This window comes from Melozone crissalis, unplaced genomic scaffold (assembly GCF_028551555.1).
Source record: "Melozone crissalis strain CALT ecotype California unplaced genomic scaffold, PUWL_Pcris_2 ptg000018l_1, whole genome shotgun sequence".
Lineage (NCBI taxonomy): Eukaryota > Metazoa > Chordata > Aves > Passeriformes > Passerellidae > Melozone > Melozone crissalis.
Genome location: NW_026535796.1, coordinates 44,753,814 through 44,997,460, shown reverse-complemented (window position 1 = coordinate 44,997,460; position 243,647 = coordinate 44,753,814). Strand labels below are relative to the sequence as shown.

Sequence of the window (243,647 nt, the reverse complement as noted above, 5' to 3'; positions counted from 1 at the left end):
TGGCTAGTTGAAGGGAATGGGAGTTTGTTGGCTGCTTTGTGAAGAGGAAAGAGTCAGTGCTTTGAGGAGATGACCATGAGAAACACCAAGAGGGTATGAAACTTTGGTGATAAGGAAACAACAGTATGGAACCCCTGCAATAAGATGACAACAAAATAGCATCATAGGTGAGACAAAATAGCAGAGGCCTTATTTTCCAGTCTTCTTCCACAGCTCACTCACAGGATTTTACCAAATCCATCCATCCTACAAAGCCTGTCCTCTTTCTGCTCTGCCGCCACCTGCCAGTTCATCCAGTCAGGCTCGCTGAGAAAACGCTCCTTCCTCACTTCCTGCCACAACATGTTGCATTTTCCATCCCACCTGCACTGTGCAATGCTGCACTCACATGCACACCATTAACTCCTGTCCGATTTCTTTTGGAAAAGTCCTTGACTGGAGGGACTGTTCAAACAGCATCGCCCCGCTCCGCCCCCGGGCTGTTTGCACATTGCAGAACAGGAGAGGGTGACAGCAGTGACACCGGTGACGCCAGCAGTGCTGAGCTGGCAGGGCCTGGCCCTTGGCTCCAGTGCTGGGGGTGGGATGGGGGGTGGAACCTCCTGGCTCCAGCTATGTTGTGGATTTTCAAATCAAAGCAGCTCATTGTCCTTTATCTCAGGTACTAAAGGAAAACCAATAATTCCAAGGACTCGAGAACTCACAGCAGGAATCTCACAGCAAAACAAACAGAGGCAGAAAGGAAAGCACTCTGAGCATTGGCAAGTGCATCAGGTATAAATGATATGTGATTTCACCTCTGGAAAGCTGAAATGAGGTTGCAATGTTTCTACACACATTCCCAAAGGGAGGGAAAATACATTTCCAAGACTGAAGATGATCGCAGTAATTTAAGAAGTCACAGATTTTCTGGCTTGGGGCAAGTCATTCCTTCTCCCTACACCTGATCTTCTCACCAGCACAACGGGTGTGTCCACTGCCATGAAGACACTGTGAGGATCCAGACACTTCTCAGAGAGCCACAAGTCTCTGCTCAAGAGGAAATAATGGGAAAAGGTGGAAGTAACAATATTAGCACCCATCCTACACAAACACCCCTGTGAAATTATGTATATATTGAAAATTTAAAGTGTTACATAGATCTTTCCCCAAAATCATAGAATCAGGTTTAGGTTGCAGGGGACTTTAGAGATCATCTAGTTCCAATCTTCATGCTGTGGACAAGGACACCTTACTTTAGAGCAGGTTGATGAGGGCTCCATCCAGCCTGGCCTTGAACACTTCCAAGGATGGGGCAGCCTCAGCTTCTCTGGGCAGTCTGTGCCTCATCATTCTCACAGCAAAGAGCTTCATCCTAATATCTAATCCAAACCTACTCCCTTTCAGTTTGGATCCATTGCCCTGTGACCTGCTGCCACATGTCCTTGTAAGCAGTCCCTCCCCCTCTTTCTTGCAGGCTCCCTTCAGCCCCTGGAAGGCCCTGACTACATCACCCTGAGATGCACAGAAAAAAGGGGAAGTTTGACAGAGCACCACCCCAGCAAGCTCTCAGGAAGGATTTTATACCAGCCTGCATTGCCAGCATTGCAAAAGAACTCCTTGCTGTGATGGAGGGAGGGGGTGTCAGGACTGTTTTGACTTTTTGACTGCTTTTTGAGCTACTGTCCAACCTCTTGCACAATTTCTGCACTTCAATGAACAGAAGATGTAGTCAGTGACTTGGCAGCAGGCTTGGAGAGCCAGGAGCAGAGGGAGGCACTCACCTTCCTGGCCTGCTTTTCCCTGCCACCAAGCCATAAAGAACTCTTTATTTCATGCTGATGTTAATGTGCAAACCTCTACCCTTTCAGCAGAGGCACCTCAGGTGTTAGACAGTAAAACACAGCTCTTGTAGTAGGAACAGAGACAATCCAAATCTATTTATTGATGCTGGTGGTGCACCATCAGTGCTCACTCCAGAGTCTGTGTTCCTGTATCTTCTTTTGCAATATTCCCAAACTGCGTCTCCTTGAGACCTCTGCTTTACACCAATGAAAAATCTATGAGATGCTACATTATTGACTAGCCAATGGTCCTCTTCCTTTATAACTAGCTGATTTTATATGACTTAACAACCTCAGAGCTACTTGGAAATTAGAAAGAAATCCCAGCTCTAGAGCTATAAGGCATTATTGTCTGGGACTTTGAGATCAGCTGCTAAAGTCACATGGGAAAGGGTTACTTAACAGAAAAACCTGGCACCAAAGAGTTCAGAAAAGAGAGCTTTTTCTAAATGCCAGCATTATAATGAGCTTATGTTGAGAGGGTATATCTACAGAGGAATTTTATCTTGCAGAAATAGAAAACAACTGAAAAGCAAAGTCTGTCCCTTAAAATACTGCTACAGATCAAGTTTAATGCTGGAGAAGAACCCCACGTTGTTGGTGGGGGGGTGATGGTGAACAGCCTCTGATACCCATCCTAACTTGATCAATACTAATTCAGGGGTCTCTGCCTGTGTGCACTGTCCTAGTGCAGATATAGACCCATTTCAGCAGCAAGGGTTCAATCCTATGCCTCCAACATTAACCTGACTTTTTCCATTGGCCCAACCAGGCGAAAAATTAAAATCTAAGCCAGAAGTTTCCATAGCTTTTTCAGGAGCACTCTCAGCCTTAACAAAGAATACTCAGACACCAGTACTAGCAGTACCAGGCTCTGGGTATCATAGGAAGTGCACAGAGTCACTTATCACCTGCCTTATTTGTTCAGGAGCCATAGGAGTGTCCACTTGCAGAGTTCATGAGAAGTTTCAGTAGAGGCACAATGGTCATCCTGCCAAGCCTGTTCTTTCAGTTTACAAGAAATGGGTGCCTTTACTATAAGGCTGTTGCAACAACAAGCATTCCACGTAACAGTTGGAAGCCCACAAATGGCCCAGCAGGAAGTAGCCTTGAAGACAGGCCAACATATTGAAAAATGGTCCAGACACAAACCTTAGTGGCTGTGTGCCCACTCTGGTAAATAGCCTAGCATAGATTTAGATTTAGCTGGACACCTAGTCTCCCAGTCCTTGGCTGTGCATGTGAATACAGCTTGTGCCAGAGGATTTCAAGTACGTGATGTTGAAAGTATATTTTTGTACCTGTTTGCAGTGAAAAGCCATTAGCCTCACAGAAAGGTTCCTGTAAGAACAGGGTAACTTAAAAACAAAGCCATGAGGCAGGCAAAGGAGCTTGTTCTCCTAGTTCTGCTTCTTGTTCCCCTGGGCTAAATCAGTATTATCAGCTCTCTTATCTATAAAATAGACATAATTGCACCTTTTTACCTCACAGAAACAGCCTGAGGCTTAGGTTATACTGTCTGCAAATTCAGGCTGGAAAAATGCTATAAAGATGCCAGTTACTGAGCTTTTATCTTCCTGTCCTGAGTGATTTCCCAACAGTTTTTGCTCACTGTCACCAATCACAAGAGTATTTGCTGAGTGACTGAGTAACTTGCAGAGGGGAAAATGGGTAAAGCTGCTGGGCTGTAGAGAGTTATTAGCTCAGGTGACTGCACTCAGTGCCCCCTCTCTTAGCTCAGCATGCCTCTTCGTGGTCCCTGGCATCTTCAAACTGTGATGCTAAACAGCATTTGGGTTCTGCAGGAGACCTGCTCTCAGCATCCCTGGTTGCATGGGCATCCAGAGTCTTCTGGCCTTCCCCAAGGAAAGCCAGCAGCTCAGAAACCTGCTCCACCTGCAGCAAATATAAGAGAACATAGTCCTTGCAATTCTTCAAGTACTTTGGACTCAGGTCCTTGCCCAAATACACATTAAAAAAGAAATTATAATTTCTTAGCCATCCTAGTACTATCACAGCCCAGAGACAAAGATGGAACCTGTGATAAAAGGGGACAAGACTCAGCATGGGCATGTGTAGCCAGCCCTCTTGCAGCCTTCTTGCTGACCATAAAAATGACAGAAAAGGAGAAAACTCATCAGTTTAGTTTAAAAAAACCCCCAAAATATGTATGATGCTTGAAAACAAAGACAATGCCAAGGAAAAGACCTTGGGCTAATGCCTGTAGGCAGCTTTTCCTGCTTTTTTGGTCCGTTCATTTCTCATCTGCTTCTAGGGGAGCACCCAGGGGTTTGCTGTGGTTTTGTATTTCGAACAAAGCACAAACCAACTGACTATGAACAGGGATAGATTCCTCCTCAGAATGAACACAAAAGGTGTGGACTGTTTAGTGTGCAGGTTATGCTTCTTTCTCTTCTCCAACATGCCAGTAACCCAAACTAATCCACATACACGTGTAGCAGAGGCTGAGACACAGCAGAAGGTGCATGTCACAACTTGGCCAATTCTACTTAAACTGGAGAGGGGCAGGCTTTCCAGAAGGTAAGTGTTCCCAGCAATAAAAATGTCTCCATTTTACCAGGATAAAGCATGGAAAGTTGGAGCTAGACTGAACTTTTCAGGGCACCTTACAACTTAGAGCACACTAAGCCACTCCTGTCTCCCAGCACCTCTGCTCCTCACAAGCTCAGCATTTCAGGTATGAGCCAGGTAAGGTAAGCTCAATTTCATGTTTTAGCCAAGGCAGGTGTTTGTCTGCCATGGTTTCCCTGGGAACAGAAGAGGCCTTACATGCTGGGACCCTGACCAGGACATTTTGGGGGATCACAAAGCCTCCAGCCATCAGCAGATCTGTAAGCAAGGCACTCTGTCTCAGCAGCACTCAGCTCCTGTACAGCTGCACCAGTTACATTTCATGCTTTGAAGCTCCAGTCTTATCAAGGGGTTGTATCAGATTGAGGAGTTTCAACATGGCATACAGTACCTTTGAAGCCAGTGGGAAAATGACGTCAGAGAATACCCTAAAGCCACCCAAGGTCATAAAGTTAATGGATAATAAAGGCATCCAGTCCCCTGAGAATAATGCCTTAGCTGCTCTGCCTTCAAGTACAGCTGCATCCAGAGGTTCTGGAGTATCCCACAGATCTGACTCAATAACATAACATTGAGTGGGACAATGCAAACAACAAGGAGGGCAGCAAACACAAGAATGTTTAGGAAAACAAAGGAAATATACCTGGAAAATGGACAAGGAAAATTAATCCACACAAAGGTACCCCGTGAATTCACCTGGAGAAGATTATTCTTCAGACAAAGGTGCTGTTTTCCTATGTACAATGTGCCCCAATGTTTCTCTCATCTCACCACTTGGATTTATTTATCACTGCTTTGGATGCCAGCCATTCTGTAAAGGATTCTGTCATCAAGCCAGGCTGTGCTGGACTGCAGCTTCTGGGAAATGCAAGGTTTTCCTTCAAAGCAGTTTGCTGCTGTAAATGCAATGTTCACATTGCACAGGGTCTGAATGCCATCCACACTCACATGTCATGGGGCACAGAGCTGCTGCCCCCAAAGAGACTTTGAAGAGTGATTCAGGGAGCCAAAGAAGGTGCTAGGGAGGAGTTCAAAATCCAGTCACAGCTCAAAATAGAAACTGCATTTTTCTGGGTAACACAATGACTGCTGAAGCTGTGATGATGCAGCAGTTAACCTCAGAAGTTAAGGAAGGGTCTGAGGGCAGAAGGCTGCATGAAAGAGAATTCCCATCAGGGTAGTCCCAGAGCTGGCCAAGCCTCAGCAAAGCTCTAGGGAGCAAAGAGGAGGCTCCCTCATCCACCACCCTCCTCATTGTAGTGAGATCTTTCTACTGGGATATGGCCAATTGTTGATGCCAAATTCACAAGCAAACAGAAAGATTTTGAAGCATCTGAGTCAACAATGTATATTTTATTGCATGCCACTGCCACCAGAATTTCCACGAGTTCATCACAACTCCACATTTTTATTCCTTTCCTACTTCATTGTGCCCCACTGCTTCATGTTACACTTACCTGCAGTGTTTATTCTGTCACACTGCTTGCTCTCTGCCTTTTTCCTGTTCCATTCCCCACCTCCTGATGCCCTTGAGCAGGTTTCAGTTTGGTGGCACCTTCTCACAGATTTCCCCTCTGTGCCATTGAGGACAGCAGACAGCCAACAGGGTCACTCCTTGCCATAGGAATGAGGAGTAATCCCTCTACCATCTCACCCCACCAGCATCCTCTCCAAAGCCTCTTCCACCTAAAAGACAGAGGGACAAAGGTAGGAGGTTTTTTGAAGGGTTAGATTAAGTTATAACTTTTCTCTCAGACACATGCTGTACATGCTGGTAGACTCTGTATGCTCCCCAAGCTGCTCTGGGCTCTTTCTTTTCTGCCTGCTTTATTTGAGGGCCCACATTTTGCCATGCAATGAGGAAGCTCAGTGCTCCCAAAGAAGAAGAAAGCAGGAAAAGCACAACCCCTCACTCCAGCCCTGCAGGGGATGCATCCCAGTAGTTGCAAGTTTTGTTTGGAAGAGCCTCAGCAGAATGAGAGGGAAGGCAGACACAGCTGAGCCCAGTCCATGGAGCCTGGAGGGCACAAGTGTCCCAACAGGCATCTGAGTCACACTCTGAGCCAGAGGCATTGCACATCACAAAGCAGACACAAGATCAGACACAGCTTCTGAAAAATCTAGGAAAACAGCCTGAAATCTAGAAAAACAGCTCCTGAAAGGAGACTGAAAACAGCCTCCTCTGAAGAGGAGAATGACTGAATCTGTTTTCCTTCTGTGTCAGGTTAGATGTCCTCCCCAAAACCATATCTGTACTGCACACATATGGCCCTGGATGAATATTCAAAATACTTGATCTAAGAAATACTACCCAGCTGTAAGAGCTCTAACACTTCCTTCATTTATCACACAAATACAAGCATCTCTAGTGACTCACTGTCCCACCCGCACACAAGATCAATAAACTCATCCACATTCACACAGTGCTGCCTCACAAGTGTAACTTGAACTGAAAACAAAACAAAACCCCAAGCAAGAAAAAAAGAACAAAGGACAAACTCCCCAGTGGGACAAAGCCATGCTCATGCCTTAGTGAACCAGCCCTGGACATCTCAGACTTCGTACCAAAGAGCCCTTGATGTTCTCTGCACCAGTACATAAAGTGGCCACCACCCCTCTGAAGTGCTCCAGTGGGGTTCAATAGCATCGAATAAAACATTCTGTAAAATGAAATAAAGCTTATTAGGAACAGCTCAAGCATACAGGAACAAGACAGGCCTTGGGAGATTGCAGCAACCTGGGAGGGGCTGCACAAACACCACCAGCAGGATTAGAATTCAAGTGATCTTGACAAACTGGAAATACAATCTGGAAAAAGCAATTTAGCATGAACAGCTAGGAATGACTACAGAAAAAAGCTGCAAGGTCAAGGTAGGGAACATTGAGGCACACAGCTGATCTACCAGAAGGGACCTGGAGCACATCATGTGTCACAGGCTGTCCAGAAGTGAACAATATCATATTGTGTTATGTTATATGTTACATGTTATATATGTGTTATATGTTATATGTTATATTATGTTTTATGTTATGTCTCTTCTGAATATCTGATCTCATATCCAGATACAGGAACAAGAGTGTTGTCTGTAAATACTCAGGGTAATCTCCCAGGACTCACTCAGCAAGGCCTTAGGGCTTGGTTCAAGGAACCATCACATCAGCTGAAGAAAGAGGGACTAAGAAGAATCAGAGATCAGAAGATAATTATTAATATAATTCAGAGAAGAAAAGACTAAGACTGAAACCATCTTTAGATAACCTAGAAGTGCCTACAAAGAGAGAGGAAATGTTTTCCCTGACAACTGTGAGCAAACATTAGAATTACAAAACCACTTCTGGTAGAGAAGGTCATTCCTCTGAGGCAGGCTGCTTGGGAGACCAGAGGATTTGAATAACAGATTAAAAACAGTTTGGCCAGGAACCTTTTAGGCAAAGCTGATCCTTCCAAGTCTTGTGCTACAAGACAGAGACCTATAACATTTGGATTTTCACCTGGAGAAGTCTGCACGTACTTGTAGCTTCCTCCGTGGATCCAGGGTATACAAGAGTCAGAAAATCACTTCCACTTTTACTTGCATACAATGCTTAAGGAAAAATGACTGGTCAGGGATTTCTGTCTGGTCTCAAGTACTGTCTGCAGGTGTGTGAGTTCAGTAAAACCTAAGGCTCCTGTTGGGAGGTGGGTGACAGAGCAGGATGGGCAGCTCCCAAAGCCACTGATGCTGAGTCAGGGGCAGGACCAGCCCATCTATCTGCTCTCTAGTACCAGCTGGTCATCCCCAGGTAGGGCAGGTTTGTGAATGAGGGGACTCAGAGCATCCTAGAGACACCTTGGTGCTTGATTCAATTTGATGGGTTTTAGAGATGAGAAGGAGTCTAAATCAGCATTGGATTGGAAGATATGGGTAATGTCAGGGATTCATTGAATGTTTTACATTTACATCTTGTCTACTTATTAATTGCAATGATAGTCCAAGAGCTCCTTAATGTGGAATAGATTCTCTTTTTTCCTTTTACTAGTAGTTTCAGTCCTCTTTGAAATCATCCTTGTCTTTGTTGATTTGTTTGTGTGCTTTCTTTGCACAGAAGGAAAAAGCTGGATTGATTTTTAATGTGTTATTCCACTGAAAGATCTTACTGATTTTTCATGGAGCTTTTAAACTTAAAAAAATCCCTGCCACACCATGGAAAGCAATTAAAAAAAAAAAGGAATAAAAATCCACCTATCTGCTTTTCCATTCCGCTTCTGGAATTTACCCTCCAAAATTAATTTAGACTGTGCAGGCCTGAAGAAGATCCTGTTACTCTAAGCAAAGCTGGAATAGGCCACTTATTGTTCTAGGCCACTGGTATTCCCCTTTCTCAGACATTGCCTGCAGAAATAACGAGCAGCTTAAACAGGGCTCCCTTTTCAAACTGTCAACAGCTTGAGTTCCCCATTTAAGCACTCTGAAGCCAGGCAATGTTAGCAGAAAGCAGAATTAATGCAGAACAAGAAAAGCCTGCGGGGAGGGAGAGGCCCCTTGTGCAGGGTGAAGCGCAGCAGGGCTGTGCAACACTGAGATCCAGGGCTCTGCAAAGACCCACTCGGCTGTGCCTGTGAGCACCAAAGACAGGGTCTCATTCCCACACTTCCCATTGTGCCATGGGGGCAGCATTTAATGCACAAGGCCCATATCTGCTGGTGCAACCCTTCCTCCCCTCTCTGGGATTATATTCTCTGGGGGAGTCTGGTGATGGAATCATAGAACGATTTGGGTTGGAAGGGACCTCAAAAACCACCCAGTTCCAGCCCCTCTGCCATGGGCAGGGACACACACCTCTCACTAGAACTTGTGGCTTGAAGTGCCATTCCATTTGGCCTTGGACACTTCCAGGGATGGGGCATCCACAGCTCCTCTGACATGTCCCAGCATTGCCAGCAGGTTGAGGGGGGTGATCCTGCCTCTCACTCAGCCCTGGAGCGCTGTGTCCTGCTCTGGGCTGCTCAAGACAGACAAGGAGCTCCAGGAGTGAGTCAGCAAAGGGCAACAGACTTGATCCAGGAACAGGAACATCTCTCAGGCTGATGGAGCTGGGCCTGTTCAGCCTTGAGAAGAAACCATTGAGAAGGGACTCAGTCAATGTCTGTGAGCATCTGAAGGGAGGGTGGCAGGAAGATGGACCCAGGTTCTTATTGGTGGTGCTGAGCAAGAGACAACGGGCAGAAATCGATGCACAGGAGGTTCCACCTGAACATGAAGAACTCCTTTGCTGTGCAGTGACTGCAGACCAGAACAGATTTCCTGGAAATGGTCTGGAGTTTCCCCTCAGTGAAGGTATTCAAGAACCATCTGGATGCAATCGTGTGCCACCTGCTCTGGGATGACCCTGTTTAGGCAGGAAGGCTGGACAAGAACCAACACTGTGGTCCCTTCCAGTTCTGTGAAGGTGTCCCTGGAGCCTTCTCTTTTCCAGGCTGAACAGCCCTGACTCCCCCAGCCTTTCCCTGTAACAGGTCTGGCAGGCATTTCACCCCTGTTAAAAGGGGACATCCCCTCCAAAGTCCTCACACTATCAGCTCCTCAGGCTTTCCAACCACAAGCCTCTCCCAGGAAGCAAGACCCCGCAGGACACCCTCCCCAAAATAACCGAGGTGCCATTGATACATCACAAGAGGGATGCTCTTCCCCCTCCACCCTCCAACCACCGCCTCCCCACCCGCCCAAATTTCTCTCAGCCTTTCCTCCTGACTCAGTGCGCAGCTGCTGCAGAGAGAGCAGTGACAGGTTGAAGGCGGAGGGAGAGGGAGGTGCCGGAGGTGCCGAGGGAAGCGCAGTCTCGGTGCTCCCGGCCTCTCCATCCCGCGGCCGGCCGGGAGCCGCCCCCGCGCGGCCGCCAGCGCAGGGGGCGGCCCGGGGGGAGTTGTCCCTCGGCCCCCGCCCCCGGGGGCGCGGCCCGGGCCTCGCCAGGGTAGAAAGGGCCGGGCCGGGCCGGGCGGGGGGCGCAGCGGCAGAGCCTGGAGCGCAGGGCCCACGCTGCCGGCATGGCTCTGGATTTCCTGGCGGGATGCGTCGGCGGTGAGTGCCGGCCTCTGCGGGAGGGAAAATAATCGTTAAAAATGGTGGGGAAAAAGGGGAAAAGGAAAGAGAGGGAGAAGGGGGTGAGAGAAAAAGAATAATAAAAAAAGGCAGGAAAAAAGGGAAGTAAGGGGGGAAATATGAAAAGGTAGGAAATAGAGAAGAGGCGGAGAAGGGGATAGAGAGAAGTGTTTTTGAAATGCGGAAGGCAGGCAGGTCGGAGGGGAGGGCCGGGCGCGGCGCGGTTATTTTGGGAGCGGAGGATGGTGCGGGGCGGTGAGAGCGGCCGAGCTGCCGCATCGGCGGCCGGGCCCGGGCCGGGGCAGCTCCCGGGGCCACCGAGCCCCCCGAGTGCCGCAGTGCCGGGCTGGGAGGAGCCGGGGATGGGGGTTTGGGGTGTGGGGCGAGCACAGGGGCTGCAGGGCGATCGGAACCCCGACCTGAGCACAGCGACCCCGGGCAGGGCTAAGATGGAGAGGGGCGAACACGGACACGCATCCTGCGCTCCCCCGGCCTGCTGCCTGCTATATTTAGCAGTTGTTAAATTGTGTGCAGGAGTCTTATTCTCGCGTCTTTTCGCGTATTTGCGCTTGCTGCTTTTCTTGCCAACCAGGCAAACATGTTTTAAATTCCTTTTTTCGGCATCTCTCTGGTTTCATCCTAGCGCTCCTTGCCTTGCCAGGGTTCCCTCGGGGTCAGCCGCCCCGCTGGCCTTTCCGTGCCGAACACCGTGCACGTTGCTGCTTTTCTATCTTGGGCCGTGCTGCTGCCGTGCTGGCCCTTCAACAACCTGGGCTGCTCCGTTCTGGGGCAGGCCCTGTGCAGGGAGGGCAGCTCTGCTTATCCTCAGGGATGTGGGAAGGGGCTTCCCTATGCAGGGAGGGCAGCTCTGCTTATCCTCAGGGATGTGGGAAGGGCTGCCCTGTGCAGGGAGGGCAGCTCTCATTCCTCAGGGAGGTGGGAAGGGCTTCCCTGTGCAGGGATGGCAGCTCTGCTCCTCAGGGATGTGGGAGAGGTGAGGATGCTTGTGTAGCTCTCGCTGTTCTCAGCGGTCATTGCAGGGATTGCTGGGTCACAGAGGATTCATTGCTCCAGCCTGTGTGTGCACAATGCCTGTGTTCAGATCGGTGCAACTAATAGGCCTGCATGTGGCTTCTGAAAATTCCTTTGATGCTAGAATAAAGCAAAGGTTCTCAGTAATGTGCGGTCCCTCTGCAGGTGCTGCTGTTGCGGCTGTTCCAGATTCCATTAATGCAGAGAGCATTAATGCTCTGCTGCCTTCAGGCATGTTCACATGTTTCTGTGCCTGCACAGAACAATATGTACATGGGATATTGTGTTTTAGAGGAAACCTGCATTTTCTGCCCGCTCCTTGCCTTGAGCTGAGGCCAGGAGCTGTGGCTGCACACTCCATATGGTGTGGCACAGTCTGTGGGCACAGCTCAACCCCTGCCTGGGGCTCAGAGCCTTCCTGGGAAGTGTAAAGGCACCTGGTGCTGGCCTGAAGGACTGAATTGCAGATCTCTTATCTCCTGGCTTGGTAGGATGCTGTTTGACTGGTTTGCCAACCATGTTGTGCACTCACGCCTCAGGCTGGTGGTCCTGCTGTGGCTCCAGAGCCAGGAAGAAACTTCAGAGTAACAACCATGGCATTTATTTCATTTCAGGTGCTGCTGGTGTGCTGGTGGGACACCCCTTTGACACTGTTAAGGTGAGTTCATTATGGAATGTATTTTCCTCTAAGTAGAAAACTTAGTTTCTCCGAGCAAAAAAGTCCCCAGTCACTGTAGGAGTGTAAATCTGTGTGGGAAAGCTTGGAGCAGCCCTCTGCAGTTACTGGTTTAGATTCTTCAGTCTCCAGCTCTTCAGAAGTGAAAACTTAGTAACATAAACCTTGGCCTTAAACTGCAAGTTCAGTGCAGTAGCAATGTCATATTTGGAAATACAACTTTGCATTGAAGTAAATTTTGCTCTAAGCTTGCTTCTCTGCAGCTGTTCAACACTTAACTGCTGAAACTGCCTCTCCCTGCACTTGTAGCTCAAACACACTTTGGTAGTAAGTTGAAAGGTTGGTGTTTTGTTTTCCCCTCAAGCTCTGCTAGTACTCCTTAATTTGTAGCACTAGGTGAAAATCAATAAAAATCCACAGTATGGAGCTTGTCTGGGGTCTGTTTCCTCCAAGTATTATTATATATTTTTATAACTTTCCAAGTAAAAATTGTTTTTCTCATGGTTAGTTGTGTGTGTTACACATACTTCAGCTATTATAAATACAAAATTTGAGATCTCCTTGGAGGGTCCCTCAGCCAGGGCTCTCAGAAGCCCAAGCCCATTTTCCAGAACAGAATGACAATTTGAGTCATCTTTTGGCAGCCTTCTCCAAAGCCTTGCAGTGCAGAATGGAAGGGATATCAGTGCATTCCCTGCTCAAGAAATCCATCAGGTCACTTGACTGCAGCAGACAGCGTGCCACGTAGTAGCTCTATATTTGGAACACCTGTACCTTGCTGAATTTAGATATGCAAAGGGCTGATAGTGTTACCCAGGACCCCAGCACATTCTGTATTCCAGCACATGGTTAATTCAATACACAATTCCTGACCTGGTGGATACTGATCCTCCTTGCAAGCTGCTCAAGCAGTAAAATCTCTCTTTTTGTTGCTCAGAATGTGGCACATTTGACAGTTAAATAATTCAGCTGAATTCTAGAATGTATTTTCAGGAATAACATCATCCAGACTTGCACAATTTTTATTTTGGTGGTACAGGGCCAGCTGTCTTTTTCTCTCCCACCCTGCCAAGTTTTACATGCTTAACTAAAGGTGATCAATCATATCATTGAATCCAGTAAAACTGCTGAAATTCTATGCTCAGAATAAAGGTAACCATGTGTAGGTTTATTAGTTGATTTGTTTGTTTTGGTTTTTTTTTAAAGTGAAACAGCTTCTATTGCATGAAGCTGAACATTTAACTGTAAAAACCGGGGCCCCCATGCTGGTTTCAGCAGATGTATCATTGCAAAATAGATGTATCAGCCTGGGAAAAAGGCATCTTACTTCACAATAGAGCAAATAATTTGTTTTCAAATGTTTAATGAAATCCAGTGTGACACATTATATTTTCCTATCCTTTGGAAGGTATTTTACGTGTTTATCTCTATTTTGTTAAAACAAATACTAATGTTTGTATTATTAGCTGGCATAGCCACCACTGTATGTGGAAAAACTAACCACCCTTTGAGGGAAAAAAAAAAAGACATTGCATAACTTGTGTATGTATATGTGTTAATTCTTAACTTTTTATTGTTCTGCAGTATTTAAAGGGCTAGCTGCTAGTCACCTTAGACTGTGCATTTTTAATATAACTGAACAAAGCTGCTTAGATAAGCCAAAGTTTTACATCTGCCTTGGCATTTAAGCTCTTTTGGTTTTTTTTGGCTGGTGCTCGTGTTTCACAGGGCTGGGAGGGGGATGGTGGGACACACAGGGAGACATTAAGCTGGTGAAGTCACCCTGCAAAACCTGCAGCTGAGCAGATCTCAGAACTGGCAAACTCTTTGTCCCTGGTTTGTTGATGTAATGTGTAAAATTGCTTTTTTGCTTTTAACTGCCTTTACTTTCTGAGCTAGGGGCTGTCTTCATTAACAGCAAAAGTGTTACTTTGTTGTAGATGACAGATAAGCCTCATCACGGGAGAGTTACCTAGTAAGTATAGCCCAGGTGAACACTTCTGTTTCTCTCAGTCTTAATTTATTCCCAAATGTATTAGTTCAAGTAAAGAACTGAAAGACTTATGAAGCTTTTTCCCTTTTTAATTTTAAACTGATGTGTCCCTCTTCTACAGCTATGGCATGGAGGGAGCGGGGTTTAAATATCCCTTTTTTTTTAAATGTAGTTTTATTCTGAACCTTCTTTCTGCTATGCATTTCTGGCTGTATACACTCCCACACACAGTGCCTCTAAAACCAAATCTCAAGCACACTGCTGCTGAGGTCTTATCCACTACATATTCTTGGATGATGTTTTCATTGCTCAAATACTTCTGAAGTCACTGATTTCCCACATTATTGAATGCTTGGACTGTTTTGAGGATGTAGTGCTTTGGGTTTCTTTATTTAATCTTGAGTGCCTTCATGCAAGTCTTCAGTGATGTGACATTGCTGGGTGTTATTAGTGGAGCTCAAACCTTAGGAACAGTGTTTTCCCAGAAGAAGGAAGCTAAGTTATTGGGCAATGAAGGGAACAGGTGGATAAACTTTGCACATGATTCATCTTTCCTGTAGTTGTACACACACTAAGGAGCTTGTTGAATATGGCATTAACACACATGGAAATGCAAGTTTTATGTGCACTCATTGCCATACCTGGCAGCTTGCTGATATGGGTACCCTTGTGTGACCAGCACTGTGCTCAAGAGAAAGAGGATTTTCATTCTTAGACCTAGAGAATCAGCACTCTAAATATTCTACCCTACAGCAAAGCTTAATTGGTTAATAGTTCAAAAATTATTTAGACAAAAATAGAGGGAGCTGTTAGGAAATTCAGCCCCTAGATTTGGCTAATTCCATAGGAAATTCAGCCCACAGATATGGCTACTTCTAAACTATTGAGCACAAGCAGAAAAGATAAAGTAAGAAGGTTTCTAAGCTGCAAATCCCCCAAAGCCCTTACGTGTGGAAGTCACAGACAAGGTTTGAAACAATGACAGTAAATTCTATATGGAGTAAAACCTTTGTTTGTGCAGTTATGACAGCTTGTTAAGATCTGCCTTTGCCTGTGGACCTGCTTCTATAGGAGTTTTGACAGTCTGCCTACCCCCAAAAGTCACTTGAAGTGACAGAGGATTTATTTTCTTTGAATCCTACTGTAATCCTGCTTTTAATGCTGAGATGTTGCAAGACCCAAGGTGATCTCAGCCTCCCACTATGGCTAGCACACACTAATGCACATACTGAAACAACACTGAAAACTAAAGTTGTGATTTACAAAGCATAAAATAACATGTTGCAGAAAAAACACTGAAACTGTCAATTTCTTTTTGCTTTGAAGAAAGCTAACCTGAATACAGGATTCTGACAAACCACCTCCATAAATCATTTTCTAGACACACAGATGGCAGTCTCATTGCTGTGGTGGTGTTTTTTATTACTTTAGGCAACTATAAAAAAAATTAAGGTCAGGAATCTTTCGCATAGATGTAAATATTTTTCTTTTGCTCAGAATAATAGACTGAAGTTTTTTGCCCTGGAGTTGCAGCAGCAGCATTACAGGGCTGATAAGCTTCTTTTCTGAAGTTCATTGCATCCCTCCATGTAGGAGATCAAACAAAGATTGATAACTTTATCAATCCAGTGAAATCAACTGATTTCATTTCTGACTGTAGAGCTTTATCTGAGCTAGGTAGAACTGAGACTCTTTTAAAGTGTGCTGAGGGCAAATAAGCATGAAAAAAACAGAAGTGAAATTTTCCATTATAGGTTAAAAAGCATCCAGAAAAGGGATCTCCTAAGAGCAGCAGCTACAATAGCATTTATCTCTCCAGCAGAACATATTGTTTCAGTTTTGGAAAAGTTAATTGATTGCTAAAGTTTAAAGGTTTGAAGCAGCTACACCCTCACCAATTGCTTGCATTCAGCAGGCTAAAAAGCTAAACCAGACTGAAATTTAAAAGGACAAATGGCTTTTTACTCCTTCCCTTATGTAAAGACAGACATCCTAGGAGTCACTGCCCAGCTACCCTCTGGAAAAAAAAAAAAATTGGATCTCAATGAATGGGCACAAATGAGACATTTAGAAATACTATGGGTATTGTAGAAAGTTTCCATCCCTTTAAAATTATCCTAATCTCATGCTTGACTTGCAGATGATTTTTAAATTAAATTGTCTCAGGTTTGCAGAAGTATTCCTTAGTGTGAACAGAAGTATTCTTGGCAGGTAAAGAAAGTCCCTATTGCAGCCTGTACTGGAAAGCATCTGTTTGAAATTCTAGATGTCAATGTGCCCTTCCATTACTGGTTTGCTAATAGTTACAGGAAGTTAATGAGCCTCTTCCCCTCATGTTTTCACCCCTAACTTAATTCAAAACACTTACACAAGATTATTCAAATTATTGTGCCACTTGTGGCATTCCAGTGTCCAGCCTGTGCTCTTGCATATGCATTGCTAGAGAAAATCTCCACATAGGTACCAGACAGTAGCTCACCCTTTAGGCTGTTCCTGATGTACAAATTGGTGTCTCACACAACTTTTTATAGGTCCGTCTGCAAGTTCAAAATGTAGAGAAACCTCTCTACCGTGGGACTTTCCATTGCTTTCAGTCCATCATAAAGCAAGAATCTGTAAGTACAAAATTATTGCTTTGTGTATTTTTTTTTTAATCTTTGTGTATTTTGGCTCAGGAGGGTGGGAAAGCTGTTAAAAACAAAGCTGACAAATGTTGAAGATCAAGAGATAAAGCATGTTCTGAACCTCCCATCACCCTAGGGCAGATACTGGAGTCAGAAGTTTGCCAGAAACTTTGGGAAGAAGATCAGTAAGTCAGAAGATGGTCTTTTGAGGCTAACTTCTTTAATAAGATAAGAAGTTATTTAAATAACTAGTTTTCTGAGAATTTAAGCAATGAATGAAGAAATTGGCAAGGTGCTTTTGCTGCTGCTGAAACTGTAGGACCATTGTTTAGAAGTTTGTTTCAGGCTTTAAGTGAGCTACTTTAAAAAAGTATAAAATTTGCCAGAGAACTGATCTCTGGGTGGAGTAAGATTCTTTTCTGAATGTGTTCAATTATATTTTTGTACTGCTAGATTGCTTAGATGTTTGTGTCCTAGGGAGAGATGAAATTCTTATTACAAAACAAGGTGTTTGTGATGGGGTACAAGGGAGAGCCAGAAAGGCTGTGTTCTGCACTTTGAGGAGTTATCCACACCAGTGCTAAAAAGGGGTTTTCCTCCCTCCTTCCATTAGGCTTTTGGACTCTATAAAGGTATTGGGTCACCAATGATGGGACTGACATTCATTAACGCCCTGGTGTTCGGTGTGCAAGGAAACACCCTCCGTGCTCTGGGCAAAGACACTCCTCTGAACCAGTTCATTGCAGGCTCAGCAGCGGGGGCCATCCAGTGTGTCATCTGCTGCCCCATGGAGCTGGCCAAGACAAGGATGCAGCTTCAAGGAACGGGAGAATACAAACTGAAAACGAAGAACTACAAAAATTCTCTGGACTGTTTGATCAAAATCTACCAGAAGGAAGGGCTAAGGGGCATCAACAGGGGCATGGTCTCTACCTTCATCCGAGAAACCCCAAGCTTTGGCTTTTACTTCCTCACCTATGACTGCATGACTCGGTACCTGGGCTGTGAGGCTGAGGACAGCTATGTTATCCCCAAGCTGCTGTTTTCCGGGGGGATGTCGGGAATCGTGTCCTGGCTCTCCACGTACCCCATGGACGTGATCAAGTCGCGGCTGCAGGCCGACGGCGTCGGGGGCGTCACGCAGTACAGCGGCATCCTGGACTGCATCCGCAAGAGCTACCACGAGGAGGGCTGGAGGGTGTTCACCAGGGGCCTCACCTCCACGCTGCTCCGTGCTTTTCCCGTCAATGCAGCCACCTTTGCCACTGTCACTGTGTTCCTGATGTACATGAAGTCAGAGGACAACCTTCCCGAATGTGAGCCGGCTCCGGTGATCCCCCAGCCTTCCAGTCTGTGAACCTTCTCTCCTTGTTCTCCCCATCCAAAGCCCAGCTGGTTGGGTTTTGTGAAACATGAACACTTGGCCCACACAGGTAGTGTAGAGTTATGCTATCTGTATAAAGAATTCCTAAATGTATCAAATTGGGATTTCATCTCACTACTTGTAGAAGCAGCGTCTTGCCTTATTCAGGACTCCACATCTAGTAGTATTCAAGTGAGAGGGGGACCTGCCCTTAGAAAGTTGCTGTTGTGGCTCCAGAAGAGGCTCTGGAGAGTGTTCTAGCACCAGAAATTGAGTTTTCTTTCACTCAGGTTCTGAATGACTGAGTTGAGTTGAATGCAGAAATGCTTTCATGAAAGAAATACTCATTTTGTATGTGACAGGAGCCAGTGTACTCCTCTAAGGTGAAGAAGGGAGAAGAAGTTTAGTGGTGGAGGCATTTTGCAGGTAACCCTGAACTGTAAAGGCATGGACTAGCATTCAGCTAGTCCTGTGTTTTAGTTTTCCTTTGCTTTTATATGTCAATGGTTTTAGTAGCAACTTTGTTCATACTGATTTGTAAAAAACAAACAAGCAAAAAAATTTGTACCTAAGTTACTCCCTGACCTTTCAGCTTTGAATAAATATCTTAAGCACAAAGTTAGCATCTGCACTCAAATGCACTTGTTCCTCAAATCTCAAGGCTTGTAAGGATTTAGGGAAACTCAAATGTAGTAGGACTGGTGTTGTTTGCCCTCACCTCTCTCTCATGTAGTGGGTGCACGGACTGCATTGAGTGGTTCAGTCCAGTGGACTTTGTTCTCTGAAGTTAATGCAACTTTGCACCACTTCTCCCAACATGCCCCATAGCAGCCAGTGATGTACAGAAGTCAAAGTCCTGCCTGTGGTATTGCACAAAATGTTTGTGGGTGCAATGTTAGCTTAGCAGCCTGAAGTATCTTAGAAATATGTAAAATATCTAGGATTGGAGGTTTCATATCTTTCCAGAAAACAGCGGTGTAAGTGTCTGAAATGGCCACTGTTCAATACACTTGCATTATGAATTTGAACAATACTGATTTTTATGTATTAAGTTACAGTGCTACTGGAAAGAAGTCTGAAAAGGGTCTTAGAGAATTTTCTTGTTACATTAATCTGCTGTATTTTTTTTTACCAGTCTGTTCAAGAAGAATTGAATTAGCCAAAGAGCTACAATGAGTTATTTAAGATTTGAGCTAAAAGCTACACATATTTGGCACAAAGAGCCAGGAGGAAGGACTGTATGTGTGTGAGCAATGTTTTCAAACATATCAAACTAGTTCAGTAAGTACAACGTGTTACACTTTTGGTTGGGACAAGTGCAATATGTGTTTAATATATATGAATTTTCTAAAGAAGCATTGTTTCATAGCATTTTGCACTGTAACAAAATATGCTGGAGAAACCTGTACAATTGGTATGTCTTTTTATACCTTGAAGGTATGGTGGATGTTTTAGTGCCTACTTGCACTGAGATTCAAATTGAATGTTAAATCTGTCTACTAAGCTGCATATGCACAACAAATCACAGCAAAGACCATTTACACCTTTGTACAGAAGTATGTCAAGTCTTGTATATATATATTGAGGGAATAAATTTTTTTAAAATTTTGCCTTTGATTGTTTGAAATTTGGGGTTTTTTATGTTTTACTCAGATGCTGCTTTGTGTTAAATCAAGCTTGCGTGAGGATGGGGTTTCTGGTTTAGCCAGGGAAAACTTGCTCTCTATCTGCCTTGTGTGTATCACTGAGAAGGGCAGGGTCTTGCTTTGGCTTAGGCCCCACCAAAGAAAGGAAGTTGCCTGGCCTCACCTCTTTAAACTGACCTTTCCTCTTCTGAAAGAACAATCCTGCTTTGAGAGCCAAAGAGCTGCCCCTGTGCTTAGCCACTTCGTCTTCTGCATTTATTTGGTTCAATCTGTGCTGATCAGCACTAAGGCTGCACAACTGGGGACGACGCGTCCTGGGTCCCTGCAGGGTCACATCCAAATCAAGTACCAATTGTCCTCTCTGGGCAACATGTTCCAGCACCTCGCCACTCTCACAGAAAAGAATCTCTCCCAATACCTAATCTTGACCTACTCTCAGTTTGAAAGTGCAACCCTTTGTAACTCCATGCCCTTGGGAAAAGTCCTTCTCCACATTCCCTGTAAGTCCCTTCAGGTACTGGGAGGTGTCCCCAGAGCCTTCTCCTCTCCAGGCTGAACAGCCCCAGTTCTCTCAGCCTGTGTTCAAAGCTCCAGCCCTCTGACCATCCTTGTGTCCCTGCTCTGGGCTCACTCCAGCAGGTTCCTGTCCTCCTCTTCAGAGGTTATTTCAGGTACTGGCTCCACTGGTTCATCCTAAAGGGCAGCTACACGTGGCTGTCACAAACCCTGTCAAGCATTTCCTGGCTCTGGAAACAGCAAGGCCTCCTCCACTGACCATGGACAGGGTCAGTTCCTGTCAAGCACCTTTTGTTCTCTCAGCAGGAACAACAATTATGTTCAACATTGAACTATGGAACAGAAACAAATACCTGGAATAAGCAAACAGTGTCTCCTTAGAAGACTAATATAATTAAAACAGAAAAGGGCTGTATAATGTTTTACTTGCAGTGCTTACTAAAGCATTCTTTTTAGAAATTCATCCATCTGGAACTTAAACAATCAGTAGCAGACACTGGCTGTTACTCAACAAGCCTGAGAAGAGGCTAAAGTCAGCTTTCAGCCTAGTCTGATGCCTCTTGCTTGAAATCATGTGTGGTCCAGCTAGACCATAGCCTCAGCCTTTTAAATTATGATACAGTTCTTTTTCCTGATAGATTTTTGAGATGTGAGCCAATTCAGACAGAACTACCTGCCCTGCTTCCCAGATCCTCTTTCCACACCATTACCAAGCAGATCCCAAATAACTGAAGGGATTAAGAAGGTAAAAATCACTGAAAATGAAACTCGCTATCAAGTTCCTCTGCCCTGTTCTTTCTTAAACTAGATGAGTCATGCCAGTTTTAAAAGTTACAGCCACAAACATGTCCAGTAAGGAAGAGGGGAAAGAAGTACCCATGTACTTTTGAATGTCAAGCATGTACTACTGCTTGACTAAGTTACTATAGTAGAACAACTAGTGTGAAATCTATTTAAGAGGTCTGTAACATGACAAGATTTTTGTCCTCCCTGCCTTGTTTTTCTCTGCATATCTGCAGTGATGGGACAAGGGGTAATGGCCTTTAGCTGAAAGAGGGCAGGTTGAGATTGGCTAATAGGAAGAAATTCTTCACTGTGAGGGTGCTGAGGCCCTGGCACAGGTTGCCCAGAGAAGCTGTGGGTGCCCCAGCCCTGAAAGTGTCCAAGTCAGGCTGGATGGAGGTCTGAGCAACCTGGTCTAGAGAAAAGTGTCCCTGACCATGACAGGGGGTGCTGGAATTAGATGGAATTCGATGATCTTTAAGGCTCCTTCCAACCCATTCTGTGATAAAGCTTTCCATATCGTTCAGGTAAAGGGGTAGAAAGACATTCAAGGGATGAAAACCTGTCCATTGCAGGTGCAGCACTGGCAGCATGCTGGGAAAAAGACTAAGACACAAATGTAAACGTTGACCTTGCAAAGAAAAGAGGTGTTTGTTCTTTGAAATGAAATATATTTATTATTATGCTGGACAACAGGTGTTAACAGTTTAATGTTAGCTGCTGTTAGCCCCACTTTTAATCCATGGATAGTTAAAGAACAATTTAAAACCCAAAAGTGTGCCAAACACCATTAGATTAGCAGAATGTGCAGTTAAACCCCTCCTCTGCCACAAAAACAGGCAGAGAAAATAGAAGCTCACCCAAGATAACATGCCCTGTCAAACACCACAGCCATGGAGACAGATGAAGGATCTGAGGGACTCTGGGGGCACAGCAGGAGAGCAGGGAAGCAGAGAACTTGCTGGGCCAACCCAAGGGAGACAACCTTTGATATATACCAAGGGGAAGCAAACTGCTGCTTGCCATGTTCAGGAATTTATGCATGTCCAGGGGAGACAAGCAGAGGAAAATGAGCCATTTTCATCTTCCTAGTGCAACTGTTTTGCAATTTTTGTATTAGTGTTGTCCTCAATAATTGCAAAAGTGGTTATCACCAACAGGAAAAAAGTGACATAATATGCACAATACAGTAAAAGCTTTTCTACTTATAATTTATTACTAGTTTTAACTGAGTTGACCTAGAAAGTGATTTTGAGCTGTACAGGTTCATCAATAAATAAACTGAAATCAAGGCAAGGTCTGCAGTGTACACTAATGCCCTATAGATTGATATAAATAGAAGAATGTCAAGTTCTAATGTTCACAAAATATTCTTAGAGGTCTATAAAATGCAACTAACATAGTCCAATTGCTTAGTTATCATTCACTATCATAATTTATTATGACTGTTTTTCTTACTGAAAGAAGCCCACTACATTTTTATTGACAGTAACATAGACTTGTACCATTTTAGCCACATCCATGAGTTAATCAATAAAATACTAAAATCATAATGAAGCCTGACCTCATGGTCTGCACCATTTCCTATAAATATAACAGAAGAGAAAGAAGTGTTCCTCAAGTAATTTGACTTGGCCAGATTAAAGTTGCTACAAAATAAACAGAATATTCTTCTTCTAGGATCTGATCTATTATCTTAAGCAGAGATTTATTGTAGATTAGGAATACTTCAGTGTTGCAATCAACCAGCCCATACACCTTCTTCCTTGTGAACTGGTGTATTTCCACTTAAGAAGAATCTATCAGAGGTGCTTTCAAAACAGGCTGGTAATAAAGTTCAAACTTTTAAACTGCAGTTAAAGGAGGTAAATGCAGTAACTACTTCTACCCTTAAATTAATCCAGGCAGTTTCCTGCTTCCCTGCCAGTTCTTAACTGAGAGACTGGACACATTTTCATTTCACACTCTGGAAAAAAATTGAGATGAAATCCCTGTCCCTAACCTATGCAGGAGGAAAAAATAAAAACTAGCAAACCAAGCAACCACACAAGAGGAAAACCTAAAGATCTCCCATAAGTATTATTCCTTACAATCCATTTGCAAACCATAAACATTTGTATGCCCTTGAAACCTGTGGGAGTCAGTGGATTCATATAAATCCATTGGAGGATCAGTCAAAGCATCAGGTAAGACTGAAAACTGAAGGATCCTACATCAAAAGGCCAAATTTTCTGTTTTGCTTAGAAAAAAATACATGTGTTGAAAAATAAGTCAAAGCAGAAGCTGCATGATGCCCCATGTGTGAGGCAGTCAAAACCTTTGTAAGCCAGAATTGGCATGGGCAAGGTCAGTGAGGTCCTTGGCAAGTCCACCTTGCAACTCTGAAGGACCCCTGACTTTGTTAGCCCTTAAATCAAAACACTAACCAACAGTTTTCCACAGATTTGTCTTGCAATCAGTTCCCAAGATGAGCTTTAGCCAGAGGACATTAGGAGCTATCTAGTCACCAAGACCTTTTGTGTGTGGATTTGCCACTGTTTAACAAGCAGTACACGTTATGCCACAGTCTTCACATGCTCTATCATTTATCTCAAAAATATTGCATATGCACATTCTTCTGAAATACACCTTACTGTGGGGCTGCTCCAGGGAGGAAAACAGGTTAGTTGAGATCTCTGATCCCCCAAAGAGCAGCAATGCAGGACTCCGATGCAACATGGGTCCTGTTGTGCAGTCTCTGCAGTGGCCTTGCACACATTATGAGCAGCGACAGACTGAGGCAAAGGCCCAGACAGCCTCAGAAGAGCTTGGACTTTTCAGGATGCTTCTGCTGGAGAGAAGCAGTGATGTTTTACAGGTCCAGCAGTTAACCAAAACAGCCACTCACAGCTGAAAGCACATTCATTATAACACCATTGATCACTGGATTCCCATATTACTCTCTATTTAATATTTGATGAATGTTTGTACATATGACCCTCACAATTTTTATATTTGACCCATGTCACACTCAACGATTTTTATTTACAGTCTTTTATTTTCAATGCCTTGCTGGTACTTTTAATGAATGCACAAGTAAACTCAGGACTCTCAGAAATCAGCACACAATTGTAATTCTTATTTTCTCAGTGGTGTGTGGGCAATTTACTCTTTGCCACTGGCACACTCCAAGTCTGTCAAGGTCCACTGAAGGCCTCAGGACACTCACTTGACCTGGCAGGGGCACCCTGGCACTGCTGGTCACGCCGAGCAAACAGGCAATTCACTGCCACCTCCTGGCAAAGCGCTACCCGGAGCTCCTGAGCCGAAACAAAGCACTGACACAGCTGAGAGCACAGCGGTTAGAGAGGAACCACACTTAAACCCACAACATCACTTAAAGAGGGGTGGCAAAAGAAGCACCTATAAGTCCTGCAAGGGCACCACAGACTCTCCACCCCTTTCTCTCTCTCCCAAAATTCACCAGCATTTGGACAGAACTTCAGGCTTGCTCCTGAGGAGAGCTCCCAGCAGCCACAGGAACCTGGTGACAACAGCAGCTCACATGAGGGTATCATGTCCACACCATGACACACAACAGAAGCTGTGGCACCCAACCAGCACCCAGGCTTAGAGCTTTTCTCTTGGAAAAAGTAACAGAAGACTTGAAAAAACCCTACAACAGCAGTTGTCTAAAACCCAGTTGCCATAACGAATCTTATTCATTTACCTACAGCAAAACTTCTCGTGACACTTAAGGGGAAACCAGGACCTGAAAAATTCACATTAATTTTTCTACAGAATCTGATGTGCTTGCCCCAAAGGAAATCCAACACTTTCCAGGCCATTTCCAGTGAAAAGGACTGAAAAAAATTCTCAAGTTAAACTGCCTTAATAATATAGGATCATTGAGAGTACGCATAAAATCTGGTTTGCTTTAGGCAAAGAGAATGAAGTTGAGAAAAGAACCACTGATTCAATTACCTCACAAAATGAAACCAGTAGCCACTCAGGTGGCATTTCAGCATTGCTGTAAAGCCATTATCACACTCTTGCAATTGACACTAGACCAATTCATATTATCAAACTGAACGTTGAATATCATCATAGAAGCACATTCAGTCCTGCTCTGGTTCATGTCTGCCTTTACAGACACTGTGCAGATGTTTCTGCTCCTTGTGTTCAGCAGCAGGCTTGCACTCCCTCTGCTCTACTTCACTTTTCCATTCTTTTGCCCTGGGACTCATCCCAAGGAAAGTACTAGTTTTTAAAGTATTCCATTTACACAGCCAGGAACAAGAATACTGAAGTGAACTCTTATTTGTATTCCTGCCTGCAAAATTCACACCCAATATTCAGTTTTGAAATCCACCCCAGGTTCCCCTTGGTAGTTTTAAGTGCTCCAGGAACATGAGTGCAGCAAAGCTCATTGCTGACACAAACATGCTTTACTCCTCTCCTCACACCACGATTACACAGCAGATTTTAGAAGGTGCTGTACAGATGAAAAACTTATTCTGCAATGCCATCATTATAGATGGCACATTATAGACACACATTATATACCAATCAATGCCAGTAGCAGCTGCCACTTGACTGATTAAGACATCCCAGACAGATTTGTCTAGCAGTCCTGATCAAAATTCCAGATTTTCTCAATTTCTTCAAGGTATCAAGGAAACACTTGGAAGAATGATATTCAGCACGTACTGTCCTCAAGTTCACACATCTTAACTGAGTAGAAAAACCAACCAGCCCCAGTTTTTCCAAGGCATAATGACAAAATACCCTGTGAGCTACATGAGCATGTAGAAACACTTGTTATTATCACAGCCATGACTCTTTGAAGGGATTCACTTTCTTCAAACATTTTAAAGCCTCAATATTTTTGCCATTTCTGGTAATTATTGGATCTTCTGCTTTTTACCCACTGTGGAATTATCAGAGAGAAAGGATCTCCATCTGCCCTTAAAGCTACATCATCGACAAAGTGTTGTTAGGATGTGTTTAGTATTGGCTTTGTTGATTGACAACTTGCAGCCACTTCAGGGAAAAGTCAAAATGCACTACCTCAATTCCACAGTGACCCTCTTCAAACAGGAGATAACTAAAATTCAGAGGTCCTGGCATTCTGTTTCACTAAGGATTTATTCTCTTAGCATTTCAAATCTGAATCTGAAGTCCTCCTATAACCTTTTCAAGAAACACTCTCCACAAATAATTAGTATTTGTTTGTTTTGCATTTACTGACAGACCATAAATAGATCAAGTCTGGTCAGTTTTACCTTTAAAGTTGGTCTGAGTTTGTCTCCTTTCATTCTGACAGCAGCAAAATCAAACAAGGTATAGGTACAATCAAATGAACAGAAGAACATGTGGAATGAGTAAGCATGGAAATATTTTGCCAGTTTTAAACCCACATTTCTACCACCCCTCATCTTCTCCTCCCCTTACCTGAACTTGCTCACAAATTGGTGGTGGAATGCAGGAACTCAAGAGCATGCTGGCAATGGTGGTTTCAAAGTCAACTCTGCTGCTATTCTCAAATCCTGTAATTTCTTCACTGAAAAACCTTGAGGAAAACTCTGGAATCAATCAAGCAGGATGTTTTAAGAGCAAGGTGTGCCAATTATACTTCTAAAGCTTAAACAAGTTATAGCAGCTGCTCAGTACTTGTATTTATTCATACCCAGGATGGAATTAGGTACTCACAAAGCAAGACCTTTCAAGCTACTGAGTGTTGCTACTTACACTCAGGAGCATATTGAGTGCTACTGATTTGAGGCCTAGATGGAAATGTCTCTCTGTAATCAGATGCAATACAACCAGAGGCAATAACAGTTACAGTTCCCAGTTGGTCCTCAAACCAATATTTAACATAACTTACTCTCAAAATGTATGTTTAAAGTAACAGCTCAGTCCCTAATGTATGTTCAAGGATGAAGTACTGACACCTTGCAATTCAATAAATGACTTCATGACACAGGAAAGCAAACTTCTGTGTAAGCCTAACACCATCACATATACTGCTTAAGAAAAAATATAAGGTCAATTAGAACTAGACTGAATTAATTTTATTTCCTTCCAAAAAGAATAGACACTAATTTAACTGTATACAGAATTTAATTTAACTATAACTATACAAGTTTCAGTATATTGTCCTGTTCAAAAACTGCTTATATATAAAAGAAAAAATACTGCCAAAATTCTAACGCATACTTTACAATTAAATGTCCCAACTTTCTTTCTACTCTTAATAACCTCAGACTAGAGTTGCAGTGTTCAGGTTAACTTATGTATGGATGAAAATTCCCTTGGTCTTAAGTGCAGTTTCTTTATTACCCATGTTTTTGCCACTACCACCAACACTGGACTCAAAATTAAGTTTTACAGTATTAGCAATGAAAACGTTGATGAACCTTTTAAGAACAGAATTCAGAAAAAGATTAACAACACTTTTTACTGCATTAAAATATGTTACATGCCTCTAAAAAATAACTTATGCATTTCTCTGCAATTTTTTCTGTTTATTAATCTGTCACATTGTACTATAGTATCTGCTAAGTTTTCTTTGAACACTTGAACAAATGAGAAGTAACCACTCTTAGTTAGACCATCAAAACTCAACTCCATCTAGTTCTCTTAGAACTTCTTGTTTTGAAACAAAAGGTGTCCAAAAGGGTTCCAAAAATTTTTATCATTACACTCAAGCAAGTCAGCCAAAAGAAGAAACAGTTTCTTTTTTTTCCTGGTATGATCACCCAAACCCTACCATTCCTCCACTTTCTATTGTTACTGCATTTAAACTGCCAACATTCCTTACCTTGACTAAAAAAAGGCTTCCAGTAAGTTATTTCCTGTTCTGTTTTACCTAGCTGCTGTCCAGGCACACAGAACACTCCCCACTACACTGCCAAGTCTCCAAATCCATCGTTGCAGTTAATGGAAGTCTAGGTCACTCAAAACCAGAATTACAGTCAGCAATTCTGTTTAGGGTATACCACCTGATGTGGTATTGACTGCATCACAAATCACTGTAATTGAATGCAAAGTAAAGGAAACTTGAGTTTATTTAGCTTCCAATTTCTGGGAGGTCAAGAGGAACTAGAACTGCTCTGGACAACAAAAGAAAATTGACTGCGCTTACAGATCATTTTCTGCCAGATTCTTTCTTTAGGACCACTGTTTTATTGTTGCCCTTTCTATTACATGGGGGATGTACATATTATCAGGTGTTAATAAACGGTCAGTGCCTGTACAATACATTCTACAACTGAGCACCACTTTCCGTAACTGAACAGGCAAAGAAATTACACTGAACATCAGCATCTGGCAGTATTTCTCCAAAAAAAGTGACTAAAATGGGTTTAAATTGATTAACACTATTAAATCACATCTAATATTTGATACTACATGATTTCATTACAGCTATACGATACAATTATACAAAATGTGTTAACATCAAAGAATACAACCAAAATTAAGATAGCAAACAAAACCTATATAACTTTTCTTTCTTTACAGGAAAATACTTTTGAAGTATGCATGTAACTGCCCATTCTTTTAAAGAAAATCTACCGCAAGCAAGTTATCAACCTCCAGAAAATCACACATAGCATTACTACGCATATCCCCAAAAAGTGTACAATATGCACACTTGGAAAATACAAAATTAAAAAAAATCGTAAGCAACAGGTGAGCTTCATATTTATAAGAATGTGAAAAGAAGTCCAATTTTAGCACTGTTGTATAAAGAATTGTCTTTTCTGATGCAAGTTCATGAGCTGACCCGTCCTGCTGGGGCCACACTTTACAAAACACCGTGTTCTTGAAACGGGGTTACAGACCAAGGTGGATCATCTTAGCAACGTCACCTTCAAGTTTTCTGTGTGGTTTTTTTTTGCTTTTTATTTACTACTTATCAAAACACGTCCTTTAGTTTTGTAGGGTTCTTTTTAAAATTCTTTCCTAGAAACAATATACAAAGGGGAGGCGTATTTCTTTCCAATTGATTTTCCTGTAAGATGCTTTGAGTTCGAGAACGTTCTCCTCGACTTTCACTGGTTGTTTTTGGCCTTAGCGTGTGTTAAGATGTGAGATTTCAGGTTGGTTGATTGCGCAAACTTCTTATTGCAGCCGTCAAACGGGCAAACGTAGGGCCTGTCGCCAGTGTGAATTCGCACGTGTGTGCGTAAATTGAAGTCCAGTGAAAAACGCTTTCCACAGCCTTCAAATGTACACTGTTGGAAGGAAAAAAACACTCTGTTAGCTAGTGGAACTCAGCTCCATCACTAAGCAGAAAAACAGTCTTCTTTAAATCACTAGACTGCACAAACATGAAGCCAGAGGGTGAAAATTGTTCTGGGTGAAGCTGCGGGGATCCCCTGTGAACTGCACTAAAACCTGCAAGACTTCAGTATATAGGACATATACAATAACATATCTATTTTCAAAGAGGGAGCTAAATGACCTCCAGCATGCAAGCAAAGAACTTCCACTAAAGGCACCTTCTCTGCATGTCAAACTGTACAACAAAACAGAAACAGGATTTCACAACAGAACTTCCCCCTCTGAGTGATGATTCGCAAAGATTTTCTCATTTTACCTGCTTTAGGATGGGCTTTTGTTACCTTTTTTAAGATGGGCTTGATATAAAAAGGACAGCACGTTCAGTGTTAAATACTTCTATTTACCACACAGAATATTCAGTGCATGCATCCAAGCGAATGCCTGAGGATTGTAAATCAAGCTTCTGGAATAATTTGTTTTAGAAAATAATCAACAACAAAAAGCCCTACGTATCTTAAGTGTGTTCTGGGGAACACATATGTGTTCAAGACTAAGAATAACTTTAAAGATTTACAGGGAGTATCATATGAAGAGGGCAGGGGACCTCTGGTGGCAGAAGCCCACATCACTCAGTATAAATGGAAAGAGATTCACTGACTCCATTGTTTTGTTGAAAACTGATTAATAAACCCTACTGAAAATTAGTACCCTGAGGTAACTAACTGAGCAAGCGGCCTCAAGTCTCAGTTACCCACAAGCACTAAGCTGTAAAGATGATGAGGAGAAAGAGACATTTTCTTATTTCTCTAGCAACTGCAGACCTCATTTTTAAAGAGGGCAACTTTACATTGTATTTTGAAAGGTATCTCCCACGTACATCCACTAAGAGAAGTCCATGTAAATAATCAAATGATAGCCTAATTAACTCAAGGGGACTCTCAGTTTTTCAGGTGCCTCATCTGATTTTCTAGAGCCCTAAGCATGCCCAAGCCCTGTGGAAGCCAGGTTACAGCTGGAGTGTCCATGCTGCCAGGGGAGTGTGGCACTCTGCCTGCAGTGAGCAGTACCTGAAAGGGTTTCTCTCCGGTGTGAACCAGCTGATGCCGCTTTAGCTTCGAGCTCTCCACAAAGGCCTTGCCACACTCTGCACAGACGTGTACTCGAGGGCCATGAGTGTGCAGGTGCTTCCTCATGGCAGAGTTGTCCCTGAACATCTTTGTGCAGCCCTTAAAAGGAACAGTGAAACTCAATTAGTAGATAAGCTAGTTCTCATAAAGAAGGTTTTATCTGCTATAGTACAAGCATTTAAAATGCTTTTATATCCTGAATACTTTCTTAATAGTTGGCCCTGAAAAGAACATCCCTTACATTTACTTCTTAAAAAGCAATATAAGAAAAACTAATCATTTGAAAAGCTGATAAAATAAAACCTAAACCCAATCTCAAACAAAAAGATCCCAAACCCTTTCCTCACTCATTATTGTGAGCCATGTGTAGTCAAATGAATAATAACAGGACAGTCTTATGGAGAAGATGCAGATTCTGACAGAAGCAAATGAATAAACTGAACAAAAGCATTTAACAGGTTTCAGAGGAAAAAAAAAGCAAACACAAAACAAAAATCCAACCAAAAAAAAACAAAAGACAGAAAGAGAGTTCATGGATACCTATGGTGTACTCTTCAAAGGGCTATATTCTGAGAACTATAGTACTACAATTTATGAGTCTTTAATATACCACAGGTTATTCCCTAGTACCAAGTGGTATGTGCACCATCTCCCAACATTCTGTTCTCTTCCTTCTCTGTCCTGCCCATTTCTGAGAACAAATGGAGCAAGAGGGTTTCCAGCACGTAACAACTTACAGGAACTACCTTGTCCAAACTGGCAGCAGCAGCGTGATCACTACCACCCTGGGACAGAGAGTGCCACTGCTACTGCAGATTGAACCTACAAAGTGATACTGGGCAGCAGAATACAGCATGAGTTAGTCCCAGCTCAATCCAAATGCAGAAGACATTAATTCAGGTTCAGCATCAAAAGTCTTAACCTGGAAGTCAACCCTGCATTGACACAGGAATACCACTTTTGATTCCAGAGTATGCTTAAGCCAGCAGTAACTTGGGGCTCTTATTACCTAATCTTTCTACATTTTTTTCACTTCTTAGTGACAACCAACAGATATCTATCATATGTTTTATAAATGTCTCCCTCAAGGCTCAAAATCCCTCATAAAATCCTATTAATAATCATAAATCCTATCTGTACTACTAGTGATACTGTTTAAACTTAAATAACACTAGTCTGCCAACACCACTGTGTTATGAGGCATAAAATTTAACAGTACCTAAAAGACTGGTAAACTGCTAATCTTAAATTCTGCAGGCCCTTTTTTTTTTCCTAAATACATTTAAATAAGATTTGTTTCTTACAAAAAGGGGCAAAATGTCACTTTCAGGAGTTCTCTCTTCAGGCACTAGAACCACTTTGGCTAATTTTGAAGCACTGTGCCATCATTCATGGCACATAGCAGAATTGGGTGGGGCAAAGCAGTGCCAAAATAAACAGATCATCAACTTTTTTTTGCATTTATTTCCAAGTCCCTTCTTGACTCTGAGACAAGCAGGTACAGCTACAATATTTTTCTTTTGTTAAACTGAATTCATGAATGCACAAAGCCTACAAACACTACAAGATAGAAAATGGAAGGACAGAACATTGTTTTTTCCCCTCTGTTTAAATGAAGTTGAGGCTATGAAAAAGTAAATTAAAGAAATGAAGGTAACATTCCTTGGTATAGTAAAAAATAACTGTTCCTGTATCTCTGCATACTGTATTACAAAAAAACATGACACTTTTAGAATGTGGAGAATTGGAAATCAATATAAGCACAAAGAGGAATTCAGAAAATTCCTTACACCATGGCTGTCAAAAGTAGCCTTCTATTCATGCTCTCTAATGGATAACTCTAATAGCTATCTGCCCTGATTATTTGCTTAGGCTCACACTTATCTAGACCAGAAGTCAGCAAGATTGTGTTTATCTCTTTTAGTCACGGACTAAATCAGCTAAAAGAAGCACTACAAAAGCTGGATAATGCAGGAAAGCCACAGGCTACCAATCTAGGTGACTGGCAACATTTATTCAAGACAGAAGCTTCCTTGCTACCAGTGGATCAGAATCACATCTCAAGGATGCCTGCCTCTCTCTCTCATGATGATGCACTTTCCAGCTCTGTGGAATGCAATTCTGAGTCTTCCAATAAAGCTGACTTTGGCATCTGCACCATAAATTGCTGATTCCTGATCTAGACTCCAAATCTGTCATAGTTTCCGAGCAGAGGATATATAGATCTTAGGAACGTACTTTGAACAGCTTTCAGAACATTCTTTCAAGTATGTATTCTTGGGTGTCGGGAAATCACAACAGTAAAAGCAGCATGTTAGGGACTGTGCATCATGGTTACCAGAAGATTAGGGATGCACTAACCTTAAGACAAGGAATGGGAATAATATATTATTCAGTGAAAGGTTTTAAAGGAAGCCTCTAGAGAATGACAACTAAAATACATTTAACTGAGTGTATACTATTAACAGTAAGATATTTTAGTTATTCATTCTCAAGAGAAAACATCAATACAAAAGTCTGATCTACAAATTACTATCTACTCAGAATCTGAGCACTTACTTTGTGAGGACAAGCTATCGTTCGTGGAGCATCATCTTCTTTAATTTTTCTTGGTTTCATTCTTAAAGATAAAAAAAACAGTACAAAATATTAGTAGAAACACATTAGTAGACTGCTCTTCTCCCCTGAGTGCCTACATAACGAGCACATTTTATCCCCCAGTATTACATGTGTCAATGGTATCCACTTTAACATTTTCAAAACCTTCATAAAAATATTACCAGTATAATTCAGCATTTGAAATGCTCTGCTTTCCAGAAGGACCTCTCAAATACAGAATAAGACATTTAATACAATCTTCTTAATCCTCTGAATATGTGGAAATTGAGATTCTTTTTCCCTGACATATGCTAATTGCAATTAGGAGGTTTTGTTTGAAAACTCCATTTGTGCTGTGCCAGTACCCATGTGGCCTATTTAGCTTCACTTCCTCTCCATCCATGCAGCAGGACATGAAGGAGTATAGGTTCAATCATTCTGCAGTATTTTCATCACACCAGACTTCTAGAGAAAACCCTATAGAAGCAGGGAAAGCAGAATCAGGCAGGTTGTGGAATCTATACAGATCACATAGGCATCCATTTCAACCACAGAAATAGTAATTATTCTCACTTTAAGGTATTGTGCACACAGATTCCACTCTTGGCACCTGACAAGCAATCACCAATTTACCCCTGGTCACTGAGAGGGATCTTCATTATTTTATGGGTGCCACTAACCTCCACTGCTACATAAGGAGCCCAGGAAACTCTTGCTTGTATGTGTTAGATCTATTACCTACAGTAAGACTCTGTACAAAACAATCTTGAATAGTGTTATAACAACTACCTATCAGAAAGTCAAAAGAGCCAGATGTGATTCTGGGGAACTGCACTGCACTTTCAGCTGTCTTTATTTCTCAAACCTGTGGCGCTGTCTTCAAAAAATTAAAAAGAAAATGTTTATCCCCATCTAACTATAGCAGTAGGTGGGTACAAATAAATAGACCCCCATACAGCTGAGATTCCCTTAGGTAAGCAATGAGATTTTGCACATTCCCAAACCTTGCTGTGGAAGCAGAGCCAGTGTGCTCATGTGGGTTTACTGAACTGCTTTTCCTGGCAATACAGCACAGTTCTGTGTCACAAGGTGCCTACATATCATACCTCCAAGTTAATCCACAGGTTTGGTGCTATTCCCTAGTCTCAAACTGAATAAGGAGCTTGAAATTAACAACATAATTTGATTTATCAGAATTCCAATTCTGGTACACACTCAATGTTCAGAAAGAAAAGTGTCTGTTGCTATCCATGACAGTTTTAATCAGCATGAGTTCTGTTTCTGGAAACTGATACTGAAGAACGAGGTTCGGGGAAGAGATTTCCAATGCATATATGTACTTTTTTACATCTCTTTTAATTAATTTCTATGAAAATACCTAAACAGCAACTCTTAAACACTCAAAAACTTCTCAAGAGCTGTAGGGAAAATAAACTAAAATGCCTCCATTCTGACCACAAAAGCATTTTGTTTCTGCAAGCTGAGTCCAGACTTCTTTGCTACTGTCACTCTCTTGAGGCTGAACTCTGCTTTCACCTGTTTCCTTCACATGGACTGCTGAGAGAAGAAGGTGAATTAAGGCAAGAGCAGTGAAAAATCTCCCTCAGAAGTCCTGAAGATCCAGGAAAATCATCTCACAACTCCCAGTGGAGCAATATGCGATGGACAAGTCTCCCATGGCTCTGTGTCAGCTATCACTGGTCCCTGACTCTGAGCCCTTTCAGCACTGCAGATGTGGCACAGTTCAAGTGATCACCTACAGACTAAAGCACTTGACAGCCCCTTCACAGACAGCACTAAATCCCAAGGATTTAGAGGTTTATTTTGCTCTTTTCTCTAAGTGGGCACATGGGAAACTCCTGCTTGCCTCAGCATCTCCAGACTACACTTGGCAGGTACAGAGGGATGCTGAAGAACACTACAGTCTCCTGCAGGTTACAAACACATTTACAGACATTAACAGTGGCTTGTGAATGGGTGTAAAGTATCTGTGCTGACAAAGCTCCTCTTGTGCACCACAACCAGCAGTACAACTAAGATTTCATCAACTTAAGGGCAGAAACATTCTGAATACAGCCAACTACATCTGTTGCTGTACAGCAGTCTTCTCATTATCTTAATTTTCATGGTAACTACCTTTTCCAAGACTACAGACCAACTCAGTTGACCTTATTGATTAAACTTAATCTATATAATCCAATTGGAATACAGAATGGCTGTGCTGTTTTCAGTTTACAAAGTCTCTCTGAGTAAAATAGTAAAATATCTGACTCCAAACAAGTGATTGGGATTGACTGCACTCTCCAGTGAGGTTCCAGACTCAATAGTACTACAGGTATTGAGGCTGTAGGAAAACACACACACACACACAAAAGCTGTCTTTTACAGTACCCCTATAGAAAGCTTTCAGTTACTTTTAACATGGGATTCTCCTTATTATGTCTCTGTGATATTAAAAAACAGGAAAAGGGACAGAAATGAGTAATTGTTAAAATGGTCACAGAAGAATGATTTGGCAAGATGGGACATGAGAGAACAGTGTGTCATGATTTAATTCCATTACAGAACAAACATCCTTAGGAGACAAAGCTGGTGCCAAAACCACCTCCTTTTAATTCAATCAACCTGTTAAATCTTGGCTGAGTCATCCCCCCCAAAAAATGAAGCAAAAAAACTTTCCTAGGTCTGAGATCTGTGTCCCTGACAGGATCAGAATGTGTAAAACCACGATTGTTCCAAAGTCTTAACTGGTCACCTGTAAAGGGAGTGACTAGACCAAGAGAATTGCTAACAACAGATGTGGCAAATAGCTCCAGTGGGCAGTGCCTGCATTTTCAAGCTTTGTGTTAAATCCTCTTCCTGACTCTTGTCTCTTACCTCTGGTATTGAGTCAATCTTCGAGAAAGAAACACTGCAACAGTGTCATCCCTAACAGGCTGTTGAGGTAGAGTGAGGAGGAAAATACCTGGGCCAGTGCAGGAAGGAAGCTTGAGGAACCGATTGCAGGTGGACTGGATGGTCAGACATGGGACAGACTGCAGCACCAACATACACCTTACATTTTTCAGTTCAGTGTCTGAGCAGGCATAGAACATGAGTGTTCATCCAGGTCTTTTTAATGTTCAGGCTTTGTTTATAAATTAAGCAGTATCAGCCCAGTAGTATACTTGAACATTTGGACACAAATGACAAAAGGCTTCAGTTTAAAAATGAGTAATTTTACATCTTCTCATTTTTCATGGAAGCACAGCAAGTTAAGCCTAAAATGTGGAACAAGACTGTACAGCAGCAGACAATGCAAAAGAAGAGATGGCAAACAGTGTCCAGGCTGTATCTCAGTGCCACAGGCAGGAGGAAGCTGCTGGGTCCTTTGTACACCTGGATTAGAGGCACAAGGGCATGAACACCACAGGCACAGCTACAGTAGGTCATTGTGTCAAAAAATGTCATCCTGCTCACAAAGCTGCAGAAGCCATATGGACAATCCCTCAGAGAAGAATGTAAAGACTTACATATTCAATGTATTAGAAAAAAGGTTTTGGTCTTACTTTAAAATTAACTTTCTGCAAAAGGAGACCAGACTAGAATCCGTGCTGTTGATCTTAATTACACTGGTGCAGGTAGCTCTTGCTGGTGGTGGTTAGACTTTTGGCTCCCACCCAGTAGAGCATCTCTACCAGCACCATCCAAGTTTTCTTAGCCTGAAATATTAATCAAAAACAGAACTCTAACAAATATCACTATTTAACACAACTACAGACACACACATTAATACTGGGGTGGAACTTCAGAAACAGTTGCCTTTGCAGAAAGTCAATTTACACAGCAAGACCAAAATTTTCATTTCTGCAGTGAGTTTACTTTCATTGCACTGAGCAGAGGCAACTGCACATCAATTAACTGTGACAATCTGAGGGGTACCTTGTACCTTTGGCATCAAGTCACTGGGACACTGCAATTAAAGGCTAGGTCTTAACTTGCACTGGGGGAGTGGAGGGAGGGAGTGGGCGACGGCAGAGGAAGCAGGAATGTGTGCAACCCAATAGCTTTACAGATGAGCTGCACAAAAGCACACTCCCTTATCACGCATAAGGAAGACTGAGTGAAATCACACATATTAAATCACTCAGGTTCTCAAAACAAAGAGAACAATACTGTGCTCTATCTGAAAGTTAAACCTAACTACCTCCTTCCATGTACACAGCTGAACTGAGAGTACTTCAACCTAAGAGAACCTTAATCCCCACCCCAAATCCCTGTCCAACTCCTCAACCTATAGGCTTGTCAATTGATGCAATTTTAAAAGTCAGCCATAGAAATGGTGTTAAAGCTGGGAAGAAAGGCAATACAATTCAAATAACAGTAGAGAATTTTCCCTTTGCTCCATAATCTCCTTTTTTGCCACTGCTAAGGAGTTTTGTGTTCTCAGGTCCTTTCTGCTCCCTCTGTACATAAAGCTAATCTTAATAGCTTTACTCTCTCTCTCTCAGGCAGCTCCTTTAACACATCCTAGAGGTCTCTGATGACCAGCAATGATGTTCACCTGTGCTGAGGGCCACCTCCCCTCCACCTCCCCAGGAACAGTCAGAGGTGGAGGAAATGATTCTCTCTCACCAGTGTTAATGGCACTGCTGGTGTGCTCCCCTCATTCTGCCATTCCCCTTGCACTGCCCTGCTGAGCAGAACCAACTTGAGTGTCACAGCCCTGTGTTACTGCAAGAGTTTATTTGTGCTGAACAACTCCTGGAACTGGCTAGACTGGCTTTTGGACAAACAAGATGAAAGGGGAGTGGCACAAGGCGTCCTAGGAATCTCTCTATGTACAACCCAAGAACAGTCAGTGTCTTACTTGTTTCAGTCACAGTTAGGAAGAAAACTGTTATAAGAAGTTCTCTCACTCCGTGATTCTACTACTAGGTTTGTCCCAGTTATGAGGAATATCATATGTGCAAACAGGGACACTGACCTGTGCAGTGGGGCAGAGCAGGAGGTGTCCCCTCCCCTAGAAGAGTACTGGGTAAAGCAATTGTCACTTTACTGTCCTTTAAGCTTCTCTGTAACAAGAACCATACAAAAGCACACATCTTATAAAGAGGCCTAAGTCATAAATCTGGATGACCAGAAGGCTTTGTCACTTCTAAAAAGGGTGTCTTATTTCAAACTCTAATGCAGTTTCCTCTCCTTTGTTTTCCATAGGTTTGGAAAGGGGATAGAAAGGAAGGCAGTTCTCACAATGGCTCTCCTTCAGAAAAGATACCAAGATCAGCAGAAAATAAAACCACAAACAAAGTTTTTACCACCAGGACCCATTACTGTGCCAATTTCCCAGCTACAGGATATTCCTTCTTATTTCTTTGTTTTACTGATGTCTGTGTTCTGTCTTCAGCCAGTTCAGTTGTGTACTTGGAGAGCAAGAGGGAGGGAGGGGGGCAACTAGGGATATCATTTTTAGTGGCTTCCTTTGAGGGAATTTGCCATATGCACATTCTAGAAATACCCCTGCTACCTTCCTAAGTTTTCACTACCAAGCAGCTATGATTTCTTCACAGCTAACTACTGAGCTGACATCAATTTAGATTTGAATGAAGCATTTTACTCCACTTGAAGGGATTTCCAGTTTCCCAGTCAAAGGTATCAAATGAAAACATGGTAATTTATTAGGTTCTGTCCTTCTGAGCAATCATTCACAATTAACATTTCACATTTTGATATGATTGCAAGAGAATTCCACCTTTTTGGTTTTTATTGTGTTTTCAGAGCATGCTAAAGAAAACTCAAGACTCCTAAAACAGAATAAGTAACCAGTAAAAAGTGATAAACTGCCCACCAGGTGTAACTTTTCGCCATCCATCTATGCATTACTGAACACGTCGATGTTCTGACAGAGCCTATTTATTCACACTGTTTTCAATGGAATCATAGAATGCATAAAAGCTTTTCCAGGAAAAACTGTCAGAGTTCCAGTTAAAGGATTCAGATTCCTGCTACATGACTCAATGACATATGCTCTAAACCAGGCAGTGAGAGACAACTGCATCACAGGAGACACCACAACCGCTCACCCTGCGAGAGCCACCGAGCTCTGGGCACTGGGGGCCACTGCAGCTGCTCAATTACCACAGCTCTGAATTTTTGTTTTGAAGGGCTGCAGAGCTACAAACAACTTCAAACATCAGGTTTGTCCCTGCATTACCTTTCACTAACTAGATCATGGTCAGAATACCAGAACCTTGTTCAAAATCGACGACCACTAGAATTCAAACTTCTTCTGTTTAAGCTTAGCCTCAGAACATTGTTCCTAATCATCAATGCGAATATTTAAAATCAATTTATCCTTAATCAAAATAAGCTGCATTTGTCATAAACAGTGGCTCTAGCCTGGTTCAGAGGAGGTAATTTCTACAAATGTATGGTGAGAGTCCTTCCTACTTTAATGAAAACCCAAAAGCAACCCTACGTAACTTTCTCTCAACTGCACACAATGCATTTACCATACAATTTTACTAGCCAGTTCACACTTCCTTAGATGTGGACAGTCACAATTGTTTTTCCAAGTAATCTAAATACAAATTTGTAATTCAAAACCTTACAGCACGTGAAGCTACTTAAGTTTTAGAAGAATTTTCAACTTCATGAGCTGCTAAAAGTTTTCACAATACAGTTACTAAAAGTTTTGAGCTTCTGAACTGTAAAGCAATGAGCAAATGTTTGGCAATTTCACAGAGCTTTATACTAAACAAACACATTCTTTTAGCATGAAAAACTTTACTCCTTGAACTTCCAAAGCCAATTCCAGCCATGGGAACCCACTTTGCTCTTCCAGCTTGCCATGCAAAGTTCCTACTGATAGTGCACACAGCAAGGTCAATAAGACAATTGAACAGTATTCTGCAGATAGCAGTACTTGAATCCATCTCATTAGCTAAGGAGTCCCTTCAACACACTTCTTAGCAGGAGGACAAGACCTTAACAAGAAATATTCAATTTCTAACACACACATACTCTTCAGTCTCAGAAGAATAAACAAACACAATAATTTAAGACATAACATACAACTGCAAGGCAAGAATAAAAGTTTGACAGTCATCGATTCTGACCAAGAAACCAAATAACCTTTCTTAGAAAATGCATTAAATTTTCATGTATCTACAATAAAGCTAAGAGAACAATTTTTCCCAGGTTTTGAGCAATCTGGAGATATTCCTAAAGGTGATATCCAAGCAAGGTGCTTCCTCTACCATCACACATTTGTCCTCTGACTGAAATGGATTACATTTTATCTGCTGTGAGAAAAGAGGCTGTACACATAAAACTGAATCTTTCCACTACATGCTACAAATTCCAGCTCTGGAACTTCCTAGAACATTCTGAAATATTATAAATATAGAAAAGTAGTAATTTTGAAATATTGCCAGCAGCCACTGTTTTCTCAATAGAAACCTAGCTAAAACATTCCACAATATTCAGAAATCTGCAGACACATCTGACAGAAGCAGCCTGCTCATTTCAAAAAGCCCAAATCCTGACAACCATTTCAAGTATTCAACTCAATCTCAAGACAAAATTTTCAGTATTTGCATGGAGAATACCCTGCAAGAAACTATTTCTGCTTCCTAACAAAATACAGCTATTCAGCAATTCAGTGTCCAGTAGAAGCAGAGTAAAGTTTCAGCATGCTTTACAGTAATGGAGAACACCATAGTAGTAGAAATATGTAAGTAACAGTTTAGAATTGGAACACTATGTACACTCAAGTGTATCACTTAAACATCTGCTTTCAAAAAAATTGTATGACCTCAAAAGGTCCCAGAGAGCATTACAGTAACTTTGATAAATGATAGCAAAACACAAAAGAAGAGTATCAATAGCTAGAACCACCCATCACTTCAGACAGAATCCTGTTTTCAGCTGTTTGTAATGTGCTTTTATACATTTTCAAATCAGACATTCTGAAGCAGGAAGAAAGCCCTACAGAACTATTTTACTAGGAGCCTTCAAAACTCACAGTTCAATGGCTTTAGTGAAAGTAATTGTGAGATGAGGCTGTGCTGTTATTCCTCCAGCACAAACACACTACACAGTAACAGTACAAAACTTGTAAAAAGCAGCAAGATCAAAAAGGTGAAACAGGAATAAATGTACACACTGAACACCAAGATCCAGCTAATCAAGAAGCCAGACTACTTAGCAACTACCTGGAACAAGGTACACTGTCTCTCTCTACTGGGTAGTAAGGATAACAACATGCAACTGTCCATCTGCTCTGAGCAGAACTGTGCACCCAAGCTCTGAAGAACAGCCAGCTGCTACAAAAATGAATGTAGCTTTACACATGTTTTGCTTTCAGGAAATATACTAGGAAATATAGACAAAGGTTAATTGAAAGTATTGATGATAAGTGATTTGGATAATGTAGGAATATATGGTTTAATTATTTAATGAAAAAAAAAAAAGTCAAGATAAAAAAATCAATGCATAAAATAGGATTTAAATATTAGTTCCTGGTAAATGCTAAAATAATTACTATGTCCGACAACCATTACACTATCTGTTGTCTAGAGGCAGATAGAACGCCTTTCATGAATGGGGTCCAAATGAACGTGGCTTTACACACGTTGTGCTTCCGGCCTGGGGAAATGGGCAGCAGTGCCAGAGCCAGCAGCAGCCGTGCTCAGACACAGCACTGGCGCTGTCCCGCACCCAGAGGGACGCGGGACGGGCCCCGCGCAGCGCAGCCAGCCCAGGGCGGCGGCCCCGCGGGTGCCCTCTGGCGGCCACGGGCGCTGTCACCGCCCCGCCCGCAAGGAAAAGTCACCTTGGCACTCGGGTCAGCCCATTGACACGTAAACGAGCCACAGTTCTGACTCACCAGAGAAAATCCAACTGCAATTACCAGCGGCACTTGAAAGCGCGCGACACGTGATTTAAGATCTTCAGTTTGAGAAGCAGGGGAAAAAGAGCAGAAGTGGCGTTCCCAGCTAAATCCTGCAGCCTTACTGGTTTGTACTGAACAACCCCAATGCAGCACTGCACTCACTGGATCCTTTGGTGTTCAGGAATTTAAGGCTGCTCACATTAAAGCAATATTCTGTCGTGTAAAATCACAGAATTGTTGGACTTGGAAGGGACCTCTAGAGACCATCTAGTCCAGTCCCAAGGCAGGGTTACCTGGAGCAATGAGTGATGCAGTCTATCAATGAATCTATTTAGGTCCAGTCTTACCTAATGGAACTGGAGACTGGAAGACACTGAAGAATTCACTGCTGATTATAAAACACTGTTATTTTAGTTCAGAACAGAGTAGCTGATGCTGTGTTAAATCCCTTGTTTTAGAAGATAATGAAATGGAATTATAAACCATACTAAATATACAATTTTGCCTAACAGTTTCATAACTAAACCAGTGAAAAGAACACAATTTTAAACCTCCTTTCTTCCTACTTACCTAGCAAATTCAGCCAGTTGCTTGGGGTCTGAGAGGTCAATGCCAGGTATTCCACCAGGAGGAAGTTTCTTCCCTGTCATGTACTCTGAGTAATCTGGAGGAGAATTCTCTCCAATGATCTGCTCTTCCACCACTGTTTCATGGTCAATATCCTTTTTATCATCTGAAATACACAAAATACCGAATTCAATACATACTAAAAATCAAAACAGCATACAATTTCTTAGGCTACATCTCAATACAAATTCACTATTGCTGCACATTTAAAAGAATACACTGCATTTCCACACTAATTGTGAAGAGCAAAAAGACACCCATACAGTTACAGCCTGAAGAACACACAAAGAATACAGTGAGTGAGGGAAAAAAGCAGAAATTGCCTATCTACTTTAAGCACAAACAAATACAGAAATTAGTAGAACAATCCTATAAATGTTGGCTTCACTTGAAAGATAATGTACTTTTCCTGAAACAATGCCTAAATATTGATTTCCCTTAACCTCTTCAGGACTAATCTCCACTATACCCACGGTGACTCTCAGCAGCAGTCCCTAACGTTGGAAGCCTATCAGAAGAGCAGCAGACACTCACCCTAAGATGTCAGGACTACTGATCTTTACTTCAGAGTCTCCAGACTTCCCTGACCTCCAACAGAAGTGTCACAGAGACAAGAAATTTAAAAATAACTGCTGATGGGCTTTCAGCACCTGCCTGTAAAATTATGCTTTTCTCACACTTGCAGACAGATCTTAAAGAAAGCAACTCAAATCATGTCTCTCTCCCAAGGGGGCTTCTTCCTCCTGTGGCAAAGGCCAGCCTGAACTCCTTCCCACTCCACTATGTAAACAGCAGACTGGGATTATTCAAAGCTTTGATGTGCAAGCCAGTTAAGATACTCTTGTTTGCTCTAGAGCTCCTCCTATGAATTTGTGCTCAAGGACTGCAGTGAAATCAGGAGGAAGACCTGCTGTTGCTGTCTACTCACATTCATACCTTAGAAAACATTGTACCATGCATTCTATCTCCTCTTGCTTTTTTATAATAGAAACTGGGAGACACAAAAATGAGAGAACAGAAACATCCATCTATGTTCCTCACTGCAGTGTTCACAGCAGCAGAAAGGAAGAGCCAGCACCTACCCTGTTTTCCACCCTCAAATACACTTGGGACAACAGATGTATATATGGCTGTAACTACTCAGCTCTGTGTAATGCAACTTGACAGTACTTCTCCTACTATGTGTATGGGGAGAAGATTCTGGAAATTGTTTTATACACAAGAGGCTACACAAAAATAACAGGAAGTTTTATTTTACAGATATTGTTTAAGCAGTGGAAACACAAGGTGGTAGGACAGAAATAGTATTTCACCAAATTAAAAAAGATAGGAAAACATAAGGCAGAAAACAAAAGACAAAATGTTTCGGGATTTTTCCCCTAAACAGAAACACAGGAAATAACATTAGTCATTACTCAGTTACTTAGGCTAGGGAAGAGAGAAGAAGACAAGCAAATAAAAGAAAGATACCAGAGACAAATTTCTATTCAATTTGTAATGCCTGCTTTTAATGTTTGCCACCAAGCTATTTCTAGAAATGTTACTGCTAGTTTGAGGCTTAATCTGATCTACCAGATCAAATAGCAGTTCATGTATATTCCATGGTGAAAGAGGAAAACAGACTCCAACGCTGCAAAGACAGAAGTGTAAATAAGAAAACACTATCTGCAGCATTAAACTCAAAGTAAACTACAAAACTGACTACTGACCTTTTTAGGTGTCCACTCACTACCACACTACCTTTCAGTCCCTACCAATGCTTTAAAAAGGCAATTGAATTTGCCTTCAGCAGGGATTATATGTCAGGTTTTACAGCAATTGAAGGAGTTACAAATTCAAGTCCATAAGCCTCTAGTTTGGCAACAATTTGTTCTTTCTAACAGAAGCTTGAAAAAAGACTGGCAGCTCAGAATGGCACAAAATTGCTGCAAAGCTAAAGGTGACACCTTCTCTGTGGCGCAGACTGGGATGAGATCAGCTGCCCTCAACGTGGCCATTTCAACAGCAACCTACAACGTGCAGTTTGACTATTTGATGGCATTCATAACACAGACAAGCCTTCATTTCCTGCCTCACATCAGATGAGTCAACTAGGAAATTCTGTATACATTCTTTAAGATGTTCTTTCCTTCCCTAGCACAAAGGTTTGCTATTCCACAGTGCTTTCTTGCTATTTGAGGACCAAACTGAAAGCCAGCCTTCAGTGGCTTTACTTCCCAAAAGCCTGCCAACAGAAGTCAATTCCACAGCTATATAATTCCACAGACTACTGGAGCAAAACACAAAAAGCCTATAAACATATTGCTTGGATAGAATAAAAGATAAGAGAAATTACAGCTTAGTATCTTAACAGTTATATGAAAATAAAAAAAAAAAAACCCACCACATTTTCCTATAACAAAAAACTGCATCTCTACAGCAGCACACTTCCAAATACAAATTTAAACCAAAACAATAAAATGCAAAACAGTTACCTTGAAGTGTAATTTTTGGCTAAAAGTAGCAGCAGACTTCAGTACCTCTTTAGTATCATGACCATCCTGTGACATTATCAGGTCATTGGGAAAACAAAACAACACCACAGCACTCAAGAGGAGCACAGGGGGACAGGGACAGCACAGCTGAGCCAACCCCAGGGGTTTCTTTTGAGAAACCTCCCCACTTTTTTGGGGGAAGTCTGGAAATGGAAACATTTTACCAATGTCCTCTATGCACAAATTTACTTTATTTGTGATGGCCTATCAACCTGGACTAGGCAGCTCAAAGTCTGGAGGGTAAAGTGCAAGCAAACTTTCACTCAGGCTGAACTGATCATCCTCACTGCTAACTGGGCAAGTTAACTGTTTGCTGGTTTTTGCGTTCAAGCAAGTCCTGATGGCCACTACAGGCAAATTACCTCCCCCTTTTCCTCTCATGAAGCATCACAGAATCAAATATACTGCATCCAAAGCAGAGCAAAACACACACAACCCTGAAATTACAGTGACATCTCTGGATGCCCCCCATGTGAGTTATATACAGACAGAGCCATGGAGCCAGTCAGGTAAAGGAAATGAACTACCATATATGTTGTCTGATCTACTTTGTTTTGTCCCTTAAAACAACCTGAGAGTAGAGCACACTCAAATATAAGGCATTTGGCTGAAGCACTATTCTTACAGATCCAATGCAGCTTTCTGTAATGAACTTGGAACACAATTTTAATGGCCTCCCCCTACATCCTCCATGCCAACTTGCATTAAGGTCTTGCATTACACACTTGGTCTAAACTGGGTTGTTCTATGCACCTTTTTAGGACAAACCCTAACACACCTTCATGTTCAGTGTCCTTCCATCTCCATGACTCTCACTGCCCCCTAAATATGGGCAATACACACATTGAACTGGATCCACTTAGGCCCTCCAAAGCAAGTATGTCAAACATTCTGCTAACATCAGCGAAAGTTCAGGGTTTAGCCAGTTGTGTCTTTTCACCACTGGAGAAACAACCTGAAGTTTTCAGAGAACCAAGCCCAAGTACTGAATGAAGCAGGAAGAACCAAGATTACTGGAATAAAACTAGTAGCTCCATGCAACAAATCAATAACAAATCATGGTAGAATCTGCTTCCCAATAATTTATTGATCACATCTTGCTCCTATTACCACAATTTCTCCATCTCTTACAGCCTTTCTATTACACAGAAAAATCCACCCACCTTGGAATCCCATTATTTTGTGCATTTCTTGAGTCGCAGCTGACAACTCTGGAACTCCCCAGCTTACTAAGATGACCCTCTTAACTCTCAACCCAAGAAGCTCTGTCATTATTTTTTCTGCAATTTTATTCTTGATTTTCCTTGTTATTATTGATTTTATCTAAATTGCAAAATCTCTAGCCATCCTCCTCCTGTATTACTGAGCAGGGAGAACACATTGTTGTTCAATGAGTTTTCATCTGAGGAAAACAGGGTGCAAAAGAGAACTTTTGAGATACACCTGGTAGCAAAGCAATGACACCTGATCCTACAGCTTTTTCCTCAAGGCACCAAATTAAAACACATTCTACTTAGCCACTAAAAGGATGAACATTTAAGCTTAAAATATGATCACACAGTTAAACACATTTGCTTTTAGGAACAGCTGAGAAGCAATTACAGGATAAAGGATGCATTCGGCAGCTGTGCAGTACCAAGGCACTGTGGTAACAGCTTGGTTATTGCTACCACATTGCAATCTCCTCAGGCAAATTAGTTCATTGGTCATGTTTGGAAGCAAAGAACTGTAATTAGCTTGTTAAATAATACAGTTATTTAGCAGACACTTCTGAATGTTAAAATTCCATTTTGCACAGTATGTCATTTTTTAACCTAAACGGCTGCTAGGTTACTTTCCTTCTGACGTGCCTTGCACACAGATGGAGAACAGGTTCTTCTTTCCCTGTGTCACCCATCTCTTATTTCACACCACTGAGACGTGAACTGACAAAACCAGTGCATATATCAACAGTCATCATCTGACTTCAGCACTTATGGGACTGCGCTGCAGCGCTGTGACCTTCTGAATGGTCAGCACAGGAGTGACTCGAGTGCCCCAGGGAAGGCTCCAACACCAAGTCAGTTAATTTGCTGCCCAGCCCACCTTCAGACTACAATCCTCTGAGTCATTTCAGATGGTGATCCACATTCGTGTATTTCATTTTCAAAACTGAAAATGCATTTAAAACAAACACAGAGAACAGTCTACCTTATCACTGGAAAAAATGTCAGGGCAGAATCAATGCTTACAGCAGAAGCTTGTATCATTGTCTTAATCAGAGCCAGAAACAGATTGTCATCTTAATATTTTAAACCAGAGAATCACTTTCTGCCTCCATTATAACAAACTTTGTAAGAAGCTCATTACCTATCTGTCATTGCAAAGCATTTTGGCCATCCTTGATACAGCCCCACAACTGAACTGACTCATTTATCATTTATACTACATAAGACAACTGGTCAGACAGCAGATGGTTATTTTTCTCACCCCTGCAATCTGATCAAGTAAAATGAAAACCTTTCTATTTTTTGAGTCATTGAAAGTTTAACAGATTTTGAAGAACCTTCTAGAAACCCAATATGAACTCCCAAACTTCCAAATAAGGATCCACAGCACAGGCTTCCTGTATTATCAAAAATAATTTCCAAACCATACATGTGACTTCTGTGTCTTTGTCTTTCCCATCTAGGGATGGGACACTTGAGCAGTTTAACATCTGTGGGCAATATTTGGTTGTGCTACTTCAGTTTGCAGACTATGCTTACAAATAACAGTTTAAGCCAACACCTATTTCAGGTTTGGAAGCTCGACAGAGGCATTACCTAGAAGATGCAGTTACACTAATCCATTTTTTCCCCTTTGAATTTAAGCCCCAATTGCTTGAAATCTCCAGCATTTGGTGCAACCAGCATTTAAGCACCACCTTCCCAAATGTTCCTGCATGCAAGAATCAACTCTGCAAGCACCATCTGACAAAGTGATTTCTCACGATCCTTCCCCTCCCCCATCACTATTGTGCACCCAACCTGGAAAAAAATCACTAAAGACAATGATTCAAGCTTAATGCAGCAAAGATACAAATAAATTCCACTTGATAAGAACAATTTTTCTAGTTCAAACTGGGGTGTCTCACTTGGATTACATGCAATTGAACTATATGCAATTTTCTGACTAATCTATTTGATATAAAGTAAACACACTACAGGAATATGACTGAACTATCCACCATATGCCCTCTTCAACCCTTTCAGAAATACACCTTCATTCACTTCTTACTTTCATGAACACATGAAGAAAGACAAATAATTGTATTCTTAAGAACTGAAAAGCTGATCTGAACTAGAACAAGGCACTCATGTTTCAAACTAAACACTTTAATCATGGGTCACAAGTTTGATATCACCATAGATACCAAGGTGATAAGAGAAGTTATGCTAAGTCTAAATTGTTGCCAACAACAGTGCTGCAATTTCTAAGAAACCACATAACAAGACAAGGATTCAGTAGTCCCCTTTAGTCACATTGCTATATATTTCACAGATTATTTCTACACATTTCAAGAGGAGCTACAAGACATGTTGTACACATTTATAGAAAAAGATTTATGATTGGTTAATTTTAGTACCACCCCTGTACAAGCCAATGTAGTAGCACCAGCAAACAGTAACAAGGAATTAATTCACATTGTCTTCCCACACTGTAGTGAGCAGTGTGTCCTTCTTCCCAGTTCAAAATCCCATGCACAGCAATATAGGGCTCACTGTTTTATCCTGATGCATGGCCTATTTATCACTTGTCTTTTGATTAACTTCCCATTTAGCTTTTAAAACAGTCAACTGAATCAGCAGGCAAGCAAATCTTTAATTATATCAAAACACAGATTCAAACCTACTATATTTCTTCAAAATAAAGTCGTTTGATTCTTTAGGGAAACTTTAGAACTACCCTTTTGCAAGCCAGTGAGTCTAGGTTTTTTTGGCCTTTATTAATTTTGAGGTTTTTGGGGGGAGGGTAGTGAGGTTGGGTTTTTGGTTTTTTTTTTTGTTTGGATGTATATCCTCTGCCTCAAGTTTTTTCTTTTTTGATTTCTCTGGCAACAATTCAGCCTCTGATGTTTCAGGAAAAAAGAGGCAATTTTTTCTTAAGAGAGGAAAAAAAAATCCCCAGGATTTGACCACATCAGACCGCTTTAAATAAATAAGCTGCATATGAGGTGTAAGAGCCTGTCCAATATTCTCAGTAAAACTTCACAACACTCTCAGCTGAGCAGGTTATTACCAAGGCTGTTTGAAGCTGGAGGGTGGAGCCTGCATACACAAAGAGAAGGGAGGTCAAACTTTTCCCCTATGTATTTGATTTTGCTTTTGGAAGGGCATTTTTTGGCCAAGTCAAATCAGACTAGGTGTTCTTTATTGTTCTGCATCATGGATATAATTGAGTTAAATGTAGCAATGCAATTCAATGTCCAGTAAATTATAAGTGGGTATCATTCCTACTGAGCTCCATGGTCATGCTCCTAAACAAGAAAATCACCAAAATCAATAAGGCTACCCCAATATAAAAGCTGTGTATGTGGGAAGAGAAGCAAATTTATTGATCATACACATGCTTCACTTTGGCCAAGTAATAATTAGCATGCAGTCCTAAGGAAGCATCCTAGCAGGCTCTCTGAATTTGCGAGTGCAAATGCACGCTAGAAATTGTCAATTGATCTCAGCGAGGTCCTGGATCCTGCCAGCTCATGAGTCATACAGCCACTTGCATTCAGCTACCTCCAGCAGCTTCCACAAGCCAGCACACTATATTAGTTTCTATTATCTTTTATCTTTCTTGGATGGTCAGTTCTAATGAAACTACTAGCAAGGGAATTTATTCTGTTTCATTCAGTGATACAGAAGCACACAGAACACCATCCTAACTAAACAGTATACAGAAAACACTTCATCAAGAAGAAAAGAACTTCAATCAAACTCACTGGGTTGTCAACTGACATGCCAATAGTGTCAGGTAACTCTGTGAAACTTGCTAAAGTAGTCACCTGTATTTTAAAAGGGAGCAAAAATCCATTGCACTGTGCTTTCCATCTTTTCAGGCAGGAAAACTCAGCTGTCCAATACACCTTTCCTTCCACACTGCCCTTTCTAACAACTTCTAGTCATTTGCAAGCATCACAGAGTACAAACATTTTCGACTACATCAAAAGCTTCAAGAGCTTCAATCTTTCCAGACACCTTCTAAAAACTCGAAAGAGCATAAAAATTATAATATGCAAGAAGGATTACCAACTTACTATTCAATAAACACCCACCAATTTAAATATTACATGAACCGTATTATTCGACCTCTTTTTTTCACATTTACGTAACATATGGACAGAACCCTGATTACAGAGCATTGCTGTCGGCAATACATTTTTCTAAAAATTAAAAAAAGAAATAAAGTGGGCAGGGCAGGTGCATGTCAGCTTTACTCCAAGCCCCACAGATACTTAACATCTTCACAAAATTTTACTGCCTTTAAAAGACACTCCTACACACACACACAAAAAAAAATCCTCAAAAAACACAATCTCCCACGACAAGGTCTCCCTGTGCCTACTCAAAAAGCTTATTTAAAGCTCCAGACCTAGCCGAGGAAAAGCCCGACGGTTTCCGAGCGCCAGGCAGGCATTACCCCGTTGCTGCCCGCGGCTCCCGGGGCCGGAGGTCAGCCCGGGGCCGCCCCTCCCGGCCGTCACCCCCGGCCCCCTCGGGCTCCCAAGGGCCGCTCGTTTGCGGCCGCCCCCTCGGCGGCGGCGGGAGGCGCGGGCACCCCGCGGGGCCGAGGAGCCGCTTCCCCCCGCCGGCACGGCGGGCTCCGGCCGGGGAGGCCCCACCCACCGCGGCGGGCCGGGGCCGGCGGCCCCCGGGCGAGCTGTACACGGTATTTCGGGCTTCGCCGTCCCCGGGCCGGGGAGCCGCGGGGTCGGGGCGGGCGAGTTCTCGCTCGCACATCGCGGTCACGGCCCGGCGCACACGCCTCAGCCGCGGCGGACGGGAGCGGAACGGCAGGCGGGGAGCCGGGGAGGGGCGGCGGGACGGGACACGGGGGAGAAGGAGGACAGAGGGCGGCGGCGGCCGGGGGGAGGGGAGGGAGTGCGAGGGGCAGGCGCGGAGCGGGCCCCGCGGGGAGCGGCGGCGGGGCGGGGACGGGGGGAGCGCGGGGAGGTTCGCCCCGCACCCCGCCTCCCCCTGCTGCAGAAACTACGCCATTGCGGCCTGGCCCGGGAGCCGGCGGCGCTGCCGCCCGCCCGCGCACCCCCCGCCGCCGCCATCTTGGCGGCCGCCGCCATGTTTGCCTCCTTCCCCCCGCCGCGGCCGGGCAGGAGCGGCGGCGGCAGCGCAGACCCCGCCATCTTTTCGGGGAGCCGCCATACTTGCCCTGGCGATGAACATGGCGGCGCCCATCGCACACATCAAAACATGGCCTCCCTTCAAAACAAAACTGTCCCGGCCGCACCGCGCGGCCGCCGGCGGGGCCCGCGGCCCAGGGAGGGAGGGGTCCGGCGCGCACTTACCCGAGGCCCACATGGTGACCGAGAACTCCCCCTCCAGGGTCTTGATCTGCACCTGTTTCTGCTCCCATTTCCTGCCGCCGCCGCCCTCGGCCCCGCCGCCGCCTCCCCCGCTCAGGTAACTCTTCTTGCTGCTCTTCTTGCCGCTGCCGCCCTTCTTAACGCGGCCTCCTCCGCCGGCCGAGGAGGAACCGCCGCCTCCGCTCTTGCTGCCGGCGGCGGCCACAGTGACCAGGGTCTGCTCGATGTACTCGTCCTCCCCGGCGGGGGCCGGCACGGGGATGAGGATCTGATCCTCGAACCCGTCGTCGGCCCGCAGTCCGTCCGAGTCGTCTCCCCCCACCACCTCCTCGCGGGTCTGCACCAGGATCACCTCCTGGTGGTGGTGGTGCAGGTGGAGCTGCCCCCCGCCGCCGCCGGCCGCGCCGCCGCCCGCCCCGCTGGGGTCCCCGTCCGACACCAGCGGCTGCAGCGCGATCATGGGCTGGTGGTGGTGGTAGTGATGGGGCGGGTGGTGCGGGCCGCACTCCTCGCAGCACTCATCCTCCTCCTCCTCTTCCTCGTCCTCCTCGCCGCCCACCACGGTGGTCTCGATGGTCTCCACCGGGATGGTCTCCACCTCGATCTCGTGCAGCTCCACGATCTCGGCCGGCATCTCTGAGCCGTCCGTGGCGATGTACAGGGTGTCTCCCGAGGCCATGGCGGGGCGAGGGGAGGGAAAGAGAGCTCCGCGGGCGGCGAGGGGGCTCCGGTCCGCTCCCCTCGGCGGATGGTGGGGCTCGGGCTCCTTTCGCCTGCCCTCCTTCTCCTCCTCCTCCCCCTTCCACACAAACACCAGCGCCTCGCAGCCAGCGACAGGCAGGGAGGGAGGAGGGAGGAGGGAGGGAGGCAGCACCGCCAAATCCCGGCCGCGCTCCCTCGCGAGACTTCCGCCGCTGCCGCCGAGACGGACCCCAGCCCCGGAGGCCGCTGCCGCCGGACTCGCCCCCCCGCCGCCCGCCGGCCAATGGCAGCGCCCGCCGCGCCCAGGCGAGAGAAGCGGCCAACGGGGGCGCGCCGTGCCGCAGCGCCCCGCCCCCCCTGCCCCTCCTCGCCCTATCGCGGAGCGCTGCGAACGCGGGGCGCACCTCCCGGCGCGGAGCAGCCAATTGGCTCGCGGCGCCGTCTCCGCCCCGCCCCGCGCGGAAGCGCCGCCCCGGCCCCGCCGCCCGCGCGGGCCCCGCAGCTCCGTGAGCGCTCGCGGGGGTGGCCGGGTTGGCGCCGCCAGGGGGCGCCGGGGCCGCGCGGCCGTTAACGGGCGGGGCCGGGCCGGCTCCGCCGGCGGGCGCGCGCTGCGCCCGGGGGGCCCCGCGGGGAGCGGCGGGGCCGTTTCCCCACCCGAGCTGAGGGACGGATGGACGGGCGAGCGCCGAGCTGCGGCTGAGCCTTGGGACGTGGGCAGGGTCGGCGCGTTTGAGTGTTTCGGTTGAGCTGTTATCGGCACGTGGGAACCTTTCCCTCTCCTCCCTTTATTCCTTTGGGAAGCCCTTTGGAGGGCGGTGTGTTCCCCGCAGCCGTGCACGGAGGTGCGCACGGACACTCCGGGGCTTGCGGAGCGCCCGCTCCCGGTGCCGCCGGCAGCCCGGCCCGAAGGCACGGCCGGGGGGCGATCAGCGGCCGGGCGCATGAGCTCGCTTACCGAGAAACAGCGTTTCAAATACGTGAAGCGTTGCAGTTCAATCACCGCACGAAATTCCAGTGCGTGAAGCGATCCCCTCATTTAAACTACCAAGTGTAGGTATCTGCCTTAGTTATTAACACACCTCTCCGTCCCCGAACTCTGGTGCTCCCCAGAACCTTTCCAACAGCCACACAGCAGTTCGTGGCCTGCAAACGCAGCTGCTCCGCGCTCCAGTCACGCTCCACTTCCTTCCCCTTCTGCCAACTGCTGCAGGACATCCCTTCCTTACCCCATCAGGGAACCGCAGCGTGCAGAGGTGCCGAGGGAAAAGTGGCACTCGTGAGCGTGTTTGCTTTTTGACTTTGCAGGGGGTCTGGAGCAGAATTTGCAAAGAAGCAGCTGCCTGTCTTGATGTGAACGAGCAGATATCATGGGTAGGAGATGTGGATTGAGTAATTGTAAAATGTTCTCTACAGGCGGCCAGAAGTTCTTCAAAGGGACTGTGTTATCTTCAGTCAGACGTTAACGTGCTGGTGGCTCTACATGTTCATCTTTTAAAAAAGGAAGTCTTGGATTATACAAAGTAAATTAGTACCACCGAAAGTGAGGGTTCTAAAACAAGTCTCACTGGCCTTTTGTACTCAGGGCAAGATTATCTCCTCTTCCTTATTCCTCCTTTTTTTCCAGCTGTTATATCACTTTTTCTTCCCCTTTTCCCCTCTGCACTACAATTGCAGATTTGGCTCATATGTATTTCCAAGGCTGCTGCAAGTATACATTCCATTTTAACCTTCACTCTCAGTACACCATTGCTTTGTTTGCTCATATCCCAAGTTGCCACAATATAAAAACTGATAAAAGGTTCCTGCAAATACTTTCTTTTTCTAACTCATCATCAAGTACTTTTTTCTTCTACCTCCTCATCAAGTGTTCTCCAAGTTATTCCAGTCCAAGTCTCAAGACACCAGTACTGAGCTTTGCCCTACTGATGAGATTAGGAAATACTTTCCTAGTAACTATTAGAAATAGCAACAAATTTACTTGCAGAGATGTGGAATTTCCTTCTCTCCAGTCATGCTCAGCACTCCCATTTTAACAAACTACAAGATGTAGTTTATCATGGCAAAATTCTCACAAACTGAAAGGCTGTTTTTAGATCCTGTAAAGAGATTTCCAGAACTCTGCATATAAATTTTGCCTCTCTGTTTATAGCTGGAAGGACAAGTGTACCAGCGTGGGAAAAATGGTTCTGTAGCTTTTAAGAACTAGATTTCAAAATTAGAATGAAGTCTCTGTAGTCCCTTCATAAAAGTTACATGTAATAAAAAAAAATAGTGAGTCATTATGGTGTACTTTTCTATTTTTTTAGGAGAAATACATCACTCAGTTATACTTTATATTCTAAGCCTGCATAGAGAAAATAATCATGTCACCTACATGTTAGACATGCACTCAGTCCTGCTCTTGAATTCCCATCAGAGCTGACATTGGCATCAGAGCACCTGAGACTGGGCCTGAGTGGATTATTTTGAGTGAAGGGTTTTTTTTGGTTAGTGTAAAATGAGCTTTGTCAAATACAAGAACAAAGTCACAAGTCTCTCTTGTTTATTGAGATAAAATTTTTGGTTCAGGTCAGCGATAATAGTTAAATAATCTTGCACAACCTTGTTTCATTTTTGTGGTTTCCTTTTTTCCTCACTGCAAGCAATTATATAATTTCAGAAAAGGCATTTTCAAGTTTGTAAGTATCACAACCACCACATTTTAATTGTGTTCTCTTTATCCTGAATGAGATGGTGTGCTTAACTTACATTATTTTCCATTAACAGCTTGACTAGAAAATACAGCAACAAGGAAAAATAAAGACCTGAAAGCTGCCAAGTGAAAAGGTGTTTAAAAGAAAACTTTGTCCCCTATCCAAATACCAGCAGAATTTATCCCCTTATTAATCTCTTATCTTCTTGCCCTATGCTCCCCATTTTTCTCCCCATACTCAGAACTCGTTTGTTTCCTAGACACATTTAAAAAGCAAGGCATAAAAAAGTTTGATTTAAAAAATGTAAACCATCCATTTGAAATAAAAATTATTTTTAAGCATCTCTAACAAGTGTTTAGGAGTATATATTCTTATATTCTATTATTGTATTCTGTAAGCTCTGGATTTAGCTGTTTTATTGTGGGGGGGGGGGGGAGAGGGTGAGGGTGTTTTTCCCTGGTTTCTTCCCTGAAATCTGCTGCAGGAAACTGTATTCCACCATCAGTCTGCAGAAACCAGATTTCCACTTTTCACATGCACACACCCACCAGCACTATTTTATCTCCACTCTCTGTTCTTGCCACTGCAGAATTCCTGGTAGTAGTTTCAGGTGCCAAGCACACCTGACTGAGAGAACAAAATGTCATGGGTTTTCTCCTGACAAACCCAGCTTCTGCTCTCCTCACAGCCTTCCTTTCTTTTGGATTGAACTGACTCACATACCTGCTTTTCTTAGCACTGCAATGTGCAGGGAAAACCTCGGGATTCAAAGAGATGGCAACTTCAAAGCCAGCACAAACAGTGTAGTAGTTCTGTACAGAAATCATTTGGACAAGTTAGAAAGCTACAGGTTACTGAAAAGAGGAGAAGTCACCTCTGTTCCTTTTGCTGCAATGCTGTAAAAAAAGTAGTGCCATCCACATTTACCTGAACCAGTACCATGCACAGGAAAAGGAAGGCAGGAGAAGAAAGGAGAGGAAGGAAAAAGAAAAGATTCATGCTCTCAAAGACATTTCTTACACCTCTGAACTTCCTTCAGCTTTTAACTTTTACATGTACTTGGCATGAAGTACTACAGAAGATTGTATCTGCTGGGTTCTCATTTTGGGGTGAAGAGGTACATCTGTGTAAGGAGTAGAAATTTCTGCAGGCAGGTTATGCCACCATGTGCACTGATGGCATACAAGGACAATTTGAAAAATCACATTTTGTTTCAATTAACCCCAGAGAATTCTGAGCTGAATGAGAGACATTGACTTTCTCAGTTTCACAGGATCACAGAACAGCAGAGCTGAGATTGCAAGGGATTTCTAGATAAATTCTAGTCCAAGCCCCAGCTCAAAAGTGGGGTCAAATGGAGCAAATTGTTCCGAGTTGTGTTCAGCCAAGATTTTAGTATCTCCAAAAATGGTGACTCCACAGCCTCTCTGGCCAATTTGTTCCCGTGTTTGAAAGAAACTCTTCTCTTATGTTTGATGAAAACTGTCTGGATTGCCAATTTGTGCCTGTAGCCTAATGTCCTTTCACTGGGCACCACTAGAACATGGCTAATTTTTTCTTTTTAACTTTAAATTTTATTTATAATTTTATTTTGCAATTCCTGGAGTGCTTAAAGCATTTGTTAAATGCAGAACTACCTGCAGAGAAATCAGCAGTGTTGCTCATAGCACAAGAAGATATAGGGTGCTTGGGGCATTGCAGCTCCCTGGTTTGGGAGAACCCTTTTGAGCCATCTCTCAGACTCTCAGATATGCTCAGTATAAGTTATCTCCATATATATATATATATATATATATATATATAAATAAATAAATAAATATATATACATATATATAAAATACGCCATATATGTGATCAGCAGATAATGGTCAGTACTCAACATCATTAGCCACTCATATGCTTTTACTCTTGTGCATTTTTTTCTTGTGGCAAACTCATTGTTTGCAGCTTCCAGAACTACAGCTGCCACTGCTGTACAGTCCAACTTTGTGTATAGTATCTGGTTGTGTGATGTTTATTTGAAGAGCTGTTTCTTGTTTCATACTACAGAACTAATTGTCCTGACCCTTATCTCAGCTGCACCTAGCCCAAACTAGGTAGCTCTTCTTTTGAAAATAATTACTTGGCAAATACAGAAGTCTGCTGTATTTTAAGAAAAGGAAGGTCACACAAACCAAGTTAATCTTTCACAAAGTACAAGTGAGTTAACAAAATGATCAATGCTTGTTTTCTAAATATTGGAGTAATTTTTGTGGTGTTTTTTTTTTTTTTTTACTGTTATTCCTACGGTCCTCATTTTATACCAAAACAAAGGGAGCACATTTAAAGTGTGAAACTTGTGAAATAAGTGAGGTTTTCATAGCCAGCATCTACAACCTTCTCTCTTGCCTCTAGCCAGGTTAACACACCCTTTTCCTGATTTGTTTCACCCAGCCTTTCAAATTCAATGATTTGGAAAATTCTGATATCCTATTTTTCCTTCTCTTTCTCACACAAGCTATTTGCCTAATGTTTAAGAAAAAGAGAAAGATTAGCCCTCCTACTGTAAGCCAACACCAATCACTAAACTGATAATACTTACATATCTAGTTAAATACCTGGCATGGACAGCTTTTAAGATATTTCTTGCTCTTGTGTAAAGACCAGATAGAAAGTCACTCACTGGAGGAAAAGAAAATGAGTAGTTGGTAATAAAAGGTACTCTTGTTAACACTTGTTAATGACTTATCTAGGACTAATGACTAAGTCCTGCCAATTCAAGATAGCAGGTTTTCCTTGTTATCTTCATCTAGAATGGCCTATTAATCAATGAAAGCAGGAGAAGTCTTGAAGGAAAAAAAATAAAAAAAACCAAAACCTAACTCAGGAGGAAATTTAAACTGAAGTTTACAATGCCATTAAAATAATTCACTAAGTAAAATGCTAATCAGCTGTGCCATCTTTCCAGAGTCCTTCTCCTAGCTCTTCACAGCTCTGCAGGAAATGTGGTTTTAACTTTACCTCTATAGTCCTTCATAATGTAGCCTCCTTCATAATTTAGCTTCCTCATCTCCAGCTGATCTGATATTAGTGTCACCATGCCTGGCTTTATGGCCCACTAGATTCTGTTACAAATGTCATTGTCCTCTCTCCTCAGATTGCTAATTAGACATGAGGGAAATCCCTGATCCCAATTTGTGTATGGACTCCTAAAAAACACCTGTAAAGCTTCATTATGAGCATAAGGTTCTGCTTGCTAACCCTGACTAGAAACAAGCAGTGAACTCTGTGTTCACTTCTTTTCTCTGTTTCTGGTATTTTTAATAATTATTGTTTTCTTTGCTGTATCACATCCTACTACAGATTCCCCTCTTAGTAGCAAACTAAGCAGCCAACAAAGCTACACCAATTAATTTACTGAGATTTATAGTGCTCTTCTACATTTCTGCTTGTGTTTTTGAGGCTGAGCACAGTGAGGAAGGATTTTCTCTCATCAGTCATCTTGCAGAGTGATGGAGAGAGAGTTTGGAATGCCACCTTTCCAAACTAATTTCGAAGTTATGGTCATTAATCACCCCAGTTTCGTTAAACACGTTTTTGTTGTAAGGACAAGATCGTATAATTAAGTTTTTCTTCCCATATGAAAGGATACATGAATCAGTGGGACTAATCCTCACTCCAGAAACATTTAGTCCTTTAATTATGAATGAAAAATACAAGTAATTTTTATTGACTTTTAAACCTGAATAATAAATGAAGTTTTTGTCCTCCATTTCTGATTTCATGGCTGAGGGTATGAAGCTACCCTTCTAAAAGTCCTCAGTCTTCACGAAGAAGTCATATTACACCAACATAGGACATGGGTGGGCATATGAATAGTCTGTGTCTCACAAATTGTAGACAACACAAAAAGCAGAAATTTCTGGGCAATGAATACCTGTTAGTTGAGCCAGCATGGGAGGATTTCACACCTGCCAGCACAGGCAATGTATGTGAATGCGTGTCCTACCTGCTCACACTGCTCCCTGGGGCCAGAGAGCAAATCTGCAGCTCCTGTGGATGCTGATTGTCCTGCAAATAGCTGAGCTTCCTATCTCTTCTCCTGCATATGCATCCCCCTGGGTTACAGACCTGGTGCTGCAAAGTGTCAGCCCTCGGCTTCTACTGAAGTCCTCAGACAGATTCCAGTAGCACTAAGGAAGATGTAGCCCTGGAGTTAATATTACATTTTAAACGGAAAATAGGTTGAAATTAACAAGGCTAAATAAAAATAAATAAGGTATAACATGCTACAAGGAAAGCCCAAGAGTAGCTCTTTTTTTTGTTGTTTTGTTTTTTGTTTTGTTAAACCAACTTAGCTAGGTTTCCATGAGGAAATAGATATTGTGACTCAACTGACAGTTTGCTAAACTATGAGCAAAACCTTATATTCTTTAGGTATGGGCAAAGCTGATCAATGTTTTTTCTGCTGTGCTTCTACTAGAAGGATTTGTAACTCATCAGAAGAAAGATTGTCATTTTACTTTGAGAATTTATAGTCAAACCCTAGTCCATCTTGGAGGGTCTATATATGTTGCTACAATATAAATGGGAACTAAAAATATTTCTTAAAAATAAAAATAGACTGTATGACATAATCTTGGGCATTCAGTGCAGTTTGTTATCAAAGTTGTTCTCCAACTGTTCCCTGCAGAGTCAATTCTTCCTACACATCCACCCTACATAACACACACAGCGAGACATTTTCAAGTGGCTTTTTTCTTCCTCTACTCAAAGTTCAGTCTCCGACTTCAAGAGGCTGAACAAGTACCCCTCTTAACCCCGTGTCACGCCTATTGTCAGAAGCGAGCTCAGCAGCACTGAGATGAAAGGTTTGTAGTGCATCAGGTTGAGACCTGAGTATCGGGAATTACGTTTGGGAAAGTAGATCTGCGAGGGGGAGCTGCAGTCCAGCGAGCACCGCCAGACAGAGCAGAGACTCAGTGGGGTGAGCTTTCACAGGAGAGCGGCATCGATGGTTACAGGGGAAGAGGAGAGGTTTTCTTCAAGGAACCACGTTGTCTTAGTAATTCTTGCAACTTGTCCACAGCGAACCCCTTAAGTTCTCATATTTGGATAGGAGATTACAAACGTTGTTGTTACTTTTTGTGTTTTAAATTTTTGCTGTAGAATAGAAGCCTGGTTCCCACACTGCACTCAGGAGTTTGTGCAGGATGTAAAGCTTCCTGAAATGCCCGGGATTGCAGGGATGGTGGCATAAGCCACCACTTACAGAGTGTAACAGCAAATATGTCTTGTGAGAGAAAGCAATTGCAAATCCTTTGGACAGCATAAACCACTCCGTAGAATAAATTACTTTGTAGAAAGATTATGATTTTTTAGAAAAGCAAAAAAATGTATCACGAGAATAAATTATTTATCTAGAAGAGGAAATTGTTTCCATGTGAATTCTGCAGGAGCGAGCTGTCTGTGTTATGTACTGGATCACAGTGGTATCGTTAGTTACAGCAGTCCCGCATTTGCTAACCTCCAGGCAAAACATTTTTAACTTCCTTAAGGACGTATTTCTAAAGGAAGCGAGAACGCTCGAGCGCTACCAAACCAGGTCCGTCTCTCTTGCTTAGTGAGCCCTTCCTCAGGCACCCTTCCGGTGACCTCCGTTACCCTGGAGGGGCGGTGGGGCTTGGGGAAGAACGAAAGCGTGAACGAAGGAGGCAGAGCGGGGCGGGGCGGGGCGGGCGCGGAGCAGAGCGGGACGGGCGCGGAGCGGAGCAGAGCGGGACAGGCGCGGAGCAGAGCGGGACGGGCGCGGAGCGGAGCGGAGCGGGACGGGCGCGGAGCGGAGAGGAGCGGAGCGGAGCGGGGCGGAGCGGGCGCGGAGCGGAGCGGGACGGACGCGGTCCGTGCCCGCACTGGCGGCGCGCCGGCGGAAGGGGGCGCGCTGCGCTCGCGGCCGGGGCTCGGGGGGCACCGGGGCGATCCCGGCTCCGCTCCCCGCCACGGGCGGGCCGGGATCGCTGCGGGCTCCGTGCCCTGGCTGCCGCGGAACTCTCCTTGGAGCCCTTCGATCCGCAGCCGCCCCCCGCCCCAGCTCCTCCTACGGCTCCCGCCCCAGCTCCTCAGCACCCTGGTTTGGTCAGCTCAACTCCAGCATAGCGTTAACCCAATGGAAAGAGAGGTCCAGGGTGACCCCGGGAAGGGTCAGCACAGTGAGATGGGAAAACAAACGAGGTCCTATAGGCAAATTGTTCCTCTTGAGCTTACTTCAATGTGGGCGTGTGCTGGCATGGCTCATCTACAAACTATGCTGCCTATGAAAATTTGACTTTGTTCAATGAAGTACGTCACATTGTAAATGTTGACAGTAGTTACATCAGGTTAGAGAGCGATACCCAATTCAAAATGACAGCAAAATCTTCAAGAAAAAGGCAAATATTATAGCTATGTTTTCTTCTGGTAATGAAAGAAGGTCCACTTTATGCAGACAGAGAAGAAAGTAGGTAATGCAGTAACTGAAAGTACAAGTCTGTCATGGGACACGGAGCTTTTACTTCAGAGGAGAAACCAATTTATTTAGAGAAAAAAATCCCAGACGACTTTATTTTAGTTCCAGAACAACAATCTTAACCAAGATTAGTTGTTGGCAACCACAACAAGAAGAGGTAAGACCTGCGCACCAGGGCAGCATTAATATACCTTAAACTCCCAAGTCTGGCAGTAGTCACTAGGAGATGTATGCGGGTCTTCCTGCTGAATTTACTCTGTCACCTGCCCTTTCCATGGGCAGAAGAAAGTAACTGGGTTGCATAGCAGAAATGCATTCATGTTGGGAAGCCAGCTGATGGAGAAGCACCTTTGGGTGAGGAAGGGTGAGTCTGCCTGGGTGTGTGGAGCTGTGGACCAGTATGTCTTGCTTCAGAGCTGTACATTGTACACCATGTCCACAGTGGAGCAAAGGATTTTTGTCTTTTTTACCCCGGGATGCTGGAGATTACTGTGATGTGTGCTTAAAACTATGTAAATTAGATATTTTGATGGTACCTTGCACAGAGTCACCAATTGTGCTCTTCCTCCTGAGTGTGTTAGGCATTTCCCTCAACTAGACTTCTCAATAGTTCCCAGAAATCCCAGACAAGTATGGGAAATTAAATGAGAAAGGGGAGGCTACAGCTGAGAGAACCCAGCCTGTGAAGCACATTTGAACTGTGTAAAGTGTAGTGACTTTGTGAATCTGTAGAGTTCACAGCCATTATGCTATTCATGAAAAAGGCTATTATTGCTAGGTGCCATTAACACCCCTCCCTCCCTTTTCCATTGTGAATGATTTTACTAGGATGCTGTAAAACTAAGAATGCCAAGTGGTCAGAACTGGGTAATACTTTTGCTAATTCTAGAAGACGATCTAAAGCTGGTGTTTCTTGTTTGTCTGGCGTCCACAATTACTCTTGAATTAGTATTATTTGTTTGGCTTTTTATAGAAATATAAAGCATGAAGTTGTGTTCTCAAAACCAGATGCCAACTCACTGGAGACAGAAAAGTTTTCTGTTCTTCTTATGTGGTCAGGTTGAGTCCGCAGTAATGAGCTACATGAAGGAGATGCTGTTTGCCTTCAAAGGAGATATTAAGTTTCCATGTGTAACTTACCATAATGCAATAGCACTGTCCTATTGGACAAGCCTTGGGGTGAAGTCATATTTGTTTTCTTTGTAACAGCTTGGACTGCCTTACTAATTTCTTTTTTAGTCACCTTCAGCACCCATGAGCAGGAAATGACAGAAGGGTTTCATCACATTTAGTGTCTGGCTTCTCCACGGGTGCTGCCAACACACCAAAACATTTGAGCCAATTAAAGGTCTAGTCTGAGATACCCATGCATCTGCTCTCTGAACAATCAATTTATTCTGGAAACACGTAATAACCTTAACTTGGATTAACAGTCCCTTAGTTCCTTAACTGGGTTGGACCCTGCAACTTCATGGGCAAGCACCAAACTTGTGCTGGAGCAATAGTGAAGAAACCATTGTACTGAGAGAGAGGTGAGCTGAAACAGCAAAATGGTTAAACTCCTGCTCCTGCTGCAGCTAAAACTGTTTCCCTTTACACCATAGTCCTTCCACTCAAACTGCTCTGCACCTTTCATCATTCAAGGGTTTACATTTTAAGCTAGAAGAGAGCATCCAAAGGAGGGCAACAAAAACAGTGGAGACCCTTGAGGGGAAGCTGTGTGAGGAGCTGCTGAGATCCCTTGGTCTGTTCAGCCTGGAGGACACTGAGGGGAGACCTCACTGCAGTTACAGCTTCCTCTTGAGGGAAAGAGGAGGGGCAGGCACTGATGTCTTCTCTGTGGTGACAGTGACAGGACCCGAGGGAATGACCTCAATTTGTGTCAAGGGAGGTTTAGGTTGGATGTTAGAAAAAGATTCTTCTCCCAGAGTGTGGTTGGGCTGGAACAGCTCCCCAGGGCAGTGGTCAAAACACCAAGCCTGGCAGAGTTGAGAAAGTGTTTGGACAATGCTCTTAAACGCATCATGAGACTCTTGTGGATGGTCCTGTGCAGGGCCAGGAGCTGGAGTCAATGGTCCTTGTTTGTCCCTTCCAACTCAGCTTCTGTGATTTAGATAGGGAAAAAAAACCTAACTAAAAAAAGCCTCCTAAAGTTTCCTAGCAGTCAAGTCAGGGTTTTGGGTTCGTGGGTTGTTTCATTGATGGTGGTTTTTAGCCTTTGGTGTCACTGTTCTACCAAGACATCTTAAATAGTTCCACTAGGCTAATATAAGAGGTGATAGTGTTGCCAGTGTTTGTAGGCAAAAATTCCTCCTGAAAAATATTTACACCTCATATTTTCAAGGCTGCTTTTTTGTCCCTTTTAAGTTCCATCTGTAACAGGGATTTTTAAGGGTAGGATGGAATAGGGAATTCTAGAGACTTTCATATTGAAACAGAATAAAACAAAATTGGAGCTGATCCGCATGTGATGTTGTTGTTGGAAGGACTCATGATAGGGATAGGTATAATGAGTGAAGATGGACAGGAGGTCAGGTATGGACTTGCAAAAGAACATAGTAGAAACAAGGGCAGCACTTTAATTTTGGGTTTTGTGTGTAGAAACATCACTGTGTAATGTGGAACTCTGTGAATCAGAGAGGCTAGAGAGGTACATAAGGTTACCTTAATTTTCAGGTTAGCAAGCCCTTTGCCTGGCTTTGTTACCAAGGTAGCAGCGAGATTTCCTGCTGCTCCAGCAGGGACAGTACCTGGGAAATGGGCCGCAGACTACCAGGAGTGAAGTGTTCTGCAGCCGAGGGCTGGATTCTGCCGGGACAGCTCACGGAGATTGTCAGAGCGCCAAGGAAATGTATGTCAATCGTTGGTCGCCTTTGCACTGTTCTAGGTCTTCCACCCCGGGGAGGAGCTCGCTCAGCTGGGTTTTGCCCTAATCCGCGGGTGTGCTTAGGGCTCTGCCTCTGGATTTATGGCGTTTGGAGTACCTTTGCTTTCCAAAAGCTGTGTCTGGAAGCGCCCGGGGTCCTGCAGCGCCGGAGTTCCCCTTGTGCTCTGGATCCGCCCGAGGCAGCGATGGATGCGGTGGCTGTGCCGGGGATCCCCCTGCCCTGCCCTGCCCTGCCCACCGCTCACACTCTCCTGGCTGCCGCCTGCAGCACGGCGAGCCTCGGCCGCCCGGCCCGTGTCCCGAGCCAGCCCCGGGACACCCTCTTCCCGCCGGACTGCCCCGGACATCCCGGAGGGCTCCGCAGCTCTCCCGGCTGCTGCCACCGAGCGAAGCCGCGGGGCTGTCCCGGTGCGGCGGGGCGGGGGCGGGCGGAGGAGCCGCCCCTCCGCGGGCGCGGAGCTATAAGGGCAGCGTGGAGCTATAGGGACAGTGTAAGGACAGCGCGGAGCTATAGGGACAGTGTAAGGGCAGCGCGGAGCGGGGCGCAGCAGGCGCCATGGGGAACCGGGTCACCCGCGAGGATTTCGAGTGGGTCTACACGGAGCAGCCCCACACGCAGCGCAGGAAGGAGATCCTGGGTACGGCGGGGAGCCCGGGAGCGGCCGCGGCGGCTCGGGCAGCCGGGCTGGGCTGCGCTGCTGGACGGGAGGGGACGGGCGGAGCGGGGCGGGGGTCCGCGCCGGTAGCGCCGGTGTCGGTGCGGCTCGGGCTGGCGTCCAGGCTGCGGAGGGCGAGTGCCGCAGCCCGGTGGGATGTTGGGTGTGCACCCCGAGGAGCGCAGCGCTCCCAGCACTCTGCCTTGGGGAAGCAGTGGCGGGGATGCCGCGGCCGAATCGAGCCCGGCTGTGCCGAGCCGGGTCAGGGGTGGAAGCGGGGACGGGGCGGCACGGGCTGTGCCCAGCGCCCGCCTGCCCGCACCGAGCCCCGGGTCAGGAGTGGCAGGGGTGGCAGGGTCTGTGCCCAGCGCCCGCCTGCCCGCTCCGAGCCGGGTCAGGGCTGGCAGGGGTGGCAGGGTCTGTGCCCAGCGCCCGCCTGCCCGCTCCGAGCCGGGTCAGGGCTGGCAGGGGTGGCAGGGTCTGTGCCCAGCGCCCGCCTGCCCGCTCCGAGCCGGGTCAGGGCTGGCAGGGGTGGCAGGGTCTGTGCCCAGCGCCCGCCTGCCCGCTCCGAGCCGGGTCAGGGCTGGCAGGGGTGGCAGGGTCTGTGCCCAGCGCCCCTGCCCGCACCGAGCCGGATCAGGGCTGGCAGGGGTGGCAGGGTCTGTGCCCAGCGCCCGCCTGCCCGCACCGAGCCGGGTCAGGGCTGGCAGGGGTGGCAGGGTCTGTGCCCAGCGCCCCTGCCCGCACCGAGCCGGGTCAGGGGTGGCAGGGGTGGCAGGAGCCGTGCCCAGCGCCCGCCTGCCCGCACCGAGCCGGGTCAGGGGTGGCAGGGGCCGTGCCCAGCGCCCGCCTGCCCGCACCGAGCCCCGGCAGCGGCCGCTGCCCTCGGTCGGGGGTGCGGCGGCCCCGCCGGGTGTGCCCCGGGCGCAGGCTGGGAGCGCTCCTGCGGGCACGTGTTCCCTCCCGGTGCCTGGGTACGGCATGGAAGTAAACCCGCCATGGTGTGCGGGTCCGATCTGCTGGAGAACAATAGCAAATCCCGCTGCTTGTCGGGGACAAGGTACACTCCTGCACTTTCGTGCTGTACACGCAGCGCTTATCTGCGCTCAGGAGTGTGGTGGGTCGGCAGGCTTGTTTTTGTGGGGGGGTTTGGGCTATTCTGAAGATCGTTTTGGAGAATAACTGATAATTCAGAATTGTCACAGAGTACTGTTGCGTATCTCTTAAAAATACATTTTCAACTTTTTATTAATAAAAAAGATTTTGATTTCCCTCCCTCTTTTCATTTGGGTGGCTTGGTCGTTTTGTTTTCTTCCCTCTTATGAGTAGGATGAAGTTTAGAAAGAACTTTTATAAAAAGGCAGTAGAACTTCTGTCTCAGTTGCTGCACAGGGTATATAGTAACTAGATGCAGTTCTTTCACTCCCCCACAATCTTACAGATTAATCCAGGATTAATCTAAATTACAAAAACATTTCTGGTATAGTTGCAGTGGTGGAATATCCACGTCCAGGTTTAAATGGCATCCAAGAATAATTATTTTACTGTGTAATCATGATAGTCAAATTACATCAGTATAGCAAATGATGCTTCTTGCTGTTGTGCTTCTCATCCCTTCAGTCAAGGGACTACATTTTGGTGAGCTAAGGGTGGGAGGGTGTATGGAGAGTTGCCGCTTGCTTGTGTTTTTGGTTGTGCTATAGAATGGAGAGTGCAAACCATGATGAAGCTGTAAGGAGGTCCTTGGCGTCCCTTGTTGCAGCAAACTCTTTTCAGGACTCTTCAGCAGCACACTTGCAGAGGTTTTGCCCACTCCCTCTTTGAGTTAAGAACAAGCAGTTGGAATCAAGGTCCATCTCCTGCTTTACAGCTTCCCCCGTCCCAGCTGTGGGAGTGGAAGGAAGGGCAGAGAGAGATACAACATGGAAAGAGAGATATGAGTGATCTGTGTCTGATAAGGCAGAATGGACTTTAAATGTCTGTAATGATCCTCACTCTGTTATTCAAAGCATAAAGTCACCTACTATTGAGAGTATATAGTTACCAAAGTGTTTAGTGTCTGCTAAGCTGGAGTACACACTAAGAGTCTTAAATGCATATGTACAAATATCTATAAAAATCCATGTATTTTACATTTTTGTGTACAACAATGCCTTGGGGACAGCATTCCATGCTGGGAAAGGAACTATTTCCTTCCCAATAGGTTAATGATTTAGTTGCTAAGCACTGAAACTTGATTGTTCTCTGGGCTGCAGCTTTTTAAAATGTTGGTCTCTCTCAGGCATGGCTACTTGGATTTAAATACAAATGGAAATTATCTGTTAGGAAAAAAAAAAGGGCCAACTGACAAACACATAAGGCAGTTTCTTTCTACATAAGTGGTGTTTCCTGGTCTGTTGTCCCAATATGTTCCTATAGAGCATCTGTCAAGTAAAAAAAGTTCATCACAAATTTGTTTGTCCTGGTTTAAGAGTTCATAGCCCAGGTGTCTGTAAGGCTTTTGTAGTCAGTGACTGTGCGTGAATGAGAGCTCCCTGAGTCCAGTCTCCCTGCCATGGGCAGGGACATCCTCTGCTAGCTCAGAGCCCCATCCAACCTGTCCTTGAGCACTTCCAGGGATGGGCCATCCCAGCTTCTCTGGGCAGCCAGTTCCAGTTAGCCACAGAGCTGTGAGCAGTGTTTGTCACCTGGGCTGGCTGGAAATTGGCTTCGTGGCAGGACACTGCTGCACTAGCTGAGGGTTGCCATTCCTAAAGTCTGTAATTATACCAGCAAATAGACCAACATTTTGCACAAGGGAGAGGAGATATTGTCTCTCTTATCTCTTTGTTGTCTCTCGGTATTAAAATGTAGCTTGTGCTTAGTACTGTCTGTGTGCAGCTGCTTCTGACTTAGAGTGGAGGAGATCTCTTGCCAAGCTGGCACTTGGACCCTGATCACGTTATACATGTTCCTGAACACGTTATTCACGCTTTGCAGTTTATGAAATGGAATGGTTTCATTGCTATTCTCTCCCTGTCTTGTTTATGAAAAGCCTGTTACTGCCTTGTGTCAGGACTGGGATTTGTGTAATGCTGCAGTAAGCTCTGTTAGGGAAAGATCTGGTTAAAAACTTCCTGATGGAAAAGTTTGTTCATCTAGATCTGCTTAGCCTTTCTGTATAGTTACAAAAATGCAATTAGATATAACCAAGAGAGGGCATCTAGTAGAAATAGGATTTCTACTTTTTGCCAGTAAGGATTTCTTGGACTGAAAGACTTGGAGAAACTTTGCTCTTGCTCAGGGGGAAGTGTTGATGTCTTTTCACTCTTGACAGATGAAAAAATCATTGCTTAAATGCAGGTAACACCATAATCATACAATGTCTGGTCATTTCACCTGCAAACAGTTTCCCAAATGCAAGCAATGAGCAATATGTTGCGACATGGGAAGAGTGAGATCATATTTATGCCATGGGCTGGATCTAACTTTTTATAAAATTACTCTAAGACAGAAAATGTCTTGCCTCACAGGATCCTTAGAGAAGCATTTGTTTGCTGCTGAGGATGAGAGCTGAATCAGTGTTGCTCGGGATAGACCAGGAACATCTGAATATGATCTACCATACAAGAATGCTTAATAGTTATGTAATTAGTTTTTGGCAAGTTATTTTGGAGTGGAGATGGTGCAAGTGTTTTATGTGTACTTTATCCTGTAGGAAGGCTGAGATGTTAGCTCATGGGGATAAGTGGAACAAAATAAAAAAGCCAAAATCCATTTTATTTTAGCATTTAGCTGATCTGAGTATAGTTTCCAGCTCTGCTCTCTTATTTAGAGATTAATCTGCTATTTCTTCCAGTTGTTGCTTTTTAAATCTCACTTTATGAAAATTCTGATAAGTTGTACCTACTGAAATATGCAATATATTATGTCCCTAGCTTAAATCACAGCTCTGAAGTACATGTGCTTCTGGTGAAGAAACGATGTTTGCCCTCTATGCTGCAGTGTGGGGCACAGTGCTGCCCCTGACTGTGAGCACCCAGGAGAGCTGCTGTCCCAGTGCTCCTGCCAGTCCCCTGTGGGCATCACCTTTGAAATAAATCACATGGGCAGAAAATGACTGATTTCAGCATTTGTGGTCTTCCATGGGAAATGCATTAAGTACAACCTAAGGATCCAGCTTAGTCCATATTGCAGATTTTTGTTTCAGAAGGAGCTGGAAGCCCTCCTTCTAGCATTCCTACATCCTTTTGCTCTGCACTAATAAACAAATGTAAGCAAGCAGGTTACAGCTGCTGGCATAGTGATGTGCTGACATCATCCACCTCTGTTGACACCAGCAGAGTGGCACCACTGCTTTCTCTCCACTTTTCCACTACTTTCCCTCTGGTGGTGGCCACTGCTGGGTGGCCCACTGCCCTTGGACCAGCTAGCACTAAGGTATTTAGAAGCTCGTGGGTGACAAAGACACTTGGCCTTTCACAGTGGACATATAAAACTTCAGTGTAATGAGCTGGGCCAAAAATGTTTCTTATTTTGTGTAGCAGAGGGGCTTTTTCACAGGAGACTCTGAAAAAACCAGAAGGTGTTGTCATGTATATTGTCCTCTGTGTATCCTACCTGTGTCTTGACTAATACATTTTTTGAATTAATAAAGGAATTAATAATAGGGTCATATAATATATTGAGTACCAGGTACATCATCAACTAGATCAGGTTGTTCAGAGCCCCAGCCAACCTGCCCTTGAACGTTTCCAGGGATGAGGCATCTGCAACCTCTCTGGGCAACCTGTGATAGTGTTTTACCACCCTCATTGTAAAAAATCTTTTCCTTATGTCTAGATTAAATGTCTCCTCTTTTAGCTTGGAATTGTTACTCCTTGACCTATCACAACAAGCCCTACTAAACAGTCAGTTAGTCTTCATTCCTGTAAACCCCCATTAGATGTTGAAAGGCAGTAAATTGTTCCTAAAGCCTTTTCCTCTCCAGGCTGAACAGCCTGCATTCTCAACTGTCAGCCTTTCCTTACTGGAGGGATGCTCCAGCCCTCTGACAATTTTCAGCCCTCCTCTGGACTGGCTCCAACTCAGCCATGCCATTCTCTGGGGATTTCGGTGTGCTGTGCTTTTATAAGCAGGTTTTTGAGCTGAACTGCTACAAGGCAAAACACTATGATGCTAGTAAACTCTCTTCCTTTGTTTTGTGTATTTATTTAGTACAAATACCAGCTCCAGCGTAGGACATGGAGCAGTAAAGCTTACATCCTGTGCCTGGTGTCTCTTTTATCTGTTGTGGCAGGGACTCATAATCAATACAATGCAGTCCAGGACAGCAGTATCACAGATTTTTTTTTTTCCTACTTCCCTTTAATGAACCTTCTAAGTGACTTATGCTGAGGAGTGTGTCCACTTTGACTGGATCAGTATGCTGCAAGGAAAAGGAAGGAAAATTAAGAAATGAAATTTCTTCACTTTTTACTATTAGTTTCTCATGGATGTGGGCAAGGCTGCTGCTTCTTTAAACCTCCATCACCACTGTCTCTGTGGGCAGCTCCTGCTCTTGTTCACTTTCAAATCCCATGTGCACCAAAATATCCAAGTGTGAAGTGTGTGGTGTCACATCAATGAGAAATTGTGTCTGGTGCCATCACTGGGTTATCTCAGGGACAGGATCAGTAGGACAGAGGATGAGTAAGAGCTCAGAACAAGGTATTCGCTGTCTCCTGAGGAGGAGGAACAGCAAGATTTGGCAGCCAATGGCCTGTCCAGGAACAATTGCTCCAGCCCTAACTGAGGATCACTGTAGGGCCATGGTGAGTGCTCTTGGATCTCCAGAGAGAAGCATCAATGGAACAAAATTAGTCAGATTAATTTGTCAGTTTAGGCACTTGGTGAGTGAGACCTCCCTCTCAAAAGATGTGTAGAACAGTGGAGTCATCTCTGTGAAAAGTTAATTCAGTAAATGGGTTGTTTCAGAATTGTGAACCCGTCTGAAAATACACTTGCAGCATTTGTTCTCTCTAGACTTGTAAGAGTGGGGAATGCTGTCTCATCATCATGGAGCAGAGAGACCTTGTGCACTGCTGTACATCTACACCATCTACCCTCTCAGCAGGACAGTGGCTCAGTCTGGACAGGAACTCAGACTAGAAGCAGCATACATGGGTAACCTCTCTGCTGGCCTGAGCTAACAGACTTCCTCAGTGAGCTGGAGGCTGGAAGATGTGCTGTGCAGACACCAGAGCAGCTGGGTCTCTCCTGTTCTCATTTGACTGCAAAGGACAAAACTTGGTCCCCTTGCAGTCACATGGCTGCAGGTGTTGTGTCCTGTCCTGTCTTGTGTGTCCATGCCTTCATCCACCCCCTGCCCAAGCCATGTTTCTCTGCGAGGAGAAACCTGAATTTTTCCACGCCATGGTTTCATGCCTTTATCAGTATTAATGATAAACAGCCACAGTATTGTGGTTTGACTAGTATGCAAAAATTTACTGTTGGAGTTAATCATGTGTTGAATTTAATATTAAACCCTGGCAAGTTACTTAATAGCTGTCACCTGTGATAAGTGCAACCTGCCTGCATTGCTGCTTGCACACACCTGCTCTGGAACCTTTCAAATGGAATCTGCAGGCCTTGTTGGCTGCCAGAGAAAGAAATAGGTCAAAACCTTCCATTATTTTCAAATGACAGTATGAAGCATGTCTAAGCAATTTTCACATCCCATTAAAATTTCTTTTTTGGTTTTTTTTTTGAGGAGGTGTCATTGTGGCCTCAATTTGAGCAGGCTGAGGAGCAGATTTGGTTGTTTTACATTTCGTCTCTTCTGGTGACTGAAGTAACTTACCTCTACCAGCCACATCATCTGACAACATTTGAGGTGGCTTGGCTTATTAAAGCATTTTCTGGCTTTTGGACAGATGCCCCTAAGAATGAGATTAAGCTACATAAAACTGCATGCCTGGAACAGTCTTTCTGCATAGGCTGTTATATCCTTGTACTTTAGAGTAAACTTTGCATAAGCAGCACTCTGTGTAAAACTAAAGTACCTATTCAGGTACTAAAGAATAACTTTTGGCATGTTAACTTTATTGGTGTGAAAAATATAATTTCAAGAATGGTGAAAACCGCAACAAAAAACAAAACAGCAAAACAAAAAAATCCCTGGAGTTTCTGGAGATTTTTGTCAAAATATTTGTCTGACTTTAGAAAGAGATGAACTTTCACTACAGCTTTCCCAGAACTTAGGAAATCTCTCTCTTGCCTGAATATTCCTCATGGTGACCTTGGCCTCCTTATCCTCAGAAGATATGAGTATATCTCCTTTGTCCTCATCTTCCACAGCACTTTTCTAATCTTTGTAATCTCTAATTTCTGTCAAGATGAGCTGAAGTTGGCCAAGAGGCTCAAGGTTGGAATGGTTGCAGAGCATGACCACATTAACATGCTTCTTTAAGTAGCACTTCATCTTTTTGACTTTCTGTAAACTTCTCAGGGTTCACTTCTACAAAAACCTTCTCTGCATCCAGCACTCAATATCTGCCACTGCTTTCAAGGTCACATAAATTACATGTATTGTCTCCAGCCTCTGTTTATAGTAGACACAGCTGCATAGATGCAGATCATTGTAATCTTGATTTTATTGTATTGGTATTATCCTGGGACAGTCTTGTGATGTTTACTTTACTATTCATAAAATGGGCCCATGAAATTCACAGGGACACTGTGTAACCTCAGGGTTCAGAATGAGTGACTTCTTTATGCACTTATCTGTGTAAGCTGCAATTACTGAGAAATGCAAAGTATGAGTTAAAGGAAGGAGGTCAGTACGTGGCTAGAAGCCATAAGGCAGCAGAAAGAATCATGTGCAAGTTAATACTGGAAGTGAGAAGTGTGGGTTTGTAGAGAGGAGATGTGAATCAGTGAACAGCACCTAGATGATCAGCTGTACTCTGTATTTTAGTTTACTTTTAAAGGACAGATGGATGGCTGGTGGGACTGGAGATCAATAAGCTGGTCTTGGCCTGACATGAATCAGACTTGCAGGCCTAGCCCAGGTCTCTGCTGTACTGCAGTATTTGTGAAGCCTCATGAAGCTGTTGTGTGATAATCTGTGTGGCTTTTATGCCTGCTTTTGGTATGTGACATGGAAACAGAGAAAAATTTGCCGTGCCATACAAAATCCTGATAATATTACTGACTTTACTGTGATGTTACTATGTGTGAAGAGTTGTACCTGTTGTGAGCACTGGTAAACACTCAAACAATTAGGAATTTTTTTTTAAATGCTGTGTTTGTCATCTAACCACAGAGCAAGACCTGGCGAGCCTGTTGCTCAGCTCTCTTCTCTGCTTGTGTGTTTGAAACAGCAGTGTGAAAAGGGCTACAGAGAAAGCAGTTGTATTCCTTTAGTGGAAAATAACATCTGAGCAAAACACAAAAGGACATAAAAAAACTTAAAAACATGACAGAAGGTATTTCTTAGAGCTTAAGTCCTGTGGGATTTGTCATATTACTCCTCATCACTGTGAAACAACATTCATTGTGGGAAAGGCACATTATGCCACAGAGTGACCATCAGGGTATTTTTTTAACATGTCTATGTATATCAATATCAATCAGAACTGGACATGATGCTGGAACTAGCAAAACTTTCACCATAGTGGCAACCCTACTTTGGAATTAACATTTTATAAAACCAGGGCCTCAAACATAGTGTGATAAAACCAGAAATCACAGTGGTGATTGTGTTAGCCTAATCATGTCTAACCAAGTTTTTCTCTGCATTTTTCCCTTTAGCAAAGTATCCAGAGATCAAGACTCTGATGGGACCAGATCCACATTTAAAGTGGATTGTATCTGGAATGGTTTTCACGCAGCTTCTGGCGTGCTACCTGGTGAAAGACTTATCTTGGAAATGGATTTTCTTCTGGGCTTATGCTTTTGGGGGTTGCATCAACCACTCGCTGACCCTGGCCATCCATGACATTTCCCACAACGTGGCCTTTGGGAACAAGCAGGCCCGGTGGAACCGATGGTTCGCAATCTTCGCCAACTTGCCCATCGGCGTCCCCTACTCTGCCTCCTTCAAGAAATACCACATTGACCATCACCGCTACCTGGGAGGGGACAGCCTGGACGTGGACATTCCCACAGACTTCGAGGGCTGGTTTTTCTGCACCCCGCTCCGGAAGCTGCTGTGGCTGTTCCTGCAGCCTCTGTTCTACAGCCTGAGGCCGCTCTATGTGAACCCCAAAGCAATCACACGGATGGAAATCCTCAACGCTCTCGTCCAGTTTTCTATAGACCTCATCATTTACTACCTGTGGGGGCTCAAACCTGTTATTTACCTAATAGCAGGTACTATTCTTTGCTTGGGTCTTCATCCCATTTCTGGGCACTTCATAGCAGAACACTACATGTTCCTGAAAGGGTATGAGACATACTCTTATTATGGACCTCTGAACTGGCTCACCTTCAATGTAGGCTACCACATGGAGCACCATGACTTCCCCAGCATTCCTGGATGCAGACTGCCCATGGTAAGTATAGTATGAGATGAGTGAGTTGGATTTTTATTGAAGCTGCTAAACTGTGTCAAAGAAAACCCTTCAAATCATAGCAATTGATGAATTTAAGAAAAAAAGGGGGGAGATTGAGAAAATGGCTTTTCTGGATTTGTTTCTAATTTTAAGCCCGAGATTGAGAGAAACAGCTGTCAAACTGCTGTAATACTTAGTTTATTTGATGCAAACTAGAACATCTGATCCTCAGAGGGCTTGAGGAATACCTTTTGCATGATAAAATCCTCCAACAAGGCTTTAAATGTCTTGATTTACATCCCTCAGCCACTAAGTTTCGACTCTGAAAGTTTAAAGACCCATCTAAAGGGAGGCAGGTGGCAATGGCTACTTTAAATTTGTCTAATGATCAATCTGCTAACTATATTGCTTGATTAACATCAAAGAAAATTTTTCTGGTTTTGAGATGACATAATTTTTGGGGCATGTTCCAGCCTGACACTGGAAAATAAAGCCGCACTCTCTGAGACTCCTTTCAGCTCTCCTGCCCCACCCACAGAAACTGAGGCCTGGCCTGTCCTTGGGAAAGCATTGTGGCTTTCCTCCTTTGAAAGGCAAACCCCTTTTTGTTTATGTTTTATCAGCTGTGGGAATCAAATTTGCAAAGCCCAGGTGTCTAGGAATGGTTTTCCATCTCCCTCCAGGTGCAGAGCTGCTCTTGTGTGTTTTGTGCAAGGGCTGCCCAGCAGGTGCTCGGTGTTGGAGGTACGTGACTCCAAGGATTACTCCTGCACACGAGTTCTCTGACGTAACAGGAAGGAAAGACCTTTGTGTGGCCTGATGCAAAGTGTGGAATTGCTGCTCAATATCCACATGAGCTGGAGGGAGAGCCTGAGGCTCAGGAGCTGTGACCTCCCCACCACTACTGATGCCATGTGCAACTTCTGTGATGGCTTACCTGGGCAAACCCTGCTGTGTGGGCTCATGTTCTCCATCACAGAAACACTCCCTGGGAGGAGATTCAAATCAACAGGAGATTTTCTTGTGCAGAAGGGTGTGGGAAGCCTCTATATAGCCTGCAATTGTGTTTCATTCACTCCTGTGCTGCTGGAGGTCTGTCCTGGAGATGCTGCCTGCTCCTGGTGAGGCCCAGAGGAGCTGGTGCAGCAGCCCACACTTGGATGTGAAGCTCTCCTGTGAGGCACTCCCATCCCTGATACACCTGAAAGCTCAGTGGGGAAGTGCATGTGCTTGGCTCTAGTTTCAAATGTTCAAACTTGTTAGATGGGCTTAGATACTTAGATTACCAAAGTGAAAATAGAAGGAGGTTAGCTCAGTATCCTGCACAAGGGAGGTGAGTGACTAATTGAACTTGCTGGGACTGTTGCTCCAGCCCTGACTGAGACCTGAAAAGCTCTTCTCCACCCACACCACAAATAGTTCAGCCTAGTTCCTTGAGGCAGTGCAGCAGCTGGAAGTGTCTGCCCTCCTCCATAAAGAGGATGGAGTTATTAGCTGAATTTCATGGGCTTGTGTTCATGTGTGTTTTGCTCTTTGGCAACTGAGACTTGCCCTGCTGGTGGAGGAGAGAGCAGGCTTGTCCATCACTGCTGCCTGACAGAGCTATATGGAACACTTGGAGTCTGATGAGAGATCAATTACAAGTAAAAATTCTATTAAAAAGAATTCTATTTTAAAAATTTCTATTTTCTTTGGCAAAACAGTTCCTGTAGAAAATCCTTTGACCATTAAAACAAATTGGTTACTCTTTTCTGCAAAATGAGAAAAAAATCTCTGCTGCTCTGATGAAAAGAGATAAGGAAAACAGATTCTCTCTGATTAACTTTAAATCTTGAACTTCCTAGCAGGTAAGAAACCTCACCTTGCTCTACTTTGCTTAACCTCCTGGCAAATTCCTCACTCAGCAAAGATTTTTTTTTTTTTTCAGATTTAGTCTCTTAGACACTTGAACTTCTAATAGTTGCATTGTGTAGTATGGATAATCTCTCAGCAAGACTATTTTTATTTTTAATTATTGGCAAGTAGAAAGTGGAGTAAAGATCTCTATTTTTAAAGGTCTATCCTGCATGATTGAGATCAGGGGAGAAATGGGATTTGAGAATAACTGGATCTTAATCTTGGAAAGTAACTAGCTTTTCAGCTTGCTTATCAGGAAAGTAAATTCAGCGTTTTCCTTTGTAACAGGTGAGTCATTCAGAACGTTCTGAGTAATGTGTTTGCCACTAGAAAGACCTTTCCCCTATGACTGTGACAAATTTGAAAGAGGAAGAATTAGGCTGTGCTCATAAGCTTATGGATATTAAAGATCAGTGACATGGGTGTGCAGTAAGCACTTGTCCCACTAGTATAATGAGAGATTGCACAAGAGACCATGAAATGTAACTGTGCAATGAAGGCCCTGCTCTAAGAAAAACCCCTGTAGACTTGAGAATAGATTAGTCTTTGAATGAAGTCTTACAACTATAAAATATTGCAATGTTTACCAAATGAGTAAAGAGATCCATTCTTCATTGTCTGAATTGTCAGAGTATGCTCATGGAGAAAGGAGATTGGAGAAGGAGGAGGAACTCTATTAGAAGCTGCAATAAAAGCAGCAGTGTTACCAGGGGCAAACTAGTTACTCATTAAGCTTGTGGGAAAAGGAAAAGACATGGTATGAAACCAGATTTATTAGACAGAAAAGACTGGAAAACATGGTAGATGTGCTGGTTTTGAATTGCAGATTTCATTAACCCTATGATGGCCAGGAGGGCTAGTTCCAGTACTCACCATCCTGTGGTGGGGATGTAGGACTATAAAAGGAACTTCTTGTAATAAGCCTTGAAGCATTCTAAATGTAATTTTGAGCTTTGTGTCACAAGGATCTCTAGCTTCTGTACAGCCCCAGGACAAGGAGTGTGTAACAGGCATGCTGAAATACTAGGCTGCATTTAACTTTTGTACTTATCAGATATGAAGAGTATGAGTAGGGTCCTGTCACTGTGCTCTACAATCACAGAACCAGAACAAAAGTTCCAGTCCAAAAGATGTGATTTCTTGCCCTGCCACCTTGACCTACTTGAAGAAAAGCCTCAATATACCATGTGCCAAGTGCCTAGTAATTGTCCTGACTGACATTGTCTGTCCTAACAGAATCACAGAATGGGTGAGGCTCAGCCTCCCTGCTCAAACAGGGTCATTCTGAAGCACATGGCACAGGATTGTGTCCAGATGGTTCTTGAACATCCCCACTGAGGGAGGCTCTGCACTCTCTCTGGGCAGCCTGTTCCTGTGCTCAGTTACTGCACAGTAAAGAAGTTTTTCCTCACGTTCAGGTGGAACTTCCTGTGCATCAGTTTCTGCCTGTTGTACCTTGTCCTATTGCTTGGTAGCACTGAGAAGAGTCTGGATCCATTCTCTTGACACCCACCCTCCAGATACTTAAAGATATTGATGAGGTTCCCTCTCAGTTGTCTTTTCTTAAGTCTGAACAGGCCCAGCTCCTTCAGCCTTTTCTCATTAGAGAGATGCTCCAGTCCCTCAATCAACTTTGTCACCCTGCACTGGACTCGCTCCAGGAGCTCCATGTCCCTCTTGTACTGTGGAGCCCAGAACTGGGCACAGCACTCCAGATGTGCCTCAATTTTCATTTACAAACCAGCAATGAGTTAAGACTTACAGCTGAGATTTGTAAGGAAGAAGGCAGGGAGGAGTTGAAGAAAATGGATCACCTACAATGCAATATATGGAGAGCTTGAGGAGCAGGATTTTGGGATACTTAATTACAGTGCCATCCTCTTTGAGACAATCTATGATCTGGCCACAAAACTTGCTACCTGGAAACTGCATCTACAGGGTTTGTACTGTAACATAGAGCTGACTCTTCTAGCCTCAACCATACTAATAGATATAGAATCATTAAGGCTGGAAAAGACCTCCAAGATCATTGAGCCCAAACTTTGATCTGATACCACCATATCAACTAAATCGTAGGATGAAGTGCCATGTTGAGTCATTTCTGGAATACTTCCAGGAGTGGTGACTCCACCACTTCCTTGAGCAGCTGTTCTGATGTTTGACAAGTCTCAGTGAAGAAATTCTTTCTGGTGTCCAAACTTCCCCCTTGATGCAGCTTGAGCCTTTTTTCTCTTGTGCTGCTTGTTGCTTGGGAGAAGAGGCTGAGCCCCACCTGGTTACACCCTCCTTTCAGAGTTGTAGAGTGATAAGGTCTCCTCCAAGCCTCCTTTTCTGCAGGCTAAACAACCCCAGCTCCCTCAGCCACTCCTCCTATGATGTTGCATTTAAAAGGGAGTCTGTATTAAAACCCCAATTACTGCCCTCCCACTATCCAGTTTTTCTGGTGGATAAGGTGATAATTCTGTTTTATGTATGGAGATACTGAAAGAAAGAATGAAAAATGAGATGGTTTTGCTGGAAAACTTTTGCATAGATCTATTATAAAAGAGAAACATATTTTAAAATTCTTTCCTGCCATGTACTAGCAAGGTGGGAACATGTACCTACCAAATTTCCTTCTTTTCCATAAGATCTTTCAGAAGTCCTCCTCTAACTGCATTCATTATATTTTTTTATTTTCTCCATTTCTTATTGCAGTTTCACCTTCCCTCTCCATATTTTCTGTGCATCTCATACAGTTGAGCTGCCCAGAGACCTTGCAGTGGTGCAAGTGGTGCCTGCCTTCCTGCACCAGGTGCTGCTCATGTTTGCAGAAGCTATTGGGCTGAACATAGGCAGGCTGCTTATTGGCCTCTTCTCTGGGCCATTTTTAACTACTTTGTCACCACTACTTTTCCTTTGGAGCCTTTGGAGCCAGAGGACACAGCCTGAGCTTCCTTGGAGCTGAATTGGTTTCTGTGAATCTCCAGCCTTCTACTTCCATATACAAGGGGCAATAGAGGAAAACTCCCTGAAGCTCTTGTTGTGGTCCAAATATAACATGGTCAAGAGCTCTGCAGGGTAATGTAACTACTTAAGAAAGCATGGTCTGGTTCAGAGAGCAAGAAGTACATGGGGCTCTGGGGAAGAGGGGAATGGTAGACTTGCCATATGAACTTGGGTAGTGTAGATGAGGGCTAAACTACAGTTGAAAGGCAGAATTTCTAAAATGGAGGCAGGAAGGAAGGTCTAAACAATTGTGTGCTAGGAAATGACCATGTCAGAGCTAGAGTGAAGCTTTTGAAGCTGGGTGTCTGAGCCACCCTTTGTGTTTGCATCAGGCCTCATGAGTGACCTCCATTCAAGGGAGCTTACTGTAGAAATAGTCCTCCCTCTCATCCTCTGGCTATTTCAATTACCCAGCTGGGAAAAGGGAGGATACAATACCCAGATTAAATTATTTCTGACTGGGATTACAGAAGGAGCACAGAGAACCAAATCTGCTTCTCCAGAGATCTTGGAAACCTGGAAATCACCTCTCTTCCTGCCATTAACAAATATCTCTAAGGAGAAATCCTGATATTGTCTGAATATAATTGAAAATTAACCATTGAAAATTAACGACTTTGAAGTACAAACCAATGCTTTAAAGCAGGATAGAGAAAATGATTATGAAGTTGGAGGTATTCAGTGAAAGACAGAATACAGTCAGACCTGAACTGAATCTTCCACCTCTAGCACATCACTACATGCCAGGAGCACCAGGAGTGTGTAAGGGACAGAGGTACAGAGGTAAAACATTTTAAAGACTCTTGTACATTATCCAACCTATTTCACAGAGAAGTGTCTGCTAGGAAGCTGAATTAATGAGGTGATTAGCAGGGAGCCATGCCAGTTTATAATTTAACTTTCACTGGAATTCTTACCTTTTCACAAGCAGTTAAATGCTGTGTTAAGGTTTCCCCATTACACTCAGTGGTGATGAGACCCTCTTCCTGCATGGTGATTTCTGTGTAACCCTTTCTCTCTTCACTGGAAGTCTGCTCTGTGCTCAGTGTAGCTGGCTTTAGAATTCTGCAGGGTTTTAAAGAGAGAAGTCATGCTCTCCAGCAAGACAAACTGCTCTATTCTAGAGCTTTGTTTGTCTAAGAGGTGGAGCTGCAATAAAACCATGCCCAAGCAGTTCTGTGCAAGCGTACTACAGTTAACAGATTCTGCTGCTTCATAAATGTGTTCAAAAAGCAAAGCATCTAGTTGGAGCAGGAATAATAACTGATAACTTGGGAATCCTCACAGTCCCCTGAACCTGCCAGCTTTGAAGCCTCTTTGTCCTCTGGTTCTGGCCTAACTCCCACTACAAGTATCACCCCAATGATGCACAGTGCTTCTCTGATGGCAACAGTCTTTAGACTTTGGGAATTGTAGCAGAGATGAAATTTTATTAAACTTGTGACCTAATAATGAATCTCACAGTATTTTTAATATCAGACTGAGGAGAACAGACCACCCCTGCAATTTTCTTTGCCTGCTGGAGGAACCTATCTCTTGGATTTGCATCACGGTAACAGAATGCAGGGTAGAAAACAAAGGCTGTGTCTGTCATTTTCTCAGTTGTTAATTCTCTCTTACCCAGAACTCTCAACAGAAGAATATTACAAGTGGCAAACAGGGCTTTAAATATAGTGTGCTGGAGCCTTGGCAATTGATAAAGTGGATAAAGTATCTCTCATTGTGGAGATCCCACCACCTCTGAAATGACACAAAATAGTTCTGACTGAAGGCAGCAATCCACTGCCTTTCAAATTATGACACTGTGAGGCAAAACTTACATCAGAAATCTGTTAAGAAGTATCTAAATGCATTTAAGTACGTCTCATTTGGCTGAACTTCAGAAGCTCACAGGCAATAACAAGTAACTTCAGGTAATGGCTGTGCTATCAGATCTGAGTGTGAAGGTTGAAACACACCTGACTCTGTGCAGCCCAACACTCATTCTCTCTCTTCTTCTTCCAGGTGAAGAAGATTGCAGCAGAATATTATGATAACCTCCCACATCACCAGTCCTGGATTCGAGTTCTGTGGGACTTTGTTTTTGATGACACTCTTGGTCCTTATTCAAGGGTTAAGAGACTGTGCAAGCTGGCAAAGGAAAGCTAACAGGGCAGCTCCTCCTGCTTCAGTGGTGTGTGTGTTTGTTCATTCCCATGACTTCAGTTTTCTGCAGAAATAGAAGGATCTTTGTGTGTTCTGAATTGAAGTTGGTGCATGCTGCTTATGCCAAGAGGATGGGTGTGAAAATGAAGCAATTTTAGACAACCGATATTTTTAATAAAGGATATTTGTATATGCAACCCTCAGAACTTAGATGAGAGTGAACTGCGATTAGGTGAACCTTTGGTCTAGGCTTAGAATTAACTTCCTGGGACTCATGTGCCTAAGCCTGAGTTTTAGCTTTGTCTGTGAGGGGAACGTTTGTTGTGTGTTATGTGTGAGCATGTGTGTGTGTGTGTGTAGTTCAGGACTGGTTTCTCTTGGTGCCAATTGGAGTAGATGCTCTGTGTGCACAGGACTGTGGAAGCAGGGAAGACTGGCACACAGAAGTAAATGATACTCCCTGGAAACACAAGGGTGCTTTTATCTCAATGTCTTGTCTAATCTAATATCTTCTGATAATTGCTAATAGCAGAAATTTTATATAAGCAATGGAATATGTTTATATTTTTGTACATCTGCAACATTATTTCAATATGCTGTTTGATCTTTATTCCAGAGCTTTCTCTAAACCTTTTTTTAAATGAATTGCCATTCTTGGGATATAATACTATTGCTAACTGAACTGTGGCAAGGAAAAATCCTTTTTTTAGTGTTCCACCTACTTCCTGATCAGCAGCATGGATGTGCCTCTGAGGAACTGGGTGGTCCTTTCTCACTCACCTTTTCAAGAGTATTCATAACTTCATGTATCTCACCCTTTTCCCTACTGTAAGTCCTCTGGGGAAAGGAGAAGTTCTAGTTTTAATTTTTCCTTGCCAAAGCTATTAGCATTCCTGGTCACCTTTCTTGGTCTCCTCTATATTACACCCCTTTCTGTGCATGGGATTTAGGGTACATGTCAGTGGAGACATGGAGGTGTCTTCATCTTTGTGGTGGTATTTGTTCCTAGCTGCTTTCAGAATAATGGGAATTCTTTTCCTCTGTCATTCAAGGGGCACAACTTGACATTTGGGAAGCACATGATACTCCAGCTATGCAAAATTGCCTCTGGTGGTGTTAAGGGGATGTACCTGGAACATGGAGATGGGGACATTTCTCTCTCTGCATCTCTTTCTTGGTGCTATTGACATTAACCTTCATCTCTCATTTCCACCCACTGGCATACTAAAATCTTCCTGCTTGTTCTCTCCAATTATAAACTCCTGGCTATCCTCAAGAATTCTGTATCATCCAAAACCTTAATCAACATAGCCTTTCTACAAGCAGCACAATATCTTGGGAGTGAGGAATTCAAATGCCATCTAGTAAATTTCCTCTACCATGGAAAGCTGGCAAATTATTTCTGTCCTTACAAAGTGGTTAAAAGAGAGAAATTATAATTTATATATAATTTATATATAATTGCCCTGTAGCCCTCTAACAGTTTGGGTTTTTTCTTCTGGAAATCTGTGGCTCTAACAAGGAAAAGATTATTGTGCAGCCTCATTGGTCCCTCAGAGTATTAGACCTGGCAAGCCTGATTTCCTCACTGAACACGATTTTGTTCCTTCCTTCAGCAGCACTGGATCCAGGGAGCCAGTCTGTCTGTTCACTAGCCAGCTGAGCTAACCTGCAGCCATTTGGGTTCCTCCTTCATTTCCCCATTCTCCATTTTTCTCACCCATGTGATTTTGGCAGTTGGGTCAATAAATACCCAGGCTTGCTCAGCAGATCCTTTGTAACACAGGGGCTGAACAGCAGTTTATTCACCAACACTGTTTTGTGCTTTTGGATAAGAAGAGCAAGAATGAGGCTTCTCCCAGCACTTCTGCCTTTACTGATGCCTCAGTGATGAACATACTTAAGACATTATATCTGAATTATTAAAGCTGCTTTTCTCCCAAAGGAAGAGGTGCTGCTGCATCAGTGCTCATGTCAGGGAATTTCAGATTTTTATTAATTTACTTCAGAGTTGCTGGCACTCTGATCACATATTCAATTTCCTGTGTCTTTAGCAGTTGTTCCTCAACTCTCTTGTCCAACTTAATAAGTTAATATAAAAACCACAATAAAGATTATGCTGACTTCCTCAATATGACTGCTGTCCTTATCCTCTTTTATGAGTGACCTTGTGCTGTAGTTCCCTTACTCAGCTTTCATGATCTGGTCACCCATTTGCTGTGGACTACTACCCTAGCCTGACACAAAGGCTCTGGTGTAAGTGAGCCAACCAAAACTGTCAGCTGCTTCTTCACCTGCCTCCCATCAGTGTTTCCATCATGGTCCCAGCTTGCTTGGCCTGGGCAGCCCCACATTCCTCCTTCTCAGCACTGTCCATCCCAGCAGGAATTGGCTGGAAGGCTGCAGTGCCTGCAGGTGTGCAGTGTGAGCTGAGTTCCAGGATTTGGGATGCTGCTGGAGAAGGCTGTGATCCTGTCCTCTCCATGGGCACTTGTCTTTGCTACTGCCAGTAATGTTGGCAGGAGGGGTTTTTAATAACCACAGGGCATATGGGTCTGAGTTAAAAGTGTGTTAGAGCTATGTAAAGTTTTATTCCTTTTGCTTGAAAATTGATCCAGATCTCCATCATTGTTTGGGCACACTAAGGCTCTGGCAGGTGCTGTGTGATAGGAAGCATTGGAGAGTGATGTCCCCTTAGATTTCTGCTGTGTAAGATGCCTGTGGCCTGTCCTGTTGCAGTGGCTCCACAAGCCCAGGATGAAAGAACACCCTTTTCTGCAGAGACAGCTGGCAAACTGAATTACTGGCTGGGAGGAGAGAATCCTCTGGTAGTGCCACTACTGGAAATAATGCCACCTTGCACATCCTTGTCACTGGAGCTGAAGGCTGGGAACTGGCACAGTGATGCCAGGACTGCTCATCTGCCAAGCTCCACCTTCCACCCCACACACTTTGCCCCCAGTATTAAGTGTCCCTGTTCAACTTCAGCTCATTATGTTGTAATTATATGAGGCCTGCAAAGGTAATTGAAGAAAGTAAGAAAATCCCATTTACAGCAGCTGGCTGATGTTAACACAGGGGCATGCCATATCCAGGCTGTACAACATGGTTATTCCTGACCTTAGGCAGAACACCACATTCCAAGGAAAAACATGAACCATGCCAAGCACCAACCTCCAGAACCTTAATCAGGATCATGGGACAGTTTCCCAAAACAGATGTGATCTTGAAAAGCAGCAGTTTTGAAGAGTACTTGCCATTATCAGGTATGCCATTAAATGGGTTTATAATTAGGAAATGCATGAGCTACTGTAAGAGATTTATGCAACAGAGCATTCTAATCTCTGCTGTTACTGATGCTTGTCTGGGTTGCTCATACTGGGATGGCTCCTTCTTGTGGTCCTGGGGTGTTGCAATGTGGTGCACATCAGTGTCTGCTTGCTTTAGTTCCCATTTGGAAATCTTTATCTTGCTATTTAACCTCTCTCTTGCCTTCAGCTGGCATTAAACAGCTGGCATTAAACATCAGTCTCAGTCTGGAGCTCACTGTTGCATTAAACTCATATTTCTCCCATATTTAATCTACAGTATAACTAGACTCTGAAAAAGACTCATTTGTAAAAGGCATTTGGGTTGCTTTGAAGAGTGCTGAAGAACACCCCAAAACAAAACAGGTAACATTTTACAGCTGACTGCCAAACAGGACCCATGCTGCCTCCTCTGCTGGATCTTCTGCAGCAGGCTGGCTGTCCCTCCTGCCTCCTCCACCAGCAATGGGACAATCACAGGCAATCCTGGGCTGCTGCATCAGGCTCTGCTCCCAAAACCAATCCTCGGGGCCTGGCTTTTAAAATAAAATCTCTATGGAAGCCTGAAGAAATGAAGGGAACTTGGAAAATACTTGACAGATTTCAATAGTGGAACTCCAATCCCTTGGCTTTTGCACAGGGTTACCAGAATATGGTATCAAGACAACTGCCATGCAAAGCTTGCACCAGACTAAGTCAAGCAGAAATCCCCAAGATTGCTCTTAATGCCTCAGGTTTTAGCTTTTATATTTTTCAGATTCTGTACTGCTTTAGTGTGTAGTTCTGAGCTTTGTATTAAGGGATAGTAAGCTCTCTTTACAGAGTAGGTAGACAAAACAATTCCTTCTCTAGCTGGGGACCAAGGAGAACCAATCCAAATTTCAGGCCCAAGAGCATAAACAACGTGGACTGAAGAGAGAAAAACAAGAAGGATGGGACTTCATAACCTAAAGCTCTAACTGGACAATTAAGTCCACTATGCAAATGGACCAGAACTTATAAAAGTGAGAGACCTCACGACCAATCATCATTTTTGGGACCATTTTGGGTTCATCTTGGGTGTAGCCCTGGCTGGGCTCTTGTATTGCTCAAGGTGTATCCATTGAGGCCTTTTAATAAATATCTACTTTATTATTTAACTCTGTTTAGCCTCTGTTCTAGGTCAGCCTTGACAAGGCATCACTCTGGTGGGGAGAATGGCTGTAAAGGAAACAATTTCATGGCCCGGATGATATGACTGGCTATGCACTGTTAAGTGTTCAGTGTCCTGTACCAGTAAAGCACAAGACCTGCACACCATTAACAAATTACTCCCCTTAAGTCCCTAGTCAGCAGTGCTGTGCCTGGGATTTCAGTTTGCATCCACCCAATACCTTTGGTAGCCTTGTTCTGCATGAACAAACACTTCCCTTTTATTACTGCAAATCTGCAGGAGCACAGATGATGGGACCTGTGTATTTTTCAGTGACAGCAGGAGATGTGGTGGCCTGAGAAGAGCCTCAAGCCACTGTCCTTCACTTGCTTTGGCAAAACATTGCTGAGGTGGGGGCAGCCTGCCTGCAGGACATGGTGCTCACCACACAGGTGAGGGCCTGTCTGCCTGTGGGAGAAGGCATCAGCCACAGGAGACAGAGCTGCCACCCCACAGTGAGTCTCAATATCCTTCCTTTTACCACCAAGTGACACAGAAGTGCAGGAACTGAAGGGACAAATGAAACAAAGAAAGGCAGGGCCGTGTGGACAATAAACAGTTTATTACCAATATGAACACAGATACTGTGATGCACTGACGTACCATTTTTTAATATTGTGATAACTCTGAGACAAAGAACTTGTTGGCTGACAACTAAACATGTCTCTTTCTTCTGGTGATGCCTCAATACATTTCTGTTGGCAAAGGATCTTCATTTACATTGCAGACTACTAGTAAAATTACTTTGAAGTCATCTATCAAAAGCAAATGGTTCACGTGTGTTCTTATCTACTACTAAAAAGAAAGGTAATACATTTAAATAAGCAAATACAAAATACAAAAAAGGCTGACAAATTCAATGTGCAGTGTCAGATGAAATCTAAAAAATCCAGAAATTTAAAATTTAATAATCTTTAGATTAAGACTTGTAAAATGAAGCGAATCCAAGGCAGCAGCAAGCTTCAAAGTGTGCTGAGTCTGCTAATAAAAAGTGTGTAAGAACAAAGACAGTGCCGGTGTCCTCTCCCACCATCTTGCATGACCTTGGTACACTTAGAAATGATCCAATCTTCCTAGCATTCTTAGTACCGTCCAAATGCTTTGCAATCATTATGTTGTACTGATTCTACTCAACTCCTGCCGTATGGCTGGAAAACCAAAGCAGAGAGTTAGTGCACAGTGGTACAGCCAGCGGGATGGACATCGCTCAGTGCAGAGGCTGCAGAAAGTACGCGCCGCTAAAAGGATGAGTGGAGGGTAAAAGGATGAGTAAGGGTAAGCAGTCAGCTGCTGGCTTGCAAACTGCAGTACTACAGTGAGAAGGTGCATCTGTGGTGTATGTGGATGCCTTGTTTTGCACTGGAATGAGCTAGGGAGGCTCTGAGGGCCAAGCTGCTGGGACAGTAGCGTATGGACAAGGGGCTCTCCAACTGCAAACTGCCTCGGAGCTTTGTGAGCACACACATCTAGGGCAAGGGCACAGGGAATGGATTTTAGCTGTTTTAAAGTCTCCTCTTTCTCCCCTTCCCTGTGAAGCTAAGGTGGGGAGTGCAGGGTGTGGACATGCATCTTCCTATGCCCTAATGTGGCCCTCAAATGGGAATTTTGCTGCGCATTTTAATAATGGCCCTGAAAAATACCTTCAGTTGTAAACTGCAGAGCAATTTATAAAAAAGTACTGAGACATTTGGTACAGCTCCTTCAATGTATTATAACAATATGTGGCTATTTGGAAAGCTGTAATCGAGTGAAGGTCTGAAATAACTCTTCAAGCATAGGAAACTACAGAAGATTTTTGGGAAGGATTTTCAGTTAGTTTCCTTTGTCCTCTCCTCATCCTGGACCTGTGTGGCCAGCAAGTTACAAGTGAATTTCACGCTTGCTGATTGTGATAAATTGGTGTGCCATGGGCTACAGGCAGGCCCTTTCTCACCCTCCCAACCTGTGAGAAACGCCAGCCAGCAAATTTCTCATAGGGTGGTGGCAAAAATGCTCATCAACAGCATAATAAAGGATGTAAGTGCAGTGTTATGGTCAGAGCTCAGATAAGGTGGATGCTTGTTCTTCAAATGTGTGTACAAATCAGAGCTGTTCAGAGAAGTCTGAAAACACCAGGGAACTCTCTGCAGTTCCTATCATCTTATCTATGGAAAATTAGTCATAAAGATGAGAAAAATAATAATTTTTCTCTTTCTTACCATCAATTATCTCCTCTTTCACTTTGTGTAACTCTCTTACAACTTCCTCCAATATTTCCTGATGAGACAAAACACAAGTCAGCTGCTCAGAATTTCCTTCTAACTGGTGGAAGAAAATGCAAGTTTAACATGGTTGTGCTTGTCCCCCACCTCCATTGCTGCTCAGAGCCTAGCACTGCTAACAGCTACGTCTGCACTCCCAGGCACGGATGCAGAGGATGCTGGCATATTTACTTGCACATTTCTGTGCAGGCATAAGGATGGAATAGCAGTGAGATTGTGCTCTCTTGCTGCTCACCAGCTAGCCCTTCCCTAGGCACCTAAGTTGTAGAGGAAATCAGAAGACTGAACAGCCGTTTTGCTCGTACAGCGCATGCATGGGGGAAAATGGGTAGCTTGCCAAACCTCTAAAAGTGCCAATGACATCTTCACTCACCTGTTTCATCCGATCAAAATCTAAGGCATCCATAGCCACATCATTGCTGCTGCTCACTGGCTTCATCCTTGAGAAATGGAAGAAAAGCATAAAAAAGCCAGTCAGTTTCTTGCAGTGTGTGCTAAGCTGCACCCACCTGATGGTGTGGATGAAATCCACCCCAGAGCAGGAGCACCTGTGTTCAAGTGCTGCTCAGGAATATTTGGCAGCCAGAGAGCAGCACTGCTCCTGTATGCACAACCTGACCCTCAAAGATGCTGTGATTTTTTTTTTTTTTTTTTTTTTTGTGTTGGAAATCTCAGTGATTTCAGATTAGAAAATGCTGAGGGGATAAAGCCCATTGAACACTGTGTTTTATTACAGCATTTGCAATTTGCAAGCTACATGTCTGGTTTTCCCTCATAGTCCCTTTTCTGTACAGCAGCTCTGTCCTGGCAACCTAGGCTTTCACTGGGTGCTAAAGTAATAGTAGGTTACAGCTTAGAAAAATATTATTGGGAAAATAATAACCCACTAATCCTTTCCTTGGAAGACTTCAGTGAGTCAAGTGTGGTTTGTTGATAGTGTCATGTATCGCAGCCATTTTTTATTGACTCAGAAACAAAACCAGTCTGGCCTTAATGGCTAGTGCACCTGAGTGTTATCAGTCTTTCTGCATGGTATTAGTCAGTGGGCTGAGCCATGATGACATCTGATAAAATAAATTAAGGAAGTAGAAGCCATTTGCCTTTCTCTTTTAATCAGTAACTCTAAAACGTTTAAAAAACTAACTATGCTCTACAACGGCTTCAAATAACTTTGCCATCATCTTTAAGCCCAGACTGGGGGCTGGCGGAGATGCTGCTGCTCCTGAGGGATGTTTGGTCTCGTAACCCTTCCTTGGGAAATCTTGACATGTATCCTATCATCTCACAGCTAAGGGAGTTGAGAAAGATCCAAATGCCTTCAAATTGATGAGGAATGGAAACAGGTCACCATGGAGAGCTTTAGAAACCTGCCCTGCTTCCCCCACAGAAGTCTTTCAAGCAAGCACTACTACTACTGAGCACTACTCCAGGTGCTAAATTAGGAAACCATTTTTCCCCACTGAACTCCTCCTCCTGGGATGCAATGCAATTACAAAAGATAGCTACTGAAATGTGATGGCTGCTTTAAATAGCCCATGTTTCATTCCCATTTCCAAGGAGGAAGAATGGTCTTTTTCCATCTATTTGAAGCTCATGTATTTCCTCGAACCAACATGTTTCCGTGGTTTTAGGAGAGCTGGCAAATCTATATTTTGCTATAGTAACACTGATGCATCCCTCTGAATGTTTGGGCAGAACATGTTACAGCATTTTAAACAAAGCAGCAAATATGTGCTGATAGTTGCCATTGGCAACTTGCCTCTCTCCAGACTATCAGCACTGCCGTATGCCTAACAATGTAAAATAAGTGACATCTCTTTGCAGTAAATACTGAACATTTGTAAGCCTGTGTTCTACCTCCTTACTCAGCTTATCCATCCATCTCAGTGTCCAGTAACACTGGGTGCTCCTGGACCAGCAAGGGAAGCAAGCCTCTCTAGCTGTCCAACATCAAACCTAATCTCTGTGATTAAAAACATGGGTGCTGATCCTGAAGCTTGGCCATTCAAACTATTAGGTTTCTTGGCTTTTAACACCTGCTGGTTTCTGTACCCCATGTGCCTGAAAGATCTGTCTGTGGTGGGGCCTTTTTACATCTCGATTTTATTACCAAGTTTCACTCTCCTTTCTTATGCACCCACTGCGGTTGCATGGGTAGAAGAATAACTTCCCTTATCCCAGCTGCAAGCTCTTCAGATCATTTCTGCTTTTGCTTTTTAATTTCTGCAGAGGTTGAGCAATGAAAGCTTCACCTATTGGCAGGGTCACCATGAACCTGCTGTAGAGAGATGGTCCAAAATGTGATTTCCACACGGCACAGCACTGCCAGACCCGAGTCCCTGACTCACACACACACATGGATGGTTTAAGTGCTGGTTCCAGCATGATTAACATCTATAATGCCCAAGGGAGCAGGGGGCTGCTTCCATGGAACAAAGCTCTGCCATGACACCTTCACACTTGATGCAGAGACAGACAAAGCAGATTGCAAGAGAATGAGCAAAAGACGCGGCAGAGGACGAACACTAGTGCTGAATGATGGGATGAGCCAAAGGACAAGCCAAGACAGTAAGAAGCCAGGCAGTTAGCCAGTACCTAGAAGACACGTGGGATTGTGTGGGGCTCTTAGCTTCACAGCTCTTCACCACTGATGGATTTCTACAGCAATGGAATGAAACGAGACATGAGTCGTGCGCGTGCCACGGGGACAGCGTGAGCATCCCGCCTGGGACACCCCACGCAGCTCACCTAGAAAGTAATGAAGATACAGGCTTCTCAACAGAATTGCTCCTTTCCCATGGCTTCTTCCCAGAGTCTGAAAAACAAACATGAAAAGGTGGTTTATTATTTTTGCTCTAAAAATAAAAATATCCTGAAGTGGATTGTCTTATGCCGTTGCTTTCTTTCAGTGAGGATGAGGGACTTAGGAGAAGAACCAGGAAAATGAGACTGCTGAATGAGGGCATTTGCCTACATTATTGGGAAAGCATTAGCAAAAATCTGCTTAGTGATCCCTTTAATTAGGGACCACATAGTTAAACAATACTAAAAAGAAATGGAACTGGAACAGCAGGAGGAAAAGCATAAATAATTTCTATTAGGAAATACAGGCTAATTGCTGCAAGGCTTACTTTATTCAGTACAATATTTATTTATATTTTATATTAAGAAGTCTTAGGTTTTCTGTCTGCATAGTTGGCAGAAAATGTGGGTGTATGTAAAAAAACAGCAGTTAGAGCCCACTATGCAAATCTCCACAGAGAATTTATTTAATGTTGTGTGCACTTCTAACACACAGAACATTCCCAAAAAGCTGTACTACGTAACACTTGTTGCTGAAAGCACTTCATATCATCCCAGTCTCCTAAAATAAACTGTTGAAGAGATTTGACAACTTTATATACAAGAATTTGCTCCTCTGCGAGGTCCTGAAAAGATTACAGGCACTCCCAGGAAATCTCTAGATCTCATTTACATACACCTTTCTCCTGGCTTCCTCCCCTTCCCTTGCAAAGCACACAGGTCATGGCTTTGTTCCAAAAGGAAGCTGGAATGGTTAAATAGTCATTCCCCTGGGAGAGATTCTCAGTATGCATGAAAGCCAAGACTGATGCAGGGATGAATGTGAGTGCTTGCAGCTCATCTACTCAGATACAGTTATTTTAATTAATTTTAGGAAAACCAATTTAATCTGGGAACTCTCAGGATCAGCCTTATTGCAGCAAACTAAATAGCAGTTTGACATCTGAACCCCACCTGTACAGATCAGGATATCTACACTTCAAAAAGTAAAATAATACAGCTTTTTTCTCTTAAAAGGTTTAGGTGTGTAATGTTGAAGACACAGATCCTCAGCTACATGTCTAACTAAATTGTCTTGCAATTTTCTTGACTGTGAAGCATATAAAAGTCATAATTTCTTGCTGAATACAGTTTTTAAAACCACAGGTTTTTTGGGAATTTTTCTGTTAGTTACTGTTAGTTTCTGTTAGTTTCTGCACTCAGAAGTAGGACAATGAATCCAGAGGCTAGAGGTAGTGGAGAAGACTAGATTAAGAAGACAACTACAATGCCAGTAGTTCAACTTAATTAATACCTGATGAATTTTGCTGCTGCTGGGCAGAGCCTCGTGTACTGGTTGAAGGAGAGGTGCTAGCATCATCCTACAAAGAGAAAAACAGGACATTACTGAGCTTTAGGGATGAAGTGCAGAGTCCTCTTCTACTCTGGAGGCAGCTGCAGCACATGTGGTACAAAAGCAAGTTTCCTCCCTGTCCAACAGGCACTGTTGCCAAATTATGGGCTCAAGGCCATTTAAACTTTAACTTTCTCACACTGGATGGAAAAATACATCCTTTTTTATTTTAGTTAATGTGAATACCTTTTCGTGATTACACTCAACCACTCTTATCTCTATATACCAAATCAGGTGAAACCACTCTAAAGTGCTGTTGCCTAAATACAAACCATCCACTTCCCAAATTTAGAAACTCTCTGAGATGTGGAAACTGAGCCACCTAAAGGAGCTGTTGCTACATCCCAGTCTGTCACCTCAAGACAGCCAGCAGTACCAGAGAGTGGAAGTCAGGTACTAACAGAATGTAACTAAATCAATTAGTACTCCTCTTAAGTAGAAGACTAAACACTTCATCAGAGATTTGGACTCTTTTATCTTGGATTTATGTGTGACAGATCATAAACCATTCATCCATATATTTGGCATGACAATATTATCTAGCAACCCTCAAAACATACTCAGGTAAAGCATCAGCTCTGCACTGTAAAATGGAATTGCACCCAGTCTGAAAGAACATGAAATGTACTCAAGACACAAATTAAACAGATGCTCTCTAAAACACTTTTCTAAACAGATTGGTGCTATTGAAAAGTTTGATTTGGGATATAAACTAATGTAGACTTTCAGCAAGAGAGAATAAGGGACAGAAAGCAGAGGCTGGCAGGTTAGAAGCTAAATGGTGCCTTTCACCTCCAAGTGCATGGTTCAAAACCAGCTTTGGGGCAAGATTAAGAGTAGTGGTTGCATAGGGGTTCAACAGGCAAATTCAGTGCTTGAAGATGCCTTGGACAACATGCAGAGAACAGCTGCTTTTCTCCCTGAACAGTGAAAAGTGCTTATCCCTGCTCTTCCCACAAACCTTTTGGCTTGGGGCAAGACCTAGATTGTTTTAATGGACTTCCTATTGAGCAGCTTTGTCTTTGGAAAGAACACCTCTACGCAGGCAACACGAGGCACACCGAATGCTCTGACCTTGCAGCTGTGGCAGAAAGCCTTCACAAGGCTACTGGCTAGCAACAGCAATTCTGAGTGAGCAGCAGCCTGGAAAAGCACCACACTGGAAAGGACACAGTGCAAGTCCTGCCCTCTCCTAAAACAGAAAAGATCTTCCACACTTTACCAGTTCAACAGGTAGAAAAGTGTTTTCATCTGCATGTTGGACTCAGAGTTGTTGCATCAAGTTCAGTCTACAGACTGAGTCAAATAAAACCACTTGCGTAATTGCTTTTGTGGAAGAGAAATGTTCCACTTTGTGGGAATCAAAGTTTCCCAAAGCTGTCCAAGGTCTATCTCAGTTTAGTGTACCTATCATGGTCACATATTTTGACCATGATCTAATGGTTAATACATCATTTTCCCTTCTTCCACCAGGCATGTTCTCTGTGCACTCTGAGGTCTGAAGGGAGCTGATTCTTGCTTTGCATGGAGGCTGGCAGCCTAAATTTAGATGCAGGGCTGATGGTCTACTTCAGCTTAGCTCAAGCCTCAAATATAAAATAAGAAACATGAACTTTATCTCAAGTTAACTTGCCAGAAGGTTCACTGCACCTTCTTACAGGGCAATAACCTTTTTCTCCCTACAACACTGGGATTAGACCATGAAATAGAGCTCATTAACCTGGTTTAGACAGTGAATGAAATACTAATAAAACAGCTGCTCTTGTTTGTAGGGTGCTGTTCCCAGGAAAGGTGGGAGCAGTTACATTTGGCTTTGGATTGAATGTGCACATCTATCCCTGGATCAGCACTGCAGTTATTGCCTGCCAGACAGTGAATGAACACAGGGCTTTGGCTTACAAGGGATCTGCAAGAGCACAGCAGGGAGGAGTGTCTCACTTACATTTTGGCTTTCCTCTTCCTTCTTGTCAGCTGGCTTGTCTGACTGTGACGCTGCTTTCCTCCTTTGCAAAGAAAAGGAGATAGGACACAGTCAACCCTCTAGAAACAACCCTCACAGGACAACAAGATTCAGGCTTGGGTGGAAGTTACTTCTTCTTTAGCTCATCCCAGGGAACATAACAATGGCTGGATGTGTTTGGTTGTGTAGGGCTGGGGTGGAGGTGAAGAATTCAGATCCCAGTGATACAGTTCAGGCAGAGGGGCAAAATTATGAGGTGGTGTTTAAGAGAGGAATGCAGGGTGTGGAGCATAAAGAAACGTGATGAAACAGAGGGAGGAAGCAAAGCTGGGTATGAAACTGGGTGAGAAAAGGATGGCATCTCTCAAGGATTCAGGCAGTCCTGGGTCCTATGCAGGAGGAACAACTCACTCCTTTTCAGGGGCTTCTGAGGACCAGCCCTGCCACAGCAGGAGGCTCAGGTGGGTATGGCAGCGATGACACTGTTGGCAGCCAGCTCTAGTGTCACTTTGTCACCTGTCCTACATCCCACATCCCTGATCCTGCACAGAGAAAGGGCTCGAGCAGTGCTCCCACATGAAGGGAAAACTGTCCAAAAAGCCCTTCAAGCTTTTTCAGGTTCACTTTCACTGGGAGAGATTGGGCACCATTTATCCTCAGCCAAGACCCCTTCTTCCCTCCAGGGTGGGAAAGCTCTGGCTGAGACCAGGAATCAGGAAACCGGCCCATCCACCTGGTTTCCAAGTGCTTTTGGTGACCAACAGGAGATTATTTTTGTCTAGAAATCACTTCAAAGGCAGCAGAACTCCTGAGCCCTGTAGTCCAGGACCAGCAGTGTTGGTGCTGCCTGCAAAGCTGAGTGAGGACCTGAGAACCACACTCATTTCTGCTTCCCGAGGAGGGCCAAAACTCTCTGAGGAGTAAGTGGCAAAGAGCTGCAATTCATCCACTAGGGAAACTGGACATGACAGTAAACAAAGATGTTGGTTGTTTATTTTAGAAAAATACATGATAAAACTTCTTAGGTACTAGACAAACTGGATGATGAAAACCAAATTCTTGATTTTTAAGCTCTATTTAAGCCATTAAATAAACATTACTCCAATGGGCCAGGTGCTGAGGCCCTAGAAATCCAATTTCCCATTTTAGACCATTAAGGGAACTGCAGCTCAAGTCTCCACGTGGACTTTGGTTGTGCTGAACTTTACCCTTATCCACCTGTGAACACTTCCCTTAGCAAATGCTTTTTAAACACCAATCTGACAGGTTTTTCATTTAGTCTTGGTTCTGAAGTGAACAAAATTCAACTCAGGAAAAAAAATATCTCAGGAAGCACTAAGAAAGGCCTCACTGGATACACAACTTGGAGGATTTGATTAAAATTTGACAAAAAACTGAACAAACTGAGCAGTATGTATCTGTAGGATATAGTGCTCGGAGGGAATTATTTTCATACATTTAATTGCATTAATAATTTCACTAAATCAGTAATATTTTTTAGTCTTTCTCTAATATTTACTTGATTTTTCTAACAAAAAGAAGTTGTAATTATTATAAATCTAAGTGAGGGAAATATTTGCCAGGGTGAGAGACCAGTGTTAGATTTATGTCCTGCAACAAACTTAACTGGGCTGGGAGTGACAGTGGTCTGTGGGTTCATTATTCTGTTTGCACTTTAGTCTTGAAGCAAAGGGCTGCTCTCACAGGGCCCACTGAATCTAGAGAGTGGTGTTTTATAGCATCTGAGCTCCCAGAAATGTTTTCCTCCATTACTTACTGAGCATTAGACATATTCCCTGTTTCTGAGCATGGGGTTTACTGCTCAGAAAAGGGCCCCTGAGATCCCATGCTCATAACTCTGATTTCTGTACTGAACATGCTAAATTTAAAACCAAACTAATATTTTTTTTTACCTTCTGGTAATAGTAGGCAATCTGAAACACAGTGCCAGGTTCTTCCTTTCCCTATGTCATCACACATAAAAAGGAATTTGCAGCCAAAGGAAATCCTCTCAGTATCAGCTGAACAGCACGTGCCCATACTGCACCCTTGAATGGCACTTGTGTATTTCCAGGTACCTCCATGGCTTTGTGAAGCAAAATTTAGGGGATAACTCTGTTGCTATCACGTCCCTGGGAAAGGATTTGAAGCTCAGTTATTTTCAGAGTAGTGGTAGCACAATGCTTATGGCAGTGCAAGTGCTTTTGTCAAGATACCAGGGGAATTCCACTCTAAATACCTGAAGACACAAGATCCTACTGCCAAAAGCCATACTGGAGTATACTTTAGACTAGAACCACACCAGTGTGCTGAAATTCTATGTCCAAACATAAGATGTCCATTCAGGTTGCTTCCTTGAACAGAGCTAGTTACCCCAGCATCACCAAACCTGACTTTGCCTGTAGACAACTTCCAGTTAGTGAAGGTCATTCTTGATATAGAGCAGGCCAAGAACCCCTAAAATCTATTAAGAGCTGTCAAGCCATTTTAGTTCTGAAAAGAAAGAAAATTATCTATTTGCTATTTTATACTGCAGGGAACTTTTTAGTGCTGTGTATTTATTTACTACTTTTCAAAGGATTTAACAAGGATTTTCAAAGAATCCACAGCCCATGTTCAGAACTGCTTGGAAATGAACAGGACATGGAGGAAAGTTGAAATCAGACCTTTTGAGCTGAGAACTGTCTTTATACTAAGACAACATTATTTAAAAGCTCCATCTCTGTGCACCCTATAGCTTCACCTACCCTTCATGATTTTATTCATCCTTTTCCTTCACTATTTGCAAGTTTTGCACTATTTAAAAAACTTAGATCTAAAAATATAGCATCTAACACTTGGGAAAGGCAGCCTATTTTCCAATGCAACACCTTTCGCATTAAAAGTTGGGCAATACTGGTGACCAACATCTGCAGGACCTGTCAAATCGCAAGGAAACACCCACTGCTAACCACAAAAATGACAGTGCCTCGTTCCACAATTTGCTGCAGATCTCATGGGGCTTACTAGAGGTGTAAGTACAAACCTTTTTGCCAGTAATTTATTCATTTCTTCCATTAGTCCTCCTCCGCCTCCTCCGCTACTTGTTCGATTGGCATCGCTCTTAGAGACCCCACTGGGGCTGGACCCTCCTGAACCATCTTCTGGCTTAAGAGAGAAATCAAGATTTGAATTAATGAAAGGCTTGCTTTACAACCACACCCTTAATGATTAGTTTTCCCAAGTGTTAGGAACAGCAATCACAATCACAGCCTGAAACCAGAGATAGGATGTGTTCTGCCTTGGGAGGAAGACCCACAGGAATATTACTGAAACCAAGGCAGATCTGGGTGATGCAAATATATGGGCAAATTATTAAAAAACCCACAGTGCTGCTTGTTCATAATTATTTTTATGCATGGTTAAGCAACCCTTACCTAAGTAGATAGCTACTGACCAGATCTCAACAGGCTACACTGTTTTTTTCTGTAAGTATAGTGTAGTTTTAACCACTTAAAATAAGTGAAAACACTAATGCATAGTACAATGGTGGACTATGTGAAGTAGTGAAACCCTGGCAATGTGAAAAGTCGCAGCCATTTGCTAACTCCTATGTTCTGAAGAGAGTAAACTCTACCCAACATTTCCTGCTCAGCCTCATTTGCACTGCAAAATCCCATTTAAAGGTTCACCCAAAGGGTGGCTGAAGCATGTTCCACCATGTCTCACTGTGGGTTTGCAGACCATGACACCAAGCTGTGCCAGGCTGTCCTGCAGCAGAGCAGAGCCCATTGGGGGGTCCCAGTGGCACCTCCTTACCCGCTGGACTCTCCTCAGTTTGGCACCAGCCAGAGCTGCTGCGAGCCCTGACACTGACCCATCCTCAGCGCCGGCGCCCTGGCCCGCGCCCGCCGGCAGCGGCGGCGGAGGCGGCGGCGCAGCTCCCATGGGCGGCGGAGGGACCGGGGGCGGTGGCGGAGGTGGGGGCCCCCCAGATGAAGCAGGGATCACAGCAGCACCACTGGGGTGGCCAGGAGGAAGTGCTGGGCCTGAAATGCAGAGAACAAGAATTAGATGTGAAGCACGATCCCCTCCAGCCCACAGACAAGGTCATGTCCCACTCCCAATGCCATGGCCTGACTCCAGGACAAGGGGCTGATGCAAGGGAGCACCCAGCATGTGAAGAGGTGCTTGTATCAATGGTCAGCCAGCTACAGTCGTGTGCTCCTGAGAGACCCTGTCACTGGCAGTCTTCTCCCTCCTCTTCTCCCTGGCTGGGCTAGTGTTTCATTCTGTGTCAGAATCAGAACACAGACAACGCTTCCCAGTTCATAAGTGGCACATTCTTCCCCTTCTCCCACAGCTTTCTTTATGGAGATAATAAACTCCACGGACTTTGGTTGACACCAGCATTCAGGAGAGTTGTGGGCTACAGTGACACATCCTCCCTTCTGTCATGCAGAAGGCGTGTGGCCTCAGCCAGTTGCAGACTCCAGCTCCAAGTACCCTGAGCTTCTGAAAATCTCCTCTCAGCAGGAGCCCGTTGGATGGGCTGATGGTGGTAACTCCATTGCAGTGTTTCACCTGTCTGTAACAGGTCAGCTGAAAAAATAACACCTCCCTAAGGGTATTTCCCCGTGTACACTGTCAGAACAGGCTGCTCTAGGTATGTATTCACAGCTTCAGCTGTTCAGTGTTACTTTGAAAGACAGGTGGGTTTTGTCTGAGAAATATTTGGAAACCATATTTAACATTAACAGCTTGTTTTTCCTCTTATCTAGGTTTTCTTATAATATTGCCTGATTTCTGTGGTTACTTCTGCCATTATTTCACACTCCCAATTCCATTCTTGAAATGAACCATAGCTGCTGTTAGAAATACTTTAAACATTTCAAGCCCTCTTTCGTTCATGAACATAATAGTTAGTAATTCATTGTGGGTACATTTAATTGTAATTGCAAAACTACACCCACCTAATTAGAGGGCAGCCTCAGGCAAAAATTGAACTGAGTCAAAATAATGGAGTGATGTGAGTTTAAAATAACTGTATTGAACTAAGTGGATTTCAAGGACTTGCATTAGCTGAAGGACTGAGCCTCCAGTGGTTACAGTAATACTTTTAGCAGAAAGTAAAAGGAAATGTCTTAGTTTTCTCCCTTTTCCAGGCACACCACTTTAGCATTATGTGTGGTTATAAATCTAAATAGATCCAAGTCACAAAACATATGCTCTGAATTGCAAATAGGCATTCCTTGCAAATTGTCCTCACTCCACAGGCTTCATTTTAGATAGGCATGAGAAATCAAAACCATATTCAAAGTGGCCAAACCCAAAGCCCAGCCCTTGATCTGCCTTCAATGAGAAAGGTTTGCTGGAATAGTTACAGTGACAAGCCCACAACTATACATGCAGTGAATACCAGGAACAGAGTTTCCTGAATTAAATAAATTGCACAACTACAGGGAATTCTGGGTATCTTAAACAAAATCCATGTTCTGTGTTTCACTTGTTACAGAAATACCACTTAACAAAAAGAGTAAAAATCCCAACCTTTACTAATATCCTACACAGACAAGAAACCTATTGCAGACCTGGCCTCCAGCTTCAGAAGAGACCATCTGCTATGTTTGGCCCAGCTGAAAATAGGTTCTATATGAAGGTCTTTGAAACAATTTGACTCTGCTGAATGACAAGAATCTCAGTCTGGGATAATACAGTAGGAATATGCATTGCAACAACCCAGCTACAGGGTCCTGGTTCTGTAATTCTTACTTTTTGCCTGGTCCCTGGACTAGTCTGGAGTGATTTTGGTATTCTTCCACCCCAGTTTCAGAAATCACATGCAGTAGCAGCAGCTTTGGGTCTCTCAGCCCTTGTTCTACTGGTCAGGGGCAGTGCCAACCAGGCTATTTGAACAGGTGACACAGGTCACAACTCATTCAAAGTCAGTACTTACTCAAGAGGGCAATGGCTGATGATGTCATGTAAGGAGGGGTCCTCCTGGGCAAAGCCACCTCAGACACAGCAGCGTGAGGGGGAGGCAATGGAAGACAGTGTGACACGGGCTGGCACCACGGCTGGGCAGGACAAGATGGCAAATGGGGGGATGGGGAGGGAGCCTGGCCGGAGGAGCTGGGGGAGCTGGCGATGGTGGGCAGCGGGGAGCAGGGTGCGGCTCCTAGCTGTGGGAACAAGCACCCATCCACACTTTTCACCTGGGCTCCAGGGGGGCCTAAAGCAATTTGTTCCTCAGGATGGCCGTTCAGGGGTGCATTTGCTGAGGTCTCCCATCCTGCTTTATCTGTGGGTGCCTTGACCCTGTCAGGGGGGACAGGAATCACGGGCAGGATGGTGGGACCACGAGGCTGCGGGACATCACCCCTGTGCAGAGATGGTGCATTTGTGGCAGAGGGAGAAGACTGAGGAGAGCAGGAAAGAGAAGAGCCCCTGAGAGGCTGGTGAGAGGGAAAGGGAGGAGGATGGAGAGGCGGTGGAGACAGCGAGGTTCTCCGGATGCCTGGCATGACAGCCCTGCCATTTGGGCAGGGAGGAGGGGAGGAGCCTGGGGCTGCTGGCAGCTCGGAGGCCGAGTGCCTGTGCAGGAACTGCGGGGGCTCTCTGGCTCTCCCCTGGGCCAGGAACGGGGACTGAGCAGCAGCGGGCTCGGGGACAGCGGGTGCTGAAGAGACAGCGCTGGCCTGAGCTAGGGGCGGCAGCACAACACCAGGGGCAGGAGCAGCGCAGGGACCAGAGGCAGGAGGAGGAGACTGGGGATGAGAGGGGGAAGAGCACAGGCTTGGTTGGAGGGTGGAAACTAAAAGAACAGAGAAGACAAAAGAATAAGGTGGGTACGCAGGAAGGAACGAAACCAAGGCAAAGTGGAACGGAGGAAAAGGAACCGTGAAGTAAACGCAAACAGAAACTCAAACAAAGCCAACAGGAGATGGTGCAGGCACCAGCTTGGGGATTTCCAGCCCTCAGCAGAACTGGAGGGGTGTGCAGAGCAGAACCCTGGCAGCTCGGGATGGGCTGCATGCTCTGGTGCCAGCGAGGCTCCTCCAAACCCCACGTGAATCTGAGTCAGGATCACGAGCATCACCTCTGCACCAGGGACAGGTGCAAGGGACAGGCTGAACACAGAGGTGGCCACCCTGCAGGCACAGAGGGAACAGCCAGCAGCCCCCGTGTCCCATTCCTTGTGGATGCCAAGGCAGGATTTTGCCTAAGTTCCCTGTACAGAACAGCACACTAACCTCTGCTGAAACAAGAGTCCAACTCTTTCTGTCACCAAAGACGTGTATGTGTGTCTGAGCTGGTTTCTAGTCAAAAGGTTTAACAGCTGAGGAAAAACATTTCCCTTATGTGGCCAGATTAACTGAAAAAACTTGCCCAAATCCAAAGCCCAAACACAAGATGGCCATGTTGGCTTGCTCTGCCTCCTTTCAAAGAGGCAAAGCCATACTTCATAGCTATAAACTATTCCTGCCATCTCTTCTCTCAGTTTAGTGCAACTTAATATGCTATAGAAGATTTTTGTAAGCTCATTAAATATATATATTTTTTCCATTAAGTTCACAGAAGACTTCATGATCACAAAATCCCCTGTGAAGAGCATCTAGAGCTGCATTTTCCTCTGTGCTGTAATTTGTTTTGTGCTGCAGAGCAGTGGGGAGTGCCTAAGCACATGCAGCACATCAACCCCTTTGTGCTGACATCCTCTGGAAACACAGAGTCACTCTTGTGCTGGCTGGGGTTTCTGCTCTCCTCAGGGTGTGGAAGAAGCATGGCCAGGCCCCCTTGGTACACCCAAAATGCCCCTCAGCTGTACAAGTTTTGCCAAGTGCAAAACCTGCCCATCTCCACCTGCACGCCTCAGACCTGAGCCCCTGCCCAACAACACAACCATGCCCAAATGCATGTATGTCTCTAGCTGGAAATCTAATCTTTAAAATGTAACTGTAACTATAACCCCTTTCAGCAGTCTAGCTTTTGTACAGCACCCCACAAACCCCACCAGCAGCAAGAGGAGACATTCAGGGAGAGCAGACTGTGTCTGCTTGGTTTGATACGTGCCTGTGGTAGAGGTTCTTCTTTCCAGGGATTCCTGGCGCTGTTGCTGTTGCTCCATCACTTGTCTAAAACAGCAAGGAAAAAACCCCTGATCATTACGTATTCCTTATAATTTCGAGAAAAAGCTTTATAGCCTGAGAAGCACTGTGTGTCTGGGGAGACAGCTGACCCCATGAGATGGAGCTGGGCCTGATTTCACTCGCCCTGGCCACAGCAGTGCCAGTTCACACACTGGGAAACACCCAGGACATGGCCCTGCATGCACTGGACACTGCAGGGGCTGGTTGATCCATTTAAAATAACTCCTCAGGGCTCTGCACAAGGAATGGGCAGTGCCCAATGCACAGGAGAGCACAGCAAATGTGCATGCTCTTAACCTGAAGTGTGTGAGCATTGCAAGGAAAGAGTAAGGGGCATCCCACATAAAATCATAGAATCACACATTGGATAAGGTTGGAAGGGAGGACTGGAGGCCATCTGGTCAAACCTCCCTGCTCAAGAAGGATCCCCTGGAGGACACAATCCCCAGGATTCTGTCCAGACAGCTTTTGAACATCTCCAGAGAAGGAAATATTCAAAATGACACAGTCCAGAATCTTTGATGGATCAGGAGCCCAAAGCACTTGTAGAATATTAGCATATCAGAATGAAAACAATAGCAAAGCTTCATCTGTGTCCTGGTGCTGACTGCACAAAGCCTCTGCTGTCCAGGTGCACATCCAAGCCTGTTTTGGCACTGCCAGTCCAGCTGGCAGCCCCAGCACCGCTGTCCCTGCGGCTCCAGCAGCACCAGCAGCGCTGTGCTCCCTCTGCAAACCCCATCCCAGTTCGGCACTGCTGCTCCAGCCCCGTGTGGAGCCTCCCCGGCAGGGAGGGCTGGGACAGCTCTGCAGGGATGTGCAGTTCCAAGGGCCCATCAGCAGAGTCTGCTCTTGCTCGCTGCACTGCTCCTGCAGGGAGGGATGGCCCTGACCCTGCCACAAACCCACCCTCCCTGCGCTCCTCCAAAAACCTGACAGCTGAAAACCAGCCTGCCTGCCAGGCTCCTCGGCAAGTGCAGGGATATGAACTAAAAATCTCAACAATATTAAAACACAACTCTGAATTCAGCCTGCCATAGCATTTGGTAATAAAGTTTATTACTATTTTCCTCCACAGTTTCTAGGTTGAATTGCCCCTAATTAATTTCATTTATCTTTAGACCAGTCTTCACTGTGCAGTTTTCTCTTTTCTCAACTTGCTTTACTTTGTACAGTAAAGCAAGCTCAGCTCTAAGCAGCATTTCTATTTTGACTCCTTGCACAGTATTTTAAGACACCTCCCTGTTACATCTTTACTTGTACTTTCCAGAGTCTGCAATGCTGAGCTATTCTGTCTTATTTATATACCAATAGGAGCTTTTAAAGTAAAAAATAGTCCAATGTGGAAAATAAAGACTCTTTTAATTTGCAAAACAAATTTGCTGTGTTTCATACCTAGTTCAATATATGGTAAAGGAAAATACATTATTTTACTGTGCAGGGATAAATCCTAAAGTGGTTTAATGTTCAGAACATGCAATCCATGCAGTTTCTAGAATATTGCAGGTTTCTGAGAAAATGATCATGCGTGCAAAGGTAAATGACTTTTGAGAAAGTCTTAGTTGGTTGATTCAACTGATATCATTTAAGCTATGACACTTTAAAGCAAATAAATAGAAATCTTTACTTCAATACATACCCTAACTCTTTCTTGATTGTTATAGCTTGTTAACACATGTAGTAAGAATTTCCTGAGCGTACTGTCCCCTACCTTAGCTTGGCATTTATTAGCAAAATTTGATTATGAAGAACAACTTGAACACACATTTTCCTGATTAAACCTGGGGGAAATTCTAGGTTTATCTAGAGAACCAACCTGGAATATTCCAGTCTGATAGAGCAGGAAAGAAATATGGGTAAAACAGCCCCAAATCATCAGAGCTGCTGCAGAACAGATTGAGTTGCAGGGTGCAGAAATCCAAAGCAGGTTTAGCCACTGCCACTGGAGTCACTGATGCTCATACCAGCCCTTTCTGCCCTTGGTCAGAAGCAGTTTACATGTGCCAAATGCACCCTCCCACACATGCTAAAAGGAGAAGTTCTTAAAGTCTTAGGAAGTCAAATTTATTCCACTTGAACTAAATAAAGCCTGGGATTGGCACAAGGTTACTTAAGGAGTATGCAAGGAGAAAAGTACAAGAGAGGACAAATTACACTCTGACTAAAAAGCATATTCTTTAAACATTTGTGTAAAGATCTCTAAAAAAACCTTTTAAACAGACAAATTTGCAGGGTAGAAACCATAACTTAATTTCCTTCCTGCTTATTAAAAAACCCCTAGGCTTAAAATTGGGCTGCTCTGTGCTTAAAGAATGCATCAGCATAATTAAAGCTGAAAGTCCTCCAGTGCAGATGCTGTAATATCTAACTGCATCTACTGGCACATCTCATTCCACTCCAGTGGAGCAAAAGGAGCTTTCCTAGGGCCATGTGCCCTGTAGCAGGCAAATAATACCTACCCAAAGGGCTTTTACCTCTCTAAACAAAAAAGAATATTTTTTTAATTCTAACATAGTTAAGCAGCTCACATTTTAAATGTACAGAATATACATCCAAACTGGAGGCCTGAATTGCATATGCAGAATGAGACTTCCACTGGTTAAGGGAAGAGTTGGATCAGGTTTTTCAGGAAGGCAGTGGGAGAGGCAATATCTCCTGCCCTGTGTGATATCTGACACAGGCTCTCTGACCTTTGTGATATCTCTGCTATCCCAAAGTAAATCTCAGGTGAAATATCCTCACTGCTGACCAATCATGGGTAAATCCCTACTAAATCTCAGGTCCTTCTCAGCTATCCATAAAGGTGCAGGAAATGAGTTTCCCTACACTTTCCTTATAGTTTTTGGAGGCAGGAAGACTCCTGAGCACCTACCTAGCAAAGAGTTTACCTAGAGTGTGAACTCTGGTTCATTTAACAGTCATTATAGAATCATTAACAATAATTGGAAAACATTCAGAACCAGCTTAAAATATGTACAAGTGAAAAGAGCAGTGCTTACTGGTGAACAAGGACTGCATGTTCATGCAAGTTAAAACCAGGACTGTGCCACAGCTGATTAACTCACCTTCTCTGTGCTTCCATCTCATCTGGGGATGGACCATTCTGGATCTGGCGCTGGGCAGCTGGACCTACAGACAAAAATGAGAAGATGCTATTAAGAAAGCAAGTAAATGTGTCTGACTTTGAAAAAACAGTGCCACTCAGATTGTTCCTCCACCTTAGTATGACAGATAAACCTCAAACATTATTGTCTTCTCGTTGCTTATTTTTTTAGCTCTTTTTTTTTTTCATATTAGACAAATCATGGGCTCCTGTACATTGGGAGAATCCAGGGGCTCAATGTGGGAGCAGATTTGTCCAGAAGCTTGGCACCATGGTTTCTGTAGATTACACACGAATCCCTGGGTGATGTGAAGGCCTTCAGTGTTGCAAAGCTGTCCTACAGAAGGACAGCCCACTGCACTGGGATGCATTTTAGGCTTTGACATGGTTCAGCTCCATCCTCCAGGTATTACAGAAATTCAACTGCCTCGCTGAGTCTGGGAGCACACATTGTGCTAACTTGTGCTAACTCTGATGCTGAGCTGGCATCAAAGCTGCCTGATGGAAGGTGCGAAGAGATGCAAAATTAAACAAGGGTTTTACAAAGGTGACTTTTCTTTTTTCAATGCTGTGGTCTTCTGTTTCTGGGGGATCCACATCAAGCTGAGCTTTCACTGGCATCCACCAAAAAACGCTGACTATGCATGTGACCATTTAAGTCACATCTCCTCTCTTGATTGGTCATTTAATCTCTGTTCTCAGACATTTAATCAAGGACACTGACCCTACATGCCATTTTCAGAAAGAAACAATTATTTTGAAAATAAAAATAACTGTTGGTAACATAAGTGGTCTTGCATTTATTACAAGGATTGTTCCATTCATTTGAGGAGGTGGGGTTCACTGTGATTAAACAGATAAGACTTCTACTAAATCCAACAGCAGTTTTCCTGATAAACTGGGAAGAAGATCAATTGGGCAAGAAATTTTTATGCCTACCTTATTTTTTCATTTTCAAATATAAAACTTCTCGCTTTTAAAAGTTATCCAACAAGAGCAAATCAGAATTAAATACTTACAAACCTAAATATGTCACTCTCAAATTGTTAAGCATATTTATCCCTGTATTCTTTATATACTACTACCATGCTGAATGCTATCTGAAAATCAATTAAGAAAATGTGAAAACAGGAAAGATGGCACAAATGCATCGTAGTCAGAAATTCCAGAGCATTGACTGATCCTGAGGAAATCGTGCATATTTCTGAAATGTGATTAAGGACTAACATTTGAAGTAAGGGTACGCAGAACTTTCTGAAAACCAGGCCTGTGTATTCTAATTTTGGGTCTCCCAAAAATGAAGCCAGTGACAACCACTAAGCCAAAAGCTCTGACATTTAAAAATATCCTATGATTGGGCATGAAGTGAAGACAGTTCACTTTAATGACTCACGACTTACAATTTAGTGCTGTTTATCATAGGTCTTTGGCAAACTATTTAGACAGAAATGCCACATTTTGTAAAGATCACACGCAATAATGAACGTGGGGAAGCGGGTGATTGTTTTGGGAAGAAAGCCTCAGGGAAAACCTTAGCAAATATTTGGGACCCACCCAGCAGGAGGCTCTGTGAAAGGAGTTTAAGGTGCTGCAAGGAGCTCAGAAACCCCAGGTGAGGATGCCAGGGACAGCTCACAGCCTGGCCAGCCCCAGCTCACGGCCAGGAGGGCAGGGATTAATTCCATGCTCCACTCTGCACATGCATGCTCTGCTGTGCACGTACAGCAGGCAGCTGCGAGGCTCAGGGGCTTCACTCCAACTGGATTTCTAGGCTTAATTCCCCTCCACGTTTTTCGGTATTTCTCAGACAGAAGCAGCCGTGAACAGTGAGTGCTCTTGGTGATGCCACCCTCCTTAGAAGATGCTTCTCTGGCTGCCCATGAGCTGCCTCTGACCCTGCCAGCCTTTGGGAGCAGCCTCACAGAGAAGAGTTCTTCTCAGCACAGTGACCAGGAGAAAGAGTTTTGCTGCTGACCCGTTTGCAGCTCCACAGCTGCTGCGAGCCACATTTTTAGCAACTAATTAAGGCAGGAGATACTCTGCGAATGTCTGTGTTTCCTCGCTTCGCTGCTTTGCAATAATTAACCACGCTTTTATAGAAGCATCTTGTGATTCAGCTGAAGGCAGATTTTGGGAGCACACAGATGTTTTCCGTGTTTATTTTTTCTCCTCCTACTCAACCACCCCAGCAGCCACCCTGCCCTTGCCCAGCTGTCCCTGCAGACAGCGAGGGGAACTCCTGGCACAGGGCACTGCTTTGTGCGGGTGTGGAGATTTCCATGTGCTCCTGCATGCTGCACAGAGATGTCCACGTCTGGAACCAGCCAAAAAAAACCAGCCAAACACCAGGAACAAAGCTGTCCCTGAAGGAAAACCCATGCTCTGGCTTCCAATAGTGCCAGGGAGGCACGGACTAACGGGAACAAGGCCATCCCTTCTCTCCTGCTGGACGAGCTCCAAGCAATGTTTCTGTTCCCTCTTTTACCTTGGCTACAATTGCAAGCAATGCCGACTGCACACCCTTAGAAAAAAGTATCAAACTCGTTTATTTCTCTGAGCAGCCGGTATTTTGTGCTTCTTCCACAGCAGGTCCAATCTACTAACACACTTTCATTCATTACACAGAATGGGAGCAGCCCCTGCTTGGGGTTTTTGCAGCTCCTACAGCTCCATGGTGCTTAGGGACCAGTGTGGTGACAGCGGTGGGCTAAGGAAAGGCTCCAGAGTCAGAGCTGAATTGGAAATACACACGGGATTTCAATTCATGATAATGAAGATTTTTGTTTTACATATGAGAAAAACATGATTTTGTGCAAAAAAAATACAAAACCCCCAAACCACAAACAAACACACACAATCCCCCAGCAGATGTCTGGGGGAAAAGAGGTGTCAGAGAGACAGACAGCTCTCCCTCATTGTTTGATGATTCCACAACACTTGGATTATGGGAGACTCTGGTTCAGCCATCAGGTCTGATCTGTCATCGTTTATACTCTGACAATGTGACACAAACTCCTGCTTATCCTGACAAGAACAGAGGAAATCTTTCCAGATTACAAGTTTCTGCAAAGCTTTTCTTTCCAACAGCAATATCTTTCAAATAAATTGGCATTTTCTGTTATAAAACCCCAACATATCAGTTGTTGGAAGCATTTCTGACTGATGCTAATCCCATGGTCCCTGTTCAGCTACAGCCTGGGCCGGTGTGCAAACCCATGCTGGGACTCAGCTGGGCAGGGCAATTTTGGGGTTCACCATGACTGAGGTGTGACATCCATGGGTGGCTGTGACATCCGTGGCTGCTGAAATAAACACGGGCAGGAGACCTTTCTCCTTTTTAATGCTTTTATTAAAATTGATCAGCTCTGGTGGGAGAATCAACGGGTCTGCGCTCATGCCACCACTGCTTCCACGAGTGACTTGGAAGAGGAGGAGGAAGAGTGCAGCTTTGTGCAGCTTTGTCCACTGGTCTGTGGGCAGAGCTGGGGGTTCCATCCTCATGAGAGCATCAGGAAATCCCTTGTTCCCTTTTTTGTTTTGACCTTCAGGGCTCTGGCTCTAGGCCGAGGGGCAAAGAAGGGTCTCAGCGTCTCTGCAGGCTCTGGACTTTGTTCCTCACGTCCAGACGTCACTTTGATCTCTTAATTCTGCATTGGCTCGTTGTTTTTGGGGTCTTTTCGGTAAGTTTGGTGGGGTGGCTTTCCCATGGCATGCTGGCTGCGAGGTCATTTACTTGCCCTCCGATGTCCCCTCCTTTCACTGTCCAGAGGGGTCATCCACCTGGCAGCAGGCAGGGTGGTACTGACAAAAAGGGGAATTTTCAACAATGGGGAGTCAATGACCGACTCTTAACAGGTGACTACAACATGAAGTTAACAAAGAATTCTCCTCTGCCAGCAACCAGCCCGACTTGGAACTCCGCAGCCTTTTAAAAAAGTGGGTAACCTTTTTTTTACTCATAACACCTGGCTGCTGTGACATCCGTGGGGCTGTGACATCGGTGGCTGCTGTCCCCGCTCCAGGCAGAGCGGGAAGCGCTGTGTGTCCCCCTCCACCGCCACTTCCCCATTCACAGCCTGTCTGCAATTTTAGCTCTCTCGCCGCTGTTGGGCAATCCCGCTGCTGCTGCCGAGGCTCTGTCGGCGCTTCAGCACCTGCCCCTGCCCCGAGGAGCTCAGCCTGGTGGGCACTGCCCGTGCTGGAGCTGTCCCGGCACAGCCACACTGGAGCGGGAACAGCAGTGCTGGTGACCGGCTGTGCTGCTGACACTCATTAGCAGAGACAATTATCCTGGACAAAGCACCCATCTAATTAGCCTAGATAGAGCCCGTAGATAAAGCAGGGTGCCCACACTCGGGCTGGGTGACCCGGCAGGTCGGGCTGACCTGACTTTCCATGGCGAGCTGCAGGACTGAGAGGAGGGATAATGGATCCCCGCTCCCTGCAGCTGGGCAGAGCCACACTGCCACCATGGCACTCCTGTCACACCGGGCAGGGATCCACACCTCCTGCGCCTACCTTGTTTGTTATGAGTAGAAGAGTTGCCCATTTTTAAAAAGGTTGCAGAGTTCACAGGTTGGGCTAGCTGCTGCCAGTGTGGAGCTCTAACTGTTTATTGTAACCACCTGTCGTATTCGTTAACTACCTGTTGTTGACGGTTAAGAATTCCCCCTTCTGTCGAGTGTCCCCCTGCTGCTTTCTGGAGGATGGCACCCAGAGATGAAGACGAAGGGACATCGGGGCTGGCATGCAAATGAAGAAACCCTTCACCAAACCTAGCAAAACCCCCTAAAAACAACGAGCCAACACGGAATTGACAGATCAAAGTGATGTCTAGACGTGAGGAACAGAATCTAGTATCCGCTAAGACCCTTTTTACCCCTCACCCTAACCTAAAAGATGTTGGCTGGACAGAGGACCTCGAATGTCAAACCAAAAAATGGGGAATCTCCTGATGCTCTCTTAGGACAACCTCCAGCTCTGCCCACAGAGCAGTGGACAAATCTGAAATTTTCCTCCTCTGTGCCACTTCTGGAAGCAGCGGCGGTGTGAGCACAGATCCGTTGGTTCTTCCCACCCGAGCTGATCACCTTTAATAAAGGCATTAAAAAGGAGAAAGATCTCCTGCCCTATTTATTTAATTGTTTGGTCTGATGAGCAGCAGCACCCCACGAAGGGAGCACAGTGTCACAGAGAATGCTTTCAGGCAGTTTGCCTCGCCCCTATTAAACATTAACTGGAAATAGAGTTTCAGAGAGTGTTACTCACAGGCTGGGTGCCTCAGCAGTGTTTTAACAGAGTACATTAAATACCTTCTATGACATCATTTACACATGGACCAAACTTCTCCTCTGAGAACTGCAAAGAACTTTATCAGCCTTAATTAAGCCATGAGGCAGAAGCGACTTGATTACACCCAGGTGGTGTCTGCGCAAATAAAATTTGGTTGCATCAATTTACCTACAGGTGAGATTTGGTACTGACACAGTCAAAACCATGTAAAAGGTCACCTAAGGCATTCTTATTCTGATGCAGACCAAATTTGGTTTGACCTGAGGCAAGCAGAGTGCAGGGAAAGGAGCATTTCCAACTCTGTGCCAGAAAACCTTCTCTACTTCCCTTCCTTGTTCCTTGGTGACCAACAGTGCTGTAAGTCTGTGGCAGAGCAAAGTAAAACACATCCTCTTAAAATCATCCCCAGCAATGCTTTACATAACCTGAATTTACTTTATATCACACTGGACAAGGAACAGTGCCTATCAGGTACCAACTCTCAGCTGGATTCTAGAAATTCCTGTCTTAGAAGCTATTAAAAGCACCATTCCCAGGATTGCAACTGCTTTGCTTTTATCTTTTACCTCGAGATTACTTTAATCTAACATGAAAAAGGTGCTGCCTAAAGTAAAATAAGGGTGTGAGCACAGGGGGTCTGTATAAAGTCTGTTCATTTGAACTAAAAACTGATTTAACATTCAATGCTGAACTTTCTGATGCAGATAAGATTTAAGGACAGTGACAGAGCTGGAAAAACAAGCCTTGTATTTAACATGGGAATGCCCTGCCCTTGCTTACACCTCTTCAAGGACTTATGCACAGGTGCTTATGATGTGCACAGTCCTTTTCTTCCTGTTTTTTTTTTTTAGGAAAAATCAACAGAGGGAATTGCAAGGGTCCCCACATGCAGAACCACACAGCTGTGCTTGTGCACTGGACAGGATGGAAGACATGAGAGCCAGAGGGGAGTTACCAAACAAAAAGGCTGTGCAAAGATCCAGTGCTGGAAGATGATGAGAAAGAAACTATCTTCAATTCACCAGAAGGTGCTACTGACACACCAACATGAAACTTTTAACTCAAACGCTAAAGCTGGTAATTCCATTATTTTGCATAAAATATGAAGGCATTTATTTGATCCTGACTATTCATTCATCATGGCACTGGCACAGCATTTGGCAGTTTTCCACGCTTGTGTCTTGGTTGAGCTGGTGGAGGAAACTTGTTTTTTCCTCCTGCATGCAATACAGATGAGACAGTGCTAAAGCAGCTCCTGCTGCAAACAACTCCACTCTGACAGCAGGGGTCACAGTAAATATGTGAAGGACATGGCTTGGCTGCATTTATCTCAGCTCAGCAGCACAGCTTGGGTTACCTCTCAGATGAGAAACAGCACAACCAGCTTTAAACAAAATTTAAAAATACACATAGGTGACTGTGCAAACAGGAAACCTTTCCCAGTGAGGTGGCTCCATGGCCATTTGGGGCAGCATCTCCCCCAAAATGCAGCCTGGAGTGGTGGGACTGCATCCCCATAGTTCGGACAACCAACAGGGATGGGAGCCCATGTGTTCAGGTATGGGACTCCCTGCATTTTATCTGACCAACATAAAATATAGGAACTGTGTGAGAACTGGAAATTATTTTCCTCCCAGCAGCTCAGCTCTGACAGGAAGCCCAAAACACACACTGATCTAGAATAGCATGAGGGTTTTGGGGTGGGAGAAGGTGAGCAAGGAAAGCTGCAGTTCTGCCTGGGCAGGGGAAGTGGCTGAACCTTGGTTCCCCACTTCCAGAGGAAGGGCTTTGAGCACCTGGCCGTGAGGATGGCAGCCCCAGGCAAGGAGGTGGCTGCACACCCACCTGGCTCAGGCCCCAGCGCCAGGACCTGTGCAGTGCTGGCTCTCCAACACACAGAGAGAAATTCTGGCAAGGTGAATTGTCACATTCACATTTTCTGAAAAATCCCTTTGCTCAGGATTTTTCTCCTGGGAAGCTGAGAAGCCTCAGAGAAAAAGGAAAACAATATTATCTCATTTGCTTCTCCTGTGTTTTGCTCATGTGAAATGTGTTTGGCGATTGTTTATCCAACAGGTGATTGTTTCATTGCTTTTTAGTGTGAGTGTTTTCACTCACTGGCCAATCAATGCCAAGCTGTGTCAGGACTCTGGAGAGAGTCATGAGTTTTCATTATTATCTTTTTAGCATTCTGCAAGTATCCTTTCTGTTTTCTTTAGTATCATTTAGTATTCTTTAATATAATATAGTATCATAAAATAATAAATTAGCCTTCTGAGAACATGGAGTCAGATTCATCTTTCCTTCCTTCCTGCCATGGGGGTCCCAGCAAATACAACACTGAATGCAGGAAACCTCCATGCAGGACAGAAAAAGATGGAACTCGAGCATCCCAGGGGGGCTCTGTTTACTGAGCTGAGCTCTGAGCAAAAGGGAACTCATTCAGTGATGGCTCAATTATGCATTGCTGAGGTCGAGGTGGGTGAGGCAGCACCTGCCAGGCAGCTCCAGGTGGGATTGCTCCCACCTCCCTCCTTGGCAGGGCTGGGGCAGGGGCTCTGATGCATTTACAGCCTTGTTTCCACAGGCAGTTTCATGATAAGTAGGCATCCAATTAATTGATGACTGCTGCTTTTGTTAGGGGAGCTGCCTCTGACTCTGAGAAAAATGTTATGTGCATAGAAAAGTATAGGAAGAGTAATTTTACTTTTTTATCATTACCAAAAGGAAATAAAAAAGAAGACATCATTGAATTTCTAAGGGTGTAATTTCAATATTGGTGGCTTTATAAACACACTCAGGAAAGATGATGGGAGATGTCATCAATCAGTGTCAGAAGTAAAAAAGTAATCTATAAAATTCAGGACGATGAGATTAGCTTAAAAAAACAAAATAAAGTGAATTAACCCCACAATAATCAGTAGCAAGTAAACAAACCCCCAAGCACTTATGTTCCCTCCTCTTCTTGATTGTTTTTCAGAATGTGCATCAAGCCTGTTTTCTTGAACATCCAGGATTGAAACTTTTCAATAAAGGTGAAGATTAGCTCATAATCTTGTGCCTCTAGGCAGTGCTGGAGCTTTAAGAAAAACACCAAATACCATCAGAATCTCATTAAAATCAAGAGCACAGACCATCCTGAGAAGCTGGCACCTCACCACTGCATGGGCATTCAGACAGCTGATGCTCCAAAGAAGCTGAGAGTGGAAATCAAAACACAACAACTAAAGATATGGTTTATATTGCAAAGACATTTTCCTGAATTTGGTTTTAATGAGGACATGAATTGTTTCACTCCAGTACCAGTTTGCCAGGTGCTGTCCCAGCAGAGACAGGGGCACTGCAATGCTGGCCTCGTGCCCTGCAGTAGGAGTGCTGCTGAGCTCAGAAAACACTTTCCCTTGAATGTCTCAAAGAGACATCCACACATCTGTTCTGTGAAACTGAAGCTATCTGCTTGTAGCTCAGTGATACTCTGTGTATTTCTGCACCCAAGTAAGTGCATATACCTGTTTATACCCACTTCACACTTACATTTCTTTACATCAAATAAAAAGCAGGAATTTGATTTTTTTTTTTTGAGAAATTGAATTTTTGAAAATTTCTGAAGTCACAGGGGAAAAGAACCCAGCCACTAGCGTGGACAGCAGTTCAATCAGCTGATATTTACACACATTGCTGGTCAAAAATCATCTCTGGTTTTGCTTAACTATAGGATTTATGACACATTAGATCAGAAATGTGTATATATATATATATATATATATATATATACACACACATACACACACACACTGTAGCCTGGTGCAGCACCCAAGGCACCAAGAGCAGCGTGGTCTATTCTTGGCCTATCTCCACATACAACCTCGCAAGGCAAGGCTCTCTATTTTCAAGCATCTCCTTCCCGTTTCCCTACTGATAGGACAGTAAACCCCTCAGGGCATGCTTTTCCAGCAGGTGGAGAACAGCAGGGCCCCTACATGCATTGAACACCATGCACACATAGAAAGCACCATATTATAAACACACAGTTTGCACCTGGGTTAATGGTCAAGATCCAGACAAGATCCATTTTACCAAGATTTAACTCCCGCCACTGCTCTAAGGCAACTATGATGGGTACCTGGGTAAGAGTACTGGACAGAAGAAGACTTTTCTACAAAACACAACTAAATGGAGATATATTTTAGGATTTTTGAAAAAAAAAAGAACCTAACCCAACAAACCACATGAAAAAATATTATGAGAAATAGGCAGGGTTCCTTTATAATTAAGTCATAGTCTTAAATTCAAGAGATAAAATGTTCAAATACAGCATCTGATCGCATTCACAAAAGAATAAAAAAAAGCAAAAATCCCACTAACTAGGAAGGCCCAGAGTAAACCCACTCATCTCTGCAAATCCTCATTTACAGAAGAGCTAACAGGAATTGACAGTCACAGGTAGGTCATTGTGGAGGAAAAAATAGGCAAATATCCCATTAATTACAGCAGGTATAAGATGCTGCCCTTTTTAATATCTGTTTTTTAAAGCCATTATCTATCCCATGAGTACAGATGCTATTCCCTAGCAAGCAAGAGCAGCAGCAATACAACACATTGACTCAGAAGTCACCATCCCACATTCTTGCTGTAATGACCTCTCCTGATTTAACAGCCCTGACTAATGCCCGCATCTCCCCGGCCTAATGCCTCATTTCTCACAAATATTATCTCAGCCTCCTACTGCCTGAATTAAAAGTAAATTAAAGACAAACCATCCATCAACCAGCTACAACTGTAAGTGTTGTCCCAGCACAACAAGGTGGCGGCACAGACCATCTCCATGCGAAGCCCATCTCCATGCAAAAACGAGCATCCCTTCCCCCTTCCCGCGGGAGCCCGGCACGCAGGGCAGCGGGGAGGCTTCCATCACCTACAGGACATGCGGCACAGGACGGTGCAGTCACAGTGGCAGAGGCAGAAGCAGTGCCAGATCCACTCCCTGCTGACCATAGCGCGGCCGCAGCCTGCGCAGCGCGCTCCCCGCATGCCCGCCCCAGACCGGCTTCCACCAGGTGTAATCAATCCCCTGCTGCAGCAGCACCGTGGGCACGGCCACTTCAATATTTAATGGGACCCCTGTCCTCACCTATCACAACACTTGGGTGCCTGACGACAGGCTTCATTGTCTGGGCTTGCACGTAATGCTGTGGAAGAAAGAAAGTGCGCTTTCTGCCTCCTGCCCCAATCAGAACTCCCTGTGTTCACCTACATGCAAGCAATTACAATAAAAGTGAAGTGTGAATAAACAGAAAGTTCAGTTGTTTTGGGGGGAAAATGGCTGCTGTTGAACACACAGGATCAAGTTCAGTGGTAGCTTCTGAAGTCAAAGGGGTTCAGTGATAAATGTTGAGCACTGGTCTTAAAATATAACTGTGAATAAGATGGCTTCAGAGATATGTATATATGGCTTAAAATCCCCATCTACTATTAAATGTTTTCTTCATCATCCCATCATACCTGATCTCCTCTGATCCCAACACTTCACTCTTTTTACTTTGCCTGCTAATCATTTTCCTCTTCTATATTTAACTGTGGCAGGTCTTCCAGAGGCAATCCAGTTGAAGTTAATGGAGAGTTTGTATGAGGAGACTAAACAGAATATTTATTCACTCTCTACCTCTGCATTATCACCTTTAATCCATTTCTTTCCTTTCTCCTTGCCTTTGCATTATTCTGTCTGCCAAGGACTTCACATACCCTAATGCTCTACTCCTCAAGCAAATCCATAGCTGGTTTAGGGGATGTATCTCCATAACTCCAGTGACACTACTCTGATGTAGATCAATTGGTATTTTGACCCACTGAACTCAGCAGCTGAGTCTTTTATCTCATATCTGACTTTTAGAATATGCTGAATAAAAATTCCAAGTTTTTATAAGTTACCTATGGTATCAGAACCACTCCCATCCTTCTCAGACAATACTTACTCATCGTAACTGAGTAGTTGCTCACTCCCTGTACCTGCCTCCCACAACATTCTCAGAAAGACTGATATGTAGATACTCTAATAGCAAAGCTGCTTATCATATGTTTTCTAATGTTTGCTGCTATGAATTATTGATGTCCCATTTTAAGTCTACAATATCAATACCTCTCAGGTATTGCCCACTATCAGATGGAGCACAACAAGCATTAACCAATCAATATCTGAGACAGCAAAAAAAACTCTGTTAAAAGCAAACTATCTTTTTCACTATGGCGCACAGATGGTGTGAACTCTACCTGTACATGCTCATTGTTTCCTGCTTGCTGGGTTATAAAGCCAATAGAGGCACACCAGAAACAGGAGTATTAAATTCAAACCTGAGTGTAAATTCAGGTCTCACAGCCATAAATGACAATGGTTTTATGTAATTACATTCTGAGAATGTAAGAAGATTCAGGAATATATTTAAATGAACAAAAATGACATTAAAATTGTAAAATTGTAGGCCATGTTTTCTATCCAGGACTCCAGTTTTCCTAGAGTACATGGCATCATCAAACCATTTCATTCTCAGTTTTGAGGGCACTTCAAATCCTTTTTGTTCTCCTGCATCTCACACTGAAGGACTGAAGGGGAGCATCCGGCTGATGTAAAATATCAGCTAAACTCTTCAAAGTGCTCTCTTATCCTGTAATACCATTGGAATCACCTGCTCTCAAAAGAAAACTATTACACAAATGTAGGCAATTTAAAACATTGTATCAAACTAATGACAGAATCTGTAAACCCAGAGATGTACAACTTAATTCTGTCCTAAGGATGCATCTAACTCTTTCAGTCACTTATTTAGCTGAGACTATGTTACCCCATATTTTCTTTATTATTTATTTTCTTACACAGTGAGATTGTGGTTTCTACAGGGTTAAATATGGTCATGGCAAATAAAAAGCTAAGAAACATCCTTCAAGTCCAAACAGCATCTCAGAGACTCTCAAACTGACCTAACAGAGATTAACAAATTCCTACAGATCCTTGGGCAGACTTACCACCTGCACAGCAAACTCCCTGCCAACAGTGTGCCATGGAGCCAGAAAAGCAGTGAGTGGGTGTGACAACTCTGCTTCCACCCCAGCCCCACCCTCCTCCCTAAAACTGACACAGGATTTCTCAATAGCTCATTCAAACACAACAAGGGCCACGATGTGCTGAGTAAATGGCAGAGCAGGAGCTCATATGGGTTGGGAACAGGCTCTCTCAGAGGCTCCACCACCTCTTCTGATTCTGAAATAAAGACTGGTCTCCACAATCCCACCAGCAAGACTCCTTTTAAATGGAAACAGTAGCATGGCCCACAGGAAAAAATAATTAAAGACCCTGAGAAGGCAGTTGCCCCAGCCAGTACAACTTGAGCCACCCCTTCTGCTTCTACTCTGGATAAACAAAGTTATGACTTGCTGGACACCATCAGTGTTGGTCCAAGTTTGAGGGAGAAAAATCTGATGTGGCCACACACATTGTGAAAATACTTTTATTACACCTGCACTGGGATTCCTAAATTGTGGTACAGGTGCCACCAGCTGCATGCAAGTCATTTTAAAGAGTACTCTGTCATGCAGCACTGGGCATAACCCTGCCTCCCAAAAATCCAGTAATTTCTTACTAGCATTACTTGGCCTTCACAAAGGTTACAGCCCAGCTTGCCTGTGGCAGCACAGATGAGTTCCTGAAAGAGGAGCACTTGCAGAGTCTGTGCACCTGAAGAGATTTTAAGTAGCAATTCAATTGACCACCTCTTACTCCTGTATATAAAAACCCTTGACCTCAATTTGAGCATGAAGCAATACCAGCTGGCTGGAAGGCAAGCATTCCCCAAACAAACTGCTCCTCTAATCCTTGCTACAGGAAATCAGTTGTGAAAATTGCATTTTGACAAATATAAATCATTACTGACAAAAAGGCTGACAAATCCCTCTTGATGTCCAGCACTTACCTGGTGCAGCAGCCTGCTGGAAGATGTGCTAGAAAAATGCTTCTTTTTTAAACAGAAGTTGGAAAACACTAATTCCACAATCTGCAGCAGTGAAAATAAAGGAGAGCTCTGATCCTTCAAGTGGTAGCAGGCAGGCAGGTGACTCTCCTACATGAAGCCTTTTGCAGGAAGGCTGTAATTATCTGGTTGAGCACCTACTGATTATATCTGGAGACTGTGCACGTACGAGCCAATATGCAGCTGATACAACTCATGTCATTTTACTTTCCGTACATTTTGTCCTTAATTGAAAAGGTTGCTTTCCTTTTCTATTCCTAATATCTATTATCCATGCTTGAGAAGGCACTTAACAGCACATTAGACGGCTAAGAACCCAGAGGCTGTGCCAAAACTGAAATAACACTATGAAATGAATCAAGTGCTTGGTTTCACTTTAGTAGTGTCTTTATCAATTGGCACCATGAGAAGGTTTGTACTTTAGAGAATTCTGGAAAACACTCAAGAAGGAGAACAATGAGCTTTTAAGTTCCTCAGCCAGACAAAATATATTAAAAAAGCCATTCTCGTGCCACTGACCATATCTTTGTTGTTCTTAAGATGGAAACTCATTTCTGTTGTTAAGGGTAAGTGTCAGATGTTTTGTTAAACCTGTAGAAGGTGTTTATACTGAACCAGCCTTAATTTTTTATATTGCCCTTCTCTGCTCTCAACCTCCATTCCCACCATCAGTTCCTAAGGACTCCTGGGTACTGTGCCAAGGAGAGCAGATGTGTTTTCCAGTAGCACAGGATGCTTTTGGGGTGGCTACTATTCCACAGGCAAAGCAGCCACACACCTTAGCAATTAGGCTGGGCTATGACTGTATGGAGCAGATTTAAGACCTGGGAGAAATCAGCCTGCTCATCTCCACACTTTGGAGCTGCTCCCTGCACAGAGGCTGGGCTCAGTCCATGCTAAGCCAGGACACTTGAGCTGATGGATCCTCTCCCAAATTTCAGGAGCTGCAGTTCAGGCACAACTCAGCGAGACCAACCCAGGAATAGAGGATGGAACCTTCAGTTCTTGCATGGCCAGCCCACACTCAGGTGCCTCAATCAAGACTCACCCATGGGAGTGAGAAGACTCAGCTGGCACAGCACCAATTTCAGAACTAGCCCCTAACACATATTTCCAGTTAAAAACCATTTTAAATGGGATGCAAGACTGAAAGTTTCTGCCAAGAAACAGAGAGCAAGAAGCATTCCTGGCAACTGCACGTCTCACAGACTAAGCCCAGAAAAACCCTGTCAACTCAAGTAAAAATTACAGTTACCAGAAAATTACCTGCATTGGAGCATCCTATACTGATGCCATTCTATAGTAATATGCTCTGATTAAATCATGTCAGTGTTTGTAGTACTACATTAAACAATATTTAAAAGACATGCTTACACTTTGCTAATCTTTTCTTTGCAGGGCACTGCTAAGAGCAAAACAGCTGCACAGATGAAGGAAAGATGAAGGCTGGTAAGCCATTTCTCATGACAGTTGCCCCACTTATAAGTTATTTAAGCTGCTGTCTGCCAGTAGCCTGTAGTATGGTAACAATTAAATAGTCACTAGCAACATACCTATATTACAGAATATTGCTTTCTAAATTGCCTTCTGCAAAAAAAAAATCAATAAATTTAACTGATGGGGAAATTTGAAGTCTGCTACACTGCTGTTAGAATAATTTGGTATAAAGGAAGCGCAGGCATGCATTTGATACTTCTCAGAGGGCTTGACTTTAATTAATTTATACTTTCAAATTGACTGTGATTCACTTGAAAATGCATTCTGCTGCCTGAGAGTAGGAACAGGCACTTCTTGGGAAACCATGACGAACTTCTCTGATGCAGAAATCCTGAGACCCAAGAAAAAGCCCCAAATTCCTGTGAACAGGCTAACAGGCACAACTCAAACTACTTCAGCTTTGCAAACTTCCAGCTGCAACACCACCCTCCTCAGTTATCAGCACCAGTCTAGGGGAGGGATGAATCCTCCCTGGCCTCAGTGTGGTCTCTCCACTGATTACAGGAGAAGCCTGGCTGAGACTCAGTGCTATAAATACAGCTGGGATGAGTCCAATCCCAAGAGGCTGAGCCATAAACTCTACCAACTTACCCACAGACTCAGGGAGGGTTTGGAAAACCCAACGCTGCTGCAGCTTGGCTCAGCACTCTGCTCACGGCTGTGACTCACCTTGGGTGTGCCAGGAAAGCCTTGCAGGGGCACAGTGGGCAAATGCTCCTTGCAGTGACAGACACCTGTCAGGCTCTGCCTTGCCTCCCAGAATGGGGCCTCCCCTGATAAACCAGACAGGCCTTCCCCCTCCCTGTTCATCCCCCAGAATGAGGAGTGGAGGTTTGTTCATCACTGAGTTTGCTGACCAGCTTTCTGCCCGGTTATCTGTCTCATTATTGGAAGGAGGCTGGTGAGGTAAGTGTGGTTGTGAGACAACTGTGACACAGAGCACGTATCTTTTCTCCCACTATAGAGAAAAAGGACTTCCTAGAATGAGAGTTAAAAATAGCTGGTTTGCCTTAGAGGGTGTACTCACTTTGAAACACAGAAAACAAGTCTAAGCTGCCACCTCTAATATGACTGGCACCTTTAGCAGCCTGCTCTCTGCCAAAGTACCTAAATCCCTGCTCTTTCTTCTCCTTAATTTTTTTTAGCATTTCAAATTGTAGATGCTTTTCAGAATGTTTTGAGAAGCTTTGGTGGAGAGAGGGCAGATGCAACCTTCTAAGTTGCATTAAAACCAGCCTTTTTTCAGACCAAAAAGTATCTTCAAGGTTGTTTCTTAAAATCTACTGCAGTCCTGCCTTTATCCCCACATTTCTTATACCAGTGGTGTTTCAGCTCCCCAGCATCCTCCTTTAGCCCTGCTCAGTGCCTGTGTCCCAGGTGGATTGGAGGCTGGTCCCATTGCACCCAGGGCTGAGATGACTGCACAGTCTGGTTTGGGTATCAGCATCAGCAAGGCAGCTTGATGCCTTCAGAGAAAGCTGTATCCTTTCAAACACAGTATTTTATTTTTTTTTGCCAGGGATGGTAATGAGCCAGTTGGGCAAACCTACCTGGGGAAGTGGTAGATTCTCTGTCACATGAAGTTATTACCTCAAGACAGTGGCTTTCTAAAGTAAGCCTTCACTTGGTAAAGGGTTTGTGTTCAGAATCCCAAAGCTTTGAACACAGAGGGTACAGTGGATGGCTTTAATGATCTCTTCCGGCTCTAAAGTTCTGGGAATCCAACATAATTGTTTATGGGCTTCTTTATACCAAAGATCTGCTTGACTCTTCTGGGAATACATTAAAGCTTAAAAGCTTGCCAAGCTGAGAAAATAACCATGATATTTCTAGCTGCTTTCCCCAGAATGTTACACTAATCCTTCTCCTAGCCCTGAGCAAGCCTTGCAACTTTTATTTCGAGCAGCTTGACAAAGGAGCACAATTGGACTGCTCCTCTTTATGGCTCTGTAAGGGCTCCCCTCTCCCCATAGGTTTCCTCTCAGGTATTGCCAAGCCACTAAGGATTTAGGAAGATTTCCTTGCTGTTCCCTGACACAGGTATAAGCATTTCTTCCCAGTCTGGAAGCCAGCCCCACAATTCACACTGATGACCAAGCAGAGCCTGCCAGCAGATTGAAGTGATGGCCTAAATAAGAACCACTCGGAACGCCATTCATCACAAAGCTGAAAATCTAGCAATGTTCCACACTTCTCCTGCATGCTGAAGTGACAGACAGGAGCCAGGGCTTGCTGTCTGGCTGCCGAGGGTGGGACCTGGCTGAACACCCCCTCTCCACCCCCAGAACAAGCCCACCTGGGCACCCCAGAAACGTGAGCAATTCTGCGCCGTGCTGCTGAAGTTCTTAAGTGTCACCCAAGCTGAACTGCAGACCACGGCTGCCTGCCCTAGTTATCAAATGACCTGAAATTCAGCACGATCATCTGCCAGAACAGCTGCTTCCCTGACAATGAGAGAAACTCCTGCCTGGCTGCTGAAGCCCAGCCAGCAGCAGGAGCCAGCACACACAGCCTCCCACACCGAGGTGCTGCTCCCATCCCCCTGCACGGCACGGTCTCAAAATGTCTCGTGTTCCTCGAATTCCGCACGCTGACTCCTTCCTCTGCTGATTTATTTTGCTTCTGTATCATTAAAAAGAGATTTCAGAGACCTGGTACTTCAAAGAGGGGGAAAATAGTGAAACATCTTTCCCAAGGAATTAAAATGAAGGTAAGGTTGGATGTTGTCAGTTTTCTTTCTTTCTACTTAGGGTGCTGCATAAATAATACACAGCACCAGCAAATTTACTTCTTTTTGCAGCAGCAACCTATATAGGAACCAAACATGAAAATGATTTTATGAGTAAGGCTTAAGTGCTCAACACAGGCAAAGTTAGGGAGCTAAATAACTTTGACAGATGTTATAAAGATTTTTCTAGAAATGACTTATGCTCAAACACTCATACTATTTGAAGCTATTTTGATGTACACCAAAATATAATTTTCTATTTACCTGTAAAATAATCATACGTATATATTAATAAAATTTTAGTTTTATTAATGTGAAAGTAAATATTAATGGTATTTACTACTCCTTAATAATGAAATAAGCAGAACTAAATGTTTATAGTATATATTAAGATAGTTGCTTCTGTACTTCTTCCCCAATTAGAAATGAAGAGTGAAAGCTGTTATTGAAGACCAGCCCCTCAGCTGGAACCTAAATGTTACTCCATTGAACCCAATAGACATAATTTCCTGCTAAATTGGATCTAGAAGATTATGTTTTCTGTGTGGATCTGTCCTCCTGGCTAAATACATTTTCCCATTCCCTAGCTGAAATGGGAAATGAGGACTGCACATGTTCATGGTGTTCTGTGTCTCAGTCCTAGAAGCCCAACAGGTTCACACTGCTAATGTTGTGCCTAAGAAGCATCTGTCTGATTTTCACACATGTAACTGGTTCTAGCTGTTGCTAGAGCTCTTATGTGCATGAGCAGGAACAAAGTTTGGACTGAACATATACCTTATTCCCTGTGTTTACTTCAAGGTAGGTTCAGAATCCTCTCTGTAAGTGTGAATACCACCATGAATATTTGATTAGGGACACACAGAAAGAATCTGAAATCGTATGGCACCAAGGCTGTAGCTGAAGTATGCACGAACAAGCAAAGTAGATAATATTAAATGTATGCTTCTCTTTTCCTTGCTCTGCAGCCTTGTCTGCACATCAATGTGAATTAAACAAATTGAAAACCCACATTGAGCAGCATCAGATCTAATTGCAGCGCAAAATGTTTCCCTAATGAATTTCAGTTTTCATATTTTCTCTCACAAGTTGTGTTACCATGCTATTGAATAAAAGCAGTTTACTAATATATATGGATATATGTGGGTCTATAGGGCTAATTAATATTAAGCCAGTTATTTTGGCTAATTTATGAGATAAGATTATAAAAATAAACATTTTTATCTGTATTAATTTTACTTGTGGGATACTGTGAATAATGCCTTGATTCTGTTTTTTGTTGCTGTTTGCCAAGTGCTGACAAATGCACGAATGGAGTTACTACCAGTCCTGGACAGATGCTAATCTAGGCAAGTAACTCTCAATCTCCTAATGATGGGAGTCCCTTGCGAGGCAGGGACACCCTCCAGCCTTACTCCACCAGCTGAGACCCCCATCAGCCAGATGGGGAGGAAGAGGAGCACTGCTAACCCCGAGCCCTGCAGTGTCCTGAGCCTTCATCTGTGAGACAGACGCACAAAACATACCACGGATGGCTCAGTGAAAACAAAAACCCACTAGCACTGGCTGAGTGCTTTTGCAACCAGAGCAGAATTCCTGTCTCTACCAAAATCTTCGCTTTTATCTCATGGAAGAATGCAGTGGTTGACACACCTTGTTTAATAGCCATGTGGCTGCCTGATTTGGGGTGACAGGCTTCAAGTGGCAGGTGGACCCAATTCTGCAAAGTGCTGAGCTCTGCACAAGAGCTGCCAGCTCGCTGCCTCTCCTGGCATTGCAAAGAGCCAGGAGCACATTCCTGATGTGTGTTCAAGGCAGCACCTCCTCTATCAGTTCCACCACACGTCCTCCTTGCCATGCAGCTTAATTCCAGCTGGAATGTTTTTAATACCTGGAGGATGCTCCTCAAGAGCCTTTTCTTAAGCCCCTCTTTCATTCATGAGCTGCACCACAGCAGGGGCAGGACAATTGATATTGGACAATTTAAAGTATCCTGAAGGTTTATATTACATTTGCACCTTCTTGGGCCATTTCCTAGACCCTTTCTTTCATAGATGAAGCCAAATCAGCATAATTTTGCCTTAGGAAATTTCAAAAAAGGCTTTTTTTAGGCTGGCAATAATAATACCAGTAAGTTTATCATAAAGCTTCTTGCAGCAAAATCTTACTCAGCCACATACAATCTTAAAAGTGTTGCTCTGAGAACTAGAGACAGAATTCTTGGGAAATGCCAGAGGAGGTGTTTGCCTTTCAGCTCTAATGCAACAGACAGCTAATTAAATGCTTTGCTAATAATAGTATCCTGTGCATGAGGAGATAAGCTCAATTACTTACTGAATTTAAGCAGAGTTTGCAGACATGTTGGCATATTCCTGGTAGCTAAACCAACTTTTTTTAGCAATACAATTCACTCTCCTTTCTATTTCTCTAGTTTAGATGTATCATTAATGAATAGAAAATGTCAATGATGAAAGAAATAAACAAATCTGACATTTCTTAGCTAAAGCTCCATTGCTACATAAAAAAATAACCATCAACTCAATACAATAATATCAGACACTTATCACAAAAAAAAACTCAAGAGAAGTCAATGCAAATCCTCTACTGACTTAAGGTGAAATTAGACAAAATCTAGGATTGTTGTCATAAAAATACCTTTGCAGTCTGCACGTAATCCATGAACCACACAATGCTGTGAAATTCAGTACTTTCAGCACATAATCATCAACACTTTTACAGTGAGCAGGGAAAATGGAATGCTCTTTGCTTCCCAGATTCTGTGGGAAATACACAGTTTTCCCAATGTCTTTTCTTAGATTAAGACACTGGACTTTTTACTCTTCACACTCCACACTCTCAGCACAGCAGTGATTGGGAGCTAGAGTACACAGCTGAAATTAAAAGAAAAGTTATTGTTCATGGAGCAATAATTCCATTTGTTTCATCTCCTTACGGCATGCCTACCCAATTCAGCAAGAAAACTACTGACACAGTGCCATGATCAAGGGAGAGGATTCCTCCCCTCTACTCTGCCCTTGTGAGATTGCACCTGGAGTACTGTGCCAGCCCTGGAGCCCTCAGCACATGGAAAACATGGACCTGTTGGGGTGGGAGCAGAGGAAGGCCCCAAAGATGATCAGAAATACACTTTGAGAGAGTTGGGGCTGTTTAGCCTGGGGAAGAGAAGACTCTGGGGAGACTTTATAGCACCTCCTAAAATGAGCCTGCAAGAAGGAGGGACTTTTTATAAGGGCATGTAGTGATAGGACAAGGGGAAGGGCTTTAAGGTGAAGGTTTAGATTAGATATTAGGAGGACATTCTCTACTGTGAGGGTGGTGAGGCACTGGCACAGGTTGCCCAGAGAAGTTGTGGATGCTCCATCCCTGGAAGTGTTCAAGGCCAAGCTGGATGGGCTCCAAGCCACCTGCTCCAGTGGAAGGTGTCCCAGCCCGTGACAGGAGGGTTGGAACTGGATGATCTTTAAAGTCTGCTTCAACCCAAACCATTTCATGATTCTGTGATTCAGTGATTCTGTGATCCACTAGAGGGGGATGAAGATGACTGGAGGCTGCAAATAGCACATGAGGAAGGGGCTGGGGAAGTCATCTTGTTTGGCTCAGAGAAAGGAAGGCTGAGGACAAATCCCACTGTGGCACCAACATCCAACTGGTTCATGATGGGAAAGGAACAAGGGTCTGGTCACGTGGGGAGGTTTCCGTCCTTGGTGATTCTCAAGGCTCACTGGATCAAGGCACTGAGGAACCTGACAAATTTTGAATTTAGCCCTGCTTTAAATAGGTGCTTGGACTAGATGTTCTCCACAGATCCCTAAATAACTCTGCCTGAAGACACTGGGGAAATTAGGGAAGCAGGTATCACTGTCCACGGCATATGGAGAGCAAATAAAGGAACTTCATCTGGCCATGGTTTTTATTGCAAAATGACTTCTCTATTAATGGCTTGGGGTCCACTACACAGCTTCTAAGTCTTAATTAAGGTTGTTATTTCAAAGATAACTCACATTTAATACCTAAGTATACTTAATAATCTCCTAAGTGCTTATCTGAATTTCAGCTCTGCTGTAACAGATGACCTTGTATGAAACAAGGAACCAAAAAGCAGAAGTAGGATGCTGACTTAGTATTAAAATTCCCCACAGCACCAAGCCTCCAAAAGACACAATGCTATTCTACACGCTACAGCAAAATAGTCCAAGCCAGAAGATTTATGTTCATTTAACAATAAATAATTTCATGAGATTGTGAGAACTCAAGAACTTTGGTCTTGAACACTGCAGACTTCAAAATTTTCAAGTGAGGTTAAGTGAGTTAAATGATGACAACTCCTCCAGTGCTACTCTACTTGTTCTGTGTCAAGGAAGAGTTGTTCTACGTTGTGATTTCTCTTGTAATTAAAAGGGCAGGTTTGATACAGACAAGGGCCTGAGTTTCAAAACAACACTTGTATTTGGAAAGGAAAAGAAAAATGCAGAGCTAAAATGGATGGTGGTAAGAAAAGGAAAGGAGAGTGAAAAACCAAAACAGCCAGTGGCTTAATGAAACTTGACTTTGAGCTGCATAAATAAACAGAGCTACAGCTTCTTGCAGAATTTAGGAAAATGCCCTGAGCACATGAAATGCGATGGTTACCATAGAAATTTACATACAGTCACACGTCAGACAAATCCTGAAACTCTTTTCCAGTATAAACTCCCAACTGAAAACAGGATCAGGCACAAAGAACAAACCTGTCATCCACTCTGGCTGAGACATTATTCACATCACTCCACAGGGGTCAGCTCATGCTCTGTGAGGAGTGACCACCCTCCACAGCACAGGGCTTTAACTCTGGGAGCAGCTGGCTGCTCCACACCTGTTTTACCTGTTGAAAATGTGTGTGCTATGGGGAGTAGCAGAGAGCAAACCTCCTTCCTCTAAGGGAAGCATCTCATGGCATGGGCTGCCATGCTTTGAGTTTGCATCCAAAACAGTGATGCTTAAGACACCAAAGTGTGTTATACTCCTTTCCAATCCCCCAAATTAGGAAAGATGAGGGAAAACTAGGAATATCAGGAAAAGGGCAGAAGCTGGGAAGCAGCTGCCAGGGTGAAAAGGTAGAAGGACCTTCTTGCCCTGCACCACTCCCCTTGCAGGTCCTCCCAGCTGACTGTGGGTAGCATTGCTGCCTGTTTGGAGGTGATCTGAGGATGAGGTAAGCACGTGCCTGCTCATGGAAGGGACACAGGCTCTAGGGCTAAGACTGGTGACAGCAAAGGCAGCAGGCATCCACCACCTCCACGAGCAGGTGATGATGCTGCACTGATTTGGGCTGCCTGGGAGCTGCCTGGATGTGTCACTGGCATTGCTGGAGCCCAGCCCTGAACCCCCCAAACAGCCCTGCAAGAGCTCAGAGAGGGTTCGTGAGAAAGACTTTGACTCAGGGACAACAAAAGAAGAAAGAGTCAATACATCTGGACATGTAGGATGAAAATGCAAGAAAAAAAAAGATGTTGTTCTCAGGTTTATGGCCAGAGGAAAAGTAAGGAGCAAAGTGGTGACTGAGTCATGGCTGTCAGTTGCCAGAGCCATTAACAGAGGGAGACAACAGCATGGGTGAGGGGTTGCACAGGGGACAGAGCCTGGGTGCTGCAGATGGGAACTGTGGCTGCACCCAGCTCTCTCTCAAGGGCATCCCTCCTGGAGGCCTTCCCTCCTCGTGGATAAACACGCTGCACAGAGCTGTCATGCTGGAGCCTGACATCCTGAAGAATAAACAAAGGTGCCTTTGACTGGAGATGGGAATGACAAGGAATATTGAACGACAAGGAAAGGCAGGATCAGAAGTTCCCCTGATGATAAAGATCTCTCCCTGTCAGAGATCACACTCTCCTCAGCAACAGCCACAACTGCTGAGGCTACAATTTCACTTTCAATAAAACACTTCCATAAACTACCTCTTACCTATGATAATGCAACTGTGACCCGAATGGCACAGCCCATGGCAGGTGTGTGCTGGACAGACCTGCTGTGAACAAGGCTTGTCTCCTTCCTGCCCTGGGGGTTCAGGGAATTTGGGACAGAAATTGGCACCTCAGTGAGTCCTCTCCAGCCTCCTGATGCCAGCACTTTGTCCTTCTGCACTGCAGTACTGCAATGCCACTTGGGATCCCAGCTGGACAAGCACATGCTCAAACATAAACTCTGAGCCATCACTTCTGACAGCTGGACTGGCCATGGCCAAGCACCATCACTGCAGGCTGAGCCTGGGCTGCAGTGGACACACAGAACTGGTGCATTGTGGCAGCAGACCTGCAGGAATCATTATATTGTGTTCCCACTGTAACAGTTGAAAATAATTAATTTTTAGAATATGGATATGTGAAAGACTTTATGCTGTTTCTGTGCCAATGCACAAGGTGTTCTGTCAGACTTTCTCCACCTGCCATCTCTTAGTGTCCTAAAAAAGGATGAAATGAAAACAGGAATTTTTTTTTCCATCAGGATCTTTACAGTTCACAAGGAATTTTCTAGTACCACTTAGCAAATTAATTTATGCTTCCTTCCCCCCCAAGCCCTTCTGCAAGTGTGAATTTTAATTCAAATAAATCTTGGCAGAGTAATAAACCAATTTAAATGTTGTATTTTTTTCTGAAATATCTAGTGTTTCGTGCAGTGCTTTTAGGAGGATTGAACTGAAAGACTGGAAACCAAAACCTATCCTTTCCTCATTGAAAAGGTTTGATGTGGACCAGCTGTACACATTTCTGGTTCCTGACTAGCTGATGTACTTCGCTTACCTTTTCCACAACAAATAAAAAAATAAAAATCAATTGCAACAGAGAGAAATCAGGACAACCCACAGGCAGGCACTTTGGTTTCCTTCTGAGACCAACAGAGACAGATTTTTGGATGCACACTCTGGACCAGCCAGGGGCAGACAGAGAGCCAGCACTCACAGGCTGTAAAAAGGGCAGACAGGTTTTGAAGGACATGGAACACTTTTCACTCCCCGAGGCAGCACAAAGTGCTGAGCTGCTCAGGCCTTCTCAAATGGCTGCACAGCCATCACCTGCTCACTGCTGGATGGACTTCTGTCCAACTGGAATGAGAACAAGTGTCAGAATTCAGGACATCCCTCTGGCTGTCCTGGACTGCCCAGACCCCTGCCAGGGGGCTCAGAGACCCTGGCACAGAGCCCAGGATGCCCCTGTGGTTTTGATTATGACCCCTGGAGCAAGTTACCAACCTTAGATGAAGATCTACAGGCCACAACAGTTAAGTAGAATGATAGTGAATTTATCAAGGGGTGAAAAATAGAATTTGGGGTTTTTAGAATGGGGGTTCAGGGGGCAAGATGGAGGGATCTGGCCATGTCCAGCCTTTCTCCTTCTTCTTCTTGGCCTCCATCTTCTGCTGTGATGTTGGCACTTTTAGATTGGTTTAGAGTAGAAGCTCACTGTCTAACATAGGTGATAGGTATTTGGAAGCGATTGTAAACATTGTATATGTAATTTTTAGTATAAAAAGATAACACCACTCAGAGGTGGGCAGAGTGCCTCTGAGTGTCGTGCTGAGCTGACCTCAGCACGACAGGAGAAAGAATTTTATAGATAAGATACAATAAATAACCTTGAGACCAAGAAATGAAGAGCCCTGACTCTTTCTTCGACCGCCGGGCTGGGAAAAGAGACTTTAACTTATCTCGGGGTCACTCTGAGCAGCTAGAGACCCCGAGAAACAAGGACACAAAGGACAAAAAATGTAAGGAAAGTGCCCCATCCTCCTGCTAGTCCTGTCAGCAGCTTGTCACTCCATCCCATAAAACCTGACACACACTTAACCAATACTCTACACATACATGACCGAGCTTGCTTTACATGGTTCCATGGACTAAAGATCCCCACTTCTCCAGAAAGCACCACAAAATTCTGCTGGAGCCACAGCAGCTCTGCTGCCCGCTTGCTACTAAAATATAGTATCCTAATAAGCCAATTATCAAATCCAACTTGCCCCATTAAACTTGCAATATACACTTGTTCTAAGATGGCACAACAAACCACCACCCATCCTCTTTGCTGAAATATACCATCCCTTTGTCTGGATCTTCTCAGGAGAAAAAAAGAAGAGAAATAAGCATAAATCCCACACTTTACAACTGGAAAATAAAACAAAATATACGTGTAATTGCACACCTGCCTTCTTGTATGCTGAAATTCATTTTCCAATGGCTCTATGAATCTCTTCATGTAGCTCAACTGCCAGAGAAATGTGGAGGTGACCAGACAAGTCAGCTGAGTTAGCAAGAGGAGAAAGCCTCTCATGCAAGAAGCTATAACACAGGTCATTTAGAGGAAGAACTTGCATGCTACGATCATCTCACATCCTACTCTCACTCTTCAGTAGGAATAAATTGCATTTTATAAACATCTCAACAGACTGGGCTTCCACCAAAAGTGTAAATCAGAGGTGACTGCACAAAGTCAGTGCATTGTGCCAAGGCCATGTAAGAGGAGCAGACCTGTGAGAGTTATAATAAACAGGAACTGAGATTCACACATGAAAAAAAATGCAATTTTATTTATGGCTACAGTGCAACTACTCAGAATTAACATTAACTAACTTCTTCTCGATGTACAAATATTTTATTCCACTGGGGTCTCTTCCAACCTTATCCATTCTGTGGTTCTGTCCTTCTGTGATTCCCTCTTTAAATCCACCCAGTTAAAGTACTAATACCTGCTTTAGCAGCCATGTAGCTGTCCAATTAATAGTTATCATTAGAACATTTAAAAAATAATAGTTTAAAGACATATAATAGTTTAAAGATATAAGCAGCAGAGGGCTACATGCAGTTATTTTTATTTTGAAGAAGTGGCACTGAGAAACCCAGACCAGCTGTTCAAGGCAGGGCTTGGTAGCACTGAGGGCTTTGTAAGCACCATTATTCACATGATTGTTTTACTTCCAGTGAGTACTTGGGCTGATAGCAGCCCGGATCAATCCTTCCAGAAGATGCAGCTGAGCCAGAAATTTTTTAAATGGACCATCTTTTGCAATCTTGGCATGAACAATTCTGTGGAGGCTTAAATTTATGTTATATTATATAAACTGGAATTTTATAAACTGGTATTTTATAAAAAGCTTCCTAAGGGGAACATGAAGAGAGACATTGACTTAAGCAGTCAGGCACAGTGTTCAAATGAGATGCTGGGGAAAAGCTGGCACCCAGACACAGAGCCAGTGAATCCCAGTGTGACCAGGGACATCCCATGGCATGAAGAACACCCTGGGTAAAGAGTGAGATCTCACCTCAAATCTGTCACAAAACTTCACATCTCCTGAGGCTGGTTTGCATCTCAGCTCACACAGCAGCAATGCACCAAGCTCCCCACAAATCCAGGGGTCAGGCAGGTCCCAGCCTGAGGCAGGAGATGGCTTTACCCACAGCCATGTCACCCATCTCCCTGGCACCACGGTGTGAATCACACCTGTCTGCTGTCAAAGATTTGCTAAGCAGAGCTTGAAATACCAATGTGACACATAAAACTTCTCAGTTTTAGTGTTAAATACCACTTTGCAGGGGGTAGTGCCTCTTGAAAGTCAGGAAAGTGCCCATCCCAAATGTGGAATGGGCATAGGGGTATGGCAAAGAGTGTGGGGTCCCACAGGAGCAGCTACACCAAAACCAGAACACAGAGGCTCTTCTGAACCTCTCACTCAGGTCAGATGTCCTCTGCAGCAATACTTGCTTAGCTGATGAGATGTGAAAGGTTTATTAACTCTTCACCCATTTTAGCAAAGCAGTTCTGAGGTGTGGAGATGTCTCTGAACGTTCACATCACAAAGAGAGAGGAGATTGTAATGTGTAGTACTAAAAAATTGTAATAGAACCCTTTTAAACCTAGGGGCACCAAATATTCACACCTTCTGTAGTAACATGACATATTATTAAAATACATTGTTAGAGACAAGCACTACCTTGTATTTAATAACTGGTTTGCTTTTTCCACCATATTCTAATACATAAATACAAAGGCACAGGCTGAGCAGCTTTTGTAAAAACTTGTTTGCTTTTGGAGGTGATCCCTTAAAAGAAATTTGTAAAATGGACCATCTTTTGCAATCTTGGAATGAACAATTCTGTATTAGTTTAAATTTATATTATATTATATTATATTATATTATATTATATTGTATTGTATTATATTATATTATATTATATTATATTATATTATATTATATTATATTATATATAATTCCAGATATATGCTGGGTTACACTGGAAGAGAATAATTATGAAAAGGTTTCTTCTCTGTATGTTCAGGCTTACCAGCTCACTGTTACTTTTCCTCAACATCTGGTGAAGGCTTCCTTGCTATATCTCTCTCACAAATATTGGTGGCAGCAGCACACCTCCTCCCAGGATCAAATATATATATATAGCAAGGGTAGGAGATCAGGCAAGAGCAATTCAGTGGAAGAATTGAGCCATGGAATACCTTTAAGACACTTGTTCTATTTTTAATCAATCATCTTAGCCGAGATGAAAAACTGTGAAAGCAGCCATGAATAACACCTCAAGGAAATTTGGGGGAACAGACTCACAATATTATGAAAAAGTGATACACTGACACTTTAAATAGAGATGTTATGAAGTAGCAGGGTCACAGCAGTCACTTACTATCATCAGTCACAACCAAAACAGCCCTGACCGTGTTCATAAATCCTACAGTAACTCACATTTGGTGATAGGAGAGCATTTTATCTCCTTCTTTAACTAGCACAGTTTCCTGGTGAGAGCTAACCTCTCACTGAAATACCATGAAGCCCATTTCACACCATCAGCACATCCCATTACCCTCTGGCTGAACATTATTTTCACATTTTTATAATTCTTCTCGATGGGATGTCCAACAACTGAAAACCAACTTCCTTCACAGAAATTTTCTGTCCTTACCAAAGTACTGCATGAAATAGCTTTTCCCTCAAAATGCTTCCTCAGAAAATCCTCCTGCAGAAGAGGAGGAGGCTGAACTGGGCACAGAGCAGGAGAGGGTCTCAATCCTGCAAAGCAGCTCCTGTACCTGGCACTGAGCACTCAGGGCTCCCATTAATGCTGGAATCGGATACCTGGAAGGGCTGTGGATGCCCCATCATGGGAAGTGTTCAAGTCAGGCTGAATGGTGCTTGAGGAAACTGAGCTAGGGAAAGGTCACAGAGTCACAGAAACATTTAGGTTGGAAAAGACCCTGTTGTGGCTTCAGTTGGGATAATTTTCTCCCTAGTAGCTGGTGCAGTGCTGTGTTTTGGATTCAGTATGAGAATAATGTGGGTAACACAGATGTTTTGGCTGTTGCTGAGCAGTGCTCACCCTAAGTCAAGGACTTTCCAGTTCCCTGTGCTCTGCGAGTGAGAAGATGCACAAGAAGCCAGGAGGGAGCACAGCCAGGCCAGCTGATCCAGACTGGCCAGAGGGATATTCCTCTGCAGCATAGTGTGTTGTGATCAGTACATAAACTGCTGGAGTTGGACTGGGAGGGGCTGACTGCTGCTAGGGGATGATTTCCCAAAGTCCCTTCACACCCAAGCTCTGATTCTATGAATAAAATCAGTGTATGTGTATGTTTGTATATTGTGTTGGTGTTCTGCAGATTTTTAGGAAGAAATACACCAACGTTTTCTGCACTCCTGGTGTGGCTGCTCACTTTGCAGAAGGCTGCTGTGCTGCTCCCAGCTGCAGTCCAGGTAACTTTCTTCCCAGCAGTTAGTATGGGGCTGTATTTCAGATTTGTGCTGGAAATGGTGTTGATAACACAGGAGTGTTTTAGCTGCTGCTGAGCAGTGCTCACACAAAGCCTCTCACCCCAGCAGTGAGCAGCTGGGGGTGACCAGGGAGCTGGGAGGGGACACAGCTGGCACAGCTGGCACAGCTGACCCAAGGGGTGTTCCACACCTCCTGCTGTCATGCCCACCAACAAAATCAGGGGGAAGGTTGGCCAGGGGCTGCTGCTGGAGCACTGGCTGGGTATCACCCCACTGTTTTAATTTTTATCACTCTTTATTTAGTTTTATTTCTCTCTCTGTTTCATATTTCCCTTCATTACCTATTTCTTTTTTGGACAGACAGCTCTGATGGTGACTGCAGTGATGGGGTGGCATGGGAAGCTGGATTCACACACATCCCTGAGACAGGGGACATGAAGCACCGTTCCCTGAGGGCACCAGTGACATTAAAGGACAGGCAGCTCTGCTTTGTTTTACCAATTGTAAACTTTATTCCTTATGGAGTCAGAATGACCTTTAATTTCTTTGAAATAAAAATCTGTGCAAATATGGTGACTAATTTGCATACACAATGTGATATCTATTTATATATCCATTCCAAATACGAAAGGATATTAATGTATTGGAGTGGGCACTTCCATCTGATAAGATAAAACTTCACTGCAATTCAGCATAGAAATCCATCAGAAAATCTCATAACTATCAAAACTGCTATCTGTATTTAATTCACACAGGGCACAGCATAAAGCCTTAATGTGCCATGCAAATGAACATAAATCCCTGCATAATACTCTCTCTACACAATCACCATTGTAAATGTGCCCTCATCTTTACCACCCCAAAATAAAGATCTATTCTGACAGGACAAAGCCCTGCTGATAACTTCTGGGAGTCAGTTAATGAAAGACTTTAATGAAAGTCAGGGTCATGACAAAGGGCTCCTCTCCCTCTGCAAGGCATTTCAAGCCCACAAGGTGCAGCTGTTACCTCTCTTCTAGAGACAGTTTCATGCCAAGGATTCCTGGCTATTAGACTGGCCACATTCCTCTAATTTTGAGGATTTAATTCTTATCCCATGTCCTACATGCCCTGTACATGGAGCCCTATAAAAACACCACCTGATTGGTTCCCAAAGCATCTCCTTTCAGAACTGTATCTCCTGTGAAAATGCACCATCCCAAAACAGCTGGTTTGGAGGGGGGAGGACTCGGTTCCTGTTCTTGTTGGTTTGGTTTAGTTTTTGTTTGGTTGGTTGGTTTGGGTTTTTTTTGTTTTGTTTTGGGGTTTTCTTTGTGCTGTGCACAAAGAAGCCAGCACAGACATTATGCTTCACCCTATTAGCAGGTGAAATTTTGGGTTTGCTCTTTTTTGAATTATAACTCATTGATAACATGACCAGATCACTTAAGTAAAAGCTCTGGAAGACCAACCACTACTGACAGGGAGAGAAAAAAAAAATTCATTTAAATTTGCTCCAGCCAATCTTCCCTGTTGATAAACCCATTGCAGAGGACAAACCCTGAACAATTTGGGCCATGGAGGAAGGAACCCCAGAGACAACCAGAGCTCATCCTTGAGTGCTCTCATATCAACAGGAACTCGTAGGAGGGGAAAACATCCTTCAGCTGAAAAAATGAAAGAAACTAAGATTTAACTGTAACTTCTGTAGGCACTGAGCTCAGTGAGAAGGCTGAAATGTGGTGATGAAACCTCAGTGAAAAACATTTCAAAATCTCCAAGCAATATTAAACTAGAAGAAATAAAACCACCTAATTTAAAGGCACATATGTGTAGAAGACACAATCACTTTCTGAGTGTTGTAGAACAATTAAAATAAAACCCCAAAATCAGCTGATTAGCACAAGAGATACTTTCAGAATCATGTGATATGGCAAAAACCCCAAATATCCTACTGTAACTATTTCTCATGTAATATGAGAAAATACCAGTTTAATTTATGTAGTGTGAAAGCTGACAATATGTTCTGCAGTTTTGTTTAAATAGCTAATGTTCTCACATTAGCTGTAAATTAATTTTGACACTAAAAATAAATGTAATAAAAATAATGTGAAATCAAGTAATTCAAGATGCTGCTGACCAGGATTCATTGCTGCCTTACTGTTCCTAGTGCAGCCATGAAAAACAAAATTTTGGTAGAATTTTGGGGCTTAATTTTAAAATGCAGTTTAAAAACAATGTTTGAATTTGCACAGAAATATATGAAGATTTGATTCTCATTAAAAAATATTCCTTTTCTTTAAAAATATCATAATGTTTCCTCTCATCTTTAAAAATAAAATGTGTCTTTTTAGTTTTGTAATTTGCCATGCATTTGAGTTTCAAAATGGAAATACAAAAAATGTTTAGCTTGAATTTCTCTTTATTTTGGATCAGAAAGCTGGGGCTTTCTCATTGCCTTCAAAATAACCAAATATGGTAATTTACATGATGTGCATTTGAAAACCAAAAGCGAAGCAAAATGTAATTTCAGAACAAAAGATACGTACTTCATCTTTTAAGGAAGGTTGAAAGTTCAATTTTGATTTTAGTAAAATAAAAACTACAACCGAATGTAACCCATTTCTGGGGAAAAAATTTGGTTCCCATTAAGAGAACCTTGACAACCCTTGGTGTGGACCTCTCAGCGAGCTCCCCAGGCTGGAGGCACTTTAGAGGAAAAGCCCAGTTGGTGAGTCTGGTCTGAAATTTGACTTGAGAAGCTGCAGAGGCACTCCAGGGGATGAAGCCAAGGCAGTGAAAGGTGTGAGCAGTCCTGCCTGCAGAGCAGAGCAGCCCCTGCACCCTCAGCCCCACTGATGCCCCCAGCCCTGTCACACACATCTTTTCATAAAAATCCTTTCTTTAGGATTTTTTCCCCTTCTGGGAAGCTGAGGCCCCAGAAGGGGAATGTAAACAATGGTTATCTGCTGCTGTGAAATGCAACAGGTGCATCTGTGATTGGCCCATGTTGCTTGTGTACAATTAAGGGCCGATCAAAGACTGAGCTCTCTCTGGGACACAATCAGAGAGAGCTCCTTTGTTTATTCATTCCTATTCTATTCTTAGCATAGCAAGCTTCTGAACTTTTCTCTCTATTCCTTTTAGTATAGTCTTAATGTAATATATATCATAAAATTAATAAATCCAGCCTTCTGATCATGGAGTCAAGATTCTCATCTATCTCTCCATTCCTGCAACCCTTGCAAGCCCGGCAACCTCGCCCCGACCTCTGCAGCCCCACCAGGACACAGCTCTGCACACTGAGGTTTCTGCAATGGTTTCTCACTGTAAAATAGCTTTCCTGTGTTTTACAGCCTGCTGACCAAAGCTCCTGCCCCCAGCTCACTTTGGGGGCTGTCTGCCTCTACAGCGTTCTGCACCATTTGCAGCGTCAGGGAAAACATTATTTAAAAATATAGCGGCGCTGAAAGACCTGACTGCAATGTAATGTGGTGCAAGACAAGAAGTACATCAGCATGACCCTTGTTGGGCAATTTCTGGACACACCAGTAAACTCTGACAAGCAAAAAGAGGTGATTTGGGGGTGCACTCACAGGCTGATGAGATAATGTAAAGCCAGCCAGGGGCAATTTTGCCTGTGAGAAAATCATTGCAATAGCTTTAAAAAACCCACAGTTACTCTGTACTCTCACAGGAATGTTACAGGAATGCATAAGAAATCAAATGCCAGCTCATCTGAAGAGCCAAATATCTATTTTCAAGCTTTAGCTCTGAAGCCGAAATATCATATTTAGAGTAATCAGAAAGGTCAGAGAGATGAGAAATAAAACAATCAGCAGGAAGCATAAGGCACATTTCCCTTTGCATCCTCACCTCTCTTACACTTTTCAAATCCCTCTTCCTTCCACAAACTAGGGATAAATTACTCATTTATCTGAGTCAGGAGTTTTCCTGCTGACTCTGCCAGAACCAAGCTTTCTCTTGGTGCCTTCTGCCTCCACTGCAGATGTAGAAACTTGTCCACACTCTTGGGCCATGCATCTCCAGAGCCTCTGGCTCCCTGCATCCCTCCACCTCTCCATCCCTGATCCTGTGGTGCCCCTCCTGCTGCACTGTGCATGGTAACTCTTGCCAGCTTTCGCATTAGATGTGCCACCCTTGTTGGTCATCACCAGCACTTAGTGCTTTGGCAGGCTCCAGAGGACACTGAAAAGCTCTTTCTTTTTGTCCAAGTTCAGTTAGCCTTGCTGTTTTGCTGATTCAAAGTGTTTTCTTTTGCATTTAGCAAGGATCCTGTAAGATCTGCAGGCAAAGCATCTTGAGAAGTGAAACTGCAATGTGTGTGTTTGTAAATGATGCAAGGGAACCTGGGGACCCAGATTCAAATGTGCAGAGTCATTTCTATTATGGATGCCAGTGGTAAGCCAAAAAAAGAAAAAGCAAATGCTCCATAATCTAAAATGCCTTAGAAGGGATATCCATTAAATTGCAGGACAATCCATATTCAAAAGGATTTCTGACAATGGATTTGTGATCCAACCTTCAGAACGTCCTCCTGCTCTTGTCTGCAAAGCACCAGAGCAGCACACAGGTGCCTCCAGCCCTGCTCCTCAGCTTGCCACGCTGCAGGAAATGCACTATTTCTTGACAAGAAGGAGCAATGCACACCTAGCAAGTTCAAGAAGGCAGAAGAGGTGATAACCTCAGCGACTTTGACCCCATGTTTATTTTTAAAAGTGTGAAAAAAGCCAAAATACCCTTCGGTTCACCTCTCCCAGCGTGCTGGATGGCAGAGCTGAGGCTCACACTTCCCAGGTGCTGCTCGAACCAGCAGAGGGAGTCCCTGGAAACCAGCACTGGAGGAAGCAGGGTTAAAATTCATGTTTTCTACTCAGATCTCCGGAATACTAATCAAGACCAACAGATAAAGCAATCCATGCAAATCTGATTGACGGTGATTGCTTGGCAGGGTTTGGATTTTTTTGTCAGCAGAGGTGGAGCAGAATTTCAAAGGCGCCATCAGGACCTGAATCACGCTGTGGGCTCCTCAGCTGTGCAGCTGAGCATGTACAAGGGCAAGGGCTGGATGCTTGGAGGCCTAAAATCACCTCTTAGGAGATGACTTCCTCCCTGAGCTGCAGGACAGCTCCACACTGCTCCATTCTATCACTCACTTTGCTCCCTGCTGTGTGGCAGGGACTGTGCAGCCACCAGCCAGCAGCACAGGACTGCAGCCACTCACCTCCCTGCCCCAAAATGCACAATTATTGTAAACTAGCTGCCTAGCATTTAAATGGCTGCAGTTCAGTTTAATGAATCCCATTTTCAGCTGTGTTGCTTCACTGGAATTAACAGGAGTCATTGCCACAGGGCTCTGAGATTCTGCCTGCAGAAGGCAACACCACCCAGAGCTTTCCACTCCCTGACTTGGTGAAAAATGAGATGCTGGATGGCCACAGAGAGTCACCTAAGAAGGCCATGGCAGACTTTGTGCGAGCTGCCCAGGGATTACCAGACAGCAGGAGAAGCTGCTGTGCATGCTCTGCAGGCAGCAGCATATGGGGATTCACTGGAATTAAGCAGACTTTCCCTCAGCTGAGCCTGCTGCCCAAGAGGGCTCCAGAGTGCTGCCCCACCTCCCCAGCTGCACCACTGGCTGTCCCTGCACAGTCCCCTGGTCCTAACACTGTTTTTTGACCAGGAACACCTTTCTAGTGAGTGCTGTTTGCACACTGAACTATCACATAATGGCAGCATAGTTTAAAAAAGAAATTCAAAATACTACCAATTTTATCAGTGAAAAATCCTCTTAGCCCAGCAACTTATTCCTGACTTCAATCTAATATATGTGTGAATATCTTCCTAAATTCACTTCTGGTATAAAATAAAAAAAGATTGCATGCAAAAAGCCCATCTGTTTTCAGAGCTCAGGCAGGCAGAAAAGTGAAAATCTGATGTGCACTGCTCATGTGAACACACATATGGACATGCACAACACACATGTATTCCTGGGAGTTGTCATTGACTGTCCCAAGGAAATCCATGGAGCATCACTAAAAATAAACCTTATGCACATTAGTTTTCAGGTCTGTAATTTATTATTGTTAAACCAGAGTTTTAATTATCATTATAGTTACTAATTAATTACACCATAATTAGAAATCATTATTTCATTAATAAGAAAGTAAGAAGATGATAGTAAAATTGTCAGGGACCAAAGAAAGGTTCTTAGCATCAATCCTGTGCAGCCAGTGATGAGAAAGAGAGGGAGAATGGGATGAATTTTGCCTTTAGGGACATCTAATGCATAACTGACTGTACCAAGAGCCTCTGTTACTGTTTCTTGACCACACAGACATCCCAGCTCAGGTACAAAATGCAGTGCTACAGATGCTGATAGTGAAAAATATACTTCCATTGACAGGAAAATCATGGTCACACAATTACTACCTGCTAGGAGTGGGATCACAGCTAGGGGAGTTACTGTGCAGAGACAAACTATTATAGAGTCTGGCTCTTAGCTGAGAATACAGAAAGTCTATTGAATAAAAAGAAGCAACCAAAGCCAGGCTGGATGGGGATTTGAGCAACTTGATCTAGAGGAAATTGTCCCTGCCTGTGGTAGGGGGCTGGAACTAGGTGATCTTTAAGGTCCCTTCCAACCCAAACAATTCTATAAATGGTCTCCAAATGAACACTTGCCAAAATCTGGCCCATACTGCTTGCAGATAAATTACCAAACTTGTTAAATTTTGATAATTATTTTTTTCCCTAAGCTAATACATTCTTCTGCCACTGACTATACCCTAGTGAAAAAACCACAGTGAATCTTCTATCACTGAGCTCTGGGAACTTCGCCAGCTTGCAGCACACTCAGAAAAACAGGGGTTTGAAGGCAATGGTGCAAGGGAATCTTGCTAGCACAAATCGACGTGTGCAAGTGTCTCTTAAATCTCTCAACAATTTTGTTTCCCACACACAGTTTCCTTCCTGAAGTGGTTTTGATTTAGTGCAGAGGAGTTCAGCACAGCAAAAAGCCTCAGCAAGAGACTCAAGAGCCTTTGGGTTTATAGTGCTTTTCAAAGAGCAGAGGCACCTTTTGTTGCTGCAGACGTTGGACAGCAGCTCTGGCTCTGAGCAGGGTTCAATGGAGTCCTGCAGGAAAGGGCTGAGAGGCACAGGCAGCATGTCATGGGTCTGTATTTGCATAACACTGTGAGAAAACTTTCTGCTCTGGATCCCTACCATCCAGGGAACTGAAAAACTGAGCTGCTTCTATATGCCTGCTTCTATAGAGCAGAATAATTAAATAACGGTTTGATACTTCCTGACAGATGAATAATGGCAATGATATTTACAGTTCTAGCACTGAAAGGAGTCTGTAATCCCAGTTTATCTGTTCACTAGCCAATCAATTCACCTCCTGGGCTCCAGTCAGCTGAAGCCAAGCTAATACAGAAGATTAACCAGTTTTACTCACTCCTTCTCCTGGCTGGGCCAACTTCTTCCAGTTCTGGTTTTAAACATGATTCTCTTAATGTGAAGTGTACCCATGCTCCTAGAAGTTGGTTAGAGCCTAATGCTAATAATGCAAGAGTTGTGGGTTCCATCCCTGTACGGGCATTCACTTCAAAGTTGGACTCGGTGATCCTTGTGAGTCCTTTCCAACTCAGTCCTTTCCACCTTTGATCCTGTGGAATGTCATATATCCAGTTAGGAAGCCCAGATTAACCTGAGAAGAGGGCACCTGAGCAGTCTGGCAGGCAGGGGAAGCCTGCAAGCAAGTGCCTATTATTCCAGGAGAAGTTTGGTTATTTTGGAAAGATGGGCAGAGGCTTGTACAGGGACTGTCATCCCCCCAGAACAGGAAGAAGAAGTTTTGGGAATTAAACAAAATGAGTGGTCCTGTGGTTGTCCTAATATTTTACAGCTGGGGTCACAAGGGACTCCTGCCCTCATAGCCTTTCACTGGCTGCTGCAGGAAAATAAATTCCCACCTGGTTTTCTGGGTAGCAGCTCATCCCTGTCCAACTGGCAAAGGAAGGAATTTATTTCTAGAGTAAGCAATATTCTAAAAGATTCTGCATGTCACGTGGACTTTTCTGGAACAGTTTCAGTGATAAAGCAATGCAGCAGATGAAAGGAAAAAGCTCATCATCTTATTTGAATTTTCCCTCCCTCTTCATTGACTTACAAAGCACAGCAATTTAGATCAGAAACCCCCCTATCTGCAGAACATTTCTGAGTGACTAAAGCTGATACTGAAACTGGTGTAGGCACGAGTCTGGAAACATTGTGAAATTTATTTCTCTAAGCCTTTTTCTGGTGTCTTTGAAAGATGTCAGTCAGAAAACAGTTATTCCCCTGGGAAAACTTTTGTGTTTTTAAGAAGCAGATATTTTTTGTTTTTCACATGCACCCAATTAACCACTGCCTGCAGGCTGCTAGTTTGGCTAGCCTGAGGTGTCTGACCACATGGATCATATTTACACCAGTGAGTCCAAAAGTTTGTTGTTTACAAGTTCTCTATGCCTAGATTATAAACAGGAACAATGTCTGGAATGACTTGATTCAAAGACTTGCAGCAGAATGCATGCTTATGGTTCTGCAATGTCTGTGCCAGCTGAAGTTATACACATCCTTCAGTGTTATTAGCACTGTGAAAAATTACATTTGCACAGAGTACACCATCTCAGGGCTTTAAAATCTGCACCAACACACCTGATAGTGTGGGAAATGAGTCCACAGTGCAGCATGCAAAGCACCTTGCATGGAGCACAGATCTCTTTACCCCAGCACAGTTTTGGAACCAGCTGGCTGCAAGTGAGCATTGTGTTCTGTGGTGGGTCCCTTTCATTACTGATGAGCTATTTTATGTATTATGCAGTGCTGCAATGAAGATGAAGTATTTTGTCTTCCCACACTGTGTCCTCTATGGTGCTGGGAAGTCTTGGGGCAGTATTATCAAATAAAACAGACACTGCTTTGTAGAAGATTAATTCAGATGACTAAATTTCCCAGAAGTTACACTTTACTGTCACTGAAAAACTGAGGGATGCAGGACTAGCTGTCAAAATGTTAATGAAGAAATACTGAGCTGAATATAATATTGGAAAAAAATATAAAAAACCCTGTTTACACTTTTGTCTGAAATCCAGTGCACCATAATCTTCACACACATTCTTCACTGACAGAAACCTTGCAAATACTTAGGGCATCTAACTAGGAGTGAGAAGGTATGGTATATCCTGCCAGTTTATCTGCTATTTGATGAATCAAAGCTTTTTTCTTTTATTTCTCCAAAGTGTTTTTCAAGGAACTTCCAGCAATGGAGACATGTCGTCACTTCTGAAAGGATACGAGCAGAATGACTGAAGGAATGGAAAAAGATCTCAGAGTCCCAAGAACTTAATAAAATCAAGGAGAAATAATCCACAGTGGTGGAAAAGGCAGCAGATCTTCTAACCAGAGGAAGAGGAGTGAGGAGCAATCCTTCTACAAAAACATCCTCCCTGCAGAGGCAAGGCAGGGTCTGAAGCTGAAGGCACAGGGCTGAACTCTGCACCCTCCATGACCTATGTCTGTATTGTGTGGTCTGTAAGACACTTAGAACAAGAAAATGGCTTTCTTACAAGGCATAAATAAAGAAATAAATCACTATTAATCTTCTTCAAACCTCTCTCCTGTTTCAAGCTTTCCTCCAAATTCTCTGTTCTTGGTCAGATAAGGCAGCTGACCTCTAACTATGATTAACTCTGCACCGAGCTCCCTGCACAAGGCATTTCAGCATGTGGTGTTTACATTTAGAAATGGAATTTTCATACATTGTAAGTCAGCAATAACTATCTAAGTCCCCAGGGCACAGACATCAAAAGAAAAGCAGAAGTTCACAGTACATTATATTCACTATGTCACAGGCAGCATTTACCAGCAGCACAAATCAGTCTTAATTCTTCTCTGAGAGGTTCCAAATCTTTAAGCCATGGAAGGCCAAGGTGCCCTTAGAGCTGGTCATGCCAAGCCACAAAGCTGAACCACTTCCCCTGATGTGACATGGGAACATGCAGGTGTAGCCAGCAACCAGCTGGGACTCAATGACTGAAGGGAGCAAATAAAGAAAGAAAAAGATGAAGAATCCCTTTGCCCATCCCCAGAAAACTGGGGAACAAGAAAGGAGAAAGAATAGTCCCATTCCCTCTCTCCTGGAAGTGTAAGCTCCATGGGAGAAGCACAGAGAGCACAGGCTCCATTGAGCCCTGCAGAGAGTTACCTTCATTACAGGCACCACTGCCTTTCCTACCCAATTCTGGCAGGGAAGAACTTGCCCATTTTAGCTTACTAATGTTCTCATGTTATGTCCTGCTCCAATGACCATGCTGCCCTGCCACCAGCCATTGCACTTGGCAAATCTAAGAGGATCTAAGCCCTGAAAAACATGAAACATCAAACAGCCTAGTGGGCAGGACCTGTGCACAATTCTTCCACAGCCTCCTGGGGCAGGAAGGGGTGATGCTCTGCCCCAGTGAAACCTGGCTGCAGATGACAAAGTAAGCTGGTGACACACTACCTTGTACCAGGTAATTTATACCAGCAAAAGGTCTGACTTCTCAAAGTGGACACCCATTAAAGAAAAACAATTAAATGGCAAGTTGTCTGTCATATTAATGGTCTTACTATATGACACCATTAAAGCACTGTAAGCAAGAGATTGGTAATGAGCAAGTCAATGTTATCGTTTGCTCTCATTTTGCAGGCTGGCTCAGAACCAACATTTCTCCTTTTGTTTGTAAGGAAGAACAGATTAAAGAGATGTAAAAGGAAATCAAATTAATTAGGCACATAAATAAGCTAGCAGGTAAAAAATCTGTGATTCAGTGAGGCAGCTGTCAACCTCTAAAGGAAAGATGGTGCATATTTGTAATATTTCGGTTTTAGTCCCATTTTTTCTGATTTTGGATTACACCTGACCTAACCATCAGCATCCTTACAAAGCACAAGAATGAGCCATGTCTGTGTTCACCTCTTTCAAGTCTTGCTTTGCCCACCCTGGGGATGTGCACTGGGAGGGGCTCCCAGCACAGCGCTGAGAACAGGAACACCTGCAAGGTGGCCAGCCATCCCCATGGGTAAGAGTATGGGTACATCCACTGCAGAAACACAACCAGACAGAGTTCAGGCTATGGCTTTTCTCCCAACTTTTGCAAACTCTGGGGTGTCACAGTCCTGGGAAGACACCTGCCCTAACACTGAAATGTAACCTGGGTAAACACAGTCTGGCTGTAGGATCTGATTTAGCCCATTTAACCTTTGGCATTTAACAAAGCACTTGGTTTAGTTTTCACTCATGTCCCATGCAGTCAGAACAGAGATCAGTGCTTGTGGTTGTTCTTGGGCAATGCAGTCAGAACAGAGAGATCAGTGCTTGTGGTTGTTTTTTCTCACTTGAAGAAGAGGGACAGTACAGTAATTCTCACCACTAGCTCATAACTGTGTGTTCATTTGAAGTGACCCAGTCATTTGAAAGCCATCACTACCTAAAAATTATTTCCAACTCCCCTAAACATAGACTGCTACCAATTTTTCAACTAATTCAGATTAATGCACCATTCAAAACCTCACACCATTACTTTGTGCCAAGACCAGTTATTTTCAAAAATGTAAAAGTACCCTGACTCCACAACTGCTGAAGATATGATGCAGTCTCACATCTACTGCTGTAGTCTACCATGATTAATTTTAGTTTATGGAAGTGGGTGGTAGAATGAAGGGAGAAGCAGCCATGGAAGCCAGAATCTATTCAACTATGGGAGGATCAGCAGTATCAAATGTAATAATGTCTCAGTGGGGAATGTGGGGAAAAACTAAACATTAGAAATAGCATGTGCCAAGTAGTGCACACAGCATATTCCAATTTCAGAACAGCAGATAGGGTTTGCTGCCCTGTGAATGGGGCAGAGGGAGCCTCTGTTTCACCCTGTGGTTTTGGTTGAGCTTTTTATGAGTGTATGAGCAGTTCTGGGCATACAAATGAGCCCCTTAAAGCTGCCATCCATCTGCATAAGCACATGGGCACCTTTAAAACATGGATGCATAGATATAATAAATACATTTTTTTCCTAATGATTTTTCCATATGAAAAAAGCAGACCCTAATGCAGCATGCAGGCAGCAGAAGGGATGGAGTATGCAGGCAGTGGCAGTGCCTGAAAAGATATATGGATATGTGTGCTTGTGTGAATTCCTATCACATTAATTCATGCCCACAAAGGGGCCCTAGAAGCCTGGAAGAGCAGATATGAAAAAACATTTCATACCTTATATCCATTATGTACTTTTGCTGTCAATTCGCATGCTGAGATCACTGCAGTAATGGGAAAACTTATGATGATATAAAAAGCTTCATTCTAATCCATTACCAATGTGTAGCTAATATTAAAGAGAAATACCTCTGCAAATAAATTCCATCTTTTAAAAAAAATGAAAAATGAGGGTTTCTGGAATTTGTTTCATACAATCAGAGGGTTTTTTTAAAAAAAAACCTGAAATTCCCTTTAATCAAAATGTCAGTTTTTGACAAGTTCAGCTGTAAAGAATGGGACAACTGGCAATCTTTGAAACTTCTAACACTTTATCTATGAGACAAAAAGGGTTGCTGAAGACTGAATGTTTACCAGACCATTCCTTTTTGTCCAGAAAATAAAGTTTTTTATCTGTGGCCCAATTCATGTCTTTGAATGTGACAACTACAATCTCTAAATTCAAACTCTTAAGCATGGACTGGATTTTAAACCTGTACAGCATCTAAAGCACACATTTGTGTGCTAAGGAAATGAATTAATAATTACAAAAAAAATCAAAATGTGAATTATTGCTGGCTATATATGCATAAACTTCTCAGAAATTTAATAGGCTTTTCAAGTGCTCAAAAATACTTTCTTAAAAATACCTGTTGCCCATTGCTAGGTGTTGCTAACATAATTTAAGACAGTTTCTTGTATTCTTACCCTGAGAATTGTGTTTCCACAAGGAACCTCCCTGAAGCAAACTCAAAATCCTGCAAAAACCTCACTCCCTTTGACAGGAAGAGACAGATGGGAAAAAAACCCAACCCAAATTTAAGGGCTTTTGGAGGAAAGGCAGACTCATCACAAACATTAAACCAATCTCTACACACAACCATAGTCAAAGTACCCAAATTTGGAGGTCTAAAAGGGGTGGGCACATCTGAGCAGCCAAAGAGTTCTGTGCTCTTCAGACTTTAGTGAGTTTAGGACTGGTGAATCTGGGCCAGATTTCCTCATGAAGGCTCCTGCTGTGGCACAACTACAGCTGAAAATGTTCAAGATGAAGAAAGCAGAATTAAGTACCCAGTACTTCTAAATATAGATAAGAATTTGAAATATGTCTTGAGTTTTGATGAGTTTTGCATTTGCCAGCTTATAGCAATAAAAAAAAATCTGAACTCTTCCATTACAAGTACACCTTTCAGTAAGATATTTGTGTATTGAAGGTTGTCAGGGGACAATCTCCCTCTGAAGAGCTGCTGTCCATCCCCAGTGAACACTGCAGGGAAACCTGGATGGCAGCACGTGATGCAAACCTTGACCCATCATGTTTGCAAAAGGAAAATAAGGCTGTGGTGTGTGTTTCTGCAGGAACAAACAAAAAGAAAGACACCACACAAGGACTGCTCTGTTCCCAGCCCAGGAGCTGCAGAGAGGTCATAAACGTGTAACTGAGGGCAGTGCTTCATCCAGATACCACAAACCAGAAACTGGTTTCCACTGAGAAACCAGGACTTTATTTTGGCCCCAGTTCAAGCTAATGCAATGACAAATTCACAGAACAGCAAACTTCAACACAAAGTTCTTTTACAGTCAATATAGTATTCAATAACCAAGGTGCCTCACACTCCTCTTTTGGAAAGCTGACCCACAAGAGCCAAAGGCTGAAGCTGGCCCAACATACTGGAAATAATAGGTCTGAGTCCTATCCTGTCAGATTTTGCTCATTTTAGTTCAGATTTAGCTTCTGATTTACTTAAAGTTTTTAGCTTCTGGTTTTTTTTCTGTTTTTTTACTTCAGATTTTAGCTTCTGTTTACTTAAAGTTTTATTCTGCCATCTCATATGTAAAACAACACATATGCAGATCCACATAAATCAGTGGGGCTACCTGCCTGCTGAGGCATTCCCAAATAACTATTGATTTCCTATGGTGAGTTAAGGCATCATGAAAAATGAGCAGGAAGGGAAATAAAATCTGAAAATGTGCAATTCATACCACAGCAAACGCTGATCTAAAGGCTGAGGTTTTTTATTATCATGTGCGTTATAATGGCATAATATCCAATACAAGTGCACTAGGTGATTGGTAACGAGCATGTTAAAATGTCACAGACTAACAGAGATTAATTTACCTCCATCTTGTGAGTTCATGATGTTCAGAGCAAACAGCATTGCATTGGAGAACGTGGTGGCCTCTTCTTTGCTTGCAAAATTCAAGCCATAGACCTGCCGTGCGTCGCGCCATTGATGAAAGGTAGGAGTTGCTTGATTGTACTTCAGTCCTTTCACAATGGAGTAATTAATCACTACCTGGGATTTGAAACAGGAGTAAGGATTAACAATAGCTCTGTTTTCAGTGGGAAACAACCCACCCAACCCTTGTGTGAAGGTTGCCTAAATGGGTAGAGGCAGCTCCTAGGGCAGCTCCTACATGGCTGCACAGTAAGGCAGTGTTTGTTTCAGTGTCAGAAAATTCACATCTGGGGGTGAGATTTACAACGGTTCAGTTCAGCCTCGGGGACTTGCAAGCCAGTTTTGCAAAATCTATTACCTGCTCCTGCTTTTTACAGCACCTCCACAGGATGCAGCTATGCAGATGTTGCAAACAGCTGTCAGGAGCCAGGGCCAGCAGCTGTTTCCATCTTTTGGAGGATGATCATGCACAATTGTTAGAAAAAGAGCCAGACAGAGCTCTTGGCACTAAACTTGCCTTATAGCACATATACGTTTCACTCATTGCACCAGTTTTGCTTTCCTTCTCCCATGTGTCTGATCACCACCAGCTTCTTGTGCTTAGATTTTTTTTTCTTTAGAATCAGGCAATGACAAACCCAGACAACCATTCCTTTCTCACTTTCTCCCCTGCTGTACATGTGGTGTTTTCGCAGCAGAAGGTTGTTTTTTTGAAACTTAATCTGCTAAATACAATGCCCTGTTTATCCTTGGGCAGGGCACTGGGACACCCAGCTACACAGTACAGCTGGGATCCAGACAGAAACCTCCACTGCTAAAGTGTAAGCTGTGCTAGCTAAGGGTGGGGAAGCAGGAATGTCCACTGCACCACTTTGTACACAGAATTTATGTTAGAGGTGGACCCCACATACCAGAAAACCCACCTTTTTTTTTTTTTTAACAGTCTGACCAGACTTTTGGAAAGTTTTCCGTTAACACCATGATTGCAGCTAAAAAGCTTCAGTGTATGTAATTAGTCCAACAATATTTTTGGTAGATGTCTGAGAATTCTTAATTGTACGGGCAGACTTTAAAAACTAATTTCAAAGATTAACAACTCCTAGCTCTGAGTTTGGAATTTTCAGTGGATTGCCAGTTTAGACTGGCACAGAAACATTAGATGAGCACCTAACAAGGAACAAATTGTTTTACCCACATTAGTATTTTTGAAGGATAACAGTGTCTCATTGATAAAGTTAACAGATGTCTTGTAACTTTATTGTATTAATATACAAAAATTTTTGGAAACCAACAAAGAGGCCATTAGACCCCAAGATGATTACAGATATACTCTTATTTTTAGGATTCATTTACTTACAGAGTAAGCATTAGAGAGTGATGTAGAAGATAGTCTTTGAATCCTTGGTCTAGCTTTAGGCACAAATATGATGGTCCAGCTGTTGCACCCAAACCAGTATCATTACTGAGGCTCCATGAAAATGCAGTGAGAAGCAATCAGACCTACACTGGGTTTTTTGGACACATTTCATTGAGAACCTGTGAGCCAAAGGAAGATGCAGCCCTCCACTGGGTGTGCAGGCTTCCAAGAATTAGTCCCCTGGAATTGGGAACTGCATCATCAACGTGCTGCAGGGGGAGACACCCACACCAACCAGAATGAAGTGGAAACTGGTCACAGCAGAGGCAATGAACTTCCTCTTGTATCTGACAGCTTGGATAGCCTTTTCTCCTTGAAAAATGAGAACATCACCCATTCTTCTACTGAGCATTGGGAGAGCCTGTACCAATGTTGCTCACACTCAAAGAGTCTCTTGAGCATCAAGTAGACTCATGCCTGGATTTCTACACCAATATTTTTACATGGACCAATTTTTAAGTCTTCTAACCATTTCTGAGCAGACCAAGCAAGGGAAGGCTTAGGCAGTATCTTTGAGGAAAAGTTTAGAAAGATTGTGAGCTTCTACCAGGCTTTCAAAGTGAGTCTCTCACATACAAACAGAAACCTCTGTTTCAAAGGACACCCCTATCAAAGCCCAAAGAGCACCAGAGGGTGCAGTGCAGCTGTATAATAAAGGCAGAAATTGTAAAAACCTATGCCAAAAGTTGTTTAATGGAAGTCAGGTAAACTGTTCAAAACCTGCTTCCAATGAACTCCAAGGATCTGCATTGTTCTGAGGGTTAGATCCTTTTAATTGAATAAAGACAGAACGTGAATGTTGACCTTCAGTAATCATCAGGATGCCCACACATGTAATACCGTGTCTTCAAACTCAAATCAGTTTACTGAGAAATGAACCAGTGGAAAATGAAACTTAAAATAGCCAGACTTTCATTTTTATCTCCTTTGGCTTGTGTTTATAGAAAATGGAAAAAAAGAGGAGGGGATCTCCTGCTGTTGTTAAGAATGAGTGCACAAAGGTGTCTTGTACAGATGGTGTGGAGACTCTACAAGGCACATGATCATAATGAAGTGCTTCAGAGCAGTAATTAAAATAAAGAAGGTTTCCCTGTTTGAAGCATAGTGGTTTGTTACAGGTGCTTCTAAGGGATCTTTACTCTAAAGCTTCATATGTCAGTGAGAGAGCAGATCTGCCAGGCTGAGCAGACCAAGAGTTCATCTTTTAATCTTCAGTTGCTGTCTACAATAGGTGAACTGGAGGAGCTTTCACTGGAAGTCTTGAAGAAATAAATCATGTATTTGTCCATAGCATACAGTTCTTCCTGTAACTCTTCCCTTAGAATTTGACATAGAAGCTGAAACATGACATTTTATATGCCACTTTTTTTCCTTTTCAACCCTCTTTTAGTATTTTATACCCCAAAACAGTGTAGTCTTACTCTTATATCTTACTGATATAAAGGCCTATGTTGTTTTGAAGCCTGTTAAATTCTGTATTTCAATGATCTTATGTGGCAAGGAGTTCCACAGACCAGTCATGCATATCATTATGTTGACATGTTTAAATATTCCCATCGCTGTAATGTTTAAAACAAAAAGATTTGCTTCACTTCTACCTAGTGCTCTCCTTCACTCTTTCACCTCAGTTTCAGGTGTAGGCTCCCTGGGAGCAACAGGGAATTTTAGAATCTGTAAAAAAGCTCAAAAGCAAGAAGAATTTCCTTTTGATTGTGGAGCTGTGAGCAGTGATGATGGTGGTGGCTGATGGGACTCACAGGAATGGGGCTGGAGGGGACAGGGTGGGCTACAGGGCAGCACCTGGGTGTAACACACAGCCAGAATCATGGGAAGGGTTCCCACACAAGCCTCACTGCCAATACTCCTGCTTATGGAACCAGGACAGGACAATTGCTTGTTTCTGCAGAGCATGAAATGGTTCAGCAGCTTGGGCCCTGCCATGCTGCCAGTGCTCAGGCTCATCTCTCAGGGAGCTGCCATGACTGCTAAAACAGCAAGGATATAAACACTGCTACAGCTGAGGCCAGATTCTTTACTTCTCTAGGCAGGCCCAAACCTGATGAAGTTCTAATAAGTTACAACAATGATTAATTGGTCCTTTCTTTTCAAATGCCGTGGTTAGCTAATATCACAAGAATCCTGTCCCTCTTTCAGTTTTGGCTTGGGTTCACATGTAAATGTCTCACCTTGCCCAAGGCCCTGAATTCACTTCTCAGCCACATGAGCACAGCAGGCCCTCAGGAGATGTGATTCACTTTTGAGTTGCACCCTCCTCCCTGCCTGTTTGTTCAGCTCGTGCCTTTGAGTGATGAGATCATGCTGATCAGACATCACTTGATGTAAAGTCCTAATTTTAAACTCTCTTGATCAGGACTCTGGAATGGGGAGCTACTGCTTGTAAGCTTTGTGAACTTGGAAGTTCACACGTGTCACCTTTACAACAGGCCAGGTAACAACAACACCTGGCAAGCTGCAACATGGGTGTAAAAAACATGATTGCCACTGCTGACTTCAAGAATCACAGAATCATAGAATTACTGAGGTTGGAAAAGACCTCACTGAACATCAAGTCCAAAATGAAGGCCTCAAGGAAACATCAAACTCATGACGTTGAGTGATTGTAACACTGATCTGGCCTTAGCTTCAAACCAGTTCTGGCCCCTGTGGCGACTTCAAAGCTCCAGGACAGCACCTGGGGGTTTCTGAAGGCTCCTGCTCAGGCCAGCACGAGCCTGTGCAAGGCTGCACCTTGTGCAGAGCAGGGAGGGAGCTCAGGTACCGCTGCTCTGTAACCCAGCACCGCCACCACACGCGGTGAGCACCTCCCAGACACACACAGGGAACAGAGCTGTGGCCACTTCCTGAGACAGAATGATGCTCCAGCTCTGCTGCTCTACCAATCACACTCATCTGTGGTGAACTCTACAGACACCATCAGCTAGAGAGGGAGATAAGGTGATGAGGAGATAAGGTAAGCAGAACACAAATAGAGGAATAGAGCATCATGAGCTACAGCACATGCACCAAAAAAGGGATGGAAAAGAGAAAGACAGCTAGACAGAGAAAAGACAAGTAGTCTACATAAGAGAATATGTGGAAAATGAGAAAGAGGATGAAAATTAAAGAGAGATATTATTAGAGGTGTAATATAAAACAACAGAATTAAAAGGGAAATAAAGTCAGGCAGGGATGAAGCCACGATTACTCCAGTCTGTGCCTTGACAAACAGTTTGTAAAAAAAGTTTAAATTGTTCCTCCATGGTATTGCTGTATGACATATTTTAAACTAGCTTCTCAACTCTTCAAAAATCTGTGTAGCTTCATTAACTTCATCATATACCAAATCACATTTTAGCTGAAAATTGGTCCTTTTCAGATAAATATGTCTTTTCTGGCAGACCAACAGACTCACTAAAGCCTCAATTTCAGTGAGATTTAACAGAACCTGAGAGCAAGCATGAAATGGCTTGAACAGAGAATTATTTTAACTGAAATTAATTTCTATTCTCTTTAAATGCAAATACTTAGCAAGCCTAGCAAGCTTATGATTCCACACAGGACTCATAAAATATATTAAATTCTGAATCTTGAGACTTTCAGAGTGTTCCTCTGAATACTACTCTGCTGTCTTGATTTTATTGATAATACTGGATTTTTATAATCATATTTAAAGGGAACACTTTGTTTAAGGGCAGTTTTAGGTGACTAAGGTAAGCAACTATACTTTCTGTTTATTTAAAAGAGGATTTTTAGTCTTTAAACTCTGGAGAAATATATTCTTCTACCTGTTTCCTTCTGAACTGAGATGATTTTTAGATAGCATGCAGCATCTTCATAAGTTGGAACATTTGCAAGCAAATAAAATACTACAGTTAATGCAAAGCATGTTCAAAAAGCAGCTTAAGGTTTGACTTTTTATTATGTCCTACTCTTTAAACTGCATAGTCTGATTAAGACAGACCTCTGGTACTTAGTCTCTCTTACATACATACATATTGAATTTTTGACTTCTGCTTCTTTTACACCAGCTATTCAGTTCCCTCTTAGATTGCAGTCACATGAAAATCATCATTTACATTCACCAGCTGGCTATGTAAAATAAAGAACTAGCATGGCCTGGGACAGAGCAGTACTGGCCTTCATAACTGACTAAGAAAACAGTGTATTTCATTTAGTTTTGAAAATATTTTCTATTTCTGAATGGAAGTGCTTTCATATAATGCCTTTGTTCTACAGAAAAAAATAAAAGCAGTCACAAAACTTTTGGCAGATGTTTCAAAAGTGCACTGCAAGGAGCTGAAAACCAGCGTGCTCAAAACCCACCTATTTTTGTTCTGCTTTTCTTTTTCAGAATGATTACTCTGCATAGGCATGGTGTAGCAAAGTCACTGTCACCTCCAGTAAGCAACCTGAGTAACTTTTCCAGCTGGCCCAAGCACCTTTACAGCTGTCAGCTGAGGATCACCAGCATTCCCACAAGCAGATCAATCCATTCAACACTGGTGGCAGCTGAGAGGTGGTGGTGCCCTGGCTCCTGCTCTCTGGGTTGCCTGACCTGGCTCAGCTTGGCTGGATTTGCCCTGCCCCTGCCAATGTCACAGCAGCAGCAGTGCTTGCCTCACCTTCCCAGGAGGCAAATTCCCACTTTTTCCTGATCCCTGTGCCATGCAGAAGGCCCAAGGGGAGCACAAGAGGGGGGCAGGCTGCTGGAGCCATGCTGTGGCAGCCCTGGGCTGAGCACCGTGCTCTGGTGACCAACAGGGGTCTGATCCCAATTCTGATAATCTAAATCCCATATTATTCCTTTAATACTCAAGGAGGGCCTGCAAAATTAGTCTGCTGTAAATCAGATCACAGTGTGCACCTAGGATTTTAAAGTGCATTACAAGGAACTAATTGCTTATCACAGCAATGTAACAACCACTCTTTGTGGGACAGCAGTGCAGAACAATTGATTTTTATTTCTATTTTTAATATAGTACTAAGAACAAGTAAAAGTAATTTGGGAGGAGCTGAGAGCAAAACCTGCAGAGTGAATAAGACTCATTTAACAAGAAAAAATTATGGGGGGGAAGAAATAACATTTAAATCTTTTTGGCATCTACCAAACATTCTTTTTTCAAATATGCAGTAATAATTTATGATATATTGTGTGTGCAAAAAAATTATACAAAACCTGAATCGCTGGAGTATAAACAGACTAATAGACACCTTGCAGGGAGCAGGAAATGTTGCATTAAGTACAGAACTGAGCTTACCAAATGAGATCAAAGGTTAATTTACAGGAAACTTGGTGTAGTTACTCACTTGTTGATCCTGCAGTTTAACTCCAACTACCCTGAAGGTGTTTGTGGCCGTGTTGTGGTAGATGTTGATTCTGCTGAATCCCTGCTGGCCAGGTTTGATTGGCACCCATTTCTTACTGGTATCGTCATAGACCATAACTGAAGCTCGGGCTTGGCAAATACTCTGTTCACTGAGGAGAAAAACAAAAAAATCAGGAATTAAAAGAGTGAATTTACTGCTTATTGCTTATTACTTAAACCTCTAAAGGAAAAAAAAAAAACCCAACAGAAACTATCAGTGCTACTTTCAACATATGTTTTATAAGAGATCTGCTAATCCTTTGAATGCGCTCTGTTAAATTAAAGCTGACACATTATGTATTCACAGACTTAAAAAACCTCCTGTATGCTGCTGTTTTGAACCAATAATCTATTTTATATAAAACATTAAGCCCTGAGAAATAACCTGCATCACATAAACATTATGAAAACTGTCCAACAGCATGGATGCTCTATTTATTTTATGTATCCATTGGCAAGCAAAGCCTTTTACATTTGTATGAAAACCTAGCAATATTTTACAGCTTGCTGACAAAACAAACGTGACACCCACAGCTGAGTTATACATTTCAAACTGGAAGCAAGCAGACCTTGGAGCAAAAGCCATGTTAGGTAAACTGAAGAAATCAATTAAGTTAATCCAGCTGACGCCTAATTCCCAGACCTACTGACGCACTTGGAAGTCCCAGAATACCCGAAGCAAAACACACAGGAACTCTTTTCTCCTTCATCCTCATAGCAAGGAAAGTGGGGAAGGGGAATCCACAAACCTGGATGCATGCCAGCATTAAAGTATATAACCACTGTTTTGTATAGTATAAATAACTATTTTTCTCCTTTACAGTCAAAGAAATTCCTCAGTACATTAGCTCTTGTTTGTTAGTCATATCCTGAGTAATATACATACAGAGAATCATAATAAAACACACTCATCAAGGGCAATAAATGCCACTGGCAAATGCTGTGACATGTCAATACAGGTCAGAATTTCAGTTCCACTCTCCTGATCTCCCAGCCAGTTTTCTTATACCAGAGGAAATACAAGTTGAAGAAAAAATTAAACCTGCAAATTTTGGAGCTTTGAGGTCTTTAAATGTAACAGGGATTTTCAACAATCAAATAGTGCACCTTATGATGCATTTATGATTCAGTTAGTGCATCTAAATGAAACTGTTGAGATCTATGTCCTGCAAAAACTTTAAGTTCATGACTGTCCTGTTAACTTTAGATCAATATATAGGTATATACATACCTCCCTTCCTCAGCCCAGGCCATATTAAATAATTGTCGACAATGCAACAGCAAGTGGTTAATCTGCTTTGCACACAAATCCCTCTCCTCCCTCTTGGTTTGAGTTTGCCTCCCTAGCACACACACACACACACACACACACACACACACACACAGAGGAGAAGCTCTTGGGTGATGCCAAACCAGGTTGCTGCACTGCCACTGTGCCAAATTACACCACTTGTAAATTTTACCAACTGCTGCACACCCAAACCTGCCTGACCCCATCACTGCCATCATTTTAATGAAAGGGAGCACGTTACTTCAAGTATTAAGAGGATCTGGGTTGATTACAGCAGCAATTTTCAATCTTTTCTGACCTGTGGGTCTCAAAAAAATTTCCAAGGCAGATGTATCCCCATGGTAGACTAAAGCCTACTGACTCTGGCTTGTTTTGTCAATCACTTTGCACAGCCTCCAGGTAGCCCATAGGCCTCCTCCAGGCTGTGAGCAAAAGCCTGGAAAGTCCTCACAGCATTTATAGAGGGGGCAATGATGCCAGCAGACATCTCTATAAAGAACAAGGTAGGAAAATTCAGAATAAATTGTATTTTTATTATGTATCATAGAAACAGCTAAATTCTGTTACCAGAGCAATATATTCAGATCCGAAGGACAAAACATGATTTTATTTATATTGTTCAGAATTCATAAAATCCAACTCATCCACCAGTTGCTATCGCTTTGTGAGATACCTGGAGAACAGCTGCACCTTTGCTGATGCACTTACCCAGCAAACACCTCTCCCCCCTGTTTTTTAAGGTAAGCTAATGTCTTGTGGCAGCTCCTCCATATCTGACACGAGCAGCTGAGGGATTTGAGCTCCTTCCAGCCTGCCGAATCCTCCAGCTGCTGCAGGAGCTGCAGCCTGGCAGCAGTGGCAGCATTGCCTGCATCCTCCAGACCTGCTTTGTCTAGCAGGTGCCTTGCCACCTCCAGCTCCAGAGGAGGGGGAGCATCAGCTGCCAGGGCACAGCAATGCCCTGCCCAGGAGCCAGGGACTCCAGGAAAATGTTGTTCCTGGGAGAGTCACACTCAGCCAATGTGACACCACATCCTTCTCCTCAAGCCTTGCCAAGCTCTACAAGTCCTGCTGTACACTGAAGTAAGCAAGAGCACATCACTGCCTTCAAGAACAATACTGTCTCCATTTCAGATGAATTTGGGAATCCACAATTACCACGAGCTGCTAAATTAGTCAAAATTCATTAAATTATCCTTACTTCCAACAGACACTACACCTAACCATCCAGACATGGGTGCCTGAACATGGCATTGCTCGCTGTGCCATTCCCAGCAGATACAGCAACTTTGCCTCCAGGCTTTGCTGCCACCAAAATCAGCAGCAAAGGAGCTGCTGCTGCCCTGTGGCTGAAACACAGACCTCAGGAGCAGGGTTTGATGCATGACAGCCAATTGCTCCTGTGACATGAAGCAACAGCACACCAAGCTCCATCGCTGCTCTCCTGCAGTCAATGGAAGTTTTTCATCATTCATTTAAACGGAAACAGGATTGAGCCTGTTATCTGGCCCCCAGTGAAATAACAGAAAGGAACATAAAACAGCACACCAGGGGAATCCTTTCCTGCAAAGCACTTCATCAATCTTTCAGCATCCAAAATGCCTCCAGGGACCCATTGCTAGCTTGCTGTCTCCCTCTAAATGGAGTGAGACAACTCCAAGAGTTTAGTAACTCTTTATCTTGAAGACTTTCTACTCTTCCTATGCATAAAAGGCACAACTGTCCCACTCCTGCTTTAAGAGGCTTCTCTAAAAACAGCAAGAAAATATTCCCTTTATAAACCTCACTGAGAATCTCTGTATTACTCTCTGTACATTATTTTAAACACAAATCAAGCACCAGTGATTTCATGAAGGTCTAGCAAAATTTTTGGTTACTTTTAGGACCATACATCACTGATGTCAGCTACATGTGACAGGTAATAAATGTGCTTAGTGACACAATTCTGAGTAGCCACATTCCTTCTCCATGATAAGAGTTTGTTATATATTAGTATTTACATGCAAAATTATGTTTGCACACTTTCAGAACTTACTTTATTTTCCTAATACACAAAAGTTACTGAAAATTTGGTATGTGATGGAGGTCCATCAAATTTCACACATGTCAAAAATTAGGAATTCTACTACTGATATTTTATTTTACATTAAAATGCAGTCAGACTCATCCACCTGAGTTCCCACCATAGGTAATTGCATATAAAAATATATAAAAATTGAATCATAGAGAGGTCTTAATTACAAAATTGTTCAGGTTTGTGCACAACATCTGCTCCAATTTGCAACACTTTACTATGGGGCAGATTAAAGTAATCTTATTTAAATGCGGAGGGGAGGGGGTTCTTCCTAGGGACATCAAATCCTAATATTCACCCCTGTTTATTCTGAAAGCATCACATCTGTGGGAAGGCAAACCTCTGCACTAGTACCATTTGCTTGCCTCAAGTTAAAGAAAGTCTGCTTAGTTTTGTTCACAGGTGATATCTAAAATCGAGTGCTCATAGTTGAGATTTATAGAATATTGTTTCAACACTACAAAACTGTAAATTAAGAAAAAAATTTTGCAGATAATACTGTTTGCTTCATTCTGTGTGATACATTTTGACCCACTCTCATCCATCTCTTCTGTGTAAGATTAATCTTAAAAAATCAGCGGATTGGTTAAATTAGATTGAACCCTGCTTGAAAGGGTCAGCATTGACCTTTCTTGCCCAGCACTTTGAGACAGTGCTGCAGGGAAGGTGCCTTTGTCCTGGAATAACACTCCTCTCCTCTTCCATCTGTTCAGAATCTGAAAAACACAGTCCTTTCTTCCTGGCTTCTAGTAAGCATAAGATTACCAAGATCTATAGCCAAAAAAGAGCCACAAATGGAATAGATAACACCAGGATTCCTGGGAAAATACCTGTATTTTTTGTGAATTGTCACATGACAAGCAGTGGCCTGGCACTACCTGGCCCAGTGGGTAATCCAAATATACAAGCAAACAGCTCAGGCTGGAAGCACAAAAGACCTGTACCAGAGAATAAACAGGAAAAAGAGAGCAAACCATAATGTTTGGAGGAGATTCTGGCTCTGAAGGGTCTCTAAGGCTTTTCCCTCTCGTTCCAGACCGAGTGGCCAAGCTGCACTGTGCTCCTTCACTGACCTGTTTTCTCTACTTACCCTGTTATCCTCTTAGGAGTAAAACTTTTGCAGAGCTTGGTACTGAGTGCCTGAGCCCGCTCTGAGGAGCAGCCCGTGCAGAGGCTGCATGGCACAGGGTTATCCCAGCCCTAGCCTGGAGCCCTGTCCAGCCCCAAACCACCAGAGTCACACCTCTGGGGCAGTGGGAGGGGGTTCAAATGCTGTCTCATGGAGCCAGGACAAGGTCACACAGCTTTTGGGGGGTCACCAAATCGTGCTCACAAAAGGAGTAACAAATATCCACGACCAGCTAACATTGGGATCAAACACTCAATTCTGTGGGCTTTACTCCAGCATGCCAGGTGCACCTGGACACTTCCACTCTCCTTATTTACAGACACAACTGTGTCCTTGGGACAGACACTCCTTAGCAAAAGCTTTTTCCCTCTGAAAGCCCCCTGACAGAAATCAAGATCTCATGCTTTGAACCAATTACAGATCTACCTTGTATCAAGCTGGTCATGATTCTTTGACCTTTAAAGATACCCTTTTTCTTGTATTCATAGAAAAGATAAATAGCTATTTATACAAGCATTTACTTTATTCTTAATTTTCAGCCCCCATATGTCCCCCCTCAATATTTTTATTATTAATAAAGTTATTTTAGACTGATCTAATCACACTTATTAGTGTGAGAAATTGTTGACATTACTTAGCCCTAGGCTTGCCTTACTTGAGAATGAAACCTCAGCCCAGAAAATGTGGGGGATAAGGAACAAGTCATTTAGCACATCTTACTCTACTTGTACACTAGGGCTGCCACAGGAAGTCACATTTGTGTGGTTAAACGTGACATGCAAGAAATTGCTGATGCTGATTTTAGAAGCTGACAAAATACTCTCAATGTCAGCTAAAACAGCTAATGTACATCCAAAATCCTGAATACAGAGATGTGCAATCTGTGCAGTACAGGTCTGTATAACTTCAGAATTAGCAAGCTACAAGTCATGTTCCTGCAGCATTTTAAAGTATACTTCAAACACTAATATACTAATTTGCTAAACATTTTAACAGCTTTCACTTTGATAAATATAATAATGACTGGGATTATTATATAAACACAGGGGAAGTGTTTCAGTAGTAAGCTGAAACAATGGACATTTCTCTCTGGCCACTGGATTTAGAGAACAAAAAACCTGAGAGACCCTCTGGACACAAGACAAGTCATATGGGCTTCTATAGAGACCACAGCTGAGATCAGAGTTTGTTAGAGATAAAGTTGCTGTAATGCAATGACTCTCCAGCCCTCCCACCAGAGATTCACCACCAGCTCTGCTCATGGCCCCACTTCTTCTTGGGAGCCTCGTTTCTCCAGCACAGTGTCAGTCCCACTTGTGACTCCTGGGACCCCCTGTTTCAGAGTCTACTTCCCTCTGCAAGCAAAGTTGCAGCACAGCCGGTGTCACCATCGTTCACCTTTGTCCCAGAGCCCTGAAGAAACTTCCTCAAGCAATGCAGAAACACCTCATAGTGAAAACACAGCATTTAGCTCTTGATCACACCAAAGGGCAGCCCCATGGGGGCTTTGTAGCTAGAGAGGCGCTTTCAGTCCTCAGTGACATGCAAATGCTTGACTATTTTATAGATATTTAAATAGCAGCAGTCACACTCTCACATATACTATGGAGGTGCCACAATGACTGCCTCCAGTTGTTTTCTGAGCTCCATTTCCTGGCATTCCCTGAAAAACCAACCCGTGGACCCAGTGGTCAGAAGTTCTCCATTTGCACTCGCTCCTGGTTGCCTGCCTGTGCACAGGGACCTACCCAACAGTGCTGCCCTTGCTCCAGCCAGCCTGAAGGGGAGGTCCCAGAGAAGCTGCTGGTTTTTGGTGTCCTGCTCAGGTCTGCACATTCACCTTGCAGATCTTTTGGTGCTGGAGTTTGTCTGCACTGCCAGTGGGAGATGAGCCTTTTGCACCCAGCATCTGCTGAAGGTGCCTGGCCATCACCTTTCTCCACTGTTAAACTCTAGCATCTGAACTGTTTAATATTAAATAATTACAAGAAAATAGTAAAAACATGAAGAATCCTTCATAAGCAGCTCTCAAAAGGACAGACACTGTTAAATAAAGTCATGACACACCTGCAAGACAAATACATATTTTACAGAGCAGGAAGTGGAAATACTGGTACTTATAGGGCCATTAAGAGTAAGATGAACACTGATTCACCTCCATAAGGAAGAATATGCAAAAGTTACTTTCTGTTAGGAATAAGACATTAATTTTGAATTCTCCCTTACTACATTGGCATACCCAGTGGGAACTGCCTTGTCCAGTATCTGCTGCAGATACCCACAGCAGACACATCAGCTGGAAACCAGGGAAGGGACAGTTTATGAGGCACCCAGGTTGTACACTAAGCCAGGACTTTGGCAGATGAGTTGCTAAATTTGGGAACACACACACACAATCCTGGCATGACCAGAGAAACTTGCATAACCTTCTGTCACCCCTCATTGCTCTTGAGCATGGGAAAAGTGAGAAAAAATACAAAAAATTATACAGTATGCAAAACATGACTGCAGAGGAACAGATACTTCACGTGGGTCTGACTGTCAGCCCAGAAGAGTTCAGTCCTCAGCACTGCCAGCCAAGGTCTGTGAGAGCCCTGACCTCTCAGTGTCTGCCACAGCTCTTAAATAGCACATCTGCCAATCAGGGCAGATTTGGGGCCAGCAGAGAGGCCACAGACTGATGCCCTTGTAAGCCAGCACATCTGCTTAGTTTGTGTTGCTGAGATTTTAAACCATGCAGTGCTGTTAATTTTAACCCATCCCTCTTCTGGTAGGTTTTGTGAACTGAAGCATGAGAATTCAAATGACTCTCAGGGGAACTCCAGTTATCAGCATCTCAACTCAGCATGTTAAGAAACGCTTACAGAGATCTGCTTTGCACAAGGCACTTCACTGGGGAAGTGGTGTGATTAAGCTAAGTGCCATTGCTGCCAAGCCATGCTCCAGGAAACTTTTCCTTCCAAGTTCCAACAACTGACTGCTAATGGGGACTCCTAATGGAGGAACTTCACTGCTCCATTAATGCTTTGAAACATGCAAAGTTTCTTTCTGTGAAGTGGGGCTCACTTCCAGATTTTATACACCACCTTGAAGGTACACTTTGGGAATTGCTAAAAGTAAATATCAAGTAAATGCTTAAAAGTTCCTAAAAATGAGTCAAGTAAATGGCCTGGAGAAACACGAGGAATTCAATTAGACAAAAACAGTAAAAAAGCAACTCGACTGGATCAGGTTGCTATCAATATACACTACTTCCCTTCCCCCTTAAATTACAGAAATAAAAGTGAGAAGTACCTAATCTGGTAAAATATGAATTATGCAAAACAGAACTGTCAAGTGAAAATACATGACTGAGGGCTCTCACTCATGGGCCAACCATATCTGTATTTCAGGAGAATGATACCTTAAAAAAAGGCTTTGAAAGATCATAATCACAACTAATGACCAGGAAAGGCAGACTCCAAAGTGAATGGAGGAAATCAACATAAAGATCTTTCATTAAAGCTGGCATCACTTTGCCTTGGCTCCCTTCAATCCCAGAAGAAATGTAAATAAACCTGTGACAATTCCCCTCCAGCTGATGGAGGCAGATCAGGAATGAAGAAACCCTCGCTTCATCAAGTCAGCTTCTCCCTCACTACCAGGGGATGCATATTAATGTAGCATTGCCATAAAAGCTTAATTACCATTTTACACAATTATAAATGATCCTACCAGGCTACAACCAAAACACCAACCTTCTGTGTTTATCACAATACGCGCCCTCCTTCCCATCCAGCCACACTAATTCTGGTCACCAGAGTCCCTGCCAAGAGTCACAGTCCCCAGGTACTTACGTGCCTGCCATGGAGGAGGACCTGGTCAGGCAGTCCCACAGAGGTGTACGCTCAGAGCTGGCACGTGTGCTCAATAACAAACAGTCTGTTTCACCTGAGCAGAAGACAGGTTTGGCAGAGACACAAGCCAAGAGTCTCTATGAAGGCTTATAACCAAAACAGGAAAGGGAAGCTCTATTGAGAGAGCAGGAGGGCAGGAAGTAACATACAGCAGGGGCGGGGAAGGCACTTTAAAGAAGAAATGTTATTATTTCTTATAGCTGCTTTGCTGAGCAAAAGTACAAACAATATAGATTTAGATTAGATGCGCCGTTGTTGCCTCATTGGAGGCGTGGATATTAAAAAGTTTTCACGCATTTTCTTGAGGCACAGGTTCACAGTCCAAGAAAAAGCAAAAGCAAATAAAGCTCAGACCCAGAAAAAAACCTGCTGTTATTCATTTATGGCACGGGTGTTTGCACAGCGCAGAACCAAACCCAGGGGCCCTGGTGGCACCGAGGGCCCTGCACTGCCTGGCAGCCAACCTGGCATCCTGCTGAGGGCCAGCTCCAGCCCAGAGCTTTACCTGGCACAGCACAGTGCTAATTTTATCTCCTCACCTACTCAGATGCCTTTTGCACATCTGCTCAAGTTGACCTGGAGCAAAGGATGCAGGGTGCAGACACCAGGTAAATTCCCAAAGCACCCAAAAAACTGCAGAGCTTCTCAGCTCTGGAAGAACTGCTGGAAACACAGTCAGAAGCCATGGTTTTACCATGGAGGCACACAGACTTCTCTGGGAGTCAGCATCAGAGGCCCTGAAGTCTCTGCTAATGAGAGCAAAACCTGCAGAGCCCTGAGGAGACCGGTCCTCAGGAGATCACACGATTCCTGACATCCTTGCCGTGCTTTCAGAGTGTAACAGGCATTTGTAGAACCTTAGATCCCTATTTAATACAGCAAAAAGAGAGATGTGTAAGAAATAAGCTGAATTTGACACAAACCCTTCAGTGCAGTTTCTGCTGGGCATCAAGGGCTGCAAACACTGGTGCACCTAAGCAGGGGAGCAGAGCTCCTTCCACCTTCACTGTTTTTCCTGTTACAAGAGATTACTTTCATGGTCCAACTGAAAGACCTACAGAAACTATTGCTGAAATGGCACCTAGTGAACACATGGGTGTCAAAATCTGGCTGCTCTCACAGCTGGGGGTACATCGCCTGCTCAGTTGCTGCTTCCAGTTCCTCTGCAGAAAATCTCTGTATGACTGAAGAGTTTCAGTTTTCTGATGGGGGGAATTTAAAAGCCAACAAGAACTGAACTTCTCACTGACATTTAAGCACAGCTTTTTCTGTAGTGCTTTTGTTTTTCTCTCTTTTTATTTCTTTCTGTTTAATAAAGCAATTTATTAATGCTTGGGATTTCAATTTGGCTGCATTTTTCTGCTACGATATCCTTCTGCTTTGAGATCTGTGTGGATGTTGGGCACTACCTTTTTTCATTCAAAAAAAATCCTGCTTTTCATGAATTTAAAATTTTCAAGTGGCAGTTCCTCTGTATAGCTCACACATTGCCTAGACAATAATTGTAGAGTTAGTCAGTGCAAACAGTACTTTACTGCATGTATCAGAAAAGGACATAACTTGAAAAATGCATCTCCAAGTAAGTATGGACACAAATGACTAATGGCTCAGATCAGCCATGCTGGCTCCACTGTTCTAGGCAGAAGGATGCAGGAAGATGAACTTAGGTGAACTTAGGAGGATGAAGATAAGCAAAGATCTGAGGAGCCTTTTTATTCCTCTGATGTGTCTGAGATAGATATGGTCACTGATTTGGGGGAAAGGACACGGCACTTATGAGGTATGATAATTTCCCTGTTAAATCAAGCAGATATTACCCTCCTTACACACAAATATCAGTTGCAACAATATCAGCTAGAAAACTCTGGTTTTAAATTTTTGGTTCTCCTGAACAAACAGCTTTGAGCACACCTGGAAACTCCCAGCCTCCCCTCTCCTGCTAGCACCGTGCATGCTGAAGGTACAGCAAAGAGCGGGTCACTACTGACACATCCAATGTCACCCTAGGAAACAGTGACAGTGAGTAGGACAAAGCCCAGGGCTGCCTTTCCATGCCCCTGTCATAAGCCAAATTAATTTCACTAAGCACCATACATTCCAGCAGAAGTGCCTCTAATCACCTCTTTGCATTGCTAAAATGCCTCCATGGCCCTGCCCTAGAAAGGGAGCACTTAGAAGGACACAGCACTCTGTGACAAATGACACATAAGACCGAGTAGCTGACTTCTATCCATTCCTCACAAAGAACCATATGCTGGATAAACAGATTATTTCAGTCATGTGCTGAGATCTGTGTGAGCAGATCAGGATTCCTAAACACAGAAGCGAGGCTTTACTTGCAATTAAGTGAATATTCCCATAGGTTTGCAAGCAGCACGTCTGCTGGCCATGCACTCAGCTTTCATGTTCCAAACACTCCCAAGTCTTGGATTTGCTTTCTTTTGGAGAGTTTCATTACCAGATAGATTGTGATTTGTATATGACAATAATGTTATGTATTTTCAATCCTTAGAGCTATAGGCTGAGCTAGAAAGGTGAGTGCCTCAGCCTCAAAATGACTCATCTCCAAGCATAAAACCCAGGATATTTTTAAGAATGAAGTGAAACACTGTAGAATGTGTTGCTCATACTATTAAAAAAATTTGAATCACAATCATAGTATAAAACTGTACCCACCTACGAGTTAATTGAAGTGATTAAAATATTTTTTTCTTAACAAGCATGTTTCAGACTTTCCAAATAACTATTTATACTTATATATCTGCTGGGTTTAGTTCTGTGTTATCCTCAAAAGGCAACATGTATATTGCACAAATTTCAAAATTTGCATATGGCAAGTCTTTCATTTAACGATTTCATGATTAAGAAATCTGGAAGTTCCCACTGAAATGTTACACTCAAATTTCACAAACTACAAGACAGTTTCATGAATATATGCACAAATGATATGCAACAGCATATAAAATATGCATTTATATATTCAGATTTGTAAATCTAATTTCACAGCTGTTAATAGTCTTTGAATGTAAGACATTTCCTCATACACTGAGATTTGCAACTGTTAAACATGCTGATGAGGCAAAAAAAAATCCTTGTCCTCAGAAAGTTTAACCCTGTATGTTAATATATGCTTTTGCTCTCTCAAATAACTTTTTTCCATGCTCCCCATTCATTTGAAAGGAGCATGAGAGAAACCAGACAGGAGCGTAAAATATACTTATTTACTATTAGAAGAGTTAAAAATGTGCAGTGAGGTGAGGTGTCAGGTGCCACTTCAACAGCAAAACAATTGATCCTGCACTGAGCATATTTTACAAATCAGTCTTTTTGGGGATATTAATTTAGGATGCAACTCCATCACTGCTGAGGTGCAAGGAAGCCTTTCCATGGACTTAAGAGGGACAAGATTTAGCCTTTTGTATAGATCCATTCAAGTAGTGATAAATAAACATATGGCAGGAAAAAAAATAGTTTTAAAGGCCACGTGTTATGCAGGATTTGGGAAGCCCTATTTTTTCCTTCTGGGAAGCCCCTGGCTCTCAAGTCATGCAGTGCCCTCTGATAAGATGATTTTATCTCACCCTCACTCTGCAGAGGGAACAGCCAGGACTCACCTGCTTCCAGGGGGATGTTTTGGCTGATGCAAACAGCTTAGGTATTGCCTGAAGGAAATAACTGTATTGCAAAGAATTAACTCCGTGGCTGCCTTCAATTTTCCTCTCTATAAAGTGTGATGAGCAGTGGGCAGTGAGCCCAGACCCCACGGTAAGCAGCATGGAACAAGTTCCAGACCATATGGAGAGAAATAAACTGCCACTTCATACACAGGGCATCTATACTGCTTTTGTGCTTGAGTCAGCTAATTGCACATCCGCAAATCAGCACATTTATAACAAATGGAGCGTTATGATATCATGGGGAATCTATTTAACATGATCAAAGTCTGCCAGGAAAAGTTCCCCTGAAATTATGAAAGTACTTAAGAGTCCTGAGTGCCGGGGACATTTTACAGTCCTTGTTAAACAAACATTTTCCCATTGTTTCATGGCACCTGGTGGTACCAAGGGCTGTATCTTCCAAGGCTCCATGCCAGCAGTCTCACTGCAGCCACCAGCATGGGCATCTCTGTACCTGGAGTTAAAACCAGCCCCACCACCCAGACCTGCTCCAGAGCAGGCAAAGAACAGCTGTCACAGACATCTTTTATGAAAAACCCTTTCCTTAGGATTTTTCCTCCTGAGAAGCTGAGAGGCCTCAGGAAAAACATGTAAACAATGGTTATCTGCTGCTGTGGAATGCAACAGGTGGTTCTGTGATTGGCCCATGTTGGTTGTTTCTAATTAATGGCCAATCACAGTCAGCTGGCTTGGACTTTCTGTCCGAGACACAAGCCTTTGTTATCATTCTTTCTTTTTCTATTCTTAGCTAGCCTTCTGATGAAATCCTTTCTTCTATTATTTTATTATAGCTTTAATATAATATATATAATGAAATAATAAATCAAGCCTTTTGAAGCATAGAGTCAGATCCTCATCTCTTCCTTCATTCTCGGGCTCCTGTGAACTCATTCACAAACAGCTGCTGTTCCCAGCAGCACCTCAGCTCAGGCATACCATCTCCTTTCTTTTCCAGAAGATGAGATTTACAGTGTTGCAAACCTCCTTCTGTACTACAGATTTTAAAGGGTGAACTTAGCTTTTCCACATAACTTTTTTTAAAGTTAAAGTTTAGCAATGCCCTTGATCTAAAGAGCCATTAGACATGGTCTAAGTGTAAATATAAACTCACTTGGGGTATCAGCTGGAAAACATTCTCATATTTATATCACCAAGCATATGCTGTCCCCCAACATTGCTCCACAGCTGATGTATTTTCACCTTCAGCTTGCATTTTTCCTTAAATTTAGTAAACATGATGAGTGGTTTTGGCAACTGTTGGCAGAGGTCCTTTCAACTGCCCACATTACTTTTTTGTAGCTCTTGATTTATGGGGTGGTCATGTAAATTTCTGGGGTTTGTATGTGAAACAAGAAATACCAACTTCACAATAGTCCCAAAGGAAGACCAGGAGCTTCTCACTCAGAACTAGCACTGCCTCAATTCTGGTACTTACCTTAGCTATTTAATGCAATCCACCACTAAGAAATGCATTTCAAGCATCATGTTTTGCTGAACAGATCAGATATTTGTATCATGAGACAGCCCTATCACATGTGGTTGGCACCATAAGCCTGTGGAAGGGTTTCTATCACAAACCTTTCATGGGTGGGTGAGGTGCAGCCCAGCAGGTGTGAACTTAAGGAGAGGTTTTCTGATGTATGAGATGCTGGAGTAAAGAAAAACCGTATAAACACAGCTCAAGAGCCTGGAGGGGAAGCAGCTGACCAAAAAACCATCAGAAATCACACATAACTGTATTTTTATCAGTTCTCTAAAGGCACATACCTGTCTGATGTTCAGGTCATATAATGTGATATTCATTGGGAAAGCACTTTTCAAGACAGCAACCCCATCCCTAAAAAGTGAGGGCTCAAGGTGGAGGTTGTGCAGGCTCTACAAGGCTGGGTTCACATCAAGATGAAGAATGCCTGGCCTTGTTTCTGATATTTATGTTTCTTGAAAAGGACAGGTTGGAAATAATTGCTGACTTTTAGGCACGGGGAAACTTCAACTTGCGGAAGGATCCCTGAAGGTGGAATGGGTACAGTGAGCAGTTTGTCATGTCAGCTTTCACTGCCATGGAACACAACGAGGTGCACACATGCAGGGAAGCTCTCCTTTAAAAGCATCCATATTCCTTCCACGCTTTTTCATGTCTTAGAATAATCCCTTGTAGCATTTCACAGGATACTGAGGTAGTTTTGCATGAATCAATACTTGCTTTATCCTTGCTGAAGTTGGTGGCAAAATTCCTATTAGCAATTAGCCATTCCAGCTGCAGCAGCAATTTATCTTTTATATCATCTGTGCCATCAGTTAGGCAGTAGAACAAGGTAAATTATACTGGTCTGTTGAAGCCCCATCCTAAATCCAGTGCTTGCAACGATGGACAATGAATGTGGCCCTGATATTTGCAGATTTACTTTGGCTGGGAAAAATAACAAATCATTGCTGGGCCCAAACAAGCCGCATGATTGAGTCACAGTGTTGATTTAGATTAAGTATCTTTAGTCTGTTTAAAAGTGAACATTGCAGATCTGACTGTTTGTAGTGTTCCATCATGGAAAAGGTGAAACCCTCTTCAAGGTGGGCATAAAACAGCACCAAATGTCAATAAACTTGACTCAAAAATCCATATTAATTGTGGCAATCAGGAAAGTGGGAGGATGTCTCTTAAATTTCACAAGAAGAATAATTTTCAGATTATTTTAGTAAAAATAAACACAAGGACAGCTAGCAAATGGAGATGTGTAGTATGCAAATCCTTCATCCAAAACTACTGACAATACTCATTAAAACAAAAATTATCCCGGCAGCCCCTTCTTTTCCCCCTTTCCCTCCTTCGATTATTTATTGGCAAAGATTTTTCCCACTGCCTGGCAGATAAAAAGATTTTCTGAGTGCCAAAACTGAAATAAGATCCCTGAGCACATTTGTGCACCAGACTTGTTTGTGCACGATATTTGTCAAATAATTGCAGAAGTATTCTTGCTTTACCATGATTTTTGTCCTGGCAACATTCCCCCCCCTCCCCTTATCTTGTCCAAAATTATTTTCTTGACTGTGTTGTGTCCTCTGTGACTTTCCCATCACCATGCAGGGACACCACAAAGTGCCATTTCTCAGGAGTTGCGCATTTACTGAACAGGTGCAAGTTGGCAGTGAATTGCTGGTGAACCTGACTGTGTCCTGCCCTCACCTCACACACAACACCAGACTGAATCTCTCTCCTCTCCATCCACTTGCTGAGTGTCAGAAACCTGTGACTTTCATTCCTCTGTCAAACTCGGCTGACACTTCTGAATCTGCTGGTCAGCTTCTGGGAAGGTGATAGAGAGAAGGAAGAGACGGGCAGATGTCGGGACCTCTAGCTTATCAGAGTGACCCAGAAAAAAGTTTGAAAGTCTCTTTTCCCAGCCCGACACTTGAAGAAGGAGTCAGGGCTCTTCATTTCTTGGTCTCAAGGTTGTTTCTTGTATCTTATCTATAAAAAATGTTCTCCTGCCCTGCTGAGGTCTGTCCAGCAGGACTGTTCCAGGCACTCTGCCTGCCCCCGGGGCGGTGGTATGTCTTTTTATACTAAAAACTCCATGTACAATATTTACAATTACTTTCCAATACCTATCACCTATGTTAGACAGTGACCTCCCACTCTAAACCAATCTAAAAGTGCCAACATCACAGCAGAAGATGGAGGCCAAGAAGAAGAAGGAGAAAAGCTGGACACGCCCAGATCCCTCCGTCTTGCCTCCTGAACCCCCACACCAGAACCCCCAAAATCTACTTTTTCACCCCATGATAACTTCACTATTATTCTATTTAAACTGTTGTGGCTTGCTGATCTTCATACAAGGTTGGTAACTTGCTCCACGGGTCATAATCAAACCCACAGGTGTTTTGGGCTTCGTGCCAGGGCTTCTGAGCCCCTTGGCAGGGTGTTGGCCATCCTGGACAGCCAGAGGGATGTTCTGGGTTCCCACATGCAGAGAGGTAAAGCAACTGCATAAACCTTATTTTCTTAGAAGAGCAAACCAAAGTCCCATTGGTAGGGAGGGTCTCCCAAAGAATTGCTGCTCACCTCCACTGGTACCCTCACCAGTTTGTCCATCTGATGACCACCAAACCCTCCACAATGGCATGCACAGTTCCTTTCAAAACCAGCATTAGAATTACAGACTTTTCCCAAAAGTATAACTTTCTAGTCATCTGGCATTTTTTTCACTGTCTAAAAACCTGTAGGGGTTTTGTCAGCACTTCAGACTTGTCAAAAGATAACCCTTCCATCCAAAGATAAAGCTTCATTCACATAAAAGCTTAGCCCTTGAGCCATTACACAGAGTGGGAGCACTCAACAGCCTCTGTCTGTGTCAAGACGTGCTTTTCATAACAATACCCTGGGTTTATTATAACAGGACTGAAATCTTTCAAATTGTCCTTTTGCATTGCTGATACAATGTTTGGGGGAAAAAATTAAAAAGAGAAATTAAAATCACTCACAAGTCAACACATTTACAGAAAGGTCAGGTAAGAGAAAGGATACAGAGAATGGGGAAAGTTTCAGTAGTAACTCAGCTCGCTGCTCCTTCTAATGGCTTTCTGAACCTTCTACAGCTCCACCATCTCCCAAGATCACAAATCTAGGTCACGGGGGATTTCTAGGGAGTAAGATAACAGCTGCAGGGCATCTTCCTTTGGGCCAGTGTTAAGGCAGCCGAGCCTCAACAGTAATGCTAACAACCACAGAAAGTGGGATCAAAAGGCAAATTCAAGTAACATCAACCATTATTTCTCAGCCCCAACAAGATTATGGAAAGCAGCATTCAAAGCCACATTATGATCAAATTTTTAATTTAAAAAAACCCAAATCAACACAAGAATTTTGAAAGATTTAATAAATTACCATAGCCTTGGAAGTCTTGCCCTGGTTTCTCTGTAGGCCCCAAAGGGCTCATCAAAATCACGAGCAACACATAACCCTTCAGTCAATTCACAGCAAGATCCCTCACAGTGAACTTTATAACTGGTGTGTTATCAGCTGAGCAGTGTTACAGCATTATTTGGTTGGCTGAAACCAACTCCCCAAAGTGCAAACAGAACAGAAAACAGGCAAAGCTCTCAATTGTCTCTTGGGCTGCACACTCAGTTTAGGCAGCTGCAGCTTGGTGGATAAAGCACTGACCTCCAAGAGCCCCAGTCAAATCCAGCTCATGTTCCCATGAAGGGCACTAGAACTGGGTTAGGGAGCACAAGCTTCAAAGAACCATTTTCCTTACAACTGACTGCATTTTTTGCCGTGAACCTTTCTTCTCCAATATTTCTGCTTTTGTTGCCCATCTCTTTCTGCTTAGGCTAACTGGCTGCTAACACCAAGACCATGGTCTTTATTCACTTGGTAATACAATCACAGCTGGAAATCAGACCCTGGATTTGGGGAACACTCCCCTGAAAGACATCAAAAGTGAAAACAGGACTTGTCTCCATGCCTCACTCTGCCTGCACAGGGAATGGTTTCCAGCTCCCAGCTTGGTGTTACATAGCTAGTGGACTCTTTATCATTTGCCTGGTTTTTTCCATCCCTTCCCATATCTTTTCTGGATAGAGTTGTTTCGCTCTTCAGTACTCATCTCACTTGCCCCAGAATAAGAGAAAAGGGAAAATAGAATAAAACAAGAGCTATGAATTGGTGTGCCAGCAGAGCCAGATACCTCGTTCTTCTTGGTTTTTCACTTCCACTGACACTTAGAGTAAGGTTCACACCATTTTAAAATGAGAATAAGAATAAAACATGCTGATAAAGAGGTTTTCTATATTTTACTTTCTATGCAGGATCTCTTGGTCTGTGCCATGCCTGAGGCACTCTGCACACTGTTGCCATTCTCAGTGCCCAGCTCTGATTTTGGAGTCTCAAGGCACTGCAGTTTTTAATGGAGCCCCTCCAGAAAACAGGCAGAATACTTCTCACCCAGCAGCATGCACATCCACACTCACCAGGCTGGCTCTGGGACCCAACACTCCCTGCTACATCAGTACCACTCTTGCTTTGTTAGCGGCTGCTGGGTCAACTAAATAGCCTCTGGATGAGCATAAGGTTCAGAAAAGATAGGGGCTTGTTGCAAATTCCATTTTACTGGTGTATTTCATTCTATTCTATTCTATTCTATTCTATTCCATTCCATTCCATTCCATTCCATTCCATTCCATTCCATTCTTTGCACCCATTCAAGGCAGTTTTGGGCATCAGTCTTTTCAAATTTAGCATCACCACCAGGTGATCTCAGTCACATGCTAGAAAGGAGACTCATGCTTACATGTGTGTTTGTCTTAGGCCTCAGACATTATGCAAGATGGAGTTCAGTGGATGGAGACCCCTTGCCCTGGGCAGCAGGAACCATGTGCAGAGCTCTGCTTATGGCTGGAAGCAGTGTGGTACCTTCCTTGACACAGCAGAACTGTGGTCCAAAGAGGGGAGGCAGACCACTATTTTATCAGAAGCAATTCATAGTGGCATCTTGATTTAGTTGGTTGCATAAATGTACAAAGGAAAAGGGAGTGTGATGCAGACCCTTGGAGGGCTCTTGGGAGCCTCCTCTGCTGGAATGGAAACTTTCTGGAACCAGAGGATGAGGGCAGAGTCCCTCTCCACAGCCATGACACCAAAGAGCAGGAGGCAGAGGGCTGGCTGAATGACTGGAGACAGGGTTGATTCTGGAATGAATGAGAAGGGGTTTGAAGACTTAGATTAGATTTTCCTTCACTTTTTCATCTGTACATTTTATAAACACTTGCAATTCTCTCATCCACTCCAGTTGTTACAAATAAGTACCCTCACTTACATTTTCACATAGCCCAGCTTGAGACAAGGTTGGTTTCCAGGTGCCACACTGATATTACAGCGCTCCTCCAGCTAAATTACAGCTCTGTTTATAACTGTGAAGCTTTAATGAGCACCCAGCTCATTATATTAAGGCATAACACAGCGGGCAATGAAGTGTGCCTTCAGAGACACGGCGTGGAGCTGTGTGAGAGCCAGCACTGCAGGGTGAGGACAGAGAGGAATGCTTCCTGCTGAGCAGGGCTACCAGCAAACACCAGGGCACAGCCAGCGAGGCTAACAGGGCATCTTCAGTGTGAAACCTGGGGAGATTCAGGTTTCCAAAACAGCAGAGCTCCCCAGCTCATTCCTAAAGCTACTGGCCAACTTTGCAGCCATCTGTGACCTTCTCTGTGCCTCCTTTGTTCTAACACCAAGACCATGGTGTTAGAAGGAACAGAGAGCATCAATTTGACCAAGAGTCAGGAGAGCCCTCAGGAAATACTTGTACAGAGTCAATAGGAGCCAAACTGTTATGCAAACTAAGAAATATATTTATGTATGATCTCCATATTAAACTGTTTTATGCACACACAACAATCAAAATTATTTCATGCTTTTCATCTGCAAAGTTATGGTGCACATGTAAGGACATTCTTGTTCTGGAGAAGAAAAGAGGAAATAGTATGCCTTAGTCTTTCAGTTTATATTTAATATGAAGTGGAAAAATGAATTGAAAGTCAGTAATTCATAGGTCTGTGATGCAGTAATGAAAACAAATTAAGCCCAAGTCTGTTATTTCAGTTTCATTTGGTTTTCAGCAATAAGATTGGTATTGCTAAAAATATGTTAGGTAACACTCTAAAATCCAACAGAGACTTGGCACCTGGTATCTTGTATCTGAGCTTCATTATGGGAGCAGTGTTTATGTTGGATGTGTGTTGGATGGTTTAATTCCAGCCTACTGAAGAGCAGCCTCCAGGTCATAGATCTGCTGCAGCTAATTTGGCAGAAGCAGCACTGTCTCTTCAGAGAAGGGCAACATAAATCTGCAAACACAGCTTCTGTCTGGGGTAATGAGCAGCTTTAATTTTCTGCAGAATGACAGTCACTGAGCAGATGTAAAAAACCCCAAACCAACCAAACAAACAACAACAACAAAAAAATCAACCCAAAGAGCCATGGTAGTAAAGATCCTCCAACACAAAATCTCCAGAGCTTCAGCTCCCCTGAGATGTCAGCACTGTGCTGGGGCACAGCAGAGAGAAGAGGCTTTTCTCTCTGCAACACTGCAAGCACTTTCAGCCATTTCAGGTTTCCACCTACCAACTGAATGTGATGAACCTTCCCATCTCTAGTTAAAATCCTGTTTCAGCACCTTGCAGGGGTGTTCAGCAGGTGGTTTCCTTTCCCAGACAACCCTGGGAGAGGCAGAGCATTTGAGCAGTGCTCTTGGCAGGCAGAGTGGGAAGGCAGCAGGCAGAGCCCCCCACACCATTCTCTTGTGCAGGAAGCAGAATATCCCAGCCCATAGCCCAGGGACCAATTACAGGCAATTCCTTGGACAGGGCAGCCCCAGACACACAAGAGATGCCCACCAGTGCCCACCAGTGCCCAAGGCTTTGGGCATGCTGTGTGTCAGGGTGGGTTTGAGGAGGGAGGGTGGAACACTGTCCTTTGTGCTCTCCATGTCCTTCAGGTTTGCCAGGGGGCAGAGGGAAATGAATATTTCATCTGTAAAGAGTCACTCACACCACCCTGGTCTGTGGGGTGGCACATGGCATTGTAGGGAAATGGGCAGGAGAAAGGAAGCACAAGTGGCCATGCCAAATGCTAATGAGAACAAAGGACACAGAAACAATACCCAAAGCATTTCCTGTCCATCTTTGCTTGGCACTGCTCTTCAACATGCTTGTCTCTGAGGAGGAAAGATTGCTGTGATCTCCTCTCCACTGCTGGCACTCTGCTTCCAGAGAAACAACTAAAGCACATACAGCAGCTCATGCCAGTGTAGCCTATTTGACTATTAATTACTCTAAGGAAAAATCCTGCTGTTCTGAAATCTGAGAATTTCCACTGGAGACTCACCAACTACTTACCCACTAAAACCCAAGATCACAGAGACAAAAAAAATGTTATATAACAAATCAGTTTATTAAATATACATTTAAATAAAATTTTAAATATTTTTTAAAACATTAAAAAAAATTAAGCCCATAGTCTATTTAAAAATATTTTTCTATGTATTTCCATAAGGGAATTTCAGTTTTGTGAGATGCATATTGCCTTGGAAGAGATGCAGTCAAAGACATCAGAAAAACAAATGGGATGATCTGTAAGTACCAATCATATTTTTTGGGTAGTCAAGACAAACAGTATTTTCTTGATCTAAAATGGAAGATTTATCATTATGCTAAAATTATGCTAAATCCTAATTAAAAACAGATCAGAAAAGGTAAAACTGAACAGGTGCCTCCAGCAGAGAACCCAAACATGGATGATGGCAATTTTTCTTTGCATCAGTTTTAAGGGATAACACCTATTCCTCTACTTTTATAACCCTCTACAACTTAAAGTACTATTATGATTTAAACTCCCTGGAAGCCCACAGTTCTTGTGTTTGAATAAAACCAAAGCGATGCACTCTGCCACACCGGCCAGACCTGCAGCCAGCTGGGACTGCTGGGGCAGGTTTGCTTTGCAGCTCAGGCCAGGCTGGATCAGTGGAGGGACAATCCCTTCTGTGTGTTTCCCTTTCTGCAGTCAGCAAAAGTGCCCCACTCTGAAAACAGCATTTGTAGCTTGCCACAGGATAAAACAAACCTCAGAAACATAAATCAAGCTTAACAAAGGAGCTTCTTCTTAACATGGCTAATGGCTCGGGCTCCTCCACAGACAAAGACTCTGTTTGACCTACTGCTCTAATTAGAGGAGTAGTGATGTTGACATTTGTGTTGTATAAAGCAGACATGGTAACAGCCAGAGGGAAAGCTGTCAGTGCCTCTAAAGATCACAGCATTCATGGCAATGCACGATTCAGCCTTTAAATATTCAAATAATCAATTCAATGCTTAAATTCTTTTACTGATAGTAAGAAACAACTCCCAAATTAGAAAAAGACAAACCAAACCAAAACCCACCAAAAACCAACCCCAGCTTCAATCAGTGTTAATCATGAAAGATTAACAGGCAATACATGAATAAGTTTTATTCTGCCGAGTATAGTGTTTCCTTTCAGGTTTATATAATCCAGTTTTGTCATGAAGAAACACAAGCAATTTATACTCTCTGGGCTTTTCACTTACTATTAAAATTATACCAACCATCAGAGACTGAGGTTTGTACATTCATATGTGTCAGGTTCACCAAAGCAGAAAAACAGATACAACTGCTCATTTATAAATACATGAAATGTGTTTTAATTTAACTCTGATCTATTGCATCCCATTCCCTTGACATGAGATGCACCATTGCAACAGACAGGCAGTTCATGTCTTACAGAGCAGAATCCCTGCAGTAAATCTCTCTGTGGAGAGCACCCAAACTCCCCAGAATGACAGCGAGCCCTTAGTGCTGCAGCTCAATTAGCTCCAAACCCCTCCCAGATTTTTTTCCCCCAAGATGATGTTGATGCTCCCAAGCCCACTTTTACTCAGGTGAAGCTGAACACAAAGCATGACAGACTGACAGAAGGTTTTGTATTGCAGCCCAAGACCAAAGTTTTCCACTCTCACCACCTCTCCCAAGGAAAGGAGTCTGCAGGCTCAGAGATGGAGAGAGGCTCAGCATCATCCATCACATCCCACAACATGACACTGGCTTGACAGAACCCATCCTGGACACTTTTAGAGCCTGTTTTGTAATTAATTTCTGTAAGTGGATAATTGACTCATTAAGCTGAATTAGAGCAATATGAAAATGCACAAACCAAAAATGCAACTATTATTTATCTTGCTGTTCAGTCCAGCCTTCAAAGCCACTTCGATACAATTGCTACTGCCAATGGCTTCTGAAGGAAACAATTTAACATGGCAGGCATCATGCTGTCCAACCTATAAAAAAGTTAATAAAAAATACATTTATAATTGTATACATTTTGTTTATATGTAGACTGCACAAAATGCTTCCCATTCCTTTCTCAATGCTTTTTAATTTTTTTCCCAGCTTTTTAAGACTGTTCCACTTTCCTTTGCATGACATCCCACATGGCCAGTATTGCTGTAAGGGAAGGCACATGTGATCATCCCTCTTCCTCACACAGCTCCAAACCCAGCACAAGGACATTTATATATCTCTGTGTGTGTGAAAGGTAACAAGATGAACTTAAAATGCATTATGGTGAAGGGATCTGTGAGCCTCCAAATGTGTTTGGAGGGAGGATTGTGAGGACACACACCTCTGATTCAGTACGGTAAAATCTATAGCTTCTCTTTTGATAATCAAGAAAAATCAAGCTTGAAATGACTCTTGTATAAAGAAGATAAGGAAACAAGGCCACAGTTCAGTATCCATCCCAGCAGGGGAGGCAAAGTTAACTTGATGTCATTCACTCTTCACTGCACAAGTGCTGCTGCTCCCCATCGATCCCCACAGTAATTGTGAGCAGCCACAGAAAGCCATTTCCAGTGCCAGGACAGGGCTTACCAGAAGCAATTATTCTTTTTACAACACTTTAGGGGAAAAGATGAAGGCATGAAGAGGAAGGAAAGAGATTCTTCCCCCTCAAGTTTATTTTATACTGACAGAAATCCGTTGATTTTGTAGGAGGTTTTTTTCCTTATTTGCAAGGACAAATTTCACTCCACTCCATGAAATTCCCTGCTTCAATAATCAGACTACTTAAGACTACTTATTTTGGGGCTCTAGAGGGAGATTGAACAAACACCGGGGCATAGGGTAGACATAAACATGACAGCAACAGGACATGAGGCCACAGCAGAGGGTTTGCACCTGGCTGGGCAAGCAAACAGAGCCAAGGTGGGTGACACAGCAGGTACATCAGCACTAAAGTGACCCACATGGGTGAGGTCAGAAATGCAAAACTCCTGCTGTCCATGGAGTGACTCCTCTGCTCTCAGAGAAAGGTCTCCCAAAGAACAGAGCTGAGACCATATCTCTGGAGAAGGGGAAAAAAGTAACAATCACTTTAGAGCCAACAGAGAGAACATTTGGGTTGAAAGCTGTAGATGAACACTGCAGTAGAGAATTTAAGTACAATGATAACACCTTCCCTGAACATTTTCAGGAATCAGCCCATGTAATGCTCCCATGCACAGCTCACTTAGGACATTTAGACAACATTATAGTGGTGTCTGAGACCCATCTGGCACATATCACCAGTCAGATCTCTTATAACCACAGCAGGCTCAGCACCAGCAAGGAAAGAAACGAGCCATAGTTATCCTGGAACATTTGCAGCTCCCGTGGATCTAGAACCCACTATGGTGAAAGGAAATAAACATTGTTCCAGCACTGCAGTTAGCACTTGCACAACTAAGAGTTATAGTTACAACACCTGATGTGACAGCGCTCTACACATCCCTGAAGGGACAAACCACCACCTGGAGGAATACAGGGAGGAATCAGCCTCCTTTTCAATAGGAGCTCCAACAGAATGACACCTTAGTGAGAAAGCTTTGGGGATTCATTGAACAAATCTGTACTCTCTGCTGTTTATCTGCCTAGCATGTGACTGGCACACAATTTACAGGCATTACTATAAAGCAATTCATTTCTCTAGACAATGGCAGGGAGCAGTGGGTTTCTCCAGAGCCAATACTGCTCCTGCTTTCAGGCTTGGCTAAATGCAGCCCGTGCAGACTGTGGCAGCTGGCAGGCTCAGCCAGAAACCCTGCTGTGAATTACTGCTAGCAAACACATTTGGGTTTATTAAGCCTTTCTTCCTCCTCCAAGTGTTACAGTCATGGTTCTTGAGCAATCACAGGCATTGTTCAGAAGCATTTGGGGAATGAGTATTTGAAAAGCCCTTGCAAGGTTCAGCTCAGAGCTGCTCAGATAAGGCGTCCACCAGAGATGTACCTGCAGCCTGTGGGGTCTGACACTTAGGAGGGATCAGCCCCAACTCCACAGCCCCCAGCTGCCTCCTCCAGGGTGTTCCTTTCCCTGTCAGGATGCCCACCCATCCTCTCTGCCCTGGCAAAGCTCTTCCCTGACAGAAATGGATGTTCAGATTCAGATTGAAGTGCAGCAGCTCCTGCTGTGTGTGCCTGCAGACCAGCTCAGCTGTGAAATGGAGACCCCAAGCCTGCAGCCAAGTGGGAACGGGTGGAGGAATTCACAGGAAGGGTCATAGGGGAGGAGGAGGGACCAGTGCTGCTGGATGGGGTGCAGGATAACAGCAACATGGCTGTGAGCCTACTGCCCTGCAAATGGATCTGCTCTTCCTATTGTCCTGAAATTCCAAGCACTGTTCAGGTGTTTAATTAAGGTTTGAAGCTTTCTCTTTTTTCCCCAAAACCAGTGTTGAACAACAATGCTTCTGATTAGCCAGCAAAAGAGATAACTGTGCTATTGGATTGAAAGCCATAAGGCATCTGTAAAGGCTCAAAAGGTACCAGTCTGGGCACCAATCTGATGTAGTAAAGGAAAATATGCAATTTCAGGCTTATATATTATAGAGCCAAAGCAAATTACCTGCTGCTGATGTCTTTTTATAGCATTGATGGTGGGGGTGGAGTAATGGTTGCCAAAAGAAAACCTACTTAGCCTTGGCAATCAACTGGTGTTCCTAAAGCCAGGAATCATGTTGTTGATGCTCACAGAAAATGGAAATTGATGACTGCAATCTCCATGAGGAGCATGGTGGCTGCTCCAAGGCACCCCTGCTCCCCCCACCGTGAGGCATGGCCATCAATCTGATGATGTGTGTTGTTAGCTCTGCAAGGTTGCAGACCATTGCTGGCAATGGAAATAAAAAGTCACAATGAGCAATTGCTGAGAGAAGCAGAGAGAGGATGGCCATTTTTGTCAGTTCACTGGATGAAGATGTGACCCTTGAGCAGTTCTGAAGGTAACACCTGGGTATGGGAGGTTCACAAGGACGTTTCTGTTCCTACAGCTACACAGTGTGGTTGTCTGTGTGGCCACAGCCCCAGTGCAGCTGCTCTCACAATTGCTCAGTGAAGGGGGAAGAGCCATGGTGGAGATGATCTTTAGTGTGGCACCAAAGGCATACTTCAAAGCGCTGCATTTCCACTCAAACCCAGCCCAGCTGTCGCAGACATCTTTTATGGAAAATCCTTTCCTTAGGATTTTTCCTCCTGAGAAGCTGAGAGGCCTCAGGAACAAAATGTAAACAATGGTTATCTGCTGCTGTGGAATGCAACAGGTGGATCTGTGATTGGGCTCATGTGGTTGTTTCTAATTAATGGCCAATCACAGTCAGCTGGCTTAGACTCTCTCTCTGAGACAGAAGGTTTTGTTATCATTCTTTGCTATTTCTATTCTCAGCTAGCCTTCTGATGAAACCTTTTCTTCTATTCTTTTAGTGTAATATAGATCATAAAATAATAAATCAAGCCTTCTGAAACATGGAGTCAGATCCTCGTCTCTTCCCCAATCTGAAAACCCCTGTGCACACGGTCACACTCAGCTGACTGTAGGATGGGCTCTGTGAGAGCCTGGCACTCTGGGGGCTGGCTGGGGCTGGCAGGGGGTGCCCTGAGCCCTGTCCATCTGCAGAGCACCCGAGCACGCCCACGTGCCCCACAGTCAGCACTGCACCGGGGCCGCCTCCGCTCCCTGACTTTCTGGAAAAGACAGAATCAGGCCAGCTAACTTTTCTCCATGTGCTGTGTTTGCTGCCAGCAGATTTTCTAGCATGTGCACAGGCACAGCAGCAGCCAGATTTTGCTCATCCCCCCCTCACCCCTATATTTCCGTGGATAAATAACACAGCATACATCAAGATAAATTTATCTTGGGTGTAACCCCTGGAATGTCACTGTAGTAAAAACAGAATTATGTGGGCCATAGAACAGATGAATCCTTGTCACTGGAGAAAATAATTTCAGATGCATTTCTCTCATAATTAATAGCCACTAACTTTTTCAGTGGGAAGAAGTGTTGAGAAGATTTTGCTAAATGCAAGCTTAAGAGAAAATAGCACATTGATTTTAGAGAATAATTTTCAAATGCTTGTAATGATATGATGTTCTTCTGATACGTAGTTCACAAAACAACCCCAGGCCAGAGTAGGTGGAGACTAACATATTAATTTCATTGAAGCGGACAGAGTATGCATCCATTTGAAAGCTGGCCTTACCCTTTCACTTTTTTTCACTCAGTAGCAGAATGGCATAACAGGAAAGCTTTTCTAAAAATATCCACTGTGGCTGATCTAGCTGAAAATATGTTCTGAAACAGCTCAGATCACATAGAGAGCGATGGAAACACTCAGAAGCCCCAAATAAGACACACAGTTAGGTTGTGTTCTTTCATGTTGGTGTTGGTAGACACTGCTGCAGTGGAAATCCTTGTCACAAAACGATGGTTTGTCTCTCCCCCCAAGTCTAGCAGCAGTGGCACATTCTGCTTCCAACAAATGGTCCTGAAAGGCTGCTTTGCTCTTAAAAAAGAATATGAAATGACTGGAGAAGACCAAATCAGCTTATCCTGAGCATCGTTTTGTAGTGAAAATTTGCTCTCCAATTGCATTGAGATTCTGTGGTTGAACCTTTTCCAGTGTCATCCTGCACACAGTGGTCCCACTGCCAGGGCTGACTGACCTTGCTTTCCATGTCCAGAGCCAGGTACAGCATCAAGCCCAATGCATTATTCAGCTGCCAGATCTCAGTGCAGATCTGGCAGCTTGCTAAGGCACAAAGGTTATTCAGCACACATTATTGCCTAGGGATCAGCTGCCTATTCATAGCATGCCGTTTACATTTCCTGGAGTTTTTTAGCAAGGCTGTTCTGTGGATAGTAGATAGTATAATATAACATCAAATGCATATAAAAAACTCATCAGCTCTTGTTTTAATTTTGCAGATTAGAGGGTACATTTCAGGACAGCATGAAGCAGATGTGTAATTTTTTATCCCTTGTAGTGGTCTCAATCAAAGGGCGAGCGGCCATTCTTTAAACCTAATGGCAAACTCTATCCAGCAACAAAGACATCCCTCCTGCATCAGAGGCACTTCTGAGGATGTTGCAAGATATCCCCATCTATGCCTTTTTACACCCAGCTCTTCTCCTCAGAGATCCTTTTGCCCATCTCATACATTCATTTTGCATCCACCTCACACATCCACACCGAGTTCAGTGTCTGAACTTGCATCTCAATCACTCTGCAGTCAATAGAAGGGCTCTCCCCCTCTCCAAAACTAAGGCTGATTGATATATTCATCAAGCTAAATTTGTTTCAAGTGGAAATTTTAGATATAAAGCCACAAATAAGAAGTCCAGAAAGAAAATCACAGCAGTATAGCATCATTGTGAGGTCTGCAGAATAGCCCTAAGTGCAAAAACTGTTGTACAGGTCATGAGTCCTTTTTACAAAGTAGAAAGTAAAGAGTTTGCACAATCCTACAAAAAATCCAGTCCCTCCTGTGAAATCTTAAGTCTTTCAATGTATGCTATCCTCTCTGTGTCGATTCCTCTGCCTCAGTGTATGAGTTTATTGCTGACTCAAATGCCACCAGAGCATCCCATGTCTCCTATGGAGCAGGACAAACAACTTTTCAAGGTGTGAAACATGTCCAAGTACCTGATGGTCTGGAGTTATTCCTTTGGAGCCAGCTAGAGTAAAAAAACACTTCTGCCACGTGCAGCCTCCATTTTTCAATTTTGTTGAAATTAATCTGGGACCAGCCTACAACACTCTTATAGATATTTCCAGAAACAGGGAAGGGAACAGAGAAGAGAATCCTTCCCCCACTCCTGAATGCAGGACCATCCATCAAACAGGACTCCTCACTGTCGACACCTCTCAAGGACATAGTTTGGAAATGCTTTTAATTATTTGCCTCTTGGCTGATGTGCTACAGTCTTTGCTTGGGAGGAGCAGGTAAAGAAGCATGTGTGTGGTTTGTGGCAGATCTTGGCATGGTGGTTTTACTCAGGGTTGTTTTGGTTTTTTGTTTTGTATCATTTTAATGAGTCTCTTCTCCCTTGCTGTCAGCTCTGAAGGAAGTCTTCCTGCACCGAAAGCCTAAATTTTCCATTGCACAGAGACAGGAGACTACACCACCCAGGCCTAAATGCCACATGTGGTTATTTCCAGCTAGTGATGTTGGGAAACTCACCCAAAGCCACTGCAGGGGTGAGTGGTGAAGCCAGAGTCTGACAGGAGCTGCAGACCCGATCACAGCACAGTGTAATTATTATTACAGTATATACAGCACAGTGTAATTATTATAACTATAATCCTCCCCTGCTCACCCTCTGCAGTCAAACCACTCTGTCTGTGTCTCAGCCCAAGCCCAAGACAGCTACACATGGCAGAAGGAGAAGGGGAAAAGAGAAATACAAGTTCTAACAGGTGACAACTACAATGTGTGAACTTTTACTGTCTGCCTGCTGTAATTCTTAACAAGGTTCCTCCATAAAAAGAAAAGCCTTTTTAATGATTACAAGGATTAAACCCCAGTGAAACCTGACAAAGAAAAGCTTATTCAGAAACTCTGATTTACTTCTTGGGGATTAATGACACTTGAAAGCAGAACAAACCATCACACCACAATAAACAAGCATAAAGAGAAATCAGCACATCATGGTGATTTATTTCTCTGTACAGAAAACAGAAAAATTGAACTATTACAGATTAATCAAATGAAAACCATCATTTTTGGCTATAAAAAACCCTTTTATTTCAAATTAATGTAGCAACTAAGCATTGCATTCCAATTTGGGATACTTTAAAACCTTTCTAATAGAAGCAAAGGCCAGTTTCAGAGGGGGACTGCAGAGTGTGATTTCACAACCACTGTGGAAGCTGCCTTGGGTCTGTGCTGCTTGGCTCTGTCCTGGCCAGCCCTCTCCTCTGGGAGTGACAAAGTCACACAGAGGTGCAGGGAGCTGGGGTGCCGCAGCCTGGGGCTCCACTCCCTGCCCAGGCTCCTCCCCACCTTCATTTCCAAGCGGGCCCACAAGTTCTCACAAAAGCACTAAGTACTAATTTTGGTGTAAATCAGTAAAATTAATTAAAACAGGGTGTCCTGCACTATTGCCATTTTGGTTCCCATTTGTGCTTTTAAGTTGTTTTCCCAAAGGAAACTCTTAATGGTTGGAAAAAACTTGGTGCATCCTTAGGACTGATCAGCAGAATACATGGTTCAGTATTAAAACTCAATAAAAAATCACACAGGTACATTTGTATTCAGAATTTTTAATTTTTTAATTAACTTAGGCAGAGAATGAATGACACATATTTTGCATTTCACAGGGGCTTTTTTTCTGGTTTTGTCACACTGTGTAGCAACGGAAATTTGAATTTTAATTCATAGCACACAGGAATAAGTTACATAACTCCCTGAGCTCCATCTAAAAATTAACTTTAAAATATTGCAAAATAAATATAAAATATCATCTGCCAAACATTGAGCTGACAGACTTTAAGCTTGGTCTCCTCCACAGCTTTAATGCTACCAGGTTGACTTTTAATTCATAATTAGAACATGTAGGGGGAGAGAAAACAAACTCCAAAACTTTATGTTCATTCTATTCAATCTGCAAATTTTGAATTCACATTATTCAGCCAATGCAGGAGAACTAGCAGGAGTCAATGCAGTCCTCTCAATACTTCTGCAGGAAGAGGCTTTGGTGGTTCAACACCTAAACACAAACTACTTTCTAACTTCCACCTCTTCTCTAAGTAGACATTCTTTTTAACTTCAAGAGCCAGCATGGAGAACTTACTAAAATATTCTTAATTGAAGGCAGATTTTAACAATTCTTTTTTAAAGATATAAAACCAGCAGAGAAAAACCTTCATCCATAATTCACAGTTAATGAAGATACTGATTTCTGATTTCATCCATGATTTTCCACCTGATGCTGCTTCTAACCAAGTAGAGCTTTCTCCCAGTCTCTGAAGGCTGCTCAGCCATACATTAACATGTAGCTATAGAAGTATCTCAGCAAGACTTCAAGGATAAATCTCTCACATCTCCCACCTTTTCTAAGCAGTGCTCAGAATAATGATCAGGTATTCAGATCCATTGAAGGCAGAAAATAGTCTATTAATGACTTCCTTGGCCTCCAATTTTTCCAACATCTGTTTTTCCTGCTCTGTTTCATAATTCAAACCCTTTTTTTTAAAAAAAAAAGTCCTCATTTTAACCACACCTTCTGAGCATGTCATTAATAACGTCCCACTAACAGAGACACCAGGATAAATACAAATCATTTAATTCACACTATTCAAGATCAATTTTTAATCTCGTTAACTCCATTAACTTTTCTGTTTCCCATTTGTCTTCTTTAACTGTCTGCTCATTTTTTTAATCCAATCATAATAAACCCTGAAAATAAAGATTTTTCTTTTTATTTCTTAACACAGTCAATGCTAGACAGGTGATACCCTCCCATCTAAGCAGACTCAAATACTCTTGCTGGACATGCAAGATTGTTCAGTCCCCTCTAGCAATAACCACCTGGAATAACTCCAAGGGATTCTTCAGTAGGATTTGAAGATGGAGTTTCACCACCAAAAGGCAATGCCCAGCTAGCATGCAGTGCAGGAATGAGACCTGGCAATGTGCTGCACCAGGGTCTTGTGCTTTCCAAGCTCTTCCCAGTGTCACAAGCTGGGGGATCCTGAATCACAGGCTCACTCCCACAGTGCCACCCCAACACTTCCAAACAACTGACTGGTGCCAGCACACTGTCACTGTCACATTTTCTGGAAAAATCCCTTCGCCAGGATTTCTTCTCCTGGGAAGCTGAGAAGCCTCAGAAAAAAATGAAAACAATAATTATCTGATTGCTTCTCCTGTGTTTTGCTGCTTTGGAATGTGGTTGGAGATTGTTTATCCAACATGTGAATTGTTTTAACTTAATGACCAATCACAGTTAGGCTGTGTCGGAACTCTGGAAGAGGTCACAAATTTTTCATTAGTATCTTGTTAAACCTTCTGTAAGTATCCTTTCTCTATTCTTTAGTATAGTTTTAGCATAGCATTCTTTAATATAATATAGACCATAAAATAATAAATTAGCCTTCTAAGAACATGGAGTCAGATCCTCAATTCCTCCTTCATCCTGGGGACCCAGCAAATACCACAGCACAGTGCTGCTGTCCCTGTGTGCCACAGGAGTTCACCTGCCTCTTGCAAGGTCCCCACCAGTCTTTTTCAAAAACAAAGGCAGCATTTGCTTCCTGGAATATCTAAGACATTTCCATATCTAAAATTGTGGCAAGAAGGCAAATTGTTCTGGGGTTACTCCAGACTAGCAAATGGTGTGTTTGTACTTCTGATCCTTGTGGCAGGAGGAAGGAGGGAAAAAATCAGAAAAAGAAAGTTGGGGAAAGATGAGGGGACAGATTGCTGAGAGACAGAAGAGAAGGGGACATGGCTGGTTAGAAAGAAAACAAGTGGTGTTTTTTTGGTGTTGTGTTAATCTAGTTGTCCTGGGTGAAATCCAGTGGAGGCTGGCCAGCTTCCATCAGCTAAGCAGCCAGCCCACTGCATGTTCTGCTTGGGGATTGTTGTCTCATCTCTAGAGGCCTTCAAGACACCTGCTAGGGCTCTCTGCTGCCATGGCCAAGCATTGCACACCACCAAAATATGCTTTGTTTATTCAAAAGGAGCTGTAGTAGGCTGAGGAGCTGGTGGGCTGCTGTCAACAGCAGTGAATCTGTTTACCCAGAAAACAGGTGCAATGCAAGCAAGGGCTCTGCACTCCCTCAGCACATAGCAGGACACTGGCAGTAGAGGGAAAGGGGAAAACCCACAGGATGAGAGAAGTCTGAAGGATCAATAAGGCCAAGATGGAGATATTTCAATCTTCCCTCCCCAGCCCCTTTTTATCTCAGAGGATAAGATCCCACATTCACTCCTGACTGTGAGATAAGATGATGCTCTTTGGCACTAAGATCTTGCTAAAAATGTTATATTTTTAGGACATTTTCCAGTGCAGTATTCTCCTTCTGGACCATATCCCAGTATTTTTCCTGCTCCACAGCCCCACACTCCAGCCATGCTGGATGACTGGTCACACATCAGCTGCAACTGTGGGATCCCAAGCTGTGAGAAGCCTGTAACATGCTGTCCAGGGCATGAGTCACTTGTTCCCCATGCAGGCTGCACACAAGGGGACAGGCCAGCCCTTGTTCTTCTCTTTAACCACTGCATTCACCCACTTGGTTTGGAGCTGGCCACCTCTTCCACAGGCAGCAGCACACCTCTCTCTGAGATAACGCCTGCTGGCACACAGATGATGTGTTTGGGGGGAAGGAGCAAGAAATCTCATCTTGCAAAGAAGATTTTGTGACTTAAGTTCATTCCTCCAACATAAGCTATTGGAGAGAAACACAAGTCCAGAGATTCCACGTCTGGTCCTCTTTAGACAAAAAGCCAAAGAGATCCCAGGAGCAAAGTGCCATAGAATCAGAACAAAAGTACCAGGAAGAAAGAAGAAAGGCCTCTTGTGTGTCCCCACAATTCCAAATATAATACCCACAGGACTCCAAAACATGCTAGAACAAGAGTATTAATGGATGTTTAAATAGACTGTTGTCATCTAGTACATCTAACAAATCTAATCAGAAGTAACAAATGCTGCTAAAAGCTTGTTGCAGTGGCATCAGATGGAGCATTTAGGAGTCAATTTACAAACACCATCAGTTTCCTTCTTCCTTTTTGGATGTGTTCTGTTGATATTTCGTATCAGGTTCTGCTCCTGTCCCATTCCCTGTTGACTTCAGTTTGTGACCATAAAAACACCTCTCTGTCAGATCCCCTGCTTCCCAAGGGCAAAAGGGTGAGATTCAAATACACATCCAGTGGATGGAGTGTGAAATCACAAAAATTAACAGTAAACAGGACAATTTCCTGGCAAGTCAAGAAATCTTTATTTAAACTGCTGCTGTGCCTCATGAGAGCATTTGCAGGCAGAACACTGTAGTGGTAACAATCACTTTCAAGCACAAAGATGCACAGGAAATGTCAGGCACACATTTGAATGTGTGATAGTTAAGGATGTGACACAAAGCCTGCTGAAGCCAGTGGGTCTTAGAGCCGTCTTAGAAACCAAAATTAAGTACTTTGTAGGAAAAAAAGGGAGAAAAAAGATAGATGTGTTTGTGATCCATGACTGAATACAGCTAAATACAGCTAAAGAGAATGGCTTTTCCTAATTATATTTATCAGGAGAATCTTTTTGATTTAAACACTTGCATAGCTGTAACAATGTTATCTAATTTTGGCAGAGTGGAATGGAGTAGACTGACTAAAATTAGGTTTGCAAACATGCACTAAGAGACACAAGGCTTCACATGACTCATCCACATCTCTACTAACTGCCTTCCTGAGAGACTAATGGAGGGATCCTCAGCAAGGATGATAATTTTCTCAATAAAAGCAGGAGATTTAAAGTAACCATGTTATGAGCAATAAGAAGATACTCATTTGAGGCAGAATATTCATTTTGAGCAATAGAAAACCTCTTATGTGGAGAAGGTACTTCTAAATATTTTCCTGAAAAGGTAGTTAAATCTGAATGAATGTGTTAAAGCCTAGATATCCTCACCTCCTGCCACAGACTGGGAAGTCACATTATAAAACAGTGTGACATGGAAATACAAATATAACTTTGTCCAGGAGGGGTCATTGAAAGGAAAAACACCTGAGTAGAAGCTGTTTCCAAAAGAAGAGTGTTGCAACCTTAGTAGCTTTATCTTCCAGGAGTCTACCTATCCCCATTTTTTAGACAGTGAATCTTTTTGCCCAGAACATTCCAGTGTTAGCACAAGCCTAGGGAGAAACCCAGGTGTTCCCAGGCCCTGCTCCCAATCCATCCACCACATCCCACCAACTTTCTGAAGCCCATCCTAACTCTGGGTCTCTGTAACAGAGCTGGGAATGAGAATAAATCTGACAGTGTTCTGCACTGAAATGGTGAAGCTGCTGAGCTCAATACTTTCTAACTTCACCCTCCCAGCTCAGAGAAGAGCTCCTGCATGCCACACATGCCTCATGTCCTCTTAAGGCTGGGAAGACACAACACTGCTACAACAAGGCTCTCCTTATCAGTGCCTCCAAACCATGCAAGCAGGAAGGAGGTTCCAGCACTCTGAGACACAGGAGGTCCCTGTGATGATGAATTCCAGAAAATGTAAGCAGTTAATCAACACAGCACTGGGTGACGCGTGTTGGTACAGGAAAGACAAATTGTTTCACGGACAAGGATGGCAGAAGGACAAACACCACTCCCTTCCTGCAAACAAGAAATGTGACTTCCAGTTCTGTGAGTACAACTCAGCCAAAATTATCATGGCAGTAATGAACTGGCATCATGCCATCACAGACACGAGGCTCAGCTTGGTCAGGTGCTATCTGAGCAGGTGAGTTTCACAGTCTCTGCACCAGCCCTGCTGCCAGAAGCATCAGACAACAGCGTAATGAAACACAGGCAACCACTGCCAGACCCCTGACAGCTGCAGGTCTGACTAACACTTCAAGTGAATGACAGAGAGCTGATGGGCACAGAAGGGAGGCAGAAATTACAACCCTGGGGCTAAAACTGTTGAACAGCTGGAGTAAGGGAAGGATATGAAATGTTCTTTCAGTCATAGACTAAAGTTTTTATATCACTTACCCACCTTCATTCTATTCCAGGCTAGACTACTGCAGCTTTATTCCAGTAATGGCTCCAAATTGGGCAGACAGGAGAGGGAATAAGAAAATACCTGATCCTCCCTCTCCCCTCAGGCTCTTGGGTGTCTTCTGTGATGAGCTCCCACCTTGGAAACTGGGCAATGCAGAACTGCCCTGGTCTTTGCCTGACCAGGGTGGGCTGTGAAGAGCTTCTGGTGCTGGAGGCTGCACTAGAGAACAGGCCTGTGTAAAGCGGCGCCCTTGGGATAATGAGCAAAGTTACTATGTAATTGATTTAATTGGTGTAATTGAAGGCACCATGCCTCATTTTATTGCAGGAAAATGAAATAGTCACATCTCATTCTGTCTCCCACCTTATACCCAGAAATATAATGGCACCAAGATTTGGCTGACTGGGAATAGCTCCATTTTCTCTGCAAGCAAAAAGTCAAGGAACTTTGGATTTTTTAAAATGAAAACTGAGATTAGACCTGACATTTAGAAGCTTCCAAAACTGGCAGGCCCTAGGGCCAGGGACTTTGCAGTCCCGAGAGGGCAGCTGTGCAAATTCAAAGAAATGAAGTGCAAGGAAATTGCATAAGTTGACCTCCTCCTCTGCAGCAGGGAGAGAAAGACCAACACTCCCATGCTTCACTGGGCAGGCATTCACAGAGATGAGTAAAATATTATGATCAAAATGCCTCCACAAGGAAACTCACTGAGGCAGCTGCTCTCCATCCAGCTTAAAAATTTAACTCTGCTGGTCCCTGTAGAGGAGCAGGACCCTGACACAAGCATCTTACCTGCAGCTTTCCTTTCTTATATGGCTTCACAACACTTGTGTCTGTAAATGAGTGAAACCTCTTTGCACAGCCACTGTCATTTCTCTTGCAGACTCAGGCAGCAAACTCACAGAGTGGAATTGAGTCCAGCAAATCAGTGAATGCATTTTTTCTGTCTTAAGGAACTGCAACACAGCACTTTCTGCACAAAGAAGGCTCGGGTGTTCAGCACCTTTTGAACATGCTTCCAAGATGAAAAATATCTGCCACTATAATTAAGGGTAGGGTGCTTAACTAAATATTTCTTTTGTCCGCCATTCATTTTAAAATGCGAGTTTGTTGCCACATTATGCCATTTCAATATTGGATTGCCCTCAACCAGAACATCTGTGTACTTCACCAGCTGCTTTAAACAACTGCCTTCTTTAAAACTAAGTGAAACAGATTATCTGTTTTATTATAGTCAGATTTCACTGTGAAGTTCATTGTCTCATGTGACACAGTTGGCAAGAAGAGAATTATCAATTCACTGCCAAGTTAAACAAAAAACCAAAACTCAAACCTCTCTTACTAAAGGAACAGCAACTGCCACCTCATAATTGCGATAAAGATATTATCACTGGAAGATTTAACATTATTTATATATTCATCTGCTTAATATTTGCTAAGACATTTAGAAGCATGCCCCAGGAAACCCACAGGTTCAGTCACTCCACAGCTGGCAATAGCAGGGAAGAAGGGATCAGCTCCTGGGCCATGCAGATAATTGTAGCCTTCAGTTCAACATAGGCTTGGTTGGAATAACTGTTAGCTCAGACATTCATGGGCACTTTTCAGTGTACAGCAGTATCTCTCAGAGCAATGAGATGCAAAAGCTTAGTCAGGGGTAAGAAAGGATATGGGATTTCTTGTCCCAGAGCTCAGCTTTTAAAACAGAAAGTCATCAGTTATTCTTGTGACAAAGGATTTAAAATTGGATACAATGGGCACATCTGCCCAAGTTTTCAGAAAGCACGAACCATGTTTAAGGTCCATCCTAATTTCTTGTTATTTCAATGGTTAATGAATTATAAGCCAGATTTAATGCAGGAATAAAGTAGTACTGCACGGAGAACATCCCCAGCTACTCTACAAAAAGCACAACAGTTTGAGGCTTTGACAACATCATGTAAACAGGAGCACAGGGATTATTTCTTGAAGGGAATTTCCTTTTTAGTGTTTGCAAACTACTGCACCAGTGAAAGCAGGCTGGTCTAGGATGACATTTAAAACAAAGCACTTCATAAAAACAAGGCAAATGTCAGCTATCCCAGCTTCATTAGCTAATTGATTCAAAGCATAAAGATAGTAACAACCAAATGAGATGACAAAAGTTACACTGCCACTGTAAGTCACAGACCAGGAGAAGATCAGATACACTTTGACATATCTGCTTTTGTGTTTCAGGTATTTAATACACCAGGAACCTTTTGAAATCCCCTGCAATTCTTTCCACAACTTCTCCAGCATCCCAAAGGGCAGAATAGGTAGAACATGAAGGAAGCTACTCTCAGTTTTCCTCATCTGGATGGGTTTTACTATCCAGGAACAGAAGTCTTTGGACTTCTAAATACATCTTTCCCTTGAAAAGCTTCATGACAGCACAAAATTTCAGTGGTTTCAGTGCTATTATATATACATAATCAAGCCAAAGCACAACAAAATCACAGGGCACATCATACACCTTAACACAGAGAGAGGGATTTTATAGACAGCCTAGGTGGATAGACAGGAGCACATTAACCTAAAGATACTGATGCAGTAGTGCTTTGGGTACCCCTTTAGAAGTGGTCTTCAGATGGCTGTGTAAGCATCACAGGCACTGCATTCCAAATATATTTCAAGGAGAATTTAAAGTAAACTGAAAGAAAAAGGACATCTCAGGGGATATGGTAAGAATCAGGATAACAATGAACTGAACCTCTAAAATGCTCCCTATAAGAGGGCAATAGGTGATATTGTTGGAAGAGGTGCTTGTACCCCAATCAGGAGTCAAGTTCTGTCTTGACTGACATCATGTTTTACAAGGGAGTTTATTTGCTCCATTTCCTGAAATAAAGAGATGCATTCGAGCACTAAACCAAATTCATAGCTGTGGTCTCACCCAAGTCAGTAAGACAGCACCTGGGTGATTCCCATGTTTGTAGTCCAAAACTGCAATTAAATCTAATGGACATTAAAACATGGGCCAGAAGCTGGAGTAAAGCAGATAAACTGAAAAGTGACACATGCAAAACCCCAGTATAAAAAAGATAAACTCCTAAAGGTAACCCACAGTTTGAGCCAGACAAAATATCAGAGCCTCTTACACTCAGTTCTGAGTTCTGCTTCATCTTGTCCAGTCCAGACAAACTCTAATTGTCAGCTCTTCATTTGGACTCCCTTAAAATCAGAAGAAATAAAAGTGTTTCGAGAGCATGCTTCATCTACTCCCAAAGTAGGTGGCTAAAACAGGTCAGATGAATCACGTTAGCAGCAGTTCTTTCTCTCCATTGATTACACAAGGAGCCCACAGGGACCAGCCTGGATGGAGACATTCAGAGTTAGGAGAAATGAAGCTCATCCCAGACATCTGCACAACTGCATCCACAGCACTACCAATCCTCTCATGGCTCAAAGTGGGACTAATTTCCACTGCAGAAAAAAGACAAAAGTAGAAGACAACCAGCTTTCTGAAGAGTGATCTCAAATGTGAATTCCCAACATGGCAAGGTCTTTCCATTTCAAACATTTGAATTAAGCCCATGGGTTGAAAGAGTCTGAGCCTGTTCCCTATTCCCAGCACCACATTAATCTGGAATCTGACCTTTGGCATTTTATTTAACCTTATTTTTCCTACAAACAGCAAAGTAGGGATAATTTTAACATCTCTGCCAGAACACTGAGTTACTTGATGAACATCTTTAAAGTGTTCTGGGATTTCTGTGCTCCCCATCAAAACAGTGATACTATTAACTATTATATGAACACTATTGTGATTACCATTACAAAGACAGCATTTTTCTGATATTTACCTTTAAAACAGCTGTTATTAATTTTCATGGGCTTTTCTTTGAACAGTCCTTCTCAGTCATATTCCCATGCCTATTTCTCTGGGATTTGTATCTTCTGATCTGACACTTTGCAGGTTTATCACCAAATTCCCTTTTCCTATTGCCTGTTAAAAACATGTACTAATGAAAAAAAAATCATTCATTGCTTTCTGCCTAAATTTGTCTGTATATAAATAGCTCTCTCCCATATAAAAGCCCACACATTCTGTCATTAAGTGTAGCAGACAAATAGATTTGAACTGCAGTAGTGTAAATAAACATGCAGCCTTTTCCCAAATCTAATGGATAGATATAAATAAGTCCTGTCTAGAAGCCACACTTGAATCACTGTACACAGTAATTTGGGCTAGAAATCAAAACAAAGTGTCATTGTCTCCATCCTCTGTGCTCACAAACCCAGCAGGGAAATTTCAAGGAAATTGCTCACATAATACAAACTTTAATTTACAGAACAAATAGAAATACACATACAAAACTATCTCAGTGTGTTAATGTATACATATATATATATATACATACAGAAATGTTTCAGAGGGAAGGCATCCTTGGATGAGGGACAGCCATAGAGCAGGGCTTGGATCTCACTCATCAGTGCCACTCCCACAATTTAGGACACTGTACCTCAATTTCTCTGCCTTTAACAACTGGTGTGGGGACAGCCCCCCAAGTACATGGGCACAGAGGCACCATGCCTGGCAGCATCTGCACTAAATCCCAGCATTAAAGAAAAATCCTCAGCTCTACAGCACAACTGCCCTGTCAGATTTATCTCCCCTTGAATTTACAGTGATTTGGGACTCCAGACTAGAGTCTGCATGCTGGACACCAGCTAAGGAAGCCCAGCTGACTCCTCCAGCCCAAATCCTGGATGGATGGCTTCCTGTGATGCACATTTCAGGGGATTGCAGTGAGAGGTGCAGTTCCAGCTGCCTCAGTGCACCTGCACTGCCCCCCTTCCCCAGCAGCTCTGTCCCCACTTACCTCGGCTCGCCTGAACATCCAAGTAAAATAAAAGCTGACAAGCAACACCTGTCCCCACAGCTATTTTCCACACCCATCTACATCTAGGCTTGCTTCACTGCCTTCTTTAAAGTTTAATAAAGGTTTCAGTGAGCAGTCTTAGTCAAGTTGCTGACTCTTTTTCTTAATGCTTCCACGACTGAGCTCAGACATCTGAAGGAATCTGGGTTTAAGTAATATGCTCACAAAGAAAGCCCTGGAAATATGCTTTCTGCTCATCATCACCTTAAACCACAAGTGCAAATCTGCAGCACAGTGCATTTTTCCTATGTAGAAACACAAGGGCATTGTTTTCTTCCCCTGCACTGGATTTTCTCAACAGCTCCTCTCCCAGATGGACTCTATAAATCAGGATATATAACTCAAAATGCATTCTTAAAATTCAACTTCCTATTCATGGTACCCACCAAAAGGCTTGGTATCATCCTTTTGGAGTACAGAGAAACAACTACAAGATGTAGCAGTTTGTAGATTAGTTGTTTTATTTAAACACGCGTAATTTACAAGCATGCAAATTGTATTTTGTATTTAAAGATTTGAAAACCTCAGAAATTCTGAGAAAGCACCAGAAACTTTAATTTGGTGAAGCATGGCCAGTTGAGTGCTGTACTTGGATCACAACACATGCTGGGGAAGGTGATGGGCCGAAGCCCCAAGAAGTAAGATGGTATCAGGCTCTTGGGGTTTGGTGGGACCCCAAAGGCATCAATCCCTGTGTGTGATACCAAGGCAGAGCTCAGGCTCCCATCCTCAGCATTGCCAGGCCAGACAGACCAACCTCAGATACTTTAGACAGAATAAACCAAAAAAAGCAAAGGAAAACACATTCCAGATCTCAAGAGCCAAATTCTGCATCTACAGGGAAACCAGTCCATGTCTGACCCCTTGCCTTCCCCCACCCACACACAGGAGCAGCCAGCTGAAATCCCCAGCATTTGGCAGCCGAGGTTATCCTGATGCAGACCCAGAGCACACAAGTGGGCCTGGAGCTCAGGAGGAGTGTGGGAAGCTGCAGGACTGAGCTCACACCCACACCCAATGCCTGTGCACTTGCAGGCACAGATGTGGCCCTTTCTGGGGAGAGAAAATTGTATCTGAAAGGAGCAGAACTGCAGTGGGAACTGAGGTGACGCCAAGCGTACTGTGTCCCTCTGAACAAACCTTCCTAAGGCTTGATGCTAGCAAATCACATTGTATTTCAGGATTGATTTTTCTCTTACTTCGACCTTCAAAAGCAGGATATTGTTTCATCTTGGTCAGCAATGTCAGGATTTTCTGCAGTAAATCAGACATCGTTTTCATGTCAAATTACAGAGATACCTTACATGGGCTGTACCCTCTGGGTACTTCATTTTCACCTTTTCTTTAATAACACGTTTTCTTTCTTCTCCCTTACACACTGAACTTTATAAATAGTTTAAATAAATGCCTATCTCTGTTTAATGAGCTTGTGCTGTCTGAGTGAGCTTCGAAAATGCCATTGGTTATATGGAGTAGTTAAAAATTACCATAGGGGAGCTACTGGCATGAGAGCATTACCTCTTATTAGTACTAATAATCTTGCCTAACAAGCCAGTACAGCCTTTGAAGTCTCATCCTCAAGCTTTGAGATTGATCCTTTTCCAAAAGTGGTGGTGGTGGGTTTTCCCCCATCCTTTATATTACTAGTACTTAGGACTCCTAGATCCTTTGCTGCTTCTCTTGCACCAAAATTGTCCCAGTACCACAACAGGACCAGTCCAGCTGCACCATTCAGCTGTGTTAGGGCCAAAATGCCTGCTCCCCTCATTCTGCAATACACACAGGCAAACTTAGAATCACATTTTCCACACTCTTCATCACTGAAAAACAAGCAGAAACTTTCAAATAATTCAAACACTCCACATCTATGTGAGCCCTTAAAGACAAAGGCCAATTTTCTACGTAAATAGCATCCAGCTGGTCCTCCTCCCTGCAATAATCAGAGCCAATACATGCTCTTGTGAAAATCTGATCCGTGTAAAATGCATTTTTCTTCATTTTTGAAATATGGTTCTTAGATTTCCATTCCCCAATTAAAACAAGAATGTGACTTTGATCTCAAATAATTTGCAATGCATGTCAAAAAGAGTCTTATCTGTTACTTCCATTTTAACATCACTTTATAAGAAACAGCTCCTTGGCAAACAGCTGCTTAGCTGTGATGGCTGGGCAGAACAGTGTTAACAACATGAAATGGCATCAAAAAGTGCTGTCTCATGAAGCAAAGACAGTCTGTGGAGGAAAAGCAGGCAGGAATACTTCTTTTATTATAAACATTTTTAGAGTCTGAAGAAAGAACGTGCCTTTTGATATAAAACCCTCCTTCAGTCTGAAAAAAAAGTTTCAATCATCTCTTTCCCTAAATTTTTACCTGTCTTTTTCTCCATTTATTTCTTTTCAGCCTGTTCTTTTCCCTGTCTCTTTCCCTCCCATGGACAAATTTAATGGGAAGTTAGTCTGAGGCGTCACACCACAAGGATTAAAATGGATCATAGGAAGAAGCCCTCATATCCTGTACCTACCTCATGAATAGCAGAAATAACAAAAAGAGCAATTTTATCCATTTGGCCTTGTTGCACAAGAAAAGGCAATTTGGATATCCATGCTGGCCTGTAGCTGAAAATATGGACAGGGACAGAGATAATGAGCATCTCTGGGAGACACCAGGATGTTGAAACCAAGCATCCACCCCCATGAACAGGCACTGCAGGTAGGAAGCAGTGGGCAGCAGCTGTTTTCCATGAAAGTTCAGCTGAAATACTTCAAATCTTTATAGACTTCATATTTAGGCTTAGAAAACACAGGACTGAGAATGACTTGCTCTAATGGATGCCCATAGGTGGATTTAAAAATTATCATAAATTCTGTTATTTGAAGAAGCCATCTGTACTCGTGTTTGTTTTAATTTTAAAGATTGACATCAATTTCCATGTGCCTTGATAACTACCTTCAGTTCTGAAAAGTGTGTCTGGATCCTCATTAAACAACAGCAGACACTTCTTGTTTGTAAATATTGCCACAAGGTTGGTTTAAAAAAGGAGGGGGGGCTAAACACGTTTTGGAGATGAGAGTTAAAAAAGGGGAGAAGGGGATAAACATGTTTTGGAGATGAGAGAGACAAGGCAAAAATGCAAAAACAGGTTATCATGCCTAGGAGGCAAAGGGAAGAGTGAGGAAATTCCTTGGGTTTGGAAATGAATTGCACTGCAGATCTCAGGTAGCTGAACCAGGCCTTTGGCACCAGAGAGACTCTGTAGGGTTTGCAGTCCAACAGGAGAAAAGAAGGGAACACTTCCATAGACTGCCCCTGTTTAAGGCACTAAATACACACACCACAGACAATTTACACTGATTTAACTGTGACTGGAAATTACCTCCTACATAGACAGTGGAGCTCCTCCAATCCAATGAATATCCTGGGATAAGTCTCCTTTCATATTTATATTTGAGATAAGATTATATGCCCAAGCATCAGAATTTTTGCCCCTTAAAATCTGGCCAAACCTGACTCCACCACCTCTAACAGAGTCTCTACCTATTTTCCTCTTCAGTAGAAATATTTCAACATAGCCACTATGAGAATAGTGTGTGCTTATCTTCATTTCCAGCAACAGCATTCTCACATTACTTTCTTAGAAGCATTTCTCTCCTTCTCTTCAAATGCCTCTGTGCTAAACCACTGAAATATGTGGCAACTGCAGTGTCAGTTGTCACAGGGAAAAATATGTCAGCAAAAACATTTGATTCAATCTGCTGTTTAAGGAAGCAACATTTCCTCAGGGTATGTGCCTTGTGTGGATAAATAACAACTGTCCAAAAGCCAAGGATCTAAAATCAATTGCCAATATCAAAGAGCAGATTTGAGGCAATCACCTCAGCAAAAGAAAAATGCAAAACTAGTTCCTTTTCCTCCTTTTTTAAATTTAGTGCAAGTTTGTTTTGGAAAAAAATTTAGTCTCTCAGTCACAAAATGAAGGGTGAAGGATTATGTAAAGGGTATATAGATCTCATTGGGACCATAATTTGCCACCCAGGCTTCTACATTTTCTCTGATGAGATGCATCATATGGAATATTCACATTTGAATATTGAACCACTAGACTTGCCAATTCCTGCAGATAATCAAAAACTTCTGTCTCAACAATGCGTTTTCAGCAAATTTCACGTTCAGCTCTGAGGCTCCCAGCATAAGAAGGACATCAGACTCTTGGGAGAGTCCAGAGGAGGCCGTGGAGATCATTCAAGAGTTGGAGCACCTCTCCTGCAAAGACAGGCTGAGAGAATTGGGGTTGCTCAGCCTGGAGAGGAGAAGTCTCTGGGGAAACCTTACAGCACCTTCCAGAACCTAAAGGGGCTGCAAGGAGCAGGGAGAGGGTCTTTCTACAGGGCCATGGAGTGATAGGACAAGGGGGAAGGGCTTCAGACCAAAAGAGGGGATGTTTGGATCAGGTATCAGGAAGAAATTCTGTACTGTGAGGGTGGTGAGGCCCTGGCACAGGCTGCCCAGAGAAGCTGTAGCTGCCCCATCCCTGGAAGTGCTCAGCGCCAGGTTGGATGTTGTTTTAAGTAATCTGGTCTAGAGGGAGGTGTCCCTGCCCATGGCTGGGGGTTGGAACTAGTTGGTCTTTAAGGTCCCTTGAGCCCAAACCATTCCATGATTCTGTGTTTGTGTGTCTCCATGTGAGGACAGAAGGGAGGAACATGAGCAGCTGGTGGTTCACTGGTGGACACTCTGTGGCAGAGAAAGCACTGAGCAAGCAGAGACTTGGCCAGCCAGCAGCTTCCAGGCTCACATATTTGTGGTTATTTATTAAGCACCTACAGGATATTTTGAAGATGATATACAATTGGAGAGTTCAGCTATGCAGGTCAGAAAATCCTGCAACTAATTATGGTCTGCCAAGATCCCATCCTTGAATTTTCTCCTTTTTAAACCTGCTTTCTCCCTTTCATTTAACACACTTTGAACTCAGAAACAATTACTCCTCACATTTTTCCCCTCTTGTCAGAAAATATTAACTCCACCATTTGGTGTGTTTTTCACTAGCTGCTCCATCTAACCTGGAGGGTCAGAGTCACCAACTTGGAACAACAATGTGTTCCACTTTCCTGTAGTGCTGCAATCCCATTACACATCTATAACACGGGTAGCAACTTCTAATAGTCTTTTGGCAACTCTTCTGATGCTTCTTACTCATCAATAGTATCATTTTTTGCAGCAAGGAACAGGAATCCTTTTCTACTGTCATAGAGTCATAGAATGGTTTCTGTTGGATGGGACCTTAAAGATCATCTAGTTCCAATCTCCCTGCCATGGACACCTTCCATATTATTGGGAGTGCCCTGAACCAGGAGTAGGACCAGCATTTGGCCTTGCTGATCTTTGTGAGGTCCACATGGACCCAGTTCTCGAGTTTGTCAAGGTCCCTTCCCTCCAGTGTGCTGTCTGCACCACACAGCTTGGTGTCACTGGCAAACCCTCTGAGGGTGTGCTCAATCCCACTGCCCATGCTGCCAACAAATGTGGAACAGTGCCAATTCCAACACTAGCCCCTGAGAGCACCACACATCACTCAGCACTGGTGTCCACTCTCACATCAAGCTGCTGACCACAGCTCTTTGAGTGTCACCATCCAGCCAGTTTCTCAACCCTCGAGTTGTCCATCTCTCAGTTGTCTCTCCAGTTTAGAGTCAAGGGTGTTGTGCAGGACGGTGTCAAACACTTGGCACAAATCCAGGCAGATGATGACAGTCACTCCTCCCTTATCCACCAACACTGTAACCTCACAGGAGAAGGTTTCCATATTTGTCAGGGACAATTCACCCTCAGTGAAGCCATGATGGTTGGCACCTCACCTACAGCATCCTAAAGCTGCTTGGCTATCCAAACTTCATTATTCAGTGTCACTTCTGAAAATTTGGATGATTTAAAAGGCCTCTTTCTTAGGAATTTTCAGCAGGAAAAGCTACTGGAGACAGGCCTGCATCCCTTCATAACACCAGCCTTTCGTCCCTTTGACAAATCATCTTACTGCTTGTTGGGGAAGGGAAAGTCACATGCCTTTTACTGTAATACCCATCTTTACAAAATGCTCGTGCTTGTCCTTTATACAGTTCTTTAATAAATATGCCAGGTACCCTGGAGATACCTAAACTGTCAGCAGTGAAATTACAGAATCATAGAACATCTCATGTTAGAAGGGAACCATAAATATCACTGAGCCAAATTTCCTACTCCTTGCAGGACTACCAAAAACTAAACCATATGACTAAGAGCATTGTCCAGGCACTCCTTGAACTCTGACAGGTTTGGTGCTGTGACCACTTCCCTGGGGAACTGTTCCAGTGACCCACCACCCTCTCAGTGGAGAATGTTTTCTTAAAATCCAGTGTGAACTTCCCCTGATGCAGCTCCACTCCATTTCCTTGTGTCCTTTTGTTGGTCACCAGAGAGAGGAGAATACTGCACTCAAAGTCAGACCAGGCAATTGGTGAGCACCTGCCACCAGAATTCACTTTTGCAGAATCATGTTAAAACCAAAATTCTTCACTAATTTGGCTTATTCAGTTTTTTTTGCTTGGCAGCAGTAAATGCAGCTTAAACATTGCAATTCCTGTGTGCTGATCCAATTGTGCAGCTAAACTCAGCCACGAAATGCTTGTGGGTACAATAAACTCAGTGCCTTCATCTCCCATCAGGGATCACCTGCTCCCAGAGGACATCTACTGCTGCTGTGGTTTGGGGTCAGCAGGTAAGAGGCTCCCCATGCACCCAAATTCTCTACGTTCACTCTGAGCTCTGCTTTCTATTCATCGGTGGGTTTCAGTTCCTCTGCTCAGAGCCAGCTCTCTCTTTAGAGAGACTCATCTTCCTTCCTGTAGCATTCTCAGTTGTGCTCTTTGGATGGGGGAATAGGAGATGTAGTTAAAAATACTGCGATGCTGTGGTGGGCGGTGTAGCAGAAATAGACAGACACCAGCTCGCTGCGAAGAATACCAAGTAACATCCCAGAAAGATAAAGGCATAGCAACAAAAGAAAAGAAAATGCATTTGTGTTCTGCCACTAGAGAGCTAAATCTGGGTGGAAGATACCAAATGAGGAGTGCTGCTCGTGGCCTGGTGCACCATCCTCCTGATGGCTTCACATGCAAAGTCATCTTACAGCAGCGTGGTCATAAAAGCACAGCTTACAGACAATCCTGCCTCCAGTTATAGCCCAAATGTGTGTGAGCTTTGGGGTTTTATGAAGACAGTGCAAGAATCAGCAGTAAAATGGGCCCAACACATAGCTCACAGAAACCAGAAGCCCATATGGACTGAGAAGAGGCTTAGCTCCATTAACCCTGCTTTAAAAGCAAAGTTTTTCAGGGGATATTAGGTTCTTTCCAAGAGGAAGATAAACCAAGCTTGGCTGATACAAGAAGCTGTGAGATTATTCTATGGATTTACTCCCTATTTTTCAGAGGCTTAAGTCTCTCTTTATCCAGCCAGTAACCACACAGGAAAGATTTCATCCCAAAGGGCTTTACAAGTAAGTTTTTCACAAACAATACACCAGAGTCACTTACAGTCTAAGTGAGACGACTCTTTAGAGAGGTCCAGCAGCTGCTTAACACTTCACAAAAATAACCTGGCACCATTTCACTAGGGAAGTGAAGATGGCTGCATCAAAATGAAATCAGGGGGGAGCTTGGGTGGCCTGATTGCAGGGATGCCTCTTGGCATAGGCTCAGGGTGCCACAGCCCGCACCACCCTGCTGGGGAGTCCTGCAGGTCTGGAAGGGCCAGTGTGGAGACAGACAAAAAAGAGCAGAGTAACACAGAGAGATGTCATGGTTGGGTGTGCATGAGCAGGCACTGCTGGGATCAACGGGATGTGTGTGCATGAGCAGGAACTGCTGGGATCAGCAGGATGTGTGTGCATGAGCAGGCAGTGATGGGATCCCCAGGACAGGTCTGCATGAGCAGGCAGTGATGGGATCCCGAGGATGGGTGTGCAGGAGACGGCAGTGCTGGGATCACTGGGATGGGTGTGCATGAGCAGGCAGTGCTGGGATCACTGGGATGGGTGTGCATGAGCAGACAGTGATGGGATCAGCAGGATGGGAGCAGGCAGTGATGGGATCAGCAGGATGGGTGTGCAGGAGCAGGCAGTGATGGGATCTCCAGGATGGAGATGGGATCACTGGGATGGGTGTGCATGAGCAGGCAGTGATGGGATCCCCAGGATGGGTGTGCAGGAGCAGGCAACTGCTGGGATCTCCCATTCTGGGGACACTTTATTGGGTGCTCAAGGCCTGTGGGTGCACTGGAGGATGGAACAGCCCTGCTGCAGCACACACACACACGAGCATCCACTTGAGGTGAAAGCCAAGGTGGGAGATGAGTGCAAGCCCGTGTTTTGTGCACATGGAGGACAGGGACTTTTAGAAGAGAGCGGGGCAACCCTGGAGCTGGGGCCCTTGGGGCAGAGTGCCCTCTGCTGCTACAGCCACTCTGCTTCCAGGAGCCCATGGCAGGGAGGCTCCCACCCCACTGCTCACCTAGACCTCTTTCTAATCTTTATCTTGCAAGATTTGTTTTGATGCCATCAAAATCTAAAATAGCCACAGGCACGAGAATAATCACACCATTAAAAAAACCCGTCAACATGTAGATGCAACCTCAACCAAACTCCATGGAAATTCCTAATAAAATAAATGTAATTTAAATGCTGCTATACAGAAAAACCAACCCTACCCAGTGCAAAATTTAAAAGAAAATGCCTAGCAGTCTGCACATCAAATGTTAATACTATTTTCAAATCAAGTCTAAGAGAGGATGACACATAATTTAATAAGCCTAATGGGTGTGTAATCAGCATTTGGCCATTCCTGCCATAAAACTAGGTGTCTCTCTGGCCCAAGATGTCTAGGAAAGCCACTGAAAGACAGCTAAGGCTTTAAAACCAGAATTTTAAAAATATCCTTTTTTTTTTTTCCTCACTGTAGATTGATTGAGAATTTCACTCAATTAAGAATAGGACCCAACGAACTGGCAGAAATACAAACAACTCTGTGGGCACAGTAAGTGGCACAGCAAGTGGCACAGCAAGTTTGGGGCCCATTTGCACCTTAATTTGCTGCCAACAATCAGCAATGTCAAGATTCCAAGCATCTCCTGACAGCCCTGACAACAGCAGTTACACAGCATTATCTAGTCTTCCAGTAAAATCTTTCCCCTCAGACAGCATTCATGCTGCATTTCACAACAGGAGGAATACACACAGCCAGCCTGGATCTCCTCAGCCCTTGCAGCTGGAATCAGAACATTTTGGGGAGTGGGGGTGTCCTGTACCTGCTTTTGCCACCACTCACACACAGAACTGAGCAGCAAGCCACAAAATAGTAGGAATTGCCAATATATTTGCCTAACAAAAGGCAGAAATAATGTTAAAAATATCTAATCTGAGGGTAGAAAGTTTAATAATAAGGTATTTGATAAAGAATGCTCATTGTGTATAGAAAGAGAATCCATCATTTCCTCTAGTTACATACTTAGTCAAACAATCAATTTTTTGACTCAAAAAGAAAGATATTTTAAAGATACATTATAATAATTATAATAACAATATGCAGACAAACATATCACAGGGTGATGCCTAGTGCTGTTTCAACATTGTCACCATTTTATCTGGACAATTGTATAACACAAGTTACAACAACTGAACACATTAAGCCAAAAAATTTTTGACAAAAAGTGAGACACTCCCTACCCCACAAGTACTGACCAGAATTTTTTCAAGTCCTAAACTGCATAGGAAAATAATTGTCTGTTAGTGAGGGTAGAAATTCTGTTTCATGTCTTCAATTATCTGTTGGGGTTTTAATAGACCTCAATACTTGCATAAGGATGGAGTTATACTGGGGGTGGGGATGGAGAAGAAGAGGGGGCAGAGGCAACACTGAGCAGAACCAATATCAAATAAAAAGTGCTAATTTTATATTCTAACAATCACAGTTGTTCAAATGTTTGCAAGCTACAAACCAACCCCTACAAAAGAAACAATATTCTTATTTTAAATATAATTCATAAGGAATTCTGCAGCTACAAGGTTATGAAAAAGACATGTACACTCTGCAGCAGCATAAAATATAATCCTATGTACAATCCAAGCATCAATTTTCTCTTCTCTATCACCATCAGTATTTTATCTTCAAGGAGCATCTGTCAGATTCTCCAGAACTAAAAATAGCAAAGACCCTTTCAAAGAGAACAGTCTCTGGTTTATATTTATAACTACCCTGCACTCGCTGTCTCTGGCTGCATGGCCATGAAATTTGTGCAAGATATAATCAATTACCCAGCTTTGCACTCCATCATGCAGTTAAGCTCCCGTTACCTGCAACGAACCCTCCAAGCACTTCTCCCCATGCACAGGGCAGAGATTATAAAACACAATAAAAATCTGCACATTGAAGAGCTAACTGTAGAGTTGACTGACATTACACAGCAAAAACCTTGTGAGAACAAAAACCGAGCACACTGATGTATAAAACAGAGAGCCTACCTGAATTCTTCAAATGCATACATGGCCTAGCAACTACACAAATGCTCTGAAATGGAAAATAATCTTCTTAACGTGCAGAGGACCATTTAGTTTGTCAAACTGCAGCAAAATGCATAATGACGAGGGAGTATATTTGGAATATTCTGAGGAGAAAGGGTATGCAGATACTGGCCTGCAGCCTACAGCTCAGCCAGCTGCTGACAAGCAGCAGCTAACAGGAAAAGGCGATAGAGTACCATGTGATCATTCCTGCAAGTCTGATTAATGCAGTATACTCCAAGAATACAGGCTGATATCTTCATTATTCGAGCCAAATAAGTCAAATACGGTACACGACAGGCTTCACAGCTAAATTATCATTCACATGCTACACCGAAATCAGCAAGCGCAAGCGGAGGATAATAAAAAACTAAATATGTATTGTAACCAAAGAGAATAATTAGGCCCATTCAAGCTGGTTTTCTTACCTTGTAGTGATATTTTAGTCTGTTTTTATTCATCTAAACCATCAGTGATGGAACAAAAGACTGCATCCACAAACCTCCCCTTCCATGAATGCCAGAACATTTAAAGTAGTTTATCTGCTAGAAATCATTTCCTCTGTAGTCTATTCCCAACCACTTTAACTCCTTCAGCCCTGGACTCATTGCCACAAACCCCATTTGCAGGGCCACGCGGGCTTTCTAGGGTTTACAGGGTTAACACCAAGAAATCGCAGCAGTGCCACTGAACGAGGTGGGCTAAGAGCCAAAGGAGTCATGTCTGCGAGATCACAGAAGGGAGACAGGAATGAGGAAAGTTGAGCATTTCGTGGCATTGCAGTGTGCAGGCGAGGATGCTTCAGCTGCCTAGCAACAGCGCACGCAGTCTCCATGGCAACAGCGCAGCCAGCGCAGGGGCAGAGCATCCTCTGCGCACCCCAGGGGCGACACACGGGGACACCTCGGTGGCACGGCCACAGCACCCTGTGCCGGGGGCACCGGGGCGCGGCGGGCTCGGGGCTGCAGCCTCGCCCCCTCCGCGGGAGCCCCGGGGCTGCGGCTGCGGGGAGAGCCCGGCCACGCTCCGGGAAGGGCTCGGCCAGGGACGGCACTGCTGCTGCTGCTGCTGCTGCTGGAAATAACACGGCAGCCAGCCGTGCTGAGGCTCAGAGTGCTGGGGAACACACCCCAAACTGCAGGAGCCGGAGCTCGCCATCCCTTGGAAATTTTGGACATGCAGGAATCACACTCCCATCACCAGTTTGCTTAGGGGTTGTTTGGGTGTTAGCCATGAGAGTGCAGAGATTTTGCCCAGGCAGCCAAACTCAGCAGTGGGATGGGGAGACGTTTAACCCTAAGGCTGAGCACCCTGCATCGGCCTCAGTATCAGCCACCACAGCGTGGGGACACCCATGGGTGCCAGCACAGGCCAAAGAAGGACAGGCTCTGCTGGCTAGAGAGCAGCTGAAAGGTGGGGATTGCTGGAAATGAGGAAGATTCAAATCTGGGAAATCAACCCCAGCCCTGGGAAAGAGAGAGAATGGGGCAGTGGGAGAACATGGTGCCTGGGAAAGTCACAGGGAGACAGCAAATTCAAAGTTACCTCTGGGCTGCTCCCCTCCTTGCCTCTTTCACTGCTAGGGCTGGTTTCTAGCACAAGGAAATGCATGGAGGTTTTTGGCTGCAGTCTGAAATATCCAAACCCAACTACAGCTCCTGAGGCCACAGGGCAATGGCTGCCCCACTGAGCTGTGGGATTTGAAGGCTGGAAAAGCATCCAAAGGGTACAGACTGCCACGTCTCCTAGACACAGGGATTGGGGACAGGCCATGGTAACTGTGGCATCTGATCTCACGGATCTGAGAAATACAGAGAAAAAGGGCTGGAATGAAAAGAAAAGGCACTCATGGCAAAAAAACCCAGCACTGGGAATACCCAGCCCCCCCAAAAAAAAAAATCCACATTTATTTGAGACATGGTGTTTTTAATGTAGTAGTGACCTTGGGTTTCCTTGGGTTTCATTTTATTTCCTTTAAACAAATGTGATAGTGTAAAGTGACAATAAAGGCACGCTGTAGGAACACTAAAACACATGCAGTCACACCATCTGACAGAAATTAATTCTTCCACAGGCATCCAGCAAGAGAAGGACTGCAAGGTAGGTGATTCTGGCTACAGCCTAATAAAAGATTAAAACTGGCAGAGAGGAGAACAACACAGCCATCCAAAGAAGCCTCCTGCCATATTTAGGCTGAGCCTCAGCACAGTGTGCTCACTGCACACAGCACCCCAGCAGCTGGGCACAGCACAGGAACCCCTTGCAAGCAACTGCTCTGCTCCTGACCTTGCAGACAATGGATTTATACCTCCAGAGATCCAGAGATAGCCAAGATCCCTCATGGGGGAAGGACAGAATTCTGAACTTCTGTTTTCCTGCTCACCACAATCTTCCTCTGACTTGAACCAAGTGGAAGAGGGATGGTGCTTCTTTTTCATGCTGTTTATCTAAAACAAAACCATTCTATAGAATAAAGGGCAAACACTGCTTCCCCTAAGCATTTTTCTTGAAACAAAGTTGACAGAACCACTGTCTGCTCTTCCAATTTCTGCAGTTTCTCAACAGCCACAATGCAAATAAATAGTTAACTGTTCAAGTCAAGGCTTCTGTCATCAATGAGTTCACTGTGAAGGACTAGAAAAGCAAACATCCCCCACAAAGTTTTCATATACAGCAGAGGTCAGCTGTTGAAAGGTTTCATTAGGATAACATTTTAACTTTTTTTTTTTTTTCTTGGCCAGCACTTCCACAACAGCTGACAGCATTACACACAGAAACAGCAGGACTTCTGTCATGTGAGACAACCAATAGTCTCAATTCTGGTTAATTAATCACTAGGATTCCCATATTCAATAGTGAGATCTGAGATCATGTCCTACTGTAGACATGAATGTGGCTCAGCATGAAATTTTACCAAACAGAACCCACAGGAGCTTCAGAAAGTCACATGAACACATGCAGTGGCCAAATTCATAAATAAATGCAGGACTATAATACCTCCTTGTAAAGTTTTACCAAAGATTGCAACTCCCTGTGCCCTGAGCCAGACTGAAGGCCTTGAGGAGCAGACAGAAATTATGTCAGAAACCACAATCATCAATGAAAATTTTCACAAGAAGTTGTTTGTTCCCTTCCTGGCAGTGTAACCAGTCCAGACATTTGATGACAAATGTGCCTCATTTTAACAAAAATTGAAATTATGTCACACGAAATAAAAATTTACTAAAGGTTGGGTGGGACAATTTATGTAATGAGAACTGTGGGAGCCAGAACCCACCTTCTGATCAGAGGCCAGAAAAGATGTGACATTGAGACACTGAAGACAAGCAGCAGTTTTTTGGGAAACACTTTGGAGTTTTAATGCTGGGCTCTAGCAAACAAGTGAGACTGTAACAAGTGGTTATCCTTGATGAAAGCTTGTCTGAAAAGCAAAGGATGCACAAAAAGCCTGGAAGCATGACAAACCAGAACAAGGCAGAGGATACTGGTGAAATTTCTGGCTTTATTTAGAATTTCACTGCCATCCAAGGGCCTCATGCTGATACTCTGCTAAGAGCCCATTTCCTCAAGTGTAACATTTGCATTATTGTTATTAAGTATATCAGTGTATCAGCATTTGTCCTCGTGACCTGAAATTCCACCAAAGCCTTTGCCAGATGCTTGGCGACATTATCTGATCACAAACAGACTGAGACATTTTAATGAAGTTATTCCCTTATTCCGTTGCTCAAGAAAGGAAAGGAAGAAAGGCACTGACACAGTGGACTTCTGTCATTGAGCCTGCATTATCATTGTGCTGAAGTGATATTCAGACCACTCTAAAAAAAACCTTGCAACTGTGCTGAAAAATTCAGCATTCACTTCAATTCATGAGGAAGAAAACAAAAAGAAGGGAAATGAGCCAACGAGAGCATATCTAATGAGTGTTCATTCACTGCATCTCCAAAATTTCTGCACTTTGGAGAATGTGGCAATCACAGGCAGCATCCCAGAATATGCTGAAAAGTCCCCTTTGACAGGATTGACTCTGAGTTCAAATGTCTTTTGTGGGCTTAAGAAAATAAGATTTAAAATGTTTATTGAAATAGAAAAGGAGTGGCTATCTTTGTTTGTTCAGGTATGGGGAAATTGTAACAATAATTACAGTGCTCTTAAGTTTACAGAACAAGGATGCATTCAGTATTGGAGTATGGACTCAAAGCTTCAGCTCTTAAAGAGGAGGATGGGGGGGGCAAAAATGAACAAAAATGAACTTTTTTTTTTCCTCCTTTTATTAATGGTATTTCTATTATGTATTGCCTTAACATACAATGTGAATTTTGAGGCACAAGGATAATCCAACATATTTTAGGCTTCTCCTTTCATTCTCAGGTTTCCAGGTTGACCATGAAAGTTTGATTTCCCGATGTCAACCTTCACCAAAAAATCCTACCTCATTTATATATCTTGGAATTATCACAGCCCATGAATATTTGCACAGAAAAAAATCAATTTTTTCCCCTCTCAACTTTGGCCCAAGCATGCTTCATGCTTTGCAAATCTCAGGGCTTGAGATTCCTGACCACAGGATGGCTGATGCCTTCCCCACAGCTTTACCCTTATCATTCTGGGAGTCTCACATACCATTTTCAGGAGCAGGCCCTGTACCAGGTGCAGCCCAGCACACAGGGCTCAAAGGGGATGTTTTCCCACATCCAGCCTCATCTGCCTCGTTCCAGTGCTTTAGGGAAGATGCACTGGAGTGAACCAGAGAGAATGGGGCTCTCACTGATTTTCTATCAGCCCTTGGGGACAGCACCAAGTCCCAGCTAGCAATCCAACAGAACTCAGCCAGTCAGGGTGAAAACTAAAAGCTCCACACAGATTATTAAGTTATCGATCACTGCAACAGTGCCTGAAATATCCAGTCAAGTGTAGGACTGTGTGGTGCTGACCACCACAGAAAGCTGAAAATGGAAAAGCAGTTTACATAAACAACAGACAAGGATATATGAGATAAATTCAAATTAGTAAAAGAAGGAATACAGACAAGCCACTAAACATCTAAAAACTAAGATTCAGTCTGTGTAGGTTGCAAATGTTAGTTGATATGGCCAGGATTTGGGTATTGCTTCCTGTTTATGGGAAATTATTTAAAATCATACAAAATGTAGTGGCAGGGCAAGAGACAACTGCTTCAATCTGAAAGGCCAGTTAAGAACAGGTATTAGGAGGAAATTCTTTCCTGTGAGGGTGGCAAGGCACAGCAACAGAGAAGCTGTGGACACCCCATCCCTGGAATTGTTCCAGGCCAGGCTGGGTGAGGCTCTGAGCAGCCTGGCCTGGGGGAAGCTGTCCCTGCCCATGGCAGGGGGGTGGGAGCTAAATCCCATCCAGATTAAGGTCCCTTCCCACCCAAACCATTCTATGACCCCACTGATAAAAACCCAAAAATCCCTTCCAAGGAAAGGCTGTACAGACTTGAAGTGCAAGGTAATAATGTATTCTTTTTCCTAGATAAACAATTATCAACTTTTTTTTTCAGTTCAGCACAGATAAATTTGAGTCATGCTGCAGACAGAAGTCTGCTTTGCAATAATAAATTACACTACCTCAATATTCACCTGACAGCCACAGTATCTTACAGCAGCTACATTTTTGCTGATTTGTATCTGTACAAACACAGAGCAGAACACAGAAGACACCATCAGGGAAAATAGAAAGAAATGTTGTAAACTTCCTTAAAGCTAGCTGAAATTAGTCAATTTGACTTTTTCCAAGTTGTGAGGGATTAAGTGGGGGGAAAAGGGAAGTTAGAGGTTACAACTTGACCAGCATCATCACCACTATCAATGAAATGTCAGTGGAACTGGAAATAGAGTCTGAATTAACCATGGTCATCCACTAAAGGGAACTTCCCAATAAAACATTTGGGCACTTCTGTGGGGTGTACACCTCATACCTCACCAAACAAACACCTGTGTGCTTCAGACATGGATATAAATGCACATACGACCACAAACACCCTGGCTTCTTGGCATCTCCAAGCAAGCCACTGGCCTGGATCTTGTGTTTCACCTGTCCAGTGGCAGGCTTACAGGCAGGAGTAGCAGCCACCATAAACCAAACAAACTCCCCCACACAACTGGGCACATCATTGCTGAATTTGTGACTCATTATCAGGTAGACTGGCAAGACAGAACTTATTCTGCATGGAAAATGCCAGTGTCTGCTAGACATTTTCTCTGGTAAACATTAGAAGAGTGTTCCTAGTAACAACTGGGTCTTCTTATTGTGAGAGACTGAAACACTTAATGGATTAAACATTTCTAAATCCATAGAAGGGCTTTTGCCCACTGGAGCAAACTGCAGAGAAGCAGGTGCCCACCTGCAACCATCCCTGAAGCCCACACTCCCCAGACATGCCTATCAGCTGGAATTTGGACATGAGATAAGATAATGGGGATAGTATTGTTTAATGGTCCCAGCTCTGGGGAGAGGAATGTATCCCCAAGGGGGCTGGAATGCTGCTGGCTCAGGCACTGGGGAAGCTGCTGCAGTGCAGAGTGGGGTGAGCCCAGCCCTCGGGGCTCAGCTGGTGTTGAGAGAGGTCAGGACAGGCAGGTCCCGTCACCCCAGCCTCACTCCAGTGAGCCCAGCTGTGACAACTCCCCTGCCAGGCGGTACCAGGACAGTCACACATGGCCTGATGGTTTTTACCTCTGCTGATGCGCCATAATGAGCCACAACAGCCTCAACTGCACTGATGTAACACTGATGTAGCAGCTGTGACATGTTCAGTGGTGTCAAAGACTCCCACAGCATCATCCAGCTTAAAGTCCCTGCCCCAAGGGAGGCACCTGGGTGCTCCCACCTGAACCTGACTGAATATAAACCCAACAGATGCTGTGGTCTGGCCATTTTTCTCCACTGCCTCTTTAGGATTGCCACCACTACCACCTCCTCATGGAATCAGTCTGCAACCATCACTTTGACCAACAAACATCAAAAAAAAACCAACCAAGCCTCACTGTGAGGCCCATGGGTGGTGAGATCTTTCTACTCTTATCCTTTCTCTTTCTTATACATTTCCTTAAATGATACTTCAATCCTTTCACATTGTCATGCTGCTGTAGATAACAACAGCCAAAATGGGTACCTATCTGTTTTCTTGTGCAACCAAATTGTTCTGCAATGAATCCTACATGTGTATATTCACAGACACTGAGCATTCAGTGTTGTTTCCCTCTATTCTGCCCCAAGGGATCCATTAACAAAACCTGGGTTACCTTTGCCTTCTGGGGTGGTTGTAACACTTGCGCCTCTCCACTGTCCAGTTAGATGGCAGGATGTAGGCAAGAGAAAAATGAAGGTTAAGTTTTACAGCTCTGCTCCTTGGCCAAAAGTAACCTCACTGCAGCTGATAAAAGTCCATGGCTAAACTATCTGTAAAGCAAGCTCTCTGCAGCACAAGATCACAGCACCCAGCCTTAGGAGATATAGGCTTCTGGGGATTTTACATACACATAATGTGAAAGCTCAGACTGGATCAATGCCTGGAATTTCACCTGGAACAAAGACTTATAGAATGGTTTGGGTTGGAAGGGACCTTCAATACCATCTCATTCCAGCCTGTGCAATCGATGGGGACATTTTCCACTAGACCAGGTTGTTCCAAGCTCCATCCAGCCTGGCCTTGGACACTTCCAGGGATGGGGCAGCCACAGCCTCTCTGGGCAATCCATGCCAGTGCCTCACCATGCTTGCAGTGAAGAATTTCTTCCTGATATCTAATCTAAACATCCCCTGTTTCAATTTGAAGCCATTCCCCCTTGGCCTATCATTATAAGCCCTTACAAAAAGCCCCTCTCCAGATCTCCTTTAGGTGCTGGAAAGCTGCTGCATGTGGGGGTTATTCAGTATAAGGTCCTGTTGATAGAGAATCTGACAAAACTGAGCTGCTTTGCTATCACATTAGAATGTGTTCTCCCCCTTCTTCCTACAAAAAAACCGGGAAAAAAAACCCCACATATTTTCTTTCCCTTGCATCTGATGCAAAAGACATTAGAATAAACATGTGCAGGAATTATTCACACACACTGTGGAATTCTTTGTTCAGAAACAGCTCCTGACAGCCGCACCAGACCTGAGCTGTGGCAACTTCAGAACAGCATTTCCTCACTCCCATGAGAGCACACAAAGTTCTGATTCCTCCAAGGCTTCATTACATCCCAGCACTCATCAGCACTTTCACACACTGTCCCAAATGGCCTTGCTGGCAGGAGAGACTTGGCAGTGTGTGGTGCCACTGGAGCTGTGCTTCTGGCCAGGGGAGGTGACACCACTGTCACCCTGGCCAGGTTCTGGCCTGCTCTGCATGAACAGGTCTTGCCTCCAGTAAGGCTTTTGACATCTCTTCATTATAGACACATTCATTGTGTAAAAATGCACAATGGGGGAGTAAAGAAGGCAGTCAGACTCTTCTCAGAGGTGACAGGACAAGAGGCAATAGGTACAAATTTTAAAATACAGGAAATCCAATTCAGAAATAAGAAAAAACTTCTCTACCATGAGTGCTCAAACATTGACACAGGTTGCCTAAAAAGGTTGCCATCAGCATCCTGGGAGACGTTCAGAACTGCTTAGGACAAGGTCATGAACAAGGGTTGGACTCAAGGATCTCCAGCTGTCCTTGCCAGCCTCCACAGCTCTCTGGCTCTGTGAGCAGGACCTTCCCATCCCCTGGGCACAGAGCAGCTTGCTCCTGAAGTGTGTCTGGCTGCTACAGCAGATGTTCCACAGGCAGCACCAGGCCATTCCCACAGCCTCTCCCCTTGGTGACAGCTCCCGTGGAATTTCCTTGCTGACCACGCCTGCTCCCCAAGGAAAGCACAGCCACGGGAGGGGGATTGAACATCATCCTTAACCAGAGCCACTGACACAGAGAGGCCACAGTGCTGAGAATTCACACTGCCTTCCTCCTTTAAGGCTGGAGGAAAGCTAGGGGTGGCCACAAGAATATCCTAGAACCCAGGAGAACCCCATGGGGAGCTTTCTCTGAGCTGCACGTGGCCTGGCCACACTGCAGAGGGTCAATGGATTTGTGCCAACTTTACCAATCTCTTGGCAGAGCATCACTAAGACCCAATGTTTCTGAGTCAGACTTAGCAAGGAGAAATGTTTTATGATATTCTATGGCAAATCAAAACCAAAGCAGGAAGCTTATGTTGCAAAGTATTGTTGTGAATATTGTGTTTCTATCCCTCATTTGTTCTTCACATAAAAAAAAGAAAAAAAAAAGAAGATTGAAAATTTGTGGGGTTTTGGTTTGTTTTTGTTTAAGAAACTGAGAAATATCACAGCTCCCGGGTTTTTGCTGTTTTTTTTTTTTTTTCTGCTTCTGCTGGACTCATTGAAGGGGGTCCACTGGCTTTTTCAATAAAACAGAATTAGGTCTGACACTTTAATTAGAGGATGTGCCAAAATGAACAGAAAAATATCTTTGTAACATAAGCTGCATGTTACCCTTCAGAGTCAAATGCATGAAAATTACAAAAACTGCATCACAGCAAAAGTCTTTGTGCAGTCCATGAACCCAAGCAGCATTTGGGACCCCACATCATCTGAACATCATCAGCTCTCCAGTTTCCGTTGGTAGTAGGGATGAGATTCAATTTCCTAACAAAAGGACAAGCACTAAAATTCATAAAAGCAAAACACTAACAGAGACGCCATGTTTGGGGGAGTTTGCTTTGCATTCTATAACCAGAATTTTCCATGCATCTCCTAATCTTCTTGTATCTTCTCTAATAAAAACAGGATTTCTAAGGTGGTGGCTTGAATAGCAAAGCCCCACTGTTTCCTTCAGGACTGTGTAGCATAGTTACTGATGAAGTCTGAATTCTCATTTTGGCTCTGCCAGCCCCCAGACCTCTGCTCTATGCACAGTCTGAACCAGTGTTCAACAAATCAAACCATTCCTGTGACCTGTCCCAACAGCCCTAAGCCCTGGCCAGCCACCCCTCCTGCTCCAGACCCAGCCAGGAGAAAGCAGGAGAGCCTGGGAGGAGGAGCAGAGCAGGAGGCCACACACACAGACAGACAGACACACACACACAGACAGACAGACACGCACAGACGGACGGACACTACTTGCCCAGCTATAATTGCATGGCTTATCATTTCTCAACTGAATGATCCCCTTTTCTCACTCTGTCTTTAAAAAAACTGCCCACTTAGCCTACACAACCATGATTAACTACCTATGGTGGAGCTGATAGCATTTTTACAGCCAAGTAAGGAGCAGTAGCACAAACTGCCTTGCACTACCATGAATCCAGCTTAGTACAACACCAATTCCCTCCCTACCTGTGCTCAGAGAGCCCTTCGCATCCCTTAGGCTAGACTAAGAGGCAAGCCACACAGAGCACATCCAGTCTGTCCCACAATCAGGTCACAACCTTTTTTCCATACACTTCTGTCCATCCCAAAACTGCACAAAAGGGGCATCCAAGACCAGGCAAGGACAGAAGGGGAAATCAGGAGTGGGTTTTGCAATCACAGTGGTCTGGCTCTAGTTCCACTGACTCATATTTGTACACCAAACCCCACGGCAAACTGCAGCAAACAAAAGCTTTTCCCTCCCAGCAGTGCCCACAGCTGAAGCATTGCCTATTCCCACTGCCGTCCTGCCTGGCAGTGCTTGGGGTTCAAATCCAGGGGTCCCAGCAGGTGTGCAGGGTCTGCCATCCAGCTGGGCTCTGGTCATGGCCATCAGCCCCACATCCAGCACTTGGACACTCCAGGCCATCTGAGATGGAGCTGGGCACCAATTCAGTTCAGACAACTGGCTCAAATCTTCAAGTATTAAGTATTTGTTCATGAGTCAAATCCTGCTTCCCTCATCTTTGGAGGGAAAGAGAGGTGAGCATGACCTGTCCTTTAACATGAGATACATTTGTCTTTTCAAGTATGAATGACTTCCTGAAGCAAATGGTTCAGGTCATCCCAGATTAACATCCTAGTCAAATCCCAGCTTAGCTAATTTCTAATGAATGAAGTACACAGCAACCAGTGCATGACCTTGAAAGGGAGGACAGAAATAGCAAGGCTCTGGAAATCAATTCACAAGACTTATAAAATGGGGAATGATCACAAACCATCAAATACTATCCAAAAATTATTCCCCTTTCTCCTGAAATTCCTCCTAAGTTTCCAGCCACAGATAAGGATCCCTATTCCTCAACACTTTAAACTCCCATTTCTCTCTCAGAGCACAGCCCACCAGCCACATGCTCCTTCCAGCCTCACATTCCTAGATGCATTCCCCACATTGACTGCAAATAGCTCAAGCTCTCTCAAGTTTCACAAACCTTCCCTTCCCATCCACTGCCATGGGCACTGCCCCTTTTGCCACCTCAGCCTGGTACCAATGCACAATATTAAATTACATTGGTACTGTGCTGGGCCCTAGGGTTGCTCCTGCCCCAGGTTCTCTGCCCTATCTCCCTGACCTTATCTAAACATTCCCTCTGTCTCTGCAGTGCAGGGCTGGGACAGAGCCCAGCCTGGGCCTCCCCAGCTCCTCAGGAGCAGAAAGGTGCTGGGCAGAGCAGAGGGGAGCTGAAATGTGGGCTGGGGCACTACAGCACAGCAATGGCAACAACAGGCCAAGGGAAACACAAGGATGCTGGAGAACAGGATTCAATGTCCTGGGCAGAAGGGTATTTTGAAGGGAGCAAAATCAGAAGGACAGATACCAGTCCCACAGCCAGACTGTGCTGACCTCACCCTCTTCCCCCAAAACTATAATGATTTAAGAGTATTGTTGATGCTTGAGGGTGTCCTTTCTGGTATCCATGTTGTAACAGGTCCACACGGCATTGCCCACCACAGTGCCCCAGGTCTCCAACACCAGTGTGGCCTGAGGGCCCTTCTCCCCTCAGAACTCACTAAATTGTACAGCTTAAGTCTCTGAAGTAATTTGATATTCCACCTCTATATCACATAGACAGGGGATTCAGAAACAGCCACAGAGATTTTCAGGTTATAATCACACCTTTCTTCTCTAATTCCCCTTTCTCTTTCAACTACCTTCTCTGAAACCCTTTCAAAATGATGCTGAGATAATCTCTCTCCTCTCTCTTTCTCCCCAAACAACTTCAAGTCTAAAATGCTTCTGTGTTCTGACACTCTCCCTTCAGTTTATTATTTATCCTTATCATGCAGGCTCTTTTATCCCACCACAGCTCACAGGGTGTTAGGGACATAAAGGAAATGTTCCCAAGGAGTGTAAGGATCACAAGTGTGATGTCAGATCAGATTATTCCTAAACAATTCCACACTTACATAAACAGAAGGCAACAATCAACAAATAAGTAGTGAGAAATAAAAAGGGTATAGAGAAGTAATTATGATAAAAACATGTGAGTTTGCTCAGGAATACTGAAATACCAGGAATTTTTAATTTTGTCTTTGAAAACCTGCCTTTTCTCTATATCCTTTGGACAAGAGAGGTCAATTGGGGTCTTTGGCCTCCTTTGACCAACATATTGGCATCTCCTCAAGCAAATATTCCTGGGAAGGAGTAAAAAAGACACACAACACTTGCAAACTACCACGGCACAAACCCAGGAGACTCCTCACTGAAGAACCATATAAAAGAAAACTGTCACAGAGTCAAAATATTCTCCTGTGACAGCCAAGCTTCTTGCAAGTTCCCAAATAAGACCACGACTTTAAAGAGTGTGTCTTCTCAAAGCCTCATTGATTTCCATTGCCTGGTGAAGAGGCACATTGTTCACATGCCTGGGTGTACTGATATTTCAGCAGGATGAGATGGGCACAGCTCTTCAAAGCCTGGTTTGCACAGAAAATGAACCAGATAATCACAGGAAGCTCCCAAAGGCTGACAGCCCTCCTCTGGCCACTATCTGGGAGTGATTGCTGGGACAAACTCAACTAGAAGGTGTGAAGATGCCAGCAGGAACAGCCAGCATCTCCTAGCACTCTGGGGATAGACCTCAAGTGAATTTTGAGGCACAATATTATTTGAGGCAAAATATTATGTTCCATCTCACTTTCCAAAGTTCAGAGGCTTTTGCATCAAAGTTAGGGTTCTTGTTAAAGTTCAGGACATGGTTTGGAGAATTTCTCTGTTCTTCAAATACCAGATTAGTTCTATTCAGAGAAATAAATAAATAAAGAAAAAAAAAAACCCCAAGCTTTGGAATTGTATAATCTTTGCTGCATCTAGTTCATATTTACCATCCACTCTTCTCAATGCTCTCCTGTATTTTCAACATAGCAAATTCTTGAAAATGATCAGGTGCTTCAGTTCAAGTTTTGCACTTGAATCACAGCACTGTTTCAGACAATTATTTGAAAACAAACTCCATCCTTATAAAAAACCCTTCACAAAGACTTGGGGGGCTCAGCCATTCCAGTTCATCTTCACAGTTTTGGTGTGTCCATTGCCTTAATAATGCCACAGCAAAAAATATACTCACAGAAGTTCAAGGCCACCAAGAGAAAAGGAAGCAAAGCAGTCAGAAAGTGTGCCAGTAGAGCCTGTGTGTATTGAGGGCATCAGCTACTCAGGTGATGCTGCTCTGTAGTACTACTGAGGCACAGAGGAGACAAAAAGCCAGAGGGAAAGAGTACAAGCCAAAGCCAAGCAACACATCCCAGCTATACCTAAACACCAAGAAAATCAAAATTGGTGGTATGTGACTTTAAGGAACTCTCACAAAGCTCATTTCTTCTGTCCATGTGCTGTGCAGCCCGACAGTGTGGATGGAAGCAGGGGGGTCTCTTGCTCAAAGGGCTGACCTGAAGGGAGTTCCCACCCTCTCCCTCTTGATCACACATTCACACTCCTGTCTTCACCTGCGGAGCACCATGCAGCCACAAATCAGGTGAAAAGGTGACTAAGCCAACAGAAAACTTGCTGTCATCATATTGCAAAGGTCTAATACCTTCTCAGTGATTTCTCACGGACAACTCCTTGCAGTACTGACCCCTTGGGCACAGCCAACAAACTCTCACCTCACCCAGCTCACCCACTCTTTTGTAGCACTCGTATTTTTATTGGACACAGCTGTGGCCTATTAAGGGCAGGCCTGCTCCTAATCTTTGGTGATCAGTGCAGCTGCAACTCCTCAGGTGTGAGACTGCTTTCTGCACTATCTTTATTTTCTTACATTCTATCCCTCCACAAAAACTGATGAATTTCCTTTGCCTGGATTAACAAATTAACAAAACATCCCACAACAAAATGAACTCATGAACTACAACAGGAGGAGAGCAGTGGGGAAGTCCTTCTAGAGCCAAGGGGCAATAAATACATAATTACACTAGTTTAGGCCTAACTAATAAACTGTCCTGTAAGGTTTATCTGCATGAGAAAACTCTAGAAAGGTAATCTGAATTAACATTTCTGTAATGAATGAAACCACATTAGATCCCTGCAGACACACTCATTATTAATTAAATCAACCCCATTTCATATTTGGTATCATTCACTGTGATGTGAATTAAGCTTAATCAAATTAGGGTCACTTGAATGCTGAATCAGACAATATATACAATGGTTTAATTTAGTTTACCTTATTTACTTTACATTCACATTTTTGGTGACTTGGATTAGTTTTCCTTCAAATCCTTGCTCAGGAATAGAGAGAGACAGCAAAAAAACCTGAGGAGATGCTGCAAAAATTCTCCCCATAATCAGCAGTTTTGAGCTGCCAATGAATTCACTCCTAAGGAGAGGGGTACTCAAAGCTGTGCATCCCACTGAGGACACACCGCCAGGGCTGCTGCATGCTCAATATCCATAAAGGTTCTGTCTCCACTAAATTCCCTGTCCTCACTAAAGTTCCTCTGGTGCCCAGAGGCTGCAGAGAAAATCAGACCCTGGAAGTCTTCACTTCATCCTCCTGCACTGCAAGGGCTGAGCAGATGTTGATGGGCCATGAGAAATGCATGTCCTGAAGGAAAATGCGACAATCCTCAAGGAAGCTGAAGCATTTGATGTGGTTATTTTTTAAATAGCAGGTCACAAAAATATTTGACATGTTTTTTACTGTGTTGGGAAAACGCAGCAGTTATCAAAGTTCTTGTTTGTAAGGAAATAACAAAAAATCATAAAAGCCTGCTTCTTTAGGCAGACATGTTAAATTGAGTTGCCATGTTTATTCACAGTTTTAAGGTCTTCTCATTTTCCTTACCCTGCTCCAACACATAAAATGTCACCACTGAGTCTTGTAGCAAACTCCTTTCACATTCCTCTTATGTGACTATGCTTTTTACCATTAAAAAGATTTTTCTGTCCACACAGATGTGTAGACAAATGCACTCTGTCGTATTTAGGGCACCAGTCATCTAATATTTTCTGTGATGCAGGTACCATCTGTGAAACTGAGCTGCAGTTCAGGCCTATCATACTGAGATGGGTGCTGGGAAATCAGAGATGGAAATTGATATTAGATTATAATCCTACTGCATTCAAATAGAAGTCAAGGGCTCTAGCAAGGTCAGGCTTAACCTTTAATACCCAGGCATACCTTTAAATATTTTTTCAGGGAACCTTCAGCTGTGTTGTTTGTTTTTCAGTGTTCTCTCAGGATTATCATCTTTTAAGGGTCACAAAAGGTGTCCAAACCTCTGAAGCACAAGGATGATGAGGAGGCCCTGATAGCAACAACAGATGACAGCTGGCATCAGGGTGCAACTAAGGTTGCAGTGACAGACTTTGACCAAAGTGACAAAGAGATCAGAGACTGGAGACCACAGAAAGCATTCCTGGGTGAGGAAAAAGTCTATTCTTTGAGCAATTTAGCATGGAAGTCCTTAGCAAACTACTGGGTTAATCAGACCATGCAGCGATGTAAATGTGAGCTCTTGCAAGGATGGAATCAGCACTGTGAGGAGGGTCAGACACGGAGCATCATTTCCACTTGGGCTGTCCTGCTGCCTTGTGGGGCAGCACAGCCTTCTCTGCCTCTCCCTCTGGTGCTGACAGACATTCACACAGCTCCTTGGAGAACTGATTCAGGAGACTGGGCCAGCTGGAAAGTGGGAGAACTGACTAAACCAGGCCTGCACCCGCACTCAGGGCAGCAGTAACATCTAAGTGCTCACGCAAGGCATTCACCCTGCACACCTCTGAACACATTCATGGCCTGAGAAATGTCCTTGTGTGCCTTCATTGCTCTTACAAACTTGTTTCCACATTCCCTAGCTTGCTGGCTCAGTGTCCCCTCTGCTATTTCTGTAACACTCTCATATTTAATACCATGAAATTTTAAAATAGTATGCTGGCTCAGGCTTTTTGAGCTCCTGCATAGAGTTGCAGTCATGCAGTTCCAGCGCTATTTTTATTTAGCAAGCCAGGACAGAGGAGGCAAGCAGACCCTTGCAGCTCACCCCTGGGTCACATCTTGAGGAATATAAAATGAGGAGGCATTCCCTGGGGTCAACACACCAAGCCCTGAGGGAACCCCCAGTAAGACACACACATTCCTCAGCTACACTAAACACACTGCACTGACCACCTTTCCTTCTTATTTCCACTTTTATTCCCTTCTCATTTCCACTTTTGCTTGTGAACCCCTGAAAGGGAGGGACCCACCTCACTTGCCTCATTATATTCCTATTTGTACACGTTAAAGGTGAGGACTTCCATACACAGGACAGGAATAACTTTGGTCTCCCCTCCAAAAAGCTCCAAATTTCCCCTCCTGAGTTCTGCCCTAAATGAAGAAGAGAGCCTTGACAGCTCCATCAGAGTCCAAGCCCTTCAACACGTGCACATACACTCAAATTGATCACGGTCAGTGGTCCCAGCACAATGGCCATTAGGTTCCCAAACCCCCAGGATGCTGTGCCCAGTAATTAGGTCAGGAATGTGTACAAGTCCTTTCAAGATTAAGGCCTTAATGCTGTAGCATCAGCCAGCTTTCTCCCTGCCTCCAGCATCACATGTGGGCAGCTGAAACCCCCAAGGATGGAGGCTGATGGCTCCAGGCTGACCTGCAGGTACAGGAAAGTGCCTCTGGCCTGCTCCTGGGTGTGTGATCAACCAGACATCCCTGGGCATCATCCAGGGATGAGCAGAAAAGTTGTCCATTTTTTTTAAAAGGTTGCAGAGTTCACAAGTTAAACCAATTGCTGCCAAGTTGGAGTTCTAACTATTTGTTGTTAATAATTTCACGTTGTAATCCCCTGTTGTCAATAGTTTTTCTTTAATTACCTGTTCTTGATGGTTAGAAATCCCCCTTTGTCGAGTATGCCCCTGCTGCTTCCTGGAGGATGGCACCCAGGACTGTGAGGAGGAGGTGACATTGGAGTTGGCATGCAAATGAGGAAACCCCTCACCAAATCTAGCAGGAAAAACCCTAAAAACAAGTCACCATGGAATTAAGAGATTGAAGTGATGTCTAGACATGAGGAACAGAATCCAGTGTTTGCTAAGACCCTTTTTACCCCTCACCCTAACCTAAAAAGATGTCGGCTAGACAGAGGACCTCAAATGTCAAACTGAAAAACCAGGAATCTCCTGATGCTCTCATGAGGACAGAAGCCCCAGCTCTGCCCACAGAGCAGTGGACACAGCTGCACTCTTCCTCCTCCTCCATGTCACTCCTGGGAGCAGCGGTGGCATGAGTGCGACCCATCAGTTCTTCCCACCCGAGCTGATTTTTCATAAAGGCATTAAAAAGGAGAAAGATCTCCTGCCCTATTTATTTCAACCCCTCACCATGTCAGCCTTGGAGACATCTGTGTGTGGTTCTGGACGCTGTGAGCTAACATCTGACAGTTCAGCACCAATTAAAACAAATAAACACAAAGCCAGGAGGCGGCAGGTCAGGCTCTGGGAGGATCCATCACAGCGCCGGGCCACCAGTGGAACCTGAGCTGGTGCTGGGAGCTGTGGATCACTTTGGTGACAGCTGACAAAGCAGCACCTCCAATGGACAATACTGCACGTGCCAAAGTGTGATGAAGGGATGTAACTCCTTGTTCCACCTACTCAAAGGTGGTTCCTACTACCAGACAAGCAAGACAACAAACAGGGACAGATAAAGGACATTGTATTAAGCACACAGGTAAAATGAATGTGTAACTCCATGTTTTTGCTCTTCTACTTACTAAATAGTCAAAGAAGCTAATTGCCTGAGAAGGCTGCTTTATTTGGATGATACAACCCTCTCTTCTCAACATAACAGCTGTGGCATCAAAAACAGTCTTACATTCACCTAGGTAATGTATTTCATTAATGAAAAGAAAGATTAGCATGCAAATATATTGCAGTACTCAACACTAATTCATGATGAAGTCATAATATTAAAGCTACCTCATTCTGTCAAAATATACTCGTCCAGCACTTCTTTCATTTTAAATCAAAAATCCTTTTCAAAAAGAAATTCACAGATTATCTCAAATCCCACTACCGTTTGGCAGGTGGGAGCTAGAATGACAGACGAAACAGCCATGTAATAAAATAATTTTAGTATCAAAAGTATTTCAACTGGGTAATAAGAACAGTAAGGAGCTAACAGGAATAGGTATACACACAAACTGCATGAAATATGTGCACATGGGGATGATTTTAACCTGCCTTGTTTCTGATTTTTAAAATTTTTGCAGACATTTTTTAATATCTCTTTTGATGTTCTCTGGACCACAAACCATGAATTGCGCAGTGCTAGCCTGTTCTGCTGAAGACATATTCCTACATGTAACAGACATTTCCAACTGCAGCTTTTACACTTGAATTTACCAATTTCAGCTGTCCTTTCATCCTGAGCACTCAGCAGCCCTGGGTGTGTTTGCTGTTCCTGCAGCATGCAGGCACACACCCGCGGAGCATCGCTGCAGCCGAGCTCCTGAACCGTGTGCAGCTGGGGAAAGAAAAGCAGTCAGCATGCAATTAAAGGGATTATGGTGGCCATGGCCCTGCTTCTTGTTAATGCCATTTCACTGCATTTTCTAGATCTCCTCATTACTGAGGGAGTGGCTTACTGACAAGGGATAAAGGCAGGAAGCTACACACATGCTGCCTGAGGAGCAGCGAATGATGGGAATGGGAAAAGAAGAAAGGGGAGGAAGGAATGAATGAATGGATGGCAATACATAATGAACTTTCCTGTAATGCTTAGCATTTGCTAAAGAGATGGTTGTCATCCTCAGAAATGCTTTTTGAACAGGAAACTCCAATACAGCAGAGCAAGGACTTCAACAGGACCAAACTTAAGCCTTAAATCCAGTGCTAGACTGAGACCCGGCTACTTAATCATCTTAATTCCCTCTCAGGTAAGAATTGTCATCCTCCAGCAGATAAAGCAATGATGCCAAGAAGGCTAAGGGATTTAGCAGCTGCAGACCAGCCCAGGAAGAACAGCATGCCTGCACCATGGAGCTCACCCCACCAACAGGGCTGGGGCTGGCCAGCCTTGCTGCAGCAACACAAACTGCTGGAGCACCTCCCTGCGCCTGCACCCGTGGCACACTGTGAGTCACAGCACTACACAGCTTGCTTTGCCTTTTTTTTTTATCTTTTACTCTCTTTTCACAGAAAAAGATGTCTATCCATCCTGACACCTATGTGAAGCTGAAGAAAGACAGAAATACAACTGTGAGATCTCAAGTTGCAGGAATGACACCTACTGCCTGGGAAATGAACTGCTCACCTAACCGAGATGGAACTCAGTGGTGAGGAGCTTCCACAGAACAAACCAGCACATGGACACGAGCCAGCAAAGTGTGCTCACAGCCCAGAAAGAAAAAAATTGAATCCTGGGCTGCATCAAGAAAGGGTTGGCCAGCAGGTAGAGGGAGGCGATTCTGCCTCTCTCTTTCATTGTGTGAGAGACCACCTGCAGCCCTGCACCCAGCTCTGGGGTCCCCAGCATCACAGAATCACAGAATGGTGGTTCTACAAAACAGGTCTAGCCCCAGTTCTGGCCGTGACGGTGATCACATGAAAGCCCACAGAAAATTCAGTCAGGGAGGGAGGTTCAGTGATTTAAAAATGGTGTTTAATTTTCCTGAGAAACATTATATAGAACTCAGGGCAGGTAAAAACACCTCCATCATAAATTCAGGTGAAAAATGCATTTTTTGGACAGGGAACATGATTGGTAGTTTAAAAATGCCAATCCATACCAACAGCTAGGCTACACAGTTTGTACCTCAAAGCACCAGGGAGCCTGCAGTGGAAGGGTCTGCAGAGCACAAGAGAAAGAACAGGAGCAGCATCCCAGCAATAGAAATATTTTAATTTGTAGTAATAGCATTCCCTGAAGAAATGGTTCCTTGAGCATTTCTGGTGTCAGGGAACACTGCCACAACCTAACTTCTATATACACCCTTTGCATTTGGAAAGTGAATTTTCTTTTCTTTTGCCTTTCTATGTAAAGACTTCACGACCCAGCTCATCCTACCAAACCACAAGTGGCTAAATCAGCACAGCTGAGGGGAACAAGAATGGCAACTCAGGAGAAATGTATAAACCAACACTGAACATGAAATAAATGTAATACTTGAATGCTTGCATCAGGAAAGAAAGTGAAAAGTTTCTGGTGGCCACATGTCCCTGCAACTTCAGGACTATGGAATATCCAGTGAAATGTAATGCTGCACTGCTTGTTGTTGTATTACAGAATGGCACTCTGGATAATCAGAAATGTGGAAGTTTCCAGGCTCAAATGTTTGGTAAGGACTTGCCCACTCTCTCTCATCTCACTAATAAAGATAATTATCCTTGATGCTCGTATGATGAATAGTTTTGGCAAGACTGTCAATAATATTCCAAGCATTTGCCCAATGCAAAAATGCAAAGTCTCACAGGAAGAAGCATTCTGCAGTGCTAAATACACCAGAAATGTGGGGAAAAAATAATTAAACTGTTTCCAGTTCCACAGGGTCACAACCTGGACTGAAACACGCTTTGAGTGTTACTGGGTGATGAGCACACACACCCCCATGAACCCGGAGCTGTCACAGGGAAACGTGCCAGGTGAACCGTGAGGTTCCTGCAGCCCAGACCCTGGGAACAGCCTGCCCTTACCCTGCAAAGCTAACAGGAGCAAGGTGGATGAACCCAGGCTGGTGCTGCCATGGCGTGCACCCTGGCTGGAGGTCTGGTGTCTGCTCCCTGGGCTGCCCTGGGACGGGGACAAGGGCTTTAGGGTGCGCTGATGGAGTGTGCCGTGCTGGTTTTCGGTCCTTCCCCCTCATTAAGGCACATCAGATCAAACAGCAGATGAAATGGAAGTCTCGGGGAGGTGACTGCACACAAAATCTGCCCGAGGGCCAACAACAGGCCCGGACAAGGAGCAGTGCATAGCTCCTCCACCTCTCCTCCCTGCCCCTGAGAAACTGAGCCCAGGCCACAAGGCTGAGGAAAAGAGAAAGGAGGAGAAGCACTGTGGGTCCCTTGAGTTCTGCCAAATGATGACTATGAACAAAACAAAAATATATAGGAGCAATACCAATGTACAGCTGGGGCAGTTTTTGCTGCTTACCAACTACGGTGAAAGTCAATACCAAAAATCAGTGAGATTTTCTTAAATATAAATAAAGAGTGGATGAGATAATTCTATGGTTCTGATTCAGCAAAAAAACCCTGAAATATTTATCACGACCTTCTCAAAAAAAGAAAACCTGCAAATCATTCAACTTATTTTATTTCAACTTATTCTATTTCAATTCTGTAATTATTAGGGTTAAAAATTAGCTATAATTAATTTCACTTTGGCATCAGTTTTAGAAACATTTTCTGAAGAGGTTCCCTACTGCTCCTTACACAGTGCTCAGAACTGAGCAAAGCTATGAACATAACAAGAAAAAGGAAAGAAATCATGAAACTTGCACGATACAGGGAATTATTTGAAATTGAATTGTGTTTGCACTTTGGAAAGATTTGTATGATTTCTTACAAGAAATACAAATATTTAAGTAAAATACTTCAAAAGAGAGAAGTATTGCCCAAAGAAGTAGCCAGCTATGTGCAGACAGACCATGCAGACATCTTTAATTGTGACACACTTTATTGGAGCTGTTTGTATCACTGTATCTGTTGTTTAATATGGTCTGAGTGACCCAGGAACAGACAGAAGGGACACACCACACAAACCCACAACACTGAGTTAAACAGACCTGTGCACATTTGTATCTTCAGCCTCAGTCACACCACTACAAAATACAAGACAAAGTACCCCAAAAAAAGAGGAAATGCACAAAAAGATGTCCAGAACCTATGCTTTATTTTAGAGAAAGGGAAAAAAGTGGAAAGTGTACAGAATAACAGCATGAAAGAGGCACAGCTGGCCTGCCTGTTCCATGGCCTGACAGTCAGGGTACACTGATGGGAACCCAGCACTGCCCATGGAACAACTGCTGCCTTTACAGGGCCACAGCCAGCGTGGCACAACCTTCAGTGGAGCTCCAAAACCTCCTGACAAGGAGTTTGTCTGCAGCTAGAGCTTACCTAGCCCTCCAAAGATCAAGGATGAGCTAACAAAAGCAGTGTTCTGTCAGCAGCACAGTACCCACACTTGGGATTCTGCTGACCAAACCATGACAGGCAAAGGGCTGGGAGCTTTCCTACCAAGAGATGCTGACAGATCTGCGTGGCACTGACAACCTGAAAGGCTGCAAACCTAAACACATCCAAGGCAGGGCTGTGGAGGGTGCTCTGACAGCTCCCAGCTGACCCCAGAACACACAGCCACACACACCAGCACACAGCACGAGTCAGAACGTGGCAGGACAGAGCCTTTGAATTAAACCAAAATTAGCTAAGTTACAGGCATATTGCTCCAGCTCAGAAATCAACTGCTAAGTGACAAGGTTAAATTATATTTTATAGCCAACTTGATTTTATTATCCCTCTCAGGATGTGCTCCTGCTTTTCTGCTGGAAACTCTGAGCCACAAAGTCCACCAGTCCAGTGAGGTTGGTAACCCCAAATTTCATGACATTATAAATAAAAACATCATGTTCTCCCTTGTTTTTTACAGATGCAAACAGAAAGAAATGGTCAAGAGAGAAAAGTTAGAAAATAACACTGTATACATGCAACTCCAGTTACCCTCCATGCAAACTGAAAGAATTGGCAAGACTCTTTTGAGTTATCTCATGAACTGCAATAATGAACAGATAATGGGGAGGACACTGAAATTCTCAATACAGTGTGTTTATTGATATAAATGTAAAGACTTTGCTTGCTTATGTCTGAAAACAAAAGGGTTAAGAAGTATAATGTATATACCTTCCTGTTATTAAAATGGGTTTGTACTATGAATATTCTGTCCTCTTTTTCTCAACATGTTGCTCCATCCATTTAAACTAGAGCTAAATACAACATATTTTTCAGATTTCCAGTTGATAGCTACATAAAAACCTCAGAACAAAAAGGGTGACTTTAGCTGAACTTTAGGGTCTCAGTGACACTGTTTCCCCCCAGAATTTCTGTGCTGAACTCATTACTTTGGCTTGGATTAAAGCATGTTATACCACAAAAAAGTAAGGAGGTACAGTTTTAATCTGAATAATCCTGTTTAGAGGCTGGTTCCATCTCCAGATATTAACTGTATGTTCTGTTTAGAAAAATACTAAGTGCTTTAAGTGGGAAGCTTCTCCCCCCACCATTGCCTCAGGAGCACAGCACAGAGAGCAAATGTACACTCACTACAGCCATGGCAAAAAGAGAGATGGATTTTGTCTTGGGTACACACAAAATGCTATGTCTGGTTTTTATTTTCAAGAATAGGGGGCCACTGAAACACAGATGCCTTATAAACTACAGGTATGACTAAGAAATTACAGGTTATGCCTCTGTTGACAGAATGTAAAAATTTTATTTTCAGACACAGCGATATTCATAGACATTTTCCCAAACATGAGCCAATTTTGTTACTTCTAAGAATAAATGAATATCCACTGTCACATAACCACTACATTTCTTGTACTAAAGCAGTATTTTTGTGTACTAAAAAATAATAACACCTCTGCACTTTAACATTTTCCACACAGGGATCCTAATCCATTTCTGAGGCAGAACATCTATTATAACCTGTTTTATTACTAGGGGGGCTGGTACACCCACTATTCACACACTTCATACCTTTGAGGTGAAGACATAAAGAATTATCAAAAAATGGAAACCATCACATAAATGCAACAGTGCAAAGAATAGCATTGTAATCTATTCACCACAAAAAGCAGTATAAATAAAACACATGCTCGAGCAAATGTTTCAAGGAGGTTTTTATTAAATGATTATGTAGCCTGCCAGGGTATTTTGGAATTATACAGCCTGTATTTATTAGACAAGAATTGTTATTGGAAAAGGTTTTAGGTGATTTACAAGCATATATTTACTGACAAGTACAATCTATTCAGTAATGTCTGTATATGCAAGGGAAAAAAAAATCTGTAATGGAAGCATTTAAAAACAGGAATCCATTCAAAAATCCAACAAAATAATAATGTGCTTTAAGTATGAAAGTGGTATTTATAACAAAAGGCCACTTTAAGTGTGGTGCACCTGCAGATGCCAAGTGTCACGTGGGGACAGGAAAGCGCAGCTGCTCAAGGACAGGACACACGAGCAGCACCCACAGACCAGCCCTGGCTGCCTCAGGTACAGCAGGGGCAGCCTGGGGGCGCAGCCTAGAGAAGCATCCCCCCATCACTGTCAAAAGGGAGGATACGGGGAAGTTCTGGAGCCTCTCCTGGAGTTCAGCTGCTTTTTCCTCCCAAAACACCCTGTGGCTGACCTCCCCTGAGAGTGCCCTAGCTCTCCTGGTGGGGATCACTCTGGGTACATCACGATACCCTAATTCACAGTCTGTCTTGGTGGGCCTCTCCGCCTATTCCCTCTTCCAACAAAAAGTGCAACCACCAACTGTGGAAGTTCATGTGGAGCAGGACATCTCCAATGGGAGAAACCCAACATGGCTGCAGCCTTCCAGTCTGCCCATGGTGCCTCCCTGGGGTGAAAGGTGGGCTAATGAGTCAGTAAATCAACTTTCCTTCTTCCTGGAAGAGTTCTCCCAAACCTTCTGCACGGGGCAAGAGTTCTCCCAGCTGTGCTCCCAAGTGAGCAGGAGGGAGCAAGGGAACACTTCCCCACCATCTGTTGTGTTTGATGACTTCTCCCCGGAGGTCTCTGACTCACATTCTGATCAGCCCAGGTGAGACTGATGCAGACACACCTTTTGTGGGCAGACCAGACACACATGGCCACAGACACATGACACAGCAGGTCCGTGTGCTTCTGGCTCTCCCCAAGAATGCAATTTTAAGCAAGTGAGAAAAATTAATGGTAATGTAAATGGCTAAAAAAATTGATGCATCTCCAAGCCTTCAACACACACGATGGTGCCAGAAGTAAGTGTAGCTGTAAATGCAGGCAAAGCCTTTTCTGGACTCCCACTGCACTTGCTAGGAGCAATGCCAACCCTGCAATTCAGGAATCAGGCACCACAGAAAGATATCTGGCTTCAAACTGTTATTTCCATTTTTAAGGGTTCCCAGAGCAATTTCACTTTGCTAAAGATAATTGTTAAGTGGGAAAATTCACTAGTGTTAAAGATGAATCAGGGACTGGGTTGCTCCGCGATACTGACAGCTCAAGCGAACTCGAATAAATGAGGAAAGAGAGAGGTTTGGACGAGTATAAACCACAGCAAATAACGCTTCCCCTCCACCCTTCCACCAGGAAATTGGGTTGGTGGGGCTTTTCTGCCCCTCCTTTCACAACTGACAAACTGACCTCGGGAAAATTACGAGCTGTAGCATCCCTGCTGCCTGAGGAGAGGGAGACTGGGAGATCCGGCACGGCCCATGCTGGATGCTCCTGAGCAATAAATATCCCATCTCCGCTCCTGCGGGGCACTCCTCGCTCCCCTCCTCGCACCCTGCTCTCCCCGCCCGGGCTCCTCCGCCCGACGAAGCTCTCGCTGTCACCCCGGGCTGCACAGCCCGGCCCCACCGGGCGGATCCCGGCTGCGGGCCCGGCATCACCGGGCAGACACCAACAGCAGGGCACGGCATCACCGGGCAGAAATCATGGCCCAGCATCACCGGGCAGATACCAACAGCAGGGCACGGCATCACCGGGCAGATTCCGGCCGCACGGTCCGGCAGCACCGGGCACATCCCTGGCTGAAGGACACGGCAGCACCGGGCACATCCCGGCATTAGGGCACAGCAGCACCGGGCACATCCCGGCATTAGGGCACAGCAGCAGCGGGCAGATCCTGGCTGCACACCGAGGCAGTTTCACAGGCGCTTACAGCCTTTTGTAAGCGCCAGATAATCTGTCAGATGGACTTAGGCACTGACAGTCAAACATGCCAAAAACGTCACCACCCACTCCTGCTATCCATCCGGTGAAGGACTAGGAAGCGCCGCATTGCTTAACGTCTCCTCCGCCTTCCACTCGCACAGGAAATCCCCACCCCCACGGCGTGACACCGCCGCGGGCACAGCGATCCCCCCGCGGCCGCCCTGCCCGGTACATCCCGCCCGCACTCACCTCATCTTCCCGGCGGGGCGCGGCGGCGGCCGGGGCCGGAGCGGGGCCGGGACCGGGCGGTGGCGGCGGCGGGACGGGGGGGCTCCGGCGGCGGCGCCGCCCCAGCGGCAGCGCCGGGCCCCGGGGCGCTAGCCGGGCAGCGCGGCGCCGGGCAGCCCCTCCGCCGGCCCGGCCATGTTGCCGGCTCCCGCCCGGCTGCGCTGTGTCTGTGTGTGTCTGTGTGGGCAGGACAAAGCAGCGCCGCCGCCGCTGCCGCCCGCCCCGCTCCGCTCCCACGCGCGGCGGGGCCGCGCCGCCCCCCCCGCCCCGCCCCGCGCCGCCGCCGCCGCCGCCGCGGGTGTCGGGGGGAGCCCCGGCCCTGCCCAGCTCTGCCCGGCCCTGCCGCGGGTGTCGGGGGGAGCCCCGGCCCTGCCCAGCCCTGCCCGGCCCTGCCGCGGGTGTCGGGGGGAGCCCCGGCCCTGCCCAGCTCTGCCCGGCCCTGCCGCGGGTGTCGGGGGGAGCCCCGGCCCTGCCCAGCCCTGCCCGGCCCCGCCGCGGGTGTCGGGGCAGCCCCGGCCCTGCCCCGGTTCTCCGCCCCGCGCAGGTGGGCCGGGAGCGGCCCCGCACCGTGCGCGGCTCCGAGCGGCGGCTCCGGGCTCCGCCGAGCCCCTCGGCCGGGGCCGGTGCCGGTGCGAGGTCCCCGAACCGTTCCCGGCTGGAGCGGGGCAGTGCCGGGGTTGGAGACCTCCCCTCTGCACAGTGGTGTCTGGGCAAGCACAGAACCGGTGCTTTTGTGGGTGGAAGCAGGAGCAGAAATGGCATTTCCAGCTAGCACCGGAGGGCAGCTGCGCTTCCTGCTCCCTCACCCTTCCCGCTTGTCTCAACGCTTGTCCCTGCGAGCTCTCCTGCCCTGCTTCCAGCCTTGTCCTTTCTCCACACACACCTTCCCACCACCCACCCTGGGCTGCCTTCAAATCCTGTGTTTCTCCCACCCAAATCTCCTCCCCATTCCACATCCCAGTCCCATCCCTAACCCGCTGCCCTTCTCCTTGCGGTCACCTCCTGCCGACTCCCTTGTGCAGCCCAAGCCACAGGGTGATGATATTGACGAGGTCCAGAGCCTGGAACTTCCCTTGTCTCTCCATGTCTCTTTACCTCTTGCCATGCATCACCCAGTAGAAAAAAAATATCTTGAAATTGGGATCACTTGAATATCCTCAAGGATCTGCCATGATACAGGACAAAATTATGCAGTTATTTCTCAGGTCTTGCATACATGGGTCACCATAACTTGTTTGCCATTTCTCAAGAGGAAAGGCTCTTCGCTCTGAATCTGTGGATCATCTCCCACTGCTCTCTGCCTGCTCTGCATCACCCAGTTCAGACACAAAAACCCCCAACCAACCATGTAATCCAAGAGCAGGCAGTGGGTTTCCAGGCAGCTGGAAACATGTGCACATGTATGCACATGGTCTGTCTGGAATAGAAAATGCTCCTGGTCCTCTCCTCCCTCCCTCTGTGTGTCTGTATCCCAATTAACACCATCCCCATCGCTCCCTGAGACCCACCTCCATCCATGTGTGTGCCATGAAGGGCAAGGGAGCTGTAGCCCCTGTCTGTATGTGGGAGTGGATTTGGGAAGGTGCAGCCAGTGTGGCTGGGAGGGTGGGCTCTGGGCAGTGTGGGGAAGGTGGGCTCTGGGCAGTTTGGTTGGGAGGGTGGGCTCTGGGCAGTGCCTATGATGCCAAGCCATGTGGGGGCTCAGGGGAATGTGCCCATGGTGCAGAGCAGACTGTGGAGCTGCACAGGAGGTGACCAGGTGAGGCACAGAACGTGCAGGAGATGAAGAGCAAAGCAATAGGGGCCATTTTCCACATAAATGCCTTACATTTTTATTTCAATTTCTCTGAAAAGTTTATATACTCATACCAATACAACAATTTTACTGTAGTGGTAACCTATGCCACCAGAATAAATGTTGCAAAAATCAAGCCCATAGATTTGATGCCCTACAGAGCTCCTTCACCACTGGCTTGTCAGGCTTTGCTGCTGTCCACTGCAGCTCCGTACCAAATAAAATACACTACAATAACAACAACAAAACTATGACACAACAAACCCCATGGTAGTAATCACGTAAATGCTTTTTATTCAAGGCCATGCTTGTTTCTTGGTCGCTAATATATATATCTGCTGTTTTCAATGATGATTAATATGTTAAAAAAAATAATTAGAGGCAGAGTTACTGAAGGGCTGCGGGGAGGGAACCCCCAGCACTCCTGTGCTCACAAGCACAACTCCCAGCTTGTGATTTCCCTGTCCCTGCTCCATCCTCTTCCCGAGCAACCCCACCAATGGATCTAAGCTCACTTCAGATAGTGAGGGTCTCCTAAAGAAGCTGCTTCCCTTATATCTAAGGAGTCTCCTTGTTTGTTTGAAACCAAAACTTACAGTCCTTTCTTATTAGCAATTATCCTAAATCTCCTAGGAGGCACAATATGTTGTTTGTGTAAAGGAACAATTGTGTCAGACCACAGATCTGAGATGCAGTCTCCCCCAAGTGACAGTGGCTTGGAGAAACTCATTCACCTAATTTGTGATGAGGTTGCTGAAGGTAGTAAGCATATGAAGAAATAATGAGCAAAAATAAAACCTATTTTCTTATTACTATCATCTGACTAATCCTTTAGAGTGTGGGTCACTGACTAGCTCATGGGACATATGGGAGACAGCATAAGGCAGGGAGGACACTTATTAAACTAGGGTTTCATGGTAATACTAGAATTTAAGACTTGATTAAAATAGAAAACCCATATGTAATTTCACTGATAATCTGTTTTTTAAAAATATAGTTTACTTAAGATAGGCTTATACAGGCACAAATCAAACAGGCAAATAAATTTATGTAAATCATACTGTGTTTGAGACATAAACTAGAATGTTTTGTTTTATAGAAGCAAAACTGTCTTCTGCAAAGATTTTTATTGTGCACCTTGGCTGCACAGCACGAAGGGGCACCAAGAGCTGAAACCACCATGTGCCCCAGTACTGACACATCCAGCCCTGGCAGCAGCCCACAGGGGACTGCAAACCACTGGGTAAGGACAGGGGTGGCTTCTGCCACTCCCCACTCTGTACCTGCACTGCTCCTGAGCACAGCTACTCTCTGTCCCTGGGCAGGCTGCAACCCCTCACTGCATATAAACTTGTGCAGCATCGACCCTTGCAAAGGGTTGGGAGGCTTAATTGCCCATGAGGTGGCTGAGAAGTGATGCAGAAATGCAGTGAGGTTACTAGACTAGACAATTGTGTTTGCTGTTTTATTTATTCTTACAGAAAGAAGCAAGAGAGGAATAACAGATACCAATCTTGCTGGCCACTAACAGCACAAAAATAGAACAGCATTAAAAATCTTTCTTGTATCAGAATCCATGAGACTTCCTTATCAATATTCATTGGTTGACCAGCAGATCACTGTGTTGACAGAAAGACGTCTCTGGACCATGTAATAATTGCTTGGCTGGGATAAATCTGACATTACATTGCAATCAGAACTATATGTCTTCTAAGAGATTTAAAGCTGGTAATTTATATTGACAGTTATATAATCCTTGTACTCTTGTTAATTCACCTGCTCTTTGCCCAAGGGGAAATCCAAACCCTCCAAGGTGATCTCCATCCTGCTGGATTCATTGGTCTTCCCTCTTCCCATTTCACCTCTCCATGTCTGCAAATTCTCCTGCAGAGCCCAGCACAGACCTGCACAAGAGAAGTGCTGTCCCTGCAAATGCACCTTTCCTGGCTGAGACCTCCTGCATGGCAAACCCTGATGGATCTGCTGCCAGACCTCTGGATCCTGCTGCAATAACTGCCCTGGGGCCTGCTCTGTTTGTTGTTTCAGAGATTTCGTGCTAGGGAGGGGAGGAGGAGGAAGAGGATGCCCTCCTTATGCAGTCACACAGCCTGGGGCAACATCCTCTGTAAACATCCTCCTATCAGGAGCTCAAGGTCATCCAGCTGTTTTTCTCAGACACTCCATGCCATGTCCAGGCTGGTGCAGCAAGAGCCTTGTGGTCAATTTTTCCCACTGAATTTGTCCAGCTCAGAGCTTTCTCTTGACACTCTGGCACTTTCCTGTGGACTTGTCCACAAAACGACCTCTTTTCAAGGAAAACAAATGTTCAAAGCTTGTTTTACACACTTATTATTGGAAGGCTTTTCCTAAGCAAGGAGGATTTAACCTTGTGAAAGTGACCCTTGAGTAGAACTAATTATATCAATTCATTATATCACATCCACTAATATATATATGCTTTTATTCCTAGAAGGAATTGTCCCTCAGACAGTAATGTGACTCAGAACTTTTGCCAAAGATGAAGTTGTACAATTTCCCAGACACTTCACTGAGGCAGAAAGAATGTGATTTCCAATTTCAGGCGCAAAACAAGAGGCAAAGATTCCCAAAATTCAGAGAAGATCAGTCCTGGATGTTGGGTTTTCACCATCACCACATCCCTACGATCTTTGGCACCATTTGGCAAAGGCTCCACCTCAGGTTTGTTGTGGCAGCCCAAAGGAGCCACTCACTGTCTGCACCTGGATTCCCTTAGCAATACTTCATCCAGTTCTGGGATGAAGAAGAAAGGATGAGAAGAGAGTGGAACAAAGAATCAGATAGCAGAAGAGTGTAGCAGCTGCTAAAGGGAATAGGAAAATGGAGACCACAGAAAAATGAAGGAATTAATCAGTTTGGAATTTTTATTTTTGCAAGAAAAGGAGAGAAAAGGAAATTACATGAAAAGGAAAAAAATGAGGAAATAATGAAGAAGGGAAAGAAGTAAAATAGGAAAAGGCAGAGAATAAGTAGGAAAAATAGACTGTTGATATACTTGAATTCTATTTTATTACACTTCCTCCAGTGAAGAAGGGAGTCCAACTTTGCTTTCAGGGAGATAGTCAGTGCCTCCTCTTGGAAAGGGAGGAGCTCACTGGCACTTTTATTTTTCCTGTTATGCCTTCAGAGAGCTCACTGGCACTTTTATTTTTCCTGTTGTGCCTTCAGAGAGCAGGGTTTGCAATCACTGGGGAGGCTGGAGCAGGAAGCTGCAGACTTCCAGGCAGCAGGGAGGAGCTGTGCCTCGCAGGCAGGCCCTGGGGACCTGTTCCAGGCCAAAGGTGGCATTCCCTCTCACCCAGAGCCAGTGGGAAGGGAGCTGGCACAGGGGAGGTGTTGTGCTCCCCAAGCCAGGGGCACTGGGGCTCTTCAGGCTACTCAGGCCGTGTGTGGCCGCGTTTTCTGCTGAGCAGGAGCTGCACATACGGGAAATGCCACAGGGCTTTTCACTTGGGCTGAGCCTCCTGTCAGCTCCCTCTGCAACTGTTTGAGTAGACAGAGACTCTCAGACAGAGCTCAGCTTCTGCTCTTCTTAGGGGCTGTAAAGAGGCCAAAACACTTGAACCTCTGGTGCAATAACTTTCCCTGTGGTTATACACTGATGTCATAAATTTGATGTTATAATGCCAATGAAAGCTGATGAAAAGGAGAAGCAGGGCAGGGAGGAAGGAACCCTAAAATGATGACATTTATCTCAATGAGAAACTGAATTCAGAAAGAACAGCCAGGCAATTGATTTTGTAGAGAGGAGCTCTCTTCAGGCTCGTGCAGACTGTTCCCCCTTCAGCACATCTCAGCAGTGCAAGGGCAAATCAAGGCAACAGCAAATTACAATAATCTAACGTGGCTGCAGAACTCACCCAGGCTTTTTAATTTTTTCTTTCTAACCATAATGACTGAACAGCCTGAAGGAGATTTCTTTATCCTGCAACCTGGAATTTGGAGCAACTGTAGCTCGTGTAGCACTGACAGAATTCACAGAGCAGATGAATTTGCTTCCCTCTGGCTACATGCTTATTCTAGGTAATTCCAAAGGGCAGATTTAAAAAATGTTCATCTCTTACAAGCTCATAATAAAAACCCATTCAGTTGCATAGAGACCCAGAAAACAGGTCACTATTCCCATGGTTCTGAGCTCAGCACCTCAGACTAGACCCAAAGAGGCAGCCTTTAAGGACAAATATGTCCATTACAAGCAAACAGAAATGTCTAAATTCCTTTAGTGTAGTCAGCCAGAAGATGGTAGAATCAAACCTCTGTGAAGCTGGTGGGGAAGAACCACTTGAGTCCAAGACATGAAGCTTTCCTAATGAGACAGACAAAATGTGAGGTCCAAAGGAGTGCCTACAGTGTTAGGTGACACTGACAGGCCCTGGTGAAATGAGGCTGTTTCCTGTACTTCCACATTTGGCAGGAAATGGGGGAGTCCACAGTGCTGTGACCCATCCTGACTGACACAGGTCTCTGAAGTGGCTTTTGAACATTAGCCCATCACTATCACTGCTGACTCAAAAAAGTCCTGTTGGACTCAGAGCTAGATAGCAGCTTTGGCTGCACTGCCATTGATGCCTCCATGCAAATTATCATTTGGTCTTCTGCCATTATTTAATGAATTCAGGGGGCAGAGTAGTTCCATTAAGAAAAATGAAATTGCCACAGAAGTTCACGACTAAGGAGAACCATAAATCTCTCCCAGCAAGAGCATGAACTGTAATGTCCTCACTCAGCCAGCAGCCTCCATCCACACGCAGACATCTGGGAGTGGTTCTGTCCTTCCTTCCCCAGGAGCTGCCTCCTCATCTCCCATCTCTGGATGAGGAGGGGCCCTGGCTTGGGGCAGCTCCTGTGCAGGGCAGGCTGCTGAGCTGGGGCTGCACGGCAGCGACCAGACTGCCCTGGCACAGCTGGGAATCCTGGCCAGCAGCGGGAGAAGAGGATTTCAGTTCAGGCTTCCCATAATTCTGTTCTTTCCACAAGTAATTAAAGTGACATTTTCCTTGCCATCTGTAGGATTTTTTGAGGATGCAATTGAGTGATCTGTCAACAGCCCCGTTTCCAGTAGAAAACAGAGCAAAAAGACTGCCTGCTTCCCTGAGCGGAACCAGAAGAAATTAAAAATGCCAACCCTTGCAAAAATGGGACTGTTTTGCCGTTGCAAGTTCTTGCACATGAATAATTCTGAAGGAAAATAATATCCTCTAATATTAAATCTTCTGAAGAATAAAAATCATCCAAACATTTCACATAGGAAATATGACCTTGAATTAGCTAACCCCATATTAATTACAATAGTAAAAAATCCATTTTAACAAAATTGATTTGCTCCACAAGGAATTTTTCAAAAGAATTTGAAATGGCAGGGTTTTTTAATTCACCAGCATTACAAAAACTATTTTCTTTTATATTTATCACCTTCTTTTCTTTTTTTTTTAACTTATTTTTAATATAGTGACTGGTTTTTGTAGAGCTTATCTGTTGGAAATTGTTAATACCTCTCAGGTTTCACCAACCTGTCAAAACTGAGCACTATCAGAAACATTTATGTAATAATAATCTTCAAGGAAATAATTAAAATACTACATATTGGATTAAGTTGAAAGAGGCCATAGTTTTGATATCATACAAATATGCATCCTTTCTGAGTAAATTAAATATATGAAGACAGACAGAAGAGGCAAACAAAATAATGAAAATCTCTACTTGTAATTGGGCAATGATCCTAAAAACCAGATTGAGTCTATGTTTATTTTATAAGTGTGTAAAAGAGGAAGAAGGAAGTATTTTGAAAGCATTTATATTGTTTTCTGAATAACTTAAGACTTAAGAGAATAGATAGTATCAACTTTGGTAGCTAACCACTTTGAATACTCTAACAGAGAAGCATTACCCAAATACATGCTCACCAGTTTGGACAAATATGACAATCATACTGTTGGAGTGAGTATAGGATCCCCATATCCCTTTGCTAAATGCCACAGAACAGAGAAAAAAAAATCCCTACCCTAAAAATATTTCAAAGTATAAGTACATGGTGCAAATTAGAAGCTGCCCACAGAGAGACAACTGAGAAACACCGGGACAGTGCTGGTGCCCTCAGTGTCCCCACTCAGGGACGTGGAAGGGCAGGAAAAAAGGGCTGAAAGCAGATGCAGTCACTGATATCCTGAAGCACAAGTCACAGAGGTGTCAACAGAGGTACAATAAGGAACCAGAAGCACAGCCCCAAAACTATCAGAGAGGCAGTCAGGTGTGCCAGTCATGGATGCAGTCCTGGGAGCTGAACAGTATTGCTGGAATGAAGGGAAGAAAAGCAAGAAATGGGAACTGAAACCAAAGGAAGCTGAAGGGGAGTATCTGAATGCTTGGTAAACAATAGCAATACACAAAAGACATGAAAAGATGAGTCTCTTCTTCAAGAAACACTGCAGCTACTGCACCCAGAATGAGGGGAGGGAACAGACAGAAGCAGAAGCCCAGGTATGTCTTCAACCAAGGACTTCAGACCAGCCTTATGCTCTGTGGCAGGGCAGGAAAAGAGAGCTGCTGCACACAGAGTGTCAGGTAAAGAATTCAGGTGTTTTTGAGAGAATAAAATACACAAAGCTCTTTCTTTATTTTATTTTGTTCTCTTTTTCTTGTAAAGTGAAAAAGAAGACACTCCTGAGAAAACAAATAAATGCAAGAACAAAGGAACAAGGATGGGAGAGAGGAGAGCTGAAGATTAGCTCTAACAATGGCAAAATTGTGTAGAGTTTCCTGGATAAAGAAAGGAGAATAACAGTCATCAAACGGATATTTGGCTTAAGACATTACCCACCGTTTGCCAATTCAGCTAATACATTTATCAGGTTTTCATAGAGGAACAAAGACACATTTAACAGCAAAAGTTAGAAACAGAGGAGCAGCAGAGGCACAGATGGGATGGGATTGTTGAAAAGCCCTTTGATCAGTAACCCTAGGGATGAACTTGCAGTATTCCTCATCTATTTCTTCTAAAGGATAACAGTTTAAAATGAAAAAGGGATCACAAATGCTTTACTATATCCCAAGAGTAGCACTATGTGAGAAGGATAAAAGGGAAGGAGACAAGCCAATTTGCAACTCCTGTTTTCTCTGCTGCAAGTAATGACAAGTCACCTACAGTTCCAAAAGCAGAAAACCTGAAAGCACCCCATTTGCAAAAACAGATTTAAAAAAAAATTAAAAATCACCAGAAGGCATTGTGGATAACCAAGCATCCAGACACAATGAAAACCTGTGACTTGTGTGTTTTGGACTCTTATGACTGGGTTAACCTTAGAAAGGGCAAGGGTATTGTGCCTTAGCTTCACACACTTCAAGAAGAGGGAGATTAACATCACTATTAAAAGAAGTTGTTCCAGTGCTCCTTTGGCCATTTATTTTTCACATTGCACAGCTAGATCAGAAACTGAGGAAAAAGCTTTTTTTGTCTGCATTGGTTGTTGTGTCCCAGCTGGGTTCTGCTTATGGCCACAATAACTCTTTGTGCTGGTGCACGGGGTCAGAGTAACCAGCTGGGATCAAGATCTCTGCCTGCAGTGACAGCGCCAGGTGACATCAGGGTAAAGTGACCCTGACACCATGGCCTGCAAAGGTCTTGCCTGAGGACAAGTTCCTAGCACAGAAATTGTCAGGAGCTCTTGCCACGAGCATAAATCTGAGCAGTGGAACAACATTGCAGTAGCTGAGCACCCAGAAATGGGAGATGTGCACTGG

The 243,647-nt window shown here is 43.8% G+C and overlaps 4 protein-coding genes across 9 annotated transcripts; 2 read left to right on the top strand and 2 right to left on the bottom strand.

Annotated features, from left to right (window-relative positions):
- The first annotated feature begins 10,346 nt into the window (after positions 1–10,346).
- SLC25A29 (solute carrier family 25 member 29) lies at positions 10,347–19,810 on the top strand. Of its 2 annotated transcripts, none has more exons than XM_054275889.1 (4): positions 10,347–10,474; positions 12,142–12,185; positions 16,728–16,811; positions 17,434–19,810. In XM_054275889.1, exons 1-4 carry the CDS (start codon positions 10,441–10,443, stop codon positions 18,175–18,177), a joined length of 906 nt encoding a protein of 301 aa, XP_054131864.1. In that variant the 5' UTR covers positions 10,347–10,440; the 3' UTR covers positions 18,178–19,810. The 2 variants fall into 2 exon arrangements, with proteins under 2 accessions (XP_054131864.1, XP_054131865.1); XM_054275890.1 differs by lacking the exon at positions 10,347–10,474 and adding an exon at positions 14,144–14,178.
- Positions 19,811–28,257: 8,447 nt separating this feature from the next.
- Positions 28,258–52,635, bottom strand: YY1 (YY1 transcription factor). The gene is made up of 5 exons (XM_054275800.1): positions 51,696–52,635; positions 42,567–42,729; positions 33,083–33,143; positions 30,464–30,622; positions 28,258–29,347 (listed from the first exon to the last, which is right to left on the bottom strand). Exons 1-5 carry the CDS (start codon positions 52,390–52,392, stop codon positions 29,165–29,167), a joined length of 1,263 nt encoding a protein of 420 aa, XP_054131775.1. The 5' UTR covers positions 52,393–52,635; the 3' UTR covers positions 28,258–29,164.
- Positions 52,636–65,035: 12,400 nt separating this feature from the next.
- DEGS2 (delta 4-desaturase, sphingolipid 2) lies at positions 65,036–81,813 on the top strand. Its single transcript, XM_054275626.1, has 3 exons — positions 65,036–65,117; positions 73,908–74,650; positions 81,539–81,813. Exons 1-3 carry the CDS (start codon positions 65,036–65,038, stop codon positions 81,680–81,682), a joined length of 969 nt encoding a protein of 322 aa, XP_054131601.1. The 3' UTR covers positions 81,683–81,813.
- Positions 81,814–86,722: 4,909 nt separating this feature from the next.
- EVL (Enah/Vasp-like) lies at positions 86,723–234,097 on the bottom strand. Of its 5 annotated transcripts, none has more exons than XM_054275623.1 (14): positions 234,038–234,097; positions 156,310–156,478; positions 149,525–149,702; positions 105,790–105,853; positions 102,648–102,709; positions 98,394–98,623; positions 97,621–97,742; positions 94,578–94,638; positions 92,537–92,603; positions 91,189–91,255; positions 91,036–91,098; positions 88,814–88,880; positions 88,378–88,435; positions 86,723–87,327 (listed from the first exon to the last, which is right to left on the bottom strand). In XM_054275623.1, exons 1-14 carry the CDS (start codon positions 234,040–234,042, stop codon positions 87,290–87,292), a joined length of 1,251 nt encoding a protein of 416 aa, XP_054131598.1. In that variant the 5' UTR covers positions 234,043–234,097; the 3' UTR covers positions 86,723–87,289. The 5 variants fall into 5 exon arrangements, with proteins under 5 accessions (XP_054131598.1, XP_054131599.1, XP_054131596.1 ...); XM_054275624.1 differs by lacking the exon at positions 234,038–234,097 and adding an exon at positions 207,939–208,267; XM_054275621.1 differs by lacking the exon at positions 234,038–234,097 and adding an exon at positions 207,472–207,687.
- Positions 234,098–243,647: the final 9,550 nt, after the last annotated feature.

What these genes read in the sequence shown, in the direction of transcription:
- SLC25A29 (XM_054275889.1), top strand. Translation starts at nt 10,441, where the DNA reads ATGGCTCTGGATTTCCTGGCGGGATGCGTCGGCG. An exon ending in ACCCCTTTGACACTGTTAAG is followed by an intron (nt 12,186 to 16,727) that starts GTGAGTTCATTA and finishes AACTTTTTATAG; the next exon opens with GTCCGTCTGCAAGTTCAAAA. An exon ending in CCATCATAAAGCAAGAATCT is followed by an intron (nt 16,812 to 17,433) that starts GTAAGTACAAAA and finishes TCCTTCCATTAG; the next exon opens with GCTTTTGGACTCTATAAAGG.
- YY1 (XM_054275800.1), bottom strand. Translation starts at nt 52,392, where the DNA reads ATGGCCTCGGGAGACACCCTGTACATCGCCACGGACGGCTCAGAGATG. An exon ending in GGTCACCATGTGGGCCTCGG is followed by an intron (nt 42,730 to 51,695) that starts GTAAGTGCGCGC and finishes TGTGTATTTCAG; the next exon opens with ATGATAAAAAGGATATTGAC. An exon ending in CCGGAGAGAAACCCTTTCAG is followed by an intron (nt 29,348 to 30,463) that starts GTACTGCTCACT and finishes TCCTTCCAACAG; the next exon opens with TGTACATTTGAAGGCTGTGG.
- DEGS2 (XM_054275626.1), top strand. Translation starts at nt 65,036, where the DNA reads ATGGGGAACCGGGTCACCCGCGAGGATTTCGAGTGGGTCTACACGGAG. An exon ending in GCGCAGGAAGGAGATCCTGG is followed by an intron (nt 65,118 to 73,907) that starts GTACGGCGGGGA and finishes TTTTCCCTTTAG; the next exon opens with CAAAGTATCCAGAGATCAAG. An exon ending in CTGGATGCAGACTGCCCATG is followed by an intron (nt 74,651 to 81,538) that starts GTAAGTATAGTA and finishes TTCTTCTTCCAG; the next exon opens with GTGAAGAAGATTGCAGCAGA.
- EVL (XM_054275621.1), bottom strand. Translation starts at nt 207,494, where the DNA reads ATGTATGCATTTGAAGAATTCAG. An exon ending in TTAAACTGCAGGATCAACAA is followed by an intron (nt 149,703 to 156,309) that starts GTGAGTAACTAC and finishes TTCAAATCCCAG; the next exon opens with GTAGTGATTAATTACTCCAT. An exon ending in CATGAACTCACAAGATGGAG is followed by an intron (nt 105,854 to 149,524) that starts GTAAATTAATCT and finishes TTTTGTCTGTAG; the next exon opens with GTCCAGCTGCCCAGCGCCAG.